Source organism: Balaenoptera borealis (assembly GCF_965194805.1).
Source record: "Balaenoptera borealis genome assembly, chromosome: 3".
Lineage (NCBI taxonomy): Eukaryota > Metazoa > Chordata > Mammalia > Artiodactyla > Balaenopteridae > Balaenoptera > Balaenoptera borealis.
Window position 1 is genome coordinate 49,750,491 of NC_138866.1, and position 229,686 is coordinate 49,980,176.

The 229,686-nt window shown below is 38.4% G+C and overlaps 4 protein-coding genes and 1 pseudogene across 6 annotated transcripts; 1 reads left to right on the top strand and 4 right to left on the bottom strand.

The window, feature by feature from the left end:
• Positions 1-3,558: 3,558 nt before the first annotated feature.
• LOC309625769 (cathepsin Z pseudogene) lies at positions 3,559-65,577 on the bottom strand (annotated as a pseudogene). Its single transcript, XR_014249424.1, has 2 exons — positions 65,520-65,577; positions 3,559-16,709 (listed from the first exon to the last, which is right to left on the bottom strand). The product of XR_014249424.1 is annotated as a cathepsin Z pseudogene (transcript).
• Positions 65,578-66,256: 679 nt separating this feature from the next.
• On the bottom strand, positions 66,257-68,013 carry ARF6 (ARF GTPase 6). Its single transcript, XM_082385777.1, has 2 exons — positions 67,857-68,013; positions 66,257-67,756 (listed from the first exon to the last, which is right to left on the bottom strand). Exon 2 carries the CDS (start codon positions 67,259-67,261, stop codon positions 66,734-66,736), a length of 528 nt encoding a protein of 175 aa, XP_082241903.1. The 5' UTR covers positions 67,262-67,756; positions 67,857-68,013; the 3' UTR covers positions 66,257-66,733.
• Positions 68,014-100,845: 32,832 nt separating this feature from the next.
• NEMF (nuclear export mediator factor) lies at positions 100,846-154,024 on the top strand. The gene is made up of 33 exons (XM_082385778.1): positions 100,846-100,995; positions 101,844-101,912; positions 102,029-102,131; positions 105,102-105,227; positions 114,488-114,636; positions 115,901-115,968; positions 116,945-117,031; positions 118,249-118,322; positions 119,194-119,264; positions 119,705-119,780; positions 120,168-120,230; positions 121,883-121,960; positions 122,044-122,252; positions 122,502-122,693; positions 123,075-123,138; positions 125,234-125,322; positions 131,607-131,710; positions 133,100-133,162; positions 137,885-137,997; positions 139,318-139,375; positions 139,847-139,905; positions 139,993-140,113; positions 141,301-141,577; positions 142,592-142,634; positions 142,777-142,826; positions 144,968-145,121; positions 150,297-150,374; positions 150,509-150,706; positions 152,293-152,325; positions 153,151-153,251; positions 153,350-153,393; positions 153,474-153,553; positions 153,811-154,024. Exons 1-33 carry the CDS (start codon positions 100,937-100,939, stop codon positions 153,886-153,888), a joined length of 3,231 nt encoding a protein of 1,076 aa, XP_082241904.1. The 5' UTR covers positions 100,846-100,936; the 3' UTR covers positions 153,889-154,024.
• A 1,147-nt stretch (positions 154,025-155,171) lies between these two features.
• Positions 155,172-167,291, bottom strand: KLHDC2 (kelch domain containing 2). The gene is made up of 13 exons (XM_082385785.1): positions 166,815-167,291; positions 163,793-163,872; positions 161,967-162,084; positions 159,425-159,540; positions 159,043-159,124; positions 158,791-158,874; positions 158,184-158,264; positions 158,049-158,107; positions 157,528-157,637; positions 157,059-157,131; positions 155,865-155,952; positions 155,717-155,769; positions 155,172-155,478 (listed from the first exon to the last, which is right to left on the bottom strand). The coding sequence occupies exons 1-13, from the start codon at positions 166,965-166,967 to the stop codon at positions 155,355-155,357; spliced, it is 1,221 nt and encodes a 406-aa protein (XP_082241911.1). The 5' UTR covers positions 166,968-167,291; the 3' UTR covers positions 155,172-155,354.
• A 3,723-nt stretch (positions 167,292-171,014) lies between these two features.
• KLHDC1 (kelch domain containing 1) lies at positions 171,015-223,521 on the bottom strand. 2 transcript variants are annotated; one of them, XM_082385783.1, is made up of 15 exons: positions 223,241-223,521; positions 206,284-206,354; positions 205,687-205,804; positions 205,134-205,252; positions 195,733-195,811; positions 195,351-195,398; positions 193,973-194,056; positions 189,172-189,255; positions 188,637-188,695; positions 185,569-185,681; positions 183,986-184,058; positions 179,649-179,733; positions 177,946-177,998; positions 171,812-174,261; positions 171,015-171,411 (listed from the first exon to the last, which is right to left on the bottom strand). In XM_082385783.1, the coding sequence occupies exons 1-14, from the start codon at positions 223,334-223,336 to the stop codon at positions 174,075-174,077; spliced, it is 1,269 nt and encodes a 422-aa protein (XP_082241909.1). In that variant the 5' UTR covers positions 223,337-223,521; the 3' UTR covers positions 171,015-171,411; positions 171,812-174,074. The 2 variants fall into 2 exon arrangements, with proteins under 2 accessions (XP_082241909.1, XP_082241910.1); XM_082385784.1 differs by lacking the exon at positions 195,351-195,398 and having other exon boundaries at positions 171,015-174,261.
• Between the last annotated feature and the right edge of the window lie 6,165 nt (positions 223,522-229,686).

Consider the following 229,686-nt stretch of genomic DNA (forward strand, 5'->3'; position numbering starts at 1 on the left):
TCATTTAGATATTATTGAACGTTAATACCATAATAATACCAGTGACACTCTTTGCCATCTGTCAAAATCCTCCTTTTTCAGGCTCATTTCAAATGTCACCACAAACAAATCTCCTTAATGAGATTAATTTTCCATCAGCACTTTATTTTCCTCTCACGGCATGTATCATTTCTTGCCATGGATTACGGTGAGTTACACAGCCATTTGTCTCCACTCTAGAGCTGAGCAAGGCATACCTCTCATTCACCACCGACAGCCTGAGGATAAGGGCTTCAGTCTGGCTGTGACCAGGCCTTGGAACGAGGAGAATGCAGCATGGTGAGGAGGGGAGAGATCACATGGCCCCCTCCAGGAAGAAAACACATCCAGGGGGCAAAATTGGATTTTAGAAGTCAGGCTGGCTTTTCTTTCTTAAGTTGTATTGGAACCATCTTTTTTTTTTAAATATACATGTGTGGCGAAACCTGGAGTGAAACTGAAAACAGATTCAAACCCTGAGATGGCAGCAGTCTTGGAAATATATCATGTCCTGAATGAATTAGAGCGGCAGAGAGTTGTGAGATGCTTTCCTCCCTTCAGTAAACAAAAATGCAAATATCCCAGATGCCTTTTACACCCTCCCCAGGGCTAGCAGCTTATTAATCAGTTCAGAACCTTTCCACGCTGCTCCAGTTTTTTACAAGCTGTCTGTTTCCTCTCCTGTCGTTGGTGGCTTAATTCCAGGGACACTCACCTTGGGAGAGAAGGCACCGACATACCAAGATCCTTCCAGAGTCACCCTTGCTTGCAGGCACCTGCAGATTTCCCTTGGACGTTTCCTGTTCAACTCAACAGGTTTTAATTATGTGAACGAATATTTGCTCACTATTAAACCATGTTTACCCTCGTAAAAGGCAAACTCCAAAGGACCGGGATTAGGCAAGCCCAGAAGGAGCTGAACATTTATGTAAATGTGCTCATGTTTCCTACCACCTCGCCTTTCCTTCCTGCTCCATCCTTCTGGGAGTTCGGCACGTTGGTCTCATTTGAAGCAAATGATCACAAGTTCTCTTTTTTCAATTTCCACCTACTCCTCGTGTAAGCAGGACTACGTTCTCCTCCTACAGGCACCTCATCTTTCTGTGCAGAAATATCCTCTGTTGGTTCCTTAATAAAGACTAACTCTTTGTGACCCTAATGGTGCTACAAAGGTGCTTCCCTTTCTGTGGCTTCTGGGTCATATTTCCGAACGAAAGGAAGACTGCCTCAGAAAATCTGAGATGTATTGTTTCTCAGTTCTTGTCAAGCATGTCGCATAGTTTGTTCCACTGCCAATTTCTTCCTCATAATTCTGACATGTTGGTCCTGAAACACATTCATTTCCCATAACCGAAAGAGCCCGAGTGGCAGGAGTGAGGGAGGGGACTTTACAATTCAAGAGAGAGAAAAATGGAAGCTAGTTATATGAGACTTCATTTATTACAATAGTGAACACAAGAGTTTCCAATGTATTGTTTTGGGTGGTTGTTAGAGTCCAATGTTCTTATTTAGAGCTGAGAGATTATGTTAAGGTCCTTTCTCCCCTCCCCCCGATACATGCACACCAGGCTGCTCACATGCGGGGTTGGGGGGGGCCATCTCAGGAAAGGAAGCAAGAATCAAGTCACACATCTATCACCCAATGGAAAGTGAGCCACTTTATCCACGAAGTAGCTGAAGCAAGAGCATGTAAGCACCCTTTCATCTACAACAGAGCCTGTGCTTGGATCATGAGAAGTCTGACCCACACCAGAAACTCTCAGTACAGTAGGTATTTAAGAAGGCAAAACGCATGCCCTTCCTCTTCTCTAAATTAGTTCTGTGATGCTGGTGGAATGAAAGTCTTCAGCTTTCAATACACATCACTCTGATATAAATAACCACCTCTGAGGGCCTCACACTTGACTTCCTCAGAGCTCAGGTCTTCACTTCCCCCAATGTGTGGTCAAATACACCTGTTCCTCCAAAAAATAGCACACTGACTTCTTCTAAGTAAGTTATCCTCAGATATTTCCAAGGCAAGGTCCTTTACCTAGGGGATCAGTTGCACGCACATGCAAGATGCTCCATCGCATTTCTCCAAAGACACTAACCTACAAATCCAGATAGGCGATTCTGGAAATCAAAGAAAACCTGCCATACACTGTGATCTTTAATCACTGCCTGTGTGTAGGTATAAATAGTTCAGCTGAAAACATACTTGTTCAGACAAGCCTGTGCACACTGCACATGCGCACACGCATGCACACATAATGCCATGTGTCACAAACAGTAGAAAATTCCATGCTTTCAGGATAGGCACCAGTCAAATCCTTACACTGTGAAGCTGAGAATGCAAGTGGCAAAATGAGTGATTTCAGGCCACTTTTGATTATATTTTTGGAGCTTGGCCAGCAGAGCAGATTCCAAGCAAACCAGCTCAGGTGGTTCACCGTGGAATGTGCAGTTCACCAGCCTGAAACCAAGCTCTTTGTCAAGCTAGGGGGATGTTTCTTCTCCTCATCCCAGCTCAAGCTCCAGCTCTATAACATGTTAACTAAATCCCAAGTAATCAGCCTTCCCAAAAATGTGTAAGGAAAAAGGTTTCAAAGAGGAGGGGCAAACAGAACAAAACCGGCTCACATCACGAGCAGCTGGAAGGTCTGCGAACAACCAGACAAGCCCATGCTGAGCACCACTAGTTAACAGACACGACAAGGAGCCGATGCACCGTGCCAGGCCAAGGGGGAGAACAGACTGAGCTCAAACACACTTCTCCCCTATGTGACCCTACACCCATCATCCAGCTGGTCAAGAAAATAGTTTCCCTTAAGCGGGCAGCCTTGCTTGAGGAAGTCATGTCGAAAAACAAAAGCTGACCCTGGGGATGTGTGATAAAGTTCAAACTGGACCCCTTTCTATACTGAGGATGGACTCAGAGCACATAACCTATTTGGGGGCATCTACTCAGATTGAGAGGAGCTGGGGCTTTAGGAGGGAAGAAGCAGCTGTGGTTTTCCTGGCCCGAGAACCCAGATTCAGTGTGCATCAGGCTAGCTTGAAGATTCCAGGGTGGAGTCTTCCTCCTTATTAGACACAAAAGTCCATGAGAACCACACTTTTAAGTTACATAAATACACAGTAAATGAATAACTAGTTATTGACCATTTATATGCATGGCATTTGGGGTGGCAACCACTGATACAGAACATTTGCCCCATTTAAGATCTAACTGAGGCATAAATTAGGGGAAACTATTCCAAAGTAAAAAAAAAAATTTTTTTTTAAATTTTTGACAGTTTCTTAGCTCTTTGATGTTATCACCTGTCTTGAAATTCAAAAAAAAATAAATATTTAAAAATCTAGGCAGCAAATGGTATAATTTTATTCATGCCCTAAGTGTTGGATAATAAATTAGCCTCTGTCTCTCACCCTCATAAATTCCAGACTGATTAAAAAGCCTAATGTGAAAATCAAAATGAGTATTAAAAGGAAACATGAGAGAATATTTTACAATCTTGAGATAGGGAAGGACTTTCTAAGCAAGATATAAAACTCAGAAACCATAAAGAAAAAGATTTATAGCATTGACTGAATAAAAATTTTAAACTTTGTGAACTCAAAGTCAATATAAATAAAGACCAGGAAAAAATATTTACAATAGCTGTAACAAAGAATTAATATCCAGAATAAACAGAACACATACAAACCACCTAATAATTAACATACAAGGAATAGTCATAGGAAATTCACAATTAGCCAGTTTGATAATACTACTCATGACCCAAAAATTTCATTCCTAGATATATACACAACAGAAATGTATGCACATGTATTCTAAAAGACATGCACAAGAATGTTCATAGCATCAATATTTGCTAATAGCTGAAAGGTGGAAAGAACCCAAATGTCCATCAATCAATAAATTGTGGTATATTCACATAGTGGAATATAATAAGCAATGTAAATTAATATATTACAGCTAGGAGCAAGTACATGAATGACATAATGTTGAATGAAGGAAGCTAGACATAAGAGTGCATGTTGTATGATTCCATTTTATGAAGTTCAAAAACAAGCACAACTAATCTATAGGAGGTATATTACAGGATAGTGATTTCTTTGGGGGAGGTGGGAAAAGGTCTGATAATATTCAATTTCTCGACCTGGGTGGTGGTTACAAGAAGAGCTCAGGCTGTGTTAATTCTTTCAGTAGTACACTTATGACTTGTGTACTTTTCTGTATTTTTATACTACAAGAAAATGCTCCCCCAAATCCAAATGGTCAACAGGCATATGAAAAGATGCACAATAAAACTGGTAAATCAGATAAATGCAATTTTAAATGACACGAATTCTTCTGCATGTAATGTTAGCGATTTTTTTTTTTTTAATTGATAATGTTCAGTGTTGATGGGTATTTTGGTGTCTTTGTAAATCAGAACAGAATTTTCGGGGAGAAGCTTTTGTATTATTTACCCCAAATTCAAATGTGCATGCCTTTTGGTCCAGAAATTCTACTTCTAGGAATATATCCTTCACAATATTTATGCATAAGCACACAAATTTGGGTCCAAGTATGTTTGCTGTAATATTGTTTGTGATGCTGAAAAATGGCAAACACCTATGTACCCACAATCAGGAAAGGATGCAGCTGTTAAAGAAAGTGAGGGAAGCCTCTATGTACTAACACAGAAAGAACTCCAGGGTACATTGTTAAGTTAAAAAAAAAAAAAAAAAAAAAGTAAGCCACAGGACAGAACATATTATATGATCTTGTTTATGTATAAATGACCTGAATGTAAACTTTTAAAACAAACAAAATTTAAAACAAGAAAACAAAACTGAAATCTGATGTGGCTCATTTATCTAAATATCTTACAAATCCTATCACAAAAGAAACTTAACTTCTCTCTGGAGATAGAATGCACCGTATAAGAATTCCCTGGAACCGTCTGTCTGTTTCCTGGGACAGATCCTGAGAAGCCTGCACCACGACAGCGAAGAACTGTTTCTTGTTGCACAGACTCCCGGCGGAGCCTCAGTGTCTCAGAAATGCCAGCTCCCACACAGGCCTCAGCAACAGCACATGGACTCTCTCCAGCCCTTTGTGCTTCCCAAGCACTTTTCAATAATTAACTGATCTGCCTAAAGGGCGGGGTGGGTGTGGCTCCCACAGACTCTGCATTCCCGTCAGACGCAGTCCTCTGGAACGCAAAGGCATCCCTTAGCAACGGCTGTTCCTCGGCCCCTGCCCTTCCTCAGCCCCCAAACTCAGGGAGGCGAGGCAGGGCGGGGGGGCTTCAAGGGCAAGTGGGGGGGCCAGAAGGCAACTCTTCTCTGGGAAGAGTTATACTATTCTCTACCCTCCCGGCCCCATCTCCACCTATGGAGGAAGAACATTGCAACACGCAGCAGGAGAAATAACATCTTAGTACTGTCAGTTTCAACTCTGCCATTTTTTGCTCAAGGATCCTACGAACAACAGAAAAATGTATAGATCCTTTCTATTTCTTATTGTACAAATAAATAGCAGGAGCAGTCTCTGTTACCATATTTTCAAACGGCTAGCATCTGGAGCGAAGGTTTCCAGCCTCTGGAATTTAACAAACCATTAAAATTTCACAATTTGGGGGGGAACCCAACAAAGAATTGCTCATTTTTATTTTACCCAAGTACAGACATTTTAAAAAACAACCTGACTCTTGCCACCATAAATGAGTGGGCACCTCAATACCAAAACAATGTGATCATGACAATCTCAGATTTTAAAAGCAGCATTTTAAGTTTAATACATTTAGATCCATGAAAAACACGTATTCCTCATAGACTGGTGAACATTTCCTCACAGAATGGCATCAGTCCCCTTGGAAAGAGTTGACAGAGATTAAATCCTAAATTCCCAACCTGTCTATGCCTGAGAAAGACAAGAAGGCATTTAAAAGAAAATACAGATTCCAGGTTCTCACCCCATATTTACCACATCAGCCTCTCAGTTCTTCAAGAATGGGGCCCTGGTATGTGTATTTCCTTAAAAAAAGGTTTTTTTTTTTTTAACTATGATAAAATTTTCATAATATAAAATTTACCACTTAAACCATATTTATATGTACAATTTAGTGGCACTAATACAGTCACAGCGTTGTGCCATCATCACTACTATCCATTCCTGAAACATTTTTATCATCCCAAACAGAAACTCTGCAAGGGTTTAAAAATAACTCTCCATTTCTCCCTCCCCCTGCCCCGCCCAGCTCCTGGTAATCTCTATTCTACTTTCCAGGTACCGCATATAAATTGAATCATATGATATTTGTCCTTTTGTTATTTTATTTAGCATAATGTTTTCAAGTTCATTTACGTTATAACATGTATTAGAATTTCATTCCTCTTTATGGCTAAACAATATCCATTGTATGTATAAAGCACATTTTCTTTATCCATTCATCTCTTGGTAAAACAGTTGGGTTGTTTGTACTTTTCGGCTACTGTGAATAATGTTGCTACAAACATTGGTATACAAGTTTCTGGTTCAGTGCCTGCTTTCAGTTATTTTGGGTATATACCAAGGAGTGGAATTGCTGGGTCACATGTAATGCTATGTTTAACTTTTTGAAGAACCATTAAACTGGTTTCCACAACAGCACACCTTTTTACATTCCCGTCAGCAATGCACGAGAGTTCCAATTTTTCTACAATTATGTCAACACTTGTTATTTTGTTTGTTTTTTCATTTTGAGTTTTCGTTTGTTTTTTTTGTTTTATTTTGTTTTGTTTTGGGTAATAGCCATCCTAAGGGGTGTGGAGTGATATCTCTTTGTGGTTTTGATTTGCATTTTCCTCATGACTAATGATCTTCATGCATCTTTTCATGTGCTTATTGGCCATATGTATATCTTCTTTGGAGAAATGTCTGTTCAAGTCCTTTGCCCATTTTATTTATTTATTTTTTAAATTTTTAAAAAATTTTATTTATTTATTTATTTTTGGCTGCATTGGGTCTTTGTTTCCATGCGAGGGCTTTCTCTAGTTCGGCAAGCGGGGGCCACTCTTCATTGCGGTGCACGGGCCTCACCATTGTGGCCTCTCCTGTTGCGGAGCACAGGCTCCAGACACGCAGGCTCAGTAATTGTGGCTCACGGGCCTAGTTGCTCCGCGGCATGTGGGATCTTCCCAGACCAGGGCTCGAACCCGTGTCCCCTGCATTGGCAGGCAAATTCTCAACCACTGCGCCACCAGGGAAGCCCCCATTTTATTTTTTTATTTTTTATTTTTTAAAATACAGACACCATTTAATGTGCCCATTTTAAAATTAGGTTTTGTTTTGTTTTTTTGCTGCTGAGTTATAGGAGTTTTTAATATACTCTGAATATTAACTAACTCCTTATCAGACTTGCAAATATTTTTCCCATGCTGTGGGTTGTCTTTTTACTCTCTTCAGAGTGTCCTTCAATGCAATAAAGTTTTTAATTTTGTTGAAGTCCAGTCTGTCTATTTTTTCTTTTCTTGCCTGTGCTTTTGGTGTCATATCCAAGAAATCATAACCAAGTCCAATGTTATGAAGATTTTCTCCTGTATTTTCTTCTAAGAGTTTTATAATTTAGCTCTTAAGTTTAGGTCTTTGTTCCTAAACAAAATGGATTTTTGTATATAGTATAAGGAAAGTGTCCAATTTCTTTCTTTTGCATGTGGATATCTAGTTTTCCCAGTACCATTTGTTGAAAAGATTGTCCTTTCCCTATCGCATGGTCTTGGCACCCTTGTCAAAAATCATTTGATCACATATACAAGGGTTTGTTTCTAGGATCTCTATTCTATCCCACTGGTCTATATGTCCATCCTTATGCCAATACCACACTGCTTTGATTACTGTAGCTTTGTAGTAAGTTTCAGAATCAGAAAGTGTGAGACCTCCAACTCTGTTCTTCTTTTGAAACGTTGTTTTGACTATTCCAGGTCCTTTGAGATTCCATATGAATTTTAAAATAGATTTTTCTATTCTGAAAAAAAAAACTGCTGTTGGGATTTTGAAAGCGATTGCATTGAATGTGTAGAGCAATTTGGGTAGTATTTCCCTCTTAACAATATAAAGTCTTCCAGTACATGAACTCAGGATGTCTTTCCATTTATTTAAGTGTTCTTTAATTTCTTTCAGCAATGTTTTGTAATTTTCAATGTTCAAGTATTTAGCCTCCTTGATTAAAAATGTATTCCTGTGTACTATATTCTTTTTGACACCCTGATAAATGGAATGATTGTCTTAATTTCCATTTCAGATTTTTCATTGCTAGTGTATAGAAATGTAACTGATTTTTTGTGTTATTTTGTAACCTGCAACTGCTACATTTTGTTAATTAACTCTAGCTGTGGTGTGTGTGTGTGTGTGTAATCCTTAGGATTTTTTACATAAAAGATTCTGTCATCTGTGAACAGAGATAATTTTACTCTTTTCTTTCCAATTTGGATGCCTTTTTTCCTATTGCCCAATTTCTCTGGCTAGAACTTCCAATATTATGTTGAAGGAAGCGGACACCCTTCTTTTTTTCCTAATCTTAAGAGAAAACCTCTCAGTCTTTCACCATTGATTATGATATTAGCTGAGGATTTTTCATATATGGCCTTTATAATGTTGAGGAAGTTTCCTTCTGTTTCTAGTTTTGTCATTGAGTGTTGAATTTGTCAAATGGTTTTCTGCATCAATTGAAATGATTCTGTGGGTTTTTTTCTTTATTGTATTAATGTGGTATATTATAGTGATTGATTTTTTTAAATTAATTTATTTATTTTGAAATTTTGAATTCTATTTATTTTTTATACAGTAGGTTCTTATTAGTTATGTTTTATACATATTAGTGTATATATGTCAATCCCAATCTCCCAATTCATCCCACCACCAACACACACCCCCACCCCCACCCCCACCCCAGCCACTTCCCCTCTTGGTGTCCATACGTTTGTTCTTATAGTGATTGACTTTTTTTTTTAATTTACTTATTTTATTTTATTTATTTTTGGCTATGTTGGGTCTTCGTTGCTGTGCGTGGGCTTTCTCTAGTTGCAGCGAGCAGGGGCTACTCTTTGTTGCAGTGCGCAGGCTCCTCATTGTGTTGTCTTCTCTTGTTGCAGAGCACGGGCTCAAGGCATGCGGGCTTCAGTAGTTGCGGCTCGCGGACTCAGTAGTTGTGGCTTGCAGGCTCTAGAGAACAGGCTCAGTAGTTGTGGCGCATGGGCTTAGTTGCTCCATGGCATGTGGCATTTTCCCAAACCAGGGCTCAAACCCATGACCCCCGCATTGGCAGGCGGATTCTTAACCACTGCGCCACCAGGGAAGTCCCTAGTGATTGATTTTTAAATACTGAACTATCCTTGCATTCCATGAGTAAATTCTATTTGGTCATGGTATATAATCCTTTTAATATGAAGCTGAATTTGATTTGCTAGTATTTTTATTTAAATCTATATTCTTAATGGGTCCTGGTCTATAGTTTTCTTTCCTTGTTGTGTCTTTTCCTGGCTTTGGTATCAGGGTAATGCTGGCCTCATAGAATGAGTTAAGAAGTGTTCCCTTCTGTTCAATTTTTGGGAAGATTTTGAGAAAGAGTAGTGTTAATTCTTTAAATTTTTGGTAGAATTCTCCAATAAAACTATCTAGTCCTAGAATGTGTGTTTCTTTTTTTTTTTTTTTTTTAATTGAAGTATAGTTGATTTACAATGTTGTGTTAATTTCTGCTGAACAGCAAAGTGATTCAGTTATACACACATACATTCTTTTTCATATTCTTTTCCATTATGGTTTATCACAGGACATTGAATATAGTTCCCAGTGCTATACAGTAGGACTTTGTTGTTTTGGAATGTGTATTTCTAAACCAACTTCTCCCTCTTCCCTGCTCCCATGTTTCTGATATACAGTTGGGTTTGGGACTAACTACCCCAAATACCCGATTTGAACACTCTTGGATATAACTCTTGATAAACTAGTCACATTATATTTTTTAAAAGAGAGAAAAAGCTTTGGGTAAGAAATGTACTCAAGCTACTCAGCTCCGGAAGTGCCCACAGGAGGGAAAGAGAAGGACAGAGGGGTGAGTGAGCCTCTGAGAACAAGGAGAGCATTGACAGCCTCAGGAGGAACCGGGTGCCTGGTGTACAGCTTCCACCCTTCACCTGAGTGCAGCTGTTTCCACCTAGATAGCTTCTCCCCACAGCTGTACCTGGCCTGTAACCACTAGAGTTCTGGGCAACTATTTAGAATGAGAGATGGTGAAGGGAGGAGGTATTATGTACAAAATGCGACTCACAGGAGTCAGATCACCAGGGGTCAGGTCCCTCTCTGAGCTCTAATGGGCCAAGCGGATGGTGCTGAAGCAGGAAGAGGAAGCTTCCTGGCACAAATTGATTAACGTGAGGTTATTCTCACTAAATGTTTTCTTAATCTTGTGCACAAAGATTATGGACAATGGAAAAGTGTCATAAAACTTGTAATCAGACAGAAAAGCTGTTTTCTGCAGGTCCCTTTGCCTTTTAACCTCAATCTCTCTTCTCCCCACCCCCATCTTTCCTCAGGCACCAGGCTACATTTCCAGTAAAATCTTGCTTGTCCACTTGTGTAGAAAGAGGAGTTAATATTTGAATACTCAACGGACTGGTTCTCCTTGGGAGCAAGTAGCCAAGTAAATATCCAAGCGAGAACAAGGGAAGGAACAAAATGGCACCAAGCCCAAATGAGAAGTGCCTCAGTCACCCTGCAACACCCTGGATGCGCCCAGAGAACAACATCCTCTCTCCAGGTGAGTCATGGCCTCCACACCCAGCAGGGTGTAGACACACTGCACTGAAATAAAATAGTAAGACTAAGTCAAGCAGGTAAAACACTCCCTTGCTATCAATTTGATAAAATGCTCAACCCTGCTTCAAGAATGGAAGACAGAAGGAGCGTTTTCAACAATACCAGGTTTTATATAATCCCACTAAAACTAGGGATCTGCAGTAAGGCTTGAAAATGTGTAGTCCCACAGATATTTCCATCTATAAACACAAAAGTGCATGGAAGCTCTGAAAAAAGGTTTTGTTTTGTTTTAAGGGGAGGGGAACTTCTATAGTACTCTAGACCTTGAATAGATGATAAAAGACAATTTGGAAGATCTGAGTTTCCTCTTCGAAATCCAAGATGTAAATGCACACTTAAACTATTCCTATTTCTACTTTTTTTCCCCCTTTTACCTCATACCCTTGAAATAGAGAAGAGAAAGTGATAATAGCATCCCAGCTATGCAGAACTGGCTCAAGAGACCAAAGGCCTAAAAGAGATTGTAACGTTAGCAAGAAAGCCTGTGATTAAAAGTCACTTAAGACCTAATGCTCAAATATTCTAAGCTACTATTACATCAGAAACATTATTTCTCAAGATGAAAGGACTAGTGAAAAACATTATGGGCCTGCAAAGGTGTAAACTTACCTACAAGGCTGAAGTAGCCTAAGCTCTGATCTTGATGAGCATAGAAGTTCCTCTGCCCTTTTTTATAGGTAGAAAACATCCCAGATAAACTTGCATCAGGTCATTTTATCACTATCATGATGATTATTGTCAATAAACACTTATTAGGCATCCAGTTGCCAGCACTAACCTGACCAGGCCAATTTCAACTTCTTTGAATCATTACTTGGTGAGCATATCCAAGGGCATTTCTTCATCACTGTTCTGGACTTACACTCTTTGCAATTTCTATATAGATATGTGCTGCTTTTGACACAAGCTTTCGTTGTAAGTAGGCACTAAAATACAGGCTTATAATTAGCTCTCTAGGGAGGCAAAAGTGTGTGGTAGAGCAGAGCTCAGCAGGAGAGAAGTCAAGGCAGGTATTGAAGAAACACGGCACGGAAGACGCGTAATACAAAGGTTATTTGAAGTGTGGGCAATACCACTAAAGTAGGGGAAGAAAACAGAGTCCTATCACTGCAGACTTTTCTAGTTATTATTTCCACACATATTAGCACATGGTTCTGAAAGTGTACTTGTGCTTTATCCAACCCCATCCAATCTTGGAAACCTACAGTGGGCTGGAATGTAAGACACATAATCCTGGACAGACCACAGCTCCATGTGGGCAGCATTGTGTCTAATCAAGCCCATGTCTCCAGTCCTGGGGCCAACACCTTTCCCCATGATGGGCTCTTAGTTCCTGTTTCTTTTTTTTTTTTTCTTTTTCTTTCCTTTCCTTCTTTCCTTCCTCCCTTCCTTCCTTCTTTCCTCCCTCCCTCCCTTCCTCCCTCCCTCTTCCTTCTTGAAGTGTGTATTTTAGTCATCCCTTGGCATCTTGAAATTGTCATCTCCTCCCACTACCCCACCATTGATTTCAAGGTGACAAAGGAACTGGTGATATGTCAGAACTGTTTTACCTGTTAAATACATCACAAACCATAGCTGCCAAATCATCTATTGAAGAAAATGTAGGTCACATCATTCACTGTCTGGTGATCACTCTTCTCCAGGTAGATGGTTCGGTGCCGTCATCACGACAGGAAGCAGTCCTGTGCAGGTGCTAAGTCATCCCCCCTCAGACTCTCCCCTGGGAACACTCTTTCAGCCCAGGAGGCATTTTGATGGGTATCTCTCCTCCGTGCTCAGTGCCGTTACCAGGCGTCAGATACTTGAACATCAACCCCCAGTTCTTTCGAACCATGGCAGTACCAACCCAGTGCCCATGATGATGGGATCCCCTCTGGTTACGGCTCATGAGATCATTTCTTTAAGAACTGCTCTTTGGAGATGTCTGCCTTAAACGATGGGGTTCCCAAATGTGCAGTTCTCCTCAATAGCAAGGTTGTAATCGGTACCCTTCCCATCTTTGTAGGTGCTGGTCACTATCATCCAGCCTCGCTCGCCCCATGGTTCGCCCCATGAATCCCGGAAAAGTCAATGCTCCATCCCATCGCTGACACCCCACCCGGCCACGGAAATGATGTGGTTTATGTAGGCCTTGTCATGGTATTCAGCATAGATGCCTCCAGTGTAGTTAGACATCTTTTCTGTTGCCATCGTACCGCCCCTGATGGGACCGTTTGTGTAGATTTCCGCCATCACCTTTTCCCTCCCGGAGACGGAGCCGTAGTCGCCAACTTTCCAAAGGGTGTAGTTCTGGATGACACGGCGCTCTTTGAATTCGGTGCATGTTCCGCACTGGTTAAACTTGTCACACTCTTGGTCCTTGGTCTGGTCGTTGCTGCGGGTCTCGTCGGGGATGCAGCGCGGGCGGGCGTGCTCCCACCCCTGCAGGTGGTCGCCCGCCTCCCAGGAGCCGGCGTTGCCGCCGTCGATGACGTGCTGCGCTGAAGGCCGCACCCCCTTGCGCTTGTTGGGGCTCCGGTCGGCCGTGGCGCTGGTGCCGCCGCCCTGGGGGATGTGCTGGCTCCTGGTGACCCTGGCGTAGTTGACCCCATCCGCGTTGCGCCAGTCCCAGCTCTTGGGCAGATCCGATGGGGACAGGTGCTCATGAGGCCGGGGGTATGTCTTGCGCCCCAACTGGGTCGGCAGCCCGGGCGGAAGTGGAAGCCGGCCTGCGCCGCTCCACCGGCAGCAAGAGCTGCAAGAGCAGCGGCGGTGGCCTGAACGACGCCATGGCTCCCGCGCCGGTGCGATCGGACCCCCAGTTCTTGTTTCTTGAATCTCATCCTTCCAGACCTCCCCAGTTGTTACTTTCTTAGCCATTTGACATCTAAATCTAAGACTAGAAGTGAACTCTAAACCCTCATGTCTCTAAATTTCAAGCGCGCTGCCGTGGTACATAGAACCAGCCTCGATGCAGGAGTAGAAAGGATGCTCGTCGACTTCGGCTGTGCCTGGTCTAAGCTTGGCTTAACCTCAGATAGAGTTCTGGCTGCCTTATTTCCAAAAGGTTCCTGCCTTTCCTGAGAACTCAGAGAGGTAACATCCACACCAGGACTTAGGCACTGGGCCCTACCACCGTCCACCCTTTGTAACTGTTTTTCTCATTTTGTACCAACTCTTCTTGCTGCTCTCCTTCATGTATTTGGAAATTGTCTCTCGCCAGTTTCACTCAGATGACCTACTAAACTGTTTTCTCTGTGCTCAGGTTATTAAAATAGAAGTTACAGTGGACTTGAGTCTTGGTTAAGCTTTAAGTTTGTTGCCATCCGTTCCAGTCTACGCTGGTCTAAGCGATGAACACAGATGTGCCCCTGGAGTACCTAAAGGCTATGCCGAGAAAATAATATGCTCTCCAGGAGCATGTCTTCTTCCCCTAAAATGCATGAGGTTGTGTCTGCACCAAAGATAGAGCAAGGTTTTCAGGGCACGGATCTGATGGGGAGGATGACATTTGTAAAACTGCCTTTAGCACAAACTCACAATTCCATCCAGTTCTCCTCACACCTTGTTTCCTCGTAAAATTAGGCAAATATTAATAGCTGCAGAATTTTGGTAATTACACAGTGTTTCATACTGCATCGTATAACAGTATGATTTCTGAGTTAGCCTGAGTACACTATTGTATTCCCTGCAGAACCCCAGAGCATAAGGGAACATCCGTATGATTTCCAAATGTCAAACAAGTGACAATTTGCCTGGCTCTGCTCTGGAAAGGCTCTTTTGTAAAATCAGTAAATAAACTAGAAAGTATAGAATTCTATATTTACTACAGTAAAGTATAGAATATACTATACCTTAGTATAGTATACTATAGAATTTTGGTAACTATAGAATACACAAAGATAAAATTCAAAAGCTGCTAAAACCTGCTCAGAGGATGTTAAAGTACAGAAAAACAAGTCAACGTCTTTTGTATAATGAAGAAATCGCTGCGTTCGTTACTGATTCCCTCTTCCCAAAAAAAAGCCGCATTTCTAAGTTCAGTGGCAGGAGAGAAAATACTCATCTCTTCCTGTCATTCCCAGAAGTAGTGCTGGAGAAAATATAACCACCCAGGCGTGTCATTACTACACTGAGACGGGTACACCCACAGGTGAAGCGGATCCCCAGCCGGGTGTAAGAGGTAATGAGCAGAGCTCTAGTTTGTAGGGAAGCATAAATCACAGAACTGTTGTACTTCAGAAACTGCTACATTGTAACCAAAGAGCTGATAATTATGTCAATGAACATTCTACCTTCTCTTTACTATACTCATCTGTTTGCTTACAAAACTGAAATTTATAGACGTTCTTCCCAAAGGCCATATATTTCTGAAAAATGCAGAAAGTTTCACTAAAAAGAAAATACTAGTTTGAAGAAAGCATTTTATTTTCATAATGTTTTTGTTAACATGTGTTCATTCATTATCTTTATATGAAATGGGTTATTCAGTTAATTATTTTTATAAAATTAAAATACAGTATATAAGAGGGAAATTGCAGTAAAGAAAGCAAAACTACAAATTGTGGTAAAAGTAGCTGGTGGTGATGGTAAATTTTAGCCCCCTTTCAGCCAACCTTTATCAGGCACCCTATGTGCCAAACAAACACCATGCCAGATGCTTTAGGAATACAGGAAGGCAGTATGACAAATGGTCTATGCCCTCAAGGCATTTTTAGTTTAATTGGAAAGAGCAGTGGTATGTAGATATAGATATAAAAATCAACAATTCTAGGACATGAGCTGTGCAATGGTTAAAAGTACAGACCTGGAACCAGGTCGCCTCAGTTTGAATCCCAGCTCTACCACTCAAGGCCAGGATTAGAGTGAGACACTCACCTTGGGCACAAAATTTACAAGGGTGCCAAAAACTTGGTGATCAAGATAAATAATATTTTAATGCAATATTTAAAAAAATCAAAATTAATACAGAAAACTCGATGCACAAAATAGCAAAAGTTTAAATACAGACAGGCACAAAATGCACAAATAGCAAAAGTTTAAATACAGACAGGCTCCAACAATCCTGTGTCAAGTCATACTGGAGCCCAAAGCAAAAGAAAAAAATGTGTGTTCCTACATAGATGTTTCATTGTATTTTTTAACTGTTATTTTTTTTCTGGAACATTGATGTGGTTGAGGAAATATTGAAAATGAAAAAGTAGGTGTATTAAAAATCACATTCAGTTTCAATATTTTATTTTTACTCAAAATAGAATTTATTCTAATTTTACTTTCCTGGCTTTCAAGGAAGCAAACTCATCACTTACTAGCTTTGTAAACCTGAGTGAGTTTCTTAACCTCTCTGTGCCTTAGTTTTGTCCTCTGTAAAAATGGTAGGGCAAACAGTGCCACCTCACAGGGTTGTTGTGAAGGTTAAAAGAGTTATTATGTTCTAAGCACTTAGAACAGCACCCTGTCCAAATTCTCTCCAAGGTACACCTTTGTTAGCACTGTATCTTTATTATATAGACAACGAAAGTTTTAGAAGATCAGAGATAAGAGATCAGCTCTAGCCGAGATGATTGGTCACTCATTATCTGATATATCACCGCACAGGAACATATGCTCCATGGGGGCTTGCTCACCACCTTATACTCGGGTCTACGATAGGTCAAGCCCACGACAGGCACTTGATACATATTGTTTCATTGGACAGATGACAATCAGAAAGTTCTTCACAAAGAAGATGGAATTTGAGTTGGTTGACCTTCATTAAATGATAGGAATAAAATTGCAGATGATGAGGGAAGGTATGATGATATTAAGTGTGCTGAGTTTGAGTTACTCGCAATATATGCAATTGGAAATATCCATCAGTCATATGGAAATGTGAGGTTAGCACCTGGAAGAAAGAACCAAAATGTAAATTGGGGCATGATTCACATGGTTGTGATAGGAGCATCACATAAGTAGATGCCCTCTCTAGAGGAACAGGTGTGTACAGAGCATAGCAAAGAGCAAAGGGCCAAGATGTGGAGACAATGACTGGATAAGTCTGACGAGGAGCTGGGGAAGACATCTTAGCATTCAGGATGACTCTCAAGAAGTAGGAGCCTCCAAATTGTATAACATCTCCCTGACTCCTAAGACATCTCTGAAATAAGTGAAAATGATCTGGATTAGATCCTTAAAGGTGCTCGCTAAAAATTATTTTGTGTCTTCCAAAAGCTGATGAAAGTTCAAATGAAACATTTAGCAGTTAATAGCGTAGGGAATTCCCTGGCCGTCCACTGGTTAGGACTCCGTGCTCTCACTGCTGGGGGCCTGGGTTCAATCCCTGGTTGGGGAATTAAAATTGAGCCCCCCCCCAAAAAAGCAGTTAATAGAGTATTATTAACATCACATATTTACTTCTAACTACATTCCAGAAAACATATTTACAAGCCATTTATTAGCTCATGGGGGATAAGCTGGCATGATATACACTGCTGGTCACCTGACTAAACCTATCCCTTCCTCTCTTGAGAAAACCCAGATTTGGTCCCCATGGCCAGGTGCCACGGAAAGGGCACCATGAGTCAAGTCCTGAGGCGGTGTTCTCGATTCAATTCTAGCCAATGAGACATGAGAAAAAATCTGCTGGGTGGGGGCATATTTCTGGGAGAAATTCTCTTGCTAATAAGGAGTGACAGGCAAGAAGTAACCATTCCTTCCCTCTGACTCTGGAAATCCTGCTGGGATTTCGTGCTTAGAAGTGCTTCAGCTGTCTTGGGACCATAAAGGAGGAGCCGATGCTTAGAGGGTGGCAGAGAGGAAAGTTGGATAGAACCTAGGTCTCCCATGATGTCACCGAGCCACTGGATTAACCAATTCTAGAACCAACCCATCTCTGGCCTTTTAAATGAAACAATAAATACCCCTATTGTTTAAGTCCATTTGCATCAGAGTTTCTGTGACTCAAAGTCAATCATGGTTATGGGTTTAAGAAGACCTGACCTTCCCTCATCTAGTGATTCATCAATTTTATCAGAATCCAGCTTTCGTATGTGTGGAATGAATTAGACCTGTAAATTCCCAAAAATGTGGATCCTTTGCTTCTTGGAATCAGCATCTATAATGAATAAAAAATTTTAGCATATGCTTGTTTTAAATGTATCAGTAAATTACTAGGCTCACACACCAGCAGAGATACCTCACCTAAGCTGCCTTGCCACCCAAGATTGGAGACTATAATAATTAAGTGGACTCTATTCAGAGAAGCAGCTGGAACAAGGAGCTCAGTAAGATGCTTGATTGTGGATTACATGCTCTTTCATTTGTTACACAAATATTTGTTTCCAGCTGGAGTAGAAGTCCCATATTAATTAGAGCTAGAATTGCTGACTTGATTTACAGAATGTAGACAAGAAACACTCCTCATTCCTTACTCTAAAAAGTTAGAGGGGTAAAGGAGGGAGTGACATTATTCATACCAGAATAGCTTAGAGATGGGGTTGCATCACTTATGAAACTTTAAGGAATCACAGAAGATAGTGACACCAAATACAAAGCCAATTAACCCTTCTATTTGGCAGCTGATAGCATTTCAGCACTTCCGTTTTCTTTCTCCCCTCATTAATTTTAAATGCTATTGACAAGACTTTTCTTTAACCTGTTAATTTGTTTTTATTCCCCTCCCACCCCATGAAATGACTCCTCTCTCCCTTCTACCATTTGAGCAAAGAACAGGTTTCTGTGCTTCCTTGTCTCAAAGGATGCTTGCGGCAGAGCATAAAGCACAAGTTGCCTGCAATATATTTTCCTTCTTGACTTTTGTTTTCAAAAGCTTAAGCCATTGATTAATTTGTGGGGTGCGTGTATGGTAGGGGAGTTGGGGGGACCTGTAAGGGAAACATGAAGAAAGTGGAATGTTCGTCAAACTAAAAGATTCCAGGAGACAGGAGACAAGGACAGAGGTCTATGGGCTCCTCACGCATCAGGGCCCAGAGCCATCTCCATAATAGTGCCCTAAGGAGGTGACCAAATGTTCAAAGGCTCAGCTTTATAATGCACCTAAAGAGGTAGAACTCTAGGCAATAACCTTGCCAAAGGTCCCCAGGCTTCAAGTGCCACAGGGGAAAAAAACAGAGCCAGTAGGTTTGAAGGGACTGTACTTGCCAGGGCAGTGGGTGTCTCAGAGGACACCAATACAGTCCAGGGACTGAAGACCAGAGGGCCTTCCCCTATATCTTGGCACTATGAGACCCGGGGCTTCCAAACAACCCTTGGGGGTGAGGGGGCTCTGGGGGCAGTCAGGTATGCCTGTGGATACATTTCCTTTTTGCTATGTAGGAAAAGGTGAGGTTGAAATTAAGTTGATTTAAATACATGAAAAAACTCAGTATCCCTTGCCACCTAGGTCTGTGGCCTGGGAGTCACACCTGCAAACATTGACTATTTAGGGCCCTTACTCAGTGAAATTCCTCTCTACATTAAGTTAGTTGTGTCCACTTTGGTAACATGCCAGCAACCCTTGACTCTAGACTTGTCTTAAAATCTCTAAGTACAGCGACTCCCCTGTGGAGGGGCACAGCACACGTGGTGCCAGACCATTCTAGATAGAGACCAGCTAGCAGCACCAGACACGCCTCTTTGCATTTGAGGACCGGAACATCAGATGGCCCAATCTAATGCTTGATGGCAAGCAACAGAAGACAGCTGTGCTCACTTTTTCTCAGCTGGAGTGTATTGGGAGGATATTGAAGAGTTCATAGGATGAATGGGAGGGCTGGAGGCCAAGGCTCAGGAAACGGGCTGGACACCAAGAGAGGATGGGCAGTAGGGACCACAGCCAAGGTCATGCCACAGGACTGTCTGCCCCTGCTAGTACTCCACTGCTGCCCGCAGCACGACATCATCGCCACAAGTGGTTTCTGAACGATCTTTGAATCTTTGCTTCACTCCCTTGATATTCAAAGTCCCAGAGAGGAGGGTCTGACTGGCTGAGACTGGTTCCTTCCCCGAATGTCTGGGGTAGGGAGGGGGGGATCACCCTTGATACAGGGCGGAGCACTGCACCTTGACACACAATGTGGCGTTGCCTCCAGATGGAAAGGGGGACGCTGAGCAGAAAAGAAACTAGCCCAAGGGCCACTACATTCCCAGCCACTTAGGGAGAGCAAAAGGGTGTGAAAGTTTTGAAAGCTCCAGCTTTAAATGAACTACCTTGGAAATATATTTGCCTTATTTCCTGGAATCAAGCCCTGTAAAAGCTTTACGCAGGCTCGTAATTTCACTCCCGGATCAACTTGCAACCCATGACCCAGATTGCTGCCCTGTACTTGGCCCTGGATCGCTTCTCCTGTTGATCTTAGATTACTATAGCAATTCCCCGGCTCAGGGACAGAGAGACCTGCCAAGCACCCACATTCAGAACAACATTTTCACTTTATCTCTCCCCTCTTACCTCTACCCTGATGCACATGAGTCCTGTTGGCTACCTGGTAAAGTTACGAGGGAAGATAAGCTTAAGGACTATAGAATTAGAAAGTATTTTCATCTCCCTACTTAGAGGCAGAACTAAATTCTCAGAAAAATAGGAATATGGCCTGATTTTTAAGCTCTTCAGAGGCAGGAAAACACTATCCTCGATACATCCAACAGTAAATAAGACACAAACTGTGTTTGAAGATTCAGGAGAAAACAGAAAACACTTGATAAAAACGGGAAGGAAGGGAGGGGAGGGATAAATTAGGAGATTGGGATTAACATATACACACTACTCTATATAAAATAGATAACCAGCAAGGACCCACTGTATAGCACAAGGAACTATACTCAATATTTTGTAACAATCTATAAGGGAAGAGAGTCTGAAGAAGAATATATATTTATAACTGAATTGCTGTGCTGTACACCTGAAACTAACACGATATTGTAAATCAACTCTACTTCAATTTAAAAAACAAAACAAAACAAAAAAACGGGAAGGAAGATGCACACGCACAAGAGGAAGAGTCTGTCCAAGGGGTCACGTCAACGGCTGGGGACATAGCATCCCCACATCTATGATTGCTCCTGGCTGCTTCGCCAGCTTTGGACTGGTGGAAGTAGTGAGTAGACAAAGCCTCTGTTAGAGGTCGAGACCTCTCACATCTGTCAGTGCTGGAGGGCAAAAGCCTCAGGATCTGTGTCTGACCAAAGAATCTCCTTTTTTCAACCTTTTTTCAAGAGGTTCATTATGATGTGAGAGGGGAACACACCCTCTGGAAAGGGAAAAACTAAGTGAGGTCTAAGGGCACTGTTCAAAACTACAGCTATGCTACACACCTACAGTGAGCGCTACAAAGTCTTAGAAAGTATTTATAAGCCGTGAATACCAATGCTTAACGGATGCTAATTCATTAATTTTCTTTTAAAAAGAAAAGCTGGGAAATTTTAAGTGAAGGCAAAATCTTTCCAATGCTTCCTGTTCCAATTTTCCTTAACTTTTTCACTCGGTTCACTCCGTATGTGAGGGTCTTGTGTTGTCAGCTGGGCCGAAGGGAGGGCTAAGTCACCCCAGGCTGTGCTTCCCTCCACCTTCCCCAACCTGTGTGTAACTGAGTGTGCCTATTCGCAGGGCCTTGAGAGCCGCAGCACCAGCGGCCTCAGAGTTGCCCACTGGCCAACAGTGAACAGGTTCTAGCCAGCCCTCCCTCAGGTTTGGACAGCTGCTTTGTACCCAGCCCTGAGGTGGGGTGGGAAGCCCGGACAAGACGAGGCAAGCTTTTGCCGAGTTCTGTGGATGCATGGGGGCAGGGAGCCTGCTCTGGGCTCACTCCACGTTAGGCTCCCAAGTGGGAAACCCAGGGCAAAGGTAGAGTCCTGAAGGAAAACAGAGCAAATTTGAAAATTCTAAGGGCTCCACTGAGACACAGAAGCCTGTATGTCCTCTCCGCTCCCTTTCCTCATGGCTGATCATTCTGCTAAAGGAGATTCTGCCTCATGCGACAGCAAGTATGTTAAAACGGAGGAGGAAAGTGAAACGACGTGCGGCTGATTTTTCATCCCAGGTGAAACCAAAGTATATAGCAATTATAAATATTATATAAAATATAAATAAAATATCTAATATTGAAGTTCCTCACAGCATTTTCTTAAATATGATTGACAAGGGCTGAAGGTCATGGAATGAGGTTTTTGTGTGACTCACATTTATTTCTTTCCATTTCTTAGCTGTCACACTCATCCCACAATAAAAGGCTTTCTAGCCTATTATTACTTCAGGAACACTAACATTTCTCAGGGGACCTCCCTACCCCAAGGAGTTTTTACTCCATCTCCAAAGAAGATAGAACAATCTCAAAGAGTGAGTCAATTTATGGGGTTAGTTAAGACATAAATTACTCAGCCATCAATCAGATCTACGTAGATTTGCTGTATTAGACCAAGGTGCACATCTGAGGGCAAGCCTTCAGCTGGTCAGAAATTCCCAGGGTGAGTTTTACAAGCAGCGCTGGGACCCTCATGCTTCCATGGCTTTTGTTATAAGTTGTTGTCTCTTGATCATGATGTTACGAGGTTCAGAAGGAAGTGAAAAATGACTTTGATTCCAAAATGGAAATGTAATCTATGAGTTCAACAAGATCTAGGTACCCTACATATTTTAATTTATAAAGATGCTCCCAAACTTTACCAGCGTTCCCTTCCTGCTCAGCAGATCACCCAGCCTCCTGCTTCATAAAGAAGGGAAAGGGCATCAGAACTGATATCTCCCTCCATTTCTCTCCTTTCTACTTCCTAACTTGCATTTTCACTCACCTCCTTCCTTCTAGCTGAAGGAATGTGTACCCCCCTCCAAGACCCACATGGTGATTCTGAGAGTATCCCCACCACCTGGAAACCTCAAACCGTCAACAGACCCATCCTCTTCCTTCTTCATTTTCTCCCTTGACAGTAATTCCTCCTCTCCCTCTTCTCCCTGAGAAACGTGGTCAACGCTCTCCATCCTAAAACACCTCTCAGTACTACTTCTCACCTCCTCTCTGCCAATCTCCTTGAATCCACTGTCTTCCTGTCTCTTCACCTGCCACTCATACCACACTGATTGCCCTTAATACTAGCTTTTATCCCACTTACACTTTCTCCTTTGGATGTTTACATCTATTCTCATGGAGTCACATATTACTTAAAAACTGATAATTCCAAAGATCTACCTTTAGCCTTGAACTCTTGTCTGAGTTCCAAACCATTTCTAACTGCATACCGGTCATATCCACCTGGGTGTACCAGAGGCACCTAAATAAATAAGTCTAAATCCAAACTCATCCACTGTCTCATCTCTTCTCAAACCCACACCCCCAGAAAATGCCTGAATTTTATCTACCTGAGTTATTTTCAAATATCAGAAATTCTAGTACTTCCCTGATGGTCCAGTGGCTAAGATGCTGCGCCCCCCATGCAGGGGGCCCAGGTTCGATCCCTGGTCAGGGAACTAGATCCCACATGCCGCAACGAAGATCCCGCATGAGGCAACGAAGATCCCACGTGCCACAACTAAGACCCGGCACTGCCAAATAAATAAATAAATATTTTTTTTAAAAAAGAAAGAAATTCTATAAACAAGAAAAGACTACATATGTTAAATAATCCCAAAGATGTAGAGGAATACGGGGGAAATCTGTGACACCCATAAAAACAAACAAGCAAAACACTAAAGAATAACCTAAAAGATTATTGAATAAAGAAACCCCCAGATTGACATATATACACTAATTTGTATAAAATAGATAACTAATAATAACCTACTGTATAAAAAAATAAAATATATATATACTACCGTAGTAAAAAAAAATTTAATAGCAATTCATATGCACATTATTGTGGTATTACTTGCATTTCCGTATCTGATTCTTTCTGGAGGAGTTTGAAGGTTAACTTGAGAGTTTAAATTTTATTGATAGATTTCCTTTATGCTATAAAGGCAATACTTTGTGTGTTTATGCTTTGATGCAATCTGGAATAAAATGAAGTAATTTTAAGCTCCCAAAAATAAAAAATAAAATACATGAATTACAAAAAAAAAAAAAGAAACCCCCAAAGGAGTATGGACAAATATATTAAAATAGTGAATTAATATGGTATCTTAGAGACAACTGGTGAAGATGAGACATCTAATAATTAAGAAGTCATTAACTGATGGTACTTGCTTGGATTTAATTTGCTTAGGCCTACCATTTCCAATTGAAAAGATCAAAGGACATCATTACCTGGAATATGGTATTACTGTTGTCAAAGTGGATTTGCCTGCTGAATCTGCCCAACACAGCAGGAGCATGTGCTTCTAGAAGAAAAGTAAATGTGATTTGTAGCTTTCCATGCTCACTTATGGTAAGAGCAGACACCATAGTAAGCAAGCCCTAGAAGTACTAGGGGGAAAAGCCAGCAGGAGAAGATGGGTGTCAAAAATCTTCACTTACTCCATGTGCAAACAAAGTTACACACGTCACAAATGACAGTCACTTTCTACAAGTGACTTCAAGATATAAGAGAACTGGATTCTAATCAATATTCACCAGTCCCCAGCTCTAACGTGTATATTATTCAATGACCTTTGGCAAATGATTTAAATTTTCTGAGATGATTTCCAGACCTAAAAAAGGATTGTCACACAGTTGCAAATCACTCGACAAAATCAAGCTCAAGCTCAAGCAAGATAGTTAAGTGTTTGAAATTCACAGTCCTGCCAACTGGCTTGTAGAATGTTCAAATATAACTTTCCAGTTGCCAAAAAATGGAATCATGTTAGCTTACATTTCTAGGAAATGTCAGATGAGGCAATTTGGAAAATCCACCTGCTGTGCCTAAGCCTGAATCTAAAACAATAAATGGTCCATTTTTCTCTGGAAGTTGAATTCTACTGAATTAATCTTGTTACAAGATGAAAGCCTGAAAGTAAATATGATGAATCACTCCTCCTACCACGCCTGTGTGTGGTACTAGCACGGCTCCCCGCTTTCTCCCCAACACGGCTCTAGTCAGGAGCCAAGCATCTGAAGCAAAGTGTGATCAACAGACGCTCGTTTCCATAATTGGCACTTTTCCAGTAGCCAACCCCAAATTTAATTAGCCTCTTATCTGAAGCAGAAAAGGATTTCTAAAGCATTCTAGTAACCTGTGCTCGTTCTTTCCTCTGGTCCATGCCCCAGCCCCATGTGCCTCCTCACCCAGAAACCTTTGAAGCATGCATATCAAGAACAGGATGTGTGCTAATTCTTAATGTAAATAAACAGCTCTCAAAAATGTCCTTGAGATTGTTCTACTAGAGAGAATAATATTCCATTGAACTGAAGACCACATATGGTACATGGGACGGACAGTAGAAATGAGACTGCACGTGTAACTCAGTGCTAGCAGATCAGCATTTTACCTGGGTTAACTCACAACTTGTCTACTCTAACCTACCCAGCTCTGGACTCCCTCCAACCTGCGGTTGTATCCCACATGGTCCCAGCGGCTGCGCTTATTTAATATCGCCTGAGCAATAACCTCAACCCACTCTTCCCTCTGTTGATCTCGTATTCAGCGAATTCTGTCATAGCTCCAAATCTCTTGGAACAAAGAAACTGTCTACACTTAGTCCTCTTGACAACTATCTGCTATATGATGGGGTTTCCAGGAACCCATGTGACTTCACAGTCACCTCAGGGGGTCTCGTTGGCTCAGGGGGCTGGTGTCAAGCTGAAGCAGAAGGTATGGATGCCCATGGGGTACTGGCAGATGGTGAGGGGAGGTTAGGCCAAGCACTACCAGCTGGGGCCATGTTCCTCTCGCCTGCCCAGCACCTTTGCCCTGTTTCCTGGGAGCAAAGCTCCTCTTGGTGGTGGTGAACCCATCCATGTGGTTCAGTCAGCTGACCTCCCCCCCACCTCCACCCAGAGCACCCAGTTTCTCCAAGGCCACAGTGACTGGGATAAAGTTGGACCTGTGACCCAGGTCGAGCCAAACCTCTTGAAATCTGGGTTCTCAGATAAGGCTTTCTCCCTGCACTGAGCTAAAAGAATGTGAGTCTTGCTTACCACTGGAGAGAATCTATCGACCAGGTGAAGGCGGGGGCCTTCCCATACCACACGGTCTGAGCCTTGCATCCAGCCCTGCCTGGAGCCTGGATTTCACTTCCATGAGCTAATCAAGTCCCATGTTTGCTTAAGCTACATAGGATGCGGTTCTTTCCCTGAAAGCCTCCCTACTAATAAACACCTAATCTCATCCCCTCCCCAGTTTCTGCCTAACTTATTTAGATGATTATCTTCCTTCCTTTTGTGGCCTTTGCCTAAAATTCTCCATATCTTCCCCTCCAGCCCTTTAAACTCAGGTCAGAATCTAACTATTAAAGGGACACTTCCTATATTAACACATACCCGCCAAAGCCTTCGAGCCTTTGATGTATGCCTACGTGAAAACATTCCATCCCATAATCATATCCTAAGTGCTATTCCGTAAGACCCATTCTTGCTCTATCATTGTTCTTTAACCAAGAGGTTTTCATTGGTGGAAGAAAGAGAAGATTCTCATTTTAAAGTGTCCTAGCTTTTGAAAATGAAACCCCATGGTGAAATACAGTGAGCATCCAAGCTGTGTGCTTGTGTTTTTATAATAAGCGCTAGCATTTGAAAGCTTATTGTATGCCAGGCAGTGTGTGGGCACCTTACATGAATTTTTCATTAATCCTTACAAAAACCTTATGTGCTGGGTACTTTTTCTCTCCTATTTTAAAGAAGGGGTATTAAGGCTTCAAGAGGTTAAATAATCTGCTCAAGGTCACCCAGCTGGTAGGCTGAAGTCTTTGCCAATGACTGAATCCACAGACCCTTCTTACCATCCCTAACCCACACACCAGGGAGCAGACATTTGCCCTCTTGGAACGCCCCAATGAGGCTTCCACTGGAGTTTCTCTGCACAAGTAACTCAGTACTAGCAGGTCAGCATTTTAACTGAGTTAACGTAAAGCTCTTCTACTGTGACCTATCCACCACTGGACCTCCTCCAACCCACAGCCAGATCCCAGGGGATCCTAGTGGCTAGGATCATTTAATATTGCCCGAGCAGCATTAAATTATTCATTTTATCAATAGTATTAATATCCATTTTTAGACTTAAATGAAATATGCTTGGTTATTTTGCTTCCTGGTCCACGGCAATTCCAAAGGAATGAAAACCTAGAAGTACCTGTGAGGTGGAGGCCAAGCCCAGAAAACAGTGAGAGCTGACTGGGAGAGTTAGAAGGAGCCTGAAAAGCTATTAAAGAAGGAGCCACGGGAACTCTAGATGTCCCCAGCGCCCACCCTTCCCACGGCTCTTCATTGCCTGATTCACAGCCAGCCCTCAGAGCAAGGAGCCCACCTTCTATGGACCCTGAAGGGCACCAACATCACATGAAGTGGGTCCTCCAGTGCACTGGGGGCGTTGTACAGCCCTGCAGCGTTGGCAAACATGTGAATCTACTAAAAAGCTTATGTGGGGATTAAGTAGATATTCTTTTTTATGAATATGCAATCATCAAACTGTCCTTAAAAATATCTCAGTTCATCTTGGCTCTTCCCTAGGTGGTGGTTTTGAAGCCAGGAATCACATCTAATATATGTAACTTCATAATGTGTCATATAGCGCTTAAGGCCCAAGTGTCTTTATTACATAGATAATGAGTTCGGTTTCTTTCTGTGATGAGCCAGTTGTACATCCTTATTTTAAACACTATCCAATTTGTAAATGTTTTATTTTAGATATCATTCCAGAGAAATCCTTCCCTGAAACTTAAATGTTTAACTTAGACAAGGGCATCTCAAAAAAAAAAAGAAGGGCACCTCAAAAAAAGAAAGAAGGGCACCTCAGTCCCTTCATCAGCACCCATATATTTTTATTTGCCCACAGATCCAAGGAGACTAGAACAAGAATAAGAAGAGTAGGGAAAGCATTTTAGAAACTGGGACAGGTAGTGAGAAAAAGTGGAGGAGGGAGAAAATCTGTATCAAATGTAAGCATAAATGGTTATCTCAGGAAAGAAGGAAATCTCCCCCCACACACCCCTTACTTCCATCTCTACTCTACAGATATTTAAAAAAAAAACATGATATTTTTGTATCAAACTTTGTAGAACTTTGGTAGCCAGCCTCCAAGGTGACATCAATGACTCTTGCCTGGTGGTATTCACACTCTTTTGTAGTGTGTAGTGTGTGTGTGTGTGTGTGTGTGTGTGTGTGTATTGAGGAGGTGGGTGGGCGATGCATATGTGCTTGTATATCCATGATTGGAGGGGAAAGATCAGGGTTTAAAACTTTAAAAGTATATTCATGAAAGAAAATTAAAACATAGGTAGATGAAAATTACTTGAAGTCCAGGCCCCATACAACAGGAATTCACATGGTTGTTTACTTCCCTCACCTCTTTTTGCCTACCCAGGCTTGCTTGTTTGTACAGCACCAGGAGTTCTTGACAATGACAAAGGATGAATCAATGTTCAAGCCTAGCCTTGACAATCCTAGCAAAGGATTTGCTCGACTACATTTGTTTCTCTTAAGATTCCTTCTCAAAGGTACAGAAATGAGTTATAAAAATGTGTGTATAAATATGTATAAAGGGCACTTTAGTAAAATACTTTACAAGCACTTTCAGCACTTCCTGTGCACACCACACCAGAGCAGCTGTTTCCGGGAACCCTAAAGAAGATAGTTTCCACCCTTAGCGTCTAAATCTGACTTTATATTGCTACTCAGCTAACATCAAAACTCATTTGTTTCATTGTGAGCAAGTGGCCATATTGTTTTGATCGTTTGATAAAATAGATGATTTTCTAAAAATTTAGATCCTCCATTATTCTATAATGCATAGAGACCTTGAATAGAATCTCTATGTATATAAAATTTTGTCTTATTTCTAGTTTTCACCTCACTGCTGGAGACAGGAAATATCAAGCTGGCTTAAACAGAATCAGGTCAGATGCTTCTGTCTTCAGTTAATAGTGAGAAAAACCCTAATAGTTTAGGGCCTGCTTTGTACCTAGCATTTTACATAGATTATCTTTAATCCTTACAACAGACTTAGAAGGTAATATTAACCCCATTTTACAGATAGGAAAAATGTGGTTCAGAGGGGTTAAGTAACTTGCCTAAAATCACCCAGCTTGTAAGTCCTGGAGCCTGGATTGGAAGATCACTCTTTACCTCCAAAGCCTTTGTTCTTTTCATAGCACCACCTGGCCTATTAAACAGGCCTTTTATTTTCCATCTGATCTCAAGGCCTCCTGTTACCTGCAGCAAAATAGCTTTATAGGTCTTGGTCCTCCCTCAAGAAAACTGAAACATCTCACGAGGAGTAGTGAGTTGAGGTCTGTGGGCAGGGTGCGGGCCTTAGAGGGGACGCACAGACACAACCAGCACACCTCACTCAGCCTTTTCCACACAGACAGAAGTGGAAGCCAAACACCTTGCCTAGAATGTTTAATTATTAAAAACTCATAAGTTCTTCCTAAAAAAGAAGGGAAAAGGTTTACTCACAAGAGTTAAAATAGTCGTAGAACTGATCAGATACAGTAGCTTAATCTTATTACTTAATCTCTTTCATTTTTTCAGGGTGCTTATTTCCTGGGCCAACAATTTTTTTTTTGCTTACAGAGTCACCAGTTGATTTGTTCCTTTTAGAAACTCTCCATTCCTTGGTTTTCAGGAACTTACCCTTCCTTCTCTGTAGTTGGAATGAGGAGTTTAAACATTCCCACTCTGAAATAGTGTCGTTAACTATTCAGATTCCTGATAGCTACAGAGCACCCATGTGCCAGACACACTGTTCTTGGAAATTTGAGGTGCTTTCTCTCTTGAACGCAACTTTCTGTCTGGCAGATATTGAGGTAAGGGTTCAAGTTTGGTGTCCCTCCTTCAAATACAACTTCTCTAGTCATTGACTTGTTTCAACAGTGGTTTCTGAGCACCTACTAAGCACCAGGCTAGTAATTCTCAGTGTAATTAGTTAGTCAGTAACTGCTACTCTGCTAGTTTGGCTGCAGGTCCAGGAGTACATGAATAAAATAACTAATGCTCATCATGATAGCTAACACTCATACAGGGCTTAAGAAGGACCAGGCACAGTTCTAAGGGCTTTATGTATGTTAAACCATTTGATTCAACACCAACCCTCATTTTACAGTTAAAGAAACTGAGGCACAGAGAGGTTAAGATACTTGCCTGAGCTCACACAGCTTGTAGAACCAAGATCTGAACCCAAGCAACTGGGTTCCAAGTCCACATTCTTAAACACTGTGCTACATTGATTCTCATATGATTAGGTTAATGGTAGCCCAGGAATGTTGTTATTTAAAAAGCAGACAAATGTTTTTCCCAAGTGCCAACCCCAGCAAAAATCATTTATGTAACTATATTTTACCTCTCATAGTCATGAGCAAAGAAATGGTTAAAGTGAGCTGCTTCATGGGTTCTGTAATTCTGAGCAGTTCTGTATGTTGAGTGCATCCATTACTTAGCAGAATGTGACTGCTGACTCTGCCGTTCAGAAGAATCACACTGAAGCTGAAGTGGTAATAATTCAAAATTGACAAGCTTGGAGAGACTTGAAAAGCCAGGCATGTTATTAGCATTTAATGGCATCAAGTATTTAATAGACCATAGTAGAAAGTATTCCAAGAATGAATCTCAATAAATCAGCAGATTCCAGGAATATTTGGGGGCTAAGAATTTTTAAAGTATTTTACATAGAAGAGGTGGTTATTCCTGTAAATGAATCCCCTAAGTTGACAAAATAGGTGTGTTTTTTTTTTTTTTTTGACAGAATAGTTTTAGGTTTCTTAAAATGTTTATTGTTAGAATGGTTCAACTAGAGCAAAAATAATTTAAACCTTAAAAAAATTGTTCAGCACTACATTGTTCTAAAGATACAACACAGACTTGTTAAATACTGAGAAAAATAAAAATTAACTTTCTAATTATCATATAAAGACGTGTGACACTGATTGTTATATAAAAGTAAAAAATAATGACAATTGCATATCAGCTCAATATAATCCTTATGAAAGATTTTTAAGTCTCGATGTAAGTAAATTCTATTAGTTCCTACCTATGAGTCAGTGTTGGTAGAACTGGCATGCTAGGCTGAGACTAGGATACTAGAAGACTATTTTACTGAAACAAGTACTAAAAATAATAATGTACATTCTTTTCTTGTTCAATTCAGTATGTCAGTGACCCCTAAAAAATGAGGGAGACCCAAGTCATTTCCAGTTGGAAGATGTCACATAAAATTGGCATTTCCATCATGTCTCAAAAACCACCCAACAAAAAACAAAGGAAAGGAGAAACTGAAATAAAAATCTCATCTTAAAAAAAAAAACCTGTTTTCAGTTTAACCACAAAATAGGTGGAAGGGGTACAAAAGCAGTGGAGTTCGAGCAAAGACATGAAAGGAAGCTGAGAGAGGGCACCCAAGGCTACATATCTCAGAAAGAGCCTAATAGTGCAACCAATGAGATGCACATACTGAGGTGAAAAATCAATAGCTCCGTTTGCACAACAATGGAAGTAAGGTGGTGTTATGGGTTGAATTGTGTCTCTCCAAAAGATGCGTTGAATTCCTAACCTCTGGTACCTATGAATGTGACCTTATTTGGAAATAGAGTTTGCAGACATAATCAAGGTAAAATGAGGTCATACTAGATTAGGGTGCGCCCTAATGCAATGACTGGTGTCTTTATAAGACAGAAGTTTGGACACAGAGACACAGAGAGGAGAAAGCCATGTGAAGATGAAGACAGAGATTGGAGTGATGCATTTACCAGCCAAGAAACACTAGGGTTGCTGGCGGCCACGAGGAGCTAGTATGGAGGCATGGGACGGATTCTCCCTCAGAGCCTCTGGAAGGAGCCAACCCTGCCAACACCTTGATTTCAAACTTCTAGCCTCCAGAACTGTGGCACAATACATTTATGTTGTTTTAAGCCACCTGATCTGTGGTACTTTGTTATGGGAACTCTAGCTGTCGAATACAGATGGGTAGGCTGGTAGCGTGAGTTTCCCTGGACCTAGTTGGTTTTTTTTTTTAACTATTATTTTTATTTATTTATTTATTTATTTATTGGCTGCACCCTGTGGCATGTGGGATCTTAGTTCCCTGACCAGGGATTGAACCCATGTCCCCTGCAGTGGAAGCACAGAGTCCCAACCACTGGACCATCAGGGAAGTCTCAACCTAGTTTGGTTTTGAGTAGCAGAGAAGGTAGAACTAAACTAGAATCCCACAAACAAGCCATATTCACAGGAAGTCATATGTTCATAAGGAGAGAAAAGAGACTACACTGTGAACAGCTCTGCACTGCCTATCTTCACTGGCTGGGGAGGAGAAAAGGCTAAAATATCTCACATGCAAAACCCTGGGTCAAAAGAAAAATTCTCCATGATATAGAAGGTGTCCTTGGCCTCTTCACAAATAAATAAATATTTATATATTTATTTATTTCTAAATAAATAAATAAATATTTAATGTAGGAAAAATTCTCCTCACTCAAAGATGAGGAATGAAAAAGGAACCAACAAAGATATAAGGGAAAAAATGAAAAATGAACAGAAAAACAAATGCTGATGAATAGTCACCATGAAAATGGTACCTCAGAGCAGATGAAAATTCTGAACACATATTTTGCCTTAAATTTTTTTTTTTTATAAATTTATTTATTTTATTTTATTTATTTTTGGCCGCGTTGGGTCTTTGTTGCTGCGCGCGGGTTTTCTCTAGTTGCGGTGAGTGAGGGCTACTCTTCCTTGCGATGTGTGGGCTTCTCATTGCGGTGGCTTCTCTTGTTGCGGAACACGGGCTCTAGGTACACAAGCTTCAGTAGCTGTGGCACACTGGCTCAGTAGTTGTGGCTCTTGGGCTCTAGAGTGCAGGCTCAACAGTTGTGGTGCACGGGCTTAGTTGCTCCACGGCATGTGGGATCTTCCCGGACCAGGGCTCAAACCCGTGTTCCCCGCATTGGCAGGCAGATTCTTAACCACTGCGCCATCAGGGAAGACCTGCCTTAAATTTTTAAAAAATGTAACGGAGCAGTTGTTTTCAGAAAGCAAGCATGAAATAAAGAAACAACACTCAGAGAAGTGGGGAGTGAGATGACTGAAGGAGCTGAAACGTAAGCTGACAGAGCTCAGGAAAGAAGTGAATGAAAAAGAAAAAATAAAACCGTGGTGGAAATGTATGCAAAACTGGAAGCAGGGTAAGGGTAAAAAGATACAGTATGGAACATAGTGATCAGAAATGTGAAAAAGGTACAAATTGAAATGTAAACAAAGACCAAAATGTTCAGAGAGAACTTTATAAATATAATATTGAATGCCTACTCAGAGCAGGAGTAGGCATTCAATATTCACAAAGTAAAAGGACCTGAGGACAACAACATGAATAATGGAAGAGAACAGACAGTTAAAGATATATTTCAAGAAAACTTTCCTGTAAGAAAAGAAGACGAATTTACAAATTGAAATTGCATAGCATATCCCACAAAAATCTTGACTCAGAATGTTTACCAAACTTTGAAATTTAAAGTTTTTAAAATAAATATTATTTGATCAGCCAAGGGGGTTGGGGGTTAAAGGGAGGAATCAAGACATTTATAAGGGAGAAAAATCAAATTAGCCCCAGATTTCTCTGTGACAACGTTCAATATTAGAGAGTGTAGTGATACCTGGAAATTTCTCCCAGAAAGAAAGTATATATTCCAAACTGTCATTCACTTCTAAAGGCAGTAAGCAGTTTTGAATATGCAGACACTCAGGAAATACTGTTTCCAAGAGCTCTTTCTGAAGAAACTATCAGAGGACAAATTTCAGTCAACCAAGACATAAACGGAAAAACTGCAGCAAAGAACCTCCTGTGAGCCCTAAATCTATTTAGTTGTGGGACTAGAACTAAAACAAAAGTGGGAATTATGGTTATAGAACCGAATGTAAATGCTAAAAACTCTGCCAAAGGGGAAACAATGTGAATAAAAAAGTTGAGAGGGAAATGGAAAAAGGTAGGAGGTAAAGAATATTAATTTCTCCATTTTTTCTAGCTGGGGGCCACAAGATTTCTTTAAACTGAGAAATCAGTTAATGAGAATATAGGAATAATTGTTACCCCAAAAATGATATAATCTTTTTATAATAATATAATATAGATAGTAGATAATCTAACTAAAATTAGGTGGAAAAAGAAAGGGAAGGGAGATAAAGAGGATGTACAGTATAATAATCTCATCAGTGTTCACAGTAGAGAATTAACAGACATTGGCTAAAGAAATAGAAGATTAAGGATAGTATTAATCATCCTTAATAGAAAACTCTTGAATCAAAGAGGAAATAAAAATTGACATTTCAGAATACCTGAAATAAAGCAATAATAAAAACACTACTAATCAGATCTTAGAGGTACAACTAAAACTGTGGTCCCAAGGAATCTCATAGTCTTTGATAACAGCTATGCCTAAATAAAAAGGAAAGAAAAGACAAAAACTTTAAACTCTGACAACTCAATATGTTAGGTTTATTTATTTTTGTTTGTTTCTTTTCTAAGAAAAACAGAATTAAGCAATAAAGATAAAAGTAGAGATTAGTGAATTAAAAACCAGAGAAAACGTAGAAATAAATCTCAAGAACTGTTGCTTTAAAAACAAACAAAAAGGGCTTCCCTTGTGGCGCAGTGGTTAAGAATCCGCCTGCCAATGCAGGAGACATGGGTTCGAGCCCTGGTCCGGGAAGATCCCACATGCCACAGAGCAGCTAAGCCCCTGCGCCACAACTACTGAGCCTGCACTCTAGAGCCCGCGAGCCACAACTACTGAAGCCTGAGTGCAACAACTACTGAAGCCTGCACACCTAGAGCTTGTGCTCTGCAACAAGAGAAGCCACAGCAATGAGAAGGCCGCGCACCACAATGAAGAGTAGCCCCCGCTCACCACAACTAGAGAAAAGCCCATGCACAGCAACGAAGACCCAACACAGCCAAAAATAAAATAAATAAATGAATGAATAAATAAGTAGATAATTTTATTAAAAAAAACAAACAAACAAAAAAAGGCAAATAAAATCTTGTCTAACAGATCAAGGGGAAAAGAGAAATCCTGAATACACAAAATAAATGAAACATAAGGGAAAATAGTCACAGATACAGAAGTAATTAAAACACTCATGAAAGTTGACTTTGCTCAATCTTTCAAATAAATGTGAAAATCTTGATGATGTGAATACTTACCTAAGAAAGTGTAATTTAACTAACTTCCCAAGAAGAGACAGAAAACCTAAACAGACCAACTGTAGAAAAGAAACAGAGAAAGTGGTCAAACAGCTCCCACTCAAAAAGCACATGTTACAATCAACAGGGAAGCTTTTGAAAAATTTAGACGCCCAGGCTGTGCCCCAGACCAATTAAATCTATATCTCTGGGCAACAGCAGTAATTTTTAAGCTCCCCAAGTGATTCCAATATTTAACCAAAGCTGAGAACTGCAATATTAAATTATTAAAGATATTGAAATACTATTTAAACTGCTCCCTTGCATAGAAAAAAAAGAAAATTATTATTAATAATTTACAAAGTAAATTCTCACTTTGTACTATTACTATTACTATTATTATTTTGTGTATTAATTTATAATAATAATTATATTAACTGCAATTAATAATTTATAATATTATTAATAGTGTTACTTTGTAATAATATCAATTAAGATAACACTGATGCCAAAATATGACAAAGATAGCACAAAAAAAACCCAACTACAGACCAATGTTATTGATGATTATCAATGCCAAAAAGCCTAAATTGAGTGTCCGCAAACAGAATCCAGTACCGCATTAAAATAATACACCAAGTGGGTTTCCTTCTAGGAATGCAGGTTTGGTTTAATATTAGAAAACCTATTAATATAACTCACCATATTAATAGCTTTAGGGAGAAAAATCATATGTATGATCATCTCAATAGATGCTATAAAAGGATTTGATAAAAATGCAGTATCACCTCTTGATTAAAAACTCTCCCTAGAATAGGAATAGATGAATACTTCCTTAATGTGACAAAAATGATTTCTCTCCTGGGACTTGCCTGGTGGTGCAGTGGTTGAGAGTCCGCCTGTCAATGCAGGTGACACGGGTTCGATCCCTGGTCCGGGAGGATCCCACATGCCACAGAGCAGCTAAGCCCGTGCGCCACAGCTACTGAGCCGGCGCGCTGGAGCCTGCGAGCAACAACTACTGAAGCCCGCGTACCTAGAGCCCATGCTCCGCAACCAGAGAGGCCACTGCAATGAGAAGCCCGAGCGCCGAAACAAAGAGTAGCCCCGGGCTTCCCTGGTGGCGCAGTGGTTGAGAGTCTGCCTGCTAATGCAGGGGACACGGGTTCGGGCCCTGGTCTGGGAAGATCCCACATGCCGCGGAGCAACTGGGCCCGTGAGCCACAACTACTGAGCCTGCGCGTCTGGAGCCTGTGCTCCGCAACAAGAGAGGCCGCGATAGTGAGAGGCCCGCGCACCGCGATGAAGAGTGGCCCCCGCTCGCCGCAACTAGAGAAAGCCCTCGCACAGAAACGAAGACCCAACACAGCCAAAAATAAAAATTAATTAATTAATTAATTAAAGTTATAAAAAAAAAAAGAGTAGCCCCGCTCGCCACAACTAGAGAAAGCCCGCACGCGGCAGCGGAGACCCAACACAGCCAAAAATAGATAAATAAAATAAATTAATTAAAAAAAAAGATCTCTCTCCCAATCTCAAAGCTGCATAGTGGGAACATGCTGTCTCGTCTCCCCACTCAGGGTCTTTACACTAGCTGAGTCCTCCTTAAACACTTTGTTCCCAGATCTCCCCAAGGCTGATTCCTCCTCCATGTTTGGGTCTTAGTTCAAATGGTACCTCCTCTGAAGGCCTCCCATGACAATTCAGTGGAAGCATTTCACTCTTCCAAAATATCCATTTGTTCATTTCTTTATTCACTGTCTTCCCTCATTAGATTAAACTCCAGACGAGCAGGATTTGGCCTGTTATGGCACCACCACGTTGCCTGCGCCTGGATCAGTGCCTGGCTTGTAGTGGGCACTCAATGAAGGGGGGCAGGGGGAGGAGAAATCCTTCTGGAATACTGAACCCAAAGCACAGGCTAGTGGTGGCCAACACAAAAGCTTTTTTATGAAAAATAAAATACTGTGGTTTGTGAGGGTTTTTTAAACACTTAAAATCGGACAATGCGATATCTGCAGCTTAAAGCACTTCTTTATTATGCATTACATCTCCATCACTCAAGAGTTTCTTTATTTGGCAAAGTCCACCTGCTTTGAAGCACATGATTTTCATCAGCTACATTTCTTCTCCTTGGAAGTAGCCATAAGAGGAATTTAAATCTGATTTAGAAAAGAGCCTGCCACCTTCATCAGCTGGTCTCTCTTTGCCATCCTCCATTTCCTCCCAGTCAATGGGCTCCTCAGCCATCCCAACTGACTGATCTTTCTGTTTGCCCACCTTGGCTGTCATTATGTGCTAAATCAACACAAAACCTCGGATTCAGAACGAACTAGAATGGTTCTAGCTTAATTTGGCCTTTTCTGGGATAAAGATGCCCCGCAACCCACACTCCTGGTCTATTAGGCTATTGAATTCCAAACTAGTTAAGTGAAAAGAGGACAAACTTGATGTGTGTTGGCACAAGTATTATTGATGTACCAGGTCTTCTGCTAACATAACAAGAATTTTTCTCAATCTTTTTAAAAAGTCAATAAGGCTGAGTTTATTTCAAGATCATAAGAGAGGTGGAAAATCCTGACTCCTGGGTAGGGCACACATTTGGCTCCATACCTGACATCCCTGGGAATATCCATCGTGAACAAGTCAAAATGTGTCAAAATATACCACCATTTACCTAATTTTTTAAGTGAGTTATATCTAGGTTGAGGGCCACTCACTGATTTCCTGAGAAATCGATTAAATGAGACATAATATGAATTTTGAAAAGTATGACACATTCCCCCTGAGAGGAAATGTTTGAACATTTATGTGAGATATTAATAGGAAAGGATACATCCAGCCAGAGCAAATTAAAGAAAGTGTAAGGGCATTCCACCCCCACCCCCAAAAAAATCTTATCATGAGAATTTTAAACAAACAGCAAAGTTGAAAGAATTTTGTGATGAACACCTATGTACCTGCTGCCTTGATTCAACCATTTCTATTTTATTATACTTGCTTTATCATCTTATCCATCCCTCTAGCATCATTAATCCATTTTATTTTTTGATGCTTTTTTTTTTTTTTTGGCCGCTATGCACGGTTTGTGGGATCTCAGTTCCCCAACCAGGGATTGAACCCAGGCCACTGCAGTGCCGAGTCCTGACCACTAGACCACCAGGGAACTCCCGTTAATGCATTTTTTAAAATTATAGACAACAGTACACTTCCCCCTAAATACTTCCTCCCTATTATTAACTAGAATTCAGTATTTGTTTATAGTTTTTATGTAAAATTTATATACAACGAATACACACTTTAATGTTTGCTGAGTTTCAACAAATGCATATATTTATTGAGTTTTAACAAGTGCATACACCTGTGTAACCCAACCTCTATCAAAATATAGAACATTAATATTACCCCCAAAAGTTCCCTCATGCCCCATCCCAGTTAATCCACACTTCCATGCCCTTAGAAGCTATAAATATTCTGACTTTTCCCACCATAGATTAGTTTTGCTTGTTCTAGAATTTCACATAAATGGAATCATAAAGTATGTACTCTTTTGTGTATGGTTTCTTTTTCTCAGCATAATGTTTTTGAGATTCACCCATGTTGTTTTATATATCAGTGATTTATTTTATATTGCTGAGTTGCATTCTACTAATACCACAGTGTGTTATTCCATTCTCATATTAATGGATATATAGGCTATTTCCATTATAGATAAAGCTGCTCTGAACATTTTATTAATATGTTTTCATTTTTCTGGGACCCAAGTAGCTATGTTTAGTTTTATAAGAAACTGCCAGACCTTTTCCAAAAAGGCTGTACATTTTACATTCCCACCCACAATATTTGAGCATTCCAGTTGCTCCACATCACCACCACCATTTGGTATTGTCAATCATTTTAGTTTTAGCCTTTTGGAGGGTGTGTAAGCAATTTTATTTTTTAATTAAAATATTCTTCCTATTCCAAAAAATATTTGCAGGTGACTAAAATCCATTTAAGATGAAAAAGCAAACACAAAAATCAGAGTGAAGAAAGAACAAGCATCCACAGTTATGATGAGTCCAGGAAGTATTAGTACCAAGAAATAAATGCATGAAGTAAGTGCTTTGTAATTATTGAAGGTGGTTCACTTCATCACACTCTGAGCATCTTAGTGGCCAAAACAAAGAGGAAAACATGACCAGTTACAGGATTTATGCTGTCCTTATGGTAAAAACTTATTAGCTGTTCAGGACAAGGAGTTTATCCTGATACTGGGCATAAGGAATCTCTCCTGCAGGTTCTCACATAGAAGACCCTGAGTGATTCTGTAGTACATACTCTCAACTGTGTGTTCTATGATAAATATACATTGTGTATCAAATTGCCCTTTTAAATATAACATCCCTCAATGCAATCCAAAGGCATATAAGAGGTTATGACTCCAGAACAACCCCAAGAAATGAAGTGCAGCAGAGACTCTGAGCATTACCTCTCATACTAGAACTGAGATCATGCAAATCACCTTTTCTATTTTTTTCCCTCTGCCTCATAGTCTCTGTCTTATCTGAATTGATCCCTTTAATTCAAAGAATTGATGCATATTAAATTAATTTCAAATTATTCATATTTATTTATTGAAACATTATACTCTTATCTTTTCCCAAAAAATTATGTGTAATATTTCCTTTGCTTATGCATTTTCACAGATGATCCTACGACCTCCCCAACTAGATTATAAATTCCCAAGGGCAATGGCCATTTTGATATTGCAGTCAACAGTAAATGTTGACTAAGATATTACTGGTAGAGAAGAAAATATGACATAAATATAAGCATTATGCAGTTATTCATGTGCAACGTAACATTTACATTAAAATAGAAAATGTTTTTTATGATGCTAGGATAATACTAAAACACATGTAGAATACCATAAATCTGGTATAGTAGAAACCTAAACATAAAACCGTTTAGAAGTCAGCATTATTTTGTATATCCAATTATCTTTTTAGTTCTTTCCAAGTTAAGCCTTTAATCACTTTGCTCTCAAAAATTCTGAGAAGGAAGTGTTATTATTTGAAAAATTCTTTCTTAATTGATTATAAGTATGCATAATACTTAAGGCACTCCTTCAGTATTAAATATTATCACCACCTTACTATGATGACAAAAGCTACTGGTGGCAAACACTGCATGTTGGCTGACCAGCCAACATTTCCAACACCCTTCTCCCTTGCCTGCCTCTACTGAAGAAGGTATAAAAGTTAAAAACTCAATTTCCTAGTTGTCTTGGCAGCTTGGTGTGGTCACATGACACAGTTTAACCAATAGGACACAGGTAAAAGTGTGCTGTATTTTTTTTTTAATTGAAGTATAGTTGATTTACAATATCTTGTTAGTTTCAGGTGTACAAAATAGTGATTCAGTAATTTTTGCAGATTATATTCCATTATAGGTTATTACAAGATACAATTGTAATTGTATACAATTATGCAATTGTAATAGATACAATTATACAAGGTATAATTCCCTGTGCTATGCAGTATATCCTTTTTGTTTCTCTATTTTATATATAATAGTTTGTATCTATTAATCCCATACCCCTAATGTGTCCCTCCCCCGTTTCCTCTCCCCTTTGGTAATCACAAGTTTGTTTTCTATGTCTGTGACTCTGTGTCTGTTTTGTATATACATTCATTTACATCATTTTTTAGATTCCACATATAAGTGAATAGTATTTGTCTGTCTCTGACTTATTTCACTAAGCATGGTATACTCTAGGTCCATCCACATTGCTGCAAATGGCATTATTTCATTCTTTTTCATGGCTGAGTAATATTCCATTATATATATATATCACATTTTCTTAATCCAGTCGTCTGTTGGTGAGCACTTGGGTTGCTTCTATGTCTTGGTTATTGTAAATAGTGCTCCTTTGATCATTGGGATTCATGTATCTTTTCAAATTAGTGTTTTTGTTTTTGCTGGATATATGCCCAGGAGTAGAATTTCTGGACCATATGGTAGTTCTATTTTTAGTTTTTTAAGGAACCTCTATACTGTTTTCCATAATGGCTGTGCCAGTTTACACTCCCATCAAAAACGTGCCCTTTTCTCCTCACCCTCTTTGACATTTGTTATTTGTAGACTTTTTGATGGTAGACATTCTGACAGCTGTGAGGTGATATCTCATTGCAGTTTCTTTCTTTCTTTGTTTCTTTCTTTCTTCCTCCCTCTCTCTCTCTCTCTCTCTCTCTCTCTCTCTCTCTCAGCTGTGTTGGGTCTTCATTGCTGCACACAGGCTTTCTCCAGTTGCGGCTAGTGAGGGCTACTCTTCGTTGTGGTGCGCGGGCTTCTTGTTGCAGTGGCTTCTCTTGTTGTGGAGCACAGGCTCCAGGCACGTGGGCTTCAGTAGTTGTGGCACGTGGGCTCAGTAGCTGTGGCTCGCAGGCTCTAGAGCGCAGGCTCAGTAGCTGTGGCGCACGGGATTAGTTACTCCACGGCATGTGGGATCTTCCTGGACCAGGGCTCAAACCAGTGTACCCTGCATTGGCAGGTGGATTCTTAACTACTGCACCACCAGGGAAGTCCCTCATTGTGGTTTCAATTTGCATTTCTCTAAAAATTAGTGATGTTGAGCATCTTTTCATGTGCCTGTTTGCCATCTGTATGTCATCTTTGGAAAAATGTCTATTCAAGTCTTCTGCCCATTTTTTGATTGCATTATTTATTTTTTTGATATTGAGTTGTATGTACTCTTTGTATATTTTGAATGTTAACCCCTTGTTGGTCACATCATTTGCAAATATACGAACTCATTCCTTAGGTTGTCTTTTCATTTTGTTGATGGTTTCCTTTTCTGTGCAAAAGTTTTAAGTTTAATTAGGTCCCATTTGTTTATTTTTGCTCTTATTTCTTTTGCCTTAGGAGACTGACCCAAGAAAATATTGCTATGATTTATGTCAGAGTGTTCCATCTATGTTCTCTTCTAGGATTTTTATGGTTTCAGGTCTTAAATTTAGGTCTATAAACCATTTTGAGTTTATTTTCATATATGGTGTGAGGGAATGCAGTGTGCTGAACTTCCTATTTCTCCTCCCCCACTTTCCATTCTAGTACCTAAAAGTAACACTTGGCAGTACCAGAGCCACATTTTAACCATAGGACAAAGGTTCATAACTAGAGATGGGAGACTGGCAAGATGAAAAAGAGCTTGGATCCATGATAACATACCTGAATCTCCATATTACCTATGGATTTCCTACTGTGGTGGCCAGGTTGATCCCCAGTGACCCTCAACTCCTGGTATTCATACCTTTGAGTAGTACCTTCCCACAGTGAATCAGGGCTGGCCTGTGTGATCAATAGAATAGAGCAGAAGTGATACTGTTTGACTTCTGATGCTGGATCATTAAAGGCCTCACAGCTTCTGCGTTGTTCTCTTGGATTGCTCACTCTGGGAAAAGCTAGCAGCCAACCTTTGAAAACATTTAAGGAGCTTTGTGCAGAAGCCCATGTGGAGAGAAAATGAGATTCCTGCCAACAGCCATCACCAATTTACCAATCATGAAAGTGAGCCACCTTGGAAGTATATCCTCCAGCACCAGTCAAGCCATCAGATGACTACAACCATGAGAGCTGACGGTTATCTCATCAAAGACCTTAAGACAGAATTACCTAGCCAAGCTAGTCCTGAATTCTTGAACTATAGAAATCATGAGCAAGAATAAATTATTATTGTTTAATTGTGGTTTTCTCAGGGTATATGCCCAGTAGTGGGATTGCTGGGACATATGATAGTTCTATTTTTAGTTTTTTAAGGAACCTCCATACTGTTTTCCATAGTGGCTGTATCAATTTACACTCCCACCAACAGTGCAAGAGGGTTCCCTTTTCTCCACACCCTCTCCAGCATTTATTGTTTGTAGATTTTTTGATGATGTGAGGTGATATCTCATTGTAGTTTTGATTTGCCTTTCTCTAATGATTAGTGATGTTGAGCATCCTTTCATGTGTTTGTTGGCAATCTGTATATCTTCTCTGGAGAAATGTCTATTTAGGTCTTCTGTCCATTTTTTTTCTTTAAATTTATTTATTTCATTTATTTATTTATTTTGGCTGCACTGGGTCTTTGGTGCTGCACCCGGGTTTTTCTCTAGTTGAGGTGAACGGGGGCTACTCTTTGCTGCGGTGCACTAGCTTCTCATTGCAGTGGCTTCTCTTGTTGAGAAGCACGGGCTCTAGGTGTGTGGGATCTAGAACGCAGGCTCAGTAGTTGTGGCGCACGGACTTAGTTGTTCCGTGGCATGTGGGATCTTCCCAGACTAGGGTTCAAACCCATGTCCCCTGCATTGGCAGGCAGATTCTTTTTTTTTTCCTTTCATATTTTCTATTTGTTTATTTATTTTTGGTTGCGTTGGGTCTTCGTTACTGCGCACAGACTTTCTCTAGTTGTGGAGAGCACGGCTACTCTTTGTTGAGGGGCATGGGTTTCTCATTGTGGTGGCTTCTCTTGTTGTGGAGCATGGGCTCTAGCTACGCGGGCTTCAGTAGTTGTGGCATGCAGGCTCTAGAACGCAGGCTCAGTAGTTTTGGCACACGGACTTAGTTGTTCCGCGGCATGTGGGATCTTCCCAGACCAGGGATAGAACCCATGTCCCCTGCATTGGCAGGTGGATTCTTAACCACTGTGCCACCAGGGAAGCCCGGCAGGTGGATTCTTAACCACTGTGCCACCAGGGAAGCCCTTCTGCCCATTTTTGGATTGGGTTGTTTGTTTTTTTGATATTGAGCTGCATGAACTGCTTGTATATTTTGGAGATTAATCCTTTGTCCGTTGCTTTGTTTGCAAATACTTTCTCCCATTCTGAGGGTTGTCTTTTCATCTTGTTTATGGTTTCCTTTACTGTGCAAAAGCTTTTAAGTTTCATTAGGTCCCATTTGTTTATTTCTGTTTTTATTTCCATTTCTCTAGGAGGTGGGTCAAAAAAGACCTTGCAATAGCCAGGACATGGAAGCAACCTAAGTGTCCATCAAAAGATGAATGGATAAAGGAGATGTGGCACATATATACAATGGAATATTACTCAGCCATAAAAAGAAATGAAATTGAGTTATTTGTAGTGAGGAGGATGGACCTAGAGTCTGTCATACAGAGTAAAGTAAGTCAGAAAGAGAAAAACAAATACCATATGCTAACACATATATATGGAATCTAAAAAAAAATGGTTCTGAAGAGCCTAGGGGCAGGAAGGAATAAAGATGCAGACATAGAGAACAGACTTGAGGACACAGGGAGGGGGAAGGGTAAGCTGAGACGAAGTGAGAGAGTGTCATTGACATATGTACACTACCAAATGTAAAATAGATAGCTAGTGAAAAGCAGCTGCATAGCATAGCACAGGGAGATCAGCTCGGTGCTTTGTGACCACCTAGAGGGGTGGGATAGGGAGGGTGGGAGGGAGACGCAAGGGGGAGGGGATATGGAGATATATGTATACGTATAGCTGATTCACTTGGTTTTACAGCAGCAACTAACACAACGATGTAAAGCAATTATACTCCAATAAAGATGTTAAACATATATATATATATTATTGTTTAATCCATGAAGTTTTAGGGATGATTTGTTATGCAGCATTAAGTAACAAATATACCACGATTCTTGTTATGTAAGATGAGTTTAAGCCAATGTTACTTGGGTAACTTTTTATTTATAGCCGAACAATTCTAAGTGATAAACTACTCCTGGAAATTTAGGGCGGGGGGGAAACAACTATAAAAGTTTTTTGTATGCTAATCCATCCTATAAACTGTATTCAAAGCAATATCAAACATCCTATAAACTGTATTCAAAGCAGTACCACTTTAAGGAACAGAATGGAAAAAAATGTTCCTCATCTCAAGAAACCTAAACTCTAGCCCCAGCTCTATCATTTGCCTATGACATTGGGCAAATCAATTGGAGATCCTTTTCTTCATTTGAATGATGAGGAAAATGGACTAGATGATTTCCATAGCTCCCTTTAACTCCTAAATTCTGACTCTGAGCTATAAGAGTTCTTTGGTGCTGTTTTTCAGGGCTCTTGATAACCTTTAAAGAGAAAATTTTGCCTGTCAAGTTAGTGTAATAATAATCAATTCTGGGGAAAATGCAAGGTTATTGGCACTAACATACTATTTTTGGGAAAATAAATTGGTTTAATCCTCTTAGAAAGCAATTTGGTGTTATGTCAGTGGTCTTTTTTTTTTTTTTAAGTCAGTATTCTAACAGAAAAAAATGACATTGTAATCTTAAAAGTAGAATACATAGTACCCTTACAAATTATGTTTAAGAGTTTATAACATGGGGAAATATATTTTCATACTAAGAAAAAATTGAAAAACACTAGAAATATCTATTTTAGTCATTTTCTTTGGGTAGTGAAACTAGAGATTATTTTCCTCTCCGCCTCCCATTGTTTTTGTATTTTACAAATTTTTCATCCATGGCTCACTTTCATAATTTTAAAGCCTTAATGAGAGACTAGAGAAGGTCAAATTCAAAGAGGAAAATTTGAAAGAATGAAAAGAAATTAAGAAAAAAATTCAAGAGGGTGACTTTGGGTACATTAAATAAGCCAGGATCTACTGTGAGTAGTTGGCAGGTGATCAAGAGCAGATGTTGGCAGTAAGACAGGCTAGTGAAAGAAGAAGCAGTTTGATGAGGCTATGACTTGGAAAATTGGATTAGGAAATAATTGAACACATATGGCACAAACCCAAGAGGAATAGAGGAATAGGAATATGGCAAATCTCAGGAGTCAAGGCCATAGGAAGTGAAAAATGAAACACAGAACAGAATATATGAACATAGTGATCACCTAAATAACAGGTGGAATAGGACAACTAAGTAAACATTCAATGTAGGTGTTGCTGTAGTATGCATATTTAAGTGAATCAAGAGACCACAAAATCACACACAAAAAAGCAAGGATTTTTTTTTTTTTTTTACATATAGTGGAGTGTAAGCACTAGGTAACAAACAATTGGGCATTAATATTTGGAGCATAGTTGTTGTTAGTTTTGCCTCTAGATTGTTATATAATAATGTCACTTCTGTGGTTGGTGAGCATAAGAAGAGATTGAACACCATGTTTGGTACTCGCTTTCATTTTCTGGGAGCTGAGATTAGCCAGGAGACCAACAGTGAGCATGGACAATAACATCCCCAGAAAGTGTGTCTGATTTCAAAACATGAGGGAGGGGCTGTGTCAACTTGGTGAAGGCCTAGGAAGGAACTTATCTCTGGGATTTTTAGATTCAGACATTTTCCCTCTGTATGTCTCCTCACCAAATTAAAATTAATTCATACTTCAGTACAAAAACCCATAGGTTGAGTGTCTGTAAGAAAAGAGAACAGTATTTACAAGAGTTGTTTTGAAACTACAAATCAAAGCAACAGAGAAAAGTTCTGCTTCAGCTCTCTGGACTGGATGTAACCTGGAGACAAAGCTAAGCCAAAACAAACATATCGTTCACTTAACACGCCAGCATACTTCCTTACACCAGTGCAGTGCTCTATAACATGGTAAATGCATGGTTCTTGCCTAATCTCAATGACGGATCCTCCGTTTGTTGTTTTCTTCCCCATCCTCTAAGTATGGGCATTCTCTTTGGATTGGTCCTTGGTGCCCCATCCTAAACTTTCTCCTGGGGACAACTTATCCACATCCATGGCAATGCACCGAACACATTGAACACCAACTATACTATACACCAGGACATACCAAGAACACATTGTCTATGAACCAGCGAAAAACACTTGAGTAACAACAATATAATGTTGTAAGTGTTCCACTAAAGGTTAATGCGAATCATGGGAGCAGAAAGAAGGGCGTGACTGACATCTGAGAAGTTTTCACAGAAGGAGATATTGTTAAAGAATGACCAAAATGTTCAAAGGTGGATATGAGAATTTCAAGCTAAGGAGACAATGAGGGGAAAGACACAGCATAGCATGTTTGGAAAAGGACAAGAAGTTTGGTGTGAAGAACTTAGGGGAGCTCAAGGAGGTAGAAGGAAGTGAGGCTGGAGATAAAGTGAGTGCTGTGGAGAGTTAGTTCTTCTAAGCCCTGGTAACAAGTTTCTACTTACTACCAGTAAGTTAATTTTATTCATTATGTATTGAAAGCCATTAAAAGGGGTTAAGCAAGAAAGAGACAAGGTCATATTTGTATTTTAAATTTTATTTATTTATTTATTTATGGCTGTGTTGGGTCTTCGTTTCTGTGCGAGGGGCTTCTCTAGTTGCGGCAAGCGGGGGCCACTCTTCCTCGCGGTGCTCGGGCCTCTCTTGTTGCGGAGCACAGGCTCCAGACGCGCAGGCTCAGCAATTGTGGCTCACGGGCCCAGCCGCTCCGCGGCATGTGGGATCTTCCCAGACCAGGGCTTGAACCCGTGTCCCCTGCATTGGCAGGCAGATTCTCAACCACTGCGCCACCAGGGAAGCCCCATATTTGTATTCTTTAAAAATCCCTTTGGTAGCAATCTGGATGTTCCTTTGCTAAGACCCAAGCAGGTAAAAGGCATTTCAATAATCCAGGTGAGGAATGATGAAAGCCTAAACTAACAGAATGGCAGTGGGAGATGGAGAGGAATGGTGGATTCAAGAGCACTGATCAGCTCTATAAGAAAGAATGTAGGGGGTAAAGAGAGGAATCAATCAAAGGCAAGTTTTTAGCATAATCAGCTGGTTGGATATGATATCACTAAATGAAACAAAGAATATGAGGCAAGTATGAGAGAGACGAGGCAAAGGAAACGAAGAAAAAAACGTATCTATTTTGACATGGTGAGTTGGAAGAGTCCACTGGGATATCTGAGGGCAGATACCCTGTGAACAGTTGAATATAAGAATGTGGAGCTTAGAAATAAATACGGGGGTTAAAGCCATCAGCAAGTGACAGCTTCAGCAATGAAAAGAAATGAAATCATCCAGGAAATATAGGATGGAAAGTATCTACTTTTATCTAGATATTCACATTTTTTCTCCGACACTCTACTCTTAGAAAATCTATGTTCTCTATCGTCATTTATTACCAGACTTTTCCATTTGGACATCACAACCATGGCCACCAACATGCATGAATCTAATGGTATTGTCTGTCAAAAATGGTTAAATATTGGAATTAGATATGTTTCAACCTTAGTAATTGGCATTTCACAACTGTAATATCACAGCAGTTTCCTGGCTTCCTTACCTTCCAGCTCACTTCCTTATAATTCATATTGCCAAATATTTCTCATCCCTTTCTTCATATATTATTCCTCTGCTCAAAATCCTTTAGAGGTGCCCCATTCATGACTACAGCCAAGCTATGCCCCACACTCAATTTCCATCACTTCTCAACATTATTCTCCACCTTACAGGACTAGGCTCCTCAGTGTCCTGGGAACCAGCCCCCAGTGTTCATTCCATCCTTGGTTCATGCTGTACCCCTAATCTGTAATTTCCTCTTCTCAGCTTATCCAAATCCCGTTGAACATTTCAAGCAGTATTTCTCAACTTTTTGACCATTTCCCTTTGATAAAGTTAACTCAAAACCCATTCTCAACCTGTTTCATCCTTGTCTTCTTCCACTAAAGAGGCTGGAAAAGTTCAGTGTTTGTTTTCTGAGCCTCCTTTGGAACTAGGAGAGACCACGTGACACGGTTCTGGCCAACAGTACTGCTCCCTTCTCCTTCTTGCCTTAAAAATGGGCACAGGTACCCAGAACTGCAGCAACCATCACGGGATCATAAACAAACAATTCAGTCCGTTTAGTATCACAGCCTGGTAAAACACAGATTGTGAGGTCCTTGATTCCATCCCTAGGCCACACCAGGCCAGGATTGCCTACCTCTAGACTTAAACTATATGAGAAAATAAGCCCTTAATTGTTTAGGCTACAGTTGCCTGTCTTTGTTTGTTGTTTTTTGCTGCAGAAAAAAATTCCAAATTGATATACATGGCATGCTCCCACTATTTATTTTCAAACAATAAGGTACCCTTAATAGCTAATAAATCCATGTGAGTCTTTTTATGCACAAAAATTAACACTTACTTGATAGTTCCAACATGAATCTAATAAACAGTCAGCTAAGATATGTAGACACACATATCTTCCACCAATTACAGCTTTTTGCAGAAGCTATTCTCTCTGAAGTTCACGGAGTCTAGGAGAACCAACAATTAAAACACATTAGTTAAAGGGAGAGTTTCAGTTCTTCAATAGCAATGTGTTTAAGTTATTCTGTAAGTATTTAGTTCTCCTTTACTGCAACTAAAAAGAGAGTTCTAAGTTATTGAATTTTTATATATTAACATTTTGCTTTCCCTCTAAAAAGAGATGGGCGACCCCTCACAGTAGAGTACTGAAGTATTCTCTGTCCTGATTTGGACAGATGACCATTCCATGCGTGGTAGGCATCCTCTAAGGAGGCCTTCAATGTTCCCCACCTCCTGGTATTTACAACCCTGTTTAATCTGCTCCCCTACAGTGTGGGCTGGATTTAGTAGCCAGGTCATATGGTAACTCTACGTTTACCATTTTGAGGAACTGCCAAACTGTCTTACCAAAGTGGCTGCAGCATTTTACATTCCAGACAAACTACTTCTTATCTATAGAGCAAAATGCAAATTATTTAACTTGTGTTTCCCATCATTTATAAAACGGGATGATTCCAAAAGTAAAGACTAACATTTATTAAGTACTTACATGCACCTGTACGGTTCTAGGTAATTTCTAAGATTTTACTAATTTAATCCCCTGTGGTATGATTGTCAGATAAAATAAAGGCCACTCCAAAAAATTTAAATTTCAGATAAAAAAATAAATTTTTTTAGTATGATTATGTCCTATGCAATTCTGCCCAAGGTCGCATAGTAGTATGCGCTATTACTTGCCAGGGTGGGAATCCAGGCAGTCTGACTCTGGAACGACTGCTGTTAATTTCCAGTAACTTCAAGCAGTTCTTGCAAGGCAAATTAAGTACATTTAAAAACGTGGTACCCACAATAGTAAATTTCCAATAAATGTTAGTTCCCTTCCAGGTTTCTTCCTTCCCTCACTACCCCCAACACTTTGGGTGCCCATAGCACTTGGCTTATACCTCTTTCATAGCAATATTCTACGGAGAGGTTGTCATTGTTGAATGGTCATAATTCCTGAATTGAGACTTTACGGAAAGTTATTTAAATATCAATTTACTATACCAGGTTATGGTAAGAATACCAACATCCTCAGGGAAAGCTTTAAGAAATAAACAATTACTTTATAAATGCATAACAGAAAAGTGAAACTCCCTGTTCTCTCTAAATTGGCACTTGACTTCTAATTTTGTTCTTTAAAAGTAAGTCTTTAATTAATAATCAAGAACATCAAACTTGATTGGAATACTAAGAACATTAATCTAATTATATTCCTATATTATGAATGCCAATTGTTTAAGTATATTAACAGCAATTCTGTATTTCTCAAATACATTAGTCTTTAGGATTCACCCCAAAAGATTTGAAGAGATGTTTAAAAAGTAGATCTTTAGCTTTCTGCGGTAATGAATGTGCCTAGAATCAATCATTAAACACAAAAAAGTCATACTTTTTTTTTTCTTCTACATCTCAGTGCTGTACAGAACAGCCACATCCATATGACTAAGTGGTCCACACTTGTTCCCTCTCTGGAATTTTTTCTATTATGTTTGTAACTCAGTATACATTCATTCTTAGAAAATTTAATATGGTGCAGAAGAGGAAACACCATTACATACCCATTATTATCCTGAGATAACAGAGAAAATGTCTGCATATAAAGCTGGTTTTAATGTCATAGCAGTCACTTTGGTCACTGTGTTTCCTGGCCCAACTACTCTTTTTTTCCAGCTGAAAATTATGTTGGCTGAGAGCCATGCCACAGAACCTCCACCCTGAAGAGTGACTCAGATAATTAGACAAAAGCATTTAAACCTCTTCAGGATATTTTCAGACTTCCCTCTCGACATTGCTTCCTCTTAGGCAAAGAATTGGGGGCTACACATTTTGCATAGTTGAAGGGAAAAAACTACCACCATTCATAAATCAATAATGCCTATTCTCAATCATCATCTTTAAAAACGTACAACAAACAGTTGGCTCCTCAGCACCTTGAGAAAGTCTTTGCTCACTGACTATTTTTTTTGCGTCCAGCATAATTTTTAAAACGTTTTATTATGGATAATTTCAAACATACCAATGATGGACACCCATGTACCCATTCACTCAGCTTCAACAATTACCAACTGATGGTCAATATGGTTTCACCTATAAACACACTCCCCACTCCCAGGTTATTTTATTTTATTTTATTTTTAAAATCTATTTATTTATTTATTTTTGGCTGCGTTGGGTTTTGGGTTTTCGTTGCTGCGTGCGGGGGCTACTCTGTTGCGGTGCGCGGGCTTCTCATTCTGGTGGCTTCTCTGGTTGCGGAGCACAGGCTCTAGGCACGTGGGCTCAGTAGTTGTGGCTCCGCGGCACGTGGGATCTTCCCGGACCAGGGCTCAAACCCGTATCCCCTGCATTGGCAGGCGGATTCTTAACCACTGCGCCACCAGGGAAGTCCCCCAAGTTATTTTAATACAAATCCTAGTCACATAATTTCATCTTTAAGTACTTCGATGATGCTAGCATAAATTTTGAATTTTATTTCTGTTTTAATTTTTTAATTATTAAATTAGAGGGAAAAGGGAAAATAGAGCTAACATCTATTGAGTGCTTACCATGCCAGATGTTATGCTAGTGACTTTCTCCTAAATTACCGCTTTTAATGATAAAATCCTGCTGGGGGAACATTCCCAGTCCCATGTTTAGAAAAGGAAACAGACAAAGAGATAAATTTTCCAGTGTCACTTAGCTACTGAGTAGCAGGGCTGGGATGCAAACCTGGGTCTGTCTGACTCAAAACCCTATGCTCTTTCCCCAAATCTACCCTGTCCTAAAAATGCCTGTGAAAAGGTAGGAATTGTCTTATATAACCTATTTGAGGAGAGGAGCATCTCTTCCACCTTCAGTCCTCCCTCCATGCTATGAATGGTATTCACAACATATACACAGGATGTTTCCAGAGCCTAATTCCACTAGTATTTCTAACACTGTAATCCAGAATCCAAAAGTCACACAGTTTCCTAAGTCACTATTTTGATGATCTGGAAAGCAACATGCACTCTGAGGTGTACCAGTAGGCAACATACTTTAGGTTTTATTAGGATGGGATGTGCATCAAGAAAAAAACAAACAAAAACAAACAAAAAGAAAACCACCACAGCCTAGAAATTGTGGAAAGGTGTGGAAAAAGAAACATTAACATGTCTAAGCATATGGAAACAATAACTATAATAATAACCATACATACCATACAGGAAGATTAGTTACCCAGGATGCAATTTAGAAAATTTGCTGTGCTAGTCTAAAATCTATATTCCAAAAAGAAGTAATTAAAATTTTTTTAATTTAAAAAAATAAAATAAAAACTATACTCCATTCAATGAAATTTCTAACAAATAATAAGAGTACCTGTTAACATTTATTTAAAATATTTTCTCCAATATGTCTCTATTTAAGTAAAAAAAAAGAATAAAAATTTAATTTTTTAAAAAAAATTTATTTATTTAGTTATTTTATTTTTGGCTGTTTTGGGTCTTCGTTTCTGTGCGAGGGCTTTCTCTAGTTGTGGCAAGTGGGGGCCACTCTTCATCGCGGTGCACGGGCCTCTCACTATTGCGGCCTCTCTTGTTGCGGAGCACAGGCTCCAGACGCGCAGGCTCAGTAGTTGTGGCGCACAGGCCCAGTTGCTTCGCGGCATGTGGGATCTTCCCAGACCAGGGCTCGAACCCGTGTCCCCTGCATTGGCAGGCATATTCTCAACCACTGCGCCACCAGGGAAGCCCTTAATTTTTGTTCTATAACTCAAGTTTGTCTCAATGACAAAAAATAAGACTTAAGATTCCTCAAGTAGGTTTCTAAATACTAGGTTCCTGTATGAAATGCCTTCATTCATTACCTTAAATCAATATTATCTATGAATTGGAGAGAATAAAAAATACAGTTCAATCTTATAAAAAGAATTCAAATCATAAAGATAAGCAATCAAACACAAAAGGGTGAGAAATTTTCATATACCAGTACTAGTGTTTACTTTGCGATACCTACCTATCTTTACCCCCAAACTTGATAATTACAGCTCAGATTTTTTAAATTTCAAAAATAAGCCATAATGCAATGTGTTCATTTCAGCTGTAGGCTCAAGGTTCCTAGGAAATAATTCATGGCTTACGAAAAAACTCAAGTGTATCAAATAGAAATACTATGTGTCAATAGCTACCAGCTTCCCAGGTTTGTCCTGTTAAGTCTATAAATGAGTCATTAGTTATTAACCTCAAAAATCTTGTTTTAAAAGTTGATTAAGAATCACTATTGGTTACCTAGAGCTAAATATAAATACAAAGATACTGACATAATGCCCTACTACCAGATCACTACATATTTTCTTAGTTTGAAATATATAACTACTACTTTTAATATCCCTAAATATGTGTTGAAAAAAATGAACGAATCCCAAATACTAACATTAAAAGAGTTCTTGTTTTTAAAAAAGCTTGTATTTTAAATTTACTTATAGCAAGGAAGAAGATTTTTTAAAATAATTCAACATTAAGTTCTCAAAGTCAAAGCCTCAGAAAAAGGAAAGTTATGGTTCCTAGCCACTGACTCATTTCCTTAGATGATTCAACCTCCTGGCTTTAACACTGCCTTGCCTTCCCCTCCCCTTTTCAATTTTAACGCAGTACAGGGTGGAAATAAACCTCTGACACTATAGAGCTAGCTTTCTTGTGCTATCACATCATAATCTTTGAAATAAACTAAGTCTTTCTACAAGCTTTTATACACATTTGATATTGAACTCCTATTACATAATTCAATCAACAGTGACTCAAACTCAAACATGCTATGTGGATTTTTCCAAAAGTTTTTGAAAAAATTCAGAGGTGTTTTTTCCACCTCTTAGAAATGTCACTGGCACAAAAATGATTTCATTAAAATGCGTATCTTTCTGCTACCCCGCACAACCCTTTGAAAATAAGCTTGTGTTTCATTTTGTTTTTCCATGTATTCTTTAAATATTTATATACCTCAAATGTTGAGTTCCTTATGAATATGTTCATGAGCTTACCCAACGCAAAGTCCAGACCTACAAAGACAAATGAAGAGAATTAAACATGAATGCACCAAAGGCACGTCTACACACGCCCAAAACAGAATACAACCGGCTCATCCTCTCCAAGTAAGGGCAAGATGGTATCTGGCCAGCTACAACAGAGCTCAGAAACCATGTGTACTGATGCTGCTGTTGAAAAAGAACAGCTTGCAAACCATCCCCTAATCGAGGGCATATAGAGATATAGTTCAAACTAAGTTGATGTCACCTTATCTAACGCAAGATAGAGAAGAATGCCTCTTCCTCCTCACCATCTGTGCCCCACCCCCTACCCCAAAGCCTTCCTTGTCAACCAGGCCCTCAGGTGCTAGTGGATATATAAAGAAAAATGTTTGGGAGTTATTTAAAATTGCCAACTCTTTCATTCATTGGAGGGAAGCACCTTCCTCATACACTTCAAACAAGTCCCTGTCCCTCCAAAATATTGCTTTGTCCCCAGAAGCACCCACAATCACCTGATAAATTGGCTTAATGACAGACAGTTCCCCTGGATCACTGCCACCATGTCTTACTGGGTTCCATGTTAAAAAAAAAAAAAATTTTATTGCAGTTTGTTAGAACCTTCCCTTCCTAAAGGCTGTTGCTTTGAGGTCAGTAAGACTTGGGTATGAATTATTGGCTCTCCCATTTAATAGCTGTGGTATCATGGACAAATTACTTAAATTTTGTCCATTAAGTTTCTTACCTGTAAAATGAGAGATAATACCACCTATTTTGCTAGTCTGTTGTGGGGGTAACATTTAAAGCCTGCAGCACACTGGGAGACACACAATAATTATTCAATAACATATGCTATTATTTAATACTATACACCATTTTGTCATCTTGTAGAATTTCCCCCTCTAACTCCTAAATCACTGCGGAAGAAATATCCTGAACTGTTGCTGTCAGAAAGTATTGTGTCAGTTTGCAAATCTTAAGAGAAGTTTCATAGTATATTGGTAACTCTGGGATTAGGTTAATCATGATGCCTGCATTTTAGAAATTCTTTTAAATTTCAGTCCATGGCTATATGATTGATAAATACAAATAAATTTTGTGTCTAGTCTCAGCCATATCACTAATTGCTGTGATTTACTGGACAGGTCATAGCCACCATGGCTTACTTTCCACATTTGTGAGATAGGGGTGCCACCATCACATCTTTAATTATAGTGGGACTAGAATTACTTGGGCATGGTCACTGTAGGCATTTCCAAGAAGAGAGGTCTAACTAAGCAACAACAACAACAACAAAAGTAGCTTAAAGGAATTAAGATGAACATTTTTCAAATGGATTCTTTTTTTCAGTTTTCCTTTCCCTCTAGGAAATGGGTGGTAGGGAGCACACGTTCTTCATTCCCCACTGCACCCTCAATAATCAATACCTGCTTATCTGAATAATGTTTTGAAAATTAAATGACCCTCTTGTATTAAAGTGTTATCATCCCTTCATCTCCAGTTTTTTGGACCACTTCTATCAACAGCTTCTCTACTACATCCTGTCTTTTTTGTTACAAACTAGTTTCTGACCACTTCCCTCAAACTTATCTAAGGAAGATCTCAATGACTTTCTAATGTCAATTCCAAAGAACTTACTTTGTACTTCAGCTTTCTTGATCTCCCTGGAGGATATGACATCACTGATATTCTGTTCCTTGTCTTCTCAGTCTTCTCTGTTAACACCCTCTTCTTCTAGGCACCCCTTAAACATTGGTGTTCCCCAGGGAGGTGTTCCATCCTCTGCCCTTTATTCTTCTCACTCCCAGGAAATCTCACTAGCATCTATGGTTTCAAAAGCCATTTACAAGCTAACTTCTAAACCTCTATCTGTAGACTAGATGTCCTATCTGGATATAGACTGGATACCGCCATGTAAACGTTCATGCCATAGGTGTCTAAAACTTGCTGTCAAAATTGGGTATGTCATCTCCTTCCTCCCCTTAAACTTGCTCTTTTCCCTCTATATTTCTATAATTATAACCTTCATTAGCAGTCAATCATGCAGACATTCCCCCTTGTTCCCTCTCATTCGGTTGGCCCAAATTTGTTTATTCTGTCTCTAAAATAGTGTTTCCCAAACCATAGTCCTTGGAACCTTATTGGTTTGTTTGTTTGTTTAAATATTAGGGTTTGGTGATCAAATGAGTTTGGGAAATGCTGGGTTAAGGCAGGACTTCTAAGAATCTTCAGTATACTGCTAAAGTGCCTTGTGAATCCCAAATGCAGATACAATATGAAGCGTTTCCCAAATAGCTTGGCAGCCTTTTGTCCAAGGATTATCTTCTGTGATCAGTGTGCCACAGAACATACTTCGCAAAATATCATTCAAGTATTTCTCAAATGTATCCTCTCCTCTCCACCACCATACCCATTGCTTCAACTAGGGAATTCTATCTCATCTTGTCTGTACAGTGGGTTTCCTGCCTAGGATCTTTATACTCATCCTTTACACAGTATTTGGTGAGCTCCCTAAAGTGTAAATCTCATACAATTTCATGCTTAAAAATCCCACAAGGTTTCCTAGTACCCAAATTATAGGATCCAAAGTCCTTAAAAAACCAAAGGCACTTCATGATCCAGCCCCTCATCATCTTTCTATCTTCATCTCACACCAGTCCACCCTAAACTCCAGGCATAATAAACCGTAAATTCCTGGTGGTGCTATGTTAACACTTTCTGGCTTTTGCACATAACTGTTCTGCCTCAAATGTCAACCACCTCTTGTTTATCTGAATAATTCCTACTCATCCTTTAAAACTGACCTCAGATGGTCCTCTTCTTCTGAAGCCTTCCATTCCCCGGTCAGAGGAAGGTGCCTCACTGGTGTGCAGTCAATGCACCGTCTATTATAGCACGTCTTTGTAATTATCTGTGTACATGTCTCTATTTTTCAACTAGACTGTGACCTTCTTGAAGATTAAGGACATTTATTTATTCCTGCTCTGGGGCCTAGTGCCGTGTCTGGAACCTAGTAGATGAATGCTTGGTGAATAAATGAATCAACATATACATTATCTTTTAACTGTTTCAATATTATTTCTTTCTGAAAACTCATTTAAATGTATAAAGTATGGGTTTTATTCTTGGAACTAGTATGGGACCTAGAAAGATGTTGGCAAACTTCTGTAAAGGACCAGATAGTAAACGTTTTAGGCTTTGTGGGCCATATGGTCTCTGTCCTAACTACTCAACCTGCTGTCACTGTGCAAAAGCAGCCATAGACTGCACACAAATAAACGACCATGATTACGTTCCAATAAAACTTCATTTACAAAAACAGGCAGTGGGCCAGATTTGGCTCATAGATCATAGTTTGCCAATCTCTGGCCTAAAAAGTTCATCGTATCTCAATGATCTTAACTGGTATCCTCTAATGCAGTTACTGAAATTGTAGACATGGTATCAGGAAGAAATGACCATCCTCTAAAAACAAACTGTCCAATATGATAGCCACTAACCACATGAAGTTATTGAGCACTGGAATGTGCCTAGTCCGAATTGAGATGTGCTTTAAGTATATAATTTTGTATACACTTGGATTTTGAAGATTTTGTGTGAAACAAAGAATGTGAAATATCTCATTAATAATTATTTTATACCGGTGACATTGTAATAATATATTTGATACATTGGGTTAAAAAAATATTATTAAAACTGATTTCACCTGTTTATTTTTACTTTTTAAAATGTGACTACGTTTTAAATTACATATTAAATATTTTAAATTACATATGTGCTTTGCAATATATATATATTGGACAGCACTGCTCTAAGAGAGAATAGTTACAAAAGAGAGTATTAACAGATTCAATCTCTTTTCAAGATTGCAAATGAGATACCTTACCCAATTATCCAAGTGTTTCTATTCAAAGCTGCTATATATCCTGGTTTCTTTCTATCAGTGGTGCTACCATTATCTTTTACATAAAAATTAAGGATCACAATCTTGAATTCTTTCTCCCTTCACATTAATGTATGTCCACCAATTTTATTTTATCTCACTGTTTCTCATTTTTTTCTTTTAAAATATTTTTTTCTGGGACTTCCCTGGTGGCGCAGTGGTTAAGAATCTGCCTGCCAATGCAGGGGACATGGGTTCTATCCCTGGTCCGGGAAGATCCCACATGCCGTGGAGCAACTAAGCCAGTGCGCCACAACTACTGAGCCTATGCTCTAGAGCCTGCGAGCCACAACTACTGAGCCCATGCGCTGGAACTACTGAGCCCACGTGCTGCAACTACTAAAGCCCCCGCTCCTAGAGCCCGTGCTCCGCAACAAGAGAAGCCACCACAATGAGAAGCCCGTGCACCACAACAAAAAGTAGCCCCCACTCGCCGCAACTAGAGAAAGTGTAGCAATGAAGACCCAAAGCAGCAAAAAAAAAAAAATTTTTTTTTCTTTTATTTTTTTGTTTCTCATTTTCTTTAATGCTATACTTGGTCTTTGTTCTCTCAACTGAATTAACAGTCTCTTGAAAGGCCTTCTTTCTTCCAGCCTCTACCCATGACCCTGATACATGATTCTGTACAAAGCTACTAGATTAATATTCCTAAACACTATGACTACCTCCCACTATACAAATATTTTTAAAATTCAGTGGCTTCCATGATACAGAAAATAATATCCAAACTACTTGGTCTAGTTCTTGAGGCATTCTAAAAATTCCATTTTTAATTTCCATTTTGAAACTTACCTCCTCTCCTACCGCGCCAGTCAGACATAGGATGGCAGATAAAATATAGGTCACCCAGTTGAATTGGAATTTCAGACAAACAACAATTTTAGTCTACTGTTTGGGATATACCTGTCCTGAAAAATTAATGTTTACATGAAATTGAAATTTAACTGGGTGCTCTGTATTTTTATTTGCTAAATCTGGCAACCCTAGTCAGACAAGTCTATTCTCTATCTCCCAAATACTATATGTAGATTACTACCCTTGCTCACACATTTTAAATGAGATAATGCATGCATGCACTTAAAACAGTGCCTAGCACGCAATAAGCATGCAGTTAAGTAGTAATACTGTTATTCCTCTGACTTTGTAGGTTCATCCAATTCAATTCCCACTGGCCTTCTCCAGCCCACTCCAGTCTACAATATATCTCTCTTCTAAGTCTAGTATTTGATAGACTTGATTACTTACTTTGAACATTTCATATGTATGTCTTACCTAGCCTTAAATTTCACCTCATATAGAAATTACTGAGAAATAAAATAGGATTGTTAAATAAGGCATTTTGCATTTTACCAAAATTATCAACTTTTATCCTTAAGTCCCAGCTTAAATTACGAAATACATGATTAAAACACCCTCTCTAACCCTGGACTCTAGGCTCTTGCTGTCACTTACAAAAAAGTGAGCTGTAATGAGATCTAAAAAGCAAAAAATTCACTTATTAAACAATAACTGAAATGTCTGTAGTTATGAATTTATCAGGTAGAGACAATATAAATTGTGCACTCTGAATTTTCTAAAACTTTCTTAAATCAAAAGGAGTCTATATATAACCATATAAATAATCAGCTCAGTGAAAACTTTTCCTATTTTTCACAATGATCTGTAAAATTCACAATCTATCAGGTAGTCACATGTCATTTTTACAGAAAAAAAAAATTTTCTCAAGTGAAGTCTAATACAATATCATGTTCTCTACTATACAGAAAGACTCAAATTATACAGGGACTCAAAATCTGTTGATGATCGAATAAGAAAATTTGGGATATTACTCAGAGTAAGCCTTTTGTAAACAAACCACACAAAATTTTAAGTACATTATTAACCAATGGTTCACAGTCCCAGTATAGTACAGACTACCTGAGTCCAAAGTCTGGCTCTGCTACTTATTAACATACACCTCTCTAAGTCTCAGTTTTCTCAACTATCAAACGGGAGCCCTTTCTTCCAAGGTGTTGTGAGGATTAAGAAAATATGCATGAAATACTTAGAACAATGCCTGGCACATGGCAAACATTCAAAAAATGCTAATTCTTATTATTCTTAGAATGTTTCCCAATTTGATCTCTTCAGGCTCACCTAGCTCCAACCTAGGACTTGTTCACAAAACTAACTTCTAGAAATAAAAAGATATGGAGAGAAAGCACTTTGGTTTGCCATATTAGAATAAACTTCAAAGGTCCAGATCCTTGCTTCTATAACACCTTTAACAAATTTGGTTTTTGCCCTCTCATGCTATAACCTTCTCAGGCCAGTCTATTCAGATGTAATTGGAAACAGAATAATCAGTTTCACATAAATCTTTTTATGAACAAGAATTATTTTTATTTTTTAAAGCTCACTTGTAAATGTCCTCCATAAAACTTACTTCCATAACTCCTAATTTGTTTTAGGTTCTCTTTTAAGATAGTTATGGGGGCTTCCCTGGTGGCGCAGTGGTTGAGAATCTGCCTGCCAATGCAGGGGACATGGGTTCGAGCCCTGGTCTGGGAAGATCCCACATGCCGCGGAGCAACTGGGCCCGTGAGCCACAATTACTGAGCCTGCGCGTCTGGAGCCTGTGCTCTGCAACAAGAGAGGCCGCGATAGTGAAGAGGCCCGCGCACCGCGATGAAGAGTGGCCCCCGCTTGCCGCAACTAGAGAAAGCCCTCGCACAGAAACGAAGACCCAACATAGCAATCAATCCATCAATCAATTAATCAATAAAATAAATCTTTAAAAAAAAAAAAAAAGTTATGGATTCCCAAATCCTACTATGTAAGTAGTATAGGACAACTCTCTATGCAAGAAGTAATTCATGTGTGAAGTAAATTATTTTTCCTAGTTTAGATTGGTTAGAGGAATAATACAAGAAGAAACCAAATATCACGCATCATATTAGTTTCCAATTCAATAAAACACTTCATCTTACAAAGTTTCATAATAAAAAGTACTGGACTCAGGCCTTGATTACAGTAGTACCAACTGAATAAAAGCCACAGTTCAATGATGGTACCTGAAACTATTCCAAACTAATCTAGGTTCTCTGGAGGAAAGGGCACGTTGAACAGAAAAGCATGTTTTAACTTATATCCAAAGACCAGTAAAACCACCATAAAAATAAAGGAAACACTTTTAATGAAATTATTCACAAAATTTTTAAGAATGTTAAAACTGATACTGAAAAACTACTGATTTCACATATTTAAACTTATCTAGGGGGAAAAAAATCCAGGTTAGACTATTCAAATATAAGTCTCAAAGCTCACTAACTGTTCAAACGTGGTAAGACTGTGGCAGGCATTCCCTGGAGGTCCAGTGGTTAGGCCTCCGCGCTTTCACTGCCAAGGGCGTGGGTTCAATCCCTGGTTGGAGGACTAAGATCCCGCAAGCTGCCTGGTGTGGCCAAAATAAATGAATAAAAATTGGGCTTTAGATCTGGAGTCAAGAAACATTTTCAATCAACAGCCAGATAAGTAAATATTTCAGGCTTTTCAGGATAAATACTGTCTCTGTCACATATTCACAGTTGTTTTTTTGAGCAGTCTTTTAAAATCCTTTAAAATGTAAAAAACCATTCTTAACTTAGACCCTATAAAAACAAGTATAGGGACTTCCCTGGCGGTCCAGTGGTTAAGACTTCACCTTCCAATGCAGGGGGTGCAGGTTTGATCCCTGGTTGGGGAGCTAAGATCCCACATGCCTCAGGGCCAAAATACCAAAACATAAAACAGAAGCAATATTGTAACAAATTCAATAGACTTTAAAAAAACAAAAACAAAAAAGTGTAGCTAGATTTGCCCTTGGCCACAGTTTCCCCACCCCAGCTTTACACTATACATATTATCTTTTTGTTACTATATCAATTTCACTGATATTAACTTTTCTTCCCTCAAATATGTGCTCAAATGTTACCTTCTCAATGAGGACTTCTCTGAATACATGTCTATCAGTCTCCCTATATATATAACATACTATGTAATACATAGTATATCACCTAACATGTTTTTATTTCTCACTCCCACCCCCCAACACCAATATAAGTTCCATGAAGGCAGATTTTTTTTTCACTGATATATCTCCTGTCCCTAGAACAGTGCCAGGCACATCAGTAGGCTCTCAATAAATAAACCTACCCTCACACTTATGAAACAAATACCATGGAGGAAATACAGTTGATCCTTGAACAACTCGGAGGTTAGGAGCGCTGACCCTCTGCAAAATCGAAAATCCAAATCCTCACATAACTTTGTAGTTGTACAGCATCCACTAATTCAACCAACCCCAGGCTGTGTAATACTGTAGTGTTTACTACGGAAAAAAAAAAATCCATGTGTAAGTGGACCCACTTATATCCACATAGTTCAAACCCATGTTATTCAAGGGTCAACTGTATATCTAAATGAAGACAAGTGGAAAGGTATTCAAGAAGATTGACAAATACCTTTTTTTTTGTTTCAAGTAGTCATAAAACATTTTAAATAAAGGGGGGAAAAGTTCAAACCTATTTTCTTCCTGTCCCACAAAGTAAGTTATTTCTAGACTAATTCCCTGGAAGTTTACCATTACTTTGGCTTATTTAATAACAAATTTCAACTGTTAGTCCTAAACCCCTCTACAGACCTGTTCTGCCTCTTTGACCTCACCTGTATGTATTTATTCCCTGACCATTCAACTCACTAATCTAGTCTGGCAACTTTCAAGTTTAGCAAAGTGGGGAGGGAAAAGTTACGTTGCCTCTTCTATCACTCCATCTCCCAACATTCCCGTTTTATAAATTTTGTAATATTGTAATTGCAAATCCTTCCTACTTTGTCTTTTACCATTCAATATAAACAAAGCAAAAGGCTAGATTCTATTGAATACTATACTCCAAATACATTAGGCTCAGTGATTAGACAAGTTATTTTTAATTGCTATATGTGGTTTAACAATTTTTACCTATAAGGAAAGATTTGCCTTATCATAATCCATATATATACTTGGCAAGGTATAGAGGAAATAACTTTGGGAATTTAGTAAGCTCCACCATCATTCAGATTATGGCTACTATATTTCTAAATTGTATTAAAACATAACTCACTAAAGTGTAAAATATCTTCTACTGCTATCTCTGGTAAATTGATACTTGATAGCCATTAATAACATTAATGTGGGAGTTAAATCATACTAGAGATCACACTAAGATATTCTAAAATCAAACTACAAAAATTGCTAATACAAGAAGGAGGCCTACAAGGAAGGAAATGTGTTTAAAAACCCCTTTATCCAACAAGTTATTCTTCATCTACTATTTTATTTTCTAAATGGCTACAATTCTGCCATTCTTATCAGACAAGCAACCTTGGTTTCTGAAAGACAAACTTTCTAAAATCCAAAAGTCAATTGTCAAGGGTTAAGACTACTCCGTAGGCCAATTCTTTAGAGACACAGTTCTGTCCTATAAACTCTAAGGTTGTGATTTCTGAAAAAACAGTAGCATAATAAAAACTGCTATAGAACCTTCATTTTTAAAAAATTTCCAACTGCTTTTGTGTCCTAAGTTATAAAATCAGATTAAATTTGGTGGAACTAAATCAGGGCAAAACCTCCTATATAGCCAGGATTATAAGAACCAAACAGATTCTCTTTTTTCTTCATATAAAAGCAAGGTGACTCCCAAACTAAGTTACTTTATACCATATATCCCTGGAGAATAACATGGCCCAACACACCACACGTCCCACTTAATCTAGTTCAAACGAGTAACGTAACGTGAGAAACTGCACTGTGTAATTCCTTTATTTTCTGCATATTAGTGCTTTACCAACACTACAACCATAAAGAACACAATTCCAAGTACTGTACTTTTTTGTTTGGGGAGATCACAGTCTACAGACTCATTTACTTATATTAGACAAGATTAACCTCATTGAAAACTTACTTCAGTTTATAAATTCACATAAAATACAGAAATTGATGCAATTAAACAAAAACTTCAGGATCTTATTTCTTAACTTCTTAGATTGTAACTTTTTTTTGCAGGCTATAATTACCTGCCCCATGATCATCAATGGTTATGATTCAATTTAACTACATCAATTATCAACCTTTTATATCCTTAAAGAAAATGTAAGTGAAAATTACAGTTTCTTAGCAAAAGGTTTAAGGTTTTCCAAATTTCAAATATTTGCTTTCCCTCCTCCCCCCACCTTCAGTTAAGACATTTCAAATAAACTAAAAATAACCACATCTCACCTGCAACATTCCATAGCAATCACTTGATGTATAAAATTTTAACTAGGCCCCCAGTTATTTTAAGACAAACAAAAAATGGCTGCCTACCAATCTGTCTGTCACAAGTTAGAAATACTACATTTAAGAATTAACATGAGGGTTTCAAGTTTCCTCCAGTTTAGGCATTTATACCTTTGTGCTTGTCGCTTAAGGATGTTACTATAACATTGATATTTATATAACCCATGTTTATGTACCTTAATATGTAACCGTTTAAAACACTAGTAATTAAATTTATGATGGAGCTATGGGAATTTTAAAAGCAACTAAAATGTTCTTAGATGTGTGTCAGCTTCATTTCTAGAGATACTTCTACTAAAGTGAAACTGAGAACTTTATACTTTAGTTGCGTTTGAATTCAAAAATCCCTCTGCACCATTAGGAGCCTACAACATAGCACCTTTTCTCATCTGCTTTAAGTAAAATGTTTGTCAAGAGTTTTACTTTGAAGAGTTAACTTTCTATAGCCTTATACTTCTCATACATCTTTGGTAAAAGCTCCATTATACAATATGGCCAAAGCATGAAGGACCAATACTGTCCAATCATATACCATGATATCCCGTTCAATTTTAGTTTTCAGACACCCTCATAAACAAAACCCACTCCACCTTTTCCTGTATACTGCCTTTGCAGTCTACATTTCTGAATTCCCTAAGTTTAATTCCTTGAGGATCTCTAAAATGAATCCTTAAGGCTATATAAGAACCAGATGCTGCTACACAATTCTGTATCAAGCATTAACATTTGGTTCAAAGTATTATCATAGTGGTCTCAATAATCTAGTTACTGGTCCTAACCAGCTAAGCAAGTAATCTTGTTAGGATCTGGATATCACCAGTGAGCACACTGCTTACCCTTGAAGGAAAATAAGTTTACATTCATTGTCATCTGTAGGTTCTTCCTCTGCATCCTACTTCCCCTTTTGTCATTCCTCAAGTCTACACATCATTCATTCATCACATTTCCTTCCTCAAAGGAGATAGTATATTATTGAACCAACAGGATATCTGACTATTAGCATGAGTTAATCAAACAGAATACCTTTTTCATAAAACATCTTTTCCAGTGTTCTAATTAATGGAGATATGGATCACTCATCTATTAAAAAAAAAAAAAAGACTTATATCTTCAGCTTAATCAATTGCTGTAATGTGGAAACACGAATTTTTTTTTCCAACTAGGTAAAAGGTGCATGTAATTTGAACTGTTAAATGCTTTATAAATGAATAAAGTAAACATTCTAGTAATTTAAAAACTACCGGTCTTAGACATTTGAAACATGGTAAAAGTATATATTCCAGTTTTGCCCAAAAGTCACTTAAAATATCTACAAATATTTCATCTGTGTGTGGCATACACCATTATTGCTCCATTTTCTGGAAAAGTCTATTTTTAAAGTTAAAAAAGAGGGAAAACACAGCAAAGTTGCTAACTTCGCAGTGGAAAAAAAAAATCTGTGTCCTTGACAGGTTACATTTTCATAGTTTTATGCAGTGTAAGTTAGCTATGTAACGGGGAACTTGAGTTTTATCCTTACTCATGCATGATGTATGTTTCAGAACTTAAGAGCTGAAATTTCAAAGAACTTCTTACATTACCTGTTTAACACAGTGATGTGCAAGTGGAACATATTACAATGATATTACTCATTATTTGCCACTGTGGGCTGTTTACTATACTGGTCTTAGATATAAAAGGTCACATTTGAATTTACTAAGTTAAAGTCAGAACTCATAAGGGAGGGGAAAAAGGCCTTAAATATAAAAGACAAACGGCAGTTTGATTAAGCAATAATTTTCAGTTTACTAGATGAAACAGACTTGCAACACAGTCTGCATGAATGCAAAATAAGCCATCTACAGCAAGTGATAAGGAAACTGGGCAAAAAGGAAAAAAGCATACATTGGAAAAGAAGATTCTCTCGAAATAAAAAAATCAAACCATTATTATAAAGGAATTTACCAAGAACCGCTATATTTCCCCCATCCCATTTGCTGGAAGTCAACAAGAGCATCTAGCACTTTGTGTTCATGTCAAAAAAGTCAGATCAGAGCATCCTAACGCAAAGCAAAGAAAAAAAAAGAGAAGAAACAAAAAAGAAAAGCCCTAACCCCCTCCCCCAAACCGCAGAACTGTAACTCCAGAGTTCAAATTCAAAGAAGAGAAAGTGGCAATTGAAAGAGGTGATGGTGGCGATAATCCTATGAATGGGTTTTTGATTTCTCTCCTTCCGGGGGATGGGCGGAGAAGGCTCATTAGGATTTGTAGTTAGAGGTTAACCATGTGAGCCCCTCATAGAGTCCGTCCCCCGAGGTGGCACAGGAGGGCTGCACATACCAGTTCCTGTCCCGAATCCGGGTCAGGCCCAGTTTCTCCTGGATCTCGTGGGGTTTCATGGCATCGGGCAGGTCCTGCTTGTTGGCGAAGATGAGGATTATGGCGTCCCTCATCTCCCGGTCATTGATAATGCGGTGCAGCTCCTGGCGGGCCTCGTCGATGCGGTCGCGGTCGGCGCAGTCCACTACGAAGATCAGACCCTGGGTCCCGGTGTAGTAATGCCGCCAGAGCGGCCGGATCTTGTCCTGGCCGCCCACATCCCACACGTTGAACTTGACGTTTTTGTAAGTCACGGTCTCCACGTTGAAACCCACGGTGGGGATGGTGGTCACCGACTGGCCCAGCTTCAACTTGTACAGGATGGTTGTCTTGCCGGCTGCGTCCAGGCCCAACATGAGGATCCGCATTTCCTTGTTCCCGAAGATCTTAGATAGCACCTTCCCCATCGCGTCGGAGGAGCCGGGGCCGGGGGCATTCAGGTGTCCCGGGTCCCCTCCGCCAACAACGCCGCCGCCGCCGCCGCCGCCGCGAAACCGAAACGGAGCCTCCCAGTCGCGAGGGCGCCCGTGCGGCCTGCGTGGGAGTCGCCTCCTCGGGGTAGAGGCCCGGACCCGTCGCTCACTCGGGCATCACCCACCGCACAACTTGATTCCTCCAGTCGCCGCGGCCGCCGGGGCGCTGAGTCTGCGCCGGGAGAGCCGCCGCCCTGCTGAGGCGCGGCCCGGCCCGGAACTGCCCTTCCCCCCGCAGGCGCCGCGCGAGCACCGCCGCGGTTCCCGCTCCTCCGCCTTCTCCTCGCTCCGCCGCGGGAGACTGCGGCCCTTCGGCCCGGCTCCCGGTCCGCGAGCACCACGCTCACCACCGACCCAGGCCACCCGAGAGGCAGCACGGCTCCGGCGCCCCGTCAGGTCATTGATCCTCGCGGGAACTCGGTGCGCTGCCTGCAGACACAGAGAGAGGGAAAAGGGAGTTACTGCTAGAGCCCCAGAGGAGAGCGGAGACCGAGGGGGCCCGCCTTGCCAGCTCAGCCCAGGAGGTTACCTCCAGCCGCCGCCCCGCGCGCGGGCTCCCTCCGGCCTCCACCGCCTCCTCCCAGCTCTGCTGCCGCCGCCGCCGCCGCCGCCGGAAAAGGCGCCGAGGAAACCGCCTCACTTCCCCTCCCGACCACGCAGGCGCAGCAGAGGCCGCCCGTTCGGCCAAGAGCGACCTCTGTAAAGAGAGCGGCCCGCGCGCTAAGCGTCGGGGCGCCACGCGCGGGGGGGCGGGGCTACGGCGGCTCAGAGGGCTCGCAGGTGCGGCTAGCCCCCACCCCCGCGAATCTCGGACTCTCACGCGCGGCCACCTGTCGCTGCTCTAGCGTCTCGTCCACTCTCTGCATTCCTCTTTCGCACTCTCTCCTCCTCCGCCCCCATTCAAACCAGAGGAGCCGATCCACTACGGAGCTCCACGGTGTGGGGCCCGCGGACCGCCCGTTCCCCTGACGAACGCCTCCCCTGTGCTGTTTCCAGGCCTGTTCTCGGACCCCGGTGCCCGCCAGATGCTCCGCGAGTTCCCTCCAGCCCGCGCCAGCCTTCGTGTGCCCTCAGTCTCCCAGGGAAGCCCTAACCGCTGTTTTTACCTTTCCCCCAGCCTTCTTTGGCTTCCTTTATCCCTCGTGCTCTGTGCGTTTCCTGAAAGACACGTGGGAGGCTAGTGGTTCGCGTGGAATCTGCCAGTCAGTGCGGCGCTTTTACTGGGCTTGGGTTTGCTCTGAAGCCCGTCTTTTGGACGTTGGAGCCCTATCTTACACATCTCGTCAGGACCAGTCCACGTTTCTTAAAAATTCAGTATTATCAAAAGTTCCCGTGCCTTGCCGCTTTTTCAGCTTTTTAGGTGGTCATTTTTAATATTTAAATATATCATCTCCTTTTAGTGTGATTAGTAGTAGCTTCTCACCCAGCCACTCATTATTAACTTTAAGGAGCCTCGACGATATAATCTTAGCGTAGGATTTGGAATCAGAAAGACTACTTCTGTCGCCTGGATTTGAACATTTAACCTTACTGAGTTACCTCCTGTGTAAACTGAGTGTAACACTGACCTTTCTGTCCGCAAACCCCATTTGAGGGTTAAATAATGTTTATAGAAAACTTCAACCTTTTTGTATCGAATCATTAGTGGTAAAAGTTAGACTTAAAGTTCAAAAAAGGTGAAAGCTTGAAATGTAAATAAACCAAAGGGAGGAAAAACAGGAAAATAGTGTGTTTTTTTTTTTAAGAAGATGCTGTAGTAACATAAGGTAACATACTTTTTATGTCACAATTTAAGAAAGTTTGATAATGGTAGATTGGTTAAATGATAACCTTACAAACTTCAGCCTGAAGTAAATTTACTTAAGTTATTAATATTCTGGCAATGATTTAATTTACTTACCATCTGCCTTAATATGTAAGCCCTGTCTTAAAACTGAAAGAAGGATTTGGAGTCAGAAGATTGGGGTTCAGAGTGTTACCCCTCCGTTTTATAGCTGTGAATCCTTTCCTTTCAGTCTTTGTAAACTTCATTTTTTTATCTGTTGAACGAGATGAAGAATATCATCGCGAATGAAAATAGTCACTATTTATTGATTGTTATCATAAACACTGTACTAAATTACTTTAAATATTTTACTTTAATCTGCACAGCAACCATGTGAGGTAGCTTTGAGTATTAGTGGAAACTGAGGGTCAAAGAGGTTGAATAATTTTTTGGAAGTCACAGAGTTGAGATTAAATGGTGAATCTACAGCTCATCCTCTTAACCCCCAAATTATGCTCTCTCCCTGAGTACTTCACACAGTTGTTCGGAAGCTCGATTATGGTACCGTTGACTCTTGAACAACACGGGTTTGAACTGCACAGATCCACTTGTACTTGGCTTTTTTTCAATAAATATGTACTACGTTGTTACACAGTCCGGGTTGGTTGAATCCACGGATGTGGAACCTGGGATGTGGGGGACCAACTAAGAAGTTATCCTCAGAATTTGGACTACATTGAGGTGAGTCCCCCAACTCCCCTATTGTTCAAGGGTCCACTGTATTTCTTAAAATGCTTTATAACTATAAATAAAGTGCTATAGGGCTTCCCTGGTGGCGCAGTGGTTGAGAATCTGCCTGCCAATGCTGGGGACACGGGTTCGAGCCCTGGTCTGGGAAGATCCCACGTGCCGCGGGGCAACTAGGCCCGTGAGCCACAATTACTGAGCCTGCGCGTCTGGAGCCTGTGCTCCGCAACAAGAGAGGCCGTGATAGTGAGAGGCCCGCGCACCGCGATGAAGAGTGGCCCCCGCTTGCCGCAACTAGAGAAAGCCTTCACACAGAAATGAAGACCCAACACAGCCATAAATAAAATAAATAAATAAATAAACCCAAAAGTTAAAAAAAAAAATCACATATATTAAAAAAAAGATTATATTAAAAAATAAAGTGCTATAGTAATTATTATTATATTTGAGGAAGGAATTTTTTTATATGTGGCAGTGAGTACTGTATTTTGCTTCATTCCAACATAATAGTTTTCTCAGAGCAGATTCCAATTTTTCCAACTAGATGGAAGATTGATCTGCTGGACTTGGATTTATTTTTCAGTGAAAGGTGTGATATAATTAAAAATGGAAGCAACTTGAAGCACTAGCATCTACCTGGCACTGACACTGTGCTAGGGCTAAAAAAGTTCATTTTTGAAAGCCAACTTCCATTTATCTTCTACCAGAATACATGGAGTCAGAGACTTTGCCTTGTCCACATAATGTCCTCAGTGACAGCATGCAGGTATCAGGAATTCAGTCGTTATTTGAATGGATGATTACCTTTTATACCACAGATGAGACAAAACAAAAAAGGAAAGGCACATACTATTTTATCTGCAGTTTGCAATAATAGGTTAATCAAGATTTTCATACAGTGGCATATCTTATAGTGGCTCTTCATACAATAAATTATACAATAGATTATTTTTAAGTAATGATCATAAAACAAATAATAATGGCACAATATAAATACAGTGAAAAATTTTAACTTTGTATGTATACAAAATTTTTAAACAGTGCATTTCAATAAAACCAAACTATCTGCAAAAAGTAAGAATTTAGGGGACTACTAAATCATACCACTGATGAAATATTTTGTTTTCTTGACACTTCTTGAAACAATTAACAATTCAAAAAGTAAATTTCAATTCTAAAAATATTAGTCGTTCAGTGAAATTTTACAAATAAACTAAAATTTACATTTATGAAACAAAGTATTAGATTTCTCAGTTTGCATTCTGTTTCACTGTTCTAAATTATAGACACAGATGAAACTCCAAAGACTAACTGCTGTAGAAAAATGGATCTCTGCTTTTTAACTCAAAGCCTGCAAATAAAGAGATTTCTCCAGCTTGCTTTCAAACCAGCCTTCCCTTTTAGAAAACACCATTTCATAATTTCTAATCTGTTCAACAGCCACATATGTTTATTATAATCCTGACTAAAACACCATCTTTTAAGAATAATATTTACTTTCATAAAATGACTTAGCTTTCCACTTTAAGAATAAATAAATGTCTTCCTTAACAATAGCACCCCATGCTATTTACCCCTATTTCTGAATTCCTATAGCTTTTAAAAAATCACTCACTCTGTATGACTCTGTCATATATTTCTTTCTATCCCATGCAGGGCCAGGGAAATTCTGATCACACAGTGAGGGTGGGAACCAAAATGATAGTTCACTCCCTCTTCCTCTCCCTGTGTCACTGAGGAACCACTTTCTAGTTCTTCCTCTTTAACCATAAAAAAAACTGATATCCCAATCAAAACCTTGATAATTACTTTAGCTATGCCTGAGTATGAAGACTTCATCTCATTTTCAGCAATATTAAAAGTGGAAAAGATAGAACTAAAAACAAAAGTTTGAATTACAGTTGATATTTTAGCAAATTGTTTAATAGTTATGGCTTCAGACCATAAAAATAAACACTGGGGCAACATAGTCTAGTGGCACAAGTGAATAGAAAAAGCTAAATTACATCCTTAACTTACTCCCAATACTTCTTTACTTAGGTTTAACTTGGGTAATTTGTTCATCCTCATTGATCATCAATTTCTCTGTTCCTGCAATAGAGAAATCTCTCTTAATTGATTAGGGCAGTATATGTTATTCTCCTTTTCAGTTGAAGGAGCCGAGGCACTTGGAGAGTAAGCAACTTTCTTAAGAACTACAAATGGTACAGAGGAGATTTGAATTAACACTTTTTTGATTCAAGTCTGGTGTTCTTTTCGCTATTGTGTGAACTGTGGAAGCTGGACTAGATCAATGGTTTTCAGTTCTGGCTGCACATTAAAATCAGCTGGGGCATTTTTAGACTATAAATTCTTGAGCCCACCCTGGGTTAATTAAGTCAAAATATCTGTGATAGAGGTTCTACCCACCAGTATTTTTTTAAGGCTCCCTGAGTGATTCTAATGTGTAGCTAAGATTGAGAAGCACTGAACTAATCGCTAACTTCCCTTCACATCAAAAATTCTATGAATTCTGAACTTTACTTATTTTCTTATTCCTCATCCCCAAGATGTATACCCATACACACACATTTTTGCATAGTGTAGTGCAAAAACTTTAATCACAATAATCCATTATAAGTTACCAAGGCATTAGACCTGTCAGACAGAGGCATAAATATTTCTAAATTCTTGCAAAGAAAAGTGTTCTGAAAATATACTATAATTATAGCTAAATTTATTGAATTATTAATAGAGCCCTATCAACTAGTCAACACCATTAAATGAAGAGAAAGTAAGACAGGACACTTGGCAACCATAGGATGATCAAAGTCATAAGCTCTAGACTAAAACTTGTCTGTGGATACTTCCCATTTGGCTGCCCAGTATGCAAACACCTCTACTATTTGACTGAATCACAATTTAGGTAGAAGGAAAGATGAAGGGGGGCAAATAGATATTCCTTTTCCTATTTCCCTGGTAGCTAGGGTTTGGGTAAGTGAACTGGGCTCAACCAATTAACTAATCAATGTCCTAGTCGAGGCTTTGAATTTTGAGAGATTCAAAATTCCACAGTTGCTGGGACAAGTGTCCAGAGTGACTGAGTCCAGCAGCTTGGTGGCAGATATCCAATGGCAGAAGTGCCAATGGCAACAAGTGTCACAGTGAAAGCACCAGCAGGACATGTCTAAAGCCATCAATTCTATGACATAGTCCTAGCAGTGTCTTTTCTACCCTATCTCTACAGCCTTCCTGACAATTCTGTGGGCCCTCTTGATACATTTCCAATAAAATTATTTTCTGCTCAAGTTAATCAGGGTCGGTTTTTCTTGACTATGAATAAGAACCCTGAATAATACACATTTTAATTTAAAGAATTCAAAATAAAATCTTTTACCAACATTGTACGAATTGAACATCTGATTGTGTTAGTAATTTTCCCATTAGATGGTCATTTGAAAATAGTCATACACGTAAAATTATAGAATCATCATTATTTCTAATCTGTTAAAATTATGTTCCTTCTCATGGAAGTTTATGAATGTGTTGTTTTCAAATCGACCATTTGAATCACTAAAATTGTTAGAGTGAGAAACATTTCATATCCTGGAACTATTCATAACATCCCCTTTTGAGAAGCATATAATCTCAGAAATTTAATTTTCAATATCAGAAGAGTGTTTTTAAGCTAAAGCAGGATAGTTTGGCCTAAACTGACAGATAGTTAGTTTACAATATTGATTCTCTGAAAAAGACTTTTGTTTAGAACAGAGAGGCTAAATCGTTCAGACTGCTTAATTGACTGAATACTCCAAACCTTGTAATTAAGTAATAAAACAACAGTGCGTGTGGTGTGTGCAGTAACAGTTGTTGGGTCCTGTGCTATCAGTTACGCAGCTATGTTTTTATTGTACAATAACATACTGTATAGCAGTGTATTGGTGCACAGCGTGCGCTTGAGGAAGACATTCAAGGGACGCCAAAGATCTGAGGGCTAAAATCCTTGTCCTGTCTTTATAGTCATTCCAGCTTTAAATTTCCTCATTTATAGGTTTTGTCTTTTGCTTTGTCTTGTTTTGTTTCTGGTTTTGTTTTCCCTTATTGTTAGAGATACAGGAAGAAAACGGCATATAAGCAAAACAGTGACCCCTAATTGGTGAATGCGTCACAATGGTACTAAACAAGTAGATTTACTAATTTAAGGCATCATGCAGTTTTAGCTCTGTGTATTACTCCTTGCCTCTAGCATGGGATTTTGCATTTGATCTGCCTTAGTTTCTGACTTGCTGGTTGGAGATTCAGCTTCTCAAGGAGATGCTCCACATGACTAGGTTGGTGGTAAAAGAAAAGTGGAAGAACTTTCCATGTTACCGAATCCAGAGAAAAGAATCAGTATTTCAAATCTCAAGAAACAGTTGGTAAGTCAGTAAATTTACAACTGTTTATAGATTAGAAACCAAATAATTAAATGGTTTTAAATGCCACATAGTGCTGTTTCAAAGAGAATAAATGAATGAATGAAAAAGTGAGTAGGAAAGAAGAAAGGAAGGAAGATAGGAAGAAAAAAGGAAGGGAGATAGGGAGGAAGGAAGGAAAAAAGAAAAGGATTGTATTGAAAAGCAGAGCTTGGCAATGTTGTAAACTGATACCCTAACCTAATCCAAAACCCAGTTTTGGGTTGAAAGGAAGAATTCCTTAGAAAAGCATAACCAGGTAGATTTATATGAGATTTCCTCCTCCAAAACCTTTTCTTTTTTTTAATATTGCTTTATGTGCACCAAGAATAAACAGTGGAACAGTTTTTGCTATTCAGTACCTTTGGACCATCAGTATATTCTTGTCTGTAGTTGCTCCTACTCTAATATACAGTTCTGAACACAATGACCAAGATTTATGAGTGTGGAAATGGTTGTAAAATCCTAGGTAAATGTTACACTATAACCAGTTTAACAATGGCTTAGCTGGGCAAAATTTATGAGTTTGTTTCCATTTCAAGCAAGAAAGATTTATATTCCAAAAGGCTTAGAAAGACACATCCTGGATTATATGTCCACAAATAATAGTTAAATAACGTTAAGTCTGCTGAGCTAAAGACTGGCTTCAGGGGTAACATGACAATTTAATAAACCAGGGTCAATGGTGCTGTGACTCTCTCTGGTGAACTAGGGCGACAGTTCCTATGCTCTCTTCACCATGGGAAAACCTGCTACCCTGTGTGCTGACTTCCCAAATTGACTAGATTGTTGCTGGAAAAGGAAAGTTCTAGAGCCTTTGAAGCAGTTTCTGATGTTCGACTTTATTTCCAAATGTAAATATGGGTCTTTCTGCTGCTTATTATATCTTTTAAACGTTATAATAAACATAAGTCATGAATTCAACTTACATTCACAGTAGTAATGTTGGTTATATAAGGTTAACCTGGGACTTTATAACAATTTCCATATAGATACATTGTTAACCGCATGTCAAAGATTCTAGGAATAGAACAAGATACCCAGTTTATTGGTCACTTTTAGGCTGTCTTTGGAAATGGTCATCCCCATCCACAAGAGCACAGGAGTAGACTCCTGTCAGTCCTACTGGTTTTTCCATGTGACCCTTCCACACATACATCTCTGGCCATACCAGCTGGACCACAGATAGACTCTTTATCCTAATTTGCTAATCAGATTCTTATTCCTAAGAATTTAAAATCAGATCGGAAGGAAGACCATATCAGTATGTCTCTTCCCAGTGGGTCCATATCCTCCTAACTAGGGACTGTGTCACAGCCATATTCTGCTTTTGAGTACTGCGTGGCAGACAGAGTTAGTCTTTGGGGAGAAAGAAAAAGCAGATGTTCAGAGAGAAGTAGAGACAAAACAGATTATTCCTCGGGCTCCACTGCACAGTTCCAGGCCCTTCCTGGAGTCTGTCTCCATACCAACCCTTGAGTTTCATGAAGTATCTGTATCTTTATATAAAATTACCTTTCTTTTTGCTAAAGCAAGCTCCAGTAGGCTTCTGTTACTTACAAATACAAGTTATAGCTTTACAAAACATATCAATGTAGTGTGTAAGCAAAACAAAATTTTAACAATCAAATAACATAAATATATCAAAGTCACAGACTTTAATGCTTCACGGAGAATTATATCTGATATAATAATACCTAATATAAAATAATTATATACTACCATCACTATTACATAATAAAACCAACATTAGAATTAGAGTAGGTAGGAGTGGACTATTGATAAATCTAATTAATTTATGAAAAGCTCTAAACTGTTCTGTGACCTGGTCTTTTGACCTATTCCTGAATTCCTTTATAGAGATCTTAGAATAATTTAATGCATTCCCTTATGCTATAGCAATAATTCTCTTAATGTGGGAGGAAAAGAGACATCACAGAATTGCTGGAGAACTTTTCAATCAATATCATTTGCCCTGAATAGAAGGTAATCATAAAAATTAATAAAATCTGGGGGAGTTCCCTGGCGGTCCAGTGGTTAGGACTTGGTGCTTTCACTGCTGTGGCCCAGGTTCAATCCCTGGTCGGGGAACTAAGATCCCACAAGCCATGTGGTACAGCCAAAAAAAAAAAAAAACCAAAAAATGTTAATACAGTCTGCTTCCAGGAAGACGGAGTAGACATACTTTTTCCAATTCCTCCTTCTAAGTACAACTAAAAATCCTGGACATTATATATAAAACAAGCATAAGAAGACTCTGAAAATGGAGAGAAGAAGGCAGAGTGACTAGAGACCTAGAAGCCCAAGGAATGACATGGTGGTGAGTTCTCTGGGTTTTCTTTTTGCCATATCTATCCCAGACTTAGAGCTTAAGAAGCTGGAAACCTGGAAATGCCAAAAAGCCTCAAGGAAAGCTTGCTCTCCTTAAAAAAAGGATTCGGAAAGGGGCAACCTAGCAAGACAGAAAACCTTTAGAAAATAGCCACTTTACTCCAGCTAAAACCCAAAGAAAAATACTGTAGCCCCACCTTCACCCATGGTAGCCAGGGCCAGGTGAGCAGCCTAGACTTTCACCCTTGCCAGGCTCTTAACGAGGTGTCCCAATCTCCTGCCTCCCCACTAGGCAGAGTAGGGAATGGGGCCTTTCATCCCCATCAGGAGGTGATGAGCCCCACCCAAGCCCTTGTTGTCATTGGAGACCACATGGGGAGCCTGGACTTCCGCCTCCACTAGGCAGTAAGGAGGTATGCCTTCTCCTTTCTGCTGGGGTGGTATCAGAGGGGGCCTACTGGAGAGTCAGGATCTTCACCATATGGAGGCCAGCACCCTCTTCCACCATTACTAGCTTCATCCCCAACGCTGCTTGCCCCTCGTGGTGTGGTATCAGTGAAAACCATGTGGGAAGCAGTAATGAGGCACTTCTACCCCTTCCAGCAGGGAGGTATCACTGGAGGCTTAGTGGGAAGCCAGTAATCCCCACCACACACCCAGCAGTAACAAGGAGCCATCCCCCTAGGCTGTCAACAGAGGCCTAATGAGGAACCTGGACTTCTGTTCCCACCTGGCAGTAATGAGGTGGTGCTCCACTTTCCTGTTGGAGAGGTGCTAGAAGAAGCCAGCTAAAACAGAAGGGTAAATAAGATCCAAAGTCTTATAATGCTCAAAATATTCAGATCTCAACCAAAAATTACAGATTATTCTCCAAAAAATCATCAAATTCTCAAACGAAGATCTCAGACTGAATGAAAAAAGGGAATCAATAAATGCCAACACCACTATGACAAAGATATTAGAATTATCTGACAAAGATTTTACAGCAGCCATCATAAAAATGCTTCGATGAACAGTTGTGGACACACTTGAAACAACTGAAAAAATAGAGAGTCTCACCAAAGAAATAGGAAATCTCAACAAAGATATAGAAGATATAAGGAAGAACAAAATGGAAATTTTAGAACTGAAGAAATGTAATAACTGAAGTTAAAAAACTCAATGGGTGGACTCAAAACAGAATAGAAGGAACAGAGAAAAGAATCAGTCGACTGGAAGATATAACAATAGAAATTACCTGATCTGAACAACAGGGAGCAAATAGAATTTAAAAAAAAAAAAACTGAGAAGAGACTCAGAAACCTGTGTGACTATAACAAAACTTCTAATGTCCATATCATTGGACTCACAGAAGGAGAGGAGAAAGAGGGTAGGCTGAAAAAGTTCTCAAAGAAATAATGGCTAAAAACTTCCCAAATTTGGCAAAAGACATAAACCTACAGATTTAAGAAGCTGAACAAACCTCCAAATAGCATATATCTGAGGAGACCCACATCAAGATGCATTATAGTCAAGCTTCTGAAAACTAAAGACAAAGAAAACATATTGAACAAAACCAGAGAAAAACAGCACCTTACCGACAAGGGGCAAAACAATTTAAATGACAGTGGATTTCTTATCCAAAACCATAGAGGCCAGGAGGAAGTGGCATGACATGTTTTAAGTGCCAAAAGAGAAGAACTGTCAACCCAGAATCCTATGTCCAGTGAAAATATCTTTTGAGAATGAAGGGAAAATCAAAACATTCTCAGATAAAGGAAAATTAAGAGAATTTCACCAACAGAACTTTCCTAAAATATGGCCAAAAGAAGTTGGAAGTTCTCGAACAGAAAGGAAAGAATTTTTTTAAAAAGAATCTTGGAATATCAGGAAGGAAGAAAGAACATTGTAAGTAAAAATATAGGTAAATACAATAGTTTTTCCTTCTCTTCTTTGAGTTTTCTAAATTATGTTTGATGATTGCAGCAAAACTTTATCACACTGTCTGATTTGGTTCTAAATGTCTGCTGAGGAAGCATTAGAAACAATTATAAACAATAACAAAGGAACATAAATGTGTGAAGCAAAAACTTAAAGAGGAAATAGATGAATCCACAATTATAGTTGGAGACTTCAATACCTCTCTTGCAATAACTGATAGAACAAACTAGACAGAAAATCAACAAGTTTACAGAAAAACTCAACAGTGGCATCAACCAACAAGATAATCAACATTTATAGAACATTTCACCTAACACCACAGAATACACACTCTTTTTTAAAAATTTATTTTTATTATTTATATATTTTTATTTTTCGCTGCGTTGGGTCTTTGTTGCTGTGCGTGGGCTTTCTCTAGTTGTGGCGAGCAGGGGCTACTCTTTGTTGCGGTGCACGAGCTTCTCATTGTGGTGGCTTCTCTTGTTGTGGAGCACAGGCTCTAGGTGTGCGGACTTCAGTAGTTGTGGCACACGGGCTCAGTAGTTGTGGCTTGTGGGCTCTAGAGCGCAGGCTCAGTAGCTGTGACTCACCGGCTTAGTTGCTCCGCGGCATGTGGGATCTTCCCAGACCAGGAATCGAACCTGTGTCTCCTGCATTGGCAGGCGGATTCTTAACTACTGGACCACGAGGGAAGTCCCAGAATACACACTCTTATCAAGTGCCATATCCTGGGCCATAAAACAAATTTTAAAGAACTGTATATCATACAGAGTATATTCTCTATCCACAATGAAATCAAACTAGAAATTAATAATAGAAAGATAACAGGAAAATCTCAAAACCCTTGGAGACTAAACAGCACACTTCTGAATAATCCATGGGTCAAAGAGTAAGTCTTCAGGGAAAAAAAAATACATGGAAATGAATGAAAATGAAAATACAATGTATAAAAATTTGGAGGACACAGCTAAAGCAGTGCTGAAAGGGAAATTTATAGCACTATTTCCCAAACTTTTTCATCACCCCAATACAGAAACTCTATATCCATTAAGCAATAACCCTTCATTCTCTGCTCCCCTCAGCCTCTCTCTACTTTCTGTCTCTATGTATTTGCCTTTTCTAGTTATTTCATATAAGTGGACTAGTACAATATATGTCCTTTTGTGCCTGGCATATTTTATTTAGCATAATATTTTCAAGGTTCATTTATGGTGTAGCATGTATCAGAACTTTATTTCTCTTTATGGGTGAGTAATATTCCATAATACCACATTTTGTTCACCCAGTCTTCTATTGGGACACTTGGGTTGTTTCCACCTTTTGGCTGTTGTGAATAATGCTGCAACAAATATCCATATACACGTAACTGACTTCTCGTTTTCAATTCTTTTGGGTATATACCTAGGGGTGGAATCACTGGACCATACAGTAATTGTATGTTTAACTTTTTGAAGAACTGCCAAACCATTTTTCATAGCACCATTTTTCATTCCCACCAACAATGTACAAGAGCTCCCCACATTCTCGCCAACACTTGTTATTATCCAGTTTTTTTTTTTTAATTATAGCGATCCTAGTAGGTGTGAAGTGGTATCTCATTGTGGTTTTGATTGCATTTCCTCAATGATTAATGACAGAGGAAAGAATGAATGAATGAAAGCATAAAGGAGCTTAAAAGTTTAATAAATTTTTTGTCACAAAGGATAAATCACTCTTCTAGTTTATATTATTATATTACTGTACAAGAGCACTAATATTCATTTTAATAATGATAAATAATAACTCATCATTTGTATACATTTGTTTTGATTATATAAATACCCTTTTTGTAATATGTAATATTGTTTATCCATACAACATGGTGACTATCGTCTCCTTTTACAGAATATTGCAACTAATATGTAGTGGTTTTGTCTTTCTTCGTTTCTTGCCACATGCCAGGCCATGGTCCCTTGGGAAATGAGCTGGGCCACAAAATGAATTAGAGCTCTGCCATTGTACAGCAAGGGGGTTCATTTGAACAGGCACAAGCAGCCTGTGCCTTCAGTACTCTCTGTATAAATAGGGCTACTTTCAGGGTGCATTAGCCCTAAAAGCAACCCCTGTGGAAACTACAAATCACTTTGATCACAAATCGCCATACACAGAAAACTTGGTGTAACACAATATGATTTAATTATTAACAATGTGACTTCTGATAACATAATGTATTTATAAAGCATCCCCTAGCAAGCACCATGGTGCTATATATTCAACCATCACATCATAAAATCTCAACAAGTAATAGGAAGTTGTCTAAACCACACTCAAAAAGTTTAAAATTTCCCCCTCCAAGATAAAAGTGAAAGTTCGTTGCCATTTGAACCTCAGAAAGCCTCAGTGATCTTCCACTGATTCAAGGGGAAGATTTTACCCTCCTCACCACCTCTACATAGGGAAAGCCCTAGGATTTTTATATTAGTCATACCCAGAGGCCAGCAGTCATGCAAGATCAGAACTTTTCCAATCATTCTTCTCTTAGAAATTATGCCCTTTCCTCAGGGTTCAAGGTGAATAGACATAAACCTATATCTTAGACTATTTGTATCATGTCAAGCAACTTCCTTGATTCTCTGTTTACACTTTTATTCTCAAAGCTAACCTTTATCCCCAATATTAAATAATAGTTGACACTTCAGGACACCTAGCACATAGCAGGTGCTCAATGGTTAATTGTTGGATGTGTGAATGAATGATTTAAACAAAGAATGTTATCTTGATCCTCTCTCACCTTAGTCAGTATAAGCTGTATGCAGTTTAAAGTATTTGTTTTTCTACCAAAAGCCAGGCTGTTCAAATATATTAACCTCGATAAGTAATTAACCTTGAGACTTGAAATTTACGAAAAAGCAAATCAATTTGCCAATTATTCTGGCAGGGTGTGACATTAGGCTAAGTCTACAGGGTCCTCAAACAAAGGAAGCACTCTTTCAAACTTTATCTGATGAAAATGAAACATTCTAATTCATTCTAATACTTTAAAAACGAATAAATTAAATACAGCAGAAAGCTTTTGTCACACTGGTGTAAAGAGATAGAATCGATAGCTGCGATAAAGGTTGTTAAATATCGGGATTTTTATGTATTAAGTTTTGGTTTGGGGACGTGATTTATTCCACGTCAGATCAGAATCAATGTAACAAATAGCCATGCTATAATGGAGTTCTACTAAGTTCTTAAACATTAAAACACTTCAGCAGAACTGTCGGTTGAAAGTCAAAACATATTCAAATTGAGGAAAATGACCCCACAAGTTTAACTTACATTTATAGGTCTAGCAGCGTGACACCGTATAAGTAACTGTGTCCACTGTCATGATTTATTCTGATATTTGAAAACCTGCCACAAGAAATGAGTTTCTGGGTCGACGATAGATATTGTGAGATATTGTGTATTAATTATATTAAAGGCTTTTCCTCCAAGCAGAGTGTGGCCAAGACGTAATGTTTATTACGTCAAAGCGTTAATTCTCGTTAATCCATGGTTCGTTTATTAAATGTAATAGAATCAGGGTCAGCCCACAGGGGCACGTCCGTGAAATGCAAATAACCTATCATAATGAAAATCCTGCCCGCAGCAGCAAAGGATCCCGCGGCCGTAAGGGGCCCGCGAACAAATCTGCCACAGGGCGGGGCCCGGGAGCCTTCTTTGGGAGGACGCAGCCCAGGACTGGACTGAGATCCAAGGGACCGACGTCTCAGTTGGTACCTTGTCCGCCTCGCCCCCTGGCGGTTCCCCTCTCTTCCCCTGCCGGTCCTGCCTCTCGGTCCTCGAAAAGCCCCGCCTCTCCTTCTCCTGGTGGCCCCGCCTCTCGCCCCCTTCCCCTCCACCCGCCGCCCCGGTGTCCCCACCTTCCACAGGCCCCCGTCGCCTCTCCTCTCCTCCCCTGGTGGTCCCGCCTCTCTCTCTCTCTCTCTCTCGGTGGCCCCGCCTTCCCACTGGGAGACCCCGCCTTCCCCGCTCCCGTGGAGCTCTCCCGCCCAGACTCCTCTCCCATTCCTCTGTAGTGGGAGGGGCTTGCCTGGGGGTCAGCACCGGCGGCAGTCCTCTGGGCGCGTTCTTTCCCTCGTTGTTTGGTGGTCTTTCCGCCTTCTTTTCTTCGGCCGCGTCGGATCTCCTCCTCAGGTGTTCTCTCCGGGCTGTGAGGGCCTGCCTGATAGTTGCTGAGGCTGCAAGCCCGGACCCCGCTTGCCCACAAGCCTTCTCCCCCGGCCGGGGCAGAAAGCCTCTGCGTCAGAGCCCATGCTCTTTCTCGTTTAACGTTCCCCCGAAGGACTAATTTATAAGTGGCTTGAGCTCCATGAGTGGAGTTCCGTAGACAGATTGAGACATAACCATTTGGAATGAATGCAGAATCTATTCCAACATTTAGTGCCTCAAAATTAACTGTCACTAGGTTTATGTTTTGAAAAAGCAGAACCCCAGACAGCCAGACCATAACCTTGTTTTCTGCACTGTTAAAAAGTAAAAAACCTAGATAAAAGCTGGCGGGGATGTGGAGAAAAGGGAAACCTTGTGCACCGTTGGTGGGGATGTAAACTGGTTCAGCTACTCAGGAAAACAGTATGGAGGTGTCTCAAGAAAGTCAGAGTAGAATTACCACATGATCCAGCAATTCCACTTCAGGGTGTATATCCAAAGGAAACAAATCATCACCTGGAAGAGACATCTGTACTCCCATGTTCATTACAGCATTATTCACAATAAACAGGGTATGGAAACAACCGAAGTGTCCACTAACAGATGAATGGATCAAGAAAACACACACACACACTGGAATATTATTCAGCCTTTAAAAAGAAGGAAATCCTGTCATTTGTGACATGGATGAAACTGGAGAGCATTATGCTAAGTGAAATAAGCCAGAGAAAGAAAAATACTGTGTGGTCGCATTTATATGTGGAATTAAAAAAAAAAAAAAGTTGAACTCATAGAAACAGAGAATAGAAAACGGTTGCCAGGGGCAGGTGAGTGACAGAAATAGGGAGAGGTTGGTAAAAGAGTGAAAACATTCAGTTATGCGATGAATAAGGTCGGAGGATCTAACGTATAAAATGGTGATTATAGTTGATAACATTGTGTTGTATAATTGAAATTTGCTAAGAGAGTACAACTTAAATGTTCTCACCAAAAAAAAAGTAAACATGTGAGGTGATGGATGTGTTAATTAACTTGATGGCAGGAATCCTTTCACAATATACACAATTCATTACATTGTACACTTTAAATATCTTACAATTTTATTTGAAAATCATACCTCAATAAAGCTGGAAGAAAAGTGACAGAACATAAAAAAAGCAAGCACTGATTCAAGCTTGTGCATAATTAACTTAGCACTGGATATTATGCACATCACTAATTCATAAAACAATACAGGTGAAAAATATAGAATGATGAAATGGTGGTTAGTGTAACTGACAGTGGTTTAATTTAAATCATAAATTTTATGTCAAATTGAGAAACTTATACTGCCACTAAAAGTATAGTGACAAATTTGAAAAGCAGAACATAAAAGTTTTATTTACAACATAATTATAATGAAAACATGGATATGAATATAAAAAGAGATTGTAGGAGGATACAGGACTCAAAATAGAAAATCAGTCTCCTTACAGGAGGTTGAGGCTGATTCATCCCATTGGGGTGTCCTGGAGATGCCTGGAACTCTTTCAGTTCCTGCCCTTTCTGAGTTTTGGTTAGCCAGGGTTTTCCTCTGTGAGCTTCCCTAAATCAGAGTACAGAGTATGCTGCAATAATAGAGACCCCAAATATAGTGATTTAAATGAAATAGCAGCATTACCAAACCAAACTTGGGTCCACTCAACCGAGTGCAGTAAAGCCAATGTACTGACATTGGGTTGTGGTGAAAGTAGGTGTGGTGTTTATTGCAGGCACCAAGCAAAGAGTCTAGGCAGCTAATGCTAAAAAGGCCCAAACTCTCCAGTGGCTTTCAGGGAAAGGTTTTTAAAGACAGGGTGAGCAAGAGTGTTGCAGGGTGTGTGATCAGCTCATGGACATTCTTCTGATTGGTTGGTGGTGAGGTAATCAGGAGTCACCATCATCAACCTTCTGATCCCAGCCATCTGGGGTCTACGTTCTTGTGGGCAGCATACAGTTAACTTCTTCCACCTGGTGGGGATTTCAGTATCTGCAAAACAGCTCAAAGGATAGGGTTCAGAATATTATCTCTAGCCCTTGAGGAGGAACTAAAGGTCCTTGACTTTATTTAATAGCTAAACTATTATTATTTTGTCTGCTTGACTGTTTTCCTTTGTTTTTGCATTTTCTCGCTTCTCTGATTAAATTTATTATTTGGTCCTTGGGGATGGCCTAGGAGGCTAAAGTTTTTCTACAAACAAGAGGCAGGCAGAGGACATGGTGGGGGGGGTGGGGGGAGGGTCTGTCCTGGGAAGGCCCGATAGGGTCTTGCTTGGTTACAGGAGCTTATTTCTCACGTAACAGCCTGGAGGTAGAAGTGGCCCAGGCTGGCAGGGTGGTTCAGCTCCATTGAGTTATCCATGGACCCTGGTTTCTTTCCTCTTAATGCTCTACCATACCCTAGGATATTTTCCTCATTTGCATGGTTAAAGCTTGGGCACTGACAGGGGTTTGCATTGGCGCCATCTAGCTCTGGAGAAGGGCAAAAGAGCAGAACTGGAGGACAACTGATTTATCTTTTAAGCAAGTGAGGCAGAAGTGGCACATATTACTTTCATGCATATTCTATTGGTGAGAACTTGACAACACTTGGTTGTAAGAGAAACTGGGAAATGTGGTCTTTAACCTGGGCTTCATGTGCCCAACTAAAAATTTATTAGTAAAAGGGAAAAACAGATTTGGGGGGACAACTATCAGTCTGCCACATTTCTCTTGTCAACAAAAAAATTAATCAGTCGAGCTAAGAAAGAATTGGAAAGTTTTATCAAGCCAAATTTGAGGATTATAACCCAGGAAGAGCATGTCAGAAAGCTCTGAGAACTGTTCTATCCATTAGAAGTAAAAGCACAGTTATATAAGTTTTTTTTTGAGACAGAGGCTGTACATCAAATGACGTATTATTGACAGTTTACATAATCCAGATCTAAATGTCATCGTGGTAGGTCAGGTGACCCCTTAAAAGAGCAAGAAGGAATGTTATCTTTTAAGGAGTCGTCTTGTTGATGCTAGGAGAATGTTGCTGTTTATGGTTGGGCAGGTATTCCTGCTGATGGGGAAGGTTTGGTCAATGCATGATGCAGGTACACTACGCACAGTGGCAGGAGAGAGAAGAGGCCAAAGGGCAGAGAAGAAATTTTTATGTTTAAATTTTTCTTGTCTTGCCATAAAATATCAATTTTATTTCACACTCCCATTTCTTTCCAATTAATTCCTTCTTAAGAGAAGTTTGCTTACTTCAGTTTACAAACAGTCCTTATTGCTTGCAATTGAAGTACCTTAACTGATGCCCCATTCTTCAGTTCCCAGTTTAAATGATGCCTCCTCAAGGAGGCTTATCTGGCTGTTACCCAAAATCTCGGTTGGCCTCTTGGTGGGTGTTGAGCCAAAACACACAACCAAGCCAAAGATTGGGAGAAGGAAGAATTAATTACCTGCAGAAAGTAAGGAGAACACCAGGGATCTTTCCCAAAGCAGTGTGTCCCCCACCCCCGGAACTGCAAAATTGGGGAAATTTTAAGCTAAGGATAAATGCATAATCATGAAGGGGCTTGGGCAGAGGAGAGTTCAGCAGAGAATTGGGGCAAAGGTAGACAGAGTCTAAGCTTTAGTTGATTGAAGTAATGAGGGTCTGAAAAGGTCAACATCATCATCCCTTAGGTTCCAGTTGATCTGGTAGTTGAGCACTTCAGGCTAATCTTTACCACTGAAACAGAACTGGGAGTCTTTATAAATCATATATTATCTTTGCTATTGTTACTTCTCTTGCCTGATAACAGACACTTGTTCCTTCATTCTTTTTTTCCCTTAAGATCATTCATTAGAGACCTGTTCAAGGATAAGCATCGTGGCCAGGCTTGGATCACAAAATGGCTTAGATCAAAAATGGCTTCTCTTATGTCAAGAAAGCCATGCCTGGTTCTCTTTCTCTAGGGACCCCCTACCCTATCTGCTTACATGACTGCTTTCTCTAAAGTAGGTCCCTTTCCCTTTTCCTGCCATTATTGTTTTTATCTCAGCACTTCGTTTCCTTTGCGGCACTTAACACAACTTGTAATTACTTTTTTTTTCTCTATGTTGTCCTCTGTCGCCCCACTGTGTCCCTTTTCTTCACCACTACATCTCCATCGCCTAGCACACTGCCCGTCATTGGATAGACAATAAATAAATATCTGGTGTTAAATGAATCAAACAGTGGTGAAGAATGACTCAGAGAGTTCTGAAGTGACCAACTAAATGTATTGGTGGAGAGTGAGAATACAGGAACGGTTAGACACCATTTGGAGGAAGGGATCAGAAGATGATCAATTTTGTTTGCACATGTTGAATTTGAAGTTTTGAATAATTTCAGCGTGACACCTAGTAGGCAGCTTGAAACACAGATCTGGAGCTCTGGAAAGAGCATCACATTGGACCTATAGTTTTGAGAGCCTTGAGAATTGATGAGGTCACTCATGAAGAGCATGGCAAGACTACACAGAAGGTTTACGAAGGAACTACAAAGAACAATATTTAAACAGTGGGCAGAAAGATCAGCAGAGCTTTCAAGGACCCAGCAGAGGCTGTTAACAAGAACCAGGGAGAAGAAACCTTCGGGGAGGAGGTAGTGGTCACAAGTGGTTCAGTTGGGGCGGGGGGGGGGGCGTAAATTATGTAGTGGTCACAAGTGGTTCAGTTGGGGCGGGGGGGGGCGTAAATTATGTCACACAAGTCTGAAAGAGTCCCTTAGAACTGCCAATTAGGAGGCTTAGATATGGTAGCTTTAGAATAATTTCAGTGGGTTGGTGGGCTGTGGTCTGAAGATAGAATGTTAGGAAGTGAATGTAGTAATTGTAGAACATGCTTTCAGGAAGTGCCGCTATGAAAACAACAGATTTTATTTGGAAAGAGAGACAAGGTCAAAGAAGAGTTGAAAGAAAGCTCAGAATCTCTTTATATAAGAGAGAGAGAGGGAGAGAAAGAGAAGATGGGTGTGGAAATGATTGATGGAGGAATTTCGACCTACTGGGTCTAAGATAGGAAGAGACAACAGAGTTGCCCTCCCTTGAAGATGTAAAGATGAATTTCAGAGAAGGGCAGAGTAACAAGGAGTTGAGTTTTTTCTGATGACCTTTAATTTATCCATCAACATAAAGGAGGGACCTGCTGCAAGAGTTACCTGCTGCAAGAGAGGAGGTTGAGGGGGAAGTTTGGACCAGTTTCTAAGAGAGAAGGGGGATGGAAAACATTGCCGGTAGGAGACAGAAAAGGTCAGCTGATTTTAGATCTACCATGGCTGGAAATTCTTTTTCCTTCTTCCTCTTTATGCCTTCCTAACCTAGTCTTGTTTCAAAAAGACTTCAGGCTGCCAAATCGTAATTTTTGCACAGTCTACTCAGATACTAGATTTTTTTCCCCCAACAGTAATGGGCAACGAACACGTGGGGACAGCGAAAACAGACGGCTCCCGCACGTTCCCTTCGTTCCAACAGTGAAAACTGAGCTGGCCTCCAGCACTTTTGCGGACCCCAACCTCCGCTACTGTGGGTTACACTCCTTCGTACAGCGAAGGCACCTCCTAAATGCTTGCTGTGGACAATGGGAGATTTAGGGACAGATGGTTCGGTTCCCTCGTGAATAACGTCCCCCCAACATGCAGCACGTATTTAAGGCCTGCTGAAGAAAGGCAATGCTGAGGGACCAAGGTATTGCTTTTCCTTTTGTGCTCGCTGCGTGTCCGGACGACCGATGCCTACGACCATTAAGCGCAAACCGACCAGTGTTCCAAGCTAAACACCAGGAGCCGAGGCCGGAACAGGGAAAGTAGCTTGTTCCTTGCTCGCAAACCACCAAGGCAGGATGACAACCCCGCCCCGATGACATCACACGGTCATCAGCCTCGAGGCCACCTTGCGTTGGGCGTGTCTTACCCTGCTACGGCCTCAGCCTCGCCCCGCCCCCAGGTGACGTCACCACGCCACAACCTCTAGTATCTCGTTGCCGGAGCTCTCACCGCCGGGCGCGGTGGCGCGCGCCTGTAGTCCCAGCTACTCGGGAGGCTGAGGCAGGAGGATCGCTTGAGCCCAGGAGTTCTGGGCTGCAGTGCGCTATGCCGATCGGGTGTCCGCACTAAGTTCGGCATCAATATGGTGACCTCCCGGGAGCGGGGGACCACCAGGTTGCCTAAGGAGGGGTGAACCGGCCCAGGTCGGAAACGGAGCAGGTCAAAACTCCCGTGCTGATCAGTAGTGGGATCGCGCCTGTGAATAGCCACTGCACTCCAGCCTGGGCAACATAGCGAGACCCCGTCTCTTTTGTTTGCCCCTCCCTCATTTAAGGAAATCCTGTATCTTCTAAATCCGTGTATTTCCCCTAAACAAATAACAAATGTTTGCCTTTTTCCAGATTCATACTTTTTACGAGTTCAGTAGTTCACTAATGTGTGCATTAAAAGTTGACGAGATATAACTGGTCTTTATTACTGGCTCTCTCTTCCCACTGTTTTACGCTAGTCTCCTATTTTACGTTCCTTTACAGTTAAGGCTCACCGGGTAAGTTGGATACCCGGGTAGTTGTAGCCACCTCATCGCTGACCCCTACTGGAGAATCGTCAAAACGTCTTTGCAAAAAGCTGTTATCACCCTCGAAGCCAGCAGGGGATGCTCGTTTTCTGACAACCTGTTGGAGAAAATGGCTGCCCGGCCTCAGTGCAAAAAGTTCACCTCCGAGGCCAGATTTCCTAAATTCTTCCCACGGCTGTCCAGTTTGCTACTTTGTTATCGCCATTTCCCTTACCTAACCCAGACCTTCCCTCCCCACCTCCTGTCACCTTCGTTCACCACTCTCCTGTCAAGGTTTTTGCTTTTAGCTGTTGCTGGCGGAAGATCTGGCTTTTATCCGAATCCTTACATTCTGCCCATTTACAGATAGGGCTGACCTTCCGACGGGGAACCCGGATACTCCCTCCTTGTAGGGGAAAAAGCAACCTGAGAGGAGCCCAGGCGTCCCTGTGAAAGCCGAGGTAACGGGGCAGCGTGCAGAATGCCGTCAGCCTGTCGCTCCCCTTGGTTCTCGGATTGCCAACAGCTAACGTTAGAGGTGGAATTGAAGTGCAGGCAATTCGAGCATTGGGTGGGTTTGGGTCTGGAACTCAGTTGATGAGAGCAACGCCTGAGAGCCCTCCCCTGGGCTATGTAAAGCAAGTGTTATCTTTATCTCGCTTTTAAAAGAAATAAGTAAATAAGGTATGAGCGAAGAGAATCTTTAAAATTGCCAGAAGTTTTTGGTGGTCTGCGGTAGTAATTTCATCTTCATGAAAGAACTGTCTTAGAGCAGGGGTCCCCAACCCCCGGACCGCGGACCGGTAGCGGTCCGCAGCCTGTTAGGAACCCGGCCGCACAGCAGGAGGTGAGCGGCGGGTGAGCGAGCGAAGCTTCATCTGCTGCCCCCCATCGCTCCCCATCACTCGCATTACCGCCTGAACCATCCCGCCACACACTCGCCCCCCACCCCGGTCCGTGGAAAAATTATCTTCCTCGAAACCGGTACCTGGTGCCAAAAAGGTTGGGAACCGTTGTCTTAGAGGATTCCTTTTTAAATTTAGGCCTTTTAGGGGCAGTGGAAATTGATCAAGCATTCCCATCAGTCTTAAAATTAATCTGATAATCTATTGGGCATTTAAAGGCTCTGAACACAGACCTTCACAACTTCTAAAATGAAGAGGAAAGGGGACAATGTAGTAAACTTTTCATAAAACTAATTGTATTCAATTTTTTTTTAGGTGACTCATTCCATTGGAACAAACATAACTGTTAGAAAAGGCCCTTCTTGAGTTGCACAGACTTCTTCCCCCCGGTTGATTCTGGGTCTGCCCTCTACAACTATGTGGAATAAGTCATTGTCCAATTATTCAGGACAATCTTTCAAGAATGTAAAAGTCACCTCCAAATGAGTGCATTTTCACTGAATATTAACATATAGAGATGCTTTTTTACTTTTTAAATCTTTACCCCACTTCACCCAAAAAATGGGAAGCAAAATACTTCTGACATGTCTCATTTGTTTTTCACTAAATAGATCCCTGAATTGGACCCAGAATGACTTAGCTGTGGACGTAAGGACTGCATTTGAGTAGCCACCTTTGTTAGCCCTGGGGTTCCTACCCACCTTTGGTGTTTTCCACCCTCTGGGAGAACTTCTCAGCTTTGCGGAACTGGGGCGTGGTAGGCAGGATAATACCCCTCCCCTACAAAGAAGTGACCTTCCTAATACCTAGAACCTGTTTATAGGTTACCTTAGGAGGTGAGAGGGATTTTACAAATGTGAGTAAATTAAGAATCTTGAGATGGGGAGATTATCCTGGATTATCCCATTGGGCCCAATGTAATTACAAGGATCCTTATAGGAGGGAGGCAAGAGGGTCAGAGAAGGAGATGTGGCCTGGAAGCAGAGATTGGAGCCATGCAGGGTTGCCAATCAAGGAATGTTAACAGCCTCTGGAAGCTGGAAAAGGCAAGGAAACAGATTCTTCCCTAGAGCTTCCAGAACAACTGCATCCATGCTGACCTATTTGGGACTTCTGACCTTCAGAGTTGTAAGATAATACATTTGCGTTGCTTAAGCCACTCAATTTGTGGTAATTTGTTACAGCGGCAATAGAAAACAGATACAAGGTTAGTCTGTACCTGAAAAAACTTGTGAGATCAGAAAGGAATCATTCCAGTAACTGTCTTCCTTAAAATGCTTGTACTTTTTTTTTTTTGAACTTTTCATGTTCAGCAAGTTTTCAGGCTCAATCTTTTTCGTGTGTGTGTGTCTTTCTTTAAAGCATAATATTTTAGCAATTCATCATCTATTCATCTATCCGTCCATCCATTCATTTATTCATCTATCCATTTTTAAAAAGTTATGTGCCAAATATTTATGAGATCCTATGTTGATACTAGATAATCAGAAATAATATAGTCCAAGCCATTGTCTTTGTAGAGCTTCAGGTCTAGTGGGAGGTAGGGGCAACATTCATTTAAAAATGGGCCACGTAAGGTGACTTAAGTTCTCATGATCCCTGTAGAGTATATCTAATTCATTAGCCTGCCTGAATGCCTGAAATATCCAATACCAAAACTCTCTCCTGGGTTAAAGCATGGTTTTCAGAAGGCCACTGTTACAAATGCACTTTGTTTGGCATTTACTCGACACCATTACGGAATACATAATTTAACCATCCACCCAATACTTGGTTATACTTTACAATTTCCTACAACATCCATGAAAGAAGTTCAATATATCATGCAGTTGACCATACTTTTTTTTTAAGCCTTTAATTTTGTTAATGGTGGAATATTTTAGACATACAGCAACTTAAAATTTTTTGTTTTCAAACTTACTAAACCTTATCCTTTATGGTTTCTGCTTTTGGTGTTTTGCTTTGAAGGGTCTCACCCATTCCAAAGACATATAAATAATGACATTACTGTTTAGGACTCTTTTATCTTTGGAGTACACACATCCCTGATTAAAAAATAATGCTTGCTCTCTCCAAAACAATGCATTTTTGTTCTTAACTCTACTTTGCTTTACTACTAATATTAGAACACTTTCTTTTTAAAACATTTTTTTTTGCTTAAATTTGCCTATTGTTTGTGTAATCTATAGGGTATACTATAGATCAAATATTTGTGCCCCCTCAAAATTCCATATGTTGAGACCAATCCCCAATGTGATAGTATTTGGATGTGGTGTCTTTGGGAGGTGATTAGGTCATGAAGGTGGAGTCCTGATGAATGGGATTAAGTGCCCTTATAAAAGAAACCCTAGAGAGTACCTTTGCCCTTTCCACCACGTGAGGTCACAGCAAGAAGACAGCTGTCTATGAACCAGGAAGCAGGTCTTCACCAGGCATCACATCTGTGGGCATCCTGATCGTGGACTTCCCAGTCTCCAGAATTGTGAGAATAAAGTGTTCCTCGTTTAAGCCACCCAGACTATGGTATTTTTGTTATAGAAGGCTGAAGGAACTAAGACAGTGAACAACAAACTACTCCAAAGCTTACTTGTTTGAAATAACAACTATTTTATATCTCATTATTTTGAGTGTCAGGAATTTGGGCAAAGCTCTGCTAGACTATTATTCTGTTCCAGGTGATATTGATTGTGGTCACTTGGTGGTATTCAGCTGATGGCTGATCTAATCTGGAGGGTCCAAGATGCCTTAATTCACATGCCTGGTACCTTGGCAGACTTGGCTGTAAAACTGCATTCAGTCAGGCCCATCTCCCTCTCCATGTAGTCGTAAGGCCTCTCTGTGGCAGGTTGTGAGATTTCTTACATAGCGACTCGGGCTTCAAGAGACCAAGTTGGAAGTTACCAGTCCTCTTCAAGGCTAGAGACAGAAATAGCATAGCATGACTTCTGTCTGCTGTGCTTTATTAGTTAAAGCAGTCACAGGCCAGCCTAGATTCAAAGGTGTGGAGAAAACAGAACCTACTCTATGGGTGTGAAAGAATTTGTGGCCAGGGCTTCCCTAGTGGTCCAGTGGTTAAGACTCTGTGCTTCCATTGCAGGGGGCACGGGTTCAATCCCTGGTTGGGGAACTAAGATGCAGTGCTGTGTGGCCAAAGAAAAAAAAGAATTTGTGACCATTTTAAAACCCCATCACATGTATCCATTACCTTTTTTTTTTTCTTAACTTTTGTGAGATATGTCATAGAAAAAGACACAAATGTAATGTAAAGTTTAAAGTGTTTATAAAGTGACCAACTATATAACTGGTATTCAGAAATAGAACTTGCTAGCATCCTAGAAGCCCATACCCAAATACCCTTCGCTCTTGTACGTAACCACTATTCTAACTTTGTGACATTATCTTGTCATACTTTATGGTTTTACCACCTGTGTATGCATCTCTAAATAGCTATTCCTTCTTTGAACAGTGTTGACTTCTAGGAAGTTCTTCATTGTATTAAGACAATTTACTTCCCTGAAATCTTCTCTCATTAGTAGTAACTATAACCCTAGGGGTTACAGATAACAAATCAAACATTTCTACCCATCCACACCTCAATCATTTCTTACATTGCATGGTTTCAATCAACACCTCAACCATTTCTTACATCGCATGGTTTCAATCTCATTTCACCTTTCTGCTTGTCCAGTTTGTGTATCTTTCTTGGAAAGTATGATCCCCAGTACAGAGCATAGTATTCTATCTCTGGTTTATCATCTAAGCATAGGACTGGAATATCTCATCTCTTATTCTAGATCTCAGACTTCTATTGAGAAAGCCAAATAACACTGATGCCTAATGCTGACTTTATAAGAGACTAAAATACGTAATATAAAACAATGCCAGGAGCTCAATTTATGACTAGTAAATAAATAAATGGATGAATTAAAAAAACTTGTAAAAATTTGCCAGACTGGAATATTGTGCAGTAGGGAACTCCCAGGCTCTGTCTGTTCCTCTCAGAAGCAATGAATAAGCTGGCAAAAACTGTCAGAATCATCTTTTTCAGAACTTAAGAATCTAGGTTTAAAAACTTACAGCAAGCAGGGAAATGTTTAATGAAGACAAAAAACTGCAGAATTTCAGTACCAGAGCTCTGTGGCATTTTCATTTTCTCTGTTACCGTTCCCCACTCCTCAGTTCAGCAGTAAGATTTGCCCTAAGGGATCTCTTATATTCTTGGCACAGTCTTCCTTCCTTCACTGTGGAGTAGCAATCAGATTTCTCCTTAGTAGTCAGGACAAATCACTGCAGCCCGTGTAGTAACTCCCTTCTTTGCCTTTGATTCAGAGGCATGAAGAGCCCAAAGTGACTAGGCAGCAGTCTAAACTTTTAGTTCAATGGAATGATCATTGTCTCCTGGAAGAAGCATTTCTCCCCTTAGAACTGAGACCTCTAGGCCAACAGATTACAAGACCATGAGGAACAGGAAGCAAATTTTTTGCTAGAGAGTTACTAGGGGTAAGAGTGAGTGGTGCCACTCCCATTTCCAGCCCTTTATTCCTGGACTCATGAATATTGGCTATGGGCAAAACAGCACCGTATACTGGACACTGAGTCAGAGCATATACAACTTCCTGGAGAACCTTGCCTCAGCCCTGCAAAGTATTGGCACCCAGCTGTGTTGTAACTGAATCTTTGAAAGGTCATGCTATTGTTCTATCAAGTCAGCTGCTTCAGGATGGTGGGGAAAATGGTAAAACGAGTGAAATCCATGAGCACGGGCCCATTGCTACACTTCATTTGCTGTGAAGTGAGTTCCTTGATTAGAAGCAATGTTGTGTGAAATACCATGATGGTGGAAAACGCATTCTGTAAGCCCATGGATGGTAGTTCTGGCAGAAGCATTGCATGTAGGGTAGGCAGATCTGCACCCAAAATATATGTCTAATCCAATAACAAGAAAACCTGGCCCCTTCCATGATGGAAGAGGTCTAATGTAATCAACCTGCCACGCTGGGGAAGGGTGCCATGTCCAGGACTCAGTGTTGGTCTCTGCTGTTGGCCGATTGGGCACCTGGCACTGGCTGCAGCCAGGTCTGCCTTGGTGAGGGGAAGTCCATGTTGCTGAGCCCATGCATAAGCTCCATCCGCCACCATGGCCACTTTGTTCATGAGCCCTTTGGAGGATGACAGAGGTGGCTGGGGAAGGAGGCTGGTTAGTATCCACAGAATAAGTTGGTCATCTTATCCACTTGATTATTAAAATCCTTCTCTGCTTAGACCACTCTTCGGTGAGCATTCATATGGGACACAAATACCTTCACATTCTTCACCCATTCTGATAGGTCTATCCACATACCTCTCCCAGACTTCATCATCACCAGTTTTCAAATTATGTTCCTTCCAGGTCCCTGACCATCTAGCCAAACAATTGGCCACAGCCCATGCATTGGTATATAATTGCATAGCTGGTCATTTCTCCTTCCAAGCAAAATGAACAACCAGGTACATTGCTCAAAGTTCTTCCCACTGGGAGGATTTCCTTCACCACATCCCTTCAAGGATGTCCCAGAAAGGGGCAATAGTGCTGCAGCTGTCCACTTTAGGGTGGTGCCTGCATATCATACAGAACTATCTATACACCAGGCGCAAGTCTTCTCTTCCTCTGTCAACTGATTGTAGGGAACTCCACATGAGGCCATAGGTGCAGGCTGGGAGAGAGAAGATGGTATAGAAGGAGTGGGGAACATGGGCATTTGGACCACTTCTTCATATAACTTATTTGTGCCTTCAGGACCTGCTTGGGTCTGATCTCATATCTACCACTTCCATTTGATGATGGAGGGCTATTGTACATCCTCAGCTTTACGGCATGGTGGTCAGGTAACACTTAGTTCATGATGGGCAGCTCAGGTTGCATGATAATTTTGGTGGCCTATGGTTAAGCATTCAGTCTCTCCTAAGGCCCTGTAGTAGGCCAAACGCTGTTTCTTAAAAGGAGAGCAGTTATCCACAGAGGATGGCAGGACTTTGTTCCAAAATTCTAAGGACCTACACTGTGCTTCACCTACAGGGGCCGGCCAAACGCTACAAACTGCATCCCTGTCTGCCACTGCCACTGCAAGCTCCATTGGATCTGCTGGATCGTATGGCCCAAGTGGCAAAGCAGCTGGCATGGCAGCCTGGACCTGCTACAGAGCCTTCTCCTGGTATGGACCCTACTCAAAATTAGCAGCTCTTTGGATCCCTCAGTAAATGGGCCACAGTAATACACCCAAATGAGGAATATATTGTCTCCAAAATCCAAAGAGGCCCACTAGGTGTTGTACCTCTTTTTTGGTTGTAAAGGGGCCAGATGCAACAACTTAAACTTCACGTTAAAAGGGATATCTTGACATATACCATACCACTGGATCCCTAGAAATTTCTCTGAGGCAGTTCTCTGGATTTTTGTCAGATTTATTTCCTCCTTCTGACACACAAATGTCTTACCATTAAGTATAGAGTAGTTGCTACTTCTTTTCCCTAGGTCCAATCAGCATGGTGTCATCAGTGTAATGGACCAGTGTGATATCTTGTAGAAGGGAAAGATGATCAAGGTCCCTGTGATCTAAATTATGATATAGGGCTGGAGAGTTGATACTCCTGAAGTAGGACAGTGAAGGTGTATTTCTGGCCTTGCCAGCTGAAAGTCAACTGCTTCTGGTGGTCTTTCTAATAGAGATGGAGAAAAAGACATTGCCAGATCAACAGCTGCATAGCAGGGACCAGGGCATGTGTTAATTTGCTCAAGCAATGAAACCACATCTGGTATAGCAACTCTTATTGGAGTCACCACCAGGTTAACCTTACAACAATGCACTGTTATTCTCCAAGATCCATCTGTCTTCTACACAGGACAAATAGGTGAGTTGAATGGTATGTGGTGGGGATCACCACCCCTGCATCTTTCAAGTCCTTGATGGTGGCAATAATCTCTTCAGTCCTTCCAGGAATGCAGTATTGCTTTTGGTTTACTATTTCCCTACACAGAGACAGTTTTAGTGGCTTCCACTTGACCTTTCCCCCATAATTGCCCTCATTCTACAGGTCAGGAAACCTGCGTGGGGATTCTGCTAGTTGCTGAGTATGGGTATTCCACTTATGAGTTCCAGCACTGGGGGAATACCCACATGATGCATTTGAGGACCCACTGGGCCCACTGTGAGACAGATCAGAGCTGAAACTCCATTGACCACCTCCTGACCTCCATAAGCCCCTACTCTTGACTGGACCGCAGCGATGTTTTGAGTCTCCTGGAATTAGCGTCAGTTCAGAGCCAGTGTCCAGTAATCCCCCCAAAGCCTGATCATTTCCTTTTCCCCAGTGCACAGTTATTCTGGGAAAAGGCCGTAGATCCCTTTGGGGAAGTCTGGGAGAGAGATTAACAGTATGCATTTTTGGCAGTGTCCTTCCTCAAGGGGAGCCAGATTTCCTTTCATACAAGGGGTCCTGGTTCTGTAAACTGGCTCAAGTCTGAGAACTGAGTGAAAGACTATGACTCTGTTTTTATCATTTTTTTTCACTTGAGCTACAACTCTTTTGCTTATACAGACCATGTAAGAATTTAGTAAGCTTCCCACACATTTCACTTCTAGGAACACCGTGATCAAATAGCCAGCACCATCGGTCTCCATGAGTCAGACTACTCTGATTGCTGCTTTGACCCTGCTGTCCACTATGATAATCACACCCAGCTTGCCTCTGGACATGGGGTGCTGCCATTGGACTCTGCCACTCAGGCTCCAGTTACTCCCCTTGCATTCAGGCTTCCCAATTCAGTGGCAGCAGTTCCCACTGTAAGTTCTGGCCTGCAGAGAAACGTGATCACAGAGCTCTTCAAGGGTGCTGAGGATCCCCTCACAAATTTATTTCTCACCGTTGTGGGGAAAGGAGTGTCCTCTGGGCCAGGGTAGGCTGCCCCAAAATGTGCCCCAAAGGCATATTGATTATTTTGAATTACAGTTACTTAAGAAATGGCCAACACAAGAGAGATACTCTCACCCTCCTTTTCCCTGAAAGCAGGAAATAATCTCTCATGTGGAAGGTACATTCCCTGCATCTGAAAGTAGAAGGTTACCTTTATCACCAGAGATAGGGAATTCAGGCTGAGAAGTCTATATAAATGAACATTGTTACTTCTTTAATTTACTACCCAAGCCCATATTCTGTTTAGATTCTTCACTAATTAGCGCCCAAAACCTAAGTTTTCTTGTCCTGTCAATTCCTTACAAATTTATTTATTTGTCTAAAAAGTATAAAAGCTGCCTGCTTTGGCCACTTCTTAGGTCTCATTTCTAAGAGACCTCCATGTGCATTAATTAAAATTTGGGGTTTTTTCCCCCTGTTAATTTATCTAGCGTCAATTTTATTATTAGTCCAGCCACAAGAACTCAAAATGGATAGAAGGGGAGATTTCCCCCCCTGACGCTACGCATCGAATATTTCTATGGGTGGAAAGTAAAATTAATAAATTATATCTTATTCTGAATGAAACTATATTGGTTCCTAATGATTGACACTTCATCATTGACCACTTCATCTTCTAGAGATCAGTAAACTTCCCAGTATGCGCTCCAGGTCCCTTTCATCTTGGCACTTACAAATGCAGATACCTTGAGCCAAAGTTAAGGAATGATTCAAAATCTCCTGGTGTGGTGTCCAGGAATTTGCTTTGATTATCTCCGTAGTAATCAGTGAATCACACTAAGACTTGAGAATCACAGCTCTAGATGCCCATAAGGCATCCATTAATAATTACCTCTAACTTTTTGGTTGGGACAAATGCCCATGGCACCTGTTTGGATTTCAGATATTCACCTTTATCTTCTCTTTGAAAATTGGAAGATGATTTTCCCATTTCCTGTTGCCTCTTATTTTTCCCACAAGTCCTTAAGTATCCCTGGTTCAGAATTTTTTCAAAGTAGAGAAATTATTCCAAAACCCAGAAATGATAGAATTCAATAGTAGATGATACAGTTTCTTTATCATTTTTACACTTATCTTCATCTCCTTCTCCCCCTCATGTATTTTCTTGCATTTTACTTCTGATGCTCATTTTCCTTGACAGACAGAGCAGAAGCAATGTGTGGGTTAGTCAAGTGGCTGACTGTCTCAAGTATAACTTAAATTAGTATCCTGCTCCTATCTCATGGGTTTAGGGCCCTAAAGTGGGAGTTTTGCTATGAAGTATTTCAGTTTTTGTTTATAAAGAAGCATCTGAGTGTTGTCCCTTTCAATGTGGAGTTTATACATGGGTTGCTTTTATGCAAAATATTTAGGCATTATTTGGGTAATGGCTTCAGAGCCAACATAAGAACCTTAGCATTGTTTATGTACAGTTAAACCTCTCGCTTTTACTGTTTGCACTACAGTCGACTTGGTTCCCAGTCTTTCCTAAACCCTCCAAATGGTTTATTCCATATTTTGAGCTATTCTGCATGATTTTCTGTGCCGTATGTCGCATTAATTCTGCGCTGTACCTGCTACAGTAGTCCCCTTAGCGTCTACAATTGTTTCTTCTGAAATGTCAACCGAGCCCTTTTTACTTAGAGTCGCCATCTGCTGGTGGCAATTCTGCTTGCCACGACTTGTAGCCCATAGGCTCTAGAATCCTCCTAGGTCCGGATTCCTTGCCGGGCGCGGTGGCGCGCGCCTGTAGTCCCAGCTACTCGGGAGGCTGAGGCAGGAGGATCGCTTGAGCCCAGGAGTTCTGGGCTGTAGTGCGCTATGCCGATCGGGTGTCCGCACTAAGTTCGGCATCAATATGGTGACCTCCCGGGAGTGGGGGACCACCAGGTTGCCTAAAGAGGGGTGAACCGGCCCAGGTCGGAAACGGAGCAGGTCAAAACTCCCGTGCTGATCAGTAGTGGGATCGCGCCTGTGAATAGCCACTGCACTCCAGCCTGGGCAACATAGCGAGACCCTGTCTCTTTTGAGTTCTTATCTTAAAATAGGCTTTCTTCCCACGTATATATCACAACAAAAAGTACCATGTTTACATTCTTGCACGACTACTTTCCCACTGCATCGTGAATTCCTTTGGCGGGGCAATATTGTCTTATTTTTATTTTTAATCTTACTTCACCATTACCTAGCGAAACAATTGAATATTCAGGTTGCCAAGCATTTATGGAGCCCCTCTTGTATACCAGGTACTATGCTGAGCCCAGGGGATCCCAATACCTAGATTGGATGAGACTCCCACAATACACCACAAATGCTCTTCCGAGAGCAAGACATCAGAATAGGAACTCCTTTTTGAGGGTTGATTTGCCTTGATCATTGAGGGTAACTGTAGGGTGTATGAAATAGTCCACTTCGTTAAATTTCAACACTGTGCACGTCAGGGAAAGGGGTCGTTGCTCCTGTACACAGAGCCCCATCTGGGGAAATCCTCCCAGTGCGCTGCTCGTAAATTGTTATGACCCGCAGGGGTCACTGTGGAGGCTGGCTTAAGTCCCGAAACGCAAGGGAGCAAAGTAACCGGCCTAGTCCATAAGCTTTCCAGGAAGGAATGCAGTTTCAAGAGAATAGTTTGGATCTATTTCGAATTGTTTTGGTACAACGAAAAGGGAGCTGACGACGGACTTGACAGCCGAACACTGCACAAAAGTGACGCAAAGCAGTTCGCTTCAAGGAATATTGGGTCTTCTGCGCGGCCGTAGATCCGCCAAGTGCGCCTGCGCATAAGAGTAGCGGCGTTGAGTCAGGCCGGCGGTGGAGGAAAGTGGTAGAGAGCGTGAAGCCTCGCCATGAAGACCCGCTTTAGCACCGTTGACCTCCGCGCGGTACTCGCGGAGCTGAATGCCCGGTACTGTATGACTGGTGACCAGGCTCGTGCGGGTGGTGCAGGAGGCAGAGGCCATGGCCCCACCGTGGAAACAAGAACGGCCTTATGTTTTCCCTGGGTCCCCCCGGGTCCTGTTCTTCTGTGGACCTGGCTAGGCCTGAGTGGGCGAGCGCGTGACATCTTTCCGTGGCCCTCAGGATACCGGGGGGACCCCGGCGGTCGCGTGCCCCACTCCCTGCTCTCGTGGGCTGCTAGTCTCGCCAGGTCTTGCGTCCGGCTTTGGCGGGGCTCTCGGCCTGTGGGCCTGAGTCGCCCGGGTCTGGCAGCAAACGTTTAGTAAAAGACGAGACGCCAGGTGGAGGACGCCAGTGTAGTCATTTGCTTCAGAGGTTTCCAGACCAGAGGCTTGGTTTGTTAGACGCTCCTCCTCACCGCAAAGAAAGGCAGCATCGCCTTTTTAGCGGGAGGTAGCAGATTTGGCCTGAGGTCTGCATTCTAATCTGCTTTGTATTATTCAGCTGTGTGAGCTTTGTCATATTTCTCGGGCCTCGTTTACATATTTTCTTTTATAATTAAGTGGGTTAGATTTTACTGTATTTCCTAAAATGTATATTGGATCACTTAAAAGACTCAAGGCATTGTATAGTGTTCCTAGAGCTGATAGACCACTTTCGTTTTTAAATAGTTAAACTCAAGGTTTGGGCTCAATGTCTGATGGCCTTCAGACTGCGCACTGGTTGACTCCGTATCTTTAGAGTCAAAGATCCCCCCTTTGGCCGTCTCTATTTCCGCCTACAGCTTTAAATTGTGTGAAGTTCTATGTTTCAAATGGTAGTATGATTTGTTACATGTTTCCTTTCTCTTTGCAGCTTGCTAGGAATGAGAGTAAACAATGTTTACGATGTGGATAATAAGACGTATCTTATTCGTCTTCAAAAGTAAGAGCATTTTATAGGCTTGTTTTATCTTTTGTATAATTAAATATGAGCTTGTTTGTTTTTTTTAACCTGAGTTAGTGCTGCCCTAAAAAATTTTTGACTTTTTTCTTCTACAGACCAGACTTTAAAGCTACACTTTTACTTGAATCTGGCATACGAATTCACACGACAGAATTTGAATGGCCTAAGAATATGATGCCGTCTAGTTTTGCTATGAAGGTAAGTTTTAAGTTATACTTGAAGCTAAATTTTAAGGCCCTGAGATTGGTCACTAACAATTGAAATTATAAACGGGTTTTTCTTCACTTGTTATAAATAAAATAGAGATAAAATAGAGTAGTTGATAGATACTGGATGAATAAAGGAGATGTTTATTAACTTCTCCCTTTTACCCTTCACGCCACTTTGTGCACCACATCTTTATGTTCCCACAGTTACCGTTCTAGTTCAAGCTTTTATAATGCTGGACACTATAGCCATTTAACTCTACTACTCTTCTCACTAGCAAAACAATTCTGTGTTAGACCAACATTGATTTTTCTAAAGCATCATTTTCATTAGTTATCCCACCTTTTATGATTCTCTAATTGCTGAATCCATATCCTATACCCCAGCATTCTTGGCTTTCTGTAATCTGCCCTCCTCCCTCCTTTCCTAGCCTTGTCTTCCACAGCTCACTTTTCAGCTACCAATCTGTATTTTGTTGGAATACTCAGTGACATTAGTATGCTACCAACCATATCTTTTTACTTTTCACTTCTCTTTTTGTTTTTACTATTAAAACTGAGATCCCGCATTTGTGGATGTATTACCCTTTCGCTTATTGACACAACAGATATACTGAAAAGCTCATGATGCAGAGGAAAGACATTAGAGTCAGATATACCTAACTTTGAATTAATGGTTTTGCTGCTGAATAATTTTATAACCTGGAAATTTTACTTAATCTCTTGGAACTTGTTTTTTTAAATGTGAAATGTAGATAATGCCTCCCTCATGGGGTTTTTGGTGAGGATTAATTGAAGTTACATGTAAAGCACCTAACACAATGCCTGACACATAATAGGGCTCCATATGTATTAATTTCCTTCTTCCTCTCCTCCTCACTTTCCTTCAGAAATTTATTTGTTTTGGCATTGTGTTATTTCATTAGAGGCTTTACAGAGAAGATCCTTATCCCCAGCAACTTAGAATCTGTTTTGGATTACACGTTAGGTAAGTGTTTCCCAAATCACAAGGCCTGTCACAAAATTATCAAATTCTTAAAAGTTTAATTTACTTAATAGTAACCCAAAATGGTTCTATTTTGGGGATTGTCCTTAATAATAATGACACTTTATATTTGTATAGTACTTTTCAAAGAATAATGCATACTTCATTTAAGTTGTTTAATAACTTGGATATGAAAAACAAATATTGTTTCAGTTTTACATATGATATAACAGATAATAAGATGTATGATACTGGGACTGTGTAAACATCCCCAAACGAGGCTACATCAATAGGAGATCAGACACTCAAAAAAAAAAAAAACTTAGAATTTAATGAGTTAGGTGTACATGTCAATCTAAATGTTTATAAAAATTCTCTTCAATAGAGCAGACAATGTTAAGTACTTTATAAATAACTAAAAGAGCTGTTACTGCTGTATGTTACAGGCAGGGTCATGTTTAGTTCGTGGTAAATCACAGTGATTGTTCCTAATTCTCACATTTGGGGATGGCAGCTGTAGCTTTGTGGCACTGACAGAAGCTTGTTTTCACCAAGCTGCTAGTAGGGAAATAAAGAAAAAACAAGTTTTACATATGTATTATATGTCCATCTATACTCATGATAATTTTCCCTTTTTCACCATTCCATGGTGTGGACTTCTGTTCCATTCAAGGATGCCTTTTATCTTCATTTTAACTTTATTTTTCTCAAAATATTACTGGGGGAATTGATTATGATTTTCACCTGGAGATTTAAAGACAGCCCTGAATGTAGGTCACTGTTTAACTCAAAATTAATATAGGCCACTTTTAAATGAGAACTATTGAATTTAGGAGGGAGAGATTATTCTATGAAGGCTGAAAAGTCTTACATCTGCCTGAATATATGTGAGTATATAATTGTGCCTGAATACATAAAATGAGAATTTTAGTCAATTTGAACTATAGATCTGGAGAAGAACTCTTCTTAGTTATGAAAGAATTGGCATTAATTCGAAGAATGAGCCTGTATATTCTTCTTCTCCTTTATTTTTTTTAAAGATGGTTTTAGGTTAAATTCTCTGTAAAATTTGTTTTGGATTTGAGGCTTGAAGAAAAGAAAGCATTCTTTCTTTCTGGTCTTGACTAAGGGATCTTTCAAATTCAAATTTAGAAACAATTGTAACAACTTTTTTTTAGGAGCTACAGAGTAGTCTTGTTTTTGGTCCATGTCATACTTAAATATTTGTACATGTAATATAAAACAGTAGGTATTTACCAAGTAAATTGTCTTTGGGTTTTACATGTTAATTTTATTTTAATTGTTTATAAGAACAAGAACATTATGACTAGGGATAAGAATAATGGGATTTGATAAAGGATAGGAGTTACTACATTTGGATTTGAGCTAGGTTGTTCAAAAGCCTGGAGATAGTACCAGAAAAATTCTGTTTGGGTTTTATTAATAAAGTTTGTGGGAATAGAGGGTAATTGGTTGTAAGTTGGAGGACTAATTTATAGAATTCCAATAAGCTCCTGGTTCAGAATTTGTATTTGAAGTGAAAGATTAGTGGAAACCACTAGTTAATCTTGAACACAAACACACGAAAGGAAATTTGGGATACTTAAAAAATTTCAGTAAGAAGAGGCTTAAAAAAAAGTTACAGCTTTGTGTGAGGTCGTCAGGATAAGAACAGATTTATTTAGCAGTGGTATAAAGCAACAATGTAAACTTCCCTATAGGTCTTTTATTGTCTACTTAAAAATTGGATATAAAATACTGTTGCAGAGTTAGCAGTCAGAGTTGTCTGAAATAAAATGTGTTTCCTCTGATTATGATTCTGTAAGTTTTAATTTTGACTATACTGTTTCATCTGTTAGTCTTAAGATGTTATTCTTGATGGAAATGAAAAGAAGAAACTTAATTATAAACCAATACCGAATGATTAGGAATTCACTTTTACTATATAAATGCCTTTTTTCTTCTCTTTCTTGCTAGTGCCGAAAACATTTGAGGAGTCGGAGATTAGTCAGTGCAAAACAGCTTGGTGTGGATAGAATTGTAGATTTTCAATTTGGAAGTGATGAAGCTGCTTATCACTTAATCATTGAGCTCTATGACAGGGTAAGTTAAATTTGAGGGATGGGGTGAGGAGAATTCATTGTATTGTTAATTATTCATGTAATAGTGCTGTCAAACATGGGCAGGGAACATTTTTTTCTTCTCAAAGGCCATTGATACACTAGGATAATAAAGTGCAACACAAGTAAAATGTAATTTTCCATTAATCTTCCTTTTTATCTGGAGGCCAGAATTTAGGCAGACTGTAGCCATTTGAAATAGCATTTGAGGGACTTCCCTGGCGGTCCAGTGGTTAAGACTCTGTGCTTCCGCTGCAGGGGGCACAGGTTTAATCCCTGGTCTGGGAACTAAGATCCTGTATGCCATGTGGCATGGCCAGAAAAAAAAAAAAAAAAAAAAAGAAAAAGAACAAAAACAATAATAAAACAGCACTTGAATGTAGGAGATGAAGATCTGAGAACTGAAGAAATTATCTACTACTTTACATTTCAGGACTAGAGTGGTACAACCAGCAAATTGTCAGATAGTTTTGTCATAAATAAGACTGCAGTTGAGACTCAGGGACATTGCCATGTTTTCAGTGTCATCAGTCATAAGAGGAAGACTACTGATGGCCTCACCATTCTTGCTTCTTGCCTCTTAATCCTTCCATGTAGTTACCTGTTCTATCTTGGAAATGTTTCATGAGCTACCTACAGCAAAATAAATTCCATTTGCATCACAAATTTAAATATAAAAAGTGAAACCATAGAAGTACTAGGTGAAAATATGGATTAAGATGTATGAATTTGGGATGAAAAAGACTTTTAAGCTTAACAGTGAAAACAAATATTGATAGATATGACTGCTTACTTTTAAAGCTGTGTAAGGCAATTTAACTGTGTAAGGCAGAAAACACCATGAACTATTGATACATATATCAAACATGAAAAACTGGGGAAAAATATTTTAACTTGTAAATAAAATGCTCATAATCCTAATACGTAGTTTTCACAAACCGTTCAAGTGGAAAAATGGATAAAGTGCTTGATTACACAATTCAAAAAAGAATAATACAAGTGGCTTATGAAAGCATGAATACTGTATAAATTAACAGATTACTGAAAGATAAAAATGATATTTTTCTTCCTCCCCTTTTTTTCTTTCTCTGTCAATATATAAATGATTGGAAAGTTTGACAATAACCAGTATTATCAAGAATGTACAGGGAGTTCCCTGGTGACCTAGTGGTTAGGATTCTGGGCTTTCACTGCCGTGGCCTGGGTTCAGTCCTTGGTCAGGGAACTGAGATACTGCAAGCTGTGTGGTGTGGCCAGAAAAAAAAAAAAGAGAGAATTAAAAAAAAAAAAAGGATGTACGGGAACAAGGGTAGGTTAGAACATTATTTTTGGAAGATTGTTTGACAGTATATAACATGATTTTTAAAGTTTTATGTGCATAACCTTTGACGCAGGAATTCCACTTCTAGCAATTTATCATAAGAAACATTTGAGACAAGTGCTCAGGAAGGATCATATCAAGGATAGTCTTTATAGTGTTTATAATAGTTAAAACTTGGAAGGAAGCTAAATGTCTTTGTTTTTTTATTGTTTGTTGTTTTTTGCTTTTTCTCCATTTCTCTGTGATTGTCATCTCTTAAATGTTCCCATTTATTTCTTGCTTGAGTCACTTGGGCTGGACTTATCACAGCTCTTAAGTGGAAATTGGTCCCTAGTTGTTCCTCATGTGTGGAATTTTTCACCTCTAGCTAGACTCCAAGCGACTCCATTATTCAAAGCTAAATTTCTTTGACTAAGAGATTGGTTAAATAATTAAGGGAGACCCGAATAATAGAATGTGTAATTTAAAAAAAAAAATATTGAGCTGTTTGGTTTTTTTTTCTTATCAGTTTTTTACCACATGCTTTTAATCATTTTAAGGTTTTTGTTAGATATATGACACATACATTATAAGTGTGCACTTTAGTGAACTATCAGAAGTGGACATACCTATATTAGTTATTGACCTGGATGTGGGCCCGGGACAGCGAGACCACCTGCTGATCCTTGCACTTGTCTTTAATTGTCTATGCACTTCTCTTTGCCACTAATTCCTTTACCCATCTTTCTGCCCCCGTCCCCTGCAGGCAGCAGCAGCTACAGCTGCAGCGGCTGCTCTCCTGGAATTGATTTTTGTATGTGGTCTCAGGTAGTGGTCAATTAAAAAAAAAATTAGTATGATAACCTTTTTAAAACCTTTTTTGTTTTGAAATGATTATAGATTCACAGGAAGTTGCAAAGATAGAACAGAGAGGTCTGGTGTACCCTTCACCAAGTTCCCCTCAGTTGTTACATGTTACATAATTATATTACAATAACAAAATCAGGAAATCAGTATTGGTACAATGTATGCATATAATTCAATGCATTTTACCATGTTTGTAGATTCATGTAACCACCACTGCATTCAAGATACAGAATTCTTCCATTACCACAGAGATCTTCCTTGTGGTACCCCTTTGTAGTAACACCCACCCCTCTTCCTCCCATCCCTGCACCCTAACAACTACTAATTTGTTCCATCTCCATAATTTTGTCATTGTAAATCGGGTCTTTAACAAAGAAGGCAGTCTCAGAACCTTGGTGAAAAGGACATACCAGATAGTCTTAAATAGGAGTTGATAAACTACAGCCTGTGACCCCTTTTTGTAAAGCCTGTGAGTTTAAGAATGGTTTTTACAATACATTTTAAAAGAGCTCTTTAAAAAGAAAGAAGAATATGCAACAGAAACCATATGTGGTCCACAAACCCTAAAATATTTATTATCTTGCCTTTTATGGGAAAAGTTTGCTGACCGCTGCTCTTAAATAATAGACTCATATTGTCTGAGCTAATATTGCTTGGACAGATGCCAGACTGTATCAGGGATGCCAAGTTAGGATTTTTAAGATTCTTTTTAGTCTAGAAGCAGATGCCTTCATGAAAATAGAGTGTTAACCTATGATCTAGGACAATCAGAATTGATTACACAGGACTGAATAAACTGGGGAGAATGTAATTGTGGTTATTTTTTTCAGAATGTTGTTGATATTATTTTTATGATAGTTATATGATAAAGCCCTTCTGACCTGTAATTTAGTAACTATACTAGTGCTAGTTGGAGTGATACATTCTTTAAATGGTAGTTTGCTCTCTTTGGTCCCTTAGAATTTAGGAACACTTGCCTTTTACTGAGATTGTTTTACTGCTCAAGACAATGTGTCTATTTACATAGGTTCGATAACAATTTGTCCTTTTTACCAGGTTACAATTAGGCAAATTGATTGTGTAGCCAAGGTCAAACCTAGAGTGTCACATTTGAGAATAAATCTCATTCAGTTAGGTGTGAAAAGCTCACCATTAAGGAAAAAAGGTTATACTTCATATGTAAAGCCAGTGTCCACAAAGCCCTCCTGAGAACCTAGTCTTGTACCTTATCTGTGGCATATAGGATCCTAGCCTGCAGGAAGTAAGGAAGGTCACTTCTTGTAGATTGGCGTGACTTCACGTAGAGAAGAATTTACTTACGTTTATAGGTGCACCACAGACAAAACCAGTAGTGATTTTTTCTTTTCTTTTTTTCGTTTCCATAGCTTTGAGTTAGAAGCAAATAGTAATTTTTAAGTCTCTGGAATAATAGAGCCTATTGAAGATATAATTCCAAATTTCTTACGAATTCTTCAGGCAGCAGTGATTATTAAGGCTTCAGTAACTGCTTGATACCATGTGGCTCTAGATTTGCTGTCTATAGTTCAAGGAGGTTTATATATGTTATTTAACATTTCTTGCTGCACTTGTGTAAATAAATCAGTCCAAGAAACAAAGTAGCTTTTTCTGTGTATATGTGTAATCAAGAATAATTTGAGATGTTGTAATCACGAGAGGAGACTGTTAAAAATTACCCCAAATTTGAAAAGAGACAAAAAGGACACAACGTCATTTCAGCATCTTGCCAGGTGTTGTCTAGCCGGCACTCCTGGGGATTCTAGGGATGTGTATTTTTTTTTTTGGCTGCGTTGGGTCTTCGTTGCTGCGCATGGGCTTTTCTCGAGTTGTGGCGAGCGGGGACTACTGTTCCTTGCGGTGGGCGGGCTTCTCATTGCGGTGGCTTCTCTTGTTGCGGAGCGCGGGCTCTAGGCGTGAGGGCTTCAGTAGTTGCGGCACGCGGGCTCAGTAGTTGTGGCGCGCAGGCTTAGTTGCTCCACGGCATGTTGAATCTTCCCGGACCAGGGATAGAATCCATATCCCCTGAATTGGCAGGCGGATTCTTAACCGCTGTGCCACCAGGGAAGACCCTGCTATTTACTCTTGATTAGGCTCTTTTACAACTCATTAAGGGTGGACTTTAACTTGTAGAAAACTGATAGCAATGCAGATAATTCTTGCCTGATAGCAATGAAAATTAATTTCATCTAGTAGAGATTCAAATTATCTCTGCCCAGAGAAAAGATATCCCCAGAGGTTGCAGTTTTATTGCCCTAAATTGGCAATCTTACACAATCATTCTTTTCTCACCCACTCTAAGTAGTCCATTTACTTCATCTCTCTTAGAACCAGTTTTGTCATCTAGTTCTCTCATTAATTAGTTGAATAACTTTTTGGCAATTATAAAAATAGTATATTGTTTTCTAGTGACCACTGTTTCTGTTGAAACCAGTGTCAGTCATACTGTTGCTCCTTTGAAGGTAATCTCTCCTTTTTATCTGGGTGCTTTAAATTTTTTTCTCTTTGTCTTTGATTTTCAGTAGTTTGCTATGATATGTCTAGTTGATTTTCCTTTGTAATTACCTTCTAGGGTTCACAGTGCTTCTAGAATCTGTGAGTTGGTGTTTTTCATCAGTATGGGAAAATTCAGTCATATTTTCTTTTGATCTATCTTCCAATTCACTAATTTTATTGCTATCAGACAAGAATCATTTGGAATCATTTGTAATTGCTCTATTATCTGATGCCTCTGATGTCTGTTTTATAGTCTGTTGTTCTTTTAACTATAATTACATTGTCTTGTCTCCTCCCATGCCTGGTTACTTTATTGTGTGCCAGGCATTGAGTAGGAAAAGTCATACATAAACCGTGAGACCTGGAATGATGTTATCTTCCTTTAGGGAGGATATTTGCTTTAGACAGGTAGCTAAGGACACAAGTAATCCCATATTACCTTACTCCAATCAAGAATTGAATTGATTAGGAGCTGGGTGTGGGAAAGCTGGAAAATTTCCAATTCACTCCTTCTCCTGGGATGCAGCCTTTTGGGGTCAGTATTCATAGCTGAACTTATCAGGGATAAATCCCTTCAGCCCCTACCCCTTTCACTTGGACCCTGAACTCAAATTTTTATTCTCCTTAGTTGTCCTGTGAGCCTATCAAAATTCACGCTCAGCTTCCCAGCCTGTCAGCTGATTCTTAACTGTTAGATAAATAATCCTAGGGAAGAAGTAGCTCTAAGTGTGGAACTCAGCTTTCTGAGTTTTCCTCTGCTAGATTTTGATCCTATAAATGTTTACTGCCTGTTTGCATTTTTTGTTTCTTAAGAGACTTGCTTTCTATTTTGTCTAGTTTTTCTTTTTCTCAGTAGGACAATAGTTAGAATTATCTAGACTACCATTTAAGTTAAAAATGTTTATACAAGTAGTACACGAATACATTCTCAGTATATAGAAAAGTTTGTAGAATTAAAATTGAAGGTCTTATCACCTCTGGCCCAACCAGTTCCTCATCCCAAAGTAACCCACTGTTATGTTTGGTGTCCTATTTATGATCCCTTTCCCCCACTCCCGCCCACCCCAATTATAAAACAAGAGAAGGTTTTTTTTCATTGGGGGGGGGAGAAATCTCTAGAATGTAACTAATTGCAGGCTGCCTTAGGTTTAACTCATTGTGAAGTTTAAGTTATATATCAGACATGGGCCTTTCCTTTTGTTTGTTTTTTCCTTTTTCAGTTTAAACTTAGCACTTAATGATGTAAAATTTCTTTCCACAGAATAAAAAAGTCTTTATTATCATTTAAAAATTTAAATAATTTTTTTATTTTATAGTAATACTAGATTTGTAGAAAAGTTGCAAAGATAATAAAGAAAATTCCTGTATACCCTTCACTTAGTTTCTCTTAATGTTAACATCTTATATAACCATAGTACATTTGTCAAAACTGAGAAATTCACATTGGCACATTACTGCTAATTAAACTACAGACTTTATTTGGGTTTCACCAGTTTTTCTACTCATGTTCTTTTTTCTGTTCCAGGATTCAATCCAGGATACCCCCTTGCATTTAGGGTCTTTCTGTTTTGAAGGCTCTGTGCAATTGGCATGTGTACTGTCTAGGTTCCAGAGGTCCACTTAATGATGAGTTTGGAATAGATATTCAGGATTTATATATGAGAGTATGTGCTTGGGAATTTTCAGTACTCACTGTGGTATTTAAGAGAAGTATTTTGGTTGATTCTTACAGTAGATCTTGAAGATTGCTCTCTCCTCTCTTTATACCAGGGTCTGAGCTTCTAGCCTTCATGTCTGGAATTTTGATGTATGGATTATCTAGAGTTGATCAGACCTTGGGTAAAGAGGCTGTTGCTATTCAGACTCACTTAAGAAAGTCAGTTTATTAATTTGTGAAAAGAAGGTTCCAGTAAGAAAGACTCTGGAGAAAGTAAGATTAGAAAGTGGATTATTGAGTACATCAGAGACAAGTGCAGTATTTCCCCAAGTAAGTTCCTCGACACCACTTCCATATGATAATAGCCTAGAAAAATGGTTCCCCTAGTCATAAAAATTTGAAGAACCTTGAGAATAAATAAGGTAAAAAAATTTTTTTTAACTCTAGGACTTACCAGTGCCTTTAATATGATCGTGTGATGTGTACATCCCCTAGGGAAGGATATGTTACATAGAATTTCCAAAACTTATTAGATCACAGAATTTTTTTCTTTTTAATGGGAGTAGTGGTTCTTAACAGAATACTTTTGGGAAACCTTGGTTTAAAGAAAGCCCTCTGAGGGAAGTAACTGCCTTACTGGAATCTTCCAGATGTTCTAGATAACTGCACAATTTGATTCAACATTTATTGAGCACGTTCTATGTGCCAGGTCCTATGGCCAGGTCTGTTTTTCAAGTCACACCTTTATGAACCAATCAGACACTATATGGACTTCTATCCAAGTCTCCTACTTTCCTTCTCCAGTTAACATTTCTGTTCTTTAAGTTAAATGTTTAAATTTCTAAATGCATGATTTCTTTGAAGTTAGAACCTTTAGCAGTAGGTCCTACTCTTTGAACACCTAGTAACTTCAGGTTATCTACAGGCATTCCTCATTTTACTGAGCTTTGCTTTATGCTTCTCATATACTGCATTTTTTACAAATAGAAGGTTTGTGGCAGTCCTGCATCAAGTAATTTTTTGCTGTCAGTGCCATTTTTCCAACAGCATTTGCTCACTTTATGTCTCTGTCACATTTTTTAAATTCTCACAATATTTCAAACTTTTTCATTACTATTATATTTTTATGGTTATCTGTGATCAGTGATCTTTAATGTTACTACGAACAACTCACTGAAAGCTCAGATGATGGTTAGCAGTTCTTAACAATAAAGTATTTTTAAATTAAGGTACGTACCTTGTTTTTTAAAGTATGTTATTATCTTCATACACTATATTATACATTGTGTTATTATATATTATATTTTACATTATATTATTATACATTACAATATAGTGTAAACATAACTTTTATATGCACTGGGAAACCAAAAAATTCATGTGACTTGCTTTATTGCAATATTTGCTTTATTTCGGTGGTCTGGAACCAAACCTACAATAATGTCGAGGTATTCCTGTATATTTGTGATCAAGGTGAATGGTGGCCCCATCTAGTTAACATTGTCTTGCAACCTGTTATTCTTCATGAGATTGGGGCTGTTCCCACCGTCTTCTGGGACCACCTTCTAAGTACTTGCTAAGGCATTTGTGACCATTTATTTTCATGGATTCTTCTTTGTATTTTAATTATACAACAACCTTCACTGTCTATAATAAATTTGGAAGTTTGTGTTTTTGGGAAGTTTTATTTTCATTAGGTTTCTCCCCTGTTTTTTATTGAAAAGATTATGTAACAATATTAAGTTTTAAAAAGACTTTTTAATCCTCACTCTTTAATAAGTATTTTAATTTTTCCTAGTGTTTGCCTTCCACTTCCCAGGATACATTTGCCTTCTACTTCCCAGGATAGAGGATTTTTTTGTCTTCCTATTTTTTTACTTAACATTATAAACATCTTGCTACTTTTTTTACATAGTCTTTTTTCAAAGAATCAATTTTATTTATTTATTTTTGGTTGTGTTGGGTCTTCGTTGCTGCGCACAGGCTTTCTCTAGTTGCATCGAGCAGGGGCTACTCTTCATTGCGGTGTGTGGGCTTCTCAATTCTGGTGGCTTCTCTTGTTGCGGAGCACAGGCTCTAGGCGCGCGGGCTCTAGTTGTGTAGTTGTGGCACGTGGGCTTACTTGCTTCACGGCATGTGGGATCTTCCCAGACCAGGGCTCGAACCTGTGTCCCCTGCATTGGCAGGCAGATAACCACTGCACCACTAGGTAAGTCCTACGTAGTCTTCTTAAGTTAACAGCTTTTAAATATTTTGTCATATTGGTATAATTTATTTATCAATATCTCCAATTTTTACATTTAGGCTGTTTGCAGTTTTTTTCTATTGTAAATAAGGTGCAGTTTAAGCATGTAGCTTTTGGTTTTATTGAGTTATTACACTAGGCCACATAACCAAGTGTGGAATTCCTGGTCAAAGGGTATAACGACCTTTATTGATTTTTCCGTATAACTAATTGCTATTCAAAGACAAATTGCAGGTGAAAGTATAAATAGCTCTGTGTTTGGCTTCTGAAATATATGTTGTTTTTCTTAATAAGCCACAGTGTTTGTAGATTTGCCTCAACCAAGTGCAACATTAAGTTCAATTGGTGGTCATCAAGGTGTTAATTGATTATTCTGCTTCTAATAGTGACCTCTGCAGAACCACCAGACAATTGAGTTTAAAGTTGCTCTAGATTCCTTCATTATGTTTCAAACTTGGGGTGTTTAGATTTATTTTATTTCATAGTCTGTGCTGGGCAAGTGCAAGGAGCACTGTTTAGATGCAGCTCAAATGCTTTGTGTTTGTAACTTCATTTCTATAGCCTTGATTGGGTTTTTAAGAGACTACATTTTCTTTCTCAATTTTTAAGAAGATTTAAGAATGATTTGGGAAAAGCATTAAATTATATTTTATTCTATTACAGGGGAACATTGTTCTTACAGATTATGAGTACCTAATTTTAAATATCCTAAGATTTCGAACTGATGAGTCAGATGATGTTAAATTTGCTGTTCGTGAACACTATCCAGTTGATCATGCTAGAGCTGCTGAACCTTTGCTTACCTTGGAAAGGTAACATGTTTGTCTATTAACTCATTTCATATTGTATTACATAGTAAAATAGATCATATGTCAGAATATGAAAGAACTGTCACATAAGAAAATATTTTGTTTACTTGCATAAAATAAATTTGGGCTGCTTGAACTACATAAGTGTGCGCTTAGATGTAAGCAATTAAGCCTTATTTGGGAGTAGCAAATGTATGTTTTTTAATCTAAGTTTGGTGTTACTTCAGATGTTTATGATTTCTTGGTAAAGTGGGGGAATTTATTAGCTGTTCTGTGAGAAGACAAATGGATATCTTGGCAGAGCGCAAAAGGAGATAGGAATTCTGGTTTAGTTAAAAAATAGGAGTATGGTGGGATAAGGTGCTGACTATAACTGTACTCTTCTGGCTGGAAGGCTTTGCTAATAGGCTACAGCAGTGGTTTTCAAAGTTTAGAATGCATCAGAATCACCTAGAGGGCTTGGTAAAATATAGATCCCCCCGCCCCCACCAGGTTTTAAGTAGATCTGGTGTAGATCCCAGGAATTTACGTTTCTAACAAGTTTGCAGGTGAGGTTGATGCTGATTTGGGGGGGAATACTGTGGCCCACAGCATCCTTGAGTTCTTTCTAAATGTTTAATTAGGTAAAGCCATTTCAGGTGTTAAGATATATCACCAGGGAGGGATAACTTGGGAGATTGGGATTGACATATACACACTACTGTATATAAAATAGATAACTAGTAAGAACATGCTGTATAGCACAGGGAACTCTACTCAATACTCTGTAATGGCCTATATGGGAAAAGAATCTAAAAAAAAAAGAGTGGATATATGTATTGATATATGTATAACTGATTCACTTTGCTGTACACCTGAAACTAACACAACATTGTGAATCAACTACAATAAAATTTTTTTAAAAAATCCATATATCACCAGTCTCCACAAACTACATTTAACTGTTGCATAAAAATGTGTCTTTCATGTCATATATGGGCATGCTGACGATAAGCGGTATGACTTAGTTGAAAAAGTATTGATGTTCCTTGGAAAACTTGGTTTCAAGTCCCAGTCTGCTGTTCAGGAACCTACTAAACTTAGATAAATTACTTTTATGATCCTTTTTTTTTTTTTTTAACCTATAAAGTGAACTAACTCCTTTTATATTTTAGGGTATTTTGAAGATCAGGCAAATTGATGCATATGAAAGTACTGTGGATATGAATATGGCTGTAGGGTTTATTAAATATAAGATAGTAAGGAGTGTGTCAATTTTGTTTCACAGATTGACTGAAATAATAGCCAGTGCACCTAAGGGTGAACTACTGAAGAGAGTTCTTAACCCATTACTTCGTGAGTAATCCTATATAGAGCAATGAAGTGTTTGTAAGATAATATGGTTTCTTAGAAATATATGTAACACATTGAAATCTAGTTCTAGTAGAAAATTAGAACAACTTGATAAATGTAGAAAGGAGTTTAAAATGATCTTTTGAGTAAATAAGTGTTTATTTTCAAGGAAAGAGAAATTTGTTGTACCATATGAACTTTGACCTTTATGTTACATCTTATTTGAAAGCAATACAGTTATGTAAACAAACTATGTTATCTAGCACTTGAGCGCCAGCTGTAGTTTTCTAAGAAATCTTTTTTTTGTTTTTTTGTTTTTTTCAGTGTCTTTCTTTTTGGTTTAATAGTCACTTAGCTTGGTTGGGTTTTCTTTGTTTTGCTTTTTGTTTTTTATTGGTGAGTCTCAGGGCTTTCCAGGGTCTGCCAGGTGCTGCTGATAACCAGGGTAAAGATAATCTAATCAACTTTTACACTTGAGAAAATCATCACTTATCCCTATACTAAGGAATCTGGGGAGGACATATGAGAAGGCAGGTACCATTGATTACTACAGGAGTTACTGTTTAGAATGCATTTAAAAAGTTATCTTTAAAACTTTGCATCTGTCAGTATAGCATGTGTAAAATTTGTAAGTTTGGATTTTTCTATTTCTTTATTCTGTTAATATGATGTATTACATCAACCAGTTTTTGGATGCTAAACCAACCTTTCATTCCTGGTTTATAATCCTTTTTATACGTGGCTAAATTCCATTAAATTCCTATAACTTTTGCACTGACTTCTACAATTTTATTGTAGTCTCAAATTTTTATAAATACTTGAACTGTCATTTCTAATAACATTTCAAAATAGATAAACTAATTGTTATTTTCACTGGCTATTGTTATTGAGTAGATCATTTATATTGGGATATACGTTAGTATTTTGAATGTGAAATTTTATAGGAAAATACTACAAATAATATCCTCTGCTTTTATAGCCTGTGGACCAGCTCTCATTGAACACTGTCTTATAGAAAATGGATTCTCTGGCAGTGTCAAAGTGGATGAAAAATTTGAAAGTAAAGGTATGTGTGCATGCTACAAGTTTTGCCCATTTTTATTTCATTTTTTTAAACCTATGAAAATTATTTCTGGAAAAAGTAATAAGTGAGTGGGTAGTTCTAGACTTAAAAACATTTGACCTGTTAGTGTTCTATCCATATGGTATTCCTGACTTCCTACTCTAATGTGACGCTTTATCCGTAGTAACATGCAGTTTAATCTCTTGACCTACCTTATTACCTTCTGATTTTAGAATATTCTCCCTCCCTCCCCCTAAATTTTGGAAGGGGTTACTGCACTTGAGACAGTCTCTGGTACAAGGCTTGAAGGAGTTGAATTATTCACCTTCAGACTCAGAACCTGAGGGGCTTCTAGAAGTAGCATTATTTATGCATTTTAATTCTGTAAGTGCTGTGGTGTGACTTTATAATGAATTAGGCTTTTGTAACTACTTAAGGGAACCTAAATTAACTTCCAGATTAGGATAATAAAAAATTAGAGGAAATATAAGGAAAATGGAAGCTTTGGTCTTTGACAAATTTTTATCTGCAGATTCTCATGTAAAATGGAAAAAAAATCATTCTTGATATTTATATTTTGGGATTTATATCACTTTTTAAGGTTTAGGGATCATTTTTATGATGCACAAATGTAAAATTTTTTTGTGCATTTAAAAATACAAATTGAATGTTTGAAGTGAATGATTTAGTTTCTGAAATACATGAATTTAGTGCAATCCCGTTCGAAATGCCGACAGGTGGTATTGTTATTTTTGCTATTGCACTTCCTTTTTTAAATGAATCTGATATGTGCAATAAAAAGCATACAAAAATGTTCAGGAAAACTCTGGAAAATAATAGTAATGATGGAGTATAATCTTTTCATAAATTAAAATATATTATGAAGCTATAGTAATTAAAAGTTAAGTTTTGGGAGAAGGAATACACAGAATAAAGAATTCAGAAACAAGCCCAAATATATATGGGAATTTAGCATATGAACAAAGTGGCTTTCATATCATGAGGGGAAAGATGGATTCAATAAAAGCTATTGGGACAACAAGCTGGCCAAAATGTATTCTTATTTAATAAACTGGTTATAAACATGAAATAACTATATTTAATTTTCTTGAACAACTTGTATTATTTCATAAGCACTTTCTGTTTTCTACATAGATGTTTAATAATAGTTATGGACAGTTGATTGGCACTTCTTTTTTCCTTTCTTATTCCCCTATTAGATATTGAAAAAGTACTTGTTTGTCTTCAGAAAGCAGAAGAGTATATGAAAACAACATCCAACTTCAGTGGAAAGGTGGCGCCACATATACTTATTGTATATTGTTGATATTTTACTTATTTAGAGTTTTAGAATTTAAATGTTCATTGAAGGATCAGTATATGTAAATTTTTTGTTGTAATTTGGAAATTTAACACCTGTAATATGCTTATTCTAGGGTAGTTTTTTTTAATTGCTGTTGGTTTCTGATTTTTGTTCTGTTCCTTAAATCTTCTACAGAGTACTGGGTCAAGTCAATACCGGCACTCCTGAAAAGCTGAGGAATTTGAAAATATTTCCTCTTAGGTTGATTTTAGATAGAGAAGCACATCTTAATTTGCCAGCACTTTCCAAAAATTTACTGATTAACATCTTTTTAATTATTAAATATCCTCTGAGTTACCTCATATCTTGTTTTTCTTCCCTATTCAAAGTATAACTTTACTTACAAAAAACATTCAGGAAAAGTTCTGATTAATTACAGCTAAATTCACTCCAAATATACCCTGCACCCAGTTATTAAAATGAATTAAAATTTCCTACTGGCAAAGTGAACCGAAGATTTTTCTGCTGGAAGTAAAGTGCTTTTGGCTTTTTTAAGTTGCAGGACATCTGAAAAATGGAAAGAAAAAAGCAAAATGCACATGTATAATCTCACCACTTTATCAAATCATTAGTTTTCATTTTCTTTATTCCCTGTTTTTTTCTTGTTCATATGAATAAGTCAGTATTTTCTAATGGTACTTAGTGAGTCTTAAAAACATCACTTTGAGAAATGATACAATCAGACAAATGCTGATTGTTTATAACTAGAATAATTTTGTAAGTTAATAAAATTAATATCATTCAAGGAAAGTAAATCTGTTAATTATGAATAGAAATTAGTTTTAATGTTGGATTTTTGTAGGGGTATATCATTCAGAAAAGAGAAATAAAACCAAGCCTGGAAGTAGATAAACCAACCGAAGACATACTCACGTAAGTATGTAGGCATGGGTCAATTTGCTTTGGGTGTTTATTAATGTTCTTTTCTTTTTCTTTTTTTTAAATAGATTTATTTATTTTTGGCTGCATTGGGTCTCTGTTGCTGTGTGCGGGCTTTCTCTAGTTGCGGCGAGTGGGGCTACTCTTTGTGGCGGTGCGTGGGCTTCTCATTCCGGCGGCTTCTCTTGTAGCAGAGCACGGGCTCTAGGCGTGCGGGCTTCAGTAGTTGTGGCACACGGGCTCATTAGTTGTGTCTCGCAGGCTCCAGAGCGCAGGCTCAGTAGTTGTGGCGCACGGACTTAGTTGTTCTGTGGCATGTGGGATCTTCCTGGACCAGGGATCGAACCCGTGTCCCCTGCATTGGCAGGCGGATTCTTAACCACTGCACCACCAGGGAAGTCCCTATTAATGTTCTTGGTAAATATGTTTTACAGGTATGAGGAATTTCATCCTTTCTTGTTTTCTCAACATTCACAATGTCCATATATAGAATTTGAATCATTTGACAAGGTGGGTTTTCTGATTCTGTTTTTTGACCAGTTAGCATGATGTGAGTTGTTAAATTAATATCAACTTGCTTTGATTGAGAAATTGAAAATATTTCTGCTTTACAATCATTATGAATCTGGACATTAAAAACCAGTGCAGTCACAGATACAAACTAGTGGAAATGTTTGTTGCCTCTTTATTTCAAGATGAAGGACCAAAGATTTGAACTTAATTTGATTCCTGACTGCTTAGCTGTATAATACATTTACTGGAAATCTACTCAAGTTCTTTGCGTGGTGTTATGAAACAAAATGGACCCTAAAATTCTGTGTATGCAAGTTGAAGCAGAGACCATGTTTGTGTGCTTTTTTTCCAGCTAGTTGATTGTCTTTTTCTTTTTTTGATAAGGCCGTAGATGAATTTTATTCCAAGATAGAAGGTCAGAAAATAGATTTAAAAGCTTTACAACAGGTATGGTGTTATTAAAAACATTTATATAAACCAACTAGCCTTGAGTGTGGTTTGCTGGGTAGGTGATGCTCTCATCCAGGAATGGGCAACCTTTTAGAAGTAGTTTGGGAATGCCCTGATCCCTTGGTATATTAATAAAGGTCCAGGGGAACTATCAGTGTTTAAAAAAAAAATACGCTCATTTGCTCCATTAGAATATCAAATATTCTCTAAACCAGAAAATACAGTGGGAAGGAGGCCTGTTATTTATTCCCTGGTATGATTTGCTTTATTACAACAACCCAGAGCTTCTCAAACTTTGCTGTAAAGGGAATAGTGTTTCAAAGAGGAGATTTTTAAATAGGCCAAAGGAGAGGGAATAGTTTTCTCTATACAAATAAGTATATATTTGTTTATCATTAAACTGTTTTCTTTTTTAAAGTGGGCTTTTGAACTAGGCCTTTAATATGCTTTGCATGTATCATGACTCCACAAGGAGGGTTTAATATGCTGTGTTTTGTTTTCCCAGCGCATTTGACCATGTTTGGGGAGCTTTTACTGCAGAACAGTTTTAGAAAATGGCCAAAGTCGCTCTTGATGCAATTTTTCAAAAATATTCATAGAATCTTAAAATATGTGTGCAAAAACTTGAAATTATGTGAATCTCTGTATCCTCCCCACCTCGGTTGTAAAAAATTAACAAGAGCGGAATTTCAAAGCAAGTGGGTCACATGAGTTACATAGTGTGATTGCCACATGGTGGCAGCACTTTAGCAAGTAAACAGATATTTAAGAGTAACATTGAACCCCATGTTTTTATGTACATCAGAATACCCGTGAATTATTTTAGTAATCACTGTGTGTTCTTTTAATAGTCACCATTCTTATAACTTAAATATTTTTAATATTACGTCCAGCATGCAAACATTCACTAATTGGTGATGCTATTACTAGTGTTACAAAATTAGCCCCACATCAGTAACCTTAATATGTAAGTTCCATGTGATAGAATGCTATACAGCCATCCCTCGGTGTCTGCAGTGGATTGTTCCAGGAGCCCCTGTGGGTACCAAAATCCAAGGATATTCAAGTCCCTTATATAAAATGGTGTAGTACAGTGAATATAGTTAGCCTCCCATATCTGCAGGTTTTGTATCTGCAGGTACGGAGGGCTGACTGTATAAAAGTTCACATAACTACCATGAGCCTTTGTGTTGTTAATTTAGGAAAAAGAATACTTTGTAAAATACTAGAAATAATGCTGAGAAAATTAAAAGCAGCAATAAAATAAAAGGAAGCTATTTTAGGGATTAATGCTAAAAATGCATTCCCCCAAACTTTAATGCCATAGGGAAAAATGTCTTGAATTCTGCCTGCTTGAATAATGCAAGGGCAGTAGGGGCATATCTTACATACAATGTAAACTGTAATCAAAATACCTTCCTATATAGGGAATGGGATGTAGATGGTCAGGAGAGGTAATTTTGGAGCATGAAACACTTTGGGGTAGGATAGACCTGGGGAGATGGACTATGGGGAACTTTAGCTAGTTAGGTAACAACATTGAGGGGGCAGAAGTAGGGGTGGGATAGTGAGTTTCAGGAGGTAAAAGAGAGAAGGTACAGAAGGTAGAATAAATCTAATTTTTAAAAACTCTGTTTTGTCAACAAAAGGAAAAACAAGCATTGAAGAAATTAGACAATGTCCGAAAGGATCACGAAAACAGATTAGAAGCTCTTCAGCAGGCTCAGGTATTATGTTTAGCTTTTTCAGATACTTTTTCAAAAATGGTAACTTTGGCATTGTAACAAATGTTTTTGGTTTATTTCATAAGGAAATAGACAAACTTAAAGGAGAGCTTATAGAAATGAACCTACAAATAGTTGACAGAGCCATTCAGGTTGTTCGAAGTGCTTTAGCCAACCAGATAGACTGGACAGAAATCGGGTTAATTGTGAAAGAAGCCCAAGCTCAAGGAGACCCTGTTGCAAATGCAATCAAAGAACTAAAACTACAAACAAATCATGTTACAATGCTACTAAGGTAAGTTTGATTCTTAGTTAAGCAGTTAGTGCTTGTCTTTATTTTGCTATTTAATTTTTCACTGTATTCATTAAAATTTTTTTTATTTGGAAATTTATCTTTGAAAATACAGAAAAAAATTAATTTACATTAAAATAATGCAACTATTTAAGTACTGTAAACCATTTATAATTTCCGTGAGAAAAAAAATTGAAAATAAAAAAGTGATGTCATTGACATTAGTGAAATACTATTGAATATTTTTAATAGAAATCCATACTTGTTATCAGAGGAGGAAGATGATGATGTTGATGGTGACATCAGTACTGAGAAAAATGAAACCGAACCACCAAAAGGAAAAAAGAAAAAGCAAAAGAATAAACAACTGCAAAAGCCTCAGAAAAATAGGCCATTGCTTATTGATGTTGATCTCAGCTTGTCAGCATATGCCAATGCCAAAAAGTAAGTCATAAATTTAAGTATTTATTTTATTTTATTTATTTATTTATTTGCCACGCTGCACGGCATGTGGGGTCTTAGTTCCCTGACCAGGGTTTGAACCTGTGCCCCCTGCATTGGAAGCGCAGAGTCCTAACCACTGGACCACCAGGGAATTCCCATAAGTATAAATTTTAGGTAAAATATTATCTGCAATAAATCTGTTAGGGTATTAAGGATAAGAACTATCATTATTTTGACTGTATATTCTTTGAGGTGAAATACTTTTTTAAAAGTATTTAAAGTTGTTCTTGATGATTTGTGAGTCTGTAAAATTAGAAATAACATAAATAGAAAACTAAAGAACGAAGATTTTATCTACAATTAAAAGATATATTTTTCTAGGTATTATGATCACAAGAGATATGCTGCTAAGAAAACACAGAAGACTGTTGAAGCTGCTGAGAAGGTACTTAATATTTCTTAGAGTGAACGTTAATTGTTTTTCTCTGCTTTATTAATTTAATGGACTTAATTATTTCTTCTCTTTAAATGAGGTTTTCAAATTCAGAAATACCTTTCAAACTTAATTTTGCTTTAAATGTGTGTATTTCCAGTATTTATTTTCTCCCCTAACCCTCTCTTCCCCAGGTCTCTATCTCAGTAATTTTCCCTTTTTTGCTCAAGTTAAAAATGTTGGGGCTTCCCTGGTGGCGCAGTGGTTGAGAATCTGCCTGCCAGTGCAGGGGACATGGGTTCAAGCCCTGGTCTGGGAAGATCCCACATGCTGCAGAGCACCTGGGCCCGTGAGCCACAATTACTGAGCCTGCGCGTGTGGAGCCTGTGCTCCGCAACAAGAGAGGCCGCGATAGTGAGAGGCCCGCGCACCGCGATGAAGAGTGGCCCCCGCTTGCCACAATTAGAGAAAGCCCTGGAACAGAAACGAAGACCCAACACAGCCAAAAATAAATAAATAAATAAATAAATTACTTAATTTTAAAAAAATGTTGGAGTCATCCTGGACTCTTCTCATATCCAGTCAATCCTTTTAAATAAAAAAATGAAGTCATTTCTCTCTGTTCAACATCTTCCAGTTTCTTCCCATCTTACTCAAGACACCTTAAAGCCTGGATCAGGTCGGGAGGCCTATCTGCTTCCCTCTGGTCACATCACCCACACTCCTCTTGTTACACACTGTTTCCAGCTACAGTGGGATCTTAAGCTGTTCCTACATCAGTGGCCCATACTGCCTTCTCAGGGCCTTTGCACTTGCTCTTTCTGCCAAGAATGTTCTCCCCTCAGATTTTTCATGGTTTGATCCCCCTCATCATTCATGTGTCTACTTAAGTAAGACTATCAGAGAGGCCTTTCTTGACTACTCATAGTAAAAATAATACTACCTCAATCACTCCCTTTTTACTCTTGTTTTTCTTTTTTAAAAACACCCATCCCAACATATGTTTATCTGTCTTCCCTCTAGAATGTAGATTGCATGAAAGTAGGATCTTTATCTGTTTTATTCATTGCTGTGTCCCAGTCCCTAGAATATTGCCTGAAACATAGTCACGTTAATATCTGTTAAATGAGTGGTCTTCATGACTTAGCTCTATCTGCCTCTCCAACCTCATTTACCCTGTGATCATACTTGCTGGTCACGCTGGCCTTTTCCTTCTGCTTACAGTGCTCTTTGTATTCTTTGCCTTGATAATTCCATTAATCCTTCAGGCTTTAGCCTAAATGCCATTTCCTCAGAAATACCTTCTTTGACCATAATCAGTTATAAATTAGGTTCCCTTGTTGTACTCTCATAGCATCCTTTGAAACATTTACCATGTTTATTTGAATAATTATGTATTTTATACATGTCTCTTCTCCTAGACCCCAGTGGGGTAGGAAGTAGAAACTTTGTCTTGTTCATTGTTGTGTCTCTGACATCTAGCCCAAAGCCTATTACATGGTGGCACTGAGTATATGGTAAACAGATGAACTCTTTTTCATTTGTAGGTCTTGAGCAGATATTTGTATACAAATCATTTTAATATTTAAGGCCAAAATTTTTTCATTTTATTAAAAAAATTTATTTATTTATTTATTTATTTATGGCTGTGTTGGGTCGTCGTTGATTTGCTTTCTCTAGTTGTGGCGAGTGGGGGCTACTCTTCGTTGCGGTGCGTGGGCTTCTCATTGCGGTGGCTTCTCTTGTTGCAGAGCATGGGCTCTAGGCGCACGGGCTTCAGTAGTTGTGGTGTGGGCTCAGTAGTTGTGGCTTGTGGACTTAAGAGCACAGGCTCAGTAGTTGTGGTGCACAGGCTTAATGGCTCCACAGCATGTGGGATCTTCCTGGACCAGGGATCGAACCCATGTCTCCTGCATTGGCAGGCGGATTCTTAACCACTGCGCCACCAGGAAAGTCCCCATTTTATTACTTTCATGTGTGTATGGTGTGTGTGTATAGATAGTGCCATTTGTGACATTTAAAAACCCATTTCTTCCCCTGTCATTTACTTGGTGTTATTTAAGTAAATTTTCAACAGATTACTTAAAAACTCTTTTCTTATAAATAGGCATTCAAATCAGCAGAAAAGAAAACAAAGCAAACCTTAAAAGAAGTCCAGACAGTTACCTCTATTCAGAAAGCAAGAAAAGTGTATTGGTAAGTATTGGACCTTTTTAAAATACATTTTTTCTTTCTATCAAAATTATACATACACATTATTTAGAAAATCAAGCAGTTCTACAAAGCTTGTTAAAAAACCAGTAACCCGGGCCGGGGGAGCGGAGCGGGGACCCGCCGCGCACTGCCCGGCCCGCGTGCCCGCTCTCTGCCAGCAGGGAAGGTCCTTCGCTCCGCCACGCCCCGGAGGCTCTGCTCCGCCTTCCAGCGTCGGCGTGGACCAGGACCCGTGCTCCCTAGTGCGGCCGGGACTCCCCAGTTCGTGGCTGGGGATGCCGAGCTGCTCAAGATGAGGAGGGGAGCGGGGCTTGGGCGGAGCGGCCTCGTCCTGTGGGTCTGAGCGTCCACCCCCGCCGCCGGGACTCCGGACCCCCTGGGCTTTGGCTATGAACGCTCGGTGACTGGCGGCGCCGCTAGTCGTAGACCCGGGACTTCGGGAGGCAATGCTGGCTCGGCTTTGAGTGGCTTCGGGACAGTGAAGAAACCCTAAAATGGAGGACTTTTCCAACAGGACCTACGGCACCAGTGGCCTCGACAACAGACCACTGTTCGGAGAGACGTCGGCCAAGGATAGAATCATCAATTTAGTTGTTGGCAGCTTAACATCCTTGTTGATTCTAGGGACACGGGTTCGAGCCCTGGTCTGGGGGGATCCCACATGCCGCGGAGCGGCTGGGCCCGTGGGCCACAACTACTGAGCCTGCGCATCTGGAGCCTGTGCTCCACGGCAGGGGGGGCCGCGATAGTGAGGGGCCCGCGCACCGCGATGAAGGGTGGCCCCCGCTCGCCGCAACTGGAGAGAGCCCTCGCACAGAGATGGGTACATAACACAGCCAAAAATAAATAAGTAAATAAAAATTAAAAACAAAAACAAAAACAAAAAAACCAGTAACCCCACAAACTTTTATCCCTACTCCTATTGCCTCCTCTCCCAAGGAAACTTTTAGCTCTTTTAGCTGAATCTTTTGGTATATACCTCCATTTCTCTTAGTAATATATTGCTGCTTCTTATTTTTTCTGTTTTACACTCTATTAATAACTTCCCACTATGGAAAGATGAAGATTTTATTCTTTCCATTTGTGCTCCATTACATACACACACATCACCTGGCTTCTCAATATACTTACAGCATAATTCTGTCAAGACTGATGTTCTGTGTTAACATTATTATGAATATTTAAGTTGTAATCAGAGCTGGATCATATAGTATTTTCCTTTCCTGCTCAGTATTTTATCTTCCCTGAAGTTAATAATTGTTTCATTTGCTTTCTTTTTATTTTTGTTCTTATTAGTCATGTCCAAATTCGCTTCCAAGTGTGTTCAAACACATTGGAATTTTATCAGTATCATCTTCTTGCAGAAGTCTTTCCTGGAGCTTTTTGACGTACTTTGTTCTAGATTGGTTACTGTAAGCATTTTAAGATCTCCTTTTATTATTATCCTGGAACTTCTCTTTAACCTCTCTCTGTGTTGTATCTTCTGTCCTGAATCTCAAACTTCCTTTTTCTTTGGTTATGGACTATGTGCTCTAGAAGCTTCATGAGAAGGGGTATGTAGAAGGTAAAGTTTTTGAGGTGTCCAATGTATAAAAAAATTATTTTACTCATAACAGTTTGGATGCGTATAGAATTCTAATTTGAATATATGTTTCCCTCAGACTTTTAAAAAGGCATTGTCCATTGTATTAACTTCCAGATTTGATCTTGAGTTTGCTGTCATTTTGATAGTTGCTATTTTAATAGGAAACTTGTTTTTGCCTTTCTGTAAGCTTCTAGATCTTTTTTTTCTTCCTCTCAGTTTTCCAAAATTTCACAGGAATATAGGTTGGTGACGATGTTTTTATCCATTATGCTGGATACTTTGTGGGCCTTTTAAATTGGAAACACAGTTTGGAGAAATTTTCTTGAACTATTTCTTAGAAAATTGCCTACCTTCTGTCTGGTTTTTTGTTTTGTTTTCTTTTTCTTTCTAGAAGTCTCATGTTTTACATATGGGACACCCCCCTTAGCAGTCCTATTGCTTTGCATTTTCTGTTTTTCAACTTTTTGTTCTGTATTCTGAGATTTTCTCAACTTTATCTTTCAATCCTTCCATTGAATTTTTTAATCTTTTATTTCTTCCTATCATGTTTTAATTTTAAGCTGTTTTTGGTTTTTTGAATGTTACTTTAAAAAAACTTACTGCTCTAGTTTCTTTATAACTGAGAATAGTTTTGATGTATTACATTTTATTTAGTATCCTTTTCTTGCAGGTCTGTCTTCTCCAAGTTTCTTTTTTCTATTCGTTGGTTTTGTCTCCAGCGTTCACTTGTGTACGTCTGGTGATCCTTGACTGTCTACTCACTTTTTATAGCAGAACATTAAAATGCTGATTGGAAGTTCTTTGTGGGTTGTTGGACTTGTAAAATGATCTGTGTGGGCCATCTGTGGAACTCTTGAAGTCTTTAGCTTTTTGCCTTTTCGGCTGGTCTCATTTCCCACAAAAGCTTCTTTCTCTTCTATTTGTAAAGTGAAGACCTGGCTATCACCATTTTGGGAGCTCAGTGGAAATAATAAGCTGGAGAGTCTTAGTATCCAGTATTTCATATGTCTACTTAATTGCCCTATTTTACATATATTACCCCTACTTACAACTGTGATACATTTCCCCTAGTCCAGAGATCCTCTTTGTACCCTTTTTAGAGAATTAATTTCTGACTTTCTGTTAGAGTGTTGAAGGGGCAGTTACCACCATGTTCAGAGCTGGAAAGATCTAGGGAAGTGCTTACTTCTTGATCAGATTTTCAGCCAGTACTTCTGTTTTTAAACCTCATCTTAAACCCTATTTCTAGCAGTACCTGTGCTCTTTATGGGTCATACAGTGTAAGTCTATTTGTCTCTTGGCTTTTTGCACCATCAGCTCAGGATTCAGCTTCTTGAGTCTGCTCACTTGTTCATTTATTTTCCAGCTTTCAAAATTTTGTTGCTTTTTTCTTTTCTTTTCTTTCTCTCTCTGACATCTTATTGATGCATATGATTGACCTGTAATTTTCATTTCTCATAATGTTTTTGTTAACTGTTGGTACAAGGTTATATTATCTCGTAAAACAAATTGGAAAGTGTTCCTTTATCAATTGTCCTTAAATGTTGATGGAAGTCACCGGGAGTTTTCTTTATGGGAAAGTTTTTCATTACAGATTCAAATTCTTTAGTAGATAAAAGGACTACTCAGATTTTCTAGTTTTGGTTAGCAATGTTTTTCTAAGACTTTGTCTATTTTGTCCAAAGTTTGAAATTTATTGGCAAAAAGTTTATAATATTCCACTTAACTTTTTTTTTTTTTTTTTGGCCACGCCGCATGGCATGTGGGATCTTAGTTCCCTGACCAGGGATCAAACCCGTTCCCTCTGCAGTGGAAGCATGGAGTCTTAACCACTAGACCACTAGGGAGGTCCCTCCACTTAAGTTTTTAACATCCCTAGAATCATTCATTACTTCTCCCTTTTCATTCAAGAATTATTTGTGCCTTCTCTCTTTCTTGATTAATCTGACCAGAGGATTTTCAGTAGTATTAATATCATTAAAGAACCAGTTTTTGACTATTGATCTCCAGTATTATATGTGTGCTTTCTATTTTAATAATTATTTTCATCCTTCTACTTTTCTTTGGGATTTATTTGCATTTCCCTTTCTGATTTCTTGAGACAGAAGCTTAGTTCATTGATTTCCCCCTTCCCCCGGCCTCTTTTCTAATATATGTAAGGCAATAAATTTCCCTCAGCATGGCTTTAACTGTATCTAAAAAGTTTTGTCGTTTAGTATTTTCATTATCTTTCATGTCAAGATATATTCTAATTTCCATGGTGATTTCTTCACTCATGCATTATTTAGAAGTATATTACTTTCCAAACACATGGGGGTTTTTGGTTATCTTTTTGTTACTGATTTTTAGCTTAATTTGCGTAAAAGAGGTGATATTCTGAATTATCTCAGTCATTTGTTGTTTGTTGTTGAAACTTGCTTTATGGCCCAGTCTATTTATGGACAGCTTTATTTATAAATGTTTCATATATAGTTGAAAAGAGTGTCTTTTCTACAGTTACTGAGTGCATTTCTCTAAATATCAGGTCATGTTTATCAATCAAGTTCAAATCTTTGGCACCTTTATAATTCTTTTTTTTTTTTTTTTAATTATTTATTTTGTCTGCGTCGAGTCTTCGTTGCTGCACACAGGCTCTCTCTAGTTGCGGCGAGCGGGGGCTACTCTTCGTTGCAGTGTGCGGGCTTCTCATTGCGGTGGCTTATCTTGTTGCGGAGCACGGGCTCTAGGCATGCGGGCTCAGTAGTTGTGGCACGCGGGCTCAGTAGTTGTGGCTCACAGGCTCTAGAGCGTAGGCTCACCAGTTGTGGCTCATGGGCTTAGTTGCTCCGCGGTATGTGGGATCTTCCCAGACCAGGGCTCGAACCCGTGTCCCCTGCATTGGCAGGTGGATTCTTAACCACTGTGCCACGAGGGAAGTCCCTTTATAATTCTTTTTAATGCTTGTTTTCCCAGTTACTGAGAGAAGTGTGTTAAATATACAGTTTGGATTATCTGTTTCTCCTTTTACTTCTGCACTTTTGCTTTATATATGTGAGGCTATGTAATTAGGTGATAGAAATATAGAACTGTTATATCATCTCAGTGAATTGAGCCTTTTATTAATTTTAATGAAATGTCCTTTTAACTTATATCTATTTTTTCCATCTGTGTGAGATGTTAAAACTGTATAAACTGTTTTTTGGTTAGTATTTGCATGGTATTATCTTTTTCCATCATTGTATTTCAACCTTTTTATAGCCTTATATTTTAAAGGAGTATATATCATTGTTTTTTCCCCAGTCTGACAGTCTTTGCATTTTACCTGGAGAATTGACTACGTTTATATTTAATATAATTTCTGATATATTTGGGTTTAAATCTAACCATCTTACTACTAGCTTTCAATGTGTCTTATTTGTTCTGTGTTCTTTTTTGTCTTCCTTGTTGCTTTCTTTTGATTAGTTGGCTTTTTTTTTTTTTTTGGCCTGTTAGTTATGCATTCCTCTGCTAGGATGATTACAAAATACATCCTTGATTTATCTTTCACATTCTTTTTGTCCTTGTGGGTCTATGTCTTTTTGCAAACCTCTTTACCATCAATAGGGAAGTGGTTAAATCAGTATAGTACATCCATTCAGCAATGAGGAAAATATATTTTTAAGTGAAAAAAGAAAAAAATATGCAGAACAGTGTGTTGTGTCTGAAAAAGAGAAAAGGTTTAGAATAAGCATTTTATTTTAGCTTTTGTATGTATAAAGAAACTCTGGAGAGGGATACAGGAAGCTAATGGCCCATTGGTTAGTAGTAGCTGTGGGAACTGAAGAGATGTAGCACCTCTCACTATACTTTTTTATGTAATTAAAACATGTTTTGAACCATGTATATGTATTACTCAATAAAAAATCAGGTTAGAAAATAGGAATAGAATCCTTTTGCTATTATATTTTGGGAACTATGAGGAAGTTTCATTTAATGCCTGTGCTCAATCTATCATCTTTAACCAGAAATTTTAAAATTCTAGGTTAAATCATAAAAAAATTATCTTGCGAGTCATATGTAAAATAGGAAATATTTATGTTCATCTCATTTTCTAAATGTCATACAAATATACACTCTTTACTTTTTATCGTGGTGGTATGTATTAATCATGAAAACCCAAGTTAATTTGTTTCTTGAGAAAAGTTATAATTTTACACTTCTGACAGCACTTTTTGGTTTTTAGTATTTTTTTTAAACTGTAAAGAATATCATATATGTAAACATTCAGTTGATTAATTGAGGACAGAATGGGAAAACAACTTTTCTTTCTCATCAGTGGTCCCAAAGCCTATCCAGTGCCCCACTGAAAGAAAGCTAAACCTAGGGACCATGTGACATTTCATGCTTTTGCTTTTTGTAATTCATTGTTATAACGTCAGTTTAAGAAGGCTGTCTATATGGGAGGGAGATAAAGAGAGAACATATTTTTTAAACATAAAATTTAATTGTTTTCTACTGAGACTGTCTTAAGAAATATGCTAGGACAGTTTGTATTGCAAGTTTTCAGTAAAATTCAGCTTGATGTCTTAAGAAATTAAGCCATCAAGTTGTCTTAACCTTCACAGGTAGGAGAGCTTTCTGTTTTATTTTGTTTGTTAAAAGTGTGAATTCAGGCAACCATGAAGGGAAAGAAATGTTAACTTTTTTCTTTAAAATTTGGTAGGTTTGAGAAATTCCTCTGGTTCATTAGCTCAGAGAACTATCTAATTATTGGTGGACGAGATCAGCAACAGAATGAAATAATTGTGAAAAGATACTTGACACCAGGTAGGTAAAATTCTGAAGAATTTTCTTTTAAGTAACTGGATCGGTTATCTCAATATTAGGTGTAGATTTTTATCTTGTACTCCTTTGTTTGACAGATTTAATTGGTAGAAAGAATTTCATGGTTTATGGTTTGTTGAATATGTGCTTTGATACTTGATTCACATTTTAAGTGAATATCCCTAAAGTAGTAATGCCGAGCTAATCTGTAGTATTAGATTTTTGATTTTCTACTACATTAAGAAAATAGCTTTCAATCCTCCAAAGTCACTGTAGATCAAATTCTTAAAAGCTTAATTTTTCAGTGCTGAAGTTTGTGACCGTTTTTCACTTTTAGAAGCAGGACTTAAGTGCTGTGTTGTAAGGCCTCTCATTTGTTTTTGTTTGCTGATAACCACCACTTCACTGTGTGAACCCTCAGTGTGGGTATCAGAAATCAATAATCAGTGTCAGAGCTAATCTGATGTCCTTTGAGGATCCAGAACCAGGAAAGAAAGCAACAGGGTTAGGTTACATGGTACCCAGGGCTTGGTCTCTGTCTTCTCTAACTTTGTTCATTGTGAGCTGAGCCTTTCATGGAACTGTATGGGCTTTGCTCTTCTTTGAGTTTCAAATCCCAGATGAACTATCCATGGCAAACAATGGCTGCTCATTTTTTCTGTTAGAAACCATGCACTTTACTTTTCCCTAGTTGACCATTCATTCCTGCATTCATCTGTTTGCTCATTTATTCATTTGTTGCTATCACACACTTCAGAATAAAACTAGAAGTCCTCATTGTGGCTTACAAAGCTCCTGACTTCTTCTCTAGCCTCATTTCTTACTTTCCTTCAGTCTGGCTTCCTGGCTGTTTGTCATATTTGTCAACCATCTATGGTCCTCAGGACCTTTGCACTTGCTAGGATGACTCATCTCTGTGTGTCTCTCACCCATCATCAGGCTAGCCTGGGCTTGCTTATATGGTAACTCGGCAAATTTCTGAGAGAAAAAGAGGAAGCATACAGCCCCTCTCAAGGCCTAGGCTGGGAACTGGCATTTGGTCACATCTGCCACATTCTGCTGGCCAAGGCAGGTCAAGGGGTCAGCCCACATTTGAGGGATGGGGAAGTGGACTCCACCTCTTGATGGGAGAAGCTTCAAGGTCATAGAGCAAAGAGGTGTGGATAGAGGGAGGGAGAAGAACTGTGAATATTTTTGTAATCTGCCTTATTAGCATTGCTTTCCTCTGAGGAGGCCTATGAGAAATCTCCCAGGGGTGGGAGATAGACTTTTCTTTATATGTCTTCTTATACCTTTTGGATTTTGAACCCATTAAACAATAAGTAAATAAACAATTTCAACTTAAAAACAAAGAAACAGGACTTAAAGTATTATTTCTTATTTGTTTTAAAGGGGACATTTATGTACATGCTGACCTTCATGGAGCAACCAGCTGTGTAATTAAGAATCCAACAGGTAATATATTTCTATTATTCATAACTTTAATTATTTTGTTTAAAATATTTTTAGTATAAGAGAAAAATCACTAATACAGATAAAGAAGGACACTTTATAATGATAAAAGTGTCAATCCATCAATAAGATGTAACAGTTATAAACATATATGCATCTGTAACTTCCCTGGTGGTGCAGTGGTTAAGAATCCGCCTGCCAGTACAGGGGACACGGGTTCGAGCCCTGGTCCAGGAAGATCCCACATGCCGCAGAGCAACTAAGCCCGTGCACCACAACTACTGAGCCTGCGCTCTAGAGCCTGCGAGACACAACTACTGAGTCCATGTGCCACAACTACTGAAGCCTGCATGCCTAGAGCCCGTGCTCTGCAACAAGAGAAGCCACTGGCATGAGAAGCCCACGCACCACAATGAAGAGTAGCCCCCACTCGCACAACTAGAGAAGGCCTGCGTGCAGCAACGAAGACCCAACACAGCCAAAAATAAATAAATAAATGAATTTATAAAATAATAAATAAACAAACCTATATGCATACAACAACAGAGCTGTAGAATACAGGAAGCAAAATCTGACAGAATTGAAGGGAGAAGTAGACAATTTAATAATAATAGTTCAAGACATCAGTACCTAACTTTCAATCATGGATAGAATAACTAGCTATAAGATCAACAAGGAAATAGAAGACTTGAACAACACTCAGGTTACCTAGATTCTACACATATCTAGTACACTCTACCTCACAACACTAGATTACTCATTCTTCTCAAGTGCACATGGAACATTCTCCAGGGTGGACCATATGATAGTCTATAAAATAAGTCTCAGTTAATTTAAAACTAATGAATCATATAAAGTAAATTTTCTGACCATAATGGAGTGAAATTAGAAACCACTAATAGAAGAAAATTTAGAAAATTCACAAATGTGTGGAAATAAACAACACACTCATAAATAACCAGTGGATCAAAGAGGAGATCACAGGGGGTGTTAGAAAATACTTTGAGATGAATAAAATGAAAACAAATTTATTGAGACTTATGAGATGCAACTAAGGCAGTGCTCAGAGAGGGATTTATAGCTGTACTACCTATAATAAAAAAGAGGAATGATTTGAAATCAATAACAAAACTGTACACATTAAGATTTAGAAAAAGAAAAGCAGATAACCCATAGTAAGGAAAGGAAGGGAAATGGTAAAGATTAGAGTGGAAATAAACAAAACAGAGACTAGAAAGACAGTAGAGAAAAATCAGCAAAACCAAAGTTAGTTCTTTGAAAAGATCGATAAAACTGATAAACCTTTAGCTAGACTAACCAAAACAATAAGATTCAAATTCCTAAAATCTACAGAACTTATAAAGAAGACTGAACATCAATCCTTCATAAACTTCCAAAAGATAAAAGAGAGAGGAACTTGTTAACTCATTCTGTAGGGCTGGTATTACCCTAATAACAAAACCAGACGAAGATATCACAGGAAAGAAAACTACAGACCAATATCATTTATGAATATAGACACAAAAATCCTCAACAAAATATTAGGAAACTGAATCCAGCAGCATATTACAAGGATTATACACATGATAAAGTGGGATTTATCCCCAGGAATGCAAAGTTGGTTTAACATATGAAAATTAATGTAATACAGTGTGTTAGTAAAATAAAGGACAGAAACCACATGATGATCTCAATTGATGCAGAAAAAGCCTTTGGTAATAATCCAGTACTCATTTGTGATAAAAACACTCAACAAACTAAGAATAGATGGAAACTTCCTCAAGTTGGTAAAGAACATCTATGAAAAAATCCACAGCTAAAAATCATGCTTAATGGTGAAAGACTGAGAGCTTTTCCCCCCAAGATCAGGAACAAGATAAGCACATCTGTTCTTGCCACACTTTTACTCAACATTGAATGGAGGTTCTAAGTAGGCCATTAGGCAATAAAAAGTTTAAAATATCCAAATTGGTAAGGGACAGATAAAACTATCTCTGTTTGCAAATGACATAATCTTATATATTTAAACCTTAAGCAATCTACTAAAAATTATTAGTTAATAAACAAGTTCAGCAACGTCTAGGATATAAGGTCAATATATAAAAGTTGTATTTTTATATACTAGCAATGAGCAATATTAAAAGGAAATTAATAAAACATCTACTTAAAACAGCATTACAAAAGAATAAAATATTTAGTAATAAATTTACCAAAAAGAAATGCAAGACATACACACTGAACTACAAAACATCATTGAAAGAAATTAAAGAAGACCTAAATAAAGGGGAGCACTTCCAATGTTTATGAATTAGAAGTCTTAATATTGTTCTGACGGCAGTGCTTCCCACATTAATGTACAGATATGTGCAGTTCCTCTCAAAATTCCAGCTGCCTGTTTTTGCAGATGGACAAAGCTCATACTAAAATTCATGTGGAAATGCAGAGTACCCAGATTAGCCAAATCATTCTTGAAAACAGAGAACAAAATTGGAGGACTCCAACTTCCTGATTTCAAAACCTCCTACAAAACAACAGTCAGTGTGGTATCAGGACAGTGTGGTATTGGTGTGAGGATGGACTGATAGATTAATGAAGAGAATTGAGATTCCTTGTTTATGGTCAGTTGATTTTCAGCAAGGGTGCCAAGGCCATTCAGTGGGGATAGAATAATTTTTTCAACAAATAAGGCTGATGCAACTAATATCCATGTGCCAAAGAATGAAGTTAGACCCCTGCTTCATACCATTTATAAAAATTAAATGCATCAAAGGCCTAAATTTAAGAGCTAAAACTATAAGACTGTTAGAAGAAAATAAGGTGTAAAACTTCATAATCTTGGACCAGGAAGTCATTTTTTAGATATGACACCAAAAGCATAAGCAACCGAAGAAAAAACAAATCAGACTTAAGCAAAATTAAAACTTTAATTCAGAGGACTCTATCAAAGTGAAAAGACAATCCACAGAATGGGAGGAAATATTTGCAAGTCATTTATCTGATAAAGGACCAATATCCAAAGAACTCTAGAACTCTTCTGACTCAACAGTAGAAAGGCAATTTTAAAATGAACAAAATTTTTAAAATGTGAAATAGACATTTCTCCAAAGATATACAAAAGGCCAACAAGCACATGATAAGATGCTCAGCATTATTTGTCTGTTAGGGAAAAGCAAATCAAAACCACAGAGAAATACCACTTCACACCCACAAGAATAGTTGAAATAAAAAAACAGTGGGAATTCCCTGGCGGTCCAGTGGTTAGGACTCCACACTGTCACTGCCGAGGGCTCGGGTTCAATCCCTGGTCGGGGAACTAAAATCCCACAAGCCACACAGGGCGGCCAAAAAAACAAAAAACAAAAAAACAAACAGTAACAGTTGGTGAGGTTGTGGAGAGATTGGAACCCTTATACACTGCAGGTGGGAATGGACAATGATCTAGCTGCTATAGGAAATAGTTTCATAGTTTCTGAGAAAGTTAAACATAGATTTTACCATGTGACCCAGCAGTTCCACTCCTAGGTATTCCAAGATAATTGAAAACATATGTCCAAACTTATTTGCAGATATTCATAATAGCATTATAATAGCCAAGAAATGGAAACAACCTGTATGTCGATCCATTGATTAATAAACAAAATGTGGTGTATCCATATAATAGAATATTATTCAGACTTAAAAAGAAATGAAGTACTGACATATGCTCTCACATGAATGAACCTTGAAAACATGCTAAGGGAAAGAAGCCAGGTATGTATATGAAATTCCAAAATAGGCAAATCTTTAGAGACAGAAAGTAGATTAGTGATTGCCAGCGGCTGGGAAAATGAAGAGTGACTATTAATAGATACAGGATTTCTTTTGGGGATGATGAAAATGTTCTGAAATTAATGGTAATGATTGCATAGCTTTATGACTATACTAAAACCCACTGAATTGTACACTTTAAAAGAGTGAATTTTATGGTATGTGGATTATATCCCAATTTTAAAATATTTGAATTCTTACTGTAGGGGTATATTAATATGCTCTTCATTTTGACAAATTAGGCAATATATAGTAATTCTGGAAGTCTTCAACCTTTGAATAGATTTTTCTAAATTATCTGGAATGAAGTTAGAATTACTGATAAAAGTGAGGATATTTCTTCTCTGACTTGTTTTATTTACTTAGACCATTTAAAAACCTGCTGTGTAAATACATTTTTTTAAAAAATTTATTTTATTTATTTATTTTTGGCTACGTTGGGTCTTTGTTGCTGTGCGCGGGCTTTCTCTAGTTGCAGCGAGCGGGGGCTACTCTTCATTGCAGTGCGCGGGCTTCTCATTGTGGTGGCTTCTCGTTGCGGAGCATGGGCTCTAGGCGTGTGGGATTCAGTAGTTCTGGCACACGGGCTCAGTAATTGTGGCTTGCAGGCTCTAGAGCGCAGGCTCATTAGTTGTGGCGCATGGGCTTAGTTGCTCCGTGGCATGTGGGATCTTCCCAGAGCAGGGATCAAACTCGTGTTCCCTGCATTGGCAGGCAGATTCTTAACCGCACCACCAGGGAAGCCCTGTAAATACATTTTTAATAAAAATAGTAACTTCTTGTAATACTGAAATTAAAGTGTGGTATTATTATTTAAAATATAAGAGGAGTGAACCTGTTATGCTGCATGTGGTTTCCATGTCTTGCTCTAGAAAGTCTGTACTTTGGTACTGAAGCGTTGTAGTATTGTTATTACAGGAGAACCAATTCCCCCTCGGACCTTGACTGAAGCTGGCACAATGGCACTTTGCTACAGTGCTGCTTGGGATGCACGAGTCATCACTAGTGCGTGGTGGGTGTACCATCATCAGGTAATAAGGGCTGTGGTCCTTTTTCTTAATTTAGTAAGAGCAACTGTGTTCCAAATTGTGAGGATATAGAATTGAACAAGGCAGACAAAGTACCTTGTGATGGAGTTGACATTTTGGTGTTGAAAAATAGATATGTAGTGGCAGGTAACAAAGTTTATTTTTAAAGCAGAGTAAGGGGATAGAGAGTGATAGAGGCTACCATTTTGAATGTAGTGTCAGGGAAGGCCTTTCTGGAAAGGTAAGATTTGAGAGTGATCCATGTAATTATATGGGATAAAGACTGTTCCAGTTATCACTGGCCTACTGACCTAAAAAGTCTCTCTCCTGTTCACCTTTGTTGAAATTTTCTTAATTCTCTTTGGCCCTTCCTGTAAAGTAGGTATATCCTGTGGTTTTTTTCTATACACTTGGTTTTAGTAATTGTCCTTCTTTGTGGTTAATGCTATTTTTTTGATGATACTTCATTCCATATATGACTTCACATTGCTATTCATTTCACGTTCTCAAGAATTATAATTGATAATGACAAACTTTTACAAAGTCTTAAAGCTATACAGCAAGGTAAAAAGAGTTCAATACTATTATCCTCCCTTAGATTTAGTTTCATATTATATCTGTTTATATTTACTATTTTCTGCTACGTTGTGATATTGTGTCCTTGGGAAATTAATATCACTTCTGGGATTATATTTTCTGCCTTGGTACTATTGTAGAAGTGGCTTTAATTCTTTTATGAATAGGTTTTTTTAGTGTGCTTTTAATCCCTTGCATAACTATTACTAGTAAAGATACTCTCAGATTTGGGTGTTTCACAGATGTGTAAAATTTTTTTAAATTGTGGAGTTATGTTGCTCACTTCCTATTTTGCCAAATTAGAAGATATTTTTAAAAATATGCTATTATCTTTATTTACTAAGATGAAAGGTTATGTTATTACCAAAAAAAAAGTATCTCAGGAAAGGATTTAATGTAATAAATATAGTAAATATGATTTTATACCTTTATGATGAGCTTACTAAACTATCCTTGTTTTTCTTATTATGTCTCACATTAGAGGAAATGTGGATCAGTTGTGGCTCTAGTCCATGGCATTTGAAAATGATTGATGTAGTGTATCCTTCATTATTTCTTTTCTTTGTTATGGACAAAGATATATGTATCTTTGAAGAGATAGCCCTTCAGTGTTAAGAATTTTTGCTAAATTATAAACTTTTCAGGATGTAGTACTGTTTACTTCAATATGGCTGTACTTTCTCAGGTGAAAATTAAAAAAAACATATTTCTTAAGACAAGAGTATAATGTATTATTGTGTTCCTCAGGTGTCTAAAACAGCACCAACTGGAGAATATTTGACAACAGGAAGCTTCATGATAAGAGGTAATGACTTGCCAGTGGATTATGGAGACAGGTTTGAGGACCATCTACTAATATTCTCAGAACAGAAACTAATTATTCTGACTTCATATATGAAGTCTGTTATTAAATAAGGAAAATTTTGCTGTGGTGTGGCAAATTTAGCATTTGACATGTCATCTCCATATATATTTTTATTGATGACAGTGTACTTTCATATAGTTTACATTTATAAGGGTAAGAAAGTATAGCATGACCTTTTTTCTAAAAATAGATTATTCAGGATCTGACTAACCCAGATGATGAGAGCAAGCATTCATATTTTTTCTTTCTTAATTCCTGTTCCTGTATATAATGCCAAATTCTGTAAATGGGAAATGTTCCTTCATGACAGAGAAAAGACAGAACAAATGTGACCATTGTGGCAGATATCTTACAAGCATAAAATGGAGAAAACAGTATTTTTAAAACACTCATGTACATTATCTTTTGTAGGAAAAAAGAATTTCCTTCCTCCCTCACATCTAATGATGGGATTTAGCTTCCTCTTTAAGGTACTCTTCAGCTTCTTCATTATTTTTTTTCTGATTTTCATTAGTCTTAACCTAAAGTTCCACTAGTGAAAAGAACTGTTTCCATAGGTAGATGAGTCTTGTATTTGGAGACATCGGGGTGAACGAAAAGTCAGAGTGCAGGATGAAGACATGGAGACACTGGCGATTTGCACAAGTGAACTCATATCAGAAGAAATGGAACAACTAGGTAGTTTACAGATTTTAATAAAGTAGCTTATAATGTTTTCTGTTGTTTAGTTTTGCTTCTAAATTCTTACTTAGAAGATCGTGTCTTTTGGGGTAATTAAAATTTCCCAAAAAACCCCAACTTGCTGTCAACTTTATTGAATTTTGGTTTTGGAAATGTTAAATACACTTATTCTAGTGAATTATAAAGTGTTTAATTAGATACATAACTAATACTTGAATATATGTTTATATTATAAAACTTCCCCAGTATTTAATGAGTAGTACATAAATGTGTTTAACAGAGATAGACTCGGGTATATATAAGTGAGCATTTACTTTTGGGTTTAGGAATTAGAAGCAATACAAAGATGAGTTTATAACAAGTACAATTTCTTATGAGAATTTAGCTTGATTTAATAATGTATTTGCTTCAAGTAGAGAGCAGCTGCGGTTGCTGAAATAAATTTACCTACCTACCTAAAGGAACTAGGGAATGTATGCCCTCTAAGTTATTTTTACATCTCCTAGAGTCATTCCTTTTTAGGAGTAATATTTCATTGTTTCACTTACAACTGCTATTGTACATGATTCTATTTTTTTGAATTTTCACCATGTTCGTGACATGTATACTTTATTTACATTATTTTTTATTGAATTCTCACAACCATCCTTGTCAGATGGTTGGTGGCATCTTACTTTATAGGTGAGGTAACTAGACCATATTATTACTACTAGAACCGTGTTCCTTTTGAAAAAGTGTGAACACTTGCTGTGTGCCAGTTATGTAACTTGTTTTATCTCATTTCAGTTCTCATGTGCAAATTATAATAAAAGTGGCAGAATTTATATAACTACTTCTATTTTCCTCCTTTCTGGAAATACTTAACAAAGACAAGCTATAGTTTTCATTGTAGAAATGGTCGCAATGTCTAAGAAATTTATTGTAGTAAAGGATCTTGGAGATAATTTATTCCAAACAATTCCTGATACAGAGTATCCTTTTGTCAATTTATTCCAAACAATTCCTGATACAGAGTATCCTTTTGTTTATAAGTCAGAGTAACTTTTGGGGAAGATCAGGCATTTTTCTGGTGATCTTTTGGAGAAAGAGGGAGTGAATTGAATATTTTTATGAGGTTTTCAAGGAAATCATCTAACTTTGTTGTGGTGATAGCACTCCTGACTTTCCTTATGGTAATTCAACAGATGGAGGTGACAGTAGCAGTGAAGAAGATAAAGAGGAATTACATGAAACTCCTGCGGAAGTGGAACTTGTGACTCAGGTTGACCAAGGGGATATTACTATTCAGAGTGGTGGTGATGAGCTAAATGAACTAATTCAGGAAGAAAGCTCTGAAGATGAAGGAGAATCTGAGGAGGTGGTAAAACATCAGGAACCTGTTGGTGAAATGAAGGATGAAGGGGAAGAGACATTACATTATCCTGATACTTCCATTGACTTGTCCCACCTTCAATCCCAAAGGTAATTTAAAAACTGTAATTTTAAGTTTTATTTTGTAAGCTGGGAGTGATGAAGAGTTAATCCTTATACAAATAATACCAAGACTGACTTCAGTGCTTTTACCCTCCATTGTCCTACGAGCTTACTATCTTTTCACCATTTGATAGGGGGGTAGATCTCTTAAGAAATTCCCAGGACCCAGGGTAGAAAAACACAATATATATAGAAGTGGCCAGGGGCTTCCCTGGTGGCGCAGTGGTTGAGAATCTGCCTGCTAATGCAGGGGACACGGGTTCAAGCCCTGGTCTGGGAAGATCCCACATGCTGCAGAGCAGCTAGGTCCGTGAGCCACAAGTACTGAGCCTGAGCGTCTGGAGCCTGTGCTCCGCAACAAGAGAGGCCGCAATAGTGAGAGGCCCGTGCACCGCGATGAAGAGTGGCCCCCGCTTGCCACAACACAGCCATAAAAATAAATTAAAAAAAAAAAAAAAAGTGGCCAAACTAGGTCAAAATAGAAACAAGTAAATGGTTATAAATGCTAATAATAAAAGCAGTTACATTACAAAAAAAAAAAAAAGTTGTCTTAGTCTTTAATGTCTTACTGATCACCAGGTAAACAATACCATAGCTGTAAAAGCTTTATTATTGGAGTAGTTAGGAAAGGCTTAGGAGTCAGACCAGTATTGAATCTTAGAGTATGTCCTTGGGCAAGTGACTCTATGTCTAAGCTTCAGTTTTCTTCTTGGTGAAAAGAGAATGGTACCCCCCTTCATAGGGTTTTGAAGGTTACATGAATGTAAAGCATCTAGCAGTGCCTGGTACATAGTAAGTGTCCAATACATGTCAACTATTTAAAAATATATTTTAAAGTGAGGAGATGAGCAATTTGATTATATTTTTTCTGATTTTACCAAATTTGAAAATTTGTAGGATTGCTGATAATTAACTAAGCATATGATATGGGGATGTTTTGGGACTTTGTAAATGAATGCCTTTTATAGGGTAGTGGACTTCTCTTTCTGTTTGTTTCCATAGGTCTCTCCAGAAACTGGCTTCAAAAGAGGAATCTTCTAATATGGTAAAGGTTTTTTTCAGTTTTATGAAGAACATCATGTCCTTCTCAATAAATAATTTTCTACTTTTTAATTTTAGCTTTTGAAAAATTAACAGTGGTGATGTTATTGTTTGTATTTGCTTGTTTTTTGTTTTAATTTTAATAGAGCGACAGTAAATTGCAGAGCCGGAGGCATTTGTCAGCCAAGGAAAGAAGGTAAATATATTTGTGTTATTTAACTGAAAAGCATCCATTTTTTTTTTAAATTAACAATTCAGTTATGACAGATCACTTGGCTGTTACAAAGATCTCCCTTACTAAAATTACCAAGACTTAGCATAAATTTTGTTTAGTTTTTCATATTCAGCTCTAACAGGTTTTTCTGTTTTAGGGCCCCAGTCTTCCACTGTAATCAGTGAGATAGGTCAAGTAACATAAGACAGACCTTTTATTACATAAATATGTACAATAATAATTGCAGTGTATTAGACAGGCTGATTCTAGGATAATATTGACAGAAATAAACAGGAATACAGGCATACCTCATTTTATTGTGCTTTGCAGATATTGTGTTTTTTACAAATTGAAGGTTTATGGCAACCCCACATGGAGCAAATCTGTTGGCACCATTTTTCCAACAGCATTTGTTCACTTCATGTCTCTGGGTCGTATTTTGGAATTCTTGCAATATTTCAAACTTTTTTATTATTATTATATTTGTTATGGTGATCTGTAATCAGTGATCTTTGATATTACTATTATAAAAAGATTACGACTCACTGAAGGCTCAGATGGTGGTAAGCATTTTTTAGCAATAAAGTGTTTTTAAATTAAGGTATATACATTGCTTTTTTTAAGACATATTGCTTTGCACACTTAATAGACTGCAGTAGAGTGTAGGCATAACTTTATATGCACTGGGAAACCAAAAAATTCATGACTCGCTTTACTGTGATATTCACTTTGTTGCAGTGGTCTGGAACAGAATCTGCAATATCTCTGAGGCATTCCTGTACTGAAATTAGGAAATTTTTATGTAAGAAGAAGACTTGCGGTTTTTTCCTTGTCTTTTCTTTTTCTCTAATATAGTAGGGCTCAGAAGGCGAACAGAAAAAGATAGAGGCAGAATGAAAGGGACAACTGAGACAACTACTGTAGGGTGAAAAAGACTACAACTAGTAAAGCACTCCAGAAAGAGGCCCTAGATTGAAGTGGATAATAAACTCTTTTGTTTGAGAAAGATAATCATTATAAACAATTACAGAAAACTCTCTGAATACATGGTATTATGCTAGATACTGAGTACACAAAGAGGTAAAATATAAAGTTCATGCCATCAAGACGCTTTCGAGTCCTGGATTCAGGAAATAGCCATAAATCTATAAATAGTGTTATCTGAAAGTGATACAGTAGTTCTGGAGTAAGAATTTACTTTGAGTTCAGTTGTTTTGGGAAATACCATCAGAAGTTTATACCTTGAAGATATAGTAGGATCTTAGGCAAATGAAGTTAAGAAGGTCGGAGACTCCAAGGAGAATTAGTATGATCAAAGGGGAGGAGGTGGTGGGTATTTGGATTTAATATTCGAAGTGCTTTGGGGAAATGATAGATAGATTGAGGTGAAAGGAACAGAATATTCATGTTTGTGAACTGGCAGATAAGATTGGCAAAGTGAGATTGGACCAAAAGTGGAGAACCTAGAATGACAAGCTAAGTGTTTTGGACTTATCCTGAAAGTGATGTGAGGAGGACTTTTGGAAGACTTTGAATGGGAGTGTGACATAGGTAAACAGTTATGGAAAAATAATCTAGAAGTTCATGTAGAACAGATTATGGGGGAAATATGGAGGAAGTCTGGGTGGCAAGTGATAAGGACCTGGACTTAGGGCAGTGGCATTGGGAATAGAAGAGATCGCACATGAAAAATATCACAGTAATAGAATTTTCCTTTCCTCTTTAATCTGCTTATTTTTTAAATCCATTTATTCTGCTAACCAATCCACAAATGTTTTATTGAATACCTAACGTCTGCCAAGGCCATGTTGATACGAAGACTACAAATCCCAGTGCCTGGCCATCAACGTGTTGAGGGACTAAATGTGGCTACTGAATCAGGATAAGTCAAGGATGACAGTATTTTGAGCCTGGATGACAGAAAGAATGATAAATGCATGAGAGAAAAATGTTCAGCTTTTTCTTGTATGATGACTTGCACTTCTTGTATACTGCAGCCTGGTGATAACAAATTAAGCAGAAGCCTTGATCTCATATATTGCACATGTTCCCCTCCCCATGTAATTTTTTTAGGGTACTGAGAATATGAAATTCTTAGATGTTTCCATTTCATTTATATTTAGGGAAATGAAGAAAAAAAAGCTTCCAAGTGACTCAGGGGATTTAGAAATGATAGAAGGAAAGGACAAAGAAAAAGAAAATGTTCTACACATTGAAACTCATCAGAACACCAGCAAAAATGTCCCGGCTGTGCAGCCAATGAAACGAGGACAAAAGGTAATACAACTTTGGGGTGAGCTGTTAAAGTTAGTACTACATGATTCACAAATGAAGTTGTGAGGTTTAAATGAAACAGAAGATGTAGACAAAAGAATAATCCTGTGTGACTTCTTTTGAGAATTAGTTGAAAAGATAGTGTTTAGGGAGCATAGAGATCACTGTTCTGTTCTTTTAAGATCATCTGTACAGAAGCTTTCATGTTATGTAGAAGAGTAATAGGAGATTGTGATTTATTTGCCAGAGACACTTAGCTAATAACTGGCAATGCTGGTCTCCATTGATAATTTAACTCAGTAATTTCTTTTTCAGTTATTAATGCAATTTTGATTACAGTTCTTACATATTTTATAAAGGTAAGGAATGAAGGAAGAGGTAGTGGGTATAGACTGTACTTCAAAAAATGTTGTAGCAGTGTAAAGAGATTGTGAGCTGATGTATAGGTATATATTTAGGAAAATTAAATTCCTTTGAAATCTTAGTAAAGATCATGTTTTATCTTTCTTCCATCCATAGTAGTCAGAATTTCCTATGTTTTTTTCCAGTGGGCTTCATATAAGTGAAAGGATATACTATACATATGGAAGGGAAGAAATCAATTCATATTAATATGTAAATTCAACATAAAGTCATTCAAAAAAGAATTGAGATTTTAATTAACTTGGTAAAGTAATTCTGAAATTCATTTGAAAGAGTAAATACCAGAGAATAGCTAAGAAAATCTTTTTTTTTTAAATACAATTATTTATTTATTTATTTATTTTCGGCTCTGTTGGGTCTTCATTGCCGCACGCAGGCTTTCTCTAGCTGCAGCGAGTGGGGGCCACACTTCGTTGCGGTGCTCGTGCTTCTCATCGCGGTGGCTTGTCTTTGTTGCGGAGCACGGGCTCTAGGCATGTGGGCTTCAGTAGTTGTGGCTCACTGCCTCAGCTGCTGCCACGGCATGTGGGATCCTCCTGGACCAGGGCTCGAACCCGAATCCCCTGCATTGGCAGGCGGACTCCTAACCACTGCACCACCAGGGAAGTCCCAGAAAATCTTGAAAAAGAAGATCAAGGAACGATTTCCCTACTAGGTAGTAAAACATTTACTGTTAGAATTATTAAAACAGTATGTGTTAACATAGGAACAGCCAGATAGAAAAGTGAGGCAGAATAAAATCTACACATAGAACCATAAATTGTGTATTTTAAAATTTAGTATTTGATAAAGTATCATTACAGATTGGGAGGGTATGAAACATTAAAAATTAGTGGCTAGTCATGTTTTTAAAAATATTGAAGTAAATATCAGGTGGAGAAAAGAACCATCAATAAAATTGAAAGACAATTGATAGATTGGGGGGTGGGGGAGCAGGGATCAGAGAAATGCTTATGTCAACAAGGGGAATTTTTTCACCCATCAAATTAATAGTTAATGTGTGTTCAGTCATTCAATAAAAGTTTGAATATATACCATGGGAATTTCCAGCAAGAGTCCTAACAATTCAGGACTTCCCTGGTGGTCCAGTGGTTAAGAATCTGCCTTCCAATGAAGGGTACGTGGGTTTGATTCCTGGTTGGGGAACTACAATCCCACATGCCACAGGGCAACTAAGCCTGCGCACTGCAACTACTGAGCCTGCGTGCTCTACAGCCTGCTCGCCACAACTAGAGAGCCCGTGCACCACAACTACTGAGCCCGTGCGCCGCAATGAAAGACCTCGCATACCACAGTGAAGATCCTGCGTGCCATAACTAAGACCCAAAGCAGCCACATAAGTAAATAAATAAATGCTTAAAAAAAAAGAGTCCTTAACAATGCATTTGTCCTCTGACTCACTCAGCAATTCTTATTTTTAGAAATTTATTCATCAAGTTGATTTTTTTTTTTTTTTTTTTTGGCCGCGCCGCACGGCTGGTGGGATCTTCGTTCCCCACCAGGGATCAAACCTGGGCCCTTGGCAGTGAAAGTGCACAGTCCTAACCATTGGACCACCAGGGAATTCTCATAAGTTGATGTTTATAATTGCAAAAAATCTGAAAATCATAAATGCCTAATAGTATAAAATAACAAAAAATAACATGGTGCATTTATACAATGAAATATTCTGCAGATAAGTTCCAAGGTGAATCCTGATGGAATTTTTACTAAAATACATTAAATTTTTAGATTATTTTGTGGAGAACTATCATCTTTACCATATTGAGTCTAACTGTTCGTGAATGTGGACCATAAGTACATAATATTTTATATTCTTCAATAAAGATATATTTCCTTTTAGAGTCTTGTACATCCTATCTCTTCCCACTTATAATTGTCTTACTTTTTGTAAATGGTATATTTTTATTATTTATTTATTTATTTTTGGCTGCATTGGGTCTTCCTTGCTGCGCACGGGCTTTCTCTAGTTGCAGCAAACGGGGTTTGCTCTTCATTGTGGTGCACGGGCTTCTCACTGTGGCGGCTTCTCTTGTTGCAGAGTACGGGCTTTAGGCACGCGGGCTTCAGTAGTTGTGGCGCACGGGCTTAGTTGCTCCACGGCACATGGTATCTTCCCGGACCAGGGCTCGAACCCATGTCCCCTGCATTGGCAGGCGGATTCTTAACCACTGTGCCACCAGGGAAGTCCAGTAAATGTTGTATTTTTAAAACTTCCACTTCATGGTTATTAGTTACTGGTATATGGAAAGATAATTTTCATGTGTAGATCTAGTATTAGGCAATCTCACTGAATATTTAATATTTCATCTACAGATGAAATTCAGGCAGTCACTGTCTACAAATAACGGCTTTTCTTCTCTTCTAATCCTAACATCTATTATTATTTTTCTCACCTTGTACTGGCTCAAACATCAGTAGAGTGTTACATAAAAGTAACAATAGTGTGCTTCTTTGTTATACATTAAAGGGACTATTTCTGAGATCTTTAACATTGTAGGATGTTTCTTGTGGGTTGTTGATAAATACCCTTTACAAAGGGCTAGTTTTAATAATGATGAGTTAAATTTTATTGAATGGTTTTTCTGCATGTATTATTTTTCTCCCTTCATGAGTTAGTGTGGTAAATTACTTAAGAAAATCTCTTAAACTGGCCCCTAATACTGTCCTTGCCTGTTTTTGGTATCTAGGTGATACCAGCTTCATAAAGTTAGTTAGATACTTTTCTCTTTTTCTGCTCTCTAGTACTTTGTGTAAAATGGAGATTGTTCCTTGAAATTTTTTTAGCAATTGCTTATAAACCCGGGCCTGATATTTAGGGATATATGGGTAGGTTTTTAAGTTCTAACTAATTTTTTTTAGTGATTATCATTCAGGTTTTCTGGTTTTTTCAAAGTTGGTTTTCCTAAGTTATATTTTCCAAGAAACTGTTCTTTTAATTGGGTTTTCCATTTCTTGGTTCAATTTATTGGTAATAGTGTTTATTTTATTCTTGGGGTTTTTTGTTTTTTGAGGTGTAATGTACACATAGTAAAATGCACAAATCTTGTTTTTAGCTCAGTTTTTATATGCACAAATATCTGTGAAACCACCACTCAGAATAAGACACTTGAATGCTTATATTACTCCAGAGGGCTCACCCTTGTCCCTTTCTATAAATAGTATCCCCACCAGAGAAAAACATTATTCTTTAATCACTGTAGATTATTTTGCCTGTTTTTGAACTTTATGTAAAAAAGCAATCATACTGTATATATTCTTTGGTCTGGCATCTTTCACTCAACCTTGTGACTCATCCATGTTGTTGTGTGTAACAGTAGTTCATTTGCATTGCTAAATAGCATTCCAATGATGGATCTGCCACAATTTCTGTCTGCTGTATTGTTGATAATCGAAGACATGTATCTTTTAGGTTCGCAAGTGTGCATTTCTGTTGTGTATAGCTAGGAGTGGAAATGCTGGGTTATAGCGCACATATTGTGTTTGGCTTTAGTAGATATTACCAAACAGTTTTCCAGAGTACTTGTACCAATTTCACATCAAGCAGTGTATCAGAGTTCCAGTTGCTTCACGTCATCACTAACATTTGGTATTGTTAGCATTTTTTAAGTCATTCAGGTGTGTGTATACTGAAACTTAATTTGGCTTTAAAAAGTTGGGTTGTCCAGCTTTCTCGTTGATTTATAGGAGTTCTTTGAAATCCTGAATAGAAGTCTTTTCTTGGTTATATGTATTATAACTACTTTTCATGTTTCAAGACTTGCATTTTCACTTCTGTAGTAGTGGGTTTTTTTTGATGTGGACTTTTTTTGTTTTGTTTTGTCTTTATTGAATTTGTTACAATATTGCTTCTGTTTTATGTTTTGGTCTTTTGGCCCAGAGGCATGTGGGATCTCAGCTCTCTGCCAGGGATCGAACCCACACTCCCTGCATTGGAAGGCGAAGTCCCAACCACTGGACGGCCAGGGAGGTCCCTGTAGTAGTGTTTTTTGATGAGCAGCATTTGTTAATTTTAATGAAGTCTGATTTATCAGTCTTTTATAGTTAGTGGATTTTTGTGTGTCTTGTTTTAAAGCAATCTTTAAAATTTAAAAAATTTGTTATTTGGGCCCTAGCTAAGACTAGTCAAGATAAAAAGTCTTTGAAGGTGAAGCCTCTATGTTTGTAGTTTTAAAAACTGCTCAGATAAGTTGGATGTGTACCCAGAGTAAAGAATCAGTAGTTTAACTGATAAAATTCGAAGTATTGATAGACTCTACAATAAATACCCAGCTAAGCTTTGCTGCCTTATTTCCTGTTCTTCCTCTATATGTGTATCCTGATGCCAACCAAGTGCGATGACTTGCTGTTACTACTCTGCTCTGTCTTTACCTTATAATCTTGCTGTTCATGTATTCCCAGGTACTATGCATCTTTTAGTTGTGCTTTATTTCTTCCCTACAATTCTTGCTCAAGGTGAAAAAAATGTCTCCTTTCTCTAAATTATCTTAAAAGTAAACTTGTTTGTATTTAGAATATTTTGCATTAATTTGTCCTTACTCTTCTGTGTATCTTCTTTTTCTGCCAGATGGTAAATTGTTTGAGGGTGAGGACTATGGTTTATCCATCTTTATAGACTTCATGTTGTTTGTTATAATGGTGCCTTACTCAATAAGCAATTTTGACAGAAATAAAGTAGCACCTTCTCTTTACAAAACATGTGTTGACATTTTTTTACTGCTGAATTTTTCCAACCAAAATTTTTTTATTTTGTAGAGTAAAATGAAAAAAATGAAGGAAAAGTACAAGGACCAAGATGAAGAAGAACGTGAGCTCATCATGAAATTGCTAGGGGTAAATAACATCTAAAAACATTTTCTTCTTTTGTTTTTCAAGGGCATCCAGACCACTGCCTATCATATGCTTTACATTCAATACTTTGTTAAAATACTGACAACATTAACTGGTTTTCCCTCTATGAATTGAAGTCTGCAGGTTCAAACAAAGAAGAAAAAGGGAAGAAGGGGAAGAAAGGTAAAATAAAGGATGAACCAGTGAAGAAACAGCCCCAGAAACCTAAAGGCGGACCAAGAGTTTCAGACAGCATAAAGAAAGAAACTCCATCCCTTGAAGTTACAACTCATGAGTTACAAGACTTGGCTGTAGATGATCCACATGATGACAAGGTAAGGCTACCACACATGTGGGCTTTTGCTTCTTAATTAGGGTGACCAACCATCCCAGGGTTCCCAGGACATGGGATTTACAGTGCTAAAACCAGGATGAGTGGTAATGCTATTCTTAGTGGAAAGTCATCTTAGAAATACAACCTAAAAGACTAAAATTGCAGTATATAAGCATAAAAATGGTAGTGTTGATAGCTCATAAAAAGTTTATCATAAGCCATTAGAAAATTTTATGGAGAGGCTAGATTCTGGTGGGAACTTAGTTAAAATAAAACAGATAATTAGGATTATCTTGATGATGAGTGGGAAAGGAATTTGCACTTTTCTAGGTTTTTCTATAAGAATATATATATGTTATAGTATCCTACGTGATGTTGAACCTAGCTACACAGTGTGAGATGTTAACAATTTTTCCAGTTAATATAGTTGCCTAATTGCTCTATCAACTGAATACAAAAGCCCAGCCTTACGTATCTTTTTTTTAATTCTGATTAGCTATTTTTTTTCTTATTTATTTAATTTATTTATTTTTGGCTGCGTTGGGTCTTTGCTGCTGCATGCGGGTCCCCTCCAGCTGCAGTGAGCAGGGGCCACTCTTCGCCACAGTGCGCGGGCCCCTCACTGAGGTGGCCTCTCCTGTTGCAGAGCACGGGCTCTAGGTGCGCAGGCCTCAGTAGTTGTGGCATGCAGGATCAGTAGTTGCGGCTCGCAGGCTCCAGAGCGCAGGCTCAGCAGTTGTGGCAGATGGGCCCAGCCGCTCCGCGGCATGCGGGATCTTCCCGGACCAGGGCTCGAACACGTGTCCCCTGCATTGGCAGGCGGATTCTTAACCACTGCGCCACCAGGGAAGCCCCCCTTACGTATATCTTCTTGCATGAATATATATATCTTATTGAAATTCTGAACAAAGGATTTATTGTTTTATCAATTTGTAAAAAAAATTGTTTCACTTTGTATTTTTATTTATGGCAGTTAAAGCTTTGGTTGTAATTGTGTGCTCTATTCAGTGCAGGTAGTGCTTACAGGGATCCTAAGTGATACTGTTTTCTTTTTTCCCTGAACAGTGTTGTTTAGTAATATTAAAACTCATTTTTGTCCTCAAATTTTTATACTATTCTGTAAACCCTAGATTCAGATATTCAGAGGTGTTAATTATGAATGTTCTTTCATCAATAATAGATTATCTTCAGATAGATTTTTTTAATGTGAATAAGCAAATAAAATTAAGCTTATCGTAACATGTGAAAAATTCATCCTAAAACTGTTGAACAGAGACTAGCAAATAAAAGTTCTGTTCACCACAATTCTCCATTTTCTTTCCCCCTGGCAAACCTATCAAGCTTATTTGTCACTTTAAATTGTCCTAATAGCATTCACTACTTTAGCATATATTCTGTGGAAGTCTTTTTTTTGAAACTTTAGGGAAACAGTCTTTTTTCTCTTTGAATGGCATTGCTTTTCTGCTATATTAGCTACACATATTAATTTACTCACAGTCTTATCACTTTTTCTTTCTCATAGTTTTTAATGGTTTAGAATTTCAATTTAAGTTATAACTGACTTAAAATTTTATATATTTGGAACAGGAAGAGCAAGATCTGGACCAACAGGGAAATGAGGTATGATTTTGTATTGGGGTTCCTACTACAACACTAACTGCAATCCAGTTCCCAGAATACCTGACACACAACTTCTAACTAATTAAAACTTAAAACACTAAGAAAAGACTACAAGCTCTGGAGTCACACATTCTGGGTTTGAATCCCAACTTTACTACATATAACTACAACCTTGGAAACATTCTATACACCTCAGTTTTCTCATCTGAAAAATGGGGATAATAATTTCCCCTACTGAGAGAGTTGTTTTGAGAATTAAGATAATATACATAAAGTGTTTAGAAAAGTTCACTGCATATAGTAAGCACCAGCTGTACCAAGTGTTTTGTCCTAAATCTAAATTTACTCCTGTTGTTAAATAAATATGGGTAATCTTGAACGCAGTCCACAAAATGGGAACTCTAAGAAGCCATAGAATTTCTCCTTAAGGACAGGCATGAGAGAAGACTGTTCTAGCCCAGGGTTTCCCAACTTTGGCACTATTAACATTTTGGAGGAGGTAATTCTTTGTTGTGGGGAGTTGTCCCATCCCTGGCATCTACCCACTAGCAGATGTCAGTCGTACTCTAGTTCCTCCCCCAACCTCGCTTCAGTTGTGACAACCAAAAATGTCTCCAACAAGTTTTTTCTCCCTTTCTCTTAAATGTTTCAATAGGTGCCATTTTAAAAATCGTCATTAAGCTCTGCTTTATTGCTCCAAAGGGTGTAAGACTGTTTATCAGAAAATGATAAAATATATTGATTCTGACAGTGTTTTATTAGAGTTTTCCTCTTTTAGGACTGGTATAAATTATTTTTATAATCGTTTTTGTTTTCCCTTTTTAGGAAAATCTGTTTGACTCTTTGACGGGGCAGCCACATCCTGAAGATGTACTCCTGTTTGCCATTCCAATATGTGCCCCATACAACACCATGACAAACTATAAGTAAGTCATCATGAGTTTACTCAAACTGCTGCCACAGCACTGACTCATGAATCGTTTTGTAATCTCTATTTAGTAACACATGCAATTCCTTTTTAAAGATACAAAGTGAAACTTACTCCTGGAATTCAGAAAAAGGGAAAAGGTATTTAAAATCTTTTTTTGAATTATGTTTAAACATTTCTTGACTGAACAGAAGTAGATTTTTCTATTTTCTATTTACAGCTGCAAAAACAGCCTTGAATAGTTTCATGCATTCCAAGGAAGCAACAGCAAGAGAAAAAGACTTATTCCGCAGTGTAAAGGTAAAGTATTCCTCTAGAAACCTCTGGAGATTGGTGGTGCAATTAAAAATGTTAGCAGTTAGTTATTGCTTTGTTAGTAGATGGAACCTGCAGCTGTTATTTTGGTAGAAAATGCGGTCTTACTAGAAGCAATATAAAATAAGTAAAATCATATTGGGTGAAAATTTTAGAAATGCCATTCTTTTGACAGCAGAGGACATATAATTGTCATAAAAGAAAATATGATTGTGAAGATACTCAACAATTCTTTTTTTTAGGACACGGATTTATCAAGAAACATTCCTGGCAAAGTGAAAGTGTCTGCACCCAATCTTCTGAATGTAAAAAGAAAATAGCTGAAATGAAATCCTAAAATATTTGAGAAGAGTCAATTTTATATAGCCTTTTGGAAGTTCAGAGATGAAAACATCATGTAACAAGACTTCCGCATTTAAAAATGAACTAAACGTTGCCTTGTATTCGCCAAAAGGACTTATTGTTGTTGTTTTTTTTCCAGTTTTATAGAGAGGAAACAGTGTCTATGATAGGATTTCCTAAAATACCTGTGGACAGCTAAATGCTAATTAATTGTATACATCTGTAGTTATCCTCCTACATTTTCTTGAAATTTGGGAGGTTAATATTAAGTATTCATTTCATGCTGTAAAGAAATGGACTGGTGAAGTGGCTCCACTGCTTAGACTGTTGACTTGGTAGTTGTTTACTGTATATGACGTGTATCTATTACAGGCCAATCACAAGTTTTTTTCCTGGTGGTGGTGGGGATTGGGGGTGGTTAAACACTTAGGATTAAGTCTTGAAAACCCTAAGCAGTGAAAGAGTAGACTTTCTTCTGCCTTTACCCATATTAGACCAGATTTTAAATACAAATCAATCATTTCCATGACTCAGCTTAAGAGATAACACCTAGAAGAAATTGGTGTTGATAATTTCCATGCATTTATACACCTTTACTTTTCATCTTAATTTCTTCCTTGTAATCTCATTCAGCTCTGTACCAATTTATTTTCCACTTCTAGTAATTATCAGTAGCATGTTACAGAGTATCTTAACCTATAATATCATAAGTGCACTTTTAGGCTTACCACTAAAGACTCCTGACCCAGCTTTCTTCTTCTGTCTGTCTCCTAACAGAATGGAGAATAAAGTCATACATTATTTCCATTCATTATGAGCTACAAAACTGTTACTTTTAAAATAATTAATTAGATGATAACAGCTGCCTAGAGTCAACAAGAGCACTTGCCCCAGCCCCTATGCCGAAGCATTAAGGTCAAAAAGTACTAAACAGCTGTTGGTCCTTCCAAGGTTTCTTTTACCTGCTTAACCTTATCGAGAATATTTTTCCTTTTGAAGTTACTGTTAAAAACAAAAACCTTTATGTAGCCTAGTGTTGTAAATACAACATAATAGACTACTGTGCCATTAAAAAAACATCTGAAATATTCATGTCTTTCTTTAAAAAATAACTTCACCATTTTGATAATGGTAAGGATAATTAGTATAATGTTTCTACAGGTATATATCCTGATGTTACCAAATAGGAAATATAATAACCATTTTTTGGGGTAAAAAGCCCAAGTATTAACTTACTTTTGTTTTAATAGAAGACAGTTACTGGTGTTAAATACATTTATTGTAAACTTTAGACACAAAAATAGGTTCTCTAGGCCATTCACATGCACACTAAAACTAAAAAGCTGCAAACTACAACAATGCACATAATTATATAAACAATGTCACTCTGATGTTTACAGAATTGCTGTCCATGCAAGTGATCAGAGGCACTGTCTATGAAGCCTTAAGATCCAGAAGTGTTGTTACTACCGAACCTCTGATTAACACTGTGAAGTAAGTGTTTTGGAAGGCAGTTCCACGAGCTGGCTAACATTTCTTTAAAGCAAATGACTGCTTCTAAGCTTAGCCTGAAAGTGGACAAAGAAAGAGAAAAATAATTTCACTTTACGGTTTAGAAGTACATTCACTTGAAGAACTACCAAAAAAGAAAAAGCACTTTAAAGATTTTCATAGGAACTGGATAGTTTTATCAGTGAAGGCTGCTATTGCCCTTAAATTATCCATAAACCTGTTTTTTCAAGAGCACTAATTTAAAGTGTTTAAGAAACACAATTTAAAGTAAGTACCAAGTAAAAAGTTACTTACCTTACAAGAGATTTTGGTTGAACTGAAAATATAAGTATTTCATTACTGTGTGCCTGAAAAACAGACATGAAGAATATATTAAAAGTACTTCACAAGAAAGCTTCAGCAATATTATGAAGTGTCCTTTAATAAAGGGTAGTGTACTTACAGCCCTGTGATGGACGAGAAGGTTATTGGCACACCCACCAAACACAATGACTTCTCCTTCATCACTGGCACAAGCTGTATGCCATAATCTACATTTAAAACAAAAACCTGAGTTTGAAGTCACCCTGAACACCAAACTGATCATTTAAACTACAGAATAGAGATGATCAAATAAAGACTAAAGATCTTTAGTGCAGCCCAAAACATAATGGTGAGATGCAGTTATCTCAAGGAAACGTAGCAAAAGCTAGAAAAATCAATGTCTGTTTTGTCTGGATGTTACCATTTTATCTTTCTGGTCCATTCCTAATTTATGCAATGAGGAATCTGAACTGAACTGTTCTCTAGGTTTTTGTTAGCAATAAAAGTCTTACGGGGGATTAGTGGTATATGCCCTCTGCTTCTTTTCCTCTTTTCATAGGCAGGACCAGTTGGCCTCACACAAAACATCTGAGGGATGCTGACTCTGCCTGAGGGAACAAAGCATCTTCAGGCCTGATAACTCTATGGAAAGAATATTTGTGTCAGATGACGTCTTAGCAGCATGACTGTACTTAGGTCAGAGGTGTGGGGAAAAATGCAGGCTGACATTATCCAGATGTGCTTTGAACACCAACTTTGACTGCATCATTTCCTTTAGCAGTCTTTGTAACAATTCTTTTCGAGATTAACAAGAAAAATAACTATCAGTGTTTTAATAGGCTCTTTTTGGATGATTTGACTTCTTGATCTTTGTTATACAGCACAACTGCAAATCTGATTGAAAGTTCTTGATTCTCCCCCCCAGCCCCTCCCCGCCACTGCCATAAACATTCTTTAGGGTTTTGAAATTCTCTCCTTTCCAGTTCCTTTTTGTTTTTTTAATGAAAAACCTAGAAACAGTTCAACTCACTTGACTAAAGAGCTTGAGTATAAATTTTAACAATGTCAGTAATTTTATGATGAAGCAAAAATCAAAATCCAGCCCTATTTCTCAAACACAGATGATAAAAAAGAAAGCACTGATACTAGGATAACATTGGTTTTCTCTTCTTCCAAAAGCTACAATGTTAAACCTTAGTGAATGCTAGGGTTCTTATAATAAGAATGATGAACTGAATGCAGTCAATCAAATTTCCTCAATCATTACCAGTCTTGTAAATCTCTATGGACCTCATTCATTCAGCATAAGAATTAGCTTTTAAATAGTTCATACCTTGGTTTTTCAGTATAGGGATGATTAAACTGTATCCATTCGTTTTTACTGATGCAGTAAGTCCAAGCATCACCTGATTGAAGCAAAGAAAAAGAGCTATGAAGTATGTTATTCTGTTAACGTGACATTGATATTTAAAGAGCATAGCTTTAGTAAGAACAGTAATAAATCAGATTTTGAGTAGATACAGAAAGTATATTTCCTTTTTTTTCCTGCAGTTAACCAAGTAAGCCCTTTGCATGTTACAGCCCTTTAGCAGGGCAAAGTGTTCCAGGTCATTTTTTTACTGGACCAATGGATGTGTCATATGAAAACAATTATAGGTATGTTATAGGATCAAAATTAATAGCAAACCTTCTAACCAACCCTATAGCCCTCTGATAAATTTAAAATACTGATTTTTTTCAGCTATTCATATATTACTTATGAATGATATATAATAACTTTTTAATGTTTTAAAAGTACTTACTTAGTGGCTGTTTATCAGTGGTAAATCCTCCAAAGAGAAAGAGATGATCTGAAGAAACTGGTGTTAGTGAGTGCCAAGATCGGCCAACTGGGCATATGCCTTGTGGAATTCTGAAAATAATAGCTAAGTTACAATATCTACATTTAAAAGCACTACTGTATTTAATGCAGAGAAATACTAAAGAAGTTTTCTTTAAAAATTTATATGGAATTTTGAAAAGAGACTTTAATAAGGCTTCTTGGTATTAACTACATGCTTTAGAATGAACTACTTTCTTTGAAGGAAGAGTCAACTTTAGATCTTTTCAGTAAACACTGAGCACATGCTATGTACCAGGCATAGTTATGGGAACTGAAAATTTTTAAATTCCCTCTTTAAGGATTTAGTGATTATGTTTACTTAAATTCATAGTTACAGAAAATGTAAGCAAGTACATTATATACTAATAATAGAGTAAGGGAAAAATCCATTGAAATTTCTTTGAAAAACTTTTCTAAATAATTATCTAAAATGATACCTACAATTCATTCCACTCCCATGTATCCAGATTAAGATAGTGAAGATCATTCATTCTAGCATCCTAGAAAAGGATAATTAACTAGTTATCATTTTGAGTAATTCAAAAGCAAATCATTGAAACTGTTTTATATACTCACTCGATATCTGCCTCCAAACACAAAGCCTTTGTTTCCAACAGTTGCACAGGCATGGGCAGCACGAGGTGAAGGTGCTTTACCCTAGTAAAGTCATAAAAGCAATTTAATAAATAAGTGAACATTTTGTAAATACCAGAAAGAGTCTACTCTGGATGTGGGATAAGAACGTGCAAGACACTTGAGCTTTTAAGCTGAAGTGCAAACTTACAGTAGACAGCAGTACTGAAGGCTGACTAGCAAACTGGGAGTTTCTGAGTTACATTACTGAAGGGGATAGTTAATACAATAGAATGCTTGCTTGCTTTACTTTTATCTTTGAAAACAAAAGCTAGCATATTATATGCCATCTGTGTCAGAGGAAAAAGAAATCTAATATTTGAGTAACTTAAAATTCCAATCCAGCACTAGGTCATTTATTTAATTACAAACAATACCACTTTAACAGCTATTAGATAATAGATGCTGGGCTAGTCTATACATTCATTAAACTTTTTTGAGTTTTAGACTCCTTGCAGAATAACGAACTGTCAATTTTACACCACCTGCCAACTCTCCTTCTCGTCTAAGCAGCCTTGCTTTAATAATTCATTATTCTTCAGTAACTCACAGTAGTTATAGGCTGGCTCCAGACAAATGTTTCAGTGTCTAAAATATGTACGTGATCATTCCATCCTCTTGGATGACTTGAATTCTACAGAAAATAAATAAGAATCTGAGTTATTTTACAAGTAATGCTTGTAAAATCATATAGCCTTTGTCTGGTTTATTAACAGAGTAAAATGAACAAAGCTAATAGCAAACAAAGTGTATTATTTCAACAGACTAAGTAGGCCATATGCAAATACGAAACTTCATTTACCCAAAAAGATGTTTCATCAAATTCAAAAGTTCCCAATACTTTATCTTCAGGTAAATATCCATACCCTCCAAAAAATATTAACCTGTTTGATAAAAAACCAAGACATTAAAAAGTCAAACATCCACAGGATACAAGAGATTTTTTTTTATTTTGTCTTATCCATGAGTTGAGAAGGCACACTTGAGTATATAAAGCTACTTATTCAAATAATAATGGCTAATATGGTTAACATTTATGTCTTAGGTGCTTTACCATCAATTCACTTAATCCTCATAGGCGCTCGAAGGCGTGTTCTACTGTTACAATGGTTATTGGTTAATGATACTTGGATGGCAAAGCACTTTCCACATAAAAACCCAAACCTATAGTGCTGCTAACTCACTTGTTTTTATATACCCAGACACCGAGTTTGTCCTTTGATGATGGAGGAATTCCTTGGCAGTCAATTCTTTCCCAGTGTAATACTCGGTCTGTAGACCTTGAATCCAGCATGTAGAACTGTCAGAAGCAATGATTTCAGTTAGATTTGGTTACATGAAAGAAATTCAACCTTGGCATTTAATTTTATTGCATTCATGCTAGTAAGAATGTCATCTAATTCAGTACTACTAAAAGTGTAACTGCAGACTGGCTGCTGGTCTGCAAAGTGTTACTGGTCTGAGTCTAGATAAGAAATTTCTGCCAGAATGTAAATTACCTAAGTCACTGTGTACCCTGTTTAGTTCAGCTTATTTTTTTCCCATACCACACTTTTTTGATGAAGGAATAGAACGCGTGTTGATTTACATTCTTGGCCTTAGATAGGCACTTTGAGTTGTACTGATCTAATTTACGGGTATCAGGATGGTATTACCAAAAAATCAGACTTAGTAATTCATCTTCAAATTCAATTTAACAAACATGTCTTAAGTGCCTACTTAACTCTAGGAGCTAAGGATAAATCTGAAAAGATTAAGTATTCGTCTGTCTTTCACATCCAGGTATTTAAATAAATCTTTTTTTTTTTTTTTTTTTACTTAGACTCCTAAAGCTTCCTTTCCTCAACTCTAGTCAGTTAACTACTACCATTTCTCTGACCACTCCCCTAAAGCCACAGCTTCTCTTTTTCCCAAGCTTCCTCATGTTGTGTCAAACTTAGTTTTCTCCCCCTTGGCCCTGAAAAATACATGGCTCAACTACAGCCTACAGTAGCGCCTCACAAAACCTTTTAGGCACGGAACCCTTTCTTCAAACAAAATCTTTAGCAAAAGCCTAAATATAAAAATAAGGGCCTGAAGAAATGGCTCCTCCGTTTACAGCATACCCAGCAGGAATCTGGGTTCATTGTGACAAGAGGCACAAAGCTTGTGGCCTTCCTATGAGCAAATACCCAACACGTGTCCCCCTGCACCTCCACGCGGCTCCTAGGCAGGACCAGTGCGACAGGGCTCAATACTGGAAGAAAAGCTACAGTATTTAGCGGGGAAGTTTGCCACCTAGAGCCTGTCAGGTCCACGCATGCATGGGCCATGAATGGTCTTACAGACATAAAGGCTTTGAACCTCTCTCTTCAAGGAAAAAGAAAAGAAAAATAGATTCCAATTATGCCATCTGGAAAAGGCAAAACTATGGAGACAATAAAAAGATCGATGGCTGCCAGAAGTTTGGGGGGAGAAGAGAGATGAATACACGGAGTACAGAAATTTTTATGAGCAGTGAAATACTTCATATGACATTATAATGATGGATATATCTCATTATATTTGTCCAGACCCACAGAACGTGCAACACTATTCACTTAAAGTGAACCCTAAGGTGAACTGTGAATGAATAAATAAATTAGATAAAAATAAAAGTGGAGCTACACTTGTTAAAGTGGAGGAGGAAGGGGCAGTCTGGAGCCTGCCCAACACCATATGCTTCTCTCACACATGTCCCAAGGCATCTCAAAGAAATCCCTAGAGTTCTAGAAGCGCAGTTTGAAATTTGAAACCACTTCAGCCATATGCTCATCTACAGCAAATCACTTGGCATGTCCATGAACAAGATATTTGCTTATACCTCTGCATCTTGGTACTTATATCTTGGCTACCCCTTCCAATTGTATGATTCTATTCAAGCATCACCTCTTCGGTGAAGACTTCATTTTTCTGTTCCTCTGTCCTACCAAACACAATGGTAAGGATTCTTTTTCAGTTTCAACAATTTTTACTGAGCCATTACTACGAGCTGACTCTGTGTTTCTCTTTATGATATGCTACTGAAATCGTTTACTTATATGTGTCCCTTCTAGAATGTGAGCTCCTAGAGCTGGGGACGGTGTCATTCATCTCTGTCTCCATGTCTAAGCAAGTGCTCAGCATTAAGGTGCTTACTAAGTTGCCAAATAAATGAATTTTTAAGAGTCTATCTATATCACATGCACCTTTCTGACTGCATCTGTCTCTTACTGGCCGGAGAGAAAAACTGATACCTTTTTCCTATTTGGTAAAGATGCAGACTAAGTCTGAACAACAGTATCTTATGGTGCCATGTTATAGAAATGTTAGTATATAAAATCTGTCAGTGTTAATTTCTCCTTATGGCTTTTTGAGTTGTGGCCTGTTAAATTTTACCCTGCCCCCCCCTTAACTGCATGTTTTCATTTAGTTTACTAATACTCATCTAATACTCCAGGGTTCTGAAAGAACAAGTAGCTGCAAAGAACACAAAGAAAAACAACCTAGGAAGTTACTGCACACACCTTACCAACCAAAGCTGATTTTACAGAAGGCCCAGGTAAATACCGGCTGGTAGACAAAAATACTAAAATGCACATTCATACCATAATCAAGTACATGTATTTTTTAACTGGAACAAGAATAAGTATGGGCTAACCTTAGAAATCTGAAGTTGTCTGAAAAAGAACAAAGTTGCCTTAAACCATAATCCTTAGAAACACTAACCTTATTCGTATTGCCTCTTGAATGGTGTCCTCCAAACAAGTATAGCACCCTGTCTACACACACAGCACAGCTTCCTGACATAGAAGGAGGAACATCACCCTCAGTGTTAATTTTTTTCCTAAGGGGGAAAAAACTGAATGTAAATACATTTCCCAAAAAGGAAGAAATGCAAAAATCTATTCATTCTTCTAATTCTATTCCCACAATAAAAGAAAAAATAAGCGGGCTGAGTAGCTGTGTCGAGGGTCTCTTCTAGCTCTAAAGTTACTTAAAAGAATGAACTCATCCCTTTCACCCATTCCACAGGCTGTGCCAGCAGGTACTACACATGGCAGCATGGGAGGTTCTAAACGCCTACGTGTCATTTTATTATTCTAGGAGCAAACCATCTTACATTTCTCAAACTAAATTGTTTGCTTTTCTACTTACTTGGCCATAAATGATGGTTTTTTGTTTTTGAGTGGGCCAAGAACCCAAAAGAAAAAAAACTTCAGTATCTCAGTCCTGACAGATTAATAGGTGTTTTTAATTCAGTCACCTTTTAGCCATTCAAACGAATCTGTTTCGGACCTTATGTAATACTCCCAACACTCAGGTAGTGCCTACTATAGGCCAGTCTCTCCTCTGAGTGCTCTTTACATCTTTTAACTCATTCTGAATCTAAAAGTGAATCTGAATCAAAAAGCTAGTAATTCTAAGATTCAGAATATTAATACGACACTCAAGGTCTTTTGCTCAGAATATCACTTCATCTATGCTAACTAAGCTTTAAGTTTTTTATTTGTTTTTGGCTGTGCCATGCGACACACAGGATTTTAATTCCCCAACCAGGGATTGAACCCGTGCCCCCTGCAGTGGAAGTGCAGAGTCCTAACCACTGGACCGTCAAGGAATTCCCAAGGTTTGTTTTGATAGGCTTAATTTGTAAAATTCCTTATGGGGCTGAATTGTTAAAAGAAAATATTAGAATTTCCATATTAAAGGAATACTATTATAAATGTCCAATTCTCTAGAAAAAGATCATCAAACAGCTAGATTAACAATGACTGGCTATGTGCAAAAATAATCTTGGTTTATTTTTAGTTGATCTTTTAAATCAAGTGGAACTACTATTCTCCTAGTTCTGAGATCTCTAATATGCTAAAGTATGTAATGCACAAAGTTTTCACAAAGCAAACCATGGGGAAAACTACTTTATAAGTCCCTAAACACGGCCAACCCAGTATTTTGAGAATCACATTAATTCTGCTAAGAACATACTCGAGTAATACTGGTATGAAACTGGCAAAAGGTCCTTTCAGAATATCCACAGTTTGTATGCAAATTTAAGTTAATTTTGTTTTTTAGGCAAAACGTACTATTTCAAAGGGATTTGCATAGAAATTTTAAAATTAGAGCTCATTAAAATAGAATACTACCTTTATTTCTAGCAGATACAATCTGGAAATTCTTTTCTCATTCAAGATAGCACACAACAAAGACAACATCTTGAAAAAAAAAAATATATGGAACTTTTATTATATTTCCATTCCAGGATTTGAAGCCTCTACCTCTTTAATATTACTATAATACTTGACACAGCTCTGAATAGAAATTTCTTCAAGGTCATAAAAGCATCTAGTAATTACTGAACTATTAAAAGAGATGCAAAAGCATCTAAGCTTAGCAGCTAAGCTAAACTAGCAGAACACTGTTTTCAGAATATATAGATAGCTTAGCATCTTTAATTAAAGTATTTTTATTCATTAGTGTGGGTTTTACAGAGTATGTTTTTGTTTGCAACCTTTTTTGGATTTTTTATTCCCCCTCATAATATCCACAGTTACCATCTTCCAGTCTCCATGTTGTAGATCCAGAGTTCTTCTCTAGGCAGATAAAAGTCATATAATCCTCTGACTTGATTACTCTAAGAAAAAACAAAGAAACAAAAAAAAATTGCAAATATAAAAAATAATTTGTATTCTAAAGAGGCACTATTGTATATTTTATATATATTGTATACATATTGTATATCTTATTTGAGATACTGAGAGTTATGAAAAGTTAAATAGGTTATAACAGTTCTATCAAATGCACAATCCTCCCAGCACCATGCCACATACTCAAGGTAATGCTTAATATAGACAAATTTTTGATACAGCAGTTGTAATGGTGCAGGAAGTTAAGAGATCTTCAGGTAATCTCTAAGGCCACTTTATCCTGAATAGTCCATGCACCAAATCTCACTTGCATGACTTCATGGGAGATTACCTGTGCCATGGTCAGCACGCTAAAGAAAGGTCTGCCTTGAACGTACCTGATCCTTGGGGCTTCCCTCATGGCGCAGTTGTTTTACGAGTCCGCCTGCCAATGCAGGGGACATGGGTTCGATCCCTGGTCCAGGAAGATCCCACATGCCGTGGAGCAGCTAAGCCCGTGAGCCACAACTACTGAGCCTGCGCTCTAGAGCCCGCGAGCGACAACTAAAGCCCGCGCGCCTAGAGCCGGTGCTCCGCAACAAGAGAAGCCCGCGCACTGTAACAAAGAGTAGTGCCCGCTCGCCGCAACTAGAGAAAGCCCACGCGCAGCAACGAAGACCCAATGCAGCCAAAAACAAATAAATAAAATAGATAAATTAGAAAAAAAAAAAAAGTACCTGATCACTAACAGGTGATGTAGAGTATTCTAGCCATTCTCCCCTTTCACCCATCCATTCTCCACCAAGAAGCAGAGAGGGCAGAACTGAAAATATTAAGTCCTTGTGCAAAATTTTGTTCCTTGTTCTGATCCAGTTCCCTTCAGGTAACAGACTGAGCTTACCATATGCCAGAACTAGCTAAGTGCTGTCCATGGAGTGCTTTATTTAATCCTCACAACCACCGTAACAAACAGCTGGCACAGGTTTTTCAGAGAGGAAGGTAATTTGCCCAAGGCTGCTTAGCAAGGAATGGTGGAACCAGAATTCCCGCCTCCTTTCCCTGCATTTCCAGCTTCAGCCACTGCCTGAGCTCTCCAGCCTTTGAACCACCCTGGCCACTTTCTGAACAATGTCGATATACAGTAAACTGTTGCAGTTCACTGAAATGGGTGTCAGAGTCTTACAAGCTTGAGTATTACAGAGAATAGAACAGCTGGCCATGTAAACATTTCTCTTTCCACTCCACCACTTAGGAAAGGAAAGGCTGGAAGCAAGATAGTAGGCTGACCTGGAATACATCAGGCTGGTGGGAGGAGGAAAACTGACTTCTGTGTAGGAAGCTAAGGTTTATTGCCATCAAAACAATCTCCAAGGGCTGCCTGTTTGTGGTACTCTTAGGGTTCTAGCCAAAATGGGGAGGATGGCCTGTTTTGGAACCACCAACTTACTTCACTGATCATGCTTCTCCACCTGGCCTCAGCCCGAGGCATCCAGGCCCTCCACAAATCAGCTTCAGAAATCTTCCACCCTGACAACCCTCCTTCTGCCCACCTTCCTTCTTTGTGAAAAGTCCCATTCCCTCAACACTGCTGAGTTTTACAAATAGAATTACGAATAAAGTAGTTTAGGCTGAAGACTAACAGGTTTACTTTTCTCCAAGGGAATTACTTACGTTTTAATTAAGGTCACCACATACTGGCCACCTTCCTCCTACCAAATACTCTCCTCTGAACACATTCATTGGAGGCTGGGGAAAACATTCCAGATTAATTAGGATTGGCAAAAAGGAACCAAATGAAGTAATCAGGAAAGCTTTATCCCATCTATCTTTTGAGAGTCACCTCAAAGACGGTCAACTATGATCAACTGTACCATAAGCTAAAATCTACTACCAGAATCAAGAAGTGCTTCCAAGTCATGGAAGGTACAGGTGTAGCGGACTAGATTTCAAGCAAATGGGGATGGGGGGAGATCATTTTTAAAACCAAAAGAGACTAAAAAGAATATTTTCGGTAGGAATAGATCAGAACCACCCCCAGCAAATGAAAATAAGACGATTCTAGAATGTGGAGTGCTACTGGGAACCTCTAAAAGCAAAGGGCAGAACTAGTGAGAAGGTTTAAATAGGAGACACTTGGGTAGGATTTCCAGACAGAGGAAAAGAGAAGAAATACAAGTAAATGCTCTAAACTGGTAACTAATCACATTGTTCACGAGTAGGGGTCAAAGAGCCGCACTCTGTAGTTAAAAGTTGTTCCTGTTGATTTTTTTGGTTACTTCTAGAGCTTTTCCATTAATTTTCTTAATAGGGATTTCTTGTGAAAAACATCCTTTCTCAGCTGAAACCAAAAGGAAAATAGCCCTAAAGCGTTCCAATAACACTGGGATGTAGCTGGGACACCTGAACAGGCGGTAAGGTTCAATAAGACGATTCCTGCGGCCTTTGGGAATTCCGAGGCATTTTCCTACACTGCCGTCTCCCCATAAGTGGGCCACGGTATCAGTGGGCCACCTGAGCCCGGCTCCACAGGGTAATGTGCTCCTAGGTAGACCTGATAAAGGATAAGAGTGATCTCACACACCGTTACCTTATACACCCCCAACCCTTTTAAATAAAACACGTTTCGCGGTCTTGCACCGCCCGCCGTGCCCTCCCCAGATAACGCTCGGATGTCAAACAGAGCGCGCCGGGCGGCCGCGAGCAGCGCGGGGCGGGGAGCGGGCTTTGTAAGCAGAAGGCGGGCGTGACAACAGACCAGGAGGCTTGGGACGGTAGGGAGACCCGTGGGAAGATTCCCACACTCGCGGAGGACAAGGGACCAATGGGCGGAGTCGCGACGTTGGGGCGCGGGAGGCGATCGGGTCGGCCGCTCTGGTCCTCCCGCCGGCCCGCCGCCCCCCGACCCAGTAACAGCCGAGCGACGCCCGCCGCGGCCCGGCCACCCACTGACCTTGTAGCCGCCCCAGACGAACATGTGGCGCCCGTCGCTGACGGCTACGTGGCCGCTGCGCTCAGCGGGGCAGGCGAGCTCCGCGGACTCGTAGCCCTCATAGGCCGGCCCCGGGAGCTCGTCCTCCCGCAGGTCCTCGTAGCCATCGGCCATCTTGAGGCTGCACTTCGGCTCACCGACAATCCCCGCACCCGCGACGGAGGAAAAGACAAAGGAAAAGGAAGGAGACGCACGGTGGCGCGAGGCGAGGCGGCGACGGCGAAAGGCACGGCTTTAGGGCCGCTCCCCGCCGCCCGCGCTCGCGTCCTCCCGGCCCGCCTCACCGAGGACGGCCTCTCGCCGGCTGGCGGGGGTCGCGGGCGGGGGGGCGGCGAGGGCTCAGAGCCGGGAGCAGGACGGGCAGGGGTCCGCCTCGGGCCGGTACCTGCTTCCAGCCCTTCCGCCCCACCTCCAGCTCGCTTCTCGCCGCAGACTGCCTTTGTTTACGCCGAGGCAGGAACCGCCCGTTCCGCTGACGCCGCCCGCCCAGCTCCGGAAGCGCGGCCGACGCTCAGCTCCCCCAGCGCCGGGTCGTCCCGCCGCCTTCTCCCGGACGGCCCGGCTCCGGGGCGCCCCGCCCTCTTCTTCGCCCGCCGAAGTCTGGGCGCAGAAGCTGGAGGCACTTCCACGCACACTCCGCGCCTCCCTTCACTACAAGGATATGCTGAATTAGCCAGATTCTGGCAAAAAATGTTTCTTCCCAGAAGGCCTTGTTTGATTGAGGGATGTTCTCAAAGGGTTCACAGCCGGGAAAGGGGTAGCAAATTGCTTAACTAGTAAGTTTCTGGTCTCAGGGTCTCCAGAGTCAGTGCCCTGTCTTCCCGAGGACATGGGGTGGGGGTGGCTCCTCTCCTCTCCTCTCCCAGGTGGTCCCAGCCCTATTGCTGGGCGGCTTCCCGGCGGAGGTGCCGCTGGGTGCGCGTGGCATCTCTGGGATTGCGTGCCACCCCGACTGTGCCTGCAGAGAGGTTCACGACATCTCCTCTCGATAAGGTCTTTTGGTTCAGCTGAAATCTTAATTTACTGTTGCATCCTCCACCCAGTTTGGAAAACTGCTCAAAAAGTGTCTCAGAAACCTTCACCACCCAAGCCTTCAGGGAGGAAAATGAATCGTGTTCACACAGATACTGTTTCCGCTTACAATTAATATGATACTTTTCAGAAACCTTCACCACCCAAGCCTTCAGGGAGGAAAATGAATCCTTTTCACACAGATACTGTTTTCGCTTACATTTAATATGATACTTTTCAATTAGGTCAAGAGAAAATTAAGAATCATTCTAATCTAAATTTGATTCCTCACCTGTAAAACGGGGTTAGACTCGACTGCATCTTAAATGCCTAATCTAACGGTGCCTCTACACTTGGATGTATTTGGTGAGAGGAGTGTGCTTTATTATCCTCTCCCTCCCCCATCTTCACGCCGGACCATTATGTAGAATACTTCAAACAACAACATCAAAAGGCTTTTCTCACTAAAATTTTCGGAGTATGTAATTTCTTCCCTAGCCACTGCCCCTGTGTTTACAACTTATCAAAATTTGCGGGGTGGGTAAAAACAGTACTGAGAAATTTATAACAGTGAGTGCGTATATTAGAGAAGAAGAAAGATCTAAAATAAATCACCTAAGTTTACATCTTGGAAAACTAGAAAAAGAGGAACAAATTAAATCCAAAATAAGAGGAAGAAAAATAATGAAATGATGAAAAGAAAGAAACCAATGAAACTGAAAACAGGAAATCAATAGAGAAAAGCAATAAAACCAAAAGCTGGTCCTTTGAATAGATAATGAAGTCAATAAACCTCTGGCCAGGCTAACTAAGAAAAAAAGAAGACACAAATTACTAATATCAGAAATGAAACAGGGGACATCACTATAGATCCCATGGACATTAAAAAGATAATAAAGAAATATTATGAAGAACTCTATGCCTATATATTTGATAAACTAGATGAAATGGTCCGATTCCTTGAAAGACACAATCTGCCAAAACTCATATAAGAATAAATAGATAATCTGAACAGGCCTATATCTATTAAAGAAATTGAATCAATAACAGCCTTCCAAAACAGAAAGTAACAGGCCCAGATGGGTCCATGGATAAATTCTAACAAACATTTAAGGAAGAAATTATCTACAATCTCTTTGAGAAGACAGAAGCAGAGAGAATACTGCCTAACCCATTCTGAAACCAGTATTACCCTAATACCAAAACCAGACAAAGACATCACAAGAAAACAGACCAGTATCTCTCATGAACATATATGCCAAAATCCTCAACAAAATATTAGCAAATCAAATCCAAAAAATTAAAAAAGAATTATATACCACAACCAAGTGGGACTTATCCCAGGTATACAAGGCTGATTCAACATGCAAAAATCAACCAGTGTGGGACTTCCCTGTGGCGCAGTGGTTGGGAATCTGCCTGCCAATGCAGGGGACACGGGTTGGAGCCCTGGTCCAGGAAGATCCCACGTGTCACAGAGCAGCTAAGCCCGTGCGCCACAACTGCTGAGCCTGTGCTCTAGAGCCTGCAAGCCACAACTACTGAGCCCACGTGCCCCAACTACTGAAGCTCGCATGCCTAGAGCCTGTGCTCCACAACAAGAGAAGCCACTGCAATGAGAAGCCCATGCACCACGGCAAGGAGTGGCCCCCACTCACTGCAACTAGAGAAAAGCCCACACGCAGGAGCGAAGACCCAACGCAGCCAAAAATAAATAAATTAATTAATTAATTTTAAAAAAATCAACCAATGTAATCCACCGTATCAACAAGCTAAAGAAGAAAAATCACATGATTACATTAATAGATGAAGAAAAAGCATTTAACAATATCCAACACCTATTCATGATAACCGAAAAAAAAAAGCTCTCAGCAAACTAGGAATAGAGAGGAACTTCCTTAACTTGATAAGGAACATCTACAAAAAAACCTACAATTAATATTATCCTTGGGCTTCCCTGGTGGTGCAGTGGTTAAGAATCTGCCTGCCAATGCAGGGGACACAGTTTCAAACCCTGGTCCGGGAAGATCCCACATGCCGTGAAGCAACTAAGCCCGTGCTCCACAACTACTGAGCCTGCGCTCTAGAGCCTGAGAGCCACAACTACTGAGCCCACGTGCCACAACTACTGAAGCCTTCACTCTGCAACAAGAGAAGCCACCACAACGAAAAGCCCATGTACTGCAACTAAGAGTAGCCCCCACTCGCTGCAACTAGAGAAAGCCCGCGCGCAGCAATGAAGACACAACACAGCCAAAAATAAATAAATTAAATAAATAAATTTAAAAATATATATTATCCTTAATGATGAGAAACTAGAGGCTTTCTTACTAAGATCAGGAACAAGGGAAGGATCCCATTTCACCACAACTTTTCAACATCCTACTGGATGACCTAGCTAATGCAGTAAGACAAGAAGAGGAAACAAAAGGTTGGGAAGGAAGAAATAAAACCGCTTTTGTTCATGACAAATCATAGACACACAATTGTCTATATAGAAAATTGTAAAAAAGTTACTGTGGTACATTGAGACAATGGAATATTATTCAGTGCTGAAAAGAAATGAGCCATCTTTTCAAGCCATGAAAAGACATGGAGGAAACTTAAATGCATATCACTAATGAAATAAGCCAATCTGAAAAGGGTACATACTGTGTAATTCTAACTATATAACATTATGGAAAAGACAAAACTATGAAGACAATAAGATATCCATGGTTGCCAGGGTTTAGGGGGGAGGGAGGAATGAACGGGCAGAGCATGCAGGATTTTTAGGCAGTGCAACTAGTCTGTATGATACCATAAAGCAGCGGTCCCCAACCCCCGGGCCACAGACCAGTACCAGTCCGCACAGCAGGAGGTGAGTGGCTGGTGAGCGAGCCAAGCTGCATCTGCTGCTCCGCATTACTCACATTACCACCCGAACCATCCCACCCCACCCCCCCATCTGTGGAAAAATTGTCTTCCACGAAACCAACTGGTCCCTGGTGCCAAAAAGGTTGGGGACTGCTGCTATAAAGGTAGATACATGTTACTACACATTTGTCTAAACCCATAAAATGTACACCACCAAGACTGAACTCTAATGTAAACTGTGGACCTCAGACGTGTCTTAGCTCAGGCAGCTATAACAAAATACCATAGACTGGATGGCTTAAACAACAGACATTAATTTCTCACAGTTCTAGAGGCTGGGAAGTCCAAGATCAAGGTGCTGACAGACTTGGTTCTTAATGAGAGCCCTCTTCCTGCCTTGCAGACGGGTGCCTTCTCATTGCATCTTCATGTGATAGAGACAGAGTAGGAGAGCTCTGGTCTCTTCTTCTTCTTATAAGTACACTAATCCCATCATGGGGTCCCCACCCTCATGACCTCATCTAAACCTAATTACCTCCCAAAGACACCACCTCCAAAAACCATCACATTGAGGATTAGGGTTTCAACATATGAATTTTGTGGGGATACAAACATTCAGTCCATTACTTGGGTGATTTTAAAAATGTTCTTGCTGCACCCACATGCTGGACCGTTTGAAAACTTCATCAAACTGGAAATTCATATAGAATCACATTAATACAATGAAAAAACAGGCACCAAAAAAAAGTGGGAATGGGGTACTATTTGTTTCTTAAAACTGTTTCTTTTCCTGTGAAGTGTTCTGAAATCAAAATTTTAATTTTTCAGACACTATGTACTACCCTGAAAATTATTCTATCTTAGTGAGTTTATTTTATTTCTCTCTCACACATACATACATATAAATAATGTATTGGTGAAAACATCACTTTGTTCCTGGGCTGACAGTATGAAGTTCTAAAGAATATTTTTAAGCTTCTATCAAAAGGCTAATAATTTTTTAAAAGGTGCTTATGCAAAGATACGATCTGTAAAAAATGTATACTAACTTTGATATGCCATTTACTATATCATTCTAAAAATGGTAATACCTCAAAAGAATCCTTCCTGACAACTGGAAGAATATCCTGATACACATAATAAAGATGGCCAGAAATTCTTTTTCCTTGAGAATCAGACTGGAAACCTATTTTGTGAACCACCTGAAAAAAAAAAAAAAGTCAACCCTCTAGAGTCATCTTTCAAACAAAGAACCCGTAAGGGAGAGTTAAGAGAGAAAGTTATGAGGCTGATGTTGCCTTGGGTTCCTATACACTGCACAGGTCAACAACACAGAAGTTGATAGTAAACCATAAGTGCTAAGAAGTGAGGAATGAATACTGCTTGACTAGGGATCTTCAAAACTGGCTTTGCCAGCTCGCAGAATTTCTACATCTCCTAAGAGCAGGGAAGCCCTGCTATAAGCCAAGTTTTGGAAATTGAAGATCAGATTAGAATTCCCTGCCACTCCTACTATGGGGCTACCTCAGGACATATAACTTTTTGAAGCAGTACAATATATTAAGTCAAATAAGAAGAGTACCAGTTTTGTGTGCCATAAATAATATATAGATTTTCATTCTCTTGAAGCCTAAACGAAGGGTGTGTTTTTTGAGGGGGTTAATCTAACTTTTAGTGTTTAGGTAAACCATTTAAAAACAGCAGTGCTTCTCTAAGAGGCTAGAGAAGCCATTCACACAACCCAGAAGCCATTTTAAAAAGTGTTCATCCCACTCAGTGTCATCTATCACTGTCTAATATGTTTTGATATTTGTTCCTTATAGAATGCCAAATACTGAAGTTCATAATAATAAAATAATTACTTCTAAGACCCATATTACCTATGAGATTCACTTTCTAAATCTGTTATTCAGCCTGAAAATAGTAAGAAAAAATGAAAACTTACACTGAAATATTGTTTGCACAATCAATTCTAATGACTGGTTCACACTAACAAAACTAGGAAAATAGTAATTCTATATAGTTTGTATAATAAATAAAATGTAAACACAAAATATTTCAATACATAAATAGAAGCTTTGCACGTCTAAAATACAGTACATATATATAAAATATATCTCTACAATGTAGTGAGATCTATAAACTACTGTAATTTTCATTATAAATTATACATGCACTTCAATACAGAAATATATTTACTCCAACATTTTAAATTTCAGAGTCAACGTGTATGGTGGTATGGTAGACAGTAATTTTATATACCAAATTCTTAGTAATTCCTTGTTATTAGTAATTCAATGGATGGGTACAACTGTGATATGTGAACAACTTCTTAACCATGGCAAAAGTACTATTTAAAGAACATAAAGATAAATATTCATGTTCCATTTCTTTATAGGCAGTTAATACTGAAAAGAAATGGGAAGATAACATATTTTGAATATCCTGGGTCTTGAGCACCAACTCTGTAGAATGGTGTGGGCCAAAAGGAGGGGTTTCTAGAAAGGCAAATTACTAGGTTATCATCCCATTTCATAATTCACTGAAAGTTACTTTAGAAGTATTCCCCCAAGGCAAAATGTATCTTCAGGTGTCTCTAAAGTTAATAACTATACTGCCTCTCAATATTTCAAAGCCTGTATGACAAATAAATCTCCACTTTAGACACTTTCAAACATGGTCTTTATATACATATAAAATGGGACAAACTAACAACTTAGAGGTAACAGAAAAACAATTGAAGACATTTATTCCCCTACTCAAAGGTGAGGAAGAATACTTTACTAGATAAGTGCTAAAAGGGTAGGAGTTCAATATTTAATCCCATAGCAGTGCTTGCCTATTTTATCATTTTGGCCAGCTGTATTACTTATTTAAGGAGAAGTTCTTTAAATAACTGAGTCATTTAATGGGAAGCTTTATGTAATTTTAAAGTGACTTGAGAAAAATCTATTCTTTCTGAAAGTTGATATGAGGTGTTTTTATATATCTATCTTTAGGTTGGGGAATCTCTAAAGTCCTTGGGGTAATTTCTTATTCTCCTCAAATTTGTATAATCTTTCCAGTAAAGAAGACACAGTGAGTTAAAGTCTCTTACAATTATACTTACTTTCAGAAAGTAGATTTTTTTTTTCTGCAGCTTATAAGGAAATTAATTTATGTTAATTTACAAATAAAATACAAATTAATCTGCCATTAACGTCTTCTTCCTATATATCTCATGCCATACAATCAGTTTAACATACAATTTTTGTTTCAGATTTTATCTTCTAAATAAAGCCTCCAATCTGGGGGGTAAATATACAGTCTGATTAAAATGTTTAAACATATTAAATATGTAGAGTATATCACAACTTAATTGCTACTGATCCACTGATACTTATTTTCTGTTTCTTCTTTTTGGGCTCTTTGTTCTTCTCGGTGATTAACTGCAGTCCAAAATGTTCTTTTTTTGAGTACTTGTTGGAGAAGTTTAGGAGGTAATAAAGATATCTGACTTTCTAAAATTATAGCATTTTTACCAATGCAGTCAAGGCATGACCTGTAAACAAAACACAACAGAATTATTAGTTTTTGAACCTGAACTTATAAAATATTTATAGGTAAGTAATATAAAAAATAAAACTATAAAAATTTTACACGATTATGTACTCCCCTGGTATTGTTTGGAACATGACAGGATATATATTCTTTCCAGAGCACCACAGTAATTGTATATTTTTATAGCATGGGGACCATATCTGACCAAAATCCAGGTACAACTTACCATGCATAATGTTCTTTAAGTAAAAGAGATTCAGACTTAATTTTGAAGCAGGTTAGTCTGAAGCAGACCCCTTTTCACACATCCTTCCAGCCCAATAACAATTTACTCCTCTCTGCGAGCTGTCTTCTTCTTCCATCACCCCAAGATGCAGCACCTGGCGTCCATTTTATGCCCTGTGACCCGGCCCTACCCGTACCCCCTCCAGAAACGACTGCACTGGTCTGACTGACAGCCGCCCTGAGTCCCAGCCTCAAAGGCAGCCACGTGCAGTCTGTCTTTGCTCTTCCTCTCATTTCTATACTGGTTCATCTTCCCTATCACTGCTTATCTCCCCTTCCAAACCTCTCCTTTCTGCTTTTTGGAACGCCAGCTGTGTCTACAAACACCCCTGCTTTCCTGTGACTTTCTGTCTTTGCTTTACGTGAACTCTAAGAAAATTGCTTTGTGTGCAGCCTTCTGGAGAAAAGAGGACAAATTTCCCCTCAGCTCTGTTTTCACAGTCAGGAGCCAATATTAGTCCGTATTCTCCTCGCTGCTCACTGCTGCTTCCAGGCTGCGATCATTTTGCCGTCGGGTGTCGCCATCTATTAACCTCCTGCTCATTCTCCCCCATCGCTGAGGATTTTGGCCCTGGACTCATCACAGTCTTGTCTCCTGACTGATTTTAGCATCTGTGTGGAAAACCCTTTTCACTCTTATGACCTTACTCAGGACAGTTCCACCTCGGAAATCTTAAACTTCCACATCCTCCTCTCGGACCATAAGCCTGTATCTTTTTCACTCTTACACCCCTTTACTCCTTTGACTCTTCCCGGTTCTCCAAATAATAAGACCCCTCCGGTGGCAACCTTCTTCCCTAACCGGCCTGTCCGGATGCACTTCATTCTCCTGCCAGCAGTTCTCACCTCCTTCTTCACTGTCCCTCTGTTACGCCATCCTGGCTAAACTCCAACCACGGATAAACTCAACCATCTCCTTTCTGCGCTTGCAACCTGGCTTCTTAGTGCTGCTGGAGAAAACCGCATTTTGGCAGACGTGGCCCACTGCATATCGACTTTGTTCCATCTCCGCTGAGCCCTCCTGAGTGCTCGGCACTACGATGTTACACATCCCTCGGCAGCATTCCGCTCCCAGTCACCTCAGCAGCTACGTCACGTCTTCATCACCCTTTACCTTACCAACGTCTTAGTGTTGCCAAACTCCGCGGCACTTGTCAATCCAGATGTTCCGCGACCTCCTTACAGTAAGCAGATGCTCCGTCTTCAGTTCTCTCCTGCCTCAGTTTTCGTGCTCCCATTATCTCCTGCTTCACCTTTAACTCTGGTCACTCTCTTGTGCCTCCTTGTCCTCTACCTTCACTTCAAATGTTATGAGTTCTTAATGCTCAGCTGTTGGCTCCACCATTACTCTCAAAACTCTTCCTGGGCAGAGCTAACCCATACCCATTCACACCCCGGTGATTCTTAAATCTTTATGTCTAGCCTGGACCTTGCTCCATTTATTCAGTTAGTAACTATTTAATGGAAAGCTCCGTTGCAAGTCCCATAAGCACTTCAAGCTCAATATGCCCAAAACCAAGTTCATCATTTCTACCCCATCCCACCTGCAAACCCAATGCCTTCTCCATACTCTATCACTAATTCTTCCCTCTTCTTTCCCTTAGCGTCCATTCAACTACCAAGTCCATTCAGCCTGCTAAATATCTCTACCTCCCTCCCTTCTCCAGCCCCACTGCCACTTTCTAAATCAGACCCTCACTTTGTTCCTGATCAATGCAACAGTCTCTACTAACTTTCCTAACACAGTCACTTATCCCTCCAATTTCTCATCTATGCTGTTGCCAAAAAAATTTTATAACTTATAATATGATCATCTTATTCCTCTGCTCCAAATTTTTCAATGCTTCCTGACCTCCTACAAGATAATGTAAACTCTTGTGCATGAGAGACACAGGTGTTAGATGACATACAGTTTCTGATTTCTTATCCAGCCTCATTTCTTACAATTCCTCACCTCATACTTATGTCCCAGGAATACTCAGGAATTCAGTTTCCAGAACACCATGCTTATATATATATATATATATATATATATATATATATATATATATATGTAAGCATGTTAGTGCAAGATATATATATCTTGCACTAACACCTTTGCACTGCTTGTTCACAGCAAATTCTTGTCTCAGACTCTTCTTCCTCTGCAGACTTCCCTAACCTTTGCTATCTTAACCAAGGGCCTTCTTCTCCAGTATTCTTATGAACTTTGTATATGTTCCTCTTAAAGCAATTTTATTTTTCTATAATAGTTGTTTGAAAGCCTGCCTTCTATATTCTTAGCAATTTCAGGGAAAGGTCATGGCTTTTCATTTCATAGCACAGTGCCTTCCCATAGTAGGCACCCAAATATTATATTTATTGATCCCTGCATATCAAGAACTTATAATCTACTTAAGGAAAGTGGTTATGTTCACAACAAAAGTTAAGTAACAATACAAGGCAGGATAAATCATTCCACCAGTTATTTCTAAACTTTGCACAGTGGAATTACCTTCGGTACTTTCAAAATTCCCAAAGTACAGACCGTACCCCAGACCAATCAAATCACAGTCTGTGGGGCTGAAACACAGGCATCAATATTTCTTGAAGTTCCCCATGAGATTCTGATGTCCAGACAAGTTTGGGAACCACAGCAGTTACAGAAGGAGTGGCTAAGAAAGACTTCAGGAATGTCCAGTTTGAGCTATGGTTTTCAAGTGGTTAAAGCTGTGGAAAGTCTAGAAGTTAGAGTACACTCCTTGACACAGAGCATGTAAGCTCCTCTCTCTCTCTCTCTCTCTCTCTTCCCCTCCCTCCCTCTGTCCCATGCCTTCACCCCTGTTATCCCTGCTGCATAAAATACCCACACCTGTTCACTAGACAACTTCTTCTTCACTCGAAACCTTCCTCCTGACTCTCACAGGCAGAAATAGGGGCTTGCTCCACAATCCACCCACTAAACTTTGTATATATTCCTTTTAAATTAAAAGCATATCAGCTAATACACTGTAAGTCATACCACTGATTTAATAACAACTTTGGGGTTAAAAACAGAAAATCTACTAAACTAAATTCATATATATGTGTGTCTATTACGAGACACACTGATTTCAGAAAAGTTAAAATATGAAAAAAGTCAGGCCTAGAATCAAGGAAATACAGTATGTTTAACATTCCTACATGAACTAAATTCAGTTTTACAAACAAAACAAAAATGTGACTATACTGTATATTTTAATTTTTAAAAATCACATTGGTATATGGTTCATCATTACAAATTTTATTATACTCTTAGGAAGATGTAAACTTAAATTCAAGTAATAATCTACCTGAAAAATATTATAACGTTTCCCAAAAAGGAAGAAGAAATTATCATACATTAATAACATATATATTTTAAAGTAATGAATTTTCTTACCTGAGTAGTGAATAAGGCTGTGTTTGAAAGATCAATAAATCATTACAATGACCCTAATCAACATAAAAAAGGAGTTATCAAGACTTTCGATAAAAATAAAATACATTAATAATTGAATAATTTTATTTTATAAATGTAAAAGAAATTATGTAAAGCAGCAAATAAATCTCTAACTATTCACACACACATACACACACACACAAATATACACATACCTGCTAGCTACACAAACTTTAGATACGTGGTTACCATTTTTTCAGTGACCAAACTTCTACCTAACCACAGCCTATATAACTGCAAATTTTAAAATCAGAAACATGTTTTCCCTTTAAGACAGTGGTTTCAAAATGAGAATAGTAGTGGTTTTCAAGTTTTTTGGGTTTTAAGCAGGACTTTTTTCTTCCAAATGACTCATTTTAAAATCTCTTTATTCTGTCCCCCTTTTCCAGGTGACAGATTCCCTGGGAATTCCTAATTTGAAAATCACAGATCCAGAAGATTTTTTGAATAATGACTCTCTCATCTAAAAGTTAATGTGGAGAAGTCAGCAGAAAATTTTTCTAATACTTTCAAATAGGTCTTTAGAATTTCATAATTTATGATTATGATTTTAATCAGAATTCATATTTTAATGATAGACTTTGTATCCTAAATAAAGATTTCTAGTGCCAAGAAAAAGAAGACAAACCACAAAAGTTGCTTTTTAAGTAAAGTTGTGGTTTTAATTTTTTATTGACGCACTGAATCCTCAGCCAAAGAAAGTTCTAAAACTTTCACTACACATAACATTTAAGTTGGAGGCCTCAGAACCTTAAAATAAACCAAATTCCCTGGAGAAAAGCCACCTTATCTCAGGGTTCACCACTCCATAGGAACAACTCTGGAGATAACTAGGCCTGAAGAGGCGAAAGGGCACTGGGCCCCTCTGGTGGGCTCTGTCTCATTGTAGCCCATCCCTGACGGCTCAGCGCCTGCCATTCCCAAGTGTCCTATGCAAACCAGAGCGAGCAATCCTGAGCTCCTGGCCCATCATGCACAGAATATAAGTGTGGCCATCTCTCTGAATTTCCCAAGGTGCAAGGAGTGGAAGAACAATACTTTCCAAATGCTACTCGTTTATTCCTTTCACTTTAGTTTTATCAGATTTTAAAATTAGAATGCTTTAAACTCAAATGTAAAACAGGGGTGAAGCAGTGGCAAAAGGCACATAAAATTAAAAAATACACTTTAAACATTCTAAAGTAGTTTCCTCTTGATGGGAGAAGCTAGCATTAGTAATGTTCTAGTTATCAAGTTAGGTAGCAAATTTCACAAGTACTTATTATTATACTTAGTAGTTCACATATACTTTATATATAGTCTTTTTATGCACCAAATATTGTGTACAAATATTTTAATTCAATAAAATTATCAACGCTCGGGACTACGGGGAGGGTCAAAGAGAAATGAAGAGTCATCCTTTAGAAGCTCTTCTTAATAATTTGACTAATGAAGTTAATAGACCTATTTTGATTTGTAAACCCCAAATATCCTGAAATGCTTCACAAAAGCCACTCATTCTAAAGATTAATCGTACAACAGTGTAATATTTCATGCCCTTCCATATTTTTCAATGTGGGAATATCAACAATCTTTTTGAACAGCCATTTAGTTTGAATAACACAATTACTCAGAGGAAATATTTAGATATGAAATTTTCTTACTGTATCCAAGGAAAGTAAATCATCTTTGCTCCCACCAAATACCATTATTTCATTTTCTTTTCCCAAACAGGCTGTGTGCCATAACCTATGATTGAAAATTATAAACAGTGAAATACTATCAAGGAAGAAACTGTACATTACATATAAACCAATTTTAAATTGCACACTCTAAAATTTAATCTATTTCAAAAGGGGTATGATTGAACTTGAGCCTTTGTCATATCCTCAAAGGGGTTAGATTTTAAAGATTTCTCTAGAATTATTAGAGAATTAGATTCTAGGTTTCATTAAATCACATTGTTTCAATGAAAGAGAGGCCTCCCAATAACTCTTTCTTATTATATCCTCCGACCTTTTTCTAACCTCTTTATCTCATAGATATTATCATGAAATAAAATAATTTAAAAAAGAACTGATCAGCCTATTGCAGAAACAGTTTTCTTATTGCTATCTGCCATGGTGCTGTTCTCATCATTTTGACTTCCTTCCCTGTTCTCTGGTCCCCACCACCGGACAAATCCAACTGGTCATTCTCTTTACATTTATATTGTCACACTACTTATCACCCTGGGTACAGAATACCACACACGTTCCTTATTTCTCTGTCTCTAATCTCTTCCAGCTACCTATAGCTAATAAATAATATTTTTCAAATATTTATTGTTTTTAACCATGGACATTTCCTGATCAGGAAGCATCTCTGCCACTTTTCTCAGCCTAAAATTTATGATCAATAGCTATTTTTTTCCCATAAATTTTAATTCTTGCCTTTCCCCAAATGAACCCTCTATTTCAGCCAAGTCCATTTATTCCCTAAGAGAAAAGCTTGTACCACTTTCTAGGCTTTTGTTCGTTCACCCTGCTTCTTGGGCTTAAAATGAGAAGTCTTTCTCTCAGAGCCTTAAAAACAGGCTCAAAATCCCCAGGAAGTATTCCAAATACCACCCAAATTGGCTCTGTTACCCTCTCTGTTCAGCACGCTTCAACATTTATGTGCTTATTTTATAATCTCCTAACTCACATTTGAAGACAAATTGCTCTATATACTACTTCAATTTTTTGATGTAATTTGTCTCCTAACTCCCTACGAAGACTATATATAAGGTCCTTAAGGTCAAAAATGGCCCCAGTGGTGTAAAGCCGACTGTGCCTATCAACTCCATGTTCAATATCACATTGGCCATGGTGCAAATTAGCAAATGCTACAAACTAGGGCTTTTTTTTTTTGGGTTTTGTTTTTCCTGGAGAGCGGTTGTTAACTGTTTACCAGCACACCACTGGAATTTGGGTTATCTAATTTTATATTCTTAAAAATGCTTAATAGGTTGTTCTGCATCCAGTAGGTGCTCAAAAACTTCTGATTAACAAAAGCAAACACAAAATACTAGCATAATTTACTCAGTGATTAAATAAACAAATTATTTCATAAAGAAGCAGAGCATCTAATGCTGTTTTGGAAATGGTCTGATAGCTCATATCCATCTCTAATTTCACATTATTTACCAAAAATAACGTTATAGTTTTATAAAATTTAATGTTTCTGTGGGTCTGAAAAAAAAGTACACATAAATTTCTTAATTTTAGAAAATAAATTAAAAGTTTTACAGAATCATTGCTTTGACTCTGAGAGTACTTGATTACTTTTTTTTTTTGGCCGCACTGTGCAGCATGTGGGATCTTAGTTCCCCGAACCCGTGCCCCCTGCATTGGGAGTGTGGAGTCTTAACCACTGGACCGCCAGGGAAGTCCCACTTTTCTTAATAGACCAAATTGTTGAAGCATCGGATGCCCCAAACAATTACATATTATCACGTCTTTTATTACCACATAACTTATTTTTAGTACATTAATCCTTTTAATTTAATTTCCACAAATGCAAACAGTGGGCTTATGCACAATTTGTTAAAACAGTTTTCTCAAACAATCATGACATATTCAAGGACAAATGCACTTGGGACCCAGAATAGGACTGAGTCATTAGAAATTTTGTTTGTGAAATACTCTGCCCAATTCTCTAACTTGTATGTTAGAACATAAATTGACACAGATCTTCAGCAACCCCCAGCTTATGCTGTGGGGTTGGGGATGGGGATTGGAGGAGGGACTGAGGGAAGGAGATCGAGTATAACAAATTCCCTCATAGGAAGGAATAGCTTAATTTCCAGGACAGAAAGCCATGTGTAACCTTGGAAATACTCATGGATCCAACAATGCCTAAGGCTCTATATATCAACACCTTATGGGACATCTTTTACAGACACACAAAAAAGGGACCTTGCTGACAGCCACCTATATAGGCGATCAGATATAGCTACATAGACGGCTATTCACCCAAGCACAGTTTTATCTAAGATGACACCTGGAGAAGAGAGTGTTACGTTGTAGGACGCTGGTTCTCAACCAGGGACGATTTTGCCCCCAGGGGGACATTTGACAATATCTGGAGATATTTTTGATTGCCACAATTCCAGGTGTGTGTTGGGGGAGGGCGGGGGGAGTGGACACAGTACTACTGGCATCTACTGGGTAAAGGCCAGAGATGCTTCTACACATGCACAGGATACCTCCAACAACAAAGAATAATTTGGTCCAAAATGTCAATAGTACCAAAGTTAAGAAACTTTCCATAGAATTACAAGAGGAGAATTGGGCAGCTTACATTTCAAATTAGAACTTGGAAAAGTTTGCACAATATACATTTAGATGTTAAGTAAATTCTTACTTTCAAAAAAAATTAGTATATATACACATATATATGTTCTCCTTACACTAAACTGTATCCCACCTGTTCTCCTCCTCACCTCATACCTGAAGATAGATCTGCCTCTGTCTTATCTGCCTTAGGGAAACTCTGGCCTGGACTTCATCATCGAGGAACACTGGAAAGCCTTTCCTGCCTTGATTTTGGTGACATCTAGCTTGCAACCTGATGTTTTTTCTACAGACAGGTAGTTTATGTCCTCTCACAGCTGCTCTAAACTTATTACCTAAACATTCTAATAAAGCATATGATTTACATGACACATCAGCTGAATTCAAAGAAATCTCTTTACATAGCTCAGTTCTAACTAGTATATTATTGATAATAGTTCTATGCCTCTGATTACTCATTAAGGATTGAAATATAAAATAGGAGCAACTGAAAATTAAACATATTACTACCACTTTGGTCTATAATTAATTCATTCACACAATCAAACAACTGCAAGAGAACTAAGAGCTCATCTAGTCCAACTCCCTCATTTCGCAGATGAAGAAATTGATGCTCAGTTTCTTTAAGTGACTTTCCCAAAGCCAAAAAGCTAAGTGGTAGCTGAGCAAGGACTAGAACACTGGGCTCCTGAATTTAATATAAAACTCTTTAAATTAAACAATATATTTCAAAAGATCCAGAATTGGTAAAATAATACATTCCACTGAATTTTTATACATGAAAATATAAGAATCACACATGTAGTTATGATAAACTCTAAATGTATTGTGCATATTAATATAGATATACACAATGATATATATATTTACATATAAATATTTTCAGGCCTTTTTCTCAAGTAAGTTACTTGTTATTAAATGTCTGAAATGCATATCATTAACTTATGCGTTACTATATCATTGACTTCACAATAATATAAATAATCTATAGTAAAAAAATTCTGAAATACATGGCATGAAAAATAATAAAATTACTGACCATAATGATTATAAGGTACTGAATTTGAATCTCTTATGAATATATCTTTATCATACTATTCAGTCAAATAAGAAAAAAATACCGTACGAATGTGATTTTCTTTGCAGTCTAATAATAGTATATTTTTCTACAGTTTTTTCTCTATAATATACCACAAACAACTGTTTTCTTTTTTAAGAAATTTACATTAATGAATACATCGTACAGTTAATAAAGAAAAATAATAATCTGTCATCTACTTGATCAACATGAAAGCAATTTCCTCATTAAATTGCTCTAAACCGCTTCCAAACCTAAATAACTGCTACTAAAGCCAACCCCATTCTTGTCTACTTATTAAAAATATTAACATTATATCATACTTTCAATTTCCTAGCCTTTTCACATTTATCAGGCAAGATTATACATTTACCTAAAAGAATAAAATTTTCAAATATACAAATATGGATAGAAACTGAATAGTTCCTTTCTACAATCAGATATAATTAGAATTACAGTTAAATTATTTGGGTAACATCACGCTTATTTGAAAGATATCCTTCCTGAGGGTTTCTGGTTTTAACAGCAAACACTATAAATTCAGTGCTACATTTTAATACTTTAAAATTCTTAACTATTTTACTTATTTGTCAACTTCTAGACTTACCTGGGTTTTGTTTTAGGTAAATGTGTAAGCTGTTTCCAACAATTTGTTAAGACATTATGAATCCAACCATCACCTGCAATATTATGACAGTTCAGAAATTAAGATTAGGTCTTTGGGATGAAATTTTAATTTTTTCCCCAAATTTATCATGCTACATTTATAAGACTATTTTTTGTGCATGTGCATATTTTATCATAAAAATTCTCAAACATGTACGAAAGCCAAGTGAACATGACAATGAACCTTCACATAACCCAGATTCAACAACTATTAAGATTTTACCATATGTGCTCCATTTATCTGTTTGTTATTCTTGTTGCTGAATTCTTCTAAAACAAATCCTAGCTCTTATCATTTTCTCCATATTTCAGTGAGCATTACTAAAAAAAATTGGACATTTTTTACACAGCCACCATGTTATTATCACTTAACCACAATGCCACCATCACAGTCAACAAACCTAAAAGTAATTTCTCGGTATCGTCTGATACCCATATGACCATTTCTTCAGCTGAATCTTTGAGGGAGGAAACTGACTAGACTAGGAGTTAGGACATTTAATTCTCCATAGTTCAATGATGAAAAAAAGCAAATAGGAATTTGAAACAGTAGAGCTCATGAAGATACGATATTAAACAACTCCTAGTGAAATGGATAGATTTTAGGTTTTTTTTCTTCCAGTTTTATTGAGATATAATTGACATACAATACTGTATATATTTAAGATGTATAGATGTTAGTTTTTAAATTAGATTCCAAATCCTTTTTAATTAAAAACCCCACAAATTAGAGAAGTATAATAATCTACAGTAACTAACATCCCCTAGAGGAACTGCTGTTCCTCCAACCAGCATCTGGCATTTCTTGGCCAGAAGACTGCCAGATACACAGTTGATGCTCAATAAATTTTTGTTGAAAAACAAATAGTTGTTTTTAGATCCTATATAAAATTATATAAATGGTTTTAATGGTATATAAAGTTTCTTAAGAAAAATGTCTCTAGCCATAGAAAACTTCTGCATTAAATTACAAGACACTTGTCAAACTAAGTGGATATTCTTGGTCACTTGTCTTTCTTGGTGCCACAATTATACTAGTGAAAGAAAAACTGTCTTACAAAACTCACAGCCATTGGGATGAGCAGTAACAGGAGTTAAAAAACTCTAGCTAAGCACTTTCCTTTATAGTTCTGGAACAAAAAGAGAAGCAACTGGCCTTCCCACCTTGTATTTCTAGAGCTTCCTGGGAAAGGTTCCTCTTCTGATCCCCATTCTAGCCTATAGTATAAGCATCTGGATCAAAAATTAGGAAGACACAAAATCAGAAATACTATAGTTGAAAGGGTCTTTAATTCCTCTAGGTTCAACCACTCTTCCTTTCCCTACACTAGGAAACAGGAGAACTTAGACAGGCAAGGGTACGGAAGGAAAGGGGCCTTCTACTTCTAATTCATGATGCAACCACATAGTTGGCGATAAAGGTAAACCAGAAAATCAGAAAAGTAAAAATACCTTAAGTATCAAATACAATCAAGTAAAAAAAGAATAAAATGTTAACTGTAGGCTAAACTTTAATCAACTTACTTAACGGAATATTGTCTGCACTTAGTCCACCAAATAGGAAAAGTGTATCATCAGCTATTGGTGTTAAAGTATGCCATGACCGATGTTTGGGGTTTTCTCCATTAATTGGAATCCTGTGGTGAGGGAAAAAAATAGAAGAATCTAGGTACTGTGTTAGTCAAAATAAAAGTTTTTTGATCATCTCAGATCTCAAAAGAAAAAACTGCCCTCCTTAGTATAAAAAATTTAGATTCTACTAATCCTACCTACAAGAATATTTTAAAAACATTCTTAAATTCTTGATGAATTTACACAGTTTCTTTCCATTTAATGTCTATCCCACTTGGCCAGAACACAGACTGAAAGTTAAAAAGTCAATTCCCAGTTATTCACAATGCATACTGAACATCATTCCTATTGAAACCAAGCCAGACCTGGTGGGGCTCCTGGGCACAAAAACCTTTCTGTGTCCCCTTCCCTGAGTTCCAAAGGGCAGGTTCAAACAGCTGCTAATCAGGGAAGGGAGAGGATGCAGACACAAGGGAGGAGCAGCCAAGAAACAACAGTGCAGCCTTGGGGCAGGGTCCTGGTTCTGCCTCAAGGGATACACATAATATCTTTGAGCTCTTCTGCTGAACTGAAACCCCCACCAAATGCAAGATGTTAACTACATGATGAAGCATTTTTCATTCCAGAGAAGGTCACAGTTTGCCCATCACCACCTGACGCCAGATGACCTCTGGATTGAAGGAATGTGGGCCCTGCACATACCCAGATCCTTATCAGCAACCCCGCCCCTGGACTATAAGACTCCTCACAGGCTCCCCCTGGTTGGGACACACAGTTCTGAGGGCATTAGCTTGCTGTGGCTCCCTTTGCCTAGCAAAGCAATAAAGCTATTCTTTTTTACTTCACCCAAAACTCTGTCTCTGAGATTTAATTTGGTGTCAGTGTTCAGAGGCTGGATTTGGCTTCACTGTTAGTTAATGAGTAAAACTTCCTCAGGTTTTTAACATAAATAGTTTCATGTCTGTCATTTTTTACTGTTGTTTCACATTTAATTTTGTATTTTCAGCTGACTTCCTTAAGGATATTATGGGATTTTATTGTTGCTGCTGCTGTTTACTTTGGTCTATTGATTGTAGAATTTCCTGAAAATGCTACTCTAACTTCAAAATAAAAGTATGCAAGCCACTCCAGATCCAGGATAAACCTCTAAAGATTTCAAACAAATATTGTCATATTCTTAAAATAAAAACAGAAATAAAAACATAAGCACAGGGACTTCTCTGGCCGTCTAGTGGTTAAGACTCCGTGCTTCCACTGCAGTGGGCACGGGTTTGATCCCTGGTTGGGGAACTAAGATCCCACATGCCGTATGGTGCAGCCAAACAAAACAAAACAAAACCATAAGCACAAAACTTTAACTAATTTAGGAGGTGAGATCACACCATTCTCCAACATTCCGGAATGCTCCAGAATAACATGGGCCATTGGTAGAAGACGTAATTTATTTTTTCCAAAATGGAAATATTTTTACTGTTTCTGTTAACTATAAAAAACATTTGGGTTACAAAACATTCAACAACCACAAAAATAGTTTTTAAAAAGGACAGTTCTCCTATAATCCTGTCCTCCAGCAATAAGAAACATTAATAATTTGGTATATATCTTTCCTAACTTTAATGCACATATAAAGACATTTATTAAAAATATACAAATAGGATCATATACTCTGTTCAGTCAATTTTTTTCATTCAACTAGTATGTTGCAGAATATTTCCATGAAGCATAGTGTCCTTTGGTAATGGAAGCATGGCAGCTCATTGGGCAAATGCACCATGATTTAAACAACCCCCACTTACGGACATGAGGGCTGATGTCATGTTTTTGCTCTTATAAATAATGTTGCAATAAACATCTTTGTTGTGTGTGCACACACACGTACATATATGCACACACATATAAACACTTGTCCAATTTTTGTCTTAGGAGGAATTCTGGATCAAAGTAGAAATTCCATTTTATATTTTAAACATATTACCAGACTACCTTCCAGAAAATTATACCCATTTAAACTCCCACTAATTGTGTTACAACCTAGCACAAACTGGTCATTTGTAATTATTTTTATCCGGTAAGTGAAAACTATTATTTTTATTTCAATTTCTTTAATAATTTATGAAGTTGGACATCTTTTAAAAATAATTTCTGCATATTTGTATTTCTTCTATGAGTTGCTCATTCATGTTCTTTGTTCACTTTTATTGGCTTGTTTGTCTTTTTCTTACTGATTTTCTGAGTTCTTATGAATCTTAGCCCTTTTGGTTAGAAATACTGTAAATATTACTTCTAGTTTGTTTTTTGTTTGCATTTTCCAATTTGCTTTTTAACTTTTTGTGGTATATATTTCTACACAGAAATATTTAATTCTTAAATGGTCTTATCAATCAGTCTTTTAATTTATGAATTTTGGGTTATATCATCTTTATAAAAGCTTTTTCCATGCCAAGATTTTAAAGATAATCTGCTATATTTTCTTCTAGCACTTTTGAGGTTTTATTTTTAATAGTATTTATACTTTGGCATAATATATAGGTCTGATTCCAACTCATTACATGAACAGCTGAATTGATAGCTAAATATATTTATTCTATTGCTAAATATATATTATGAACCATAAAATCTGACTTTGACTCACTCGGTTATCTGTTGACCTGTGATGACCCCATTAAAACTTCATTTGTTCTACTGACCAGTCCTCAAGAATATGTAGTATAAAACCAGTACTTTTACATAATCAATTTTCAAGTGCTAGTGTTCTCTTGTTTTATATAGTCTAGTTAAAGAATGAATGCTATATTGAAATCTATATATTCCTTGCTTAGGCAAACAATCTGAAGGGGAAGAAAATATCAGTTCAGTTTTACAGATCCAAGTTTGGATTATACCATGCATGTGTGCACACGTCTGTGCAGGCAGACACACACACACACACAAAAATGCCTACAGATTAAAACACACTTAAATTAAAAAAAACAAAAACAAAAAACAAACAAAAAAAAAACACACTTAAATTTCGAACTTACCTTCCAGACCAGGTCCAGGTATCTAAGTTTAGATAGTGCAAATCATTCATCCTAGTTTGCTAAAACAAAAGTGTATGAAATTGGTCAGTGTTTTACATATTTCATGGGCTAAAATTTTGGCTTTAAAATAAATTCAGATTAAAAATAGATTAACTCTATTTTACTTAACATCAGAAGTTTATATATTGGGAAACAATGCTAAGTATTAATAAAGTTAGCATAGAGCTACCAAATTAATGTGTCAAGGGGGAAAGGAAAAAATGAGTTTAAACTAACAAGATTTAGATAATAAGAAATTAAACTTTTCTGATAAATCACTGAAGTGAAGGATTCTCCCCCATTAAAATATGATTTATAATCATCTGTGATTACTCATGTATGGTCCGTTTGGGGAAGAGAAGATTTTAAAAAGTTATTATTGAATGGCATTTTAATCTCTAGACTATTTGAATGTTCAGCTGTTCCACAAACTCAAAAGATCAATTTTCGTAAGAAGCATCAAACATGAAAGACCATTTTCATAAAAAACACTAACCAAAACACGTCCGCCAAAGATATAGCCCTTATTTCCGAGAACTGCACACGTATGCGCGGCTCGTGGCTGCGGTGGAACAGCACCCTGCAAGCAGAGATCAGAAAATGGAGCGCAAAGGTTTGAAACATCTATAACGAAGTCACATTCCTATGCTCAGTATGAGAAATACTTGACTGCTAAGTTACCATTACCTATGTAACTTAATTCAAAACCTTAATGCAAAAGTTCGTTCACGATAGTAATAATTATAGACAAATACTACTCTTAAGGAATTACATTTATTCACCCTGATTTTTACTTTTTTTTACAATATTGACTGATTTATTATTATTATTATTATTATTATTTTTTTGGCTGTGTTGGGTCTTAGTTGCAGCATGCAGGATCTTTCATTGTGGCATGAGGGCTCTCTAGTTGAGGCATGCGGGCTCAGTAGTTGTGGTGCGAGGGCTTAGCTGCCCCACAGCAAAACAGGGATTGAACCCACGTCCCCTGCATTGGAAGGCAGATTCTTAACCACTGGACCACCAGGGAAGTCCCTGACCTTTACTTTTTAAAGCGTTTTTCTTAAATGCCTGACACTATTTGGCAAAATAAGATTTCACATAGGGACTTCCCTGGTGGCGCAGTGGTGGTTGGGAATCCGCCTGCCAGCTCAGGGACATGGGTTCAAGTCCTGGTCCGGGAAGATCCCACATGCCGTGGAGCAACTAAGCCCGTGCATCACACTACTGAGCCCCGGCGTCCAGAGCCCGTGCTCCGCAACAAGAGAAGCCACCGCAATGAGAAGCCCGTGCACTGCAACGAAGAGTAGCCCCCACTCGCCCCAACTAGAGAAAACCCACACACAGCAATGAAGACTCAATGCAGCCAAAATAAATAAATAAATGTATAAAAAAAAGAAAAAAATTTCACATAAATTTTAGCTTAAAATATAAAGATTAAAAAATTATATTTAAAAACATTTTCTTTCTCTCCCTTGCCCATCCCCCCCTTCCCTCCTTTTTCCTCTCTCTCTTCTCTCTCCCTCTCTCTCTCTCACTCATACACACACACAGAGACAAACACACACAGAGTTAATATTAATATGAGTGAGCAGTACACTGTGTGATGATCTCAGACTTAAAAAAAAATCAATCTGCCCCCCTAAAACTCTTGATGCTTCAAATTCCACAATAAGAACTTCACTCTTGGCTTAAGCCAGTGTTTGTCTCTTACTAAAACTCTTCACATTAACTGATAATACTTCTTTATACTTTACTTTGAATAAATATAGCAGATCTTTTCTTCAGAGAAGTTTGGGGTTGGTGGGAAAAGAGGGTATAATGGGTAGATTAATGAATAAGATTTGAAGGAAGAATTTTTTTTTAATTAATTAATTTATTTATTTATTTTTGGCTGTGTTGGGTCTTTGTTTCTGTGCGAGGGCTTTCTCCAGTTGCGGCGAGCGGGGGCCACTCTTCATCGCGGCGCGCGGGCCTCTCACTGTCGCGGCCTCTCCCGTTGCGGAGCACAGGCTCCAGACGCGCAGGCTCAGTAGTTGTGTCTCAGGGGCCTAGCCGCTCCGCGGCATGTGGGATCCTCCCGGACCGGGGCACGAACCCGTGTGCCCTGCATTGGCAGGCGGATTCCCAACCACTGCGCCACCAGGGAAGCCCCTGAAGGAAGAATTTTCTGCATAATTTCCATGTGTTCATGGTGGGTACTTTCGTGTATGTATTTAATTCCAAGTTCTGAAAGAACCCAACATTTTCAGCTCATTGGCTACCAAATGTGGGCACAGGAAATTTAAGCACTACATCCAATATCATAACCTCCTAGACTTTTTTACTTGAATAATTATGAGGTCAACATGGTAAGAAATAATTCAGATATTACCTATATAACACTTAAATAAATGAGAGAACCATTTGTGTTGCAGTTCCCAACACTTCCAACAAAAGTTTTATTGTCCCATCCCTGATCTGAAATTCTGGAAAAATTCTTCTACTATATACACATTCATTATGAAATAAATATTGACTTTCTCCTTTTTTATTTATGAAATACATTTAATATCCAACCAAAGCTTCTGAATAAACTGAGTTCATACCAGTCCAAACAGAAACAAAGTAATGGCATTTGCATTAGCCTGTGTGGCTAACTGCATAAATAATGCACAGTGCTTATTAGGTCATTTGAAATACTGAAAATAACCCAAAGACCACTATTATACTCTACTGTCCTCATAGGGTTAAAAGTCCCATGTAGAAAAACAATTTCAACTTTCCATTTAACAGATGACGTTATATGGCTTATCTAAAAGTACACAGTTCTTTTCAACCAGTTTCTTCAACTTCAACAGCAATAACTCTTACACTCTACCATGTTACCTTTCCTTTTGCTGCAGATATTTAGGAACAATTAATTAATTTAAGAATGTCTCTAAAAAATAAAGGGAACAAATTCTAGCTGCAACCACATCAGAAAAACCTTCAGATATAGGGGCTTCCCTGGTGGCGCAGTGCTTAAGAATCCGCCTGCCAGTGCAGGGGACATGGGTTCGAGCCCTGGTCTGGGAAGATCCCACATGCCGTGGAGCAACTAAGCCCATGTGCCACAACTACTGAGCCCGTGCACCTAGAGCCCGTGGTCCACAACAAGAGAAGCCACCGCAATGAGAAGCCCGCACACCGCAATGAAGAGTAGCCCCCGCTCGCCGCAACTAGAGAAAGCCCGTGCGCAGCAACGAAGACCCAATGCAACCAAAAATAAAAAATAAATTAAAAAAAAAACCTTCAGATATAATATAAACAATGTAAGAACTTATTTGAAGAAATAATCAGAGAAATCACAGTGAAAATACTGTTAAACACTAACTGAAAGAGTGTCAGTGCCTGTTAGGCTGCTGGTGCAGAAGGGGGGAAGGGGTACGGATGAAGGTAAGGAGAGAGAGAAGGAGTCACAACAGAAAGACCTTAAGTCCAAAGAACTAATTATAAGCTACCTCAGTTCACTTATCCCAGGGAGTACATTCTAAAAATATGCCTGCAGTAGCTCCAGGCTCTTGCTTATTCTCTAAGGGAGCAGAGCGTTAAGAGGCCTGAAAGAGATCCAGGATGAGTTTCAGTAGATCCAGTCTCAATAATATTTCTCTCCACCTGCTTGCTGACACGAAACTATTTTAACAGAGATAAGATGCTTTTATTTCATTAATACACAAATCTTAACATTAAAATGCTGACTGATTGAGTTATTTGTAGTGAGGTGGATGGAGTTAGAGTCTGTCATACAGAGTGAAGTAAGTCAGAAAGAGAAAAACAAATACAGTATGCTAACACATATATATGGAATCTAAGGAAAAAAAAAAGGTCATGAAGAACCTAGGGGCAGGACGGGAATAAAGACGCAGACCTACTAGAGAATGGACTTGAGGACGTGGGGAGGGGGAAGGGTAAGATGTGACAAAGTGAGAGAGTGGCATGGACATATATACACTACCAAATGTAAAATAGATAGCTAGTGGGAAGCAACCGCATAGCACAGGGAGATCAGCTCGGTGCTTTGTGACCACCTAGAGGGGTGGGATAGGGAGGGTGGGAGGGAGGGAGATGCAAGAGGGAAGAGATATGGGAACATATGTATATGTATAACTGATTCACTTTGTTATAAAGCAGAAAGTAACACACCATTGTAAAGCAATTATACTCCAATAAAGATGTTAAAAATAAATAAATAAATAAAATAAAATAAAATGCTGACTGCAGGAAAATTCAATCAACAAATATGATCGACTGATAGTTGATCAGTTCCAAAATTAGAAGAGAACAGAAGAGCACTGGAAACCTGAAAAGCACTGCTTGGAAACAGAGGATGCTGAGAAGGGTCAAACCTTGTAACACTTGCTATTTTGCACAGAACCTCCCTCACTACCATCTACAGAAGCTGAACTGCAAGGAATTTTAGTCATACGTGCATGTTAGTGACAGAAATTTGGTTTTGCCTGTTCAGCATTCTATTCTGCACAGTTCCGGTGAGCTGACCAATCACAATACCTTGCTCCCCTAGGGACAGATCTGAGACTCAGACCTGGCCAGTCATCCCCTTGGCAGCAGGGACTGATATAGAGTAGGAACATGCCTAAGTAGAGCCAGAGTCCTTTTCTAGGACAAAGATATAGACATTGACAGAATACAGCACCAATAGAAAGATCTGCTGGTGTAGCCAGGGCCCATATTCCCTTCTAAATGAGCTGGACAGTCTGCAGTAGACAGAATGAAGCTGGCACCCAGAGAAGCAGGGAGAAGCCGACAGAGAGATGCAAATATTGTGATGGTGTTGGATAACTTGCTCCAGTTCCTAAGGTCCTGGTCCCTGTAGCTCTTCCACTGTGTGAGCCACTTCAAAATACGCTTCCCAGCTATGTGAGAATTCTTTAATGGCTTAAACTAATGTGAATTTGTGTTTGTTCACGAGCAGATGAAAGAGTATTAAGATTGCAAGGGTTTATGAAACATGGGCTTTTTAAAATCATGGACTTTGTTACGAAAGGACTCTTTAAAAGAGACTTCATTAAATCAGGGCATTACACTTGTGGGTAAAGAATGATGATGGCACCTCTTTAGATTTTTCTAGAAAACCTCAGTTAGCCTGGAGAAAAATATGTGATTAAAAAAAAGTACTAATAACAGTTCTCATAAGAGAACCCCTTTGTATATGATAACAAACTCAATTACTAAAATCCAATAACCCAGTAAAAGAAATAGATTTTAAAAGTATTAATGAGTACACAAACATAAAGGTAACTTTTTACAATACTTACTTTAATTTCTGGTTGAAGCCAACTCTGTGTCTTTGTGTCAAATATGTGAACATCGTTATGCCAACCCCAGAATATCTGCTCTTCCTAAAACAGAAATTTAAAAAATATTTTTGAAAGCTTTTATAATTTTTAGATTAGTATTATAGTTTCACTGCATATTCACTGGTGAAATAATAGGCACTTTTACAGAAATAGAGTTAAGTGTGACCATAGTCATAAAGCTAATGCATACACCAGGGTAACTACAGTCATAAAGCTAACGCATACACCAGTGTAACCACAGTCGTAAAGCTAATGCATATACCAGTGGCTCACAAAGTGTGGTCCCTAGGCCATAGCAGCATCACCTGGCAACTTTCCTTCTCGTAGTATTGCTTGCATGAGTCATGACTTTACTTGTTGACAATCTTCCACTTCTCTCAAAGGAATATCTCTTTTAAAATTGCAGAGAACAGAATGATATTTACATTTGGAAATCTCTTTTCCTAAAGTACAGGTTCAGAATTCCTAATCACTGCTGTTAGAAACTTTAGGGAACAATGGTTCCTTTTTCCAAAAAATTCCAATCAATTCTACTTAACCAAGCACCTTGTTCTTACGCATCAAACTTATGCTCACTCTCTTGTCTTCTAGGAAGACGAAACTATTGGCAAGGCAAAGATTTAGCAGTTAGACTGTATTTAGCATCTTCTGCATTGCTGAAATCCTCTACCACTACTCTAGCTTACCTCTGTACCAGTTTTATGTTATATGTCAGGAATATATCATTCATTTTTGTCAGGACTTGTCAAACAAGTCAAATAAACTAAATAATTTACTTAGTTTAGAATCTAAATGAAAAAAAATCTACCTGTACACCACAAACTTTAGGACATGATCATTAGCCTAACTATACTAGAGGAGAAAAAAATGAGAGATTTCACTGATGAGTAGACATAATTAATGGGAAGTTATATTACTAAAAATTATCAGTAATACTGTAAGTAGCAAAACTTTAAAGATATTTCATTTTAAAAACTCAAAAACCATGTAAACCATTTTTAACACTTAAAAACCATTCAGTTTTATTAATTAGCACATATTAATTTCACACATAGTCTAAATAAAGACTATGGAGAATTTTTAAATACCCATATACAAAGAGATATACATGAAATGTACATATACCTTTACATTAATAACGTACAATAATAATACATGCTAGTAGAAGGTAAAACTGAAGAGTTACTGTGTATCTTGGTGGTGAGATCAATGGTTTTTAAAGTTATCTATTAAAAGATTTCATTTTTATAAGTCATGAGTTCTTTCATTAATAATAGTTTATTCTCTAACCAGTAAGAATAAATAGAAAAAGTAATATGACTACCAACTTACTCACTCTCATACAGAAGCCAGACTGAGCTATGAATAGTTCTGGTGGACGTACCTAAAAGGAGGTGTATGTCAGCAATAGCCACTGCGGTTACCTATGAACAAAGTATTTCCAAGTTGTGCTAAAGCCACTAGTTGTCTAACAGAAGCAGCTATAAGTGATTAATGGCATCAGAAAAGACATTACTCTGCCAGTAGCCATGAAGGCTGATATAATTAGGTGAGAGAACCTCCTGCAACTGAACCCAAATTCAAAAGAGAGAAAATACATTTTTTTTCATAATATCAATTACAGCAAATTAAAATGAGAAAAACTGGGCTCATTATTTCTGAAGACTGTAACGTGACACTAACTTAGAGGAAAATGTAAACAGGGATTACTCTCTTACCCAAGATGCATCATGAACATCAAAACAATCCTGGAGTTCATTGTGTCTCCTACACCCATAGCCACCAAAATATATTAATCTGAAAAACAAAACAAAGGACACACTTTAGGAGTTCTACTTTCAGTCTGTTCACAGAAAGTAGGAAGACATCATTTCTCTCATAACCTCACAACCTAAACAAGCCATATAAACTACAAAACCATAGTTTAAAAAAAAAAATCGAAGAGCTATGGGAACAAAGAGACCTAAATGAACTAATTCCAGAAAGTGATGAGCTCCCAGTAGGAGAGAAGAGGCCCATGGCTGCTTTCATCCCTGATGTAACAGCAGGAGGAGAAAGAATCCAGCACAGATTGGGTTTGTAAAAGAAGTCACCCAAAATTTTAACAGTCACATGTAGGCTGGCATAGCAAATTAGAATCTTAAGAAACTCAGCCACAGAGGGAGCTTGAACCTACTCAACAACTTTTTCACATAGTCTTCAGGGAGGGCTCAGGGTCAGTCACCAAGAGCTGGAAGCAGAGAAGAGCTGAGCAACTCTCCTTGAGGCAATCTGAGCTATCAACTCTAAAGTTTGGGATCTGGGCAGGAGATCTGGCAGAAACACCTCAGAGGCATGCCAAGCCATTATAGCATACAGGGAGGGTGGCTGCCCTCAAAAGGCCAGGGGGGGAGGTGCAATGCTGAAAGAGATCTCTCAAGGTGCAGAAAGTATAAAGTGGGATTGGAGAGCAAACAGAACTCCCTAGCAACACAGGTAGGCTATGAAACAAGGAGAGATCTCCCACAGTTCTGAGAAGTAGGTACTCAGCTGTGAAGCACTGTTCAAAATCTCTAGACAATCTCTAGTGCTCAAACATTGGGCTGTAGCAAAGGAAAGTCTTGGTCCTGCATCAGAACATTTGAAGCCAGTGGTTAAACTGAATCAAACTAAAGCTGCAACAAAGTCCAAACACAGATCAACTATAGATTAGACTGACTTAAATCCCACTCTAGCAACCTGAAAAAGGAAAAAAGGGCATGTCCTTTTCTGGAAAGAAATATTGTTTATTCCCATCTTTACTGTTCTTTCGTACAGAATGTCTGTCAAATGATGAAGAAATTACAAGGTATAAGAAAAGGCAAAAAAAGTGACCCATGATCAAGAGAGGAAAGAGTCAATATAAGCTGACTCCAAGGTGGCCCAGATATTAGAATTATTAGACATGGCCTTTAAAATAACTATGGTAGAAATAGTAACAGACTAGTTTGTAAAAGGTGGACAATGTGCAGGAAGAACTAGGTAATTTTGGCACAGACATGGAACCATGAAAAAGAATGAAATGAAAATGCAAAAAATTGGAAAATAAGATGTCAGAAATAAAGAAATTCATTAGATAGTCATAACAGGAAACTGGACATAGCAATGGAAAAGATGAACTTGAAGATAAGTCAATTGGTCAAAAAAAGTATCCAAATTAAAACAAAGAGAATAAAAGAGTGGGGGGCAGGGAAGAGAGCCCAAGCTCTGTATAACAATATCATATGATCTAATGTGCATATAATAGGAGTCCCAGAAGGAGAAGAGACAAATAAATGGGTAGAAGAAATATTTGTTAATTAGTAAGAACTTCCTAAAACTGATGAAAGATATACATCCACCAGCCCCAGAAGCTCAGCACACTCCAAGCTGGATAAATACAAATGAGTGAATTTCTCACCAGAAGAATGAGGCCAAAAGGCAATGTAATAAAAGTCATTAAAGTGCTGAAAGAAAGAAAAAAATCTGTCAACCCCATGAGTGAAAAAAATCACAAGGAAAGTTAGAAATTACCTTGAAATGACTGAAAATGCAGACAGAATAAAACAAAACTTATGGAATACTGTGAAGGTGGTGCTCAGAGGGAATCTTATAGCTATAAATGCCCACAAATTTAAAAAGAAAGATCTCATATCAATAATATAACTGTACACATCAAGGAACTAGAAAGAGAAGCAAACTAAACCCATAGATAACAGAAGGAAATAATAAAAATTAAAGGGGAAATAAGCAAAATGGTGAATAGAAAAACAATAGAGAGAAACAACAAAACCAAAAGTTGGGTCTTTGAAAATATCAACAAAATTGACAAATCTTTAGCTAGGTTGACTAAAAAAAAAGTAGAGAAAATTCAAATTACTAAAATTAGGAGTGACAGAGGGGACATTGCTGTTAACATGACAGAAATAAAAAGTATCATAAGAGAATACCAAAAAACTGCATACCAACAGACTGTATAAACTAGATGAAATAGAAAAATTCCTGGAAAGACACACACTTCCAAAAGGGGCTCATGAAGAAATAAAAAATCTGAATAAACATATAATAAGTAAAGAGACTGAATCAGTAATCCAAAAACCTCCCAACAAAGAAAAGTCCAGGACCAGATGCCTTCAGTGGTGAATTCTATCAAATATTTCAAGAAGAATTAATACCAACCCTTCTCTAACATTTAAAAATACTGAGAAGGAGGGAACACTTCCTAACTCATTCAATGAGGTCAGCATTATCCTGAAACTGAAGCCAGACAAAAACACAAGAAGAAAACTACATATATCTGATAAGGGTTTACTATCCAAATATGTAAAGAATTCCTACAACTCAATAACAAAAAGATAAAACAATCCAATTTTTAAAAAATGGGCAAAGGACTAGAATAGACATTTCTCCAAAGAAGATATACAAACGGCCAATAAGCACCGGAAAAGATGGTCAACATCATTAGTCACTGGGGAAATACAAATCAAAACCACAATGGATACCACTTCACACCCATTACAATGGCAATTATAAAACAAACAAACAAACAAAAAACAAAAGAAAATAGCAAGAGTTGGTGAGACTGTAGAAAACTGGAACGTTTATAGTGGGAATATAACATGGCATAGTTACTGTGGAAAACAGTTTGGTTCTCCTCAAAATGTTGAACATAGGGGCTTCCCTGGTGGTGCAGTGGTTAAGAATCCACCTGCCAATGCAGGGGACACGGGTTCGAGCCTGGTCCAGGAAGATCCCACATGCCGCAGAGCAACTAAGCCCATGCGCCACAACTACTGAGCCTACGCTTTAGAGCCCATGAGCCACAACTACTGAAGCCCGCGCGCCTAGAGCCTGTGCTCCACAACAAGAGAAGCCACCACAACGAGAACCCTGCGCACCACAATGAAGAGTAGCCCCCGCTCGTCACAATTAGAGAAAGCCCGCACACAACAACGAAGACCCAACACAGCCAAAAATAAATAAATTAAAAATAAATTAAATTAAATTAAAAAAAAATGTTGACCATAGAATTACCATATGACCCACCTAAAAGAATTAGAAAAAGAAGAACAAACAAGGTCCAAAGTCAGCAGAAGGAAAGAAATAACAAAGATCAGAGAAGAAATAAATAAAATAGAGATTTAAAAAACTAATAGAAAAGATCAATGAAAATAAGAGCTGGTTCTTTGTAAAGATACACAAAATTGAAAATTTTTTAGTCAGACTCATCAATAAAGAAAGAGAGAAGACCCAAGTAAATAAAATCAGAAATAAAAGAGAAGTTACAACCAGCACCACAGAAATACAAATCATAAGAGATTACTATGAACAATTATAAGCCAAAAAAATGAACAACCTAGAACTGGATAAACTCCTAGCCACATACAATCTCCCAAGACTGAATGAGGAAGAAACAGAAAATCTGAACAGACTGACTACTAGCAATAAAATTGATCAGTAATCAAAAAAACTCCCAAAAAACAAAAGTCCAGGACCAGATGGCTTCACAAATGAATTCTATCATACCTTCAAAGAAGATTTAACACCTATCCTTCTCAAACTATTCTAAAAAAATTGAAGAGGAGAGAAAATTTCCAAACCCATTCTACAAGGCCAGCATTACCTTGATACCAAAATCAGAAAAAGACACTACAAAAAAAGAAACTTACAGGCCAATATCCCTGGTGAACATAGATACACAAATCTTCAACAAAACACTAGCAAACTGAATTCAACAATACGTTAAAAGGATCATACACAATGATCAAGTGGGATTTATCCCAGAAATGCAAGGATGGCTCAGTATCCACAAATCAATCAACATGACACACCACAGTAACAAAATGAAGGCTAAAAATCATGCAATCAACTCAATAGCTACAGAAAAAGCATTTGACAAAATCCAACATCGATTCATTACAAAAACTCTCAACAAAGTGGGTGGAAAAGGAACATACATCAACACAATAAAGGCCATTTTTGACAAACTCACAGCTAACATCATAGTCAATGGTGAAAAGCTGAAAGCGTTTCCTCTAAGATCAGGAACAATACAAGGATGCTCCCATTTTTACTTAATATTGGAAATCCTAGCCACAGCAATCAGAGAAGAAAAAGAAATAAAAAGCATCCAAATTGGAAGGGAAGGAATAAAACTGTCACTATTTGCAGATGACATGATTCTATATATAGAATACTCTAAGGAGTCCACCAAAAAACTATAAAAACTAATAAATGAATTCAATAAAGTTACAGGACACAAAATTAATAGACATAAATCGGTTGCATTTCTATACACTAATAATGAACTATCAGAGACAGAAATCAAGAAAATAATTCCATTTACAATTGCATCAAAACGAATAAAATACCTAGGAATAAATTTAACCAAAAAGGTGAAAGACCTGTACTATGAAAACTATAAGGCACTGATGAAAGAAATTGAAGATGACATGAATAAGTGGAAAGATATTTCATGTTTATGGATTGGAAGAATTAATATTGTTAAAATGTCCATACTACCCCAAGCAATCTATAGATTCAATGCAATCCTTATCAAAATACTGATGGCATTTTTTTCACAGAGCTAGAACAAATAATCCTAAAATTTTTATGGAACCACAAAAGACTCCAAATAGCCAAAATAATCTTGAGAAAGAAGAACAAAGCTAAATGTGTCATGGTCCCTGGTTTCAAACTATACTACAAAGCTACAGTAATAAAAACAGTAAGGTACTGGTACAAAAATAGACACATAGATCAATGAAACAGAATAGAGAGCCCAGAAGTAAACCCATGCACGTATGCTCATTTAATCTACAACATAAGAATATACAGGGGCTTCCCTGGTGGCGCAGTGGTTGAGAATCTGCCTGCCAATGCAGGGGACACGGGTTCAAGCCCTGGTCTGGGAAGATCCCACATGCCACGGAGCAACTAGGCCTGTGAGCCACAACTACTGAGCCTGCGCGTCTGGAGCTTGTGCCCCGCAACAAGAGAGGCTGCGACAGTGAAAGGCCCACGCACCGTGATGAAGAGTGGCCCCCGCTTGCTGCAACTAGAGAAAGCCCTCACACAGAAACGAAGACCCAACACAGCCAAAAATAAATAAATAAATTAATTAATTAAATTTTAAAAAAAGACAAAAATCTACTATACTCTTTAAAAAAAATATACAATGGAGAAAAGACAGTCTCTTCAATAAGTGGTGTTGGGAAAACTTACAGCTACCTATAAAAGAATGAAACTAGACCATTTTCTCACACTATATACAAAAATAAACTCAAAATGCATTACAGACTTAAGCATAAGACTTGATACTATAAAACCCCTAGAAGAAAACTTAGGCAGTACACTCTTTGAAATCAGCCTTAGCAATATGTTTTTGGATCTGTCTTCTCTGGCAAGGGCAACAAAAGCAAAAATAAGCAAATGGGACCACAACAAACTAAAAAGCTTTTGTACAGCAAAAGAAACCATCAATAAAACAAAAAGGCAACCTACTGAATGGGAGAAGATATTTGCAAATGATATGTCCACTAGGGGCTAATATACAAAATATATAAAGAACTCAAACAACTCAGTATCAGTTAAAAAAAACAACCCAGTTAAAAAATGGGGAAAAGACCTGAATAGACATTTTTCCAAAGAACACATACAGATGTCCAACAGGCACATGAAAAGATGCTCAGTATCGCTAATCGTCAGGGAAATGCAAACCCAAACCACAATGAGATGTCACCTTATACCTGTCAGAATGGCTATTATCAAAAGGACAAGAAATAACAAGTGTTGGCACAGATGTGGAGAAAAGGAAACCTTCATGCATTGTTGGTGGGAATGTAAATTGATACAACCACTATAGAAAACAGTATGGAAGTTCCTCAAATAATTAAAAATAGAACTACCATACCATCCAGCAATGCCACTCCTATTTAACCAAATAAAATGAAAACACTTATTCAAAAAGATATATACACCCAATGTTCATTGCAGCATTATTTACAATAGCCAAGATATGGAAGCAACCTGTGTCCATCAACAGATGAATGGATAAAGAAGATGTGGTGTGTATGTATGTACACACACACACACACACACACACACACACAAACAAACACAATGAAATATTACTCAGCCATAAAAAAGAATGAAATTTTGCCATTTGTGACAACATGGATGAACTCAAGATATTATGCTAAGTGAAATAAATCAGAGAAAAACAAATACTGCATGTTTTCACTTATGTGTAGAATGTAAAAATCAAAACAAAGAACAAATATGAAAAAACAGATACAGAGAACGAACTAGTGGTTGCTAGAGGGGAAGGGTGGGGGATGGGTGAAATAGTGAAGGGATGAAGAGGTACAAACCACCAGTTATAAAATTTAAAAACTAAATAATAAAAGATAAACTTGGATTCATATCTCATACCATTCACAGGTTTTTACTGGTTCTTTTTTTTTTGGCTGTGCCACACAGCTTGCAGGATCTTAGTTCCCCGACCAGGGATCAAACCCGTGCCCTCAGCAGTGAAAGTGTGGAGTCCTTACCACTGGACTGTCAGGGAAGCCCTCCCAGGTTTCTAAAAATAACAAAAGTACTAGAGGAAAATATGTGAGAACTAGTTTATAATCTTGGAGTGGAAAAAACCTTTGCAATTGACTCAAAGTCAAGAAGCCAGAAAAGAAATTATTGATAAATTTACCTAAATAACAGCTTTAAGAAGCTGTTTAAGACACGCAAAACACACTTTATGCAAAGTCAAAAGACAAATGACAACCTGGAAAAAATATTTTCATATATCACAGTCAAACACTAATCTCTTTATACATAAATAACTCCTAGAAATCAAGAGTATCAAATAAAATAAATAAAAAATAATTAGCAAAGGATCAATCAAATAAAAAATAATTAGCAAAGGATTTATTTTTCAGTTCAGAGAAAAAGAAATAAAAATTGCCCTTAAATATATGAAAATTAAAATAAGACTGAGGCATCACATCTCACCTAAAAATTTGGCCAAAAACATCTAAGTTTGCCTGCAAATTCTTGGCAAGGCTGGGGACAAAGAGGCACTCCATTATTGACAACACAAAACAGCACAAATTTATTGGAGGAAAAGTTGGCAAAATCCAATGTTATGGATTGAATTGTGTCCCCCACAAAATTCATATATAGAAGTCCTAAGCCCCTGTATTTAGAATGTGACATTACTGGCTACTCAAAGCAGAGTACTAATGGTTATCAATTTGTAGGGCCAGAGAAAGCAACAACAGCATAATCATAGTTGGTTTCTCTTTAAATCTGATTAATCCACAATTCAAAGGTTTAAGATTTTCCTTTCCAAATTCTCATATTCTAGAGAGTATTTTGATCCATGTACCTTTTCATGACCAAGATAATCTTATTCCTTACCCTCTGGAATTCTGATATGCTTTTTGAGAATTATAAAATATTCTGTCAAATTTTAATGTCTGCCTTTTGTATTCAAAATATAAATGTGTATTATTTAAACTGATTGTTCTTTAAAACTTAACACCCTCCATCTTAATTATTATAAGTGCCCCCTGCAGTCTAAAAAGAGATTTTTTTAAAATAAACTGAATATTGAATAAAGCAGAATAGGAATTACTGCAATTAAGAAGGCAAAACAATTATATTTTCTAGAAATAAAAACATAAGAATAATTAAAAAAGAATGTGACCTTATTTAGAGACAGGGTCCTTATAGAGGCAATCAAGTTAAAATGAAGTCATGAGGGTAGGTCCTAATCCAATATGACTGGTATTCTTACAAAAAGGGAAAATTTGGAGACAGACAAGCACACAGAGAGAATGCTATGTGACTATGAAGGCAGAGATCAGAGTGTTGCTTCAACACACCAAAAAGGTTGCCAACAAATCACCAGAAGCTGGGGACAGGCATAAAACAGATTCTTTCTCAAAACCCAGAGAACGAACCAACACTGCTGACACCTTGATCTCAGACTTCTAGCCTCCAGAACTATGAGACAATACATTTCTGTTGTTTATTCAGTTTATAGAACTCTGTTACAGCAACCTTAGCAAAATAAACATTTATCACAATTATAAATGTATTATCCTTTGACCAGAAATCAAATTCTGGAATTTTATCCAACAAATAGATCTGCAATCATATGTATATATACACAAAGATATTCATTTAATCTAAGTGTTGCGTCATCTATATGGGAAAGTTTAAATAAACTTGGTATATCCACACAGGAGAATACTATGCAACTGTAAAAACAAAAACAAAATCAAGCTTTCTAACTAGAGATACAGAAAGATTAAAGTTCCCCATGGTATACTGTTGACTAAAAGAAGTCCAGTGGTTGAGACACCGCACTTCCAATGCAGGGGGTGCGGGTTCGATCCCTGGTCAGGGAACTACAATTCCCATATGCCGTGTGGCATGGCCCCCTCAAAAAAAAAAAAAGGAAGCAGCAGGGTGCAGAATAGTGTACGGAGTACACCGATATTTGTGTAAGGAGGAGGAAGAGAAGAGCACGTACCTATGTATTTGCTTCTATCTGCACAAAGTCACAGGGATGGCAGTTGTTCCCAAACTTGCCTGCACTTGGAATCACCTGAGGAGCTTAAAAAAATCATACCCCCAGTGATTGTAATTTGATTAGTTCTGGGGTATCACCTGGGCTTCAGAGCTTTTAAAAGATCCCCAGATTATTTCTCTGGCAGACAAGTTTGAGAACCACTGCTATAAAAATACAAAAGATATTAATAAAAGTAGCCATTTGTGCATGTGGAGGGTGGGAACAGGATGGATGGGGACAGGAGTGGGAGCCAGACTTTTCATCGTATCCTTTTTAATATGGTTTTGATTTTTGAACCGTGTAACTGTATTAACGATTCAGAAAATTAATAAAGTAATGAATTTTTAAAAACCAAATAGCTGCTTCCACCATGTTTATTCTTATGACCTGGCTCTTATCCAGGTTCAAAACTGCCTTTAACATCAGTGTCAAAACAAGTTTGTAACTATCTTGAAAAAAATTTCAGACTTTCAAGTTTTCTCTATTTTGGTCACAAGCTGTAATCCTTACTTGAGTGCAGTTAATGAGATGGTTTTGCTGCATTACCTGTCTTTATATACCCAGCAGGAAAGTTTATCACGTGGTGTGGGTGGTTGACCTTCAAAGTTGGTGAGTTTTTCCCAAACATAGGTTCCATCTCTTGTTCGCAAATTAACAAAATAAAGCTTTTAAAAGAGGAGAACACCATTAGCAGACAGGACATTGGAAAATTAAACATATGTCACAGGGATATGTGATCCAAAATTAATAATATTACTTTTTCATTTTTAAAAGGTAAAAATTTTAATTGTAGAGTTAATGAAAATGGAACTATGTTTTAGAAGCAAAAATGATATATGAAAAATACTGAAATGGATCTTTTCCCATCATGCTCTTGTCCTATGAATATCAACTAAGTACGTAGTTAATTCTGAAGCAGAAAGACATGGCAGAAGAGAGCATGATGCTGCATTTTCACCCTATCTTTCAAACCTTATCATCATAAGCTCAAGCTTTTCTACATATGTCTTCTTTGTAAAATACATTCGTAAACTTGTGAGATGAAGTGACACATTAAACATTACATTTTTCTGCGCTCTGAATTGAAAAAAAAAATTACTCGATTGCTGTATCCTTTGTCATCATATCCTCCAAAAACGTATAGCTTTCCATTAATGCAAGCACCGCAACTTCCTGACATGGAGGTAGGGAGTTCTCCTTCCATGAGGTGCATCGTCCTGCAGCAAGAGTAACGTGGAATTCCATAACTTTCCAGAAAAGCAAATTAAGATTCCCTTTGAACTCCATGAGTACTTTTTCAATGAAAACTGTCACTGACAATTACGATTAAGATGTAATGGTAGCCAATACTGTAAAAACTGTAAGAAGATCCATGGTAAAGATTTTTCAACCTACTGGGGAAGAAAAAGTTACAAAATCTTCACATGTCACCAGAATTGGGAATTAGTTAGTAGAACAAAGCAAAGTCTTCAGAAACAGCCTTAGTCTTGAGAGGAATAGTAGAGGACAAAGAATGGAGAGAGGAAGCGAGTTGGGGAAAGAAACAGCCAGAGAGAATAAAGCATTGAAAGAAAAGGAAAGGGAGACAATATAATGTTGCAGCACATTCTAAGTATGGTCTCAGACTCCCTGTGGGCGATGACAGCAGTTATAACAGATATTAAGACTGGACATTCTATAATTTAAAGTTACTTACCACAACCCACTATCAATCTCATAGGTCCAAATCTCATCATTAGGCAAATATACTTCATTGTCTTCAATAGACTAAAAACACAGAATACATAAAATTATGTTTATTAATTACAAAGTAACAACTAAGTAGTTCCTCAGGATGGGAAAACTGCAATGGAAATAGTACAAAACACAAAACCATAAACAGCCTCAAAGATGACTTTTTCAACAGAAATAAAGATAGATCAAAAGGGAAGGGGAAGACAGACATTTTCTAAGAGAAAGTGGGCAAACAATAAGGGTTAGAATACAAAATAGCAAGTACATGAGTCTCAAGAAGAGACTCAGGGTAGTTAAACCTTACAAGGAATTTCAAGTAAGAGAAAATAGCAAAACAATAACATTACAGCAGAATACTGAAGAATGTGAAGCCAGGAAGAAAAGGAGTATCAAAAAAGGGCAATATATTTTGGGTGAAGGGAAGGAGTTAAGAAAGGAAACTTAAAGTATAATTAAGAGCACTGTATCATATACCTTGATTCACTAAACATATTTTTTGAGTGCCTACTATGTGCAAGCATAGTGTTAGATATTCATTAAATATAGAATCTAAGGATCAAGATAAATTTAGCTAGTCAAAATGACAACTCAGAATCTGAATAATCTCTAAAGAAGCCGATAATATAAACAGAATAGTACATTCTGATATTTATGATGAAAAGAAAAATAAGAATAGAATAATAATTTTCTTTATGTTAAGTTTAAAAACTTAGGGGTTAAAACAAATCCTTACATAAATCTATCATGATTACTTAGAATCTATAAAATAACTCAAAAATAGCTAGTTGTAAAAGATGTCAGTTTAAGAATTTCTAAGACTATATGATACATAAATTATTAACATGCTAAGCAGAGTTAGCTAATTTTCTCATTGCTATGTTAGTTAAATTTTTATAATAGTATCTTGGCTACCAGGTCTGTCTATGCCTCTGTCTCTCTCTCTCTCTCTCTTACACACACTCTCTCTCACACGCACACTCTCTCTCTCCCATACACACACAGCAGAAAACCATTATATTAATTCCAAGGAAACTTCCACTCATGTCTGACTGAGGAAACCATATTACATGGCTAAGTAAATAAATGTTAAGAAAGGGAGATTATAATTGCTTGATTCTAAAGTTTAATGGCATCAGGCTCTAGTAGTCTCATGCGTACACCTTTACAACAGAAACAGTATGAAAATGGATTCTGTTACTATTCTGCTTAAGTCCCTTCAATGCTTCCCTGTTGCTTTCAGGATAGTCTAAAATCCTTATGATTCTGTGCTATATGGTACCTGCTATCCCTCCAAAGTTCTTCTTGCCTTTAGTCATTACGCTCCAGTCTTCTTTCAGTTTCCTTCGTACTTTCTCAGCAATTTCACTCCTAAATTATCCCTTCTCTTCTATATCATCAAGTTTCCCTCTCTACTAGATCACTCCTATCAATACCTAAACATGCCTTAGTATGACTCATCTTTAAAAAACAAAAAAAAAACCCAACTCTCCCATAACTCTTTATCTTATTTCTCTGCTCCCTTCACAACAAAATTTCCATACTGAGTTAACTATAGTAGAAGTCTCCATTGCTTCACCTCTCATTATTTCATCAGTCCAGACTAATCAATCCAGACTCATTCCACTAAAACTGCTTTTGTCAAGGTCACCCTAGAAAAAGAGAACTAGTGAACTGATTCATCCAGAAACATAGCCCAGAGAGATGGAATATATAAAAAAGAAGAGACATGGAGGAAGAGAGAGAAGAACTAAGTCTAATCAGAATTACATTAGGATGTAATAGAGAGAATGAGGAAGAGGCAATATTTGAAGAGACAAAGCCTGAGAGTTTTGTAAAATTGTTGAAAGTCATCAATCCTGAGATCTAGGAAGTCCTAACAAGTTCCAAGCAGGGTAAATAAACAGAAATCCATACCTAGATACATCATAGTAAAACTGTATATCAAAGAAAAAGATACACTCTCAAAAGCTGCCAGAGAAAAGAAAGATCATCTTCAAATGAATGGCAACTAATGACTGACTTCTCATTAGCAACAACTCAAGACTAAATCATATTAGCCAATGTGCTTAATGAAAGTAACTGTCCACCTAGAATTCTATACTCAGTAAAAATATCTTTTAAGAACCGAGGTAAAATAAAGAAATTTTCAAACAAAAACTGAGACAGCTGGCCAATAACAGACCCTCACTTTAAGAAATTCTAATAGATGTTGTACTTCAGGCAAAAGACAAATGATCAAAATTAAACATCTGAAATGCAACAAGCAATAGTGTGACAAGATACTGGTAAAGTGTGTGGGTAGATTTAAACATAAAAAAGGCTAAGCTTTTTTTGATGCCTAATTTAAGGCGGGGGTTGGGGGAACAGGATAGGACTAACTAGGGAAGAGGGTGCTCAGATTTAAAAGTTTGTGAAGTATTTGAACCTTGTGGAAAGAAGTAAAATGATTAACTTTGAACTTCGTGAAGCATTCATGCTGAAATAGAGTATCTACTAGATGACTAGAAATAAATCATCTAATTTCTATACAAGCAAAGAGAAAAAAAAAGGAAAGATAACAAAAAACTCAAAACATTTTCAAAATGACAAAGTTAAAGAAGGAGGAGGAGGAGAAATGAAGGGGGGCAAATATAAAACACATCTGACGAAAAAAGTGTATCAGAATTACTTTCAGTAGAAATAGGCTAAACTCTCTAGATATGTCAGACTAGATAAAAATAAAATCCAGCTATTTTCAGGTTATAAGACATATCTAAAATATAAAGATACACAAAGTTTCCATCAGAAGATATGCCATGCAAATACTAACCAAAAGAAAACTAGTGTAGCCATATTAACACCAGCAAAATAGATTTTAAGGCAAATATTACTACAGATAAAGAGGATCATTACAAAATTATAAAATGTTCTATTAACCAGAAAGCTATAACAGTTCTGAATTCTGGATTCATATACACCCAAAAAGGTAGCCTAAAGATATACATATATAAAGTAAAATCTGACAGGATCATAAGGGGAAACTAACAAATCTACAGTTAGAGTGGGAGTTTTTAATTTTAATATCTGTTACAGTTATTAATAGAACAGGAAGTAAAATAATAAAAAAAGGATATAGGAGATTTGAACACAACTAGCAAGATTAATAAAATGTACACATATAAAACACGCCCGTGAAGTGTCTGTGTATATATATACCTATACATGCATGTATATGTACATATATAATTAGAATATATATTCTTAATGAGAACAAAGAGTATATTTATGAAAACTGATTACATGTTAGTCCTTAAAGCAAGCCTCAACATTTTCCAAAGGACTGGTATTAGATAAGTAGAGACCACACTCTCTGAATATTAACACAATTAAGTTAGACATTAATAACAGAAAGGTAACTATAAAAACAGCATATTGTTAGAAATTTAAATTATTTTCCTAAACAACTTATGGGTCAAATAATAAATAATAATGGAAAGTATAAAATATTAGAACTAAAATGACAAAATACTGCTTATCAAAACTTGAAGAATACAGCTAAAGAGGTATTTAGAAGAAAATGTATAGCTTTATATACTTAAAGAATTAAAAAGTCTCAAAAAGAATGAGTTGAGCATCCAACGTCAGAAATTCAAGAAATAACAGCATAATAAACCCATAGAAAGTAGGAAGAGGGCTTCCCTGGTGGCGCAGAGGTTGAGAATCTGTCTGCCAATGCAGGGGACACGGGTTCGAGCCCTGGTCTGGGAAGATCCCACATGCCACGGAGCAGCTGGGCCCGTGAGCCACAACTACTGAGCCTGCGTGTCTGGAGCCTGTGCCCCGCAACGGGAGGGGCCGCGATAGTGAAAGGCCCGAGCACCGCGATGAAGAGCGGTCCCCGCACTGCGATGAGGAGTGGCCCTCGCTTGCCGCAACTAGAGAAAGCCCTCGCACGAACCGAAGACCCAACACAGTCAAAAATAAATAAAATAAATAAATAAATAAAGTAGCTATAAGAGCACCCAAGCCCTTACATTAAAAAACAAACAAACAAACAAAAAAACCCCAAAAAAAAAAAAAAAAAAAAGAAAGTAGGAAGAAATAAGAAGGAGCAGATATTAATGAAAATTTTAAAAACAACAGAGAGGATCAAGTAGACCAAAAATTGGTGTTTCTGAAGGCTGATAAACCTGTGGCAAGACTATTCAAGGTGGGTGGCGGGGAGGAAAGGAAGGCACCATTTGACAATTCTAGGAATGAAAAAGGGGCCATATCTATAGCTACTACAGAGAATAAATAGTATTATGAACAACTTGAGTTTATACCAATAAATTTTAAAACCTAAATGAAATGGATAGACTCCTGGGGCTGGAGGTGGGAGTGAGGAAACTTGACTCAAGAAAAAATAGAAAATGTGAATAATTCCACAGCTTTAAATAGATTGAATCAGAGATTTAAAACCTCCTCCACAAAGTACCAAACCCAGATGGCTTTAAAGATGAGTTCTTACAAACACTCAAAGAACCAATAATTCAATCTTCCAAAAAATCTATTCCAGAATATAAAAGAAGGAACACTACCCAATCCACTTTTGAACATAGATGTAAAATTGCTAAAACAGTAATTAGTAAATAGGATCCAGTGATGTATAAAAAGGGTAATATATTACACTAACTTGTACTTAATCCAAGGAATGGAACATTGGTTTAATATTACAAATATTACTTATTTTTTGTATAGTCATCATAGTAAGAGATCAAAGAAGAAAAAACAATTATCTCAGTATGATGCAAAAAAATCACTCTTGAAAACTCAACATTCATAAATTGAAAATCAGGTAGAAGGACATGTCATTAATTTGAAAAAGGCCATCTACAAACAAACAAATAAGCAAAACCCTAAAACAATCATCAAACTTAATGGTTAATAGTTGAAAACAATCACTCTGAGATTAGGAGCAAGAAAAAATTGGCTTCTATTTAACATTGTACTTCAGGTCCACCAGTGGAGTAAAGAAAAGGAAAAAAAAGGAATAAAGATTGGGATGCAAGAAACAAAACTGTCATCATCTGTAGATTACATGACTCTACATAGAAAATAAAAAGATAATTAACAGATGAATTTCAAAAATTAATATAAGAAAGCTTGCCAGAATAAAAAATATTCAAGTCAACTGCATTTCAAAACACCAGAAACAATCAAGAAATTTTTTAAAAAGAAATTTAGTCTTTAAAAAACAATAAAAAATACAAAGAAGCCAAGAATAAACCCAACAAAAGATATACAAGATCCCTATGAAGATACTATAAAACTCTATTGAAAGACATCAAGAAGTCCGGCATAGAGAGACATACTATATACCTGGATTTGAAGTCTCAATTTCGTAACATGTTTATCACCCTCAAATGATCTAAAGATTGAGTACAGTAACATAAAATCTCAATATGGTACTTTATTTGACAATCTGATTCTAAAGTTTATACAAATGAACAAGCGCTATGGAAAACAATTTAGCAGTTCTAAAAGTTGAATGTAGAGTAACCATTTGACCCAGGAATTCCACTCCTAGGTACCCAAAAGAATAAAAAATAGGGGCTCGGATACTTATATGCCAATATTCATATCAGGACTATTCACAATACACAAAAGGTGGCAACAACCCAAGTGTCCCAACAACAGATGAACGGATAAACAAAATGTGGTATATGCATACAGTGTAATCGTATTCACCATAAAAAGGAAGGAAGTTCTGATACATACTGCAACACAGCGAACCTTGAAAATATTATGCTAAATAAAATAAGCCAGACTCAAAAAGACAAATATTGTATGATTCCATTTATATGAAATATCTAGGAAAATGCAAATACATAAAGACAGAATGATTAGAAGTTAGCAGGGACTGGGGTAAGGAAGGAGGGAGAGTTTCTGTTTGGAGTAATGAGTTTTGGAACTAGATAGTGGTAACACTGCACAACATTGTGAATGTAATTAATGCCACTGAACTGTACACTAACCTGGTTAAAATGGCAAATTAAATGTTTTATATATTTTACTATTATTGAAAAATAGTAAAGAAAATTCATACAAAAGAACAAAAGCCCCTAAATAACCAAAATATTCCTGAAGAACAAGAACAAGATAGGGTGGGGATGGGGCTTTTACCAGCCAACATTTAGACTTCTAGTAAAGCTGTTATAATTTAGATACTGAGGTTCTGTCACAAGAATAAATAACCAGACAAACTGCACAGAATAAAGAACTTAGAAACAGACCACACATACATGGAAACTTGATGTGTAACAAACTGAGTTTGCATGTTAGTAGGGAAAGAGGGGACTATTTAATATATGACATAAGAACAACTGGTTATCCACACTGAAAATATAATGAAATTGGATCCCTACCTTAAACCAACCAAATAAAAAATTCAGATTAAAAAAAAAAGATTTAAACATGGAAGGCAAAACCAAAAATCATTTAGAAGACAATATAGGAGACTTTATGATCTCCACACTGGGAAATATTTCTAAAGATGCAGAAAGCACAAAGCATTAAGGAAAAGACAGAAATTACATTAAAATTAAAAACTTCTGTTGAACAAAGGATAATCATCAAGAAATTGCAAAGATAAGCTACAAACTGAGAAGACATATTCAACTCATATAACTATATAATTAAAGTATTCCTATAAATCAGTAAAAGACAACTCAATAGACAAATGAGCAAAAGACAGGAACCAGCATTTTTACAGAAGAGAAAACACAAATAGTTCATAAGGCTATGAAAATACACTCCACTATAATCATGGAAAGTAAACAAAAACCACAATGAAATATCATGTCACGCTCACTGGATTGGCAAAAACTTTAAGGCCAGATGGCATCAAATGTTGTCAAGGATGTGGAGCAAGGAGGGGGCTGGTGGTAGTGTAGATTGATACAAATATTTTGGCAACACTCACATTCCCAAGTAAATTTGGAGATGTGTGCACCAGGCAACCCAGCATTCCATTCCTTGGTATATGCCCTAGGGAGTGTGCATGTCCTGCTGTGTGTATAATAGGAGACATGTTACCAAGAATGCTCACTGTAGCATTGCTTACAATCCAAAAAAACCCTGAAGCATTCAAATATTCATCAATAGTGGAATAGATAAGAAAATTGCTGTAAATTCACACAATAGAATATTATACAGGACACACATCAAATGAATGCATCCAGGGATGATTTTCAAAATATTTAATAACTGGACAGCACAGAAACTGACCAAACAGAATAAACACCAAGTAAACACAGGTACAGCCATGCAAGTGCACACCAGCTGAATACAAGTAATGTGTGAATCTAAAAAACATAATGTTAACTAAAGGAATTAAGTCATGAAAGAAAACACATGCTCTGATTCAAAAACCAAATAATATATTGTTTAGAGACAGATGCATGTGTGATAAAACTATAAAGAAAATAGTGATTAATAAGAAATCAAGTTTACTGAGCTCTGACCACCACAGCAACAGTCAGCTCTACTCACCACCAGAGCCTCCCATCAAGCCTCTTAGATAGCCTCAATCACCAGAGGGCAGACAGCAGAAGCAAAAAGAACTAAAATCCTGCAGCCTGTGGAACAAAAACCACATTCACAGAAAGACAGACAAGACGAAAAGGCAGAGGGCTATATACCAGATGAAAGAACAAGATAAAACCCCAGAAAAACAACTAAATGAAGTGGAGATAGGCAACCTTCCAGAAAAAGAATTCACAATAATGATAGTGAAGATGATCCAGGACCTCGGAATAAGAATGGAGGCAAAGATCGAGAAGATGAAAGAAATGTTTAACAAAGACCTAGAAGAATTAAAGAACAAACAAACAGAGATGAACAATACAATAACTGAAATGAAAACTACACTAGAAGGAATCAATAGCAGAATAACTGAGGCAGAAGAACGGATAAGTGACCTGGAAGACAGAATGGTGGAATTCAATGCTGCAGAACAGACTAAAGAAAAAAGAATGAAAAGAAATGAAGACAGCCTAAGAAACCTCTGTGACAACATTAAACGCAACAACATTCGCATTATAGGGGTCCCAGAAGGAGAAGAGAGAGAGAAAGGACCCGAGAAAATATTTGAAGAGATTATAGTCGAAAACTTCCCTAACATGGGAAAGGAAATAGCCACCCAACTCCAGGAAGCACAGAGAGTCCCATACAGGATAAACCCAAGGAGAAACACGCCGAGACACATAGTAATCAAAGTGGCAAAAATTAAAGACAAAGAAAAATTATTGAAAGCAGCAAGGGAAAAACGACAAATAACATACAAGGGAACTCCCATAAGGTTAACAGCTGATTTCTCAGCAGAAACTCTGCAAGCCAGAAGGGAGTGGCATGATATACTTAAAGTGATGAAAGGGAAGAACCTACAACCAAGATTACTCTACCCGGCAAGGATCTCATTTAGATTTGATGGACAAATCAAAAGCTTTACAGACAAGCAAAAGCTAAGAGAATTCAGAACCACCAAACCAGCTCTACAACGAATGCTAAAGGAACTTCTCTAAGTGGGAAACACAAGAGAAGAAAAGGTCCTACAAAAACAAACCCAAAACAATTAAGAAAATTGTCATAGGAACATACATATCGATAATTACCTTAAACGTGAATGGATTAAATGCTCCAACCAAAAGACACAGGCTTGCTGAATGGATACAAAAACAAGACCCATATATATGCTGTCTAGAAGAGACCCACTTCAGACCTAGGGACACATACAGACTGAAAGTGGGGGGATGGAAAAAGATATTCCATGCAAATGGAAATCAAAAGAAAGCTGGAGTAGCTATACTCATATCAGATAAAATAGACTTTAAAATAAAGAATGTTACAAGAGACAAGGAAGGACACTACATAATGATCCAGGGATCAATCCAAGAAGAAGATATAACAATTATAAATATATATATTCACCCAACATAGGAGCACCTCAATACATAAGGCAACTGCTAACAGCTGTAAAAGAGGAAATCGACAGTAACACAATAATAGTGGGGGACTTTAACACCTCACTTACACCAGTGGACAGATCATCCAAAATGAAAATAAATAAGGAAACAGAAGCTTTAAATGACACAATAGACCAGATAGATTTAATTGATATTTATAGGACATTCCATCCAAAAACAGCAGATTACACTTTCTTCTCAAGTGCACACAGAACATTCTCCAGGATAGATCACATCTTGGGTCACAAATCAAGCCTCAGTAAATTTAAGAAAATTGAAATCATATCAAGCATCTTTTCTGACCACAACGCTATGAGATTAGAAATCAATTACAGGGAAAAAAACGTAAAAAACACAAACACATGGAGGCTAAACAATACGTTATTAAATAACCAAGAGATCACTGAAGAAATCAAAGAGGAAATCAAAAAATACCTAGAGACAAATGACAATGAAAACACGATGATCCAAAACCTATGGGATGCAGCAAAAGCAGTTCTAAGAGGGAAGTTTATAGCTATACAAGCTTACCTAAAGAAACAAGAAAAATCTCAAGTAAACAATCTAACCTTACACTTAAAGGAACTAGAGAAAGAAGAACAAACAAAACCCAAAGTTAGCAGAAGGAAAGAAATTATAATGATCAGAGCAGAAATAAATGAAATAGAAACAAAGAAAACAATAGCAAAGATCAATAAAACTAAAATCCGCTTCTTTGAGAAGATAAACAAAATTGATAAGCCATTAGCCAGACTCATCAAGAAAAAGAGGCAGAGGACTCAAATCAATAAAATTAGAAATGAAAAAGGAGAAGTTACAACAGACACTGCAGAAATACAAAGCATCCTAAGAGACTACTACAAGCAACTCTATGCCAATAAAATGGACAACCTGGAAGAAATGGACAAATTCTTAGAAAGGTATAACCTTCCAAGACTGAACCAGGAAGAAACAGAAAATATGAACAGACCAATCACAAGTAATGAAATTGAAACTGTGATTAAAAATCTTCCAACAAAGAAAAGTCCAGGACCAGATGGCTTCACAGGTGAATTCTATCAAACATTTAGAGAAGAGCTAACACCCATCCTTCTCAAACTCTTCCAAAAAATTGCAGAGGAAGGAACACTCCCAAACTCATTCTATGAGGCCACCATCACCCTGATACCAAAACCAGACAAAGATACTACAAAAAAAGAAAATTACAGACCAATATCACTGATGAATATAGATGCAAAAATCCTCAACAAAATACTAGCAAACAGAATCCAACAACACATTAAAAGGATCGTACACCACGATCACGTGGGATTTATCCCAGAGATGCAAGGATTCTTCAATATACACAAATCAATCAATGTGATACACCATAATAACAAATTGAAGAATAAAAACCATATGATCATCTCAATAGATGCAGAAAAAGCTTTTGACAAAATTCAACACCCATATATGATAAAAACTCTCCAGAAAGTGGGCATAGAGGGAACCTACCTCAACATAATAAAGGCCATATACGACAAACCCACAGCAAACATCATTCTCAATGGTAAAAAACTGAAAGCATTTCCTCTAAGATCAGGAACGAGACAAGGATGTCCACTCTCACCACTATTATTCAACATAGTTTTGGAAGTCCTAGCCACAGCAATCAGAGAAGAAAAAGAAATAAAAGGAATACAAATTGGAAAAGAAGACGTAAAACTGTCACTGTTTACAGATGACACGATACTATACATAGAGAATCCTAAAAATGCCACCAGAAAACTACTAGAGCTAATCAATGAATTTGGTAAAGTTGCAGGATACAAAATTAATGCACAGAAATCTCTTGCATTCCTATACACTAATGATGAAAAATCTGAAAGAGAAATTATGGAAACACTCCCATTTACCATTGCAACAAAAAGAATAAAATACCTAGGAATAAACCTACCTAGGGAGACAAAAGACCTGTATGCAGAAAACTATAAGACACTGAGGAAAGAAATTAAAGATGATACCAACAGATGGAGAGATATACCATGTTCTTGGATTGGAAGAATCAGTATTGTGAAAATGACTATACTACCCAAAGCAATCTACAGATTCAATGCAACCCCTATCAAATTACCAATAGCATTTTTTACAGAACTAGAACAAATCATCTTAAAATTTGTATGGAGACACAAAAGACCCTGAATAGCCAAAGCAGTCTTGAGGGAAAAAAATGGAGCTGGAGGAATCAGACTCCCTGACTTCAGACTATACTACAAAGCTACAGTAATCAAGACAATATAGTACTGGCACAAAAGCAGAAACATAGATCAATGGTACAAGATAGAAAGCCCAGAGATAAACCTACGCACCTATGGTCAACTAATCTATGACAAAGGAGGCAAAGATATACAATGGAGAAAAGACAGTCTCTTCAATAAGTGGTGCTGGGAAAACTGGACTGCTACATACATGTAAAAGAATGAAATTAGAATACTCCCTAACACCATACACAAAAATAAACTCAAAATGGATTCAAGACCTAAATGTAAGACTGGATACTATAAAACTCATAGAGGAAAACATAGGAAGAACACTCTTTGACATAAATCACAGCAAGATCTTTTTTGATCCACCTCCTAGAGTAATGGAGATAAAAACAAAAATAAACAAATGGGACCTAATGAAACTTCAAAGCTTTTGCACAGCAAAGGAAACCATAAACAAGACGAAAACACAACCGTGAGAATGGGAGACAATATTTGCAAATGAATCAACGGACAAAGGATTAATCTCCAAAATATATAAACAGCTCATTCAGCTCAATATTAAAGAAACAAACAACCCAATCGAAAACTGGGCAGAAGACCTAAATAGACATTTCTCCAAAGAAGACATACAGATGGCCAAGAAGCACATGAACAGATGCTCAACATCACTAATTATTAGAGAAATGCAAATCAAAACTACAATGAGGTATCACCTCACACCAGTTAGAATGGGCATCATCAGAAAATCTACAAACAACAAATGCTGGAGAGGGTGTAGAGAAAAGGGAACCCTCTTGCACTGTTGGTGGGAATGTAAATTGATACAGTCACTATGGAGAACAATATGGAGGTTCCTTAAAAAACTAAAAATAGAATTACCATATGACCCAGCAATCCCACTCCTGGGCATATACCCAGAGAAAGCCATAATTCAAAAAGACACATGCACCCCAATGTTCATTGCAGCACTATTTACAATAGCCAGGTCATGGAAGCAACCTAAATGCCCATTGACAGACGAATGGATAAAGAAGTTGTGGTACATATATACAGTGTAATATTACTGAGCCCTAAAAAGGAACGAAATTGAGTCATTTGTTGAGACGTGGATGGATCTAGAGACTGTCATACAGAGTGAAGTAAGTCAGAAAGAGAAAAACAGATATCGTATATTAACTCATGTATGTGGAACCTAGAAAAATGGTACAGATTAACCGGTTTGCAGGGCAGAAGTTGAGACACAGATGTAGAGAACAAACGTATGGACACCAAGGGGGGAAAACTGCTGTGGGGTAGGGATGGTGATGTGCTGAATTGGGCGATTGGTATTGACATGTATACAGTGATGTGTATAAAATTGATGACTGATTAAAAAAAATAATAATAATAAAAAACGAAATCAAGATAGTGGTACCCTGTGAGGGTGGGAGGAAAAATATAATCAGTGAAGGATAAACAGGAAGCTTCTAAGGTACTGATTCTAGCTGATTTTTGAATCTGGAAGTTAAACACGACAGTTATTTTACATACTCTTTTGTACATACATTTCAAATTTTAAAATTAAAGAATAAAACTTTAAGAAATGAATATTAGGTAACTCACGGAATCATCAAGGAAGCTGGAGAACCAGCCTCTGATCTATGTGGAGAGGAGCAAGGCCTGAAACCCTTCCAGAGAACCAGTCTGATGCGCCAACTGCCCCAGTCACTGGTGAGCATCAAACTGCAGCTTGTAGCACTGCCTTTTATGCCAGGGACCTTATCTTCCTACAACTTCTACTGCTCGCTAAGAATCCTCTTTAGGTCTTGATTTTTACAGGTTTATTCCTGAGCCCAAATCTAGCACACATACATCTAACAAACAGCATCTAAGTTACTTGCTCACAACCTAGCTGCAAGGGAAGCTGAAAAATACCGGGCACTCAGGTTCTTTTATATTGGGCACCTACCATGAGCCATGCCCAATTCTGGACACTGGAGACACAATAGGGAACAAAATCCCCATCTTTATAGAATATACATTCTATGAAGGTAGGTAGGAGGTTCTCAGACAACTAAAATAAATACTCCAACAAGACTCACTTAGTGGGGGATACTACAAGAGGAAGGGGATTCAAATGCTGGGCATCTGAAAAGAATAAATGTCTTCCACATAATATGGATGGTCTGTGTCACCATCTATGAATATATAAAGTGAACTATTAAGTTAAAGAAATACACACTTAAGGCTTTTAATATACATTGCTAAATTTCTCTTCAGAAAAGGTTACCAGGGCTTCCCTGGTGGCGCAGTGGTTGAGAATCTGTCTGCCAATGCAGGGGACACGGGTTCGAGCCCCGGTCTGGGAAGATCCCACATGCCGCGGAGCAACTGGGCCCGTGAGCCACAATTACTGAGCCTGCGTGTCTGGAGCCTGTGCTCCGCAACAAGAGAGGCCGCGATAGTGAGAGGCCTGCGCACCGCGATGAAGAGTGGCCCCCGCTTGCCGCAACTAGAGAAAGCCCTCGCACAGAAACGAAGACCCAACATAGCCATAAATAAATAAAAATAAATAAATTAAAAAACCTGTGGGTTGGTTGTTCTTTAAAAAAAAAAAAGCTTACCAGTGCATGAGTAATTCATTTCCCCATGCTCTTCTCAAAAATTCTTTTTAATATTTGTAAATTGGAAAAGAAAAAATTCATTATTTTCAGCTGGGTTTCTTTGATTCATATTCTATTTTTATTTCTTCTTTTGTAAACTGCTGTGCATATCCATTGCTCATTTTTCAAGGGAAATATTCATCTTTAATTTTACAGGACCTTTGTCTATCATAAATGTTGCAAATACCTTCCCCAGTTTGTCATTTGCCTTCTTATTTTTTGATGTTTAAAAAGCACAGATTTTAATTTTTTAAAACTTTGAACTTGACTGCTCTAAGATGATTAAGCAATTTTCACTTACATTAAAAAAATTTTTGGTCTACCAATCTTTTTCCCTTATAGTTTTTTCCCAATTCAGTTTTTCTTTTCCCAACTCAAGATTTTACAAGAGTCACATATTTTCTTTGGTATCATATAGCTTAACTTCTCTACATTTGTCAATCCTAAAACTCCACTATCATTTTCCTCCAGCTGTCCCAGGACCATTTATTGAATACGCAATTGTTTTTCCAGAATTGAAATGCTACCTTTTATATACAAAATACTCTTATATGCTTGGCTGTTTATGTTATTTCTTCTCCATTCCATCATGCTTTCTCAACGTGCATCAGGACCACTGATTTAAAAGTATCATAATATGTTTTAATATCTGGTAGTATAAACCTTCATTCTTTTCAGACATTTTCTAAATTGATTCTTCTTCCCTTTAAGTCCTATTCAAAACAGAAATATATAGTTAAACATATTCAGCTGCTAGCTTCTATAAGGAAAAGTTTAGGGCAAAATGTATTAATATCAATTGTGTTAGGGAAATAAAACTGTTCATATGATTAAACAGTAAGAAGAAAGCATATCATCTGTAAGGATGCTAAAACACTGTGCTTCTCCAAAATTTGGAAAAAACTACTCACAACTTTTAAATGCTCCTAGTTGCAATACTAAAGTTTGTATGAATTTCAGTAATGTCGAAAGGATATGGAAGAACTAGGAGCAAGAGAATATTCTGGCCCCAATTATAATTTACTACTTACTTTTTTCAGCTTTGCTGCTCTTACCTTTAGAGGTAGGGCTGTTTTCAGATACAATGCCCTTTAGAAAATGCTCAACGATAGAGTAATAAGTAATTTAGACAGATATATGTTGGCCATTCAAGTTTTAGGACATACATTTGTCAATTTTAACACACATTGTGTTAATGAGGAGGAAAATTGTGCTTGGAACATACAATCTGGGATCATCTGACCATTATTCTTAACTGCTGACTACTGGATTACCTCCAGATTCCAGGGCCTTTTAGCTGTTCAGAAGGATCTGAATAAAACAATTGTGGGAAGGATTCTATTTTTTCTCAAGATATGCCATGTCTTCTTTTCTGCCTCCTACTCTCCCTTTCCTTCCGCTTATGCCTTAGACATATTTTAAGCGCTGACAACCCCTGGAATTTAAAAAGTAGTAGACTTGATCTAAATCTGTGTGGTACTTTCCAGGGTGGTTCATAGAGCATTTACTCATTGGATCAATCAGTAGTAGGAAGTATTTGTATTCACTGACTGCCACCTGAAGACCTGAAATCTTATCAATTACACAATTTTCAAGATTAAAATGAGATATAAAAAATTCAGACATTTCAGTTATGGGCCCAACAGAAATCTATACTGTCACAGATATAAGATATTACAGATTACTATTTTAAGTGAGTTTTTTTTTCATTTAACTTTTACAATATTAAGAATCAATATAGCAGATGAAGTTTGACACCTGTACATCTTCAAGTGGCAGAGCTCAAAAACAACTAAAATATTTCTTCTGCAAAAACCATCATTATATCTAGACTACTTTTTCATCAAGAACAAATGGTAGAAATATTAGACCTTAAGAGAGCATAGTCACCTAATTTATGTTTATCATAGAAAAAACAGCCTTTGGAAATCCAATATACCTATGTTGGAATCTGCTGCCCTTGAGGTCAAACGGTCATTCAAATTATTTACTCTTACTGATTCATCTTCCTTATTTTTAAAATGGGGACATTACTTACCTTACAAGATATGGTAAGGATTATACAAGATTAAGGATATGAGATTTCCTAGCACATGCCACGTATAGTAGGCACTCAAATGTGAGTTCTGATTTTCTCATCCTGATACTGAATCAAATTAAAAATAAACACACAAACAAAACAACAACAAAAACCAACTTGGATCTGAGAATCATTTAACATATACAGTATGTTCTTTATTTCAGTGAGTGGTTCAGTCATGTTACATCTGTCACATAATAGCATCGAGTCAGTCAGAAAAATGTAGGTTCTACATCCAGTAGAACTCCAGATGGCTCGCTTTTTTTTTTTTTTAATCTGTACACTAAATGGGTTGTTTTCCATCTTTAGAATCCTTGACTCTATTATCCTACGATTATAGAGACAAAACAAATACACATATTCAAACCTCCACGGTAGTAAGAATTTTAAAGCATAATACTCTTAAGTATATTGTTGCTAGTACAAGTCTGTTTTGAGGCTCAAAAAAATTTCGTAATTATCCCTTGGTAAAGGAATGCCTCTAAAAATTACTTAGAAACACTTAAATGCTTCAGTGATTTCGATATTTCGGATCGCGCCGCGGGAATAAGGAAATATTTACAAAATAATATAGCACGGCATCCTCGGTGGGCTTTTTTGAGTCTGCGCAAGCAGTTAAAAATGATCATTAATCGCGCAGTAACCGACTGAGTGCTGGGTAAGCCGGGTTATCGGCCAGCTGCGAGGACCGGGGGAACTGGAGAGTGGGAAGAGCCCCGGACTGGGGTTTGAAGGCTAGATTCCTAGTGGAAGCAACGGCGGCGCGGCGTCAAGCCCTGGCGCAGCGGGAGAGCGGCCGACGGCGGAGGGCCGGGCGGGGCGCGGGGGGCGCCGGGCGCGCCGGCCTGGGCCGCGGACCTGCCCCCGCGTCGGGGCCGGGTGTGGGCGGGTGCTCGGCGGCCACTCTGGCCGAGAAGCCGGGCAGGCTCCCGGCGCGAGTCCGCCCCGTCCCGCCTCTTCCCCTTACCACGTAGCCCCCCCACACGTAGAGGAAGTTTCCGTCCACCACTGCGCAGTGGCCGCTGCGCTCCTCGGCCACGCAGAACAGCTGCGAGTCCGCCATCCGCGCCGCCGCTGGGCCCAGCCGCTCGGCGCGCTGCAGCCCCCTACCCACGGAGCGGCCTTTCCTCCCGCCCGGCTCCTCCACGCACGAACGGAACGCGTCGAGGGTCGAGATTGGTGGGAAGGCGGCACCAGTGCGGCTGCGCCGTGCCGAAGCCCGCCCGGGAAGCCGAGCCTGGGGCGGCGTCGCCAGTTAGGGATGCTTGAGGTCTGAGTGGGCAGGGAGGTGCCTTGGCTTCCCCGCAACACTGCCACCCGCTGATTTCGTGTCCCTTGCGATTGTGTTATGTGGGCGGAACAACCTGTGTACCTTATCCAGTGGCTCAGTGGACTTCTGGTCCATGGGCTTGATGCTGCTGTGACTTAAATCAATATGTTAATACATTAATGCTTTGTGAGGGTTTGCCTTTTCCATTCAACCTCTAGCAGAGATAGTTATCCAGAGAGAGAGAGAGAGAGAGGACTTTAAATATATATGTAAAGATACATGTATATATATGTATATATATACATTTTTTTTTCAGTTAAGAATTTTCTAAAACGTATGCCAGCAAACTACGGCCCTGCAGGCCAAATCTTTCCGCTGCCTGCTTTTGTAGCACCCACAAGCTAAGAACAGTTCTACGTTTTTGAATGGTTGAAAAAAATTCAAAGAAGAATGATATTACTCATGAAAATGATAGAAATCCATATTTCAGCATCTGTACATAAAGTTTTATTGCCACACAACCACCCTAATTCGTTTAAGTATTGTCTATGGCAGCTGATGTAAGCCACAGAGTTGAGTAGACAGAGCTGAGTAGCTGCAACAAAGACCAGAAAGCTCCCACTGCCGAAAATATTTACCGTCTGGCCCTTTCAAGAAAAAGCTGGTTAACCCTTGCTATGAAATGATGTACTGAAGTAAAACTAGGGCCAGGAGGGAAGAAAATAATTATACCAGCGTCTATAAATGCACTTGTCCAGAGTTACCCTTGGAAGAGAACGTGGCCGCCCACCACTCAGAACAAGTTAATTTATTCATTTATTCGGTATATATTTATTAAGTGCCTGCTTGCTGTAGATAGTTGGTATTGAGGCCCTGTTAAACCCAAACGCTGAAGGAATCAAGTATAATTGATTCCTCAGAGCCTTGTAGTAGTAGATACTAAAGAAATACTAAATATGTAGATAATGAATATCTGTTGACTGAATGAATAAACAAAATGAATTTTTTTTTTAAACAAAATGAATTTTAAGATGAATAAGACGTAGTTCTACCACAGGGACTTCAAAGTCCAGTTAGAGGGAAAGAGATGTAAAGAAATGCATGCAGTGTGGGATGAAAAGTGGCATAGTAGAAACGTGGACAAAATACAGCAGAAAAGAGGAAAGGAAATACACGATCTATTGGGCACAGGAGGCGCACAAAGGGAGACACAAGTTTTTCTTTTTTCTTTTTGTCTCAGCAACACCTAGAGTTTTTGTTTGTTTGTTTTTTAATTTTATTTTTATTTTTGGCTGTGTTGGATCTTCGTTTCTGTGCGAGGGCTTTCTCTAGTTGCGGCGAGTGGGGGCCACTCTTCATCGCGGTGCGCAGGCCTCTCACTATCGCGGCCTCTCTTGTTGCGGAGCACAGGCTCCAGACGCGCAGGCTCAGTAGTTGTGGCTCACGGGCCTAGTTGCTCTGCGGCATGTGGGATCTTCCCAGACCAGGGCTTGAACCCGTGTGCCCTGCGTTGGCAGGCAGATTCTCAACCACTGCGCCATTAGGGAAGCCCTCCAAGTTTTTCTTACAAGTTGTATAAATAGTTCCCTATGAGTGTAGAATGCTTGCAGGGAGCAGCCAAGGATAAAGCTGGAATAGTCAATCTTGCAGCCTTGTCATGCTAAAGAGTCTGAGCTTTAACTGTAAGGCCAAAGGGTCTTAAGCAGGGGAGTAAATAATGTAACTTGATTATTAGAACTTTTACTTTGGATTGGCGGTGGGGTGTGGAGGCGATCAGGACTGAAGGCAGAAAAGCAGATGGCCCCCAGGACAGCTCTGGTGTAAAGTAGGTGCTCATAAATGGTAGTAGCAGTAGTAGTAACCCCTCTTGAGCACTGGCCTTGACCTCCATTTCCAGGGGTAAGGTGGGGTCCGTCTCCAGATGGCACCCTGTGTCCCTAGCAATGACACGTTAGCTCTGGGGGTGCTGAGACCAGCTCTCGTTGTTGTTATTAACGTATGGAACCTGGTGGTCCTTTGTCCCAGAAACTCCCTTTCCACCTGCAGTGGAATGCCAAAGCCCTCTCCAAGATTTCTGTGAATTCTTAGGGCTATAATCTCATAGTCACCTCTGGCTTTAAGCTCCTACTGCTACTGGAGCAATTCCATTTACAGGTTTATGGATCCTCTCCCCACGGAGCATGCTATTGCACATCACCCCAGACCTGAAACATAGAAGCACATTGTATTTTCTTTCAAAACCCACTCTTAAAGGTCATTTGTACTTCTACTAAATTTTACTGAAGTAAAAGGTAAAAGTAAAAAGATGACAGAGAAGGGGTTTATATCACAGAAAGAAAATAATTTCAAATAGAACATGATTACCCTCGTTCCTAAAACCACATCAGCCACGTCACCATTCTGGCCTTGTCAGAGACAAACCAGTTCGGACACTAGTTAAAGAGGCAAGGATAGATTTTGTTCAGTAACAAACTATTGTGATGGGGAAGAGGATGCACTGTGAACTGAACTGAACTTTGTGGAAACTGAAGGCAGGAGACTTTAAAGCTTTCAGCGTACCGAGGGAAGGCACTGAGGGGTGCTGAAGAGGGTTGATCCCTGTGGCTAGGCCATCTGGGCTTGTTAATTGGAGCATATCCAGAGAACAAACAAACTTCTTCTGTCTTTATGACTAGAGGCAGGATGCAAGTTAAAGCAAGGTACCCAGTAAAATTAGGCCTTTATCTTCCCATAGGGATGGGGAGCAAGAGTAAGAATTATCTCCCGGGCTTCCCTGGTGGCACAGTGGTTGAGAGTCTGCCAGCCAATGCAGGGCACACGGGTTCGGGCCCTGGTCTGGGACGATCCCACATGCCGCGGAGCAACTAGGCCCGTGAGCCACAACTACTGAGCCTGCGCGTCTGGAACCTGTGCTCCGCAACAAGAGAAGCCGCGATAGTGAGAGGCCCGCGCACCGCAATGAAGAGTGGCCCCCGCTTGCCACAACTAGAGAAAGCCCTCGCACAGAAACGAAGACCCAACACAGCCAAAAATAAAAATATAAAAAAATAAATTAAAAAAAAAAAGAAAGAATTATCTCCCTATATGTTTGCATTTCAAAGAACTCTCAGATGCTTGGAGAAACAGTTTTGTTTGGTAGATTTACACCTCAAAGGCAGAGAAAGGATTTATAATTGCAAGCTTTCTAAAGTAACTGCTATAAGGGGGGGTGGGAGGGAGGGTTCAGGGGCCTATCTGCCAATCACCAGGTTTGGGGCTGGAACAAACAGTAAATTCTCTTGGCAGCCTTGAGCTTTTTCAGGCAGGCACTCTAAGCGGCACTGGAGTCATTCTAGGGGTGTGGCCTTGAGCAGTTAGAAACTATGCTAGTGCTTGTTCAAGTCTCTTAGTATGGCAGGGGCGCGGGGTCTGGACGAAATCATTTGTGCCAAGAGTCTGCAGTTTTCACAAGTTAAGGTTGAGGCTTAGTTGAGTATAGGGCTCAGAGGAGCTTGACTAGAGTTTGGTCAAGAAGAGAGTCTTGATCACCTTTCTGCTGGCCTTCTCTCCTTAGGCCCTAGCCTCAGGACATTCTGCTGACTCCTCTCTACATTCTCCCCTCCAAGACTGTCCCCCAGGAGTAGCATTCCTTTTAACATATGCAAAAATCAGCTCAAAATGCATTAAAGACTTAAACATAAGACCTGAAGCCCTAAAACTCCTAGAAGAAAACAGGAGGAAAGCTCCTTGACATTGGTCTTGGCAGTGATTTTTTTTGGAGATGACACCAAAAGCATAGGCAACAGAAGCAAAAATAAGCACATGGGACTACCTCAAACTAAAAAGCTTCTGCACAGCAAAGGAAATAATCAACAAAATGAAAAGGCAACCTACAGAATGGTAGAAAATATTTCCCAATAATATACCCAGTGAAGGTTAATATCTTAAATATATAAGGAATTCATAAAACTCAGTAGAGAAAAAAAAAAGATTAAAAAATGAGCAAAGCACCTGAACAGACATTTTCCCTAAAAAGACATACAAATGGCCAACAGGTACATGATGTATAATACCAACATGTACATCACTAATCATCAGGGAAATGAAAATCAAAACCACAATGAGATATTGTGTCACACCTAGTAGGATGGCTGTTGCCAAAAAGTCAAATATAATAAGTGCTGGCAAGGATGTGGAGAAAAGGGAACCCTGTACACTGTTGGTGGGAATGTAAACTGGTGCAGCCACTATGGAAAACAATATAGATGTTCTTTAAAAAAATAAAAATAGAACTACCATATAATCTAGCAATCCCATTTCTGGGTATATATCCAAAGGAAAAAAATCACTCTCTCCAAGAGATATCTGTACTCCCATGTTCATCGAAGCATTATTCACAATAGTTAATACATGGAAACAAACTAAGTGTTTGTCAGTGGATGGATAGATAAAGAAAATGTGGTATACATATACAATGGAATATTATTCAGCCTTAAAAAAGAAGGAATTCCTGACACTTGTGTCAACATGAATGAACCTGGAGGACATTATGCTAATTGAAATAAGCCAGATACAGAAAGGCACATGTTGCATGATCTCACTTATTTTATTTATTTATTTATTGGACATGCTGCATGGCATGTGGGATCTTAGTTCCCCGACCAGGGATTGAACCCACACCCACTGCAGTGGAGGTGTGGAGGCTTAACCGCTGGACCACCAGGGAAGTCCCTGCATGATCTGACTTAAATGTGGGATCTAAAAATGTCCAATTCATAGAAACAGAGAGTAGAATGGTGGTTATCAGTGGCTGAGGGGTGGGAGAAATGTGGAGATGTTGGTCAAGGGTACAAACTTTCAGTAATAGAATGAATAAATACTAGAGACGCAATGTATTACAAGTGACTATAGCTAATAATAATGCATTGTATACTTGAAATTTTCTTTGAAATTTTCTAAGAGAATAGATCTTAAGTGTTTTCACCACACACACACAAAATGGTAACTATGTGAGGTGATGAATATGCTAATTAGCTTGATTGTGGTAATCATTTCACAATGTAAACATATATCAAAACATCACATGTGCACCTTAAATACTTACCATTTTTATTTGCCAATCGTTCTTCATAATGTTGAAAAAAAAGAAACCAGATGCGGGACTTCCTTGGTGGCACAGTGGTTAAGACTCTGCACTCCCGATGCAGGGGGACTGGGTTTGATCCCTGGTCAGGGAACTAGATCCCATATGCATGCCACAACTAAGAGTTCACATGCCACAACTAAGGAGTCCCCCTGCCACAACTAAGGAGCCCGCCTGCCAAAACTAAGACCCAGCACAACCAAATAAATAAATAAATAAATATTAAAAAAAAAGAAACCAGACACAAAAGAATACCTGCTATATAATTTCATTTATATGAAATTCAAGATATACAAAATTAATTTATGGTGATAGAAAGCAGAAGAGTAGTTGTTTGGGGGTAGGGAGAGGGGATTTATGGAATTGAGTACACGGAAATATTCTGGGTGATGGAAATTTTCTATATCATGATTAGGGTGGTAATTACATAGGTTTATACATTTATTGAAACTCATATGTATTCTTTATGTATGTGCAATGTAAATTATGCCTCAATAAAAAAATACATATATTTAAAGTTACCACTGTATCATTTGCTTGTTACTAGTAACACTGGCACTGTATTTTTGAAATGACCCACTTGTCCTCCTGGACCTTAAAGTCTGGTGGGGGCTATAGACCAGCAAACAGACAGCTACCATGCCCTGCAGTAAGTGTAATGATAGCAAAAGTCCAGGGCACCTTGGGGCTACATAAGAGGGCCCCTAACTCAGATCTGGGAGAGTCAGGGAAGGTTCCCAAGAGAAAGTAAAGTCTAAGCTAAGAACTGAAGGATGAATGGAAGTTGTTTAGGCAAATGGAGGGGAAAAGGAAGGGGAGCGTTCCTGGCAGATGGAACGAGAGAGGAAGAAAGAGATGGCTTGTTCACTTTATCCTAATATGAGATTTGGAAACGTTTTAAGTAGGGAGGTGACATAATAAGAATTATGTTTTAGAAAGCTTATTCCGATGGCAAGGTTGGAGACAAGGAGACCCGTTGGCAGGTCCGTCCCTGCTGCTAGAGAGGCTGATAACCTAGTAA

What these genes read in the sequence shown, in the direction of transcription:
- ARF6 (XM_082385777.1), bottom strand. Translation starts at nt 67,261, where the DNA reads ATGGGGAAGGTGCTATCTAAGATCTTCGGGAACAAGGAAATGCGGATC.
- NEMF (XM_082385778.1), top strand. Translation starts at nt 100,937, where the DNA reads ATGAAGACCCGCTTTAGCACCGTTGACCTCCGCGCGGTACTCGCGGAG. An exon ending in AATTTGAATCATTTGACAAG is followed by an intron (nt 119,781 to 120,167) that starts GTGGGTTTTCTG and finishes TTTTTTGATAAG; the next exon opens with GCCGTAGATGAATTTTATTC. An exon ending in CAATGAAACGAGGACAAAAG is followed by an intron (nt 145,122 to 150,296) that starts GTAATACAACTT and finishes TTTATTTTGTAG; the next exon opens with AGTAAAATGAAAAAAATGAA.
- KLHDC2 (XM_082385785.1), bottom strand. Translation starts at nt 166,967, where the DNA reads ATGGCCGATGGCTACGAGGACCTGCGGGAGGACGAGCTCCCGGGGCCG. An exon ending in CCCTATACTGAAAAACCAAG is followed by an intron (nt 155,953 to 157,058) that starts GTATGAACTATT and finishes TTTTAAATGTAG; the next exon opens with ATTATGGCATACAGCTTGTG. An exon ending in CAACCAAAATCTCTTGTAAG is followed by an intron (nt 155,479 to 155,716) that starts GTAAGTAACTTT and finishes GTCCACTTTCAG; the next exon opens with GCTAAGCTTAGAAGCAGTCA.
- KLHDC1 (XM_082385783.1), bottom strand. Translation starts at nt 223,336, where the DNA reads ATGGCGGACTCGCAGCTGTTCTGCGTGGCCGAGGAGCGCAGCGGCCAC. An exon ending in ACAAAGGATACAGCAATCGA is followed by an intron (nt 205,253 to 205,686) that starts GTAATTTTTTTT and finishes CTCTTTTAAAAG; the next exon opens with CTTTATTTTGTTAATTTGCG. An exon ending in AGTCTGGCTTCTGTATGAGA is followed by an intron (nt 194,057 to 195,350) that starts GTGAGTAAGTTG and finishes TTTCTGTTTTAG; the next exon opens with GAAGAGCAGATATTCTGGGG.